At 38.1% G+C, this 288,358-nt stretch overlaps 9 protein-coding genes and 1 long non-coding RNA gene across 21 annotated transcripts in view; 4 read left to right on the top strand and 6 right to left on the bottom strand.

Annotated features, from left to right (window-relative positions):
- The window catches only part of stag2b (STAG2 cohesin complex component b), a 33,189-nt gene extending 29,068 nt beyond the window's left edge, over nt 1-4,121 (bottom strand). For 2 of the 4 annotated variants that reach the window (XM_057348865.1, XM_057348868.1), the window contains exon 1: nt 3,955-4,115. The gene's annotated coding sequence lies outside the window, so the exon portion shown is untranslated. Of the gene's footprint in view, nt 1-3,390; nt 3,689-3,954 lie in introns of those variants that run through there. The other 2 variants (XM_057348867.1, XM_057348866.1) reach the window with 2 other exon arrangements.
- A 132-nt stretch (nt 4,122-4,253) lies between these two features.
- Nucleotides 4,254-10,143, bottom strand: xiap (X-linked inhibitor of apoptosis). 2 transcript variants are annotated; one of them, XM_057348869.1, is made up of 7 exons: nt 9,994-10,143; nt 7,174-7,955; nt 6,891-6,990; nt 6,711-6,789; nt 5,725-5,761; nt 5,434-5,619; nt 4,254-5,151 (listed from the first exon to the last, which is right to left on the bottom strand). In XM_057348869.1, exons 2-7 carry the CDS (start codon nt 7,934-7,936, stop codon nt 4,958-4,960), a joined length of 1,359 nt encoding a protein of 452 aa, XP_057204852.1. In that variant the 5' UTR covers nt 7,937-7,955; nt 9,994-10,143; the 3' UTR covers nt 4,254-4,957. The 2 variants fall into 2 exon arrangements, with proteins under 2 accessions (XP_057204852.1, XP_057204853.1); XM_057348870.1 differs by having other exon boundaries at nt 4,254-5,148.
- Nucleotides 10,144-15,753: 5,610 nt separating this feature from the next.
- On the bottom strand, nt 15,754-18,095 carry psmd10 (proteasome 26S subunit, non-ATPase 10). Its single transcript, XM_057349584.1, has 5 exons — nt 17,966-18,095; nt 17,735-17,833; nt 17,370-17,516; nt 17,035-17,201; nt 15,754-16,922 (listed from the first exon to the last, which is right to left on the bottom strand). The coding sequence occupies exons 1-5, from the start codon at nt 18,077-18,079 to the stop codon at nt 16,769-16,771; spliced, it is 681 nt and encodes a 226-aa protein (XP_057205567.1). The 5' UTR covers nt 18,080-18,095; the 3' UTR covers nt 15,754-16,768.
- A 424-nt stretch (nt 18,096-18,519) lies between these two features.
- Nucleotides 18,520-19,695, top strand: nxt2 (nuclear transport factor 2-like export factor 2). Its single transcript, XM_057349583.1, has 4 exons — nt 18,520-18,801; nt 18,900-18,986; nt 19,062-19,206; nt 19,426-19,695. The coding sequence occupies exons 1-4, from the start codon at nt 18,787-18,789 to the stop codon at nt 19,608-19,610; spliced, it is 432 nt and encodes a 143-aa protein (XP_057205566.1). The 5' UTR covers nt 18,520-18,786; the 3' UTR covers nt 19,611-19,695.
- Nucleotides 19,696-19,697: 2 nt separating this feature from the next.
- Nucleotides 19,698-31,618, bottom strand: acsl4a (acyl-CoA synthetase long chain family member 4a). Of its 2 annotated transcripts, none has more exons than XM_057349582.1 (15): nt 31,538-31,618; nt 27,943-28,367; nt 26,988-27,165; nt 26,676-26,785; nt 26,069-26,207; nt 25,734-25,884; nt 25,298-25,421; nt 25,072-25,143; nt 24,848-24,987; nt 24,585-24,754; nt 22,773-22,847; nt 22,098-22,289; nt 21,894-22,008; nt 21,647-21,804; nt 19,698-21,293 (listed from the first exon to the last, which is right to left on the bottom strand). In XM_057349582.1, exons 2-15 carry the CDS (start codon nt 28,279-28,281, stop codon nt 21,136-21,138), a joined length of 2,121 nt encoding a protein of 706 aa, XP_057205565.1. In that variant the 5' UTR covers nt 28,282-28,367; nt 31,538-31,618; the 3' UTR covers nt 19,698-21,135. The 2 variants fall into 2 exon arrangements, with proteins under 2 accessions (XP_057205565.1, XP_057205564.1); XM_057349581.1 differs by having other exon boundaries at nt 27,943-28,412; nt 31,538-31,607.
- Nucleotides 31,619-31,779: 161 nt separating this feature from the next.
- On the bottom strand, nt 31,780-33,654 carry pin4 (protein (peptidylprolyl cis/trans isomerase) NIMA-interacting, 4 (parvulin)). 2 transcript variants are annotated; one of them, XM_057349776.1, is made up of 4 exons: nt 33,380-33,654; nt 32,892-32,965; nt 32,604-32,723; nt 31,780-32,411 (listed from the first exon to the last, which is right to left on the bottom strand). In XM_057349776.1, exons 1-4 carry the CDS (start codon nt 33,414-33,416, stop codon nt 32,253-32,255), a joined length of 390 nt encoding a protein of 129 aa, XP_057205759.1. In that variant the 5' UTR covers nt 33,417-33,654; the 3' UTR covers nt 31,780-32,252. The 2 variants fall into 2 exon arrangements, with proteins under 2 accessions (XP_057205759.1, XP_057205760.1); XM_057349777.1 differs by having other exon boundaries at nt 32,892-32,962; nt 33,380-33,652.
- A 731-nt stretch (nt 33,655-34,385) lies between these two features.
- On the top strand, nt 34,386-37,862 carry nek12 (NIMA-related kinase 12). The gene is made up of 3 exons (XM_057350067.1): nt 34,386-35,508; nt 36,293-36,496; nt 36,583-37,862. The coding sequence occupies exons 1-3, from the start codon at nt 34,386-34,388 to the stop codon at nt 36,738-36,740; spliced, it is 1,485 nt and encodes a 494-aa protein (XP_057206050.1). The 3' UTR covers nt 36,741-37,862.
- Nucleotides 37,863-56,768: 18,906 nt separating this feature from the next.
- Nucleotides 56,769-194,259, bottom strand: mid2 (midline 2). Of its 5 annotated transcripts, none has more exons than XM_057349532.1 (11): nt 193,951-194,259; nt 116,995-117,743; nt 100,221-100,286; nt 98,816-98,911; nt 90,008-90,115; nt 83,647-83,795; nt 83,021-83,148; nt 82,723-82,866; nt 70,888-71,049; nt 61,276-61,483; nt 56,769-60,146 (listed from the first exon to the last, which is right to left on the bottom strand). In XM_057349532.1, the coding sequence occupies exons 2-11, from the start codon at nt 117,685-117,687 to the stop codon at nt 59,744-59,746; spliced, it is 2,157 nt and encodes a 718-aa protein (XP_057205515.1). In that variant the 5' UTR covers nt 117,688-117,743; nt 193,951-194,259; the 3' UTR covers nt 56,769-59,743. The 5 variants fall into 5 exon arrangements, with proteins under 5 accessions (XP_057205515.1, XP_057205514.1, XP_057205516.1 ...); XM_057349531.1 differs by having other exon boundaries at nt 116,995-117,703; XM_057349533.1 differs by lacking the exon at nt 193,951-194,259 and adding an exon at nt 145,930-146,146.
- Nucleotides 194,260-221,579: 27,320 nt separating this feature from the next.
- On the top strand, nt 221,580-248,123 carry tsc22d3 (TSC22 domain family, member 3). 2 transcript variants are annotated; one of them, XM_057348974.1, is made up of 3 exons: nt 221,580-222,222; nt 246,358-246,409; nt 246,805-248,123. In XM_057348974.1, exons 1-3 carry the CDS (start codon nt 221,909-221,911, stop codon nt 247,060-247,062), a joined length of 624 nt encoding a protein of 207 aa, XP_057204957.1. In that variant the 5' UTR covers nt 221,580-221,908; the 3' UTR covers nt 247,063-248,123. The 2 variants fall into 2 exon arrangements, with proteins under 2 accessions (XP_057204957.1, XP_057204956.1); XM_057348973.1 differs by lacking the exon at nt 221,580-222,222 and adding an exon at nt 245,277-246,105.
- Nucleotides 248,124-272,214: 24,091 nt separating this feature from the next.
- Nucleotides 272,215-287,482, top strand: LOC130564157 (uncharacterized). The gene is made up of 3 exons (XR_008964207.1): nt 272,215-272,355; nt 275,566-275,761; nt 287,239-287,482. It is a non-coding gene; the product is annotated as an uncharacterized LOC130564157 (long non-coding RNA).
- The last annotated feature ends 876 nt before the right edge of the window (nt 287,483-288,358 follow it).

The following is a 288,358-nucleotide window of genomic DNA, read 5'->3' as shown; positions in this document are numbered from 1 at the left end:
TGGTCTTTGGTATCGGTGTCTCTTTATGAGTACGAGTACATGACCTTGGTATTGGCCCGATACTGGTCTCTAGAGATGTTCCGGTATCCTTTTTCCCTTTCCGATACCGAGGACTGATCCGATACCTGGGTGTGTATCTGTAAACAGCTTTATATACTACTATCCCTGTGTGAATTGATAGAATTATTTTATGGTGTGCTTAAGACTTAACCCTTAATAAAACATGAACAAATACATACAGTAAACTAGAGTATTTTTATTATCTGAAAGATATTTGACAGTAATTTTATTTTTCTTATGTCGCAGTTTTATTGGCTGGTTGTTCACTGAAATACTGCCCAACAGTGGACATACTGCCATCACGTTTTCATTCCTTCTTCGTTGCTCTAAACCAGTGGTCACCAACCCTGCTCCTGGAGATCGACCGTCCTGCAGACTGCAGCTCCAACCCTGCTTCAGCACACCTGTCTGTAATTATCAAGCAAACCTGAACACCTTGATTAGATAGTTCAGGTGTGTTTGATTGGGGTTGGAGCTGAAATCTTCAGGACGGTCGATCTCCAGGAGCAGGGTTGGTGACCACTGCTCTAAACAGTGGTTGCTTGTGATGACACAGCATAACTTCCTGTGTTTGCATTCTGAGCAGCGAAGAATAAGTGATTTCCCATTTGCAACGTTTAGCAAAGCTAGCGGGCATAACTTGGTCCTGTTTAAGAAAACGGTATAGGATGGTACATGGATTCAAGTACTCGCCGATACCGATACCAGAATTTTGTGTGGTATCGGTGGGATTTCCGATAGTAGTATTGATATCGGAACAACCCTACTGGTATCGGTGCATTCCTAACTGAGACAAAAATCTCCTAAAACAATGTTGTATAGTGCTACATATCTCTGAGACAGCTCAAAAACAATGCAGACAATGCCAACAGGGAAACGCTACTAAAATTAGCTTTCTCATATCTTATATATGTTTTGTAACCGTTTAAAACACTGTTTTGTAACAAGCATTCAACCAATCAACATGCTTGAATCTCTGATTTTTTTCTAGGTTAGACCCTGCTGCAAAGCTAAAATTCATTCCTCCAAAAGGAGTATCTAAACTAAAATTCTTCCTGGTTAATCTGGTAAATAGTTCCGGAACTACAAAATCGTTCATGAGGAGGAAAAAGACCCCATTAACCGTGTCTGTCCAATACTTATCACGTAGGGGGAGGGACATTCTCATTCAAAGAGTAATTTTGAAAGACATACATTTGGATACTATATTGCACAACAAGTTATACAAAATATTTTCTTTTGTGTTCGACAAGATAGATGTTTTGACTTCAAAACAGTCTAACACAGTCAGACGAATTTGTACAGTCTTACTGTAATACCACAATACGTACCAATCACTGTACACTACGCACATTGTGTACATTTGCAGCTGTGTAGTTATATGTAAATTACGTGTCAATCGTTATACTATGGTTAAACACTTCTACAGAAATGTTTACTGTGTAAATGTGTACAGGAAAATGTCTATTGTAAAGTATTGTAGTTCTTTGTTACTTGTAATCTGTCATACTGCCATGTTGGTTGGAACTGCACCCAAGTTTTTCACCTACTGTTGCACTTGTGTATATGGTTGAGTGACAATAAAGGGATTTGATTTGAAAATGGATCACTATGACCTATCGTGCCCTAATTTGGAAAAGTTACAACAAAAATGACCCACAAATGCATTTTCACTGCAAGTTTACATAAAATGTATGTAACGCGTATGACAAAGAAGGCTGGAAAACACTGCTAGACAGCATTCTGCTCACAAAGCCATCAACCTTTTTTCATAAAGTGGTAGGCAGCTGTAGTGTTTAGTACAGAGGCTGTTACTTTTTGGAAACATGCATAAGTAAAATCAGGAAAAAAAAACATAATATATGCAAAACGCCAGCACACAAACAAAACTGTAGGAGCACTAGGAACTAAAGTGCTAATGTAATGATAAAGACTGATCTGAAATGTTAAATGTGCCCGCTGTTCAGAATGAAAACAAGGGGGCGTGTCTCCCCGAGTCTGTCATATCCCGCTACATGCTGATTCGTTATCCAGACTTCACAGTTTCCAGGAAACGCCGGGGCTGCATGTCTTACTTCTCTGCCCATATAAGGATATAACACGTCCGCCCTCCATTTTACAGCATCCAATCAGAGGGCGCCAGTAACATTTGTGGACGTAAACATGAAGAGAACAGGGAGACGAAACCCAGCCACCACTGTAAAAATGACGCATTTATCCAATGCCTATTATTTCTATACATTTACGAACATTCTAATAATATCAAACACAAGATCTGCACCGAAACATTCACAAGTTAGCTACTCTTTAAGTTTATTAGATTAATATTATTAGCAACAACTTTGATTTCAGTGATACATAAAGAGGTGTGGTTTTACGTACTTCGATGTGTGCAAATGAAGAGACATAAATTACACTACATTTTTTAGACTTTGGCAAACTATAAATAACGGCATTTAGATATGATTATTGAGGACATACAATCGCTTGAGTAACAAAGCCCGAAAAACAGACCATGTATATACATAAAGGCGAGGATATTAACAGAAGAACAGGAAGAAAATGGCAGATGCTTAACGTTATCTCTGCACCAAATGCAGGGCAAAGCGTGTGCTGAAAACGTGGGAACAGTTATGTAATATCTACGAAGTAGCAATAATTAACATTTACAGTGCACGGGAGAGGTAACCTCATTATTTATTACAGAATAAAAAGAGATGCGGCGGGAATTCAAAAGCGACGGCATCATAATCGACAAGGCGTTTGAAGGAAAAGTGGCGCCAAACGACGCTTCCATCCACATCCATTGTGACAATAGCACCAAAAGCTAACGCGACGATGACAGTGACAGCCGAGCCCAAAATCCACCAATACAGCCCCATCATTTCATTCCGTGCTTTTACGTTACTTTATTCAATTAACGCTTGGACGCAATATCACGCGTCTGTCAAAATCATTAGCACACATGGCCTGGCCTCTCTCGAGAACAAATGTTTAGTTACTTTGTTGTTAAATAAAACGAGACTGGACTGAGTCTTGACATTATAACTGCAGCGGTTTCCCCCTCAATCCTAAAGGTACCGCATAGTAATATTATACGATCTGTTCGTGTATGGAGCTAATAGATGAAGTTGACTGCTGAGCTCAGGCGGACGCTCTCAAACTCCTCATCGGGCTAACGTTACTTGCCACTATTTTGCTCGATTACTACCAGTGTTTTAGGTAAAGCGCAAGATTATCGACAAGCCCTCAATGGCCCTGAACGACAAGCCCTCAATGGCAAATACAGAATATCACTGCGAAATCGCACACTATTTGAACGGAACGAACAATAAGGCGATCAGAAGGGGAGAAAATCTCCATCTTGAAGTCAATCCAGCACAGCTGTTTTCGGGATTCTCCATTTTGGCTCCTCTCGTTTCCACTCATCATGAACGCGAACCGCGCACCTACTGCATGTTTACATACAATGCGTAAAAACGGCCCGCTCGCGAGTTTGATACAGAAAATACGTAATGTTATTAGCATAATAGGTGCGACATCAGCTTCTCCATCTCGGAAAGGGGGGGGAAATACATCGCGTCCTCGTCCTCCATCTTGCCTCTCAATTTGTGTTCCTGACTGTGCTGGGTAAGGTTAGCACGCTAGCTAACGATTTACCTACGAAACGCCATATAAAACACGCACTACACTTAATCATAAATTACAATAAGACCATTTATATTCTAAAGAAAAATGACCAAGTGCTTTGTTGCACAAATGGAGCTACGGAAGCGCAGCGCTTCTTCTCTCAGATCCGGTCCCTCGCTTATCAGGCTAGCTCGGCTAACACATCATCCAAAAAACCCTAAAGCCACTAATTTCTATAAATCTCTCCGCCATTTTATCACTTACCCAGTTGTCAGGGCCGTCTCCGGATTGTTTATTAAGAGTTCTTGACGAGCTAGATGAACTCCGGTGGGTTAAAAGTGCGCGTTCGCGGCTATTTCATGGATGTAGTTTGAAAGTGGCGGTCAGAGGCGGTTTTGGACACACTCTTACCCCGCTTGCTCCGTTCGGTTTGTTGTTCCGATCACTCAGAGGGAAAGTGCTGGTGTGGAGCTGACACCTGCCGGTCAGTGGTGGAACTGCAGCGGCCTCTAGACATCTAGTGGTGGGAGCAGGGAGTGCAAGCGCTCAGTGACTGGTTTACAGTAGGCAAAGACTACTTTTAATGTGTTATCATCTCATATACATTTATCAACAATTGTATGTATAATGTAGTGATCAGGAAGTAGATTGCGAGTTACTTGAATGCTATGAGCCTATGTTAAAAATAATCAGAAACAATCTATATTAGGAATTACCATTTAATTGTCATAATTGCAATGTTTATACTTAAAATCAGGAGTTATGCTGCAGAAATGTGTAATTAAGAAAAAAAACTGTTAAATCGACATTAAACACATTATTCTCAATTGTGCTGTTGTGAATGAATTGTACATGATCATGTAAAATCATAAAGTACAATGAAAAGATTATTTAAAACTCTATAAAGGCACTATGGTAGTTTACATCAGAGTATTTCTTTGTACATAGGGAAATCAGCTATATACAACGTACGTGTCACAAAGTTGTTTTTGGAAGATGGACTATAAATAATTTACTTAAAATATATTAGAAATCAAATGATGTAGTGTGCTGCCCATCTATCAAAAACAAACCATTTTGTGACCTAACGAAAAAAATAAAACATTTTTACTGAACTTCTTGTATATCTCTGGATATACGCGTACATATTTACATATACACTCATCTACACAAAGCATATACACTTTAGATGCAATTACAAGGAATGTCTGGATTGTACAACATTCAGTGAACAGAGTTTAATTTTGAGTTGTGGTTTCTTGGATGTTCAAGCATTGTAGGTCTTTATCTTTTGCACAATAGTGACACAGCAGATGGGACACTTAGGCAAAGATTCTGAGCATTTTTGACAAGTGGCCAGGTGTGCACAGGGAATGAAGACGATGTTAATGTCATTGTCCATGCAGACCTTACAAAGCTTCTCTCTCTGGAGTTTCTCAAGTTTTGTCATGGGGTCATCTGCTGAAATAAATAAGAAATAAATGTTAAAACAACAAGCAACAGAACCGAGGAAATCACCCTAATACAGCAAAGGAAAACATAATGGTTAACAATATAGCCATTAAAATGTCTGTCTTCCTAAATACATTTTCTTAATACAAATGGAAATCTTAATATAAATGTATCGTACATACTGTTAAGTAAGAGTACGAGTTCCAAGTAGTATTGTACATATCTGATACGTGTCAGGTTTTAAGACCCCCATTCATACAAATAAGTGCAAAAAGAAAAACATGCACTTGCCAGGTTTTTCAGGAACATCTAAATCACTCTGTTGTTCAGCGATGTCTTGAATAAGGGCCTCCACTGAAGTATAACCCCTACTAACTTGACGTAACTTCTGCAGAAGGGTGCTCTCCACTTTGGTGGGGTCAAAACCCATTTCAACAGCCTTCTTTCCAATCTCTGACTGCATGACCTTTTGTGCAGCTAAAGAGTAAAAAGATATATAAAAAAATGTAGACATACAGTATATATAATGGATAACTATGGATGCACTGGATTTACAAGTACATTAAACTCAGAGGCCCTTACCTTCCTCATGACTTGAAAATCCATTCTGACTTGACCTCTGTAGGAAGACAATATTACAAATATTTAAGACTTTCATAAAATATAGTCTAGATATGAACTTGACACAATCACAAGTGGTGTAAGGGGTTTATCTCTGTGTCTGTCTGTCTGTCCGTCCGTCCGTCTGTCTATATCTATCTATCTGTCTATATATCTATCTGTCTGTCTGTCTGTCTGTCTGTCTGTCTATCTATCTATCTATCTATCTATCTATCTATCTGTCTGTCTGTCTGTCTGTCTGTCTGTCTGTCTGTCTGTCTGTCTGTCTGTCTGTCTGTCTGTCTGTCTGTCTGTCTGTCTACATCTATCTATCTGTCTATATGTCTATATATCTATCTGTCTATATATCTATCTATCTGTCTATCTATCTGTCTGTCTATCTATCTATCTATCTATCTATCTATCTATCTATCTATCTATCTATCTATCTATCTATCTATCTATCTATCTATCTATCTGTCTATATCTATCTGTCTATCTGTCTGTCTATATCTATCTATCTGTCTATATATCTGTCTGTCTGTCTGTCTGTCTGTCTGTCTGTCTGTCTGTCTGTCTGTCTGTCTGTCTGTCTGTCTGTCTGTCTGTCTGTCTGTCTGTCTGTCTCTCTCTCTCTCTCTCTCTCTCTCTCTCTGTCTCTCTCTCTCTCTCTCTCTCTCTCTCTCTCTCTCTCTCTCTCTCTCTCTCTCTCTCTCTCTATCTATCTATCTATCTATCTATGTCTACATCTATCTATCTGTCTACATCTATCTATCTGTCTATATATCTATCTGTCTATCTGTCTGTCTGTCTGTCTGTCTGTCTATATCTATCTATCAGTCTATATATCTGTCTATCTATCTATCTATATCTATCTATCTGTCTATATCTATCTATCTGTCTATATCTATCTGTCTGTCTGTCTGTCTGTCTGTTAGTGGTTATGTATATGATGGGTAATGACTCACTGAATGGTGTCCGTTAGGACGTCTCAGTTGCACTTGACTGACATATTCATTTCCTTTTTCTGCCAGAAGGAAACTGCAGCTGCGGGTCAATTATAATACTTAAATCTCAATGAATGGTCATACAGTGTAATATATATATATTATAACCCATATGTCTATGTAAAAAATAATAATAATTACCCTGGATAGTACTTGGCGTGTTCCTCCCATGGATCCTCATCAGGCAACCAGTCCTTCACTCCTCCTCCACATTTAAAACAAATCACTTTGTCTCGTTCCCCTGCACAACCAAAGCCAACAGTTTGTTCAATACACTCCAATTCTGTTGAATCAAAGCTATTTCTCAAAAGTTTTTACAAGTGTAGTACTTCATATGAGTAGCAAAATAAACTTACACGGAGAAACATTTTGGAAATTTACATACTAGCAAATTATATTATAGCTGTATAATAGCAGTTAATACCTGTACTGTAAAAGCCAGCTCTGGCCAGTCTCTCATGTTCTATAGGATGCTGTGTGCTTCTGAAGGTATCAAGTCGTCCTTCAAAAGTCTCCAGAGAGCCTTCCCGACCATTCACTCTGCGACTCTGTGTCGCCAGGGGCACATTGCCCACATCGTGGCCCAAGATGAAAAAGCAGTTTGGGGAGTATTTTTCATGTTCGCTCCAGGGATTATCGCCCTGCTGCCATTCAGCCAGCATCCCGCCACAACAGAAACACTGCACATGGTCTTCCCTCTCAAGATAATACATGCCCGCCTCCGCCAGGTCGCTGGGCTGTACTGGCGAATTCGCCGGCCAATTACTGAAAGTTCCCATTCGAGCTTCCTCACTCTTCATGTGTGGTACCTTGGGATATACGGACTCATCCATAACCTCTCCCGTGCGTAGCTGGAACGCCATGGCTTCGGCCTCTTCATCATAATCGGAGCCGTTGTGAAGAGCACTCAGGCCATGAGTACAGTTGAGAAACGTGCAGGCTGGAGATGCTTGCTGATGCCTTCTTAATGGGACATCCCCTTCGTTCCAATCCTCCACTGTTGCACGGCAACTAAAACAGCGCACCTTGTCTGCCTCTCCTGTGTAGTAAAACCCCGCCCGGGCCATCCGCTTCGCTGAAACTACTTGAGAACGAGGGAAGTGCTGGAAAGAATGAAGCCGAGCATCCATTACTGACAAGCCTGCATCATCGGTCTCAAGTCTGCCGTCATCACTAGACTGTGCCATAGTTGCTGAATAAAAATGTCTGTTCAAGAAAAAAACAATATTAATAATAATAATCAAGTATACAACTTTTTTCATATTTATAATACCAACAAGGTAAAACCGGATTTTTTCATTTTCCAAAGTATGTGTTGCTATGCAGTTGCAAAGGTGTTCTGGGTGGTTGAAAGTCCGCCCCTTAAAGAGATAGTTCACCCATTTAATTAATTTAATCACCCTCATGACTCAAGTCATTCAAACTTGCATTACTCTGCAAAACTCAAAGGATATTTTAAAGAACGTTGGTAACAAAACAACACTGACCCCCATCGACTTCCATTGTATGGACAAAAAAAAACACAGAGACATTTCTCAAAATGAAAAAAAAAACATCTTTCGTGTTCCACAGATGAAAGAGCCATGTACAGGTTTCAATGACATGAGGATGAATAAATGATAACTGAATTTTCATTGTTGGGTGAACTATCTGTGAAATGATCTTCTGGTTCACTCCCCTTCTATTGATAATGCCTCCTCTCTAGCTAAAGGTCATCTACTCCACTTTATGGAAGGAGGTACAGCGTCATTTCCATGACAACTACGCAATAGTTCAACTTGAGTCAACGATGTGAAAACGGTGGGCTGACCAGAACATTCCTTAGATAGGCTTTCCTGAAATGTGTTGCGTCTGCATTGTTTAGCCATGATTCATATCTATCATATTCATATCTAATAGTACATTTCCCCGACAGATATACACACACCAAAAAACACAGTTTGACCAATGAGATTTTTCCTTTAGGAATTTACTTGAACAATATAAGACTGAAAAGTAAGAAAAGTAAAATCATGCAATGTCTATCAAAGCTACACTAGTTTCTGTGCCGATAAAGGCACAATGTGTAATCTTTGCAGCTGGAGGTCGCAAAACGATAACAAACGCTGGGAGTTGTTGTCTTTAGCTCCACTGAGGACGGATATCAATCGCCGGGACTCACAAATCATTATCATTGATAACATAATGAAATGTGTTGTAACTGTTACAGATCTATCGGCATTACACATCAATGTATCACAAATGCAACTCGACAGTAACACTTTCAAAGTACTCTTGCGATACTTTATTGTCATCGGTCTGCGCACTGCCACATGAAGTTTCCACTTATCATTTCCACGGCAGTAAAACTCACGGAAAACGGACAAGACATCATAATGGGCGATGCATAAAGATTGGTTAAACACTGGTTAAAATTGTGCATTTCTCTGAATTCACAATTCGCTGGAAACATTTAAAATAATGCAAAACATTGAACACGACTTAAATACAGTACTATGCTGCTAACTAATGTTTTTGGATATTTAATACAAAAATTCACATATTGTGCCTTGAAGAGAGAGGGGTGTTGTGTCACATGTCTTCAGCATGTGCAGAGATTCAAACCATCATGGCATGCCAATAAAAACTGCATCTACACAATCACAGCACTGACATGCCCTCCATGACACACTACATTATACATTAATGTATAACAAGTTTTTACAATACATTGTACACTGTGAAATGATTTAAATGTCTTATGTAACTCCTAAACACAGTGGTGTGACTAAGCCTCATTTCAGCATGATATAACACGTGTTTGGCAAATATTAACAAACCACACCACTCCTAATCTTCCTCCTGCGCTCTGTTGCATGAAGCACGTAATGCACTGTATGCGATACATTACAATATAGTACAATCTTATAAAAGTTAATTGCTTCAGTATTGAGCTTTCACATTCAACTAAATTTGTCCAGCTGAAAAGAAAAAAAGGTTTCGTTTTTACATTTCATGCGAGCTCCAGATTGGAAACCGTTTGTCTTTCCTGCATTAGCGATCCAACACACCACCATATCAGCTGACGAGACAAACAATAGCCGACCAGATCTGACAGGATAGTCGGACTTTGACCTTTAACTGACAACCAAGCATTTAGTTAGCTGCGTCTAACGTGCTAGCGTTAGCATTAGCTTGCCCTCTGTGGGTTTTTTAAGATTCCTGTGGACGCGTATGGACGAAATACACGTCTAACTTACTTTACCTTTGATCAGGAAAAGCGTTCTTCAGTTGACAACAACTTCAGTTTTTCAGAGACTCCGAGCTGTACTCATGTCCTACTATGCTTAAAAGAAGAAGGCGGCAGCCATATATATGTGCCTCAACGCTTACTACGGTGAGTGTGCGTTGCTCATGAATATGGAATACGTCCGCCCAGAAAGCATACGCGGAAGCGAAAGCTTTCTTTTTAATATTAATTAGTGTACATGATTGTACCTCTGGATTGGACGTGGTATTAGTAAATCTTCAGAGCGTTAAATAACGTCACTTAAATATTTATAACAGAAGTGAAAGTTGTCAAGAAAGTGGTCACTGGTTTCCATCTGCATGTACTTTTAGGGAGTTCTGTATCATACCTCGTATTTTACGAGAAAAGCCACCACACATTTACCTTATTCCTATTAAGTAGGAAGAGTTTGGTTCCAAAATGAGATAATGAGATATTCTTCAAAAATCATGTTTTTTATTATGTTATTATTATTGTAATTATTGTGTTTGTTAGCTGTTTTTTTTAGTTATTATGGCTTAAACCAAAACAAACCAACTGTAGTTTGATTGATATTAATTTGAATCAGTGTTGGGTGTAACTAGTTACTAAGTAATTAGTCATTATAATCTAATTACTTCCCCTTAAAAAAGTAAAGTAAGGGATTACTCTTGTTTTTTCTGTAATTTAATTACAGTTACTTCAGATGTAATTGAACTAAATACTGTGATATGTATACAATAATGGAATTGACATTAAAATCCAGAGTCTAACTTTAAAATGCATGCATTAATATATCTATCATACTAATATATCTTTCTCACATTTGTAATACTTTAGTCAGTTAATAAGAGTACACAATGTATTTATTTGAATGAATTCGTGTAGTTTCGTGTCTATCCTTGAATCACTTAAGGTTGATATAGGATATAGAAAGTAATTAGTAATAAGTAATTAAATACTTTTTGGAGAGAGTAATTTGTACAGTAATCTAATTTTACTATTGAATATGTTATTAATAACTAGTAATTAATGACTTTTTCAGAGTAACTTACCCAACAATGATTGGAATGCACAATTAAAAAACATAATTTTTGAAAAACAAAATGTACGGAGTTATCGCTTTCAACCTCTTCATGTGTAACCATGTGCCAGATATGAGCTAAATGATCAAATATTCTCCCACCTTACGTGTTTTGCGCCAGTTTGACAAAAATAGAAAATTTAAGAGACAAGCACGATACACAGTCGCACACAGATCACAATGATCAGAAACCCTGTCTATTTTAATTCAATTAAAAACTTTAAAGACTCTAAAGAATCTAGGATAAAGGGAACCTTAAAATCTGTTTAAACTAGTTATTCAACTAATGCTAATAGTGTAATTGTGTAAATATATATAAATGTATTATACTATCATGTTATGGATGAGCATTAGATCCGTAACTAACATTTACACTCTCTATATTTATGTAACGTCACAACTGAGAATAATTCACAACAAGTGATAATCTATATGTATTATGCTTTCCCTACATGGCATTACATTCATTCAGATTCAGTATCGCAAGACCACAGTTACTACATGGCCATTCATTTTGCCTTTGTGGCAATTATAATGTTTCAATTGCGTAAGTGGGAATCTGTTCTCCAAAACCAGTATTTCTGCATTTTAAAAGCCTCAAAGTGATTCTTCATGATTTTAGTGAAAGTATAGCTAAAGCTTAAGTGTGACCTGAAAGAATGTGATGAAGAATCTGGTTTATGTGTAGGGTCCCTACAGCAGGGCACGGCTAAATGTCAAACCATTGGGAAATAGATAAATTCACACCAGACAGTCCCTATGTAGGGGCAATCACATGTGTGAAACTGGTATTTGTAGGTTTCTAACCAAAGGGAACATTACCACCTACAGATAAAGCTTGGGGACAGTCACATACAGGAAGGCCCATATGTAAATTTTTAACATTTTTTCAAACGGGCGTGTTAAAGGGAACCCAGTGTATAGAGAGATGTATGGCTTAATACGTTGAAATAGTCTTACACTACTAGCATTTGTCGTTAGAAACACATCAAATATTTTAAATTCTTTAAAAAAACTAAATGTAATACTCATTTTAACCTAAGGAGGCCGCCATGCTCGTTTTCGATGACGTAAAATATGTGCAGGCACAGCTAGGCAGCCAAACTAAACACAGACACACTAATCAGTTCTTCAGTAAATATAAGATGCTGTATGATAATATATATATATATATATAAATAATGCTAAAATAATAAAGAAAGAAAATTAAGACGCTTGGTGTATTTTATACATTTTAATATTGTTGGTCAGAAACAATACAGACATACATATTAATAACCAAAATCATTTAGAATTTATTATATACACAATGTTTTAGCCATTATAAAATGCATTTTATCCAGATTTTGACTTTTTGATGTTACATTTACATTTGGCATTTTATATTATTTACATAGGCTTTTATCCAAAGCGATTTATTGCATTATCCCATACATTTGTTTCTAAGTATGTGCAATCCCCTGGGATCGAACCCACGGCCTTGGAAGATGCTCTTACCACTGAGCTACAGGAAAGCTTGAAAATGTTGATTTATAAACATCAGTAGCCTAACGTTATTGTCTTCTCACTCTCTGTCATTAGCTGACGGGGGCTAATATTCACGTGTGCTCTAATACAGAATAAATAACCAAACCGCAAGCATCTTATTATTGTGTTTATCAGTATATTCTCAAGATGTATAAAGTATACGATTATGGTGGATGCTGATGTTTTAAATAGTCTTAAATGTCTTAAAGGCAGTAGTATGATTTAATAAACGTTTACCGAAGAGAGTGCACATCACCCCTCTCTTCATTACGTTACATTGGCTCCCTATAGTCACTCGAATCAAATTCAAGACTCTGCTTCTGGCCTACAAGACCACCACTGATTTGGCACCCCCTTATCTTCACTCGCTAATGCAGACTTATGTACCCGCCAGATCCCTACGCTCTGCAAATGAAGGACGTCTTGTGGTGCCATCCCAAAAGGTAAAAAATCTCTCTCACGAACCTTCTTGGGATCGGTTCCACATTTGTGAAATGATCTGTCCGCTGCTACAAGATCAGCAGATTCTGTGGCCGTCTTTAAGAACCGTCTGAAAACACATCTCTGCCAGATCAGTCGGCCAGTGTAGATGTCATGGATTATGGGCAGTGACATACCAGTCACATGCTCAGCTGCCCTCACTACCCTCCGCAGGTCCTTCCTGTTCTCTTCTGTACAGCTGGAGTACCATACCGTGCAGCAGTAAGTGGGCAGGCTCTCTATGGCGGAACGATAGAAGTTGGTCAGCAGGTTTTGAGGTAGGCGAGCGTGTTTCAACTTCCCGAAGAAGTAAAGTCTTTGTTGTGCTTTGCCCACCTGCTGGCACATGTGTGTGGACCAGGTGAGGGCGGCCGAGATGTGCAGGCCGAGGAATTTAAAGCTCTCTACCGAGAGTACTTAAAGCTCTCGGCCGAGAGTTAGAAAATATGACTAATATGTCCAGAAACCACTTCAAACAATATACAACAGAACAAAAAAGAACAGCAGCAACAATAATGCTTTGAGAATTGCCTTAACATCTGACAGAACTACAGTACGTCTTTCGTGAAGTATAGATATTGTGTTGAAGCGAATCGACCTTCCAAAGCAGAAAGAAATCTTGCATACCAAGAGTTTAATCTTTATAGTCTCGAGCCAACAAAGTGAGATATTCAGAGTTCATCTGAAGTGATCTAACCTCTGTAGATCTGACTCCACACTTTATACAGAAATCTCAAGTTGTTTTTCACATTGTTCACCAATCAGGTCTCACATGATATCATCTTTTTTGTTAGCCTGTCCCCTTTCTCAATCGCTACCATTATATTCCAATCAAGGTCCTGGACCGCCCCTCGGCCCACTCCTCTTGCCCCAGTTATATTTTAACCTTCCTTACTTGGAATATAATCGTAGCAAGTGTCTCTCAATTTTTTTAAATGAATAACATATGCACATGCATCTCATGCGCTTAAGAAAAACATATACGCCATTGTGTTTTTCCACCATGTGGATCTCACGCGCTTATCATGACTCCAATTTTGCTTCAGGCCCCTCATGTGATTCTGTGTAATAAAAACATGTTTAAACTCATACATATATTGTGTGCACTACTATAGTTTATATATTATGTGCATTTAGTTTTATGTGTTGTGCAGTGTTATATTAGAAAACACACCTATTAGATTAGGGATTCCACTATAATTGCGGAACATATAATGCAAATTTTAGCAAGTCTAGCAGCTGCCAAAAACGAGTATGCCAGAGTAAAGTCTGTACAGTTTAAAAGTGGGCTGATGAATGACAGAAGTATAATCCCATATTCAGTTTGATTTTTATTAAATCATTCAACTGTGCTCTGAATTCAGTTATATTTACAAAGTCTGCGAGTCGTCTGTCACCACGTAATCCACGTTGTGAGATTTGAGTTACTCTCCCATTACCGTGCAACATATATTTTTGGGACACTTTGGCATTGCGATCGCTTCAGTATACAAAATCTGGTCCTTATTCGCGCCAAAAACCTGTCATTCACAAGTCATTACATCTCAACGGTAGATTGATTGACAGGTCTCCCTATCTCAGACCTAGACCTGATTGGTTAACAGAACCAATAAGGGCTGTGTTAAGGAATAATGTGTTTATGACTGCACTACACATTATTTTTGAACGTTTTGAAATAACTTGACTAAATAAAAGCAAAGAAAAGGCCAGCTTCTTGGGCGGGTTTTTAATTTCATAAGCAGCCCAAATTTTGTCCACCCGCCCAATGCATTTTTCTCCGGTCTAACCCATTCAAAAGAAGCCCGATCGGGCAGGAACCCATTGCATAAGTATTCATACCCTTTTCTGGGACACTTGAAATTTAGCTCAGAAGCATTAGTTTTGCTTGTTGATGTTTATACACTTTGAGTGGAGTTAACCTGTGCCAAATTCAATTCAATAAGTATGATTTGGAGCGGCACATACCTCTCTATAAAGGGTGCAACAGCTGAAAATGCATATCAAAGTAAAAACCAAGACATGAGGTCAAAAGAACTGCCAGTAGAGCTCTGAGACAGGATTGTATCAAGGCACAGATCTGGGGAAGACTTCTGAAAAAAATCTGCTGTATTGAAGGTTCACAGAAGCATGTAGCCTCCATTTATCCTCAATGAAAGAGGTTTGGAACCACCAGATCTCTTACTTGAGCTGACCTCCTGTCCAAACTGAGCCATCGATGGAGAAGGGTCTTGGTTAGAGCGGTGACCAAGAAGCTGATGATTACTCTGGTTGAGCTCCATGATCATATATGGAGATGGGAGAAACTTACAGAAGGACAAACATCACTGCAACACTCCACCAATCTGGGCTTTATGGCTTAGTGGCCAGACTCAAGCCTTTGCTCAGTGAAGACACATGAAAACTTGAAATATGCAAAAACATACTTCAACGAATCTTTCAAACTGTCAGAAACAAGATGTGCTTCGCTGTAGCGAAAGAGAACTGGTTTAAGTTGCAACCATTTGACATCACGGACTTTGACGCAAAAAATAGCAGCCTCAGAGTAAAAATATTTTTTCAAAGTTTATGAATACTGTGACGACAGTTACACTTTTTTTTAAATATCACATTTATAAACTCAATGCCATTGTTAATATATTAAGCCATACATCTCTCTATACCCAAGGTTCCTTTTAAATAGTATGGAAATTGTATTCCTACAATTGTATGCTGTCAAAAGCATAATAAAATGTATAAAAATGGGACGGATTGTATGCAGATCTTTGTGAATGACAAAAGTTATTTTGTGGAAACATTACAGTCACACAAGTGGAATCCATGAGGGTGAAACTGATAGCTCCTTTGCATTTGTTCCTGATTTAATAACTACACCTTAGTTGTCACAAATAATATTCAGAATAGTGGTTGATCAGTATGGGTTTTTGAATCTCACATTTATAAACTTTTTAATATTTGGTCACACCACTTTCTAGAATAGCATGTTGTTAAAGCCATCTTTCAATGGGTTGTGACGTGCCATGTACATGGAAGTCTGTGGATGCTATCTTAACCACATCCCTATGCACCCAGTAGAGCATTTGCTGAGAAGCTGGAAAAAGAAACTGACCGAGTCATACACATACAGGCATCATATAAATGTGTGAAAGAGAAGTGACAATTGCTTCATGAATGAAAGGTATCCTACATTACTGCATAATAAATCTAAAAATATAGATCACACAACACTTCTCAGCATTCAACTATGACTGCAACACAATCAAGTGTATTCAAGAATAATTGATTTTCCTTGTTTAATAAAAAAAGAAAAACAGTTACCAGGACGAAAGATTTTACTACCTTGTTGTGACAGCGGAACACAACTACAAGTGACAAGACTGTGAGAAACCCAGTTTAGGTGTACCTGAAATAAAGCAATCGTGATTTGAACTAGACAATAACAACAAAGCATAATGAGAAAACAAGTACTCGAGTTAGTAAAAAACACTAGCCAAAGAAAAGAACACTGACTTAAGTATAATTTTTCTCTTGACCAAGCGTCTTAAATAATTTCCACCAAAAAGAAGATGCTTTGCTTCACTTTTTTTCTTTCCAAGTTTCTTTCTCAGCTGAGTATTCATCATACTTGAATAGCAGCTTATTTAAAAGCTGCAAGTGCATCGTTCCATCTCGGCCAAGGGTCCATCAGCCCTCTACAATTCGTTTCAACATATTTCCCAAGCCACCTTTAGCTACTTGGAGAGGTGTCATCTTTTCCTTGTTCTCAATATAGATACTGGCACCATGTTCAACAAGCAGTTTTGCCGCCTCTGTCCGTTCCTCGTCACATGCCAGGTGACTGTGAAAAATAAGGATTACATTTAAATGAAGAACAAGTCAGTCCGAGACGAGGTGGTGTTGCTTTAGGAAAACCGTACTAAAAATGTGCTGAATGCTGCAATGACACTTACAGTGGTGTATTTCCTTCCGAGTCTTGAATGTTGGTAGAAGCATTCTGTTTTAAAAGAAGCTGAATGAGCTGGTAGTTGCCCTTGGCGGATGCTCTGTGTAGTGGTGTGGATTGCAGCTTATCTGTTGCATTAGGATCTGCACCATTTTCCAGCAAAATCTGGGCTATCTGTTAATAAAGGATCATTCAATAGATCAATCATTTATAAATAAAACATTTTTAATCTAATAATGTATTTTTGATCAAATCGGAAGCTGTGAAAACAAACATAATAGTTTCTAATATAATGCTTTTAATATGATGACTCACTGAAGGAAAAGCGAAACTAAAATTTACCTCATAATGATTTTTCGATGCTGCATAGTGTAGCGGGGTACAACCATTTTGGTTCACAGAGTTCAGCTGTGCTCCTCTGGATATTAAGGATCTGACTATTTGTTCTCTTCCAGCAGATGATGCTATATGAAGAGGAGTCCAACATGTCTAAAATTGTATGTACCACATGGAAAGGGGTAAATAACTCCACCAAGAGGATACTCAGTGAATGGCATCCATAGTGCTAATATGAAACATTCAACCACATAAATATTGATAACTTTTATGAATTACATGATTTATAAATACATTAAAAAAGTGCAACAGCGTTCTTAAATGTAACAGCATCCTTATTTAGACCTAAATATTAAACAATGCTGACTCACATCATCTTTGGGGTCCACATCAACTCCAAGCTCCAACAAAAACTGCACAATTTCCACATGTCCCGCGGAACAGGCCCAATGAAGGGCAGTCCTGCAGTCCTATATGAAGCAGAAACATTTAGAGCACTTAAAACATGTGACAGATTTGTTTGAATCAATCAAAGGAGTTCAGGATGCTAGATGCACCACCACGCTAACCACAGTCCATGTGCAGCAACAGTTTCAACACACCTGGTCTGTTTTCGTAGCAAGCGAACTGTCAGACAAAATACATTTTCTAAGTTCTTCAAATTTTCCAGTGTAAGCTAAATTACAAATGTCTACATTTGATACTCTTCCCTCCATTTCAGTTTTTAGAGTGCGCTAGAATGACAAATCAACATAAATGACCCCGCCTCGAACAGGCAAACGACAAATTTCATTGGATACAGCAATTCTTATCTTAGGTGCCTTAGAATTTTGCCTGATAAAAAAGGGAAAATCTTTTTCATTTTTGCACTTAGATTGTTTAATGTGTTCGTTGTGTTATTTTATTATAGTTTACGATGTGTGTTTTTAAAAAATATTTTTATTCCGATTGTGCCCGTCAGTTATTTTGAAGATTATAAAATACTTACGTTTTTAAAACAGCCAGTATTAAACTCCGATTCTAACGAGTTTTATCTTACTTGACTAATTTATTGATTAATTATTGACTAAAATACTAAAAATCAACTTGACATAACGTCAAATTGAGTCTATAGATGTGTTATTAGAAACGATCATGGGAACTAACAATCAGGGCGCAGCTTTCCGGGGGGACAATTATTGTGAACACATACATCCGAGCGCATTTTCAGCGTTTGTTTTTAGAAGAAACTAAGAGCGTAATTCATCCTTTTTAGACGAAATGTCGTTCCTTTACAATTTGACTTAAACAATATTTAGATAGTATCGCGGTACAGGTTTGTTTCGACGGACTGGTTTAACGTCACATTTGCAATTGTATGTTTTATTAATACTTTTGGTATCATAGAGCGCAACGCACCAGAGACTTGTAACGTTACGGTGCCATGGCTTCAACCGTGGTAAGTGTATTTATTGCTGGCATCAATATTATTATTGTTTCTATGGAATATATGTAATAGAACTGTTCACGTGATTTCTTTTTTTGGATAATTATTAGGATTTCCGAAATCAAGTTGATCAGTCATGCAGATACTCAGAAGAATTCGTCAATATTTATTATGACTGTATGGATAAGAAAAGAAGGGTACGTCATATGTCACGTGTGAATGTGATTCATTTATTGACGCTCTATACTCATGATAAACTATTCTGCTTTTAGCATTTGACGAGGTTGTATCTGGACAAAGCAACACTGGTGTGGAATGGCAATGCTGTCACAGGACAAGATGCTCTCAGTGATTTCTTTGATTCCCTCCCCAGCAGTGAATTTCTGGTGCAAACTCTTGACTGCCAGCCTGTTCATGGTATGTAGGTCATGTGTAAACCTGTTACACTCTCGTCTTAAGTATTTTGTTCCCAATAGTTGATTAAGTATAAACATAAAATTGTCTGATAGTATTCCCTTTTGTTGACAGAACTTGCAACTCAAGGCGTAAAATTGTCTGATAGTATTTCACTTTTGTTGACAGAACTTGCAACTCAAGGCGTAAAATTGTCTGATAGTATTTCACTTTTGTTGACAGAACTTGCAACTCAAGGCCAAACCACATTGTTGGTGATTACAGCTGGCTCTGTGAAGTTTGATGGGAACAAACAGAGATACTTCAACCAAAATTTCTTATTGACTGCTCAAGCTTCCCCTAACAGTGACCAGCCAGTGTGGAAGATCGCAAGTGACTGTTTCCGTTTCCAAGACTGGGCAAACTGATTTCTAGTTTCAAATCTTTTGTATAGCTTTTTCTTTTGGAAACGTAGCAATTTGTGTATGTACAATGAATAAACAATGTTGACAATGAGTAGAAAACATCTTTATTTTGCAGCATTACATATGGTGACCTACAATGAAATGCAATTCAAATAAATATGCATCAGAACACACTACAGGCAAATTCACAATTTCTCAAATCCAAACATTTGTCCACTGTATAATCTTGCTTATGGAGATGGAACCCTGAAGAATGAACAAAAAAAAAACATTCCAAAGGGGATGAAGCGACGGCTGAATTTGTTGGCTTAATGGATAATAAATAAACAATGGCTAAATCCCTGAACAAAAAATAGTGCAAATGACAAAATACTAATAAATAAATTTTACACTACAAATAGCTGGAAATGAAACATTGGTAAACCAAAATAAAGCGGATTACAGTGTCTACACAATCACAACTGTTCAAAATAAATTAAACATGGGTTTAAATTAATGTATTTTAACCAAATAAATGACAATACTGAGTGCAATGTTATTTTTCAGGACTGGAGGACAAATTCATAAACTTGATTACAGATTTTAAACTTTTCATTTGTTGCTTCCTCATGAAGTATATAGAATTGAGGAGATTAAATGTTTCAAAAGCCAATTCGTAACAAACAAAGATTTTTTTCTAGATGTGGCCAAAACTAGAATGAAAAAAAAACCAATACAAGATGATATAGCTAGGATATAACAACCTTTACCTCTGGATTAACAGAAAATATTCATAAAAAGGTTCCCTTCATTTAAGATGTCAGTCTAACTTCTAACAACAAACCACGTTGTCCTGAGTCATTCCATGAACACATTTACTAAGAAAAGGTGTAGTTAGTATTACTGCTGAACTTTATACAGATCTATACATTTTCAGACAAAAATATTGTAACCATTATGAAACCACTAGCACTGGCATATTATGTGGATGAAGAGCACATATTTTCATGACTAATCAACATCAGAAGGCACAGAAACATGACTATATATATATATAAATTATTTGCCTCTCACAGGAGGCAAAATTCTGCAGTGTGATGACTTAACCTCAGTTAGCAATTTGTTTTAAATTACATCAAACTAAGTAAACAAATGTCTAAAGCAAAACAAAAGCTCAAGGTGAAGGCAGTATATCGCTGTTGTATGGTTGAAATCCTTTTTACAAACCATTCTTTTAGTATACAAAAAAAAGGAAAATTAGTGAATGTGTTAAGCTGGATAAGCTGAATATTGTCACTTACCCAAAAAGTCTCAAGCTACTCCGCTACAGCTCTATTGTAAATTATTTCACAGCAAAGAGACCACACAGCTCGACTTGTTATCAAGAATAAAAAACACAGACAGTTTCTCTTCGAAATTTTGTGCACATCACTAAGCTATGGGCAGTGGTGAAGTTGTGGCAAAATGTTTTTTAAACATTTATTGATCTACAGCACTTTTGCACGCCGAGGGTTTGATAAAGATGTCTTTGGCTTGGCTGTTAGAGATCCTACTTGTGGCCATACATTCTTTCAATGTCGTTGAGATAGTGGTTCTTCAGCTCCTTCCTCTTCAGTTTGAACGCATCGGTCACCAGACCTGTTTCAGGGGTCCACGGGTCCGGACTCAAATGGACCATGACTGGTATCTCAAAACGCTGCAGTTTAGCTGGAATTATAAAAAAATATCAAAACATATTCTGAGCATAAAATGTCTTGCTATTCCATTTCATATTAAATTCTGGCCTGTTTCCACCAAATCTGATAGAAGAAACAATATAAGAGCATAAAATTTCTGCGCCAAACTAAATCCAATGAAAATAATATACTGGAATTAACATAATTGAAATGAACAATATTGAATTAAGATTATTTTGGGGATTTTTAAAAACTTCATCTTAATTTTTGCCTGCCTCGTACTTGCTATAAGCAGGCCTTCGGTCATTTTTTTTACACAATTTCCATATTTTTAACTTTCACACCATTGCTAATTTGCTACTGTTAATATAGAGTTTAACTTACTTGAAGTTGCATTTTCTTTAATTGCCTTCAGAACCTCTCTCTCCATAACTGGATGGTTGCAGATCTGTTCCCATGTGCCCTCGATACCCTTCTGATGGGCAAGAGCTGTGAGCTGCTTCTGATTTGGAACAACAAAGCTGATAACGTAGTTCTGGTCACTGGTGGGCAGAGAGATAAACGACAGGTCAAAATACAGTACATCTGCCATTTCAAGAACACCAATTTTAGTTAGGCCAAGCGTACGAACCTGTTTGCATACGCACAGATGTTGTCAATGAGAGGGCAGTTCTTCAATGCTGACTCGACTTTGCCTAAGGAGACATAATCTCCAGCCTGAAGTTTCACGAGGTCTTTCTTGCGATCTAGGCATTTCAAAAACACATAAATAAACACCAGTACCAACAGATATTGTACATAACAATAAAAAAAGTGATGTTGAATCTAAGCATACCAACAATCTGAAGACATCCGTCAGGATGCATCTCTCCAATGTCACCAGTGCAGAACCATCGCTGCCTGTTCTGATCTATGTAAAAGTCCTCATTGTTGGAGCAATCATTCCTGTAGTAGCCCATGGTCACATTAGGACCACCGATGAGGATCTCACCACGGGGATGAGGCTTGTCATACTTCTTGTAGCCACCTGATGGAAAGCCGTGTAGTATAGACATTCTCAGCACCGGACTATAATAATCATATTATGATGCATTAAGTTTCCTTCTTATTTAAAGAACCTTTATTTGTTAAGATGATATTAATCAGAGAAACAACATCATTGGGGCTGCTGTTAGATACGCTGCACTGCCACGTCTGTATGAAGTCCTTGAGACGGGGACATGCTGTGATAAGTTTTATCTTGAGTATGTTCTCATTTGTTGTTGCTTTTCTACTTCTGCTTTATAATGCTGTCAGTTACATGTTTATGTTTTTTTTTTAATAATCTATGTTGAAGATACTGTTCTTGCTTATTGTTGACTAGTAAACGTCACAATCTAACAGGCATGATTTGTTTCTTAAGAATATTAGAACTGCTTTAGCAATGTGAGTGAGGATTTCAGGGATGTTGTGTGGTTTAAAATGCACCAGTAGTCATATAAATGAGCAGTAAATAATCATTTTCACCAACCTTCTACCCAGTCTTTAAGTTTGATCTCACAGCAGATCAGAGGAGCTCCAACTCGTCCAGTGCTATAATCTGCAACTGCACAACAAAGCAAAAGCTCTTATTTACTACCACAATTACTAGGGGTGTAACGATACACTCAGCTCACGATTCGGTACATATCTCGATGCTGGTTTCACGATACGATACACATCTCGATATTTTGAAAAAACTTGAAAATTCAAATAACATTTATTTTCAAAATATTAACAATTTCAGGAACTTATTTTGTTGCACATACAATTTAATAAAGAATTTTAACATTTTAAGGCTTAACTGAAATTAGAATTAAGATCAGTGTCAATTTTGACAGCAAATTTTGATTTAGTTTTAAATGCAATTTAGTTTTAATCATCCCAATTTATCATAGTTTTAGTCTATTTTTAGTCAACGAAATCTACATTATATTAGTCTACTAAAATCTATCTGGATGAACTCATTTACTTGGTGTAATTAAATGTTCCATACAGAGATTGAACTGTTTTGACAATTTTCTTTACCTTGGAATTAAATGAAACCAGGTCATTACCTTTACTTTTCAGAAAAGTTGAGTAACTACTGGATAAGCATTGTTGTAACAGAATATTAGACCATGAACGACATGTAGCAGTTCATTCAGTCTCATTTTGACTCGATTGACTCGTTCGTTCAGTGAAGGGCGTGTTCATTCAGTACATTCAACCAATGAAATGCTCTGACAGAGCTCAAGCTCAAGCGCTATTGGATTGTGTCTCTTTGAAGCTGCGCTGTCTTTGCTTGAGACAGTAATGAATGAGAAAAATCTTTCAAAAAGACATATTACATAAACTGTATTACATTTCTTCAATCATGCAGATCACATACTTGTTTTTTAGCATGTCATTCGATCTTTTAATATACAGTACGGCTCACTTCATCACTTCTCTGATCGGAACAGCGCTGGTTTCTTTTGGCTTACTTTGTTGCATATCACGTTATGTTAGCAGATAAATGAACATTTGCATTTAAAAACGTTTGTGCTGCCTTTGTAATGAGTTTCGGGGTGACTCGCCAGCAGTTACGCTTCAAGTTTGCTGTGTTTTAACGGCGATTGTGAAGGAAAATATGACGCTTTATAAACCACTTGGAGACACAGATTGTGTCTTGTGCTTCTCTCTCTACCGCATATGTGAGATAAGCACACGTGACGCGCTGGCGCAGAGTAGGTAGCGTCTTGACCGCTGAACGAATAGAATTAAACATATTGTAAAATATCCCCATCTCTCTACAGTGCGCATCGTAACATTTTTGCATCGCGAAATATCGTAATACGTTACACCCCTAACGATTACAGATAGTTTTCCTCAAAAAAATTAAAGAGACAGTTCATGCAAAAGTAACATTTTGTCTTTATTTCTTCACCCTCATGTCATTCAAAACCTGCATATGATTCTTCTGAGCAGCACAAAAAAAGATATTTTGAGAAATGTCTCAGTGGTTTTGTGTCCATACAATGGAAGCCAATGCGTGCTGCCAGTGTTCGGTTAACAACATTCTTTAAAATATCTTCTTTTGTGTTCTGAAGAAGAAAGAAAGCCATACAGGTTTGAAATGACAAGACGAGGTGAGTAAATGATGACAGAATTTTCCTTTTTGGGTGAAGTATCCCTCTAAGATAAAACAAACCAGAACTTTGACATCAGTTGTATCAATTCCTTTGTCCCTGCTGGTACTAAGATTTTGTCACTCTATATAATTTGAAAAAGAACAAAACATTCAACTGTACAAATCTTCTTGACATGTGCCAGGATTCCTCACCTTCAGTAATAGTTCCTGCACCGCAGGTCTCAGTAAGACCATATCCCTGACCAACAGGACAGCAGAAACAGATGTTCATAAAGCGCTGGGTGGCGGAAGACAGAGGAGCTCCTCCAGACAACATCATCCGCACATTTCCACCCAACAGAGCCCTCACTTTCTTAAATACCCTAAACATGTCAGAGAACACAGTCAATCAATACCTCGGTTCACATTTAAGGGCACACGTGATGACATAAAGTCCCATTTTAAGCTTCTCTTACAAATTGCAAAGGGGTGCATCATAACCCTTCTTGATTTGTTCGAGTTTGTAGTCGTAGGCCAGTTTAAACAGGGTTCTCTGCACGCAGTTCATCTCCTGCACTTTACTCATGACATTCTTATTGATTCGGTCCATTATTTCCTGATGAAAGAGAGAAAAAAATGAGATTTCTGGATGACAGAAAATGAAAACTCAAGGATGAGATGATTCTGGAGTCAAACTTACAGGGACGGCAGCCATTAAGGTAGGTCTCAGCATAGTGCAGTCACCTTTACTTCCCTTCTTAATCTTGGTTGACTACAAAGCAAAAACCAGAAAATCTATAAAGTGATTGAAAATTAACTATCATTTTATTATATATAACAAAATGTGGGTATGGGTGTAACTTGGGTATTTTAGGGTTCATTTGTCTGATAAGGAATGATATCCTGATAAGGAGCAAGTGTATTACCTGATCAGACAGTGTCTGTGGCGAAGAATAGCCGATCCTGCAGCCATAGGTCACACATGAGATCTCAGCCGTCATCTCCAACACGTGAGCCAGAGGAAGATAAGCAATATATGTATCCTTCGGGCTGTAGAAATACACAGGCACATAAAAAAATACCTAATGCATATCACGAAAATTTTAGGGAATAATATCTCCATTTATTTTGTCTAATCCATTAAAGGTGCTGTTGGTGTTTCAGCCCTTTTCCTTTAACACCCCACCCTACCGAGACATGTCAGCCAAGGCAACGTTAGCAATGATTTGCAAACTAGTTTTTTGTTTACAGCGCCTAGGGCTGTTATTGAGACTGCTGACGTATTCATTCCCCATTAACAGTTCGAAGGAACTGTTTGCATACTGTATTTAATATTTAAATATCATTAGGCACAATACACACCCCAAGCCAGGTATCCTTTCACACTGGCCCGCCATGCCTCCGATGAGGTTACTGTGAATGATCATCACCCCTTTGGGTCTGCCAGTGGAGCCGCTGGTGTACATAATAACGGCGAGGTCTGACGGAATGGGCTTCACTATTTCGCTTCTCACTGGAAGGCAAAAAACAAAGTATTTTATTCTCCGAGCATACATGTGTAGATCAATAGTGTGTGGGTGAACTGCCGGCATACTACAGGAAATAACAGGAAAGGTTAAGTAGTATATGAATAAAATGTCAACCATTAAGCTGATGCTCATTATAAAACGCAAAAATGAAAACAAAAGTGTGCTTACGGTTTTCTGGCTTAGCTCCCAGCTGCTGCACAGAGTGCATGCTGTGGATCTGCATGTTCTGTGGATATCCAGCGGTGCTGATAGTCTTCCTGTCCACATAGATGATGTGCCTCAGTTTGGGGATTTGAGGAAGAACACTCTGCGCAAAAACATGTTTAAAGTTAATATTATTCTGGTATGTAATAGAAGTATAATTCTGCTGGCCTCTTAAAAAACTCCATGAACGGGCATGACGTGCAGTTTCCCTGTCTGTGTTAACATTTCCCTTTAAAACAGGAAGTTGGGGGTGCGACTAGTCCTTTTTTAAGCAGGCAACAGCTTTATTTTACATCACAGCTGTGAACCATGGTATGCTATCTTTTGCTAGTGGGTAACAGGTGGTATCAGCAGGAGGGATATCCTCGGTCAAAAGACCGTCAATTTTACTAGAAGAAAAACACCACATTTTAAGCGTATTAAGCGCATTTTAAGCGCACATCTGCTAAAAGATGATTATAAAGGACCTCAAAGCCGACAGACATAAAATGATTCATTTTGAATTTAGTACTACCCATATTAATCCTTGCAACTACTGTCCATACACAACACTGCATCAGTCAGCGCTCACCTTCAGTTTGGTTTCTAGCAGGTCTGAACTGGTAACCAGGTGTGTAACTCCACATTCATTCAATCCGTAAACCACAGCCTCTTCTCCAAGAGTAGCATAAAAGGTGACCACTTTAAAAAAAAACACATCAGACACAGATTAACAAAAGAAACAAAACACTCATTCATTTGGAAAATCACAAAACACTTATGAGTCATCACACGACACGACAATAGCTGAAATGCTTAAAGCCTGAAAATATGACTCGCATAATTTCATTGAGGACCAAAAAAGAAAGTGTGGTAAGGGGGAGTAAAAAGAATGTGTCCTTACATGGGAAATTGCGTCTGAAGCAGGCCTGAGCCGTGATCATCCACTCCGCTCGGGTCTCACAGAAAAGGGCGATGGTGCTTTTGGGCTGCTGGCCGAGTGCTGCCAGTCCGCTCCCGAAACTACTGATCTCAACATCCAGCTCATCATACGACAACCACTTATATTCACCAAGAATTAACTGCCAACACAAAACATTTCCATCTAATTGTTGAACTGTGTTAATAAAAATTTCTTCTACGTTAAATGAACAGTTCCCTCAAAAATTCTGTCATCATTTACTCGCCCTCGAGTTGTTCCAAATCTGTATAAATGTCTTTGTTCTGATGAACACAGAGAAAGATATTTGGAAGAATGCTTGTAACCAAACAGTTCTTGACCACCATTGACTACCATAGTAGAAAATTACAAAGTTAAAAGCGCCCCAGAACTTTCATACATTCTCCAGAATATCTTCTTTTGTGTTCAAAGAAATGTATACAGTAATCTTTCCTACTATGGTAGTCAGTGGTGACCAAGAACTGTTACAAGCATGCATTTATACAGATTTGGAACAACTCGAGGGTGAGTAAATGATGACAGAATTTTCATTTTTGGGTGAACTGTTCCTTTAAGCTAGCATTTTCTTGTAACAATAGCCTATAACATGAGCATTTTTGCTACGTCCACACCACTAGCTAAATCTGACATTTTCAATTTGAAGTGGAACTAATTCGGGTGAATAAGATGTTTTGCAATGTGACTACAGTGTGAACAGTCAGGTGGGAGTTCATATGACTGTTGTCTGATTTGCACCAATGGCTCATATTCCATATGGGCCATATTTAAAAGATCACATGAACAACCTCACTAAACAAATTATATCCAAGCATAAAAAGTATGAAAGAAGCACTTTGTCCTACAGTGTGTACACAGGCTTTGAGATAACACGTTCATTTATAAATACTAGAGCGTGTACCTTTTTAAAGACTTTTCCACTTGGTTGGGTCTCATTTTCTTCACTCAGAACCTCTCTGGTTCCCAAGCAGTCTGCTTTACCGAAACGCTGCACCGCATGGTCGAACAGCTTATCCAGCGTATCTTTTCCTGGAAAATCCACCGTTACCAGAGAATCGAAGCGATCCACAGAACGATAAGGCCCATCCTCCTTGCCTGTGGTAGACTTGGATTTGAGCCTCTTTGCCTGGGCTTTCTTTTCCCGTGCCCCCGTTAGAAAATGCCATGGCAGAAAACTTATAAAGGAGTACAGCCACACTAGCGCATGTACCGGAAACAGTAGAACGGTGCTCAGGTCCATGTTCAGAATCAAGTCTGTTGAGAAGGGGGACTGGAAAATGAAGTGACCAGGCCAAGCCCCAGTTGATGTTTGTACAGATGAAGATCCTGGGGCCAAAGTTTAAAAAGATTGTCTTACTCCAAAATCACAATCTTGATGGGGGAAAAACACAAATAGGGAATTCCTTTATTAAAGTACAACACAGAGAATTGCAAAGTGCGGTATCCTAGATAAATGACATAAATGACAAGATATGAAAAAGCTGATGCAGGGCTATATGTGAATTTCTCCATTTTTGAAGAGTTTGTAATCATTTAGATGCATATATGAGACAATTAGTGGGCTGTCACGAGCTACATTCCAATGAATGTCTCTCTCTGGATCTCATTTATTAGCACAATGAAGTGGCAAACATCCTACAGGACTGCCCTATAGCCTCAGGACAGGGCGGACTGATAAGCCTAAACGAACAACGTAATAAAACTAAGATTATCGCACGCCTAGCTATCAGAGATTAGGTTTATAAAAATGAAAAAGTCCTTATATAAAAACTATTTACATTTACGCATTTGCGTGTTCCCTAGGGTTCAACCCATGACATTTGTATTGCTAACATATTGCTCTACCTACTGAGCTAAAGAAACCAAAAATGAACTTAATTATTTTGTATTTTTGCTGTCATTAAGTATGTGGGTGTACTTTTAATCTTCCTGAATCACATAAAATAGAGGAAGTAAAAATAAACGGCACACAACACAATGCTACTCAGCTTCAAGACTGTGGCTTAAACCATGACCGTCATAATTTACATAGTTTTGCATCTTACGGTCTGTGACCGTGTTTAAATCAGCTTTACATCAGCATTCCTGAAGCACAAGCCCTTACTGACAGTGAGGACAAGAATGAGCAACTGCAGCGCCTGATGCAAAAGCAGATCTAAAGAGCAAACAGCTCATGGCTAAAGGTTAAAGCAGGACACAGTGCCGTGGCTCAGACAGTCGCTGACTCAACAACAGCAGATAAGAAAACGCCTCTATCTACGGCAGTTAGCTCGCAGTATCTCTCTCTGATTGTGTAGGATGACAACATTTTGATGTTAGTCAAGTAGTGAAGTCAATACTGGTGAAACGGCATGTGATGTTGACACAACCCATTTGTTTACTATTCAGCAGAGCACTTTTCTGCGTTTCCAAAGATGAATGTCGGGGTCAGTAGGCTATAATACAGATGGTATGTGTGTGTTAATATATGAGAATATATTACAAACTGTGTTCGTCTTGAGCTAATAAAATACTTCAAATCAACATTTAGCATCCCGTAATTTACGCACAATTTATTCAAGTTGCAATAATACATATATACACACAGTGGTCAAAAAATGTAAAGCTGCCCTAAAAAGTATTGGTGATTATCAAAATGATTTTTATGTTTTGTTAATGATTAATTCACAAGTATGTGTAAGTTCTTTAGTCAAAGAAGTTTTTCAAAGGCTAAAATACCATTATTATTGTTACCAATGAATTTCTGAAATAAAAAAAGTTATTAATAAACTTCAATAAAGTTTAAGTAAATTATTTTAATAAATTAACAATGTTTAGTGAAAAAATATTTGTCTTTATGTTATATTTCTTTGTTATCACAAGTGGTATAATAAATTTGTTAAGCACTGTATATACTGAGATATATATATATATATATATAGTATATAATATACTATATATATATAATATATATATATGAAGAGTTTGGCTCCAAAATGAGATACATTTTTCAAAAATCATGTTTTTTATTGTGCATTCTAATTAATATCAATCAAACTGCAGTTGGTTTGTTTTGATTTATGCCATAATAACAAAAAAAATACAGCTAACTAACTGAAAGAAAAATGAAAAATGTTTAAAACGGCGTTCGTTCATTTTGGAACTCTTCATATATACACAATATATATCAAATTAGACTTCAAATAAATGTACATCATCTGTGCACATCACATTTGCCACAATTATATTCTATGTATATTGCAACATAAACGATTTTGATTTAAAGTGCTTTTTCTCAAGTTATCGACCGATGCCGTATAATATAATGTCTTTAGTATCAGCACAATATTAAAACAAGCATCCACATACCTTCATGAGTGGAACAACAAGCCTCAGATAACTCAAAACTGTATCTTGTTCGTCCACAGTTAATAACATTACATTTCAACAAATGATCAAATATAGAGACAAAGGTTGATGCTGACTTGTGCAACTGTCTTGTGCCCTGATGAATCCTGTACAAAGGTAATGGTCAGCCTGAACCCTTAAATCTCACTCAGAGTGGTCAGTGAGCAGAGACAGCCAATAAGAACAAACCTTCCAGCTCACCCCACTCACTGACCACATCTTCAACAGGTGACCACATTGCGGACTATGATTGATCGGATCGTGAAACCGATACCATTATATGCATAGCATTTGTTGTTACGTTTTTATTTGTCTGTATTTTATAGGGCACTTTGACCTCTGTTGACAAGCTGACCTAACATTAATGTCAAACAGTACTTCAAACGTTTTCTGTTTTTCCAATCAATAACAGTAGACCCACCTGCTGATGTGTGGCTATGATTGCATTGTAATGACTTTACAAATATTTGCATAAAACATCAATCAGTATGTTATGTAAACTAACGTTACTTTAAGAAAACACGTTGGTGAGTTTACATCACAAACTGTTCTAAAAGATCTAAACGGGGTATTTTTAGTGAGATCCTGAAACCAATAAAACACAAAACCCCGCATTTTGGGGGGATGGTTTTTATTAGGTGCGTACATGCGTATGAATGACCAAAATGAGGTTTCATTAATCAAACACGTTGAATGAATGTAACAAGTTTTACATTTTTAATAGTCCGATCATTTCAAAGCAGTTGTGGAAAATGATGTTGGTAACGTTCTATGTCGGATGATGCGAACGTCAGACGGAAGCATCATCGTCATCATCATGAGAGGGAGACACGACATGCTGCTCCCATCCCTAAATCCTCAAATCAATTCATTCTCTTAACTGACCCTAAATAATCCACTAAAATGTAATCAAAGCGAATAATTGTCTCGTGTTCTGAACTGATATAACGTGACGTTACAAAAGAGCCAAACGAATGCCAGTTAGCCCTCCCTCATTGAGCTATCTATCAAATGTACAAAACAACACCCAGATTAAACATCAGAAAGGCACTAAGATTATATTAAAGAAACAGTAGATGGTTTAATATGATGTTCGTTTAGTCTCTTACCTCAGGTTCGAGTTCACGACTCCCCTCCGTCAAACTGAAATGACCGACAGTTACCTCCACCGCGCGTGTTACACCCGGAAATATTGCGTCATCTGACTCCATGTTTTTTAGCCAATAGCCGTTCAGACAAAGAGAAGCGCATCACTAACTTCCTGCAGTTGGTGTTGCTGAGGACACCGCAGATGCGTTTGAAATAATAATAACAATATCTTGCCATGTAGTTATCGAAATAAACACTTTATTTGGTTTATTTACCCTTAGTTTATTTGTTTTCTTTTCTCAAAAGAAAGTGCGCTGTTACGAAATTCCAAATATTATTATTATTTAAAGCGACATTAGAACAGCATGAAAGTCACATGGTTCATTAAACTAATGTTACCCAGGTAGTACTGTTAACATACACTTCATTTAAAAAATACTATCATACTTTAGCTTTTCCTTGTGGAAAGAGTCAGTGTTTTACAAATACAATTATACAACGCAAAAGTTATGAAAGAACAACACCACCACAGAAAAAAATGTAATGAATGCAGTTGGCTTAATAAGATCGATTTTAATTGGCTGCTATTTACATGGTGATAAAAATGGTTTTGAGATCTTCAATGTCATCATGAGGCATTGGGAATGCATTTGACTGTGTACGTGTGGTGTGTTGGAGGCTAATTAAATGGCATCATTGCACAACTATCAAGCTGTTCAGTCCATTTATAATGGCTCATTTTTTGCCTTCAACCATGATGATATGGTAGCCAAACTTTGTTTTCACTGGAGGATCTGTGTATACAGGTTTATCCATAGTGCTGACAGGTAGTGCGAACGCTGCATCCTGAAATGGTCCTACCATTGATCCTCTTGTCATCCAACCAAGGTCACCCTGTCATAAGCAAAGCCAAACTTTAAGCTTTACAGGCCTACACACTTTTTAATAAATTGAAGCATTTAATGTCATTGATACACAGAAAAGGTACAAAGTGTACAAAGTATAATCATAGTGGTAGTGTTGCAAAACAAGTCCCTGTTGAAAAAAAAAAGAGACATTTATCATTAAAATAAAACAATGTCTTACTCCTTGTCTGGCTTTGTCCTCGCTGTATTGTGCTGCCACCTCACTGAAACGCATGCCAGACTTTATCTTTTCCATTGCTTCCATACACTTGCCATGCTTTTCACAGAGAATGTGCCGCACCTGACATGGGATTCAAAGACCCCAAAATGTAATGACATGAGACAATATTAATAAGATGATATTACAGTGTCAAATGATAATGCAGAAACATTTTCATTTGTATGTCACTTTACATTTCTTAAGAAAATTGTTTTAGGATAGACACTTAAAAGTATACAGTAATGTTACCTTTACTGCTGTTCCTCCCTTCTGAGCCTTTTCTTTTTTGTCACTGTCCCCACTGCCTGACGCAGCAGCCCCTGCTTAAATGTACATAGTTTAGCTTCTAAACGTACGTTACTGCGACTAAACAGTTAAAAACTTAGATTTAAAATCTAAATTATAAATTTAAAATAACCATATTAAATTGGGCGAATCGCACACACATTATTTACACATTTTACACTTAAACTCATTTAGAAAAAAACACAATGACTTGACTTAAAATTAACCAAAACGACCATTTATTTAGACTTAAGTATATTAAACCTTAAGTATATTAAACAAAACTAAACAGCTAAAAAAAGCAGAGTAACATGTTTACAATGGTACATGCTAACATGCTAACATTTATGCAAGCATTGACAAAATCTAACTTCACGCTGTGAAGTTGCATACGGCGTTAGACGCCCAAATTAGACGCAATATTTATTTATTATTATCCACTTGTGGTTTACCTTTAGCACCTTTGCCACCCTTTCCTTTTGGTGGCATTTTCAATCTCCTCGCGTTGATGTTTCCACAGGACTTTTAGCTAACATAGCACACAAGAGCTACAGTAGTAACGTTAACTCACTCAGATTCCCACGCGGTTACCCTGATTATTAAACTGAAACTGTTTATCTGTCTACAGTTTTTTTTAATACAAATGTTATTAGTTTCTGCTATGTACTAAAAACGAAAGCGTGTGTGTGGTCCTTAATCCACTAAAAATTAAATGATTGGTGTAAAATTTTAGCTCTGCGCAGATATGACTCGAAAGGATGCACTTGAATGCATTAAAGAGACATGAATTGTTTTGGGTTTTTACAATGGTTTTCGCTTCAGCGCTTATCGGTTTAAATTCATGATGATGAACAGAAAATATCATGATGTTTAATTAAAACTCAATTTCCCACTGTTTGTGCGTGCATGCGTGTTAAGCAATTATACAGGAAGATTGTCAGTTAAGGCATTTCTGCGTAATTACGGGCAATGAGGATGTTCGTGAACAGCGTAGTGCCGCAGACCCTCCGTCTGACCTGTCTTTTTAAATATAGTATAAAACCACTGAAACATTATTTGTCTATTTTAGATTTAACATTAATATACATTATTTTATCTGAAAAGTGATTTGATTTGAGGCAGCTAAATCAAAACGAACGGGATTCCCGTCTGTCGATGAAGCCGTTGCCATGGCAACACGACAACACAGCTGCTTTCTGTTGTCTGTTACTGACTTGACAGATATGTGGCGTGTTTTAATAACGCTTCATGACTCAACAGGTAAAAAAAAAAAGATATATATATGAAAGACGTTTGTTTTCGAAAACATGCTTATGTCTGTTTTTAGGCGGCTCATTTAGTGCAATGTCTAGTGTTTCATTTTCTGGTGTTTCAGGTGTCTCCTTATCTAGCAGACAGGTGGCCATGATCATAAAGTGGCAACAATGGAATAATAAAGAAGGTCTGTAAGTTTAAAACATGGAGAATTACGACAAAGTGCTCATTCTTGGCAGAGGAGGAGCAGGTGTTGTGTTGTTGATGAAACATGTGGATACAAATAAATTATATGCTGTCAAGAGAATACACGTGGATAGCTCTCGAAAAACAAAGAGCAAAGATGTCGTGCTGCAGGAGGCGGAAATTCTGAGGAGCTTGAAGCACCCTCATATTATATCATGGATTGACACTTTCTTTGACTCAACAAATGACCATATTTACATTGTCATGGATTACTGTGATGGAGGAACACTTGATGACCACATCAAAGAGCAAAAGAATGGGGGATACTTTGCAGAATGCAAGATCATGCGCTGGTTTGTGCAAGTCGTCATGGCTGTTAGTTACATGCACAATGCAAAAATCCTTCACAGAGATCTCAAGCCATCCAATGTGCTGTTGACCAAGAGAGGTGTGATTAAACTCGGAGATTTTGGAATATCAAAGATTATGAACCACACGCTTGACATGGCCTCTACCTGTGTGGGAACCCCCACTTATCTGAGTCCTGAACTCTGTCAAGATGTTCCATACAGCATCAAATCTGACATATGGGCGCTTGGCTGTCTGCTGTATGAACTCTGCGCCCTCAAACCCGCATTTGAAGCTAAAAATCTCCTCAGTCTGTTTTACAGGATCATAAAAGGGGAGTACACCAAGGTCCCAGAGAGGTATTCAGATGACATGCATGCGTTAATTGAAAAAATGCTGTCCTTGGTTCCAGAGAACAGACCAAGTGCAAGCAGCACTCTTAGCCTGGCTTATGTGCAAGAACATCTGGGAAACTTCATCGCGCATCAGAAGGAACTGACAAAGGTTAATGCTGAATCCAGACATCAAACAAAAGAAGGCTGTAACAATGAAATGTCATCCATGGAAAGCGGAACAGACGGTTTCTTTGCTGTCTCTGACATTACACAGGGAACAGAGACAGAAGATAAAGCATCACACAGTGCTGACGAGGAAGTGGTCCATGAAGAAACAGAGTCTGATTATTCAGAGGACTTTGATGAAGATGATAGCTTTTCATCCTCTGAGAGTGTTTCGAGGGATGGTGTGTCCAACCTAGCAAATGTAGTTGAAGAGGCGTTTGAGGTATCTAGTGGTAAGCATGTATGTAGTTAAATATATTCATATTAACAGCTTATAAATATATTAATAACAGCTTTATGGGTTATATTCAGTGATTATAAGGAATTGAAAAATTTTACTTAAATATCATTTTCAGAAGTTTATACTTAACTTATGTGTTACTGGCTGTATATCAAACCAAGAATCATATTTCAAAAAAATATTGACGACAAAATTTGACATCATTTTTACATTAAACAATTGAGCTGGTCATTCATCCTTGTGAAGAAAATTTTAATCAGTCATTCCAACAAAAAGCACAATATCTTAAACATCGTAACATTTTAACATATTAACATAATGTTCTTTAGTCCTAATCAGGATATTGGGAACACTGTGAAGTTAATAAGTGTAAATCTCTACTATTGATTTGATTCATTTCAGCACAATTAACATTATATTTTCGCTCAAATAAATATAATAAATAATATATAATAATTAGTTATTTATTATAATTAGTTATTTTTTCTGTAGCTCAGTGGTTAGAGCATGGTGCTAGCAACGCAAAGGTCATGGGTTCCATCCCAGGGATTGCACATACAGTACTTGGGAAAAAAGTATAGTAAAATGTAATGTAAGTCGCTTTGAATAAAAGCGTCTGTCAAATGCATAAATGTAAATGTAGTTAAGAATTTAATATAGTACAACTAGGTACTACTTTTTACATCTCTGAATATGTCTTCAAAGCAACATTGTTAGGTTGATAATGATGCGAGCATCTGGATGTTTCTGTACATTTTTTTTTCTTCTTTTGATAGTTGTGTCTCACGATGAGGACATCTCTGACTATCCGGATGACTTTGAAGAAGCTGAGGATGATGACGTGGCTGAAGTTGTCAGCTCTGCCATTGAAATCATGAATTATGTCTCAGAAAACGACTGTTTTGATGTGGAACTGCCGGAGCTCAAAGAGGCTGATGGCTTCTCAGTCACAATGAAAATGTTGAGAGAGAAATACATGGGTAAACACGCAGAAATATATTTTTTCATGTGTGTAATTTTTGTTTTTATACATATAAACAGCCTGTTCTCTTTTCTGGAATTACAGAAGACGTTGGAGTCTCAGTTTATGAGGAAATGAGTGAGCACTTTCTGAATGGCCTTACACCAGAGGATCTACAGCCACAGTTTCAGCACAGGATCGGGACAGACCATCTAGAGACCTGCTATCTTATATTCAATCTTGACCAGGAAACTACATGCTGAGTCACATCTCAGAAAATGCTGGAATTGTAATGTATTGATTATTTAAAAAAAGCTACAAATAGTAATATATTTAAACACACAGAACATACCTGGGATTATGAAACAATAAATTGCTGTTATAGATATATCCCATCACTATAAAAGAACTAAAGTAAGAATTTTAATGTATGCGTAAGGTGTTTATTTGGCACTTTGTCGAAATGTTTTTTTGTATTACCAGTAGGTGTCACTCTACAGTCAGAAAATGAGACTGTTCAGAAAATTACCCTATTCCAGTTTTCCATCAGCACCACATCATCATGAGGACTGATGTAAGAACTTCTGCTTCTTAAAATCACAAAATATTAAATACAGTTATTATATCAACTCTACCCATTCAGCTGCCTTTGAAAAGAAACTAACCCGGTCTGTTTCATTATTTTCCATTCATTCTCTCAACATATCCATTAACAATGCTTGTAAGTGTGGGAGCAGTTGAAAATATAATGTGAACATGCGGGCTGAATTTCCTGCTATGCTGTTAGTCTTGCATTCAAATGTAAAACAGAAACCTGAAGACATTTACTGAATTCGTAAGTGTATGGGACACAGCTGCAGTTCTATTCCACAGGTTTTGCCGCTGTCCAGATTATTCCAAAAGGAAATTGGTCATCTTGATAGAGAAACCGCCATGCATATCTGCAAACATGGTCCTTATTTTATATTTTATTTCCATTATGAATGTTCATAGTCTGCCACCAGACAAAAGTGTTTAGTATTCATCATGCATCATTTGTACTGAAGCATCACTTATCCAGTAAATTGTCAATGGAAACAAAGGAAACTGTAGCTAGTGGCAACAGCTCTGCCCCATTACAGACAATAGTTCTCACGACTCACGGGGCAGATCTTTCCACAGAAAACAGTTGGCTATAGATCAATCTGGTTATAGTATCCACGTTCTGTTGGATATCTCTGTAAACTTGAAAAGAAAGACTCACAGAAAATTGTGTCAGTCTTAAATGTGCAACATTTTGCATTTTTATCAAGCTTCTATAGTGTAATTATGGAAAATAAATAAATCCAACTCCAGAAACCCAACTGGCCTTGGGTATAAAATTTGATGTTTTTATACTGTAGATGGAGTGGAATAAACAGATGTATAATACCTAAAGCCACAAACCTAAAAATCTGTACTTCACTTGAACTCAAAACATAAAAGGTTGTCACTAAACATTATACATTTAAATTCAATCCCTCAAACCCTTCATCAAGGTAATGTTCTGGTAGAAGAGAGTAAAACCTTTTCTGAGGATTCATCATTCAGGATAGAGCTTTAAAAAATGTCCATAAGCCTGATGGATCGTCTCATGTGTTTCTTTATTTATCTGGCTCTGCATGTGGATGAATGTATGAGAGATCAGAATAGTCACAGGCAGGTCTGAGGCCTCTATAGCGTGTTCACTACAGCCTGTCAATCTTTCATCCATACAAAAGCTAGTGACTGGAAATACTTGTCGCTTGTTTGGGGCTTTGTGCTGAAGTTTGATGCATTATTGATCGATCTGTGCATGAGTGCACCACCCTTCAGCTCGTATGTGCCTTTCTTGTTACTTTTATTGTCTGTAAATCATTTTGAAATGAGGTTAGAATCCGATAAAGATTCTGTATGTTAGGATGAGTTTCCTTTATGCATTTACTTCTGAGAAAATAAATAAGAAATGTGACAAATGTTTTTTTTTACTTATTTCTTGTTGTATTTTTCATCAGTGCTTTAATCGCAATCTCAAAGTCGTGTTGACAAAAAAGACATATTTCTGACAAGTACTGATGTTGTCATTATTTTACATTATTTGGCATATTTATAGTGAATAGAAGTTTATTTAAAGGAACAGTTCACCAAAAAAGAAAGAAAATTCTGTCATCATTTAATCTGTATAATTTCTTTGTTCTGATGAACACAAAAGAAGATATTTTTGAAGAATGTAGGAAAGCAAACAGTTCTGGGGCACTTTTGACTACCATTGTAAATTTTCCTACTAAGTCAATGGTGGCCAAGAACTGTTTGGTTACAAGCATCCTTCCAAATATCTTTCTCTGTGCTCATCAGAACAAAGACATTTTTATACAGATTTGGAACAACTTGAGGGTGAGTAAATGAAGACAGAATTTTTATTTTTAACTGTCCCTTAAAGATCTTTTTAAACAGAATTAACATTTTTAAAAGCACAAACTGACTGAGCATTTAATTTTTTTGATGGTATATTAATGTGATTTATATTCTACAATAGTTACAAAAACCTTTGTTATTTTTGTGCAAGTCGTGTTATAATCTTTCTGGGAATTAGGTGGGCGAGAGAATGGACTGTATTAGCTGACTGACTCTTTCAATGCCAAAACCTTTTTTATCAAGCATGATATTCCAATGAGAATGGAAGTAGTACAAAGTAAATGAGAGGAAACTCAGGCTAACATGTTTCCCCTGACCTTTAATAGATAGCAGATGTCTGGCCAACATTGCTGTGAGATAACATACAGGTACATCACCATACAGCTCCCTCATGTGTGTTCTATTGAAAGCAGATTGTTTTCATTTTTAACAAATTCCTATTTTTTTCTGAAAATACAGTATATTAGTTCCAGCAATACTCTCTATACCTGAAGTAAAGCCATCAACCACCTAGATATATTTATTCCAGACCATAGGAAGGAAGTTACAAGAAAAACAAACATCAAAAACACTGCACAAAGGGTGAAGCTCACAGCATTAAGGTTCTGTCTTTCTTCTGAGCAAAGAACACTACAAACAATAAAAGCCTCCAGGTTGACTTTAATGTCTGTTTCATTCTTTATGTCTGGGTGTTAAATATTGATGCTCTGTATTGTTTTGTGTGAAACGGGCTGACTGGGGACTGGTAGGCATCAGAGGAGTAAAGTGGAAGATGGTGACAGTATCCTCCACTCTAACCCGTTCGGGCTACCTCTCCAGAGACAGCACAGATCACAAAACATCTCGCCGTGAAAAGCAGCCCTATTCTAACCCGGGACCAGAAGGACTAAAAACAGCACTGGAAATTACATCTAACTCATCAAGCACTTTGCATGAAAGAGAATTGCTTCATCCAGTGGAAGAGTAAAAGCCACATGTACAGAAAAGGTTGATGGCACTTTACCTGATCTCACAATCTTGAGCTGATGGGAGGATAAAAATATCTATGACAACAGCTGTCCAAATTGCTTAAGGCAGTTTGCACAGTACGCATCTGATGTACAGCACAGATTTACAAGAGTTCACATGTAACGTATAGGCAGGGTTGCCAGATCTGCATATCAAAATCATCCCAAAGAATAATGAAAACTATCCCAAATACCAAAACTCAAAATGTGTTATTCCCATATCTGAAATTCATGCTTATTTGAAATATTTTAATGTTTTAAGGTCACTGTTGTGCATTGCACACAATTTCTTCTTGAAAATCACTATATAGCAGTAATCATAAATACACACTGTTTTCATTTTGTTTTTAGCTGTTTTCAACTTCATCTTCCCCTTAAGAATGACAGATGATGTACAAAATATAAAAAATAACCCATGGCAACAAAAAAAGAAAAATCTAATTTTAGGAAGAGCATTACTTGAAACAGTGAATCTCTGGCCACTGTCTGAGTCACAAATCTCATTTATAAAAAACAGATTTCTGTTTATTTTTTCAGATCATGACATTTTGATTTGATGTTTAAAACCGTGGACCTGGCAACCCTGTCTATGTTTATTTGATACTTCTTTGAAACTTAATGATATGCATGAAACGCCTACAATATAACGGTATTGTGGCTTTTCTCTGTTTGTTAGCTTTGAGGTTATTTATAGCTAGTGTACACTGTAAAAAATACCGTAAAAAAAGAAATTTTTGCTAGGGCACCTAGCGAAAATACCACATTTTCTCCCATAAAATTAAGTTTTTAATGTATTCTTGTAAATTTGCAGTCTTTTCTGTAGTATGATTTTTTTTCTGTATTTCAAAAATACCAGAAAAAATGGTAAGAATCTGTAAAATTACAGGTTTTACAGTGTACTCTTATAAGTTGACAAAATAAGTTTTTAGCAGATATATACATTTAAAACGTAAAATTGTTATATAAATAAATACTGATGACTTTTGGGCATATATCAGGACATTTCTGGGACAAATTTCTGTCCAATAAAATGCTCTGCAGAATAAGAATCCCTCCCCCTTATACCATCTACACTCAATAAGCGAAAAGCAAATAGCATCATGCTTCATTGCGGTGACTAAACTGAAGCACATTGGCAATAACAAAAGACAACCGATATGTCCCACCTCACTCAAACCTCCTGTTTCAATATTCAAGAAAATACCAACACACAAAAGAAAACTGCTCTTATTAGGCAATGTCATGAGCTCTTTAACTAATCTGATCATCTGACACAACGAAAAAGTAAAGTGGGAAGTTTTTAAAGTACTGCACAAACTTTTAAGCTAATAGAGAAGAACGTTCACATTTCCCTTCGCCGCCTCACCCTGCATGACACGTTAATCACAAACGATGAGAGCAGGTCGAAAGCAATTACATGTTAGAAAGTGGTGTCATGGCACATAATTTCACTTTATTACCTGACATGAAGGAGACCTTGAGGTGTGAGTCCTGGTTCCATCTCCTTCAGTTGCAGTGGGGCGTTTAATAAGAGCTATTGTAGATGTCCTTGTAAATGATCAGTTTCAGTAGAGTGCACTTTGTGGAGTTTGTAGTGTGCTCCTTAGAGGATTATCCAACGACAAGTCAAGAGGTGAAAGGGGTCTGCTTTTCACATAGTAGATGAAACCGGCAGAAAGTCATTTTAAACTTTATGTAATTGATTTCAGAATGAACGTATCTCCCGATCTCGCCTATGATGTGATAAAACTCTACCACACGAGGGGGTTATGTGGATATTATCATTGAAATTGGTATATTAAGTCATTGTTTGAATGGGATGTTCCAGTAGATCTGGTTTCATTCAGTGATAGGATTTTGTCCTTGAATGACAGTTATCTTATAGACAAAGTGTTTAAAGGCTACCTGGGCTAGATTACTGGATGCAAGAGGGAGCAAGATCAATTTTACTTCCTCAGATCCTATAATCCAGTTTCTAGGGAGTCCAATACTATAGCACAATATCGTGGTATCAAAGGGTTTTGTTCTCATTCTGCTACTGTGGTTGCAAGGCCATAATCTTTTTTCGCAAAAGTACATCATTGGTCAAGTAGCAAAATGAACAAACAAACAAAAAATGAGAAGATGTCTCTACAATATAACTGTTTGGGGACATTTATAGTCTTTGTCATTTTATATTTTATAAACTTTTATTATAATTCCAGATACACACTTAAATCTATATTAAATCTATTTTAACATTATGTTTGCTTTTTTTGTTATTTGTTTTATTCCTTGTTTCAAAACCACTATGTTTTATTCGAAAAAGTTTATGAATTGAATTGTACACTAACTAAACATGTCAAAAAAATGTGAAGAAAGTGAAGTGATGATTTGGTCCACTCAAGTGTGCGATTTTGGGATCCGTCAGTTTTTAGTTCACTCATCTTACTAACATAAGCATCTTTGGAGTTTGTTAGTAACCTTTTCAGTTTTCTCATAATTCAGAGAAAAGCTCTCATTACAGTGGCCTGACATTTAGAGGTTTAGAAATGTGTGTTCATGGAGGAAAACAGCATCACATTCCTCAAGTGTATGTTATCATAGCGGCCCTTTACTACAGATGAATGCTCTAATCTCATTTGTGTGTGTGATTATACATAATCGTGTCTTGTGTTCAAAAAATGTCTTATCGGTGGATGTAAAATCTTGTTTTTTTTTCCACAGCTTATATTTAGTTTTAATAAGTGCATTTCTTGTTTGAGTATTGAATATTTTACCATTAGAATTGAACTATGTGTTACCAACGTGCTAAACTGAGTTCTACCCCTCAAACAGTCATTTCACAATTTCTAAAGCTTGTTTAATAAACTGTTTTATATCTTACATGATTTAATAGTAGTTTGGAGGAATAATGAAATATTCATTAATTCATCAATTCTTTTTCTCAGGTAGTTTTTAGAGGTAACAGTAGAGATGGAAAATAAGCAGTCATGTCTACATGGAAGATCTGGAAAGAAAGAAAGAAAGAAAGAAAGAAAGAAAGAAAGAAAGAAAGAAAGAAAGAAAGAAAGAAAGAAAGAAAGAAAGAAAGAAACACACCATTTATACATAAATTCAACCATGTTTCCTGTAGTCTTAAAAAATGTATATTCTACCCTTATTCGGGATTCAACTAGCCCCTTAAATAGATTAAAAACATTAACACTTTGTCCTTCAAGAGAAAGTCTACAAATTTTCCAAATAGCCATTTTTGCTTGCCCCACCAAAAAATTGGCAACAGTACAACGTTGTATATTTTCGCTAAGAAAGAAAGAAAGCAAGAATCTGAAAATATACTGTGCACTAACCTACCATAATAACCTGTGAATGGCAATAAATTCTCTCTTTTTCTATTAATGAAGTATGTGAAGACAATGGCAAAAGGAAATATCTAGAAGGCAACAGTTCATTCCTTCATGTTTAATTAGCCATTATCGAACAACTAAGGGTGATGATGGCAGGCGTCTTTAATCTGCCTGGGAATGAATGCTCATAACCTTTTCAGCCCAACCTCACAAATGGGTCCTCTCTTGCATAATCATGACTGGGAGGAAAGCAGACAGACACTTTTAACAAATAACCTTTCGCAACGTCATCCATGCGAGCACCCTTACACTTTTTTAATCTCCGCAAACTCAACCTTTAAAAGCCATTCCAATAGCCAATTACTGAACCAAATGTGAAGAGCTGAATTCAGATTCTCTGCTTTTGAGATCGAGCCCAACCTGCACTGCTGGATGCAGTCTGCGGTGCTAATGATCTATTTAGAGAAAATTCTTGAGGGTTTAAACCAGAGAAGTCTGCATTTCTTATAGTGGAGTTGTCAGCTTCAGCTAATTGTGAATGCTTGAAGGGTTCTTGTCCTTTTTGGGAGTGCACAGGCCAACAGCATAAGGCTGGGAAATAAGCTGCTCTCATTTGGTGAAAAGAACAAGTCATCTTCAGGGCATGAAGTCAGGTCAACCACTTTTTGCCACTCTTTCTCTGTCAAACACTGTTTTATTGTTTCATTGCCGGAAGACAGATATGAATCAAGATGAAGAAACTTCAAAATAGTGTTTGGGAAGAACCATGGGTTGGCGCTCGGAATGACAGTCACATCCTTAGAAGAGAGTAGGACAGCATTGGGACACATCCACCATTCATGCAACAAATACACTGATTTAAAGGTGCCGTGTGTAATTTTTTGGAGGATCTATTGACAGAAATGCAATATAATATAATATACACTGTGTCTTCAGAGGTGTATAAAGAGATTACATAATGAAGTGTTCTGTTTCATTACTTTAGATAATAAAGCTAGTTCTATCTACATACACTGCGGGTCTTCTTAAATGGAATTTGTAGGGCGCGTTTATACAGAGCGCGTTTCATAAATATTTGATCTCCTTCAGCAAATAAGCGAAAACGTGACGTCATTTTAGACCAATTCGCAACCTCACCACTAGATGACGCTTAATTTCATACACTGGACATTTAATATAATCCTATTGCTGTAAATCAATAGTCTTAAATCTCATAACATTGCTTTCAAACTACACATGCATGCATCGAACCTGCACTAAAAAATAAAAAAATAGGTTTAGACATAAAAATGAGGATTATCCTCAGGTCACTGGGCTTCTTTAATCTCAACACCATTTCTTTAGATTATCATATAGAGCAACATAACAGTACATTTCACTTGACACATTAACTCAGGAGAAGTTACAGGGAGCCAATAAAAAAACAACATGAGCTACTCGCCTTCAGGACAAATGTGATCACATCATGTTAACTACAAAGACCCGTTGTTTATGTTTACCATTAGGGTTAAGTTAAGATAAATAGGTTTTCATGTGCAATACAAAGTCCCGGGGCTTGTCTTCAGTCTGACCCTCATTCTGTTCTAAACGCATTTGACCTTCTTATGTGGAACACAATATGTAGAATTTTACAGACTCAGTCACCGTTCACTTTCATTGTATCTTCTGTACACACAGTGATAGTGAATGAGGCTGTCAGTTCTTTTGTGTTGTACAGATGAAATAAATTCTAATGTTTTTACAGGAACATGTAAAATAACCGATTTTTTTATTTTTGTGCGAACTATACCTTTAACATAATCAAAGGGCAAAATCATTCATATTTTATCATTAAGGATTAACAGATTCAACACTTAAACTTCACACTATGAAGTATACTGTATAATGGTATTATCATGTGTTTTGTTGGACAAGGTATCATGTTGGACATTTTACACCCTCACTCATGATACAATATTATTATCTGATACACTTCACTATTGTACGGACAAAGTACATGTTCTTGTCACGCAGGGCCACATACGCATCACAAATCACTCCTTGAGCAACTTGTTCCGGTCAACGTTTCAAAAATACTGGTGAAAGTGCAAAATATTTCTCAAGTAAAATCCCTCTGAGGTGTGCCATTTCATGCGCACCACTTGAGAAGAAATGGCAAGCTCACTGCAAGGGCATTAAATACCACAAGCTCCAAGCTCTTACCCACAATGCTCTAATACTCCTCCAAGACACCAGTCACAGACTGTTTTGCGGTTCACTCCAGAGAGAAATGTGGCACAGCACACCGACCCAACAGACTGGTGCAGAGCCAATGAAGCTTGAGGAAGACAACAGCATCCTGCAGCCGCCCCACTGCTTCTGCTGCCTTCTGTGAGGACAAGACACATGTGCTTCGGTCTCCAACTGTGTGCTGACATTAGCATCAACAAAACCAAGAGCTGGGAGATGTTTTATACAGCTCTTCTGTGGGATAATGTGGGCAGATATATGATTGACACAGAGGACAAACACATTTGCCCAGATGTTTGCAATTTTAAAGCAAAAGCAAACTGTATCTTTTCATGGGTTCACAATAAACAACAAATCAATTATTGAGCAAGGACATCAAAAGCAGTGTTCAAAACGGACTCCTTATCTTACCCAGATTCACAACTGTAGCGTTTATAATAATGATTTATAATTTGACTTGTCAGGTCAGATTTCGTGGGACATAGCCATTTGACCTAAATCTACGTTAAAGGGACAGTGCACCCAAAAATGAAGATTCTATCTACATTTATTCACGCTCATGTTGTTTCGAATGTGTATATATTTCTTTGTTCTGTTGAACACAAAAGAAGATAATTAGAATAATGGAGGAAACAAACCGTTTTGGGGCACTATTGACTATCATAGCAGTTTCGCTACTAAGGAAGTCAATGGTGCCCCAAAACTGTTTGGTTACAAATATTCTTGCAAATATCTTCTTTTATGTTCAATGGAACAATTAAATGTATACAGGTTTGAAAAACGATGACAGAATTTGCATTTTTGTCTCTTTAAGATGTCAAATAAACCTGCGTTTCAAACAGAGATGCAATAGAGAGACAGAAGTTCTTGCCGATCTTGCCACATTTTTTTTAATGTTATTTTCTCTTTATGTAACTCAAGACTAATTTGATGTTGGGGAAATCAGATCTGTCGGTGTTGACCATATTTTTCCTTGTTTACACAAAAATCTCACTCGATTATAACATTTAATAATAATAATAATAATAATATATTGATACAAGTATAGATACAAATATTAAAAACTGAATTGAATGTAGGGTTGCACGGTGTACCGGTGCTACGGTAGCATCGCGATGCTAAAGCTTCAAAATACCCGCGATGCCTCTCTATTTTTGAATAGAGTAGTACTTAGTACCGTCGGTAATGTTGCATATGCGCATTAATATTCAATTGAACACTTACATCTGGCTTTTTGCGGTGTTTATCTCCTAAATGAATGTGTGTTTTGAATGACTCGGACCAGATAATGATTCAAATTAGCGATTTGAACGAGTTGGTTAAATGATTCACTAACTCAGTGGAAAATTGACGCCACCTACTGGCCGTTTTAGTTCTGCATTTAAAGTAAGCCTAATATTTCCCTTTATAAAGACTGCTGTATCAATTAAATTTGTCCCACATTTGAATGAATTCCCACGTGAAAAATGATCTAGTGTACTTTATAGTATTTACTACAGTAAACTACTAAAACTCATAGACACTAGTGTTTTTGAGTCTTATCATAGTAAATATTTAAGTATACTACAGTATTTGATACAATTTAACCAATTAGTACAATTAATACAACAAAATATTATAGTGCAAAGTATAATACAGTTTACTATAGTAAATACAAAATGTTGAATCTAAATCTGTGTTTTTTGTATAGATTTGAATTATGAACATGGCACAGCATCGTGATACGACTTGGTATCGAGATACTTCAGCTGGTATAGTATCGTAAGACATGTTTATGGTACCGTGACAACCCTAGTTGAATGTGCCTTTGAAAGTATTTTGTTTGCTTTTCTTCACATCACGCATTGAAGCTTTCAGGATCATCTTACCCAAATGAAATAGCTGTAGACTCTGGTTTGTATTGGGCCTGTAACGTGGAACAGTAATACACTTCAAGCCACTCAAGATGATTTCTCCAGAAAAGCTTTCAATCCCATGGCAGGTTCAAAACAGAAATCTAGATAGTCAGGGTTGTTCATCCCGTTTATTATGAGCGCCTGAATTTATTAGGTAAACACTGCGCCCTGAATAAATCTGCAGTTAATCCACATGAAAGGCAGATTCGATTAAATATCAAAGGGTTAGACAGAAGCAGGCAGGACGCAGGAACATCAGGCCCGGGAGAATGACGAGGTATTTTTGGAAAGGTGTTTACACAGAACGTGCGCTTTCGGATCAAAGACCTCAGGTGCTCTTTTTCATTCATTAATCAGCTGACATTCAAATCAGCCAGTGCTTAGTCAAAGGATCATGTTTCAGAGGTTTCGGCTTTCTGAATGACCCTTGTTTTTTCTCCCGTCATTGAAAATTCGGTTAAATTGCTGTTGTCTTAGTGACCACAGTAATCATAATAATTCAAATCATTAGAGAATTGATATTATTATAATATCATTAGATGAGGATGGTGAGCTAAAACGGAGCGGACACCACCTCGTTCAGACGTAGAAGGGTTGCCAGGTCCCCCCTTTTCCCGCAGAATGGGGCTACTTTTAAAGTCCCTATGAAATTCATATTTAAGTTATATTTAGTTTGAATAAGTTAGCCTTAAGGATATCTATAAACTAGTGTGATCCAAAACATCGACAACATTTACATTGAGAAGATATCAGCATTTGAAACATACAGTCTCTCTCGCTTCCACCAAAATGGATCAACGATTTTTATGACATCACTCTGCACTTCAGCTTCTCATTAGTTTTTTTCTGACCAATCATAATCACTCTAGAACCTAGAGAATCTAGCGTCCACCCCAGCTATTGGCTAATTCAAAAATGCAGGAGCCACTCAGTGTCTCACCTTAATTCTCTATTTCAGAGGAAGTTAAAACAGTAAATCGAACAAGCTGTAGATAACAATTGTTGCTGTGAGTGAACGATGGATTCTTTAATCATCTGTCATTCTTAAGGTAAAAATAAGTCATTTATGAGTATGTATATAGTAATACAGTGACTTTCAAGAATAAATTGTTTGTTTGCATAATAGTGTCTAAAATAACAGTTTTAAGTTTGTGATTTAGGTTAGGTACATTGGGTTAGTTTTGGGCTAATTTTGACAGGCCATTGAGCCGGTTTTGTTATTAAGATCTGGCAACCCTGATTGGGGACATGCTAAGATATAAAATACTGTCGACCTTAGACCTAATATGTGACCCTGGACAACAAAACCAGTCTTAAGTAGCACGGGAACATTTTTAGTAATCGGCAAAAATACATGGTATGGGTAAAAATTAATGATTTTTCTTTTTGCCAAAAATCATTAGGATATTAAGTAAAGATCATGTTCCATGAAGATATTTTATAAATTTCCTACTGTATATGTATAAAAACTTTATTTTTGTGAGTGGATGGCCTGCTACAGTGCCTCAGATGAACAACTTCAAAGGCGATTTTCTCAATATTTAGATTTTTTTGCACCCTCAGATTCCAGCTTTGTAAATAGTTGTTGTTCCGCCAGATAGTGTCCTATCCTGACAAACCATATATCAATAGAAAGCTTATTTCTTCAGCTTTCACATGATGTAAAATCTCAATTTCGAAAAATTGACCCTTAAGACGTCCAGGGTCACATATGTTTCGATACACTAAGTGGGTTTTTCTGAGTTGACTTGATATCCCCCTGTAATAGTATCTATGCATAGGTGACAGGAGACCTCAGAATGACTCAGAGGAGTATTATAAAAAGTCACAGAACCCCTGAGTGAGATTCCCACAGGGAATCTCAGAATCTCTCTAAGTGAAAGTCAATGTTGTAGGGCTGAATAAATTCGCAAGATTTTCTTCTCACCTGGTACAAACTGGTCGATAGAAAGCAAAACATGCTGGCGGAAGAAAAGTCACATCATAGTAAAGACTGTGCGGTTGAGGTCACCCACATGCCCCTAGAGAAATGGTTAAAGCAATCAATCACCCTCAGCTGATATCAACTGTAATCCAATTCCGTCATCAACCAGATTGCGATCTACAACCACGCTCCAGCTCATGCCCAGCTTTTAGGGCGTTTTAGAGGTCCTGCACCTCCAGAGATATGTTCAGATCTTGAAGAAACTCAAGTCCATCATTCTCTGTCAGACAAGGTCATAAAGCCTTCAGGCTCAGGGTGGCTGCTGTGATTGATGGCTCCTTGTGAGATTAATCCCGATTGAGTCCAGGAAAGTAATGATCTACTGGCTGCTTAGATCCTCATTGCTCAGGACTTAAGGCTTTGCTTCATCACTCAGTTGGCTGGGAGCCACGCCTTCAGCCCTGTGTGTTATTACTAAAAGACAGGTGGTACTTCTCCACCGCTCGCCCTTAAAGTATGATACATTTCTTCTACGGACTGGATTGAAAAGAAATAGCGTTAATATATTGTGGAGAAGTGTAATCAATAATTCCTGAATTGAGAAAATAGGGCATCCGGCAACTGTATTAAATATGGTTGACACGTTTTTACTGCAGTGAAACTTGAACGTGCAGGCAAAAATGGTTTTGTCTTGACTTATGGTGTACAGGGATAACATACTTGACTATATAATGAAAGGCATAGCTCAATTCATGTTCAATTCAGATCTTTTAGCACTTTTTACAGTACTGCATTTTATCTAAGCTTTATAGTATACAGGGAGCGAAGTATAGGCAAAACAATTAAAATAACAAAAGAAGTGTGAAATATAAGGTATCTTAAAAAATCTACAATTTAATTGAATATAAGCTAATTGGGTCAACCATCGATAGCATCGCAATGCTAAAGCTTCACAGTATCATAGATGTTCATTTGAACGCTTATGTTTAAAAAGCCATTATGGGTGCTTTCGCATTTCTCTTGTGCCTTTAATGACACAAAATGCTGTTCAGTTTCTTAAACAAATCTGAGTCAATGTTTCAATGAGTCATTTACTGTACGTCTTGAATAATTAAGTCTTTTTGAACAAATCAGTTGAATGATTCACTGACTCAGTAAAAAAAGTATTGCAACCAACGGCTCACTCCACCCCTCCCATTCGAAACACTAAGGCAGCTCTCACAGGACAAAGATGTTGTGGCGTTTTCGCTTCTTTGCTGAAGGAGATAACGTATTTACGAAACACGCTCTGTAAAGCAGTTTAGGGCTACTGTAGAAACAACACGACGAATTCCATGCAAGAGGACCTGCGTTGTAGCCCATGTAGATAGAAACAACTCCTAAGGTGATAAAACATAACGCTTCATTATGTAAGGTCTTTATACACCTCTGAAGACACAGTTATGTACTAATATTACATTGCATTTCTGTCAGTAGATCCTCCAAAATATTACACACAGCACCTTAGTATACAGTATTTTTTTCATGTGGATTGTTTCATGCCATTTGTAGGATTGGTCTTCAGTTTTTCAACACTTCGGAAGATGTAAACACTTGTCTTTTGGTTTCATTTTTGTCACTTTATTTTTTAAATCTCACATATATGATAAAATTCTGTGCAAAAATGTCTGCAGTTAAAAACTGAAACGGGAAACAGCGTTTTTCGTTTTTCAGAGTGGTCTATAGCCAGCTCTTCTCATGAATAAAGTGTTCTAAATTGGGATTGTTTTCATCTATATTTGTTAATTTGGGAAATTTTGGTTCATTTTTTAGATCGGAATAATGAATAACCACCACACGGTGGTTGTGACAACCCTATAGGCTGTATTGTACTAAAAAAACCCAAAAAGATTTATAGGCTTGAGTATCAAATGACAGAATTTTGGTGTGTGATTCTTAAATGACTAAAGTATAATGATGTAAACATAGTTTAGAGGCATCGAGTCTTTCATATGTAAAAAGTAAAACTGCCTAACGAACAACTGTTCTCCAGAATTCACTGTTATAACCCGTTCTTCTATTTAAAAGCCAAGCAGTTGGTGCTCCGACATCACATCACAAAATCGGAAAGTACACATTTCATTAAGCACAGTTTTTGCACATCTATTCCAATAGTTTCCAGAAATCTGTCTCAAATTGGGCAGCAGCTGGTAATGTGGAGGGGGGTGTGAAGGTGGTACAGTTATCTGTGGAACAGATGGGACTAAAATGGGCTGTTTCAGAGATGTTCTAGGTGTCAGAGAGTCATCAGGTAGATGCAGCTGCCGCAGGTGTTTATGAGCCATCAGAGGCGGCCTGATGGATTTTACTGCTCATTACATCTAACCACGAGCAAACACAAAACATACACAGCAATAGTAGTGGAAACCCTTTACACAACGAGTAAATGCTGTCGGATTCCAGCAGAAGCGCAGGGTCAGGTGAAGGGCATTTCTGAGCTATTTTTGTGTCGTCCTGAGATGCTATTCAGACTTGTGTGGTTTATCTGTAGCATTTAAATGTCATCCCAAGGTCATCGAGGCATCTTTTCTCCCAAATCATATGATGACAATGATATTTATTTGCTCCGACAAAGTGACAGTGTGACATATAAGAGTGATTTGTACAAAGTGACAGCTCGAGCTCTGCTAAAACGCACTTTCAGGCAGATCTAATTAATTTGTTGTTTTACATCACATTACGGGATGAGGTGACAAATGATATAACAAGTTGTTCTAGATCTTCTCATTACTCGTGTAATTAAGATGGTAATTAGAGGGGGTTCCACTGCAGACTAGGTGATGAGGCTAAGTGGGAATTAACATTACATTCAGGCAATGAGTCGCATGTAAGACCGACTCATTATCACTGGCACAGAACACATCGATTGACAAGATTTACTGAGGCTTTGATTTAAGAGCAACTTTAATGTCACAGCTTTGATTAAAATTCCTATCCGGTTCAAAGTGCTCATTGAAGTTTCTATTAGATAATCTTTAAAGAACGGCACCACTGTAAAAATATATTATGAATGGCACCAAAGACTATAAAAACATTTTTACACGGGTCTTTGGAATACTTGATTCTGATTGGTCAGTCATGAAGTATGTAATTCCTGGATAACAATGACCAAAACTAACTTAAAGGGGTCATATGGCACGAATACGTGTTTTTCTGTGTCTTTGGTGTGTTATAAGTTGCTCATGCATGTATTAGACATGTATAATTGTAAAAATGAAAGTGTCGGAAACAAAAGATGCATTCTATCTAAAAGCGAATGCTCACCCAGACCTGCCTGAAACGCCTCGTGTAACCACACCCCCACAAATCTACGTCAGTTCGTGGTATGATTTGACTAAGACCGCACATCGCTTGTGTATACGCAAGTAAGGTGGTCGTACCTGTCAGTACAATTGCTTTGGAACCTGATGTTCCAAATATGGTAAGAGGCATTACATTTCTGTCACACGCTTGCAGTATTCCACCAATCACTACGCACTGGTTAACTGGCCAATCATAGCACACCTCGCTTTTCAGAGCGACGAGCTTTGTTAAAAATCTGCGCGTTTCAGAGAGGCGGAGCAAAGAGGAGATACAAACATGCACGGTATGTGGAAAATACAGCGTTTTTGAACCTTAAATCGTGTATACACATTACATTACATCTAAAACAAACCATAATATTTGTTTTAGCCGTGTCATATGACCCCTTTAAAACTAACACGGGCTCATCCGGGTCAGTCTTGTAAGTCATTTTGACGGTGCAGGTTAAATAATGTTTATTTCCATTTTATTATTTATTGTATTATTGACCATTTATATTTAAATAAATATAATTATGTTTAATTAATAACATATATTTGTATTTACAAATATTTAAACCAAATGTTCGTTTTGTTGGTTGTGTGTTGGCTTTAAACAGCTAAGAAATAGGTTTTCAGGTTTACATTTGTTACAAATGAGCTTATAAAATATTTCACATTAATATGTTATATCCAATAATTTCCTCATGTGGCAAGTAACCGTGTAATAAACTTTACTGTAAAAAAACATAAGAAAACTGTAACAGTCTGGCAGCTGGGGAATCAGAAAAAAACGTAAAATAACATTTTTGTAAAGTTAAATTTACACTTACTGACTTGTAAATTGGCAGTCTAGATTTCAGTAATTTGTCATTTCAAAAACGTGAAAATCCTGTTAAATAAAAGATATTAAAAAAGTTTTTATTAGGGCTGTCAATGTTAAGGCGTTAAAGCATGCAATTAATATTTTTCAGATTAACGCGTTAAAAATATTTAACACAATTAACGCAGAATCTGTTTGTTTTGTCATCCTTTGTCTAGCGTTACATTATATAATAACACTTATGTAAAGGCTTTTAAACCACTTTAGGGTTGTTTAAAAGGTTGTTTTGATGTGTTCAGTGTAGATAGACACCTTATGCCGCGGTCAGATTAGACTTCGAGTATGCAAAATTTGTTCAGACGGTGCTACGAAAATGGGCAGCAGCGATTCCTCCATCTTTGACATTTCCTGTACCGAGAGGACAAGCTGTGACGTTTTGATTTTTTATTGATCTCACGCACTCACGTGACGCAAATTGCAGGGCAGAGTTCACCAAACTTGAACTTTGCTATGCAGCAAAATGCTAAATATCTTCGGACTGGCTTCTGTTTCCGGTCTGTCGCATGCGTATGAATGGAAGTCAATGGAGGGAAAAGTCAAGTGTGACCGCGGATTTAGCTGTGGGAAGCGGCAAAACGCAACACGACAGCAGTCCAGTCTGGTGTATACAGTCACGGGCTAAAGGCTGCATCAGTGAATCTCTGTCAGACAGCGCACCAGTATTAAGTCTCTTTCGTGCTTGAATTAACAAAACCACAAAAAATTATGCCAGAAAGCCCATTTTGTCTAGCATTTAAATAAGCTTCAACATATTAAAGTGTTAAGTGTGAAGTGTTAAGACTTCAACTTGTTAAATAAAATCTTAAATAAATGCAAAGAGCTGTGAAAATGTGAGAGGCATCAGAGAGACGAGACGGCTATAATTAATGTAAAAATAAATAATCAATTTAATAGAGACATCAGTTGCAGTACTAATATCAGAATGTTGGCTTTCATTCATAAAATGATGATGTTAAAGAAATGTGTTGTTTCTACATTAATTAGGAGATTAAATGTGAAATTATTATAATGTAAAAGTATATTTAAAAACATGAATGTATGTGTGATTAATCGCGATTAATCAGAGAAAAAAAATGTGCGATTAATCAGATTAATTTTTTAATCGATTGACAGCACTAGTTTTTATAGTGTTTGCTTTGCAAAACAAAAACAACTACACTGAAAAAAAACAAATGATTTACTTTGATTAAAAAAAGATAATTAATAAAAAACCGTGTGCAAAAAATTGACACAAAATTAAGTATATTTACTTAAAAAAAACTTACTTTAAACAAGAGTATTGCATCTCTCAGGAAAATGTTACAAGATTACATAAAAACAATCTTGAATGCAGGGCAAAACAATACTGCGGCAAAGCAATACTGCTACTTCAGAACATAATGCCACAAGATTAACCTGCGATCTATTTCTCGATCAATGTGATGCTGCTCTCACTTGGGCTGTGAGTTTTGTTCAGCTAGCTTAAGAAATCACACGTTCATAACAACAATCAAGCATATTCCAGCTTTTACATTTCAGTCTTTCCTGCTGACATTTGACTTCATTCACTGTCACCAACGCTGCATATTTCAATCTGGAATCTTGCAGCCGCAGTAGTGAAGCGATTTAAGAGGAGAAACGCAGGGTGAACTCCTCCATCAGGCCTCATTTTCATTCTCACACATGATAAGAGTCATTACTGAAGAGAGCCGTAATGGCTGCTGCGGCTGTACGACTGTGAAAAGCTGTGATGACATACTGAAGAACTCTGTGTTCAATAAAACTGCAGGAATCAGACTGAAGCAGCTGGTTTAGTTAAATCAAAGGTAAATTTCACCTCTATTACATCTTAGGGGGAACATTCATCATAATCATAGTACTGTAAGAGACGATTCCGGAGCACACTGTTCTGAATATAAAACAGTACTTATACATGTTCATTTCACTTTGAGTATCTAATAGTGTTTTCCTTTGTTTGCCACCTTCTCTTGTAACATACAGTATAAGAACCAACAGCGTCCATATAGAAAGTATTTGAACACACTAAATACAGCCGCGGAAATAATTAAGAGACCATTTCAAAATCAGTTTTTCTGATTTTAAAATGTATAACATTTTTATTTATAGATGTCTGTTTATGTAAATTATCATTTTTGTTTCATTCTGTGAACTACTAATAATATTGTTCCCAAATCTCAAATAAAAATATTGTTTCTATTTGCATTTATTTGCAGAAAATGAAAACCGGAGAAACAGGTCAATATAACAGAAAGGATGCTCTTTCTGTTAAGAAAACAAGTTCATATTCACTTTTAAACAATACAACAGTAATATTTGTACATTTGGAAAAGTTCAAAAATATTTTTTATGTGATAATCTTGATTTTTATCAAAGTTTTCATGCGTCTTGTTATGCTGTCAGTTATTCACTTTGGATTGGATGACTTTATGTAAGGTCTTGAGGTTTGATTTTGTTGAAATTCAGACTGGAATGACCACAATACATCTAGAAATGCGGATTAAAGTGCATTTTATAACAGCTAAGGGGCGTTGTTAGGCACGACATGAACCGTTAGCTGTTATAAAATGCACTTGTAACCTACTGCTACGCAGGGGTTATTGCTTTTATAAAACGGTTATTCCATATGCTTAGAAAGGCCAAGCAACACAGACGCAACAATAGTGGCACAGTGATATTTAAGGCTGGAATACACTACAAGGCTTTTGCTCAGATTCTGCCTAGATTTTCAGTCTGGACTTGTTGCAGAAAGTCTGCGCTAGTCTGCAGATTTTATCGCGTAGTGTGATGGCCTGTTTTTCTTTGCAAACTTGCAAGTTTGCAAGTGTGGGATGTCAAGATTTTAAAAAATCTGTGCAGATTTTAATAGTCGTGTAGTGTATTCCAGCCTTTAGGCTATGTAATGCGGTCAGCAGTTACAAATCGGGTATTTTAGAACGCGGCTCAACCAATCAGAGTCAAGGACCAGAACTGACCGTTTTATAATATATTTTTTTCAATTTCCAAAGCGAAACAATAACTTGTGAATGAAAAAATATTTTGGTAATTCAACACTTTTTTATTGAGAATGGTTAAAGCAAGTTGTCAAGAGAATTTGTCGAACAAACAAATGTGATTTTCCCTACGACTGTATGGATGCAATACTGCAAAAGTTAGTGTGACCGACCTTTGTGCCATGTATAGTCAGTGTCAGTCCCTCTCTAGTGCAGATATAACAGCTGAGGAACACAAGTGATACCCAACAGCATGACTGTGAGCACTATAGGCAACATAATTTGACATTACTGACCTCTTCCTGCAAGAACACACAGAACAAAGACGCATATGGGATCAGACTTTTATTTGGACTCACATAAATAACAATAGTTCATATATATTTTTGCATATTATACAATTTTATATAATATATATTTCCTCCTATGATTTACATTCTTTTCTTGCTAGGTAATATATCTATTGAAACAGGAGAATTATGTTAAAAACAGCTGCTTGCCCACATAAAAGCCTGAAAGAGGAAAATTCACCATGATTTCACAACCCTCCCCCCCCTCGGAAATGTAAAAACAATTGGTTGAAAACATAATCGTAATTCATTAATCAGTCTAAAATGCAAAGAAAAGCACGGCTAAGTGGAGATCTGATATGACACGACAATGATATCTTTTCCCGGACATTTTCCATAAAATCAAGTCAAAATGTTTCTATAAAACAGCACAGGAAGAGCTTCGGCCACATCGTCATGCAGTGACCCAGTGAAGCGTACATGAACAGATGGATTGAGCATGTCGCTCTAGATCACAGATCAACAGTCCCTGCGAGAGATTCGCGAGCTCTGCTTTCCAGCTCCTCACCTTCACTAACATCTTAAAAGCCTGAAATTTAACTTTCACATGGTTGGTGACCTGAAATCAAGCATCTCAAACAGTTACTTAAGATTTGCCTGCAGATATCATCAATGATAAATGGCAGAGCTGAAGACTCATCGTGATACGTACATCTTGCTACGTTTCATGGAGGATTGAGAGCGGCGCCGTCACAAAATAAGACCGAGACCCATTCAGGCGGAAACACATGACTCTTGCTTCAGCCATCAGTTACAGCTCCGACAGCGGTGACAATACTGAGAACTGTCAACCGAAAGACTAAATGATCCAAAAGGGAGAGATAGAGCTGAAGAAGAGGGTGTGTTCACACAGAAATCAAAGTGAAAATGACGGTGGTACATGTCTCCCGTACTGACCGCTGTTTTAACTGCACAGAACTGAAAAATCAGTTTTTTGGAGCACTACTCGACATCGACGTCCATCTCAAGCAAGCACATCAAGTGTCATAGCACGTCATTGGTCAAACCACACTAGATATTTACCAGAAATCACTACAATGCTAATAAACGCAATGCAATGCCTGCCTTGTTAAAGCATCATTGCTAAAAAATGCTTTTGCAACTTAAAAAATGAATCTACTAAAAAATGAGATTATAGACTTAAAACTTCATAAGGGATGTGAAGAAAAGAGTACTCCGTCTCAGATGTGACTATCATCTCTCGTGCATCTTGAATCTATTTTAAAGCTTACAGAGTAATAATGACCATGAGATGGAGAAGTGAAACTGGACGAGCTGGAAGGAGTGATGTAAACGCCGTGATCTATAAAAACCTGCTGACCATCCAATCCTCATGCTTCAATAAACGTGCTCCTAAAACCTCATGAATATTTCATAATGGGTCTGTAGTTAAAATTGTAATAAAAATGCACTTTCAGCCAATTTGCTGTTGATGAATTGTGTTGATGCTCGCAGGAGCCGATTCAGGCGTCTGGCTGCGGAAGAGCAATGCTGTAAAGCAGAGCTATTGAATTGTACTCCAGCCGAGCTCGCATCCAACACTGATCAAAACCAATTGGCTGTAATTTTCAAGTAATCCTGAAGAATTTCATTAGCTTGTTCAGGTGTGCAGGACCTGAATGGTTCGCCTCATCACTCAAAACTGCGCTGCGCGAAGCGCTAAACTTCTGAGCATCATTTCCTAAACTGAAAAATTCCTTTAGTGAATCAGGCGTAAAAACAACAGACTTCGCATGAAAACAAACAACATAGCAAGAGTTCCCCCTTAATGTACCAGGAAACGTAATACGTTGCGAAATGGATCTGATGGTAAATTCTCTGTGCTTTCTATCAGATATAAAAAAAACATAAGATCATTTATGTACATTCAGATGATGAAAGAGGCAAATCCAACTGACGATAAGCGACTGCAGAGAGAAATAGAGCGCTGTCAGTAGTATCAATACTTCCTAATCTGCATATTTACAAAGAAACGCCTTTCAAAGGGATGCAAACCACTTTTTCAAGTTTAACATGCTATTGCAAAGATCTCCTGCTACACACTTGATTTTTTTTGCCTGCTCTAGCACAAGTGATTGTCTTTATGAACCCAGCTCTGGGTGTCCAGCCCTGAATATCACACTGAGGAAGATCATGTAAGATTACGAAAATAATATTACTGTAGTGTAGAGGATACAGTATGATGGCTGTCATGTTTTGCTTTGGATGCTCAATCGAAACAGCACGTTTTGAGTCACAGCGCGTGTAAAACGATCAACAAACTGATGCTTTTTCTTTGAGATCTTGTGAATGATCACTGTGGTTTCTAAATTCTCGATGGAAGAACACATCCACTGATGGGATTTTGTGGTACGTTAGGAATCATAGCAAATATTAAACATACATGTAAAAATAAACACCCGGGGAATTTGTGCCTCATGCTTTTCACAAAAAAACAAAACCAAAAAAGTGAGATCAAATCACAGAGGAAATACATATCATGCCATTATCTCCAGACGAATTGTAAAGTTGATCTTTCTCTCCCTGAATATCAAAAGTGTGTTATAGACCCATCAGATAATAAATCTAACCTGCACACCACAATAATTCGGTCCAAAAGCAAGTGCAACCCTGTTTCAAGTTAGCAAATCTTTTTACACTAAGGGGCGACAAATTTAACTCCAAAAAGTGCTTTTAGGGATACATTGAAACTGACAAAAAGCAAACCAACATGTTAGTCATAAATAATTTACAATTGTATTTCCCCCGTTCAGCTGTAATCGGGGAGCTCATAAGAAACGACTCAAAGTCCCGTAACACTTGTGTATGTGACCGCAAATATCAGAACATCCTCATACCAAACCGCACTTCAACTCAGTTTAAAAGAAAAAGGGAACACTGGGATAAAACGGAGGAAACCCATCGCTCTAGAAGCCCCCGGGCCCATCGGCTCAGTGGCAGCTCTTCATACCAGACACATACGGTGAATCCTGCTGGCGACAGATGCTCTCCTGCTGCTCCGAGCAGTCCACGAAATCCGGCACGGGCAGCCCTGACATGATCATCAAAGACTTATTCCAGATCATGAAGGTGGGAGCCACGGGAAGTAGGAAAGAAACGTCAAAAGTGTATATGTGCTGGGAGTTCATGGCGTCGTAGAAGGACAGGGCGTTGTTGTCGTAGTCCAGCAGCACGCCCACCCTGCGCAACTGCAGCGACGCTTCCACCAGAGACTCCTTGTTGTTGTGCCGCACCAGGAAGTTGTTGTTGCAGCGCGAGAAAACCCAGGAGGACGAGTTTTTACCGCTCCATTCGTTTTTGGGTGCTGATTTGTAGGCCACACCGAGAGCGTACCTAACAGAGAGAAGAGATTTGGAATACTGTCATTAGAAACAAAGGCATCGTGAATGTATTTTTTGTCTTGGCTCATTTGGATGAAATATGACCACAGGGGTAAAAACGATGATTTCAACCATTCAAAGTGTTTTACACAAAGATATTTTTATACTTTTGTTTTGTTGAAACTTCTTTCAAATTTATTTGGTTTCAAATTTCGGGTATCCAACAGGTGAATGAGTTGACGATTCTCCTCAATAAGCAACGGGGTCTCCTAAAACGTGTATATTTCAGTTCACTTCACTTCTGCTGAAATGAAGTTGACTTCATTTTGTGATTTTTCATATTTAATGATATTACAACAAAACGTATGAAAAGAATTCATGTCAACCAATGAATTAACTTGATTCTCCACAGAAATACTATACACACAAAAATGCATTTTGACACATATCTTCATTATTGTGGAATAAAATTGGATGTATTGATCAGGGTCCATGTTTACCGAAGCACAAAAATAGTGACTTTACAGAAAACGTTTTTTGAGTCAAATTACATCAATTATACTAAAATAAGGACAAAAACCTCGTGAGAACTACGTTTTTTTTTTTTAAACGATTTAAATGTACCTTATTCTTTGTCCAAATAGAAATAATCTAAACATTCAGACACAAGGATGTTATGTTATGGGTATTCCTCATTATATTTTGAACTGATAATTCTTAAAAGTTCATCACTGTAAAAAACAATTGTTGAAAAATATGTTACCTGGCTGAAGTTAATTCAACTTAAAAATGAAGTCAACATGAGTTTGCACCACATTCATTGAGTTAACTAATATATTTAAATTAAATTACCTCAAAATTTTAAGGCAATCAGGTGACTGAAAAACATTTTTTTTAAAGTGACTTGAACTTTGAAGTTTATGGATTTTCTAGGTAAAAAAGATTTTTAATTCATGGGTCCAACACCCAAAATTTGAATCATAAGTGAGTTTTACAAACAACATTAGTGCTTACGGTGTCTATAAGTTGTTTAACATTTTACTAGTCATTAAAAAGCGCCCATTTACAGAATCATATTCCATGTGTGCTACAAGCCTCTGGTGTTGTTATCATATCAAATCTTATGTAATATAGAAACTCACCACGTGGAGGCTCCCAGTAAAACCTCCCAATAATGGCAGCCGCTGTCGATGAAAACGTTGCCAGCAGCGCCGTATGATCCAGTTCCGCTGAAACGCTCCGGAGTGTGACTCTTCTTCAGAGAGCTTTCATCTTTATCCATGGTCAGGCAGTCATTAGACAGCCGCAGCTTCTTGTGTGCTGTTTTGGGGTCCAGTTTAAAAGGCTGGCCTGAGGGAACACAGAAAACACACCATGACTCCTTCTGGAATGAGTTTTGAGACCTGAGGAGGAACTCTGCACTGGTGTGTTAAAACTGTTCAGATAATCAGGAGAGAATGCGATAACATACGAATGAATGACAGAGATGTAAGTGATTCTTGAAAAGCGTAGGTGACCCCTGCAGAGCCGTCATTTAACTTCGGCACGTCTAAATCGTTTCCATCCCAGTGTAATAACTGACAAGACAGGAAAACAATCATCTCCTCTCTGTCCCCTAACACAAACCAATCACCTCAGCCCAGAATCCGCCTTACTGCACCCAGATACCAAAGGTTCTCACAATGCGCTGCTGGAAGCCAATTACATTAATACACTTTTGTCTTTGAACTGCTTATCGCCACGAGCGCAGCCATTCTCAACGCTCATGAGCAGTCATGCTATTTTACCACATGTCTTTGAGGACGCCGGGAACAAATGCAGACGCGCACACGCGTGACAGGCTGCAACAAGCAAGATGCTGGAGAAACCTTTATTGCCTGCCAGTATAAAACTGATGAACGGTGAAGACATAAAAGGTGTACAACAGGATAATTGTGTAGGGCAGGTGTCTGAGAGAAAACGGAGAAAAATTGATCGTCATACCTGTATTTCAAGTCAGTCAGAGAGAATTTGACTATCTATTGGAGAAATGACCCATGGTTTTATTATGGTGGAAGTGTAGTAACCATGTTTTTGGTGATTAAGTGATTAGTGACAAGTGATTTGTATTACAACAGTTTTTACCACAGTTTTACTGTTTATGTTACTATTATAGTGGTGAGAGCATAGTAAATCTACGGTTACTTTGGCTTTAAACTAGTATATATAAACCATGTTTACTTTTCGTAAGAGATGTGTAAATATGTAAACTACTGCAAGATACATTGTGACATGTGAATCTTTATTATGTCTTCTTACAAAAATAATAAAGACACATATCTGGTTAGACGGTTTCATCGGACGCACACGGTTTGTGTTTGGTTATCGTTCTGGCTAGTGGCTGACAATACAACTATTTATATTTTATTGAATTTATATTTATTTATATTAATATTTTGTTGTATAATAGTTGTATTAAACAAACTATTTTATTGTATATTCATTTTATTAAATAAACAATTTGTGGGGTTATTTAACTTTGTCGCAAGTAATGGTTCTTCTACTGGTAACACAAAACAATACTGGCTAGAGATACTTTTAACTTGCTAGCTAATGTAATTTATTTCGTTTTGATTTTTTGCTTGCTTTCAGAAGTAATCTGTTCTTTGCAGATGTGTACCGGAAGTCACATCTCGTTTGGGCCACAAAAGTGAACACGAACAGTAATGTTTGTTTATATTGTTGCTTTGAAACGGTCTCTTGACCGTTCCATCGGACGCGCGTGGTCTGTGTTTGTTTATCAGTCTGCCTGGTGTCTAATAATAATTGTTTACATTTTAATTAATTCAATATGAATAATTATATTAATTTATGCTAGTATAATAATTGTATGAAACCGTATGGTACATCGACATCTAGCGGTTGAGTTGGTATCAGAGTCTAAAGTAACGGTTCTTCTCGGTTTCTTTTGCATGTTTTCATAAATAATCTACAGGCACTCTACTGTTTGCGAATGGGTACCGGAAATTAAGCGCAGTAACGTTTGTTTATGTTGTTGCTTTGAAACGTCTATAGAGAAAAAAGGAGTCAAATAGCAACACGATTAAAGCTAAAACATCCAGAAATAGTCCATAAGATATAAAGAAACAAATATAAAATACAAGATAAATCTACAGAGTTCAAGCTTTCAAATGTGAAGCTGAGCTAGTAAAAGCACAAAAATGAGTAAGAACTTGTAGATTAATGGCAGGCGCTGACATCTGTGTCAGATATATACAGTACAGAGGTGTATTTACAGTGTACTTTCGTGAGGTTACACTCAGCCTGTGCTCTTGGGCCGCACCGCTGTGTTTTCTGCAGGGAAGGGTGACCGCTGACAGCTTGAGCGTTGTCTGCACCGTACAGGACGAGTAAATATTATTCCGAGATCTTAAACATATTTTCCCTAGAGGCGGCTTGTCATGTAATATTTCTCATATTAGCTTTATGTGCGGTCTCTGGCCACGGCGTTCCAGATCAAACAGGAAACACCTACTATGGGAACACATACCGTGTCTACACCGGACACGACTGGCGCTACAAAAGACATCAAAACACATTAGAACCCATTATAATTTTAAATTTGTGTAGACACGGTGACAGTGTGACCACACACAAACAAACAGACAAGCTGATTCTGTGCTGCTGTTATTCAAAGTCTGACATCACAGGCCAGTATCAGTGCACACTAGAACAACACACTTTTATTTTAAAAGTGAAATTTTTGCCTAAAATAACTTGCATTTCCACACATTAGAAGACTTTTCCAGAAGATTTTGGTTTTAATCGCAGTCTATAACACCTGACTTTAATGTGTAAAAGTAAACTTTAGATAACTTTAAAAAAGTGAACTAGTTGGTTATCTGACATCTCTACAATGGGGTACAATACATCTCTAAAATCAGAACTGAGCACCCCTGTACTAAAAAATAAAACAAAAAACTATTAAACTCAATAACACTACATAAAAAAATAGAAAACAGGATATCATAACAAAGGTAAACAAAGCAAAATACACAGAACAAAAGCAAAAAAGTCTCAAGTTGAGGAATAACAGATCCATGATTTGGTTTGATCTGTAGGATAGACTAGATTTGAGTCTGTGTTCAGACTCCTGCTGCTGTCTGTATTATGGATCACAGCGCCGGCTCTGAACATCCCGTCTCCTCCAAAGTTCAGCTGGAGAAACTCAGCTTTGATTTCAGCACAACCTGCAAAGAGCCATTTGATGTCTTCACATTCGTGCTCATCAAGCCTGGATGCTCTTAAAGCTCTCGCTCACGTACAGTGGATGCTGGTGATGGCTTGGGGGATGGGGGAACAGTAGCACGGATGGTAAATAAGGAGGAAGGGTGAAAGCACACACTCCCATCCTGATTAATTCATCCAGTTTTCCAGGGAAACCTACTTTCCTTCAGCATTCCCTCCAGCAACCTTTGGTACTTTCCATGAACGGTACAAAACAGAGCCTGTCATTTTTTCTCTATAAACTGGTCAGTGAAATAGGTGCATTACCTTTAGAATGTTGATCATCAACCTCAAGAGGCAATTGACAGGTTTGATTTTTCAAGATTTGCTCATTTATATTTTATAAATTAAGCGTGGGATCATGTACAGTCAGCACTGACAAGGTGATCATCAGGAGACTTGGGTTTACTGCGAAACTACTTACCAAATAAATAGATAACCTGGGATGAAATATTGATTCAAGTTTAAATTATTTTATAAGCTAGAGGCAAAACACAAACACAAGCACACATAGTATAGCCAGACGAACGTTGCTATAGACACTGGTTATTACTCAGAAATATTTTACTACTGAACGTCCCAAATGAAAAGTCAGAATTAAATATTTTAGAAAATAGTATAATAATACAAAATTATGCTTTTAGTGATAGTAAAGTATAGTTCCCTTTCTGTCGGTCTCTCAACGTTGTGTCGAACCGACAGATGGGGTTTGATCTTGCGAACTCTGATTGTACTTGCACATGTCGATCAGGGTGTTGCGGTCACGTGTGGCTGTGTTCTGCATGGATGCAGTCACAACACCGTCTGCTTCCTGCATCGCGGCGGCTTCCGAGCCTGCCGCAGCGGCGAGCGGCGGTGGTGATTCGGGGACTCCAATGGACATAAATCCGCCGCCAGCACCGCGGACCGTCCGTGCCCGGCACGCTCACCTGTCCCGACTCCGATGAGCGGCAGTGGACCGTCTCATAGCGGAGATGGTGACGAGGACGAAGTGTCCGTCGCAGCATCGGATGGCGACTTCCGGACATCTGATGCAGAGGAGCTCCTGGCTACTGCTGGTCGAGCCCAGGACGAGGCCGATGCGGAGATGTCAGCCATGCTTGCCCGGGCCACCGCCTTCCCCCCAACACTCGCGGCTGGACTCGTGGTATCTGGATTCGGGGCGGGTGTGAAACCTCTTCCCGGAGGTGCGTGAGGAGCTTACGAAGATGTGGCAGGACCCCTTTTCGGCGCGTGCACGTCAGATGAGCTCAGTCGCCCTGACTTCCCTCGACTTGGGAGCTGCTAAGGGATACGTCGATGTACCCCAGGCAGAGCATGCAGTCGCGGACCAAGGCTCCCTTCCAAGGCGTGTAAGTTTTCGTCCCAGCTGGTGTCGAATGCTTACACTGCCGTGGGTCAAGCAGCTTCCGCTCTTCATGCCATGGCCATCTTGCAGGTCCATCAGGCTAAGGCATTGAAGAAGATGGACAAGGGAAGTTGCGACCCAGCGGTTATGCAGGAACTCACCGCCACTGATGCGCACCGCCACTGATTTCGCTCTCCGGGTGACTAAGGTGACGGCGCGCGCACTCTGGGTCGGACGATGTCCACTCTGGTGGTCCAGGAAAGACACCTATGGCTGAACCTTGCACAGATGCGCAACGTCCAGAATGTTCACTTTCTTGACGCGCCCATCTCGCAAGGAGGGCTGTTTGGTGACACCGTCGAGGACTTTTCTCAACAGTTCTCGGCGGTGAAGAAGCAGACACAGGCGATTAAACACACCCTGCCCTGCCGCGACCAGGCCACCTCTAGGTTGTCTAGGTCCCAGTCTGCCCTCGGCGAGGCAGCCGTTCTGCCGGCCACAGAACCTCATCCTACGGGGACAATGTTGCAGATCACTCCCCTAGTTACTCTGTCACGCCTCCGTAGCGCATGCTCCTCTCTCAAGGTTCCTGCGCTCCCCAGTGTCCCTCACGGTGCCAGGCGGCCATCTCGTATCTAGAGTAGCAAGGCCTCCGCCTGTGACGCTGTTGGCAAGAGCCCTCGCCCTTATTCAAGTGCTGCCTTACTTTTTTCACTGGAAGATCATGATTTGCGGAGATGCACCCATGATTCGCCTAGGCCGGTCAGGGTCGCGCCGCTTGAGGTCGTGATACGGTGAAGCTCTGTCGGTTCGACACAACGTCGAGAGACCGACAGAAAGGGAACGTCTTGGTTACGGATGTAACCTCGGTTCCCTGATGGAGGGAACAAGACGTTGTGTCCTTTATGCCACAATGCTTCGCCCGCTGCAGCGACCCGGGTATCCTCCTAGGTTCCTCAGCCCAAAAGGTGAATGAATGGGTCATCTTCCTTTTATACCCGTATGTAAGGGGCGGAGACTGGCGCGTCATACCATTCGCCAATTTCATTGGCCTTTTAAAAAGTACAATCAGAGTTGATAGGTTCTCAAGATCAAACCCCATTTGTCGGTTCGACACAACGTCTCGTTCCCTTGATCAGGGAACTGAGGTTACATCCATAACCATAACCAAGACGATTTTACTGGGAAGTAAAGGGTGGAGAGAGAAGAATGGGATTGGTATAGGACCTCGAGCTGGGAATCAAACTTGGGTAGCCAGAGGCGCAGTTGTGCTATATGAGTGCTGCCCCATGAGGCCATCGTCTCTGACATAATAAAAAAACTGTTATAAATAGAGTAACAGGGTTGAAAAGTAGAGCTTGACAAACAGTCAACACAGCAATCTTTCAAAATTTCAACCATTATGATGACTATATAAATGTCACTATTTCAAGAAATGTTACATTTGGATTAAAGTGGAAAATCATGTACATTAAAAATTTTTTTTTTAAATAAATCGAAATGTTTCAATTGGCTGTGATAAAGTTTTGTTAATTTGAGGAGCAGTATGTTACCAAGTGATAACTTGCAATTAAGCCTTTTGAGTTTTGAGTTCCAAATCTATATAAATATCTTTGTTCTGATGAACACAGAAAAAGATATTTGGAAGAATACTTATAACCAAACAGATCTTGGCCGCCATTGACTACCATAGGAGAAAAAAGAGCCCCAGAACTGTTTGCTGTCCTACATTCTTCAAAATTCTTTTGTGTTTAACAGAACAAAGAAATTTACAAATATTTTTTTTCTACTATTGTAGTCAATGGTGGCCAAGAACTGTTTGGTTACCAACATTCTTCCAAATATCTTTCTCTGTGTTCATCAGAACAAAAAATGTATACAGATTTGGAACAACTCGAGGGTGAGAAAATGAAGACAGAATTTTATTTTTGGGTAAACTATTCCTTCAAACATTTTTTTACAGTGTAGTGTCAGGGTTGAACACAATGTGGGAGGCAAAATTTCATATTTCTGTCATTAAAATAAATCAATATCATGGGACAGAAAAAGTGGATTCCTCTCTACACCTCTGCTTTTGTGAATCATAGTCATTTGTCTAGGCTGCTGAGAGATGAGCTGTCAATGAGTGCGTTTACATGCACAGTCTTACTCCGGTTATGCTTAATAATCTGATAACAAGTAAGGTCATGTAAACGCGTAAAACGGTTTTCTTTAATCGGGGAAAGCTCATAAACGGTGTAAGCAAAACCCGCTCGGCAGAGATAGTTTATTGCCCATTACTCCAAGTCCGCAATGCATGTAAACGCCTTTACTGGTTTTCTCTCAGTTTTGTTTATGTGCGCATGACGGCGCAACAGTAAAAGTCCCAAACGGACGTAATAGTAAAATAACGCATAAAAGTCCGCTCTCGAATCGTGAAGTTGATTTAGAAACGTCAAAATGAAGAACTATTGTTGCATATGCAGGTAGAATAGGACAAGAGAATAGATATAAAAATACAGATTCTGACCGTTTTCCCGCTGCATTTTTAATTACTAAACAGACTATCGACGATGACTTCACTGCACATGAGAAACCCGGCAAGTCTCAAACTTCATTGTAAACGCGGTTTTCAGCGTAGACGGTTTATTACTTTGCATGTAAACACATGAGAACAGGTTTCTTTTTAAGATGGTTTTTGATAGATATCCGTTTATTTTGTGCATGTAAAAGCACTCACTGAGAAACTGTGAGCTGAGGGTTGGGTGGTCTTGTACGCTTCATTCTGCATTCCTGTATCCTGAACAGTTCGTTTGATTATGTAAATGTCTTTAAATAGACGCATTTCTCTAGAGATGGGGGAAGTGTCTGGACTTTTAGCGGTCGAGTTAGCACGCGTGCGCTGGAGAAAACGAGAAATAGGGAACTGGCCGAAAGTCAATAATGTGTTGAAAGGCGTCATATGGGCAGATGGCACAGCTGGGGTAAATCATGATGAGATGATTCGCTCGGTGTGTGTGGGGCAGGGTCTCGTGTTAAAAATTACATGAAATGGCTTGATCAGCATTGCTTTATTTTATCATTCGACTGGGTTTTCTAATTGCTAGTTGGCATTGTAGACTGTATTATAAGAAGGGATTGAATCTTTCTAGTAAGTGCCAGAGCTACAGGAACCTTATTTTGAGCACATTAAAACACAGACAGCCTCCAAGCCAACAGACATGGACAAAAGCCACAAAACATTTGATATTACACAGTGTAAAAAAACATCCTCATGGAACCACAATCATTTGTTTCTTAACTTTGCCAGCAACTATACAATTTATACTTTTTTGAAGGAAAAAAGAAAAGATATTAATATCCGTATACTTGCTTACCACGTAGGACACGTTTTCACCCCGAAATACAGCTGACACACAAGTTTTGTGTGTGTGCCGGAGTGAAAATGGCACATAATGGCATCACTGTCATTATTACTCTAGAACTCTCTGCCCCAGACAGCTCGGGGTGAGAGATGAAAAAAGCACAAAAAAACGGTGTGTGCTGCGATATTCTCGCAGAAGCTCGAGGAACCATGAAAAAGGGAATGACAAGAAACAGACTATGAAAGCAATAGACAGAAGAAAAATTTCAGTTTCCTCTTGCATTTTACTCTCAAACTCCTCCACAAGTGCGCGAGAGATGCTGATGCAATAACCTATTTGAATACTGTGAGCCCATGCAGTGGTTTCTGGTTGAGTTCTTGCATTGGGAAGGTGATGTGTGACAGCTGAGGTGAGGGACTCGGGCTTTTCCAGACCTCTCTCTTAACACACACAAAATGCCAGCAGCCTGACACCAAACCATCTGATGGATGCCATTATTAACATGCTGGACAGCTTTTTGCTGACAGTATGTCAATAAAGGCATCGAGCGGCAGAAGTATGACAGAGCCGCTGTGTTTATATTGATGTATGACCACTAGAATGCAGGATTTAAAGCACTTAGTCCCACTGTACTGTTTAACAGACCTGCTGGACGTTACTGTTTTTAAGAAACAACTAAAAAGTGTTTTTATGTAATGTGCTGTACCGAGAAGTTTAGAAACAACTGAAATGTTTTTTTATGATCTTAAAAATCTTTCAATCTGACAAAAATAATATGGCATATAATCAAATCATATACAGTATTGTATTATTATTAAAATTAACATTTTATTTAGAAAAGGATTTTTTTAAATAAATGACTTGGACCAGATGCATCCAATAAGAACATTTAATAGATGGAAATTTCTTGAATCCCATTTAAACAGCACCCGGTAATATTTAGTCAATTCTTTGGAAAGGGTGGTTACTTCGAAGATGCTAGAACATAACATAGTTTTGATTTATTTTGCTTTCACTAAACATAATTTCTATAGTTACAATTATGTTATTACATAGTTTTTGAATATTAATAAAAAAGATAATATTAATAATATTATTTTAAACATAAATATTAAATAAATATAAAATAGAAATATTACAAACAAAACTTTTGAATGGCAGTGCATTTTTATTTATTTATTATATATATTTTTTATTACAGTGTTAAAGGAGTCATCACAAAAAATCCACACATATTGTATAACTTATTTTGATGTGTTGAAGTGTTGAAATCTGAAAAGCTTAATTGACATTTTTAACTATTTAGGTTTGGCCAGTGGTTTAAGTTATATTAACTCACCATTGGCCAAAACTTAAAATAGTTAAAAAAATGGAAAAAGTTGAAATGAGTTTCACAACTAGACTATTTTTTTATGGTGGAAAACAATGTAGTAAGTAAAATCCTACATTCGGTAAATAAATTCAGTAAAAAGATATTTAAGATTTATACAAGATAAAACAAACACATTATGGGGAGATATTTAAACACATCTCTGAATAAATCCATGATAAAAGAAACTTTTATGTTAGAAAGAAACTATTCATAACAGGGCCATAGTTTGATGTAATTGCTTATAACTGCATCTGCTTGTACGATGTTTTAAGTCCTTCATCATACCCCTTTAAAATCTTCTAAAAGTCTGAGATTTTTTTTGGACTATATCTCTCTAGATATGGCATCAGCAAAAAAACAATGTGCATACCGATCGAGCGCTAGTTTACAGATCCCTGCACACACACAGAGGACTGGGACTTACTGTTGGTTTTCAGACGAGCAGGTTCACTGTTTCGGCTGCCTGCCTGGTTGATAGCCTTGACGAAAAAGATGTAACGGGTGCCGCTCTGAAGACCGTGGACTGTGTAGTGATTCTGCTTGATATTGGGCACGATCATCCAGCTATCTACTGAGTTATAAAGACCTGCCAGACAGAAGAGAAAGAGAGAGCGTAGTATTAATGATAGATTCAGTCTATTTCTTGCATCGCTGTTGTTCAAGGCTACGGCAGCACACATTAACCGAAGAGCGTGTAATAATCACCATGTCAGAGTAAATGTTTGAACAGATTCTCTCAAAGGCAACGGTACATGTGATGCTCATTATTCATGGCATGTCTATTTCTGTTTGATGTAAAAGCACATATAGCACACGTTCTGAGGGAGTTATCCTGAAAAGACTGAATGTTTGCCTCAGGCAATGACAGTTACCCTGAAGTTTCACAGCTCACAAGTTGTTATTTCATAGCTCGGGAGATCTCAGTTATTTCTAATTTAGGTGTCAAGTTTGTCTTAGGAGAAGAAATAATGGACACAAATGAGCCAACTGTTGAAATGAAGGTTGATAACATCAAATCATTTGGTCTCATAAGAATTCTGTAGGAAATTAGGAGGATATTTTAGCATGCTGGCAAGTCTGAGCACTGTCTGAGACATTGTTGAGATATCCTCAAACACTTCAGAGACATTGTGATTTTTGTTTGTAGAAGACTTATTATGCTATTCAACAATTTCTAATTAAACCATTTTATAAAAGATGTGATGTAACAAAAGAAAAGATAAAAAGGACTTCAATAGAGATTGAGTGAGTTTGAGACCAAAAGAATTCAAATGAATTGTCCAACTTCTTATAAAAGAGTATGAGAACAATGCCAACAATTTAGTACAGCTGTCCTCAGTAAAGCCAGAGCCATACATCAGCCAGGACGATAATTCAGAAGAGATCTGGCCGTCCTGAGCTAATCTCATTGGCAGATAACCATGTTAATTGTGCACCGGTGAAATAAACAAGTTTGAGCTCTTCCGCGTGTTACTTCCAACATATACTGACAGCTCTGCCAATGAAAAATGAAGAATACACAATAATATAGAGGAGAAAATCTGAAAAGCAGTCAAGCACACAGCTCTATTTGATCTCTACAATCTTATTATTTTAAAGAAAAAAGGGCATAACAGAAATGTTGCTGTCCTTTGGAATTTCTTATTATTTTAATAAGTAGTAAGAAATAATAAGTAAGGTTGGGCAGTATGACCAAAAACATGATTCAAAATATGAGTCATTTTATTTTACAATACCATTATAGTCATGTAATTCATGCAACGTCTTACTCGGTCCAACAGAAGCACATGACATAGCCACACCCACTTATTTACATACATTTACATTTATGCATTTGGCAGATGCTTTTATCAAAAGCGACTTACATTGCATTATATTATACATTTGTATCAGAGTATGTGCAATCCCCTGGGATCAAACCCATGACCTTGGCATTGCTAGCACTATGCTCTAACCACTGAGCTACAGTGGTTAAACAGTAGTATAGATGGTTTCAGCAGCAACAACATAAACTAGGGATGCATGATAAATTATCGGCCATATCGGTATCGGCCGATAAATGGTCATTTTTAGTGTTATCGGTCTCAGCCGATAATAAAATTTAGGCCGATATATTATAGCCGATAAATCATTTCCTNAACCCATGACCTTGGCATTGCTAGCACTATGCTCTAACCACTGAGCTACAGTGGTTAAACAGTAGTATAGATGGTTTCAGCAGCAACAACATAAACTAGGGATGCATGATAAATTATCAGCCATATCGGTATCGGCCGATAAATGGTCATTTTTAGTGTTATCGGTATCAGCCGATAATAAAATTTAGGCCGATATATTATAGCTGATAAATCATAAATCATTTCCTCTAGTTAAACTAGTTTGTACAGTACAGTACAGTATCTTTCTGTCATGATCATTCACTTACTGCTATTAGCAAAACATTGTTGATGTAGATACAGTATTTATGAATGTGTAAATTATAGGAACAAAAGCATATTGTTTGAATCAGACTGCTGTCTGAATGCTTTCTGTCTTGAGACCTGTTAGACATGTGGCTATAAAGAACATTTTTTGGGTTGCTCTGTAAGAACATCTATAATTTGTTAATTAAATAAAAAATATACCAGAAAAGCTTGAAGGTTAAAGAATCTTTAACTACTGTAAAGTAGGCTTGGTACATGGTTTTCAGGGGGGGAAAAAGAGAACTAATGGTTACCTTGTTTTCTGCAGTAAATGTTTTCAAATAAAAGCTGTTGTCCACTTTTTGCCTTTGGTTTCAGTCTTAGGGAATTATTAGTTTATATTAATATTTAGATACTTTATATCGGCCATTTATCGGTTACCGGCTTCTAAAGTTAAAGAATTATCGGTTATCGTTATCGGCCATAATTTACATATCGGTGCATCCCTAACATAAACCAATGTTTTGTGGCCCAAACTTAACTTCTGGTAGACCTCTGGTAAACTGTTATATACAATAAAATATGAATATAAAGTAAATATAAAAATGTATAACCTAACACAGACCGGAAGTTAACTTGGGGCCATGCGCGTGTGCGTCCGATGAAATATACAACAAAAGAAAAATCTGTTGTGATTTACATTTTACTGCAACCATATACACTCTGTAAGTGTATATGGACTAGTAAATCCAATCCCTAATAAGCACAACCTAATTAGTAATCAAAGCGTTTGTGTTGACAATCTTATAGAGACTGTGTCAGTTCCCCGAATAGTGAGGTCAACGAAAAGGTTAAAATTAGGACCTAGTAAATATCTGATCACGATCAAAACGCAAAACCTATTTTTTAAATTAGGGCTACTAAACATTAGACCGCTTACACCTAAGGCAGTCATCATAAATGAAATGATAACAGATAATAGGTTTGACATACTCTGCCTAACTGAAACGTGTCTTAAACATAATGATTACACTGGTCTAAACAAGTCTACCCCCTAGCTACTGTTATAAGCATGAACCACGTTTGGTTGGTTGTGGAGGCGGTGTTGCAACGATCTATAGAAATATTCTAAATGTTACTCAATCAACAGGATGCAGGTTTAAGTCATATTAAGCGCTTGTTCTTAAAGTCACTCTTCCAGATATAAGACAAAAACATGACTAACTCTCGTTTTGGCCACTGTGTATAGAACCCCAGACCCCTACGCTGATTTTCTAAAAGAGTTTGCAGACTTTATGTCAGACCTACTGTTTCATGCTGACAAAGCACTAATTGCTAGAGATTTCAACATTCAAGTAGATAACGCAGATGATGCTTTTGAAGTTGCATTCATAGATTTATTGAACTCATTGGGGGTCAAGCAAAACATTAACAAACCCACTCATCGCTTTAATCATACCCTAGACCTAGTTAGGCACTAAAATCGGCTAGGGCTGAGCACCTTTGGAACCTCATAGATACTAACAGACACAATCCAAGGTTTTTATTTAGAATGGTGGCTACCCCAACAAATAACCAGACACCACCTGATCAGAATATTCCAGCTCACATTAGAAGTAATGACTTCATGCTATTTTTCACAGAGAAAATTGAAAACATTAGAGAAAAATAACTAATGCTAAACCTTTAAATTTGTCCTATGAACTAACACCACTTACCCCTCCTCTAGATTAGCTGCCGTGTTTCTCACCCATACAATAGGCCAAGAAGAGTTAAACAAACTTATCACAGCATCTAAATCGACAACATGTTTATTAGACCCCATAATACCCACTAAACTATTAAAAGAGTTGCAGTACCGGTTGTAGAAGAGCCCATTCTTAATATTATCAACTCCCCTAGGTCATGTTCCAAAACCCTTTAAACTAGCCGTTATTAATCCTCTTATTAAGAAACCGCACTTAGACCCAATGAACTAGGAAACTATAGACCGATCTTCCATATCTGTCTAAAATAATGGAAAAAGTATCTGCACAATTGTGCTCTTTCCTTCGAAAAAATGACCTACAGGAAAAATTTCAGTCTGGCTTTAGGCCCCATCATAGCATGGAAGCCGCACTTGTAAAAATTACAAATGACCTACTCCTAGCGTCAAACCGAGGCTGTTTTTCACTACTAGTTTTACTTGACCTTAGTGCGGCATTCAATACCATAGATCATGCCATACTGCTAGACAGGGCCATACGCAGGATTTTGGAAATACCGAGGTCCAAAAACTAAATTTGTCCCAAACAAAAAAATTGACTTTCTTGATCTACACATGTGCATTTTAAAACGTTTGGAGTGCAAATTACATAACAATTGCTAAAACCATCTCTGTCTTCTCATGTTTATCAGTAATGAAAGTAAACACATGGTCAATTGATATTTTTATACAAATACTATCAGATTAAAATACAACCTGTGTTTCATAAAGGATCATCATGCATTTGGGTTTGAAATGACATAAAGGTTTCCATTTTTGAGTGAACTGTCCCTTTAACTTTTTTTGAGTAACTACAGAAGTTGCAGACACTTTTTTTTATCTTTATTAAAAATAGGTCAACTTAAAATAATATAGAAACAGAATTAAAGAATGAGAATTTGTTTAAAAGTGATGCATTTGAATTATTTGCAAATCATATAGTTGTTTTAATAGGCTAACCACAACCTATAAACACACCTGAGCATTTTTAGATGCGACATGTGAATGGCCGCTAACATTTCTATGATAAAACATTAAACAGTTAGCTACTTACCGCGCTCTTTCACAGTAGAAACTGAACTCGAGCTTGACTTATGTCAATAGCAACTCACGCCTTCTTTCATTTTATTGGACAGTAATCCTCGCCTTTCTTTATTTGATTGGCCAACTCAATCAGATTGACACTTTAGATCGCTGTTAAACAGCTGAGGTAAATCTAGATCTAGGCGTTTTCTACAAAATTGGCAGTACTACATAAAGTTTATCCTATTAGGCAATTTTTTTTTCACGACAAAACTATCGAGGTCTGGACATGCTGCTAGATCGCTTACAGAATTATATTGGTATTCAGGGACAAGCCTTACAATGGTTGAGATCATATTTATCCGACCGATATCAGTTTGTTAATTTAAATGGGGAATCATCAATTCAAATGCCAGTAAACTATGGATTGCCTCAGGGATCAGTTTTAGGACCCTTGCTGTTCTCTATATACATGCTGCCCCTAGATAACATTATTAGAAAACATGGAATTAGTTTTCATAGCTATGCAGATGATACTAAGTTATACATATCATCTAGACCAGACGAAACCTCAAAATTAACAAAACTGGAAGAGTGCGTTCAGGACATAAAACACTGGATGACTAGTAATTTTCTTCTGCTAAATTCAGATAAGACAGAGGTTTTACTTATAAAACCAAATACCTGTAAACAGAATATTACAGATTACAACTTGCAAATAGAAGGATGCACTGTTACCTCAGCAAATATAGTTAAAGACCTTGGCGTTACATTGGGCAGCAATCTGTCGTTTGAAAACCACATCTCAAACATCACAAAAACAGCCTTCTTCCATCTTAGAAACAATGCCAAACTGCAGAATATTCTGTGTATTTCTGATGCAGAAAAACTAGCTCATGCATTTACGACTTCAAGACTTGATTATTGTAATGCACTACTTAGTGGTTGTCCTGCATCATCATAAAAAAAAATACAATTAGTTCAAAATGCAGCTGCTAGAGTTCTTACAAGGTCTAGAAAATTGGACCACATACCACCAATTTTATCATCCCTACACTGGCTACTCATTAAGTACCGTATAGACTATAATGTACTTCTAATCACAATAATTATCTAACAGAGCATCTATCACGCTACAACCCATCACGCTCTCTACGATCACAAAACTCCAGACCTCTGATAGTACCTAGAATAACTAAATCCACCAAAGGGGGTAGAGCTTTCTCGTATGTAGCACCTAAACTCTGGAATAGCCTTCCTGATACTATTCGAGGGTCAGACACACTCTCCCAATTTAAATCTGGATTAAAAACACATCTTTTCAGCAAAGCATACATACATATGCATACCTTGTTTATAAGGTATATGATGCATATCTTGTTTATAAGTAAATAAACAGCAGCTACGCAATTTATTCTCTCTCTGCCCTCCTCCGAGGTAACCACAGATTATGCCGGCTCAAGTAGGGACCACCTGGTGTCATCCTCCTGTCAGAGCCTGCGGACTGACTGACCATCGGGATACCCATCCAGAAGAAACTACACATTACACCAGCACCTGCTGATCGTTACATGCCATCCTCCTGCGAGATCCTGTAAACTTAACTGATCATCCCAGCTACAGCCCAGGCAATCCCCGTCAACAATCAAGAGCAAAGAGGGACCATTGTTATTTTAATACGAATACTAACTTTTTTATTTTTGTCTTTCTTCCTGTAAAGCTGCTTTGCAAGAACCATTGTGAAAAGCGCTATATAAATAAAACTGAATTGAATATACACACAGTCCTATCTTTAAGCACTTAAGTAAATAAAACTTACAACATCTGAACACTAGATGAGAAAAAGCGAATAGCTTAAAGTATTAACCAGCTGCGTCCACACTTCTAAGTTCCACCATCTGTATGCGTTTTTAATATTTCCAAGCACAAAAAAACTCATTTGATCCAAAACGACATTTGATGTTGTTGTTTGATGAGCAGAATTAGAATAGCTGACTATAATATGCTGCTTATATTGTAAATTCTCTACTATTGTTTGACATACAGAGAAAGACTTCAAAGAGAGGCAGATGAAGGTATGTGTCACTGGGTAGAGAAAGCCAGTGTGAATAGGGATCCTACACTGTGTGTAAGTGAGTGTGTGTGTGTAGGCAGATGAAAGGGAGCCAAAAAACAGGAAAGGTGCTCCAAATACTGTCGGCAAATCCAAACCAGCCTTTGATGCAGCAGTTGGGCTGTTTTATTATATGCGTGTGTGTTTCCGTGACTGTGCATTTGCTCTTCTGTGTTTATTTGTTATCTATGACAATATAACATATAGTAAGAAATCAATCAAATCAGAATCGAGGATGGGAACTAACCGTTTAATAAAGTGATGTGTACACTCTTATAAATAAAGGCGCTTAAAAGGTTCTTCACAGTGATGCCATAGAAGAATTGTTAGTTCCACAAAGAATCATTCAGACAAAGAAAAATTATCTTTCTTACTTTTGTATAATCAGAAGAACCTTTTTCACCACAAAGAACCTTTTTTGAAACAGAAGGATCTTCAGATGTTAAAGGTTCTTTATGGAACCAAAAGGTTCTTCTATGTCATCGACGAACCTTTTGAAGCACCTTTTTTAAGAGTGTATATAGGCATTACTCCATGTGTGCTCTTCCCTCAAAAAAGCCCCAAATAATTTAATTCTGTTTGTACCTTCAATACTTGTACATATGAGTGTGTATTATAGTCTAATATCCTCAAGGCTGTCACTGATTATTTCCATTAGAAATAACCAAACAAAACATTGACTGGAGAGGGTTACATAACCGACTGCATAACTTTCTCACTGTTCTCTCTGTGCTGTTGTCTTTCCACGGGATTTGTGTGGTTTCTCAAGGTTGCGCGGCACGTTGCCCGAGCGAGTGTTTTGTGCGAACACATAATCACGTGAACAACCCAGTCAGATGACCACAACACAGCCACTTCTTAAACCGGTGCGAGCTCCTTCCTGTTTATAATAACTGTCAGCTTTGCCCACGTGTCCGCTGGCCCTCATGCCATCCACGTCTTTCCCGCGTTCCTTACATACCCGTGAGTCACAGCACAGGACGTCAGATGAGGTGATGCGGCCCGAGCTTCTCCTGCAAGGACAGTTGCATTTGCATACTGTTTGCTGCAGGTTAGCATGCCGGTCGAGCGTTTGGTATCACTATCAATCAATGTCACAATGTGAGCGGAGCAAAGAGCATTAACTTGTGTCAGATCTAATCATGGCTGATGCCAGGCCGCTGCCCTCGCATTCACAGGGCCGGTGATGAACAAGAGTCCGAACACAGACCTGAGCTCTTTTCTTTTAACAGAACCAACGATCCAGAGTAATCGACTACAAGCTTACAGAGAAGATGCTCCCGCTGTATTGTTTTTTACTTTTTTATATTAGTTTCAGATTTGATTCTGCTGAATTCTGGTCACGTTTTAATTGTTCACCAAAGGTCGGCTTTCCATTCACGGCGGTTGTGTAGTTTCACATATTGGACCTGAGTGCACTGCAGGGGAAATGTATAGATTTTTACATAGCACATGACTGTTATTGGCCAAGTCAAAGGCAGTGATGGCGAAATGTTATCGGCTCGACTCTGGACAAAAACAAATTGATATTTCACAATAAATTACTGTTATAAAAGATTCTTCAAGCTTTCCAGCGTGGATCGTGGTATGATTTTGCTCTGAAAATCTTTGCTAAATGTAATACATTTTAGCTGGAATAAAGCATAAAGATAGAACATAAAGCCAACAGTTTCACTAGCTTAAAAACAAACATGTACCTGTATATATAAAAATGATATACAAACACATACACTTGACTGAACTTTCAATAAATAAATACATAATAAATAAATGACTGCATAATGAATACAAATGTATATAAATTATAAACTATTAAAGAAGACAAATGAAAGTCCGTAAAAAGTCAATAAAAAAAAGATTTTGTTGAAGTTGAAATAGTGTGTGGGACTTCTCTTTTTCAATTGATTAATCCTTGAAAAAACATTTGATTAAAATTAGAGATACACCGATATATCGAAAAATAAACCGTTTCGGCCGATAAAAGCAATTTTCACCAGTGAGACAGTTAAAATCAGACAGTTAAAAAAAAACAGCCGATGATCAGGGCCGACATATCACCAGTTTTATGTTCAACATTAATAGTCATTATGTGAATTAATAACATTCATTAAGTTAGGAAATATTATTTTAATCTTCAGAATTTAGTTAATATGACCACCATACTATTGGCATCGGACAATGAACAATCGGCTATCGTATCTGTGAAGAAATTCGGTGAATCTCTAATTAAAATCCATCTACAATATACAGATCGTGATTGAAAGCCCAAGAGCATTTTCCTGCAGATACTATGACTTGTCCAATGCACAAGCAGAAGCTCACATTTCCCCTCATGGGAAAGAAACACACGCATCTAAGAGCTCTACTGTTTAAGCATTCAAAGAGCAATAGTGTAAAAAGGTCTGGGGCAAAGCATTCCTCTCCATTTCCGCGTCTGTTTGTTTGTATCCTCAGAGGAGTCTGTGGTTGCACTGTAGATGTTCCTGGGTCTCTGAACTATCAGTGCTTGAAATGAATACACTGTGTTACCGAAATGGCCTGAATATATACTGAGGAACAGGTCTGAGAGAGATAAATATTATGATGGCTGTCTCTTTACTTTCCAAATCCAAACATGTTATGCATGTCAGTTTTATTGGCCTTGAAACAATTAACAGCTTTTTCTAATTTCGCCCCAAGTCTGTAAAGCTCTTTCACATATCCTTAAAGATCCATTCGATGCTTTTATCTAAAGTGCACAACTTTACCTTTTCTTGTACTTTATAAAAGGTACGGGGGATGTTCAACTTGTAGGTGTTCAGATACACTAAATATATTTGCACTATGAATGTTGAGCACTGTACAAAGAGGGAATGTGAATGATATACCGAATATCTGCTCTCTAAAAGGTACCTGACAATAGACTCTGTTACATAAAAATGATGTCAGAGAGAGAGAGAGAGATATTAAACCCACACTTATGTAAAATGTGATCAGGAGATGCAAAGATGAATTCTTACCTATTGCAATTTTATCTTGAAATCCTTTATTCTTTCCAGCTATCATTTCATGGAAAGCCAATTGTTGCCGCTGCTGTCCTTCTGAAACATTCTTGGCTTCATATTTTGTGATTTTTATTTTTTGCCATAAATCATTATTATTAGTCACCCTTTATGTTTGTCACTGGGTTTTGCAAATATTTAACCAAAACATTTTGACAACACCGTATTTTAAAAAAATCATACAAATTTCCTAAAAAACATCGAATTTGGACATTCAAAGTTTCAGAAGGACAGCGACTATAAACAGTCGTATATAGTCTATATCTGTAGCGTAGCCACAAGGGGGCCTGAGGGGACCTAGGCCCCCTCATTTACACGGCCCCCTCAGATTTTTGATTGCTTAAATTGCTGATTTGTTACTCTGGTTAACCGACCAATCAGTGCTCCCCACTGTTTTCAAAGTTATTGATTTAATTATGTCACATGTTGTGCATAGCATCTTTTGAGCCCAGAGTTTAATTGTACCGTTTAATTGAACCTCGTTAAGTGTGGCTGGTGCACAATATTCCGTTTTTTTATAAATTACGAAAAGATGAGCAAGAAGAAAATGAGTAGACTGCTAAAGATAACGATTACACCGCATATGACTTCTTGTAGTATCGAAAGACTTTTCTTAACAGAAACTTTTCTCACCCTCGAACACTCCGCCCTGCCATAGTTTATTGTCTGTCACTGCGGTTCTATCCTGGTCCTCACGACCCCCTGCTCTGCATATTTTGTATGCTTTTCTTACCGCTTCAGAGGTTTGTTTCGCCCTTAAGAGCCCTGCGAAGTGGACATAAAGGGCATTGAAGTGCACAAAGTGTGACTACTACGCAAATCTCATGATTGCAGTTAAATAACCCTTCAAACTTCCGTAGTGAGTTCTGTCCGCTGCAGGCAGTCGTGTAGCGCAAAATCGTGTTCTGAAGTTAACCTCATAAGTAAACTTCAGCCGATTTCTTGTGTGCAGGGAGTAGAGAGCAGTGAACACTGTGTAGGGACCATGTCAATCAGGAACACAGTTAATTCATGGAGAGCTCTTCTAACTAGCTGGTGATTTATATCAGGTGTGTTAAACGAGAGAGACTCAAAATATGCAGAGCGGGGGGGTCGCGAGGACCAGGATTAAGAACCGCTAGGCTATGTGTATGTTTGCTAAAACGGTGAAATGTGCTGTGGTGTTTCAGTTTAGTAATAGATAGAAACCTAACGAAATGGATATATACATACATAATGGCCCCCTCATTTACAGACAGGCCCACTCAAAAATAAAATTCTGGCTACGCCACTGGTCTATATAGGCCTACTCATAAAAACATAAACTCTGAAATGCTTATTTGAGTATTCTAACAAGCACAACACAACATTTGCACAACCAAAGATGTGAGTATGGAATAACACTATACATTAGGCCAATGGTTCTCAAACTGGGGGATGGATCAAAGATGGATCCAGGGGGGGCACAGTTTTTGTGGCAATTTATGAAAAATAGAAATGTATCATTTTGTGCAATCAAACTTCAGAAAAATAAGACCACCAACCAAAATTATTGATGTTCCAGCATTGTATAGTTGTATGTTTTTGGTTAAATTAAAACGTGTCTTTATTTGGGGGGCCACAAAAATGATGCACCCTACCCAAAGGGGGCCTTACAACGAAAATGTTTGAGCATTAGGCAGATGGTGAGGAAATGTTTTGAAAACAGTCAATATTTTTATTGACTAATTTTATTCAGTGACAGAAATGACAAAATGTATATTTAATATCTCAGATGCTGAATAACCTTGTGAACAAAATATTTCACTGTATATGGTATTTGAGTTTTTGGATGTCATATGTTTTTCAGATCAGTGTGTTGGCATCTGAGCTTCCTAAAGAGTTCAACAAATAAAAAAGCTCTTTTGTATCTAGATAGCGGTGGATCTATATGATCAGCATGTGTATTTCGACTCACTGATGAAGTTGGTCTGGCCGGTGTAGATGGTGTACTGAAGCTCATACGATGTGACGCTGAACTCATCTTCAGACGTCCAGTGCACTGTAATGGTGTCATGAGAGGCCGTGCAGAGCTCTTCACGTATAGACGGAGGGTTGGGTGCTAGAAAACAATTTAGGTGTTAATACAGTATGTATTGATTTTTTTCGTTCCACAAAAAGAATATCTAGTTTTATCTTGGATACACCACGTTTTCATTAAATATGCACTACATACACAGAAACCGCTTGTGGAAGGAGGGTTTCAGTTTCCTTACCTGTCAAATAATCCAGTCCCTCCAGGATTTTCTTTTCTCTGGAGAAGTCGAGGGCAAAGTTGTCAAAAGCCTCGTTCAGATTGACATCTGGGATGAGGACCTGAGAGGAGGCCGTGGCCATGGCAACCCTGAGCACCAGCGGGAGGAAGGAGGCGGAAATGGAAACAATCATTTGGACGGTGACTAATGCACACATTTTAAACACTCAGATAAACACGTACGTGAAATAAAAGTAATACAGGTGATTAATAATAAAATACTCTCGAGAAGCCATTTTGTGAGGTGTTGATTTGGCTTATAATAGCCAAAGATTTGAAAGATAGCAGTCAGGCAGCGCTGGACATTTCACAGTTTGGTCATTCAGCCCAGCATCCGTAATGCACACAGAACCTATTTAGTAAAACCAAGGTGAACCCAACAGTCTTTTCTCCAGACCGACAGCCAAACTCAAACGCTGCCAGAACCCTAAAGGTATATTTTATCTTATTTTGAATACAAGCCATGATCAACAGAAGCGAACGGAGGGGGCGGCACCAGGAAATGTGCAGCGTAGCTAAAAGTTCATTTCACATTGGCAAATAATAAGAATTGTTGGCAGAGACAATGATGGTGTGTGTGTCTCTCACCTCTCAGCAACATTCCTGGCCGTCTGGAGGAAGCGGGCGTGGTCGTTCTCCTTCAGGCTGTGTTCAGCTTGGGTGATGAGGACGCTGGAACGCTCTAAACACTGTCTGCAGTTGGCAATCTGCTGGGCCAACTTTCTCAACTTCATTACCTAAAGAATCAAATATAAGCCTGTTTTCATTTTCACACAGGAGATAGATGTATGGAGCTGTTATCGCAACCGACTACGCTATTAATGTTACAAATGTTGACTTTCTTTACGACGTTATGGAAAAGGATGAATCCTGAGAGAGCGTTTGATCAAAAACTCATTACGGCCCCCGCTCTCATCATCACAGTTAAATGAGCCCGTCGCTTTGTTTGCACTTGTGTAATTAAAGCAGGGAAACAATGAGCTAACCGATCATGACTCTCATATAAGTTCACCACGGATAGATGAAATCACTAAAACTATATAACATCTCGTAAAAAATGCTGAATTAGAATATGCTGTTGATAATGAGGTTGTCCCAATGGTACATCCGCTGCGTATTTCATGCTCCACCGCACATCTGTGAAAAACATTGTGCCCCAAATTAGACTCTGAGATGTTAACAACAAACTGGCCATAATTCAGGCTGCTGAGCCAAGAATCTCATTTGCTTAACACTGGGATAGCTTTGAATGTTTAGGGAATCGCATTGTTCTCTTAAAATATGCGAGTCTGTGTCTTTGGATTTTTAAGGAACATTTTCCACCATTTTTACTCTCAAACCGTGTGAGGGCTAAGAAAATCTGGCCCAAAAAATAACAGGCATAACAATTAGAATTCAGAGTCAGAAATGTCCATTTAATAAGACCAGTTTTTTGTTTTCTTTAGTTTTTACCTCACATGTTATATAACATCAAGCTGTTTTGAAATGATGCCAAATGCATAAAAAATCTGTTGGATTAACATAAAGGAGAGGAGAGGTACTGCAATATGTCGCAATGCGCATGCGTCAATACCCGTACGAGTCAAAAGTAGTATACTTTGCAAGGCTAACGCTCACACACACGTAAAAAAAAAGAAGTATGCCACAGGCTTTAGCCTTTTAGCACTTCCGGTTCGGTAACCAGATTTTTGGTAAATTACCTGAAATAAGATATGTGGTTAACAAAACGTCTAAATATTTTCACATTTTAATCTACGACAAAACACACCAGCTATAACACGCTCATGATTTTTTTTATTAAAAAACGCGGTTGCTAACAAGTTGCTAAAAGCGACTACTTCCTTTGGCAGGACGTCCTCCCACATATAAATCTCACAAATAATGGGCACAAATCTCTACTTAATCTTTACACACGGAATAATTACTTACCAGGGAACACGTTTTTAATTAAGTTTGAAAACGTTTTTGAAGGCTTGGTGGTGGTGAAATTGATTTGGAACGACTGGTGTAATCTGTTTATAGCCTCATGTTAGCCATGTTTTAGTTCTAGTGATTGTATTTAAAGGGATAGTTCACCCAAAAATAAAAATTCTGTCTTCATTTACTCACCCTCAAGCTGTTCGAAACCTGCATAAATGTCTTTGTTCTTTTGAACAAAGAGAAAGATATTTGGAAGAATGCTTCTTAGTTTTGGGACATCATAAACTACCCCAGTAAAAAAAAAATATTTTTTGATCTGTTGAACACAAAATTAGATATTTTGAAGAATTTAGGAAATCAAACAGTTCTTGGACCCTTTTGACTTCCATTTAAATTTTTCCTACTATGGTAGTCAATGATGCTCCAGAACTGAAAATTGCTAACATTCTTCCAAATATCTTTCTCTGTGTTCATCAGAAAATAATTTATACAGGTTTGAAACAACCTGAGGGTGAGTAAATGATGATAGAAATTGATAGAACTGTCCCTTAAAGCTTCAAAATAATGAATAATGTGTTTGTAAAGATAATCATTACAAACAAAACGTGTAAATATCTTAAACCTTTGTTAATCACAGAGCTTATTTTTACGATCTTCCAAAAGTCTATAGGAATCTATAGGCTTTTGGTCAAGAGAACCAGTGCAGAACCAGAACCAGAACCAGTGATCAAATGTTCCGGGTTGGCCTACAAAAATATATCATCCCTGCCGCACTCTATTCAATAAAAAAAAATTACTTAAATGGATTAAATTAGATGACACAACATGAAAAAATCATGGTGCGACAATTAAAATAAAAAAAATCATAATGAATTTCATAGAAAAAGCACATGAAATATGATGTTCTTTCATTTGTAAAATATTTAATTTATGGAATTAAACCAAACTCGGCTTGACTACAGTACATGGTAGAGTAAAGCATTCAACATTTCTGGATTGAATTTCCATCAAAAATGATGATTTTAGTCATATTGCTCGCCTCCCCGACTACATATTCCCCATGAATTTGCTTGCCTTAATATAAGTCCATTATCCACGTGCATGATTTCAGTCTTTTGACAGGAAGTAACTGATGTTATACTTCATCATTAAATCTGTAAAGTCATTTAATCTGGATCTAAACTGTATCAAAATGTTATTCATCAGAATGACATGTCCGACAGGAATTAGTCATAAGACGCATTCGCAAATCTCAGAAAACACAAAGTTAAAGAAGTAGCTTGGTAACGGAGTAAACGGCATTAGATCAAATCCATTTCTGACCCCATTTCTTAAAGAAATCCTCAACGATTTAAACAAACCCCCACATGATGATTTTCTTTGATCAAATGTTTTTCTGCCAAACGTTTTGCAATTTCAGGGAGGCATTCAAAAACTGGGCCGCATGGGAAAACTAAACAGAACACAAATTCAAAACAACTAACAAACCATCCAAACATCCAAAGCCTCAGATCAAATCTTACATATATTTTGCATCTGGGTTTATGATCCCAAAAAGCCTCCTTAATGCTGGAGACTGAGGCAGCATTACTGATGTGTGCAAAAGGGCAGAAGACATGTCAACTCGCGCTGTTCGTGTGAGCTAGAACCAGTGAAGATCTCGAACAGACAGCTCTGATAGAGATTAGTGCATTTGTCTAGGCCTCTCACATCACATTACCCAAAAACAGCAGAACTATCCTGCAGCTTAGATCCACACTTGACAAGAGTGTGAGTTCAAGCTGTCGAGATAAAGTGCCTGCGTGCTGCCTGTTCTCTGTCAAACTTGCCGAAACTCGACATGTGCTCACTGCATAGAGATGAATTGGAGTATAAAATGTTAACTTTTAATTTTGTGATGATGTCATAATGCTTATAAAATGGACAGTTCTGATTGTACGGTCTGGTTGGATTTAAAAGCCATTGAAGAATGTTGGTAACCGAACAACGGCGGTACCCCATTGACTTGCAATGGTTTTGTGTCCATACAATAGAAGTGAATGGGTACCGCCGTTGTTTGGTTACCGACATTCTTCAAAATATCTTCTTTTGTGTTCTGCAGAACAAAGAAAGTCAAACAGGTTTGAAATGACAAGCGGGTGAGTAAATGAAGACAGAATTTTCTTCTTTGGGTGAACAATCACTTTTAGGGTTAAACACATTCTCTTGACATTTTGAGCTGTTACTTACACACTAGGAGCTTTGGCACACACTTTTACACATTTTAGCACAAAGCAAAACAAAAAATGTTGATTTTCTTTACAAATGAAAATTCTGTCATCATTTACTCACCTTCGAGTTGTTCCAAATGTGTATAAATTTATTTCTCATAGTAGGAAAAAAACAATGGTAGTCAAAAGTGCCCCAGAAAGGTTTGCTGTCCTACATTCTTCAAAATGTCGGCATTTGTGTTCAACAGAACAAAAAAAATGATCAAGTAATTTTTCCTACTATGGGAGTCAATGGGTGTTGAGATCTGTCTGGTTATAAGAATTCTTCCAAATATCTTTCTCTGTGTTCATCAGAACAAAGAAATGTATACAGATTTGGAACAACTCGAAGGTGAGTAAATGAAGACAGAATTTTCAGTTTTGGGTGAAGTATCCCTTTAACATTCTATAGTTGGTATGCGGACATTTATTGTTGGTTAGGTTCTGGTAATAGTAATCATAACATTTCCAAGCGGTTTTTAGCATGACTTATATAGTCGTCAGTGTAGCAGACACATCCTATCCCAGAGGGGGACAGTGTTATATAGAGAACCGCTGTGATGTTTATGTTTTTGCTGCTGAAGATTATCAAAGCCCTGCTCCTGTTACACAAGGGGAAGCTTGTTAAGTGAAGCCACATGGCCAGGACCCACTCCAGGCGGTCAAGCTGATCCTTCCTCCTGTGGTGATTTCAACATCCTAATTCAAGTGTTGTCTCTGCTCCTTACAATCTGCTCGATGGCTATCACAAAACAGACTCTCTAATAGGATCTCTAAAGTCTCATTTTATGTCTCACAGACACATTCTACCTGTATGAGATGTTTCCTTAAAAATGGCCCATACAACAGTTCACCCAAAAAAAAAATTCTGTCATCATTTACTCACCCTCGAGTTGTTCCAAATCTGTATAAATGTCTTTGTTCTGATAAACACAGAGCAAGATATTTGGAAGAATACTTGTAGCCAAACAGTTCTTGGCCACCACTGACTACCACGGTAGGAAAAAATACAATGCTAGTCAAAAGTGCCCCAGAACTGTTTCTCCAAAATTCTTCTTTTGTGTTCAACAACAAAGCAATTTTTCCCAATATGGTAGTCAGTGGTGACCAAGAACTGTTTGGTTACAACCATTCTTTCAAATATCTTTCTCTGTGTTCATCAACAACTCGATGGTGAGAAAATGAAGACAGAATTATTATTTTTGGGTGAACTGTTCCTTTAATCCATTATGGGCCATTTTTAAGGAAACATCTCATACAGGTAGAATGTGTCTGTGAGACATAAAATGAGACTTTAGAGATCCTATTAGAGAGTCTAGTATGTGATAGCCATTGAGCAGATTGAAAGGAGCAGAGACAACACTTGAATTAGGATGCTGAAATCACCACAGGAGGAAGGATCAGCTTGACTGCCTGGAGTGGGTCCTGCCCACGTGGCTTCTCTTAACAAGCTTTTAAAAAAGGAAAAAACACATTTTCATCGGTCCACACAAAGAGGGGTCTTACAGACCCTGGCATTCCCTGACAGTCCCTTTCCGGTTGTAACTGTGTGTTCCCACCAGATGCGAATGAAGCGTTAAGCGCGAGTGATTTACATGTTAAGTCAATGCAAAGACACGATAGGACATCCTGCGGCGCGATTCGCGTGAATGAGCCGTTTGACACGCGTAACACGTAATTCGCGTGAAACGCGCGAGTTGAAAAATCTGAACTTTGCTCCGCGTTAACCAATCAGGAGCTTGCTCTAGTAGTGACGTGCAGCATCTGTGCACGAAGGAAGCCCAGAGAAACAGATAAGCAGTACAACTGAAGTCTATTTGAATTATAAAAAGAGAGCGTCTTTGCAATAACTAACCACATATTTAAAAACTACAATACTAATTTCTCGCTAAAAATGCAATCAGAAGTTGTTGAAAGCGAAAATGAAACTTACATTTATACAAAACTATGCTCCAAAGGGTGTTTCGGCCGCCATTTTATTTTTTCGAGCTTGCGTCTGTTGTGAATTTCACACGCGAATGAAGCGAGTAAACTCAAAATGTTCAAGCGTCCAACTACGCGCGAATAGCGCGATTCATTCGCGCAAGTCGCGTTTGGTGGGAATGCTCAGTAACAGGGGTAGTGATAACTTCTGAAAGATGTGTTAGAAATGCCAGATCCATGTTTGTGCCCCGATGTGACAAGAATCGAATTCAAATAGGTTTCTGAAAGTTAACAAAAGTCTGAGCTCCTTTTAAAAGATCCAAGAACATCAAAAATCTCTTCCTGTGCTGTGTGTTCTGAAAGTGTAGGAAAGTTCACCCACAAAAAGGAATATTCTTTCATCATTTACACAGCCTTGTGTTGTTTCAAACTTATATGGTTTTATTTTCTCTATGGAACACAAAAGAATACAATTTGAGAAGCGCTCTTTTATATAGGCCTACTATGAAAGCAATGGAAACTTTATGGTTTTTTGATATGGTTTGTATTTACTTTACATTACAGTCCCAAGTTAATATATTCATTTGCTGTATAAAAAAAGAGAAGCATTTTTCACCATTTCTCTATTTATGTTCGAAAATGAAATAAAGTCAAGCACCTTTGAAATGAGAGTGAGTAGGCTACATCAAGACAGAATTTGTATTTTTGGGTGTAGTGTCCCTTTAAACATCTACTTTCAAACAAAATAAGCTGACAAGTTGAACTAAATATGACCCTAGTGTGTTTAAACATATAAGACGATATGAGTTCAGACCGTTTTAATCTGTCTAGCTGTTGCAAACGGATAGAAACTGTACCTTGGATTCTTTGATCTTGACAGCAATGACCTGTTTCCTCTGGCGAATTATCTCTACCAATTCATCACACTCCTCCACCAGCTTGGCTTCATGCATGGCTGTGTTCACCTGCAGATAAGAGCAGAGAGAAAGTTTCATAAAGACACACAATACTTCATCAGACAGCTGGACTAAGTTTCTCTGGTCTCTCTGCTTCAGGTCATGGGAATACAGTGAGAATGATGGTCATATTCTGACTGGAGCGAGGTGGACCATGTCATTACAGAGCGGGACCGCTGATGAAATTACAGACTGTTCTTCAACACTGTCTTCAATTCGATTCCCAGATCATCCCTGTAATTACACAAGGATGTGATATCCCATCAAAGGATTACATACTGCTTTATCACTGTACTGGCCAATCCCTGCACAAAGCTTATTATTCAAGTCAGATTCACTTAAGCTGTTAAAAACGCACGCACACACATACCAACAGAAGCCTGATTAGTAAGGACCTCTCAAAGACACAATGGTTTTCCTACTATAACTTAATGCTAACCTTGAACCTAACCTAAAATCTGTTGACATTATTTGATTCATAGCAAATCATGATTTAACTCATTTGCAAGTAGGTATTTTAAAGATATTAAAGGCATTTTTATGTTTAATATGAAATAAATTTGAAGACTTTCTCTAGCAGAACACAAAATATATTTTGAAGAACTTTGGTCACCAAAGAACATTGACCCCAGGGCTGGATTGGTAATCGGGCATACCGGGTATTTTCCCGGTGGGCCGATGTACTTTTTGGGCTGAAACGGACGCATGGGCGCTATGCACGGAACGCGAATGCAATTGCGAATCGGACATGTATGCAGGAAAGGCAATGACAGCAGCACAACCTACCACTCGCACCCCCAAGCCACACCCCCAACCCCCCCCCCCAGTCGACACAAATGGTGGAGGGCCGAAGCTGGTCAAAAATGCCAGGGCCGATTTAACGTCCCAGTCCAGCCCTGATTGACCTGAACTGACTTCCACTGTATGGACAAAAAAAAAACATTTCTCAAAATATCTTGTGTTTCACAGAAGAAAGAGTCATACACAGATTTTGAAAAACGTGAGTGTGAATAAATGATGGCACATGATGGCAACTTTGTCGGAGATCAATTGTTTGAACCAAGTTGGTTCAGCAATCTAGTTGATGACGCCACACAGGTGGTGGAGTAATGACGTCTACTAATAAATACGTTCAGATCAAAATAATGTCAAATTCTTGCTGTAAATAACATACATTGCATTTAAGGACAACTTTTGTTATCCTATTTTTGTTCTCTGTTGTTTTATTTCATGATATTTATAAGTGTCCTCCTATGTCATTCCGCCCAGGGATTCCCCAGGGTCCTAGAGCAAGCAGGTCATGCGCACTTTTCAAAAAACAGCGCTTCTATGTTCTTGACAAACTAAAAGAAGTAAAATTGAATTTGTATATATTTAGAATGATGGATATAGAATGCACTGCATGTTGCTTGCTTTGATCAAAAGCTTGATGCATGTAAGTCTACATGTCATAATAATAAGGAACTATGCTTCTAACCACAGCTCTAGACCTGTAGTTCCAACCACGCAACTTTGCGATGCAGCTTGAGATTGATCGCTGGAACGATGGTATTGGGAAACACTTAAAACGTTGAACTATACTGGAACGATGGAACTTGCGACCATAGTTGGCTGACGATGCTTTGGGAAACGCACCCCTGCATAGCATCATCTCAGAGAGCACTAGCTGAGTGCAGTGACAGACAGTCATGCTGGTGATGTGTGTGTTCCTTATCAGACCTCTTAACACAACATCTCTTCACCGGGAATCAAACACGTCTCAGTCGCTTCTCTTGAGACTCTCAAAGAACTTTTCTGTGAGGTACAATCGTTTTCTCTCTGCTGCATCTCCAGCACCTCACCTGCCTGATGTAAGTCAGCTGAGACCCTGAGGGCTGACTGCACTTTGGCAGATTCATGCTGACACATTTAACACGTGGCACTACGTCTTCATATATACATTCAGACTGCTGTGGACTGCACTAATGTTTATTGGACACTTCAGAAGAGCTTACTCACATCTGAGGGTCATTGGAGATTGGGGTCCTGCAGGGGTCCAAAATCATAATTTCTGCCTGTTATGTACCATATTAGGCACTGCCTTAGAAGTACTTATGCTGAGACTTTAAGGACGTTTTTGGGTTTAAAGGAATAGTTCACATTATTTCTGGGGCTATCACCATTTTACCCTTTAGCACAGAGCGCAGGTAACCTAGAATTAAAATGATACTAAAATTACATCATTACAGGACAAAAATGCATTAAAAATCCTATTTAAAAATTAGGGCTGTCAACGTTAACGCGTTAACGCATGTGATAAATTTAATTCAGATTAACGCGATAAAATATTTAATTTATTTTGTCATCCTTTGTCTAGCGTTACAATATACGTATAAGCATGCTCTTATTCGTGCTTGAATGAACAAAACCACACAAGATTATGTCAGAAAGCCCGTTTTGTCTAGTATTTTCGTAAGCACAGATTTCAATGTGTTAAATAAAATCCCAAATGAATGCAAAGAGTTGTGAAATTGGGAAAGGGCGTCAGATGTGCGTAGAGCGGCAGCTCTTAAAGGGGCCACATTCTTAAACCTGCTGCTGTGACTCCTGTCACTAATGTTAATCAAAGAACAAAAGAAAAGAGGTATTCAATGTGTTTTGTAGCTTTAATTGTGTATTTAATTTAGAATTTAGCATTAAAGACACCTGTTAGACATGATAGCTCCCAATTATACTGTACTTCAATGTCAAGTGGGTATAATTAATGTTAAAATAAAGAAAAATAATAAATTTAATGGAGACATCAGTTATAGTACTAATATCCGAATGTTGCCTTTCATTCATAAAATGATGTTCTAAAAAATCCCCCATGCACATGCATGTATTAGACACGTAAAATTGCAAGTGTCGGAACATAAGATGCATTCTATCTAAAAGCGAATGCTCACCCAGACCTGCCTGAAACGCCTCGTGTAACCACACCCCCACAAATAGGGGCAGTCGTGGCCTAATGGTTAGCGAGTCGGACTCGTGACCAGAAGGTTTCCGGTTCGATTCACGGGTAACAACTGAGGTGCCCTTGAGCAAGGCACCCTACTCCTACTTGCTCTCCGGGCTCTGCAGTGATAGCTGCCCACTGCTCCGGGTGTACTACTCACTGGATGGGTTAAATGCAGAGGTCACATTTCGGGTATGGGTTACCATACCTGACAAATAGGTCACTTTCACTTCACTTTCACAAATCTAAGTCAGTTCGTGGTATGATTTGACTAAGACCGCCCAAATGTATACGCAAATAAGGTGGGAGTACCTGTCAGTACAATTGAAAAGGAACCTGATGTTCCAAATATGGTAAGAGGCGTTACATTTCCATCACACGCTTGCAGTATTAGACCAATCACTACGCACTGGTTAACTGGCCAATCATAGCACACCTCGCTTTTCAGAGCAATGAGCTTTGTTAAAAATCTGAGAATTTCAGAGAGGCGGGACAAAGAGGAGATACAAACATGCACGGTATGTGGAAAATACAGCGTTTTTGAACCTTAAATCGTGTATACACATTACATTACATCTAAAACATACGGTAAAATTCATTTTAGCCCTGTCATATGACCCCTTTAAGTAAAAGGCCAAATATGCCCTAAATCGACAACATAATTTGTATATTTCATGTCATAGGTTTTGGAGGATGCTGCAGACAAAAATAATCTGCCATACAGTGCTGGGCCTGAGGAATAGCTGCACCAATTTTAACAAGTCATTAAGCCTATAAAAAGACTGCAGGCAACACAGCATTCCATTACCTCAATACGCCCTAGTTATTGACAAAACTAATCAATTCATGACCTTTATCCGTCCAAATCACCACATCTTAAATCTGCTAATCCACATACTGTCTGCTATAAACAGAGTTATTAATGAAGTCCCACGAACACTCTTAAGACGCCACAGACAGTAGTAGGTCTGTTTTGAGGTCTGTTTTTGCGGCAGCTCTGATTATTGTGTATCCTTCCCGTATGTTGACAGATGGGGTGGATCTAAGTGCTCTAAGTGCACGGCTGTTTGAGGGGCTCCTCTGGGGTCCGCCTCATCGGCACTGAGCCCGAGTGGCCCTGTTAAAAATGGATGAGAGAGAGGCATATGCATCACAGCGTGGCGACTCTCAACGCACTGACGCACACGTGTCCAATCGGTGGAACAGCAACAAACAAAGAGGCCCTTTGCACCGCGGGGCTAATAAAGCGCAGCGGTGCGAGCGAGGGAGAGGGGCTGCTCGGAATATGGAAGCAGATGAAAGGTAGGTCAATGTATATTCCCGTGTGTAGGAGCGGAAATGTTCTCCAGACACCTGCGCTCCCCCGACTGCAACACTCATGAGTCATTCATACACCGAACAGCACTCTCATAAAACATCCATCACTTTTCACTCTTGTTTAATGGAATCTAAAGAAACCGGTGCTAGACACTATATTTTGTATAACGCCCTTGTAATGTAAACATCACTGTTTTTACTGACACTACATGTATGTTTATTCGACGTCTGCGTTTTTATGTGCAATACAGTTTTAATAGTCTTTGCTCATCTGTAAGTCATCAGTAAAATTCTTTCTGTTGAAGCTTAGCAGATGTTGTGCAAGGACTATGATTTATTATGTGTATGAATGTGATGTCTATCAGATGTGTTCGCACAAATGTGATCTTTAAAACTAATGTAATTCTGTCAAGATGATGCATTCTTTCAATATGTTTGACATTGAAGGTTAATATCCATCTACAGTTTGGTACTATGGCGGAGAGAGAATAAGGTGGACAAATTTTGATTTGTCCCTCATTTTCTGGAGTCAAATTTTTTTTTTTGGTAATCAACCTTACGCCACATATTCATGTATACAAGAATGAAGAGCAAAGCTTGAGGCTAAAGCCCTACTTCATTGTGATTTGCTTTAATACAGTAGTAGAACGTGGAAATATCTTTTAGACCATCAGCTCTGAGGACTTCTGTGTCAAACACTAATTCATACTTCAAGATATTGTATATAGTATCCATGAAGTCTACATGACGTACCAGTACCGCGCCTAGTTTTACTCGCAATACTTTATAGCCCCTATTTAAATAAACATAAAAGACTTGATCTTTTTTCTGCTCATTAATATACTGTAAGTCATTCAACAAACATTTTCTGACAGCCGATTTTATTTAAAGTCCTGAATAACTTGCGCTCTTTGGATGAATATGTTTGCAAACCACAAGGGTACACAGTTCATATTTTATCTTTTGACTGATTCAACCATTTTCATCTCTTTGGCGATTTACACCTAAAAGGTGTTTTTAAAATGCCCACAGAATTCACAATATCTCACTCGGCTAGTTCTCAGCTTCATTCTCTGTGTGCTGAAAGCGGGTGGCAGGGATGCACAGATCTTTTAATGTGAGGTTCAGCTGAGGTTATTTACATACGTGTTCAGTCCCCCCGGGGTTGGATGAGACTGAATCAGCTAATGAAGTAACAATGCCCTGTAACCTGCTTTCTTTTCAGGAATATCAAGGGCAACCGTCCTGACAGAGTCATTAGAGAGAACGTTTGCATTTGGATTTCCCCTGTGTCTGATGTCTTACTGCTGATCTTGAGTCATTTTGGAGGATGGGCAACAAGCTTAGCTAATGCTTCAAGGTGACACCACATAAACGGCTAAATATATTCCTGCTGCTTTGTTTGTCTTGGGTTTAATCAGCTCTAGTTTAAAGACAAAGGGTGCTAATGAACTGTCAAAAGCACCGCCAAAGATGTGTGTGGTAATGTCTCCTGCACAAATATGACCCGCAGATAAGAAACACCTGTGCATTGCTGCAAATTTATGAACTAACTAACTAAATAATTACATAACCAACCAAACAAATACAAAACTGACTGACCATCCGACCAATCAACCAACCAAATAAATGAATAACTGACTGACCAACCAACCAACCAACCAACCAACCAACCAACCAACCAATCACTAATGTGAATGGCTGAAAATATATATGCATGCGTTATAAAGGGAGCCAGCTTAAAAAACTATTAAAGTAAGGAACCTATCATCTAACTAGAAAATCAATAAACATACAATTACATACAAAGAAATAAACATATACAACTGTGTCAGTCTGTGATGTTCTGTAAAAACAAATATTTTAATTATTTAACTTGTCGCCTTGGAATTATAAGGTTCTATCTGTAGGTTCTACAACTTATTTACATTAATAAGTTTAGTTCTTTAGATTGTGTACATTTTGGGACTTTTTTAGAAAACAAAAAGTTTTTTCTACAAAGTCAAATGGAATGCAAAAACTTTTAAATTAAAAATAGCAAAACTGCTCAGAAAGCAGATAGAGCCTTATAATGCCAAGGCGACAAACTAACTAAATAAATACATAACTAAATAACCAACCAACCAAATAAATAACTTACTGACTGACAAACCAACCAACCAACCACTAATGTAAATGGCTGCAATTATGAAAGCATGTCTTATAAAAGGAGCCAGGTTGAAAAACAAGCTAACTAACTAATGAACTAACTAAAATAACTGAATTACCAACCAACCAACTAAATAAGTGACTGACAAACTTGACCGACCAACCAACCAACCAAACGAACAAATGGTATTCAGCTAACCAACCAATCAGCTAACTAGCAAAACAATAAATGAAGGGTTTGGATCCAAAATGAGATAACTCTGTTTTTATTGTGTTTTATTGCGTTAGTTAGCTGTATTTATTTGGGCTCAAATCAAAACAAACCATTTGCAGTTTGATTGATATTAATTGGAATGCACAATAAAACTAACATGACTTAAAAAAAATTTTTAAACGGAGTTATCTCATTTGGGAACCAAACTCTTCAAATATACAGTGAAATACAGAAAAATAAACAAAAACAACTGTGTTAGTCTGTGATGTTATGAAAAACGTACATGTTTCAGAAAAGCTACAAATGGCTCACGCACAGTATAACTATTTCCACATATTAATAGGTAGAAAGCATTGTAAAAATGGCACCCTTCAGCTGTACAGCCTGTGTAAAGGATACTCTTATGCAGCCAAGTGCCCAGATCTCTATTAAACCAAACAGCAGGAACTCAAGAGTTTACAGTTACACTTCATGTCTCATATATGAAGCCCATTCAAGATTCACTCACCTACTGACCATGAGCAAAATGTATTTTACTCCAAAGAAAGACTTTAACCTGATATAAACACCCTTAAAGGCACTTTTAGTGCTTAGCATTAGCTAAGCAATGTTTTATACTATTGTCTGATGTCTACTTATGACGTTCGCGTGGTTTTTACATTCGAAAACATCAAAAGTAATAGGCTATTTTCTACCCTGGTTTTGAGGCCGGCTGGAGAAACGCTCGATTTTTAAGGGAGGGCTGCATAGAAAACTTGGAAGTAAACGCCCACTGCTATGATTGGATTGCAGCTTGCGTAGTTGACTTAGTTGGAGCCTTCTGTGAATTTGGTTAGACACGTAACGTTACTCAAATTTCTACTCAAATAAAACCTTGAAAAATGATATATGAGCCCGCCAAATCACAGAGATGCCGATTACAATAATTACAAATGACTAGGAGGTCCCCACGTAATACTATCAGGGCATATCAAGCGATCTCTAACAAAGCAATAGTGACGCATAGTACAAATATGTTTTACTCACATAAGCAGTATTGCTGCGCCATTCCTATCGGATCCAATATCGACGGCACAGCACTGCTTTTTAATTTTAGTCTCTCCGACTTGTTCAAGGAATCCGCGTTGAAATGAAGCGAACAAACGCTCAATGTTTTCCCCACGTGAGCTGGAACGTCTTTAAAAATGAACTTCAACCACGCATTCCTACTGTCGGAATCCGAAGGAAGGTTACGCAGAGACTGTGTTCTTCCACAACCAGGCACTGCACAATATTTTGCGATCTTTAACGGCATGATGCTTACACTCGCTCTATCCGGTTCCGTGCAGCTTGTGTTCAGAACTGTCATGCGTGAACCAGTGGGTGGGCCTCGAGAAGTAGTCGTTGATATTCTTTCTGTGGAGGCGGTGTTCAACCTATCTATGATAGGTGCATTCCAGGACCTGCCGTTCGCTGAGCCTGGTGTCAATAACAGTTGTAATCTCAGTAACAAGGGTGTTTTCAGGTTTGACACTTACAGGATGTTCGCTTGAATACGATTCCCTCTTATATAACAAAAGCTCGGTTTAAAATTGTGGTCCTAGTTCACTGCACCTTTAACAGCTGAATGGTAACAAAAATGTCAGTACAAATGCAAAACTGTAATCAAAAGCTGCTCATGTGATTTCAATAATGAAAAAAGGATTTTCAAAGTTGCATTCGTTTACACTTAACATGAGTGATACGCGCAATCACATTAAAACATACATTTGCAATCAAATCGCTGCACGGCATATCCAACATACATCCAACACATCAACACACAACATATGCTGAATATATAAGTATTTGTTGCTTATAGCCATTTAAAATCAAATCTCTAAAATAAATAAATTTGCATGTAAAATAATTTGTTTGCACAATAACCAAAAACACATCTGCAGGAAGTGGGACAGGAAGTATATTATTATAGCATTATTACAGGATCACAATGACTGATTTGATGTAGCGTGATGATAGGGGAAATGACAATAAAAATGATATATGAAGAAGTGAGGAATTTGGCTGGACTCACCTCCACCTGTTGGCAAATTTGGATGAGTTTGGCCATCTGGTTTTCCAGCTCACTGTTCCTCTTCACCAGATTGGTTAAGTTATTCTCCAGGGTTTGCTGTTGAAAAGAAGCATACAAGACATTTAGAGAGAATGAATCACTTGATCACGCTGACACACTCACAGACAATGTTTTTCTATTCATCTTGTCAAGATATGTCATAATTACACCATATGAATTGTAAACTTTAAGTTAATGGAATAGGTCACCCAAAAATGAAAAGTCTGTCATTTTTATTCACCCTTATGTTGGTCAAAACAACATACGATGTTATTTTTCTATGAAACTGAGTTTCAAATGTCATTAAAGTAATCAGACAAAAAGATGGTAACAAACCAACAAAATAACATTATGGTTTTGGAATAACAATGACAGAAATAATAATGACAGAATTTAATTTCCGAAGGACTGAAAATATCAACAAGTTCAGCAATGCAGTATTTGAAACAAAACTGGAATTTAAAGGGAAAACTCCATCACAAAATACACCCGCTTTGATGTATCTGTTCTTTTCGTGAGCAGCGGATTCTCTTTTGTCACCGCTCACGATTCCCTTACATGAATCAAGTAAAAACAGTGCGAATGGTAATGTGTATGTGTGCATGGATAAATGAGTCCACAGAGATCCCACAAAGACGGATTAGATACAAAACAAGCAACTAACAGCAAATTAGTTCCACATCACAACCACTAATCGTCACTAAAGAGAAAACTGCGCGCTGGGCCGAGACTTTCACGCTGGGGGGAAGGGTGTCCTACATCACGAGCTCTAGTGTCCACTGTGAAACAGGTTTACAGTAAATGCATTTTAATATGACGTTTGTGGACAGAACCTGCTAGTTGGCGCCATTCAAACACCCATTAATTAGCTCGGATTATAAAGGAAAACACGAAAAACTACGGAGTTGACCATCACTGGAGCTGTGACGTCACTGTGGTGAGTGGCGGACAACAGTATCATTAGATAAAAAGTTGCACATGCTTCACAACAAACACAAGATTGAAACATAAATTTCAGAAAGCGCTTGCCATGCTACACGGCCAGCTGCACGAAGCGACGACGCCAGAGCGGGGCGAAAGAAGAAAGAGATGGAAACGCGGTGTTGAGATGATATTAATGACATGAGCACAAACAAAAAGCAGCCCGGGCGGACTGAACAGCAGAAGCGATGGGAACGGCAACATGGCATACAAAAGTGACAACACAGCCTTTATGTACTCTTGTTTGGTGTTGTTTGGCTATTCATGCATGTGTGATGTAGCCTGACCCTGTCCACCTGCCTGTCCCGTACACCCCAAATGTGGCCTGAATCGCAGTCTTGCACACATCCAGTACAAAAATTGTAAAAGGCAGCCGGTGACTCACCGCGGCGCTCGTCTTTGATGCCTCCATAACCGCTTCAGAAACTCTGGCAGGACTCACTTGAAAAGCCTATGAACACACACACATACACACAGTGCCTTACTGGTCTTGGCCCACTTTGTGACGTCAGAGCTGTATGATCGCCCCTTGAATTCTTGAATTCAGCCCTTCTCTCTATATCTCTGTCTGCCAGTTCGAGCACCTCGGAGCAGGCGAGGGTGTCTATATCAGACTGCCTATTCTCGGCGTGGATGGCTCGCTATACTCGTGGGCTGGTTGCGTCAGGCAGTCGCTTGGTGTATCAGCGTTTTTAACATTCCAACTCACCCGGCAAGGACAGATGGGGGTCATTAATTAAAGACTGAACAGTCGAAGATGATTTATACATCAAAACCAAGCATCACCTCCCAGGGGACAGAAGACTGCCGGGGGAGTGCGAACTCGGGAGCCCGATTGGAGAGAGAGGGCGATAGAGCGAGAAAGTAAGGGAGAAAGAGAGGGAGTAAAGAAAGAAATGAGTGAGAGAAATGACGCTGTAATGGCCTCAGGACAGCAGGATTGTTGCGGTTCGGGCAGAAAGAGACTGAAGTTCACTCATTAAAGCAGACACTAGACTTCAAAGACAGACAGCCATGCAGGAGGAAGAGAGAGACGAGAGGGTACTACATAGAGCGTAGTTAAAAAAGATGATGAAGAGAAAGAAAGATGCATAAAACTCATATTTAGCAAGTGCAGTGCTGCAGTACACATTGACAAAGCACAGGCTTGATAAAAAAGATTGTGGAATGACCATGGGTATGGAGGACTAAACCTGCAAAAATAATAAATAAATAAATGTATAAATAAATAAATATATAAACGAATAAATGTAATAATATGAAAATAAATAAAGGAATGAATGGTTTGATAAAACAAAATAATTTGTTTTAGCTATTATTGATCTTAGCTTTAACTTTTTTTTTCATTTTTTAAATTGATTTATTATTTTCTGTGTCCATTTTTTATTATTTTTTTATTATTAGATTATTTTATTTATCATTTCCTTTTATTTTTACATTTATTTATTTATATGTTTATTTATTTTTATATTTATTTATTAACGCATGTATTGATTTTTCCACTTTTATTTATTTATTCTTGAATTTATTCTTACTTTTCTGTGTCTTGTATGATAATTAGATGGTTGGTCTTGCCTACTATTGGTTCAGCGTAGATTGAAGCATTTGATCGATTACTCTTGACTTGTTTTGGACTAACGTCACGTCACTCACTGATCTTTGCTTCGTGTATAACGTTAAGTAACTATGGCAGACGCACAATTAGCTAGAGAGTTACGGCATTTAGCCAATGAAGTCGATAACCATGCATCAAATGACTATGTGTTATTTAGATTAGATGCGCTTATTGATGTTTTATTACAGATTGATGGCGAGATAAATGACGAAGTTCTTTCTCAGTTGTTAGCCTCTTTGCAGCACATTCAACATCTGCACGAGTCAGAGTCCCTAATTTTACCTTCGTTAAAATTCTAGCAGTGTTGATGAGATGCAGTTCTTCAGCATGGATCATATGACAGTCTATGAGGTAAAGTTAACGTTAAAACTCCGGACAAGTTAATAAAAAAAAAGGGATAAAGTAAGGTCATCACATAAGGTAACGGCCCAGATACCAAGTAAAAAAATACAGAATATTATATATAAGTAGCAGTTTGATGCTCTAACAGCAGGCGCCGCATGCTTCAATAGCCACACTGTTTTGGGTCAGACCGACAACAAATCACCAAACAAGATTTAATCCTGAGGCGAGAAAACAGACTTCATAGTGGGTGTATTTAATTATTTCGAGATCTTCGCTCTAAATGTTTTGAAGCCTACACAATGAAGAAACACTGCAACGCTTCACTCGCGACGCTGACAACAGGCGGTTGAGTGGATGCGTGTCAGCAACCAAAAGCCTGCTGGGAAATGTCGCTCGCGCTGGATAATGCTCCACACCGGCGCTCTCTGGAGACTGGCAAACTCGGTCTAATGAGAAGCCACTGCTGTTTCTCACCAGCCTCCGCTCTGCTAATTAATTAGACAGAGTCGTTTAATTCAGTCTACACTAGCCGTGTTTCAAGCTTGTCTGGGGACTGCCATTAAGCTTTAACGGGGTCGACGATGCCCCCATCAAAAAAACAAGAATTCAGTCCTGTGATGGCATGTTTGGACCCTTCATCAAACAGTCTGGAGGGACTTTCTTTTCATTTAAATGACACGGTACAGCTGAGGTTGTAAAGCCCAGGTGGATTTTCATGGGAACATCCTTTTCCGGACTCCGCGGTCTCTAATAAGACAGTTGTAGAGAACATCTGCATAAGCCACTGGGAACGGATAGACCATTTCATAGCCTGGAGACCGAATGCAAGACGAGGTGTTCCTCTACAGACTAACCAGTTTGAAGGTTAAAGGGACATGAATGACTCGCTCTCATGAGGAATAATAATCCCTTTAAGGGAATGTGTTCAGGCAAAACAACTCAAGAAAAAATCTTGTTAATTATGCCCAGCAAGCACATTAAAGCAAAATGAATCACTTAATTATTCAATAAAAATATGAATTTACTGCTCAGTTAGATGAAAGTTAGTATTACCCAGAAATATGTCTCGCAGCATGTAACTCGGCACTGCCCAATGTGAAGCCTCAGCTTCACTACACTGCCACTGCAGACAAACGTTTCTCAAACAATAAAACACAGACACTCAGTTAGAGATGTTTTTGTCCTTGGTGAGGGAAGATTACGCACACGCACTGTACAACGTGGAGCATTCATTATTCTTAAAATGCATGTGAAAAAAGTCTGATAGCTGAGACTGGCAGACAAAGAGGCAAACAGCTTAGGACCATTATCTCCTCTTACTGTGTGCCTGGGAGGCGGATATTGGCATCTGTTTGAGAGAGGAACACCGAGGTCACAGCTAATGGCTGTTGTGGAGCAGGAGAGAGGGTCATTTAAGAGAGGGTCATAGCGTAAATCACGCAAAGCTGAAGAAACTGCATGAAAACAAACCACGGCAAAGGCTGAAACACAAAAAGGCAGGGGATTCGAGGGGCTCGGTTGCAAAAAAATGAGCATGCGGTTTATTTAAAACTGAGAAACTTCTTTCACACTTTTTGAAAGATCCGTCTTCTCCTTTTGACTTTGAACCGTGTCTGAACTCAACCCTGAACGCTGAAGACGAACTTTGAGCATGACGTCCTCGACAGACAGCGTAACAAATGTTTTCTACTGAAAATTCATTTGCAGAAACAAGGCTTGGCACATCTGCCATTGAGTTAAGTGGTATCAATTTAGACAAGCATGGGAAAGCTGAAAAGTGACTCACGTGACACGTCTGCTAAACGGCTTTACATTTCATTCGTGCAACACAATTAACTGCTGTACATTTCGTAGGGGATTCGAAGGACATCTTCTCTGGAGCTGTCCTTGCGGCTAATTTTATTCTTAGGAAAACGCTCTGAACGTTCACTCGGGCTTCAGCTTTGTAAAGTGTACACAAGCGTATACAGCTGCACAACTTAAATCATCACCATTAAACAAGCGGTGTTATGAATTCAAGGTGAGAGAGGGTGGAGACATGTAGCACGAGAGAACGACAGCCCTCGACATCATAAATTATTGCAGCTGTGCACAGACTTGAGTAACAACAACAAATCTACAGCTGATGGTTTTGTATGGTTTATTGTTTTCGCGGTCAGCTCACGCCCTGGAGATATTCAGGATGCAGTAAATCATTTCACTGTGCAAGCCTCAATCAAAATGAATAAACGAGACAACGTGTTTCGAAGTTGGAGTTATCCTGGAAGCTCACAGCAATGCTAGTCTGTTTTTTTTCTTTCTGCACAATAATAATTTACTCAATCTGTGGAAGAGGTTCAGACGTAGGCAAGTTTCCTTGCAAAGCATATGCATTTTGAGATCCTTTTCTATAGATTATAACCATTAATGTATTTATTTATTTGTATATATTATTAGATATTAGACACTTTACCCTTAACAGTGATTTTTATTAATCTAATGTTATAGACATTTTCTTCTAATTTTAGTAGATCCTAAAATATATTTAGGCGTATTTAGGACTGTCACGATTATGAAATTTGACTGACAATTAATTGTCTGTTTTAGAGCTTTGACTTTTAATTATCATACATTTTTATTCAGCTTTGAAACAACCATATTGTTCTGAATATAAGACTATGTTCTTTTTCTTGGAAATACATAGGAAAAGATTGGGTCATCATACTTAAGGTTTAGGCTTTTACCTGTCAATAATACAACCCCCAAATACTTGTAAATAAAGTAAATCGATCAGGTGTGAATTGAAGCCACCATTAAAATGCTATCAGTCATAGAAAAGCTTCTAGTTTGTTTTTTTCTCACTTGCAAGACTACAATAAAAGTTTACTTCTATGTTAATGAGATTTTGGTAGACTGGTTTTCACACTGAAATAATATTAAATTGTACTGCAGGTTATTTTTATGGTATATGCTTTAGTTTTTTTAAGTGATTGTGTTGTGGTGGTTCATTTTACAAGTATTACCATGCTTTAGTTACAATACATACAATAAAATATGCAATATGCAGATGCACTACAGCTCCCCCTAGTGTCTTCTATAGAGATGTGCAATAATTGCGATGATCTGAAACCATCGCGATGAGGTCCAACAATCGCGATGAGAAGATTATCGTGACAGCCCTGGGCATATTAGCTTTACCTCTATTTCTTCAATAAAGGACAACTTAAAGGGACAGTTCATCCAAAAATAAAAATTCTGTCATCATTTACTCAACCTCGAGTTGTTCCAAATCTGCATAAATGTCTTTGTTCTGATGAACACAGAGAAAGATATTTGGAAGAATGCTTATAACCAAACAGTCCTTGGCAACCACTGACTAGTAGGAAAAATTACAATGGTAGTCAAAAGTGCCACAGAACTGTTTGTTTCTCAACATTCTTCAAAATATCTTCTTTTGTGTTTAACAGAACACATTTTTCTTACTATGGTTGTCAGTGGTGGCCAAGAACTGATTGGTTCCAAGCATTCTTCCAAATATCTTTCTGTGTTCATCAGAACAAAGAAATGTATACAGGTTTGAAACAACTTGAGGGTAATTTTTGGGTGAACTGCCCCTTCAAGTATCACATTTTACCTCACTCTCACCAACCAGTCATACATATTCACACTTTGAACGAGATCTCACATCATCATTTGTAAGTGGGAAGCTTTGTCAGCCACAGCGGTACAATTGTCCTGTTCAGGCAAATTTGAGCTTCCTCTTTATATTTCCTCCTACAATTTTATCACTCCTTTGAACAACTAACACAACTAATTCAATCAACCTTTGCGGACACTTAGCCCAAATCCTTCAGAGTACGACCTGTCGAGGGAAAAGCCTAAAAACTAATGTGACCTCCTTATGTGGGTGAATCTCAAATCCATAAATCCATAGATTAGCAATATCCCGGCAAAAATGACTTAAATGAGATAATAAGAAGAATTCCCCTTCTTTAGACAGAGCATGTGGGCAGGCATGTGCAAGGACCTGCCATCTGAAACCTTCAATAGCGGATGAAGAGTGAGTCATGCTGTCGTCCTGCATCAGGAGGAGACCTTCTGTCCCCTCACTCGACACACACTGTCCATCTCACTGTCTCACTGTTCTACGACCGCTAAGAAAGAAAGGAGAAACATAGCCAGGAGCAGAACAGGGTTTGAAATCCTCTTTAATCTTCTCATACTGTACTTCACACATTCTGCAATATGTTTAATATTCAGACTACATTTGGAGGTAATAACAGCTGATTTCAGATTAAAGCGTCTGCTAATACATAAATGTGAATGTATCACTGTATATCACAATGTAAATCAGACTATGCACAAACATTCCTATTGATATATTTGGGGTTTGTAAGCATCACCACAAAGGATGCTGCTCTACTGTACCTCATGCAACCAAAAATGTGAACATTTCTGAAAAAAGACGAGAAACAACAAAAAAGAGATTTTAAAAGCAGCCACCTCTAACACTAAGGGCCCTATCGTACTCGGCGTACACTCGGCGTACACTCGGCGTACACTCGGCGTAATGCGGCGCAAGGCGCAAGTGTTTTTGCTAGTTTCAGCCCAACGCAGTTCTCATTTTCTCGTCCCGCGCCGTGTTGTTTAAATAGCAAATGCATTTGCGCTCATTTGTGCGTGCTGGTCTAAAAAAGAGGTGTTTTCAGGCGCATTGTTGGCGGGTTGCTATTTTGAGGAACTGAAAATAGACTGCTCCATAGACCAACTCAAACCTGGTCTAAAGTCAAAAGCGCAATTTTTTTTCAATGTAAAGAGCACTTTCACTTTACTTATTAGACAGAGGGAAGCGCAGCAGCACACAAACATGCCAAATATAAAAAAATAAATGAATTACAATGTAAAAGATTATTATTGTGTACATAGCCTAGAGATAAAAATACAAGTTGTCCTGTGGATGGTCTGCTCGTGCGTGAGGTGAAGCGCTTCCTCTCTGGAGAAGCGTCCAGTCTTTGCTCGTGCAAATTCCGCCGTGTAAATAGCGAATCCGCCATGGCGTGAGCGCAACTGGCTCTTAAAGGGAATGAGAGATGAGACTAAAGCGCCGTGCGCTTTAGACCATGCGCTTAGATAGTGAAAATAGGGCCCTAAATCTCCAACCTCGCTGTAAACCTGAGCTGTACGTGAAGGTGACATTGAATTCAGGCGGCCACTGCTCTTGTAGTCTTTCCTCGGGAGTCTGTGGAATACAGAATGACTGCACACAGTAAAAACTCCTCTGAAGTTTTCAAAGGCGGATAAAAAGGAACGCAGACGCCATGAGTGACAAGTGCGGCTTTCTTCAAGGGTTCACAGCAAAGCCACGGCCTAGTTTTCAAACCGCGGGAGATTTCGATGGCCATTTGAGATACACAAACAGGGCGGCTGTAGTCTTGTAGACAGTGAAACTACCGTAGCTCCGCTCGCAACTACCGTCTGCGGCGTCTAATTGGCTACATAAGACTGAAAAATGCCTCTGATGGGCTTTTGAATGCTCTGGATGATATTCTCCGAGCTGCGCGGCACTTTATGAGATATTCTGTCAGAACTGTGTGAAACGAGTTGTAAAACGCAAACGAAGAGAGGAGAGCTATAAAGTAGGACAGATGCCGTCTGCACAGTCGTCCTGATGTCAAAACAACTGCAGCGCAAAACAAATGAATACTACGTCTTAAATAAATAACAATACCAAGGAATGCTTACAAAAGATGATCTATTATAACACTTTAATAGATGTCAGGACTGAACTTCTGGAACTTCAATTTCTCAACTACAGTACCCCTTTTCTTAAATAATAGAAGATGGGAACGCTTCTATCAGTGCGTTTACATAAATATTCTTCCTCGACTGTTTAATAATCCAACAATGTGTAGGCCTTTTATAGAGAGGTGAGAATTAGTCTATTACTCCAAGTAAATGAAATCAGATCAATTCTTTTGTATGTTGACTAGACTGTAACTCCCATCAGTGTGTCTAAATGAGCGCTGCTTTATCATTCTCTCGGTGTATTCTGCAGCGCTGGCAGCTCATTGGAGTCCTAATGAGTTTAATGTGAAAGAGCAATGACCTGCGTCCCGCTAGTAAATGAAGCGTCTTCTGTAACATTTGCTGAACTTCTGTTAAAGATGAACTGCTAAAGTCCATAATACACTTACTGGCTAAAATATACCGATGGCAGTAAATAAGCTGTTCAGTTTGCAAAATGTACACCAGAGAACGTTTCACAATTAATGGTCTGATATGTAAATATTACTTTCTTACATTATATCTGCACAGCAAAGCAAGCGACACATCATCAGCAAAGTCTACGTGGCAAGAGTTGCTTGCTTGTAGGATGTATGGTGTTACACAGCATCCTTGACAACAAAGGTAGCAGAAACATCTAAAATATACGACCAGATTTTCAGAAATGAATTCCAGGCCCTGATCAATAGCTAGCCTAGGAATTTCATTAGCTGTATAGCTGCTTAGTCAGAATGTGGGAATGTGGGTACAAATGCATTTTATAGTGCATACTACCTGGGGACTGGTGCAGATGGTGGCTTCTCAAACAATGGAGTGACTGATGAGAGAGTGAAGAATCCATGCATGAAATCTTGGAATTACAATGAGCTGGATTCATTATCACACACTCCAAAGCTTTAATATGTATTGATGTCTTTTACTACGAGAGATTTCATGATTTCACAGCATACCAGAATTCATATAGTATAACATTTACTCAGAGATCAAGATTCTGTGAGTCGTTAGATTCGGCAAAATACCTTACATAAATATTTTTTCTGACATAAAAGCCCATTTTAGACAGTTAGTTTTAGATGGGAAGGTTGCGCAATCCAATATTTTAATTTGGAATATGATATCAGCATCTTTTCTAAAATCAGAATCAATGGCTCTTAAAGGTGCTGCGTGTAATTTCTGTGAGTAGTGCTACGATAGAGTGAGCCGTTGGTTGCAATTCACAACCTCACCACTAGATGCCGCTACCTTTCATACACCGGACCTTTAATACTGATTTATACTTGTTGATTACTATCAACAATGACAAAATTCATCAGTTCGAAGACCAAGCTATTTAATAAAGTAGCAAACGATACAAAAATATATATAGCCGCGGAAAACATTAACGGACGATTCCAAATTTTCATTTCAAAATAGCATTTCTAGATATATTGCGACCATTACAGCCCAGTGTCTGTTGTATTTTAACTAATCAAACCTCAGGAGAGACAAAGTCAAATTCAACAGCAAAGTGAAAGACTGACAAGACACATGAAAATTGTGATAATAGGTTATCACATAAAAAAATCATGTTTGAATGATATACAAATATTATTGCATTGGTTAAAAGTGATTATGAACTTGTTTTGAGTTCTGAAGAAATACAGAGCATTTGTTTTGTTATCTTGACTTGTTTCTCCAGTTTTTATTTTCTGCAAATAAATGCAAATAGAAACAATATTTTTATTTGAAATTTGGTAAAAAATATTGTTAGTAGTTCACAGAATGAATCAAAAACGACCATTTAACCTAAACATATACTTATAAAATAGTACATTTTAAAATCAGAAAAAAGTCTCTGAAATCTTAATTTTTTCCACGGCTGTATACAGAATATGAAGCACACCAAAGCTTCAAAAACATGAAATATTTAATAACGGACTCTAAAAAAAATATTTGAGAAACAAAAATATATGGTTACCAATTAAACACCTTGGATTATATAATGGCCTAATACTGAAACATCTAATATGATTTTCAATATGCAGTACTATAGAAATACAATTTTTTTTGCAAAAATTAGCCGCTTAAAAACATTTTATGACTAAATATAGACATGCTCAACTTAACCATTGCTACATACATTACAGGTACGTATCCAGTGCAAACTAATGATATGCATTACATATTTCCACTGTAACATTTACTGCACATATATACAGGGAATACAAACAAATCCTATTAAAATATGATTTAACAAGTCATTCTAGATCTACAAGTTATGACAAATTTTCATTTAATAATCGTCGTTAACTCTTCATTTAATAAACCCTGTTATATAATTTTAGAGGATTCCACAAACTCCATTATTTAAACAAAGAAATCCAGCAATTATCATCATAGTACAATAATGATCTACATACAACCCAGGATGCTGAAGGTCTAAATCAGCCGGCCTCCAATAATTTTACAAGCCGAGGTGGGAAGAAACACTACTTAACTTCACATTGCTTATTCAAACTGATATGGAAATGATTTTGCATTACAATGTGATTCAGAAAGTACAATTATGTAGACAGCGCAAACTATTTTTACCTCAGGTTCTTATCTTCTAGAATGATTAGCATGCGCTGCACAGGCTTAACGCTAGCGTGGAGATAAACAGAGTGTATAAACACTGTTGAGATTCTCGTGTGTGAGGCTGCATGGCAGATTTGTTGAACCCCAGGCTTTTTGGCTCTTGCACATTATGGACAGATGATAGGTGACACAACCATTCTTAACAGGTCATTAAAGGTGGCATACTAAATATGAAGTGGACATGGGCAGATTGGGCACAGAACAATGTAGCTTGGGACTTAGAGCCAAACTTGTTTTACGGACCTACCTTGCTAACTAAATATTATCACAATTCCTAAATTTCCCTTTTTGAGTGAACTACACCTTTGCATTTGTTCTTTATCTTGTCTACTATTTCCAGTGACCAGTGATAAGATCCCTGTGGTCCGTCCAGCTTCTCGGCTCATTGGCAGCATCAAAGATAAGCTTAAGGGGAAAAGTAGGGGAGGAGAATCTTGTCACGGTCGATGAGTGTCCCGGGCAGGAGAAAGAAGTTTGATATTCCTCAGGGGTCGAGAAACACGGTGAACGTGCTCGTGGTCTCACGCTCCCGGCTCTTGTTTTCTCCTAAGAGAGGCAACATTCTTGGCAGCTAAACAGCAAGCTTCAGTCATGCCGGACAAGCTGGAATGTCCACAGCGACCACTGCATGATGAAGAACCTCCACAGGAAATTCCTACCTTGGACTGTCTACTGACATTCCAGCTCTTGGCGGAAATGCTCCAAGCATCCCTAGTAGAGATAGCGGATGACCCATGTCCTCTAGGCCTTGAACGTTTGGGATCAGAATAGCTCGGAGCAGAACGGATGCTCAGCAATTTACAGATTTCTGAGGTTTGAAAGCATGAGCGGAAAAGATGGAACGGGAAGGCATTTTTATCCGTGTTTGACCGTACGGTGTAGCATATATGGAAAGTATTAGCAACTGCAACTTGATCCTGAAAACTACAGCTTGACTAAAATGGAGGAATGCAGATAAATGTCACATCAAAGTTTAAATAAAACCAACACAAAATGAATACCGCAGTGAGATTTTCGGCTGATCTCTGCTACAGAAAAAAAAACTAGGGTAATGCTAGTCCAGGGTTTTCTAATAAAGGGTTTTTTACAGTTGTCCACCTAATAATGATTTTAGGATGATTTACATTTTGCTGCTGTCTATCTGAAACCTCGAATCTTGTCATAAATCTTTATTATTAGTCACCCTTTATGTTTGTCACTCGGTTTTGCAAATATCTAACCAATAAAAAGTACTAAAAAGTGCTTGCCAACTTTGACAACACCGTATACAGTATAATCGTTCAAAAACTACAGTGTTTTTTCCATTTCCTGAAAAACACCAAATATGGACATTCGAGGGTTTGGAAGAACAGCGACGGGACCTCAAAAGCTGTTTGATATGCCAAGAATATATTTTTTTACAAATTCTAGGCAAAGGGTTAGTTTGGCTACTTTGAAGATGCTTAAAATATAATTATTTAGATTTTAGTCACAAAATAATTACCACAATTAGCCTACATTTCTGTGTTATTCCATAGTTTTAATGAGTTTACTATTATTCTAAAATGAAAAATAAAATAAATGAGTAACTGACCCTAAAGCTTTAAATGGTGGCATACATTTAATTGATCCAAGTGACGTTCAAATAAGGGAGTATTTAACTTTTTTTAAACATGGATCACATTTAAAAACATTAAGAACTATTCAACATGCCACATGTATGATTGTCATGGTAACAGCAGTGTCTCATCTGTGTGGAACTGTGTCCTATTCAGAGGGAAGTTTATGTCGGTCCTCCAAAAAAAATGTGGGTATGCATATTTTCTTAATAGCAACATTAATGCAACCTTCAAATTACTATGCTACATACAATTATTTTTTGCATTAAGCATCTTGATATTACACCTTTTTTAATATTTTGACATACTGATATTTTGACTTCATGGTTGGTACAGCACAGCCAATTTACTGTATTTTGTAACAATACCATATATCCTATATATTCTAAACAACATATTTATTTGTCACCTTTACTTTGCCTCCCTATATTTACTGTAAAGCTGCTTTGACACAACCCAATATTGCATTGCTGAAATAACTTTATTTCAAAACAAGACAGCTATAGCGCAAACGTCTGTGTCCGACACCACAACAGGTGAAATATAAAATAAAACTAGTACACAGGTGCAGAAGAGTCTCCATGAATAACTAATACAAAAATCCCATTTCAAAGAAGCTAAGAGTGAGTGGAATAATCACTACAACCAAAGCCACTACAGCTTTTAATCCCCTCTCAGAGCATTAGTGATTCATTCTATCATGTATGTGAGTGAAGATGATATGCGAGGTGCCGTGCACATCACAGCACAATGAAGAGAAACACCACATCCAGAAACCCCTAAACATGCAGACCAGAGTGAAGAGAGGAAGAGACGGTCATTCACATTTCTAAGGCTGATGACTCCACTTCACCGCTTTTAAAAGCTTTTGCCATTCATTGTGTATGGGGGCTGCAAGGTTCAAAGCAATTTAATAACAGGCCTCTATTCAAGATAACTTCTCACTAAATCTCTGTAGCATGCACCACACACAAATATGTCAGCACGCAATCGTGTGCCAGGTATCCAGGTGCACCTGCAGGAGATTTAAAAAAGGCCAAAAAGCTCCAGAACACCTCTGAACGCCTCCATATGGAAACAACTAGCACTTGTGATACACTCGCTCTCTCACACAGCTGCAAAGCACAGGCACATCTCCATACAGATGGAGGGGAAGAGAAAGGGGACATTTTATGTTCCAAAAGCAACAATAGCAACAAAAACCATCAAAACACCTGCTAGGTCATTTTGTAGTAATAGACAACAAGATTTTGGGAAGTAACTAAAGTAGCACAGCTACTACTTTTAAAATATTTCAGTGAAAGTAGCTTTTTCAAAAAAACTCTTCAAGACTGCTTTTTGTGTAAAATTGTATTGCAGGTTCGCAGCCAAGTGAATTTACGTATTAACCGAACCCATTTGTCTAAAATGTCAAGTCTCATCAAGCATTTGGGAAGTCTTGTTGAAACAATTCTTTTGGACAGTTCAATGAAGCGAAAAGAAAAAACGGTTCACTCTGTTCATCATACAGATGGTCCACCTGCATTTTATAAATTTCATAGTGTTACAGAATACAATTTTCATAAACTTGACAATGTTGATCAAATAAAATGAGGTAAAATGCCATAGTTCATCACATTATAAATATAAACATTTGATTTACTACTTTTATTAGTGTTATAGTGCAAAATAAGCTGTTTATACTATCAATAATTGTAATATTTTTGGTATAGACCACTATGCAAGATGTAAACACTGGTCAACCAGAACTTCCATTTTCATTTTATTTTTTAAAATATTACAAATGTTACGGTTATAAATGCTCTGTTGGTTTTTTTTTTGTGTAGTGTTACAAAACTGAAACAGTAAGTTCTTCTGGACTAGCGTCAGACCATAGTTGTTTGTCTTATGTATATATTTGTAAAAACATCCTTTTTATTTTGATCAAATTTTTAGAAAAGCAAGACTTAATTTCTTGGGACACTTTGCTTCTCAAGTGTATATGCTGATTTAAGATTTTTTTACATTTCTCACTGAAAACAAGACAAAAATTAAAAATCAACTTTTGCAAGTGTAAAAACGTGTCATCCCTAATAACTTCCATATTGCCGCCTGAGTAAATTACCCTTTTATTAAATGACAACTGGCTTGTACATGACAAGTTACAGTTTCAAATAACTTTCTTAACACTATTTGAATAAAAGCCAGTTTTGGGTCACAATCTGTCTCATGACAGGTTTAAGCAGCACCAGTATGTCCAATATGAGTGTATTTTTCATTACCCTCAATGAGACCTATCTTCCTAGCGCTTACATTTCTAATGGCATGGCACATTTCCTTCTGCATTATCTCCTCTGAACACCTGGAGCTAAAGGATGGCCAAAACCGGCCAGATATGGCTGCAGTAGCAAATCTGAGGTCCTGTGGAAGAAAAGCCCACTTGATATTAAACACCTTTTTTCAGCTGACTTGCTCCTCTGGCCTTTTAAAAAGCTCTTTTAGGAGCATATTGAAAGTGACCCCAGTGGCCCACTGATGCTCGCTGAATGCAGCCGAATTGGTGGAGTTGGTGTCTGTTGAGCCGGGCTCATATATCTGTAAGAAGATAGACAGCTTCCCTAAGGAGCTTAGAGTAAGAGGCCCAAGCGCCAAACGGGGTGGAACTTTAATCAAAGCTGACTGCTGCGACTTGCAACTTTTCCAAAATAGAAATTAAGCCTTTAATCACAGCGTTTTTCATATTTTGTGTGTTTGGCCCTGTGCGTTCGCTAGAGCGCTGTCATGCTTTCAAGGCCTCGCTCTCCGGCGTTCCACATGTGAGTCACGTTCAAACGCAGGAGACGGGTGTGTGATCAATAAGATGATGGAAAACGCTCGCTGAGCGGTGCGGAGAGCCCAAACATAATGTTTGTCTTGCATGCTTCGGAGTTGAAGAGTGTGTGGAGAGGCTATGATGAGTTTCTAAAAGAAGTACATCTGATTAGCTCATTGAAGTAAAGCACGCAATGACTCGAGTACCTGCTCAATCAATTAGCGGCCTGTAACAATGTTAGCGAGACAAATCACCCACAACGGACACAACAACCGCTTCCAAAGCCGCCCTTCAACTCCCAAGCAGCTTCCGCTCTGGATCTGCACTAAATGTGACTCGGAGGATGTTGACTTGAAAATGGCAGAGCTCATCTAAACGCACAGAATCATCATCCACCGTGAAGCTCACGCACAAACAGGGATTTCTCATTTTACTCGAGCCGCAAAAAGATTAAAAGTTTGAAGCCCTGAGCTCTGACAGCGCTTCTCTCTCTCTCAGGTTGTGGATTGGGAGTTCAAAGTTAGACAGGTTCAAAGCTCCAGCGGGGGAATATTCAAATAAGCTTCTGCAATGTAGACACAAGCCCCAATATGGATGTTAGTTCACAAAACTGCATTAAAGCACATTCTAAGCGTAGTTTCCTAAATGAAGGCTATTACAAGTAGCGTGCAGAATGTGTCCAAGCATTTTAGGCGTAAGATGTTATTATGGACCGAACATTCCAGCGAGTAATTTAAACTGGAGGTAATCCTCTCATTCCGCCGGGATTCAGAGAGGAAATTAAATGTCGATCTGGATGCTGTAACCTTTGTATAATGGCAGGTTCCCTGCGAGAGGACCTTTGGACAAAAGGAGAGCAACTTTCTCAGGTATCGACTTTCTGCGTGCCACAATGAACTTCATCTGGCACAATCGACGCAGCAAAGCTGCGTTCATTTTCACAAAACCATACGGGGCCAACGTCAATGATCGGAATTTCCTTTATGTGAGCTGGTGTGAACAAAGAGGTCAGCTGGGATAAAAGATCACAGGCAGATCGCATGTGCCCACTATACCTGACGCAGTCAATAGCTGTCTATTCATAACAGCGAGATTACGATGGTGTAAAGGCCTCTACGTGGGCTCATATGAACAAATCCACCCCAAGAGAACTCGACTAGCATGCACAGCCCCAACCTGTCCGTCTCCTGTAACTTGAATCTGCCGAGAACCACAAGACCTATAAAGATTTGTTATGATGCTATTAAAATAACAACCCAGATCGGATGTAATTCTGGCTGTTGTCGAGTATCCCGCAGCTGTGAATAATTATACTGTGTATGTGTACTGAAACAAAGAGCTTTGCTCGGGGTTGAGAGCTCGGTGACTCCAATGAGCTCATGCGAGCTTCTGTATTTTAGCCCTGATTCAGCAATCAAGTTCTTTGTAGCGGGTCAGCATTGTGTTTCAGCGTTAAACAGAGAACGGCTTTAGGGACTGCAGACTCATCTGATATGATAATGACTTGGGCTCAGTGGAACAGCTGGCCAGTCCTGGCTGCTGCTATGCAGGAAGCACCTCACCACGAGAGCGAACAAATATTGGGTAAAATGAGTGAGTTTGATGCTAATGAAATGAAATTAGTTTACTAAAAGAAAACTTTGTGTAAGTAATGGTTACGAAACATCATGTGGGACAGCAAAGCTTTTATGAAGGAGACTGAGGAATGTCGGTATGGCAAAGAGCCAAGCAAATATAAAAGGCATCTTGATTTGAATTGTAGGGAAATATATCACATATCGAGCAAGTCGCTGTTTCAATAACAAAAGCCTAACCGAATAATATCCAAGTAATACATTTTTAGTTATCAGAGGTAGTATAAAGGAATAGCTTACCCCAAAATGAGAATTTGTTGTTTTGTGAGACAAAAAATACTAGTTCATATTTTGCAAAAAAGTCAGAATCTTCCTAAGGTAAATAGCTAACTATAGAGGTAGATATGTGGAAATGATATAAAGGGACAGTTCACCCAAAAATGAAGATCATTTATTCACCCTCATGTCTTTTAAAACCTGTATATGATCCATGGAACACGAAATTAATTTTTTTGAGAAATGTTTTGTTTCCATACAATGGAAGTCAATGGGCTCCAAAGTTGTTTGGTTACCAACATTCTTCAAAATATCTTCTTTTGTGTTCTGCAGAAGAAAGAAAATCATGCAGGTTTGAAATGACATGAGAGTGAGTAAATGATGACAGAAGTTTCATTTTTGGGTGAACTATTCGTTCAGTCTTTACTGTACTTTACATTAAGCTATAATATGTTTTCAAAAACTAAAATTACTTGCACAGTGGCATTTTGAAAAACCTTCTAAAAAAAGAAAAAGTAACTTTTATATTTTAGGTAAACAATTCCTTTTAAAACAGCTGAATAAACATGTTGTGGGCTTACCTTAAGCTTGTCGAAGCGATCGCTTAGCGAGGTGACCTGGTGCTCGCGGTGTCGTCCCACCAGCTTGCAGAGAGCGCAAATCAGCTGGTCGTCCACCACACAGTACATGTTCACTTTCTCGTTCTCATGCTCCAGGCAGGCCAGTCCACGCAGCTGAGAGTCTGCCACCGGCTCCACCAGACGATGGCTGGTGAAGGGCTTCTTATTAGGGTGCGTGGCCCGCAGGCAACGGTCGCAGTACGAAACCTCGCATGTCACACACGTCTTCACCGCCTCACGTGGTGGCTCCTGATCGCAGAACTGGCAGCCGACGCGCTCTACGGACATGGCGCTACCGGCAGGGCTCCCCCGCGCGCTCCCACCGAGCGTGGCACTGTAGGGCCGCGGCCGGCGACTCTCGTTGGGGGAGTTGGGCCCGCTGACAGAAGCCTTCTGGAAGCGGTCGATGATGTTTTGCAGCGTCACATTGCGCTTTAAGCCCTCCAGGCCGCGATGATTGAGCGTGATGACGTAGCGGCAGGTGGGGCACTGGAAGGCGGAGATGGACTCGAGGGGCTTGGTGCCAGAGCAGTGCGAGACCAGGATGCGGTGGGCGCAGTTGAAGCACAGGCTGTGGGCGCAGGGCAGCAGGAGGGGGTCCTCAAACAATTCCAGGCAGATTGGACACGTCAGCTCCGACTCCAGTGTTTCCATCTTCAGTTGAACCGATCTAAAGGTGACATCAAATCCCACAGAAGCTGGTCAGTCACCTGTGCGGCGGATAGCTACGGGTTAGTGGCAAGCAAGTTAAGCACGGCAAAAGCAGCGTAAAGAGATTTTCACATTCAAAGCAAATAAATCGCATAACTTGCGATTTTAAACAATTATTTTAAAGGGGAAAATCTCTTTAACTTTAAGCAGTTTGGTTAATGATAGCAAGCACATATTTGTTTAACAACAAAGCACTGTTTTGGCACAACAGTGTTAGCAGGCTTAAAGGGACAGTGCACCACAAAATAAAAAATCCCTCATCATTTATTCACCCTTATGTTGTTCAAAACCAGTATATGAGTTTGTGGAACACAAAAGAAGATATTTTGAGAAATGTGTCAGTGGTTGTGTATTCATACAATGGAAGTCAATGGAGGCCAGTGTTGTTTGGTTACCAACAAACTTCAAAATACCTTCTTTTGTGTTCTGCAGAAGAAATAAAGTTTTGATTGACATAAGGCAAGTAAACGATGAAAGAATTTTTGGGTGAACGATCACCTTAATAATGGTTTTATATATACAGCCGCGGAAAAAATTAAGAGACCATTTCAGAGACCGTTCTTCTGATTTTAAAATGTACTTTTTATAGGTATGTGTTTTTTGTTTCCTTCTGTGAACTACTAACAATATTTCTCCCAAATTTCAAATAATAATCTTGTTTCTTCGAAATAGAAAATTGGAGAAACAGGTCAAAATAACAGAAAAGATGCTGTGTATTTTTTCAGACCTCAAATACTGCAAAGAAAACAAGTTCATATTCACTTTTAAGCAATGCAAAACTAATACTTCTATATGTATTTAAGAAAAGTTCAAAAAATATGTTTTATATGATAACCTTGATTGTATCACAGTTTTCATGTGTGTGTCATGCTGTCAGTCTTTCACATTGCTGTTGGATGACTTTGTCACTCTTGAGGTTTGATTTTGTTGAAATTCAACAGTCACTGGACTGGAATGGCCACAATACATCTAGAAATACTTGAAATTGAAATGAAAATTTGCAGTGGTCTCTCAATTTTTTCTGTGGGTGTAGATAACACTATAAAGATAGCATAAAATATGACCGGTTCAAAAAACAGTAAAAATGCAGCTTACAGTAAAGACGGCTGTGCTGAGATATTACTACAGGTTTTGGGCTTGAGAGTAAAGCAATTGTGAGTGAAGCGCACAGACAAACATGAGCACATACACACACACACAGGTTGCGCTTCAGCTAAGCAATCAATGTCATCAAGCAACATTTTCTCTCCCCATCAAGTCACAAGCAATATAATGCATCACTTCCTCTAAGACTGTTTAAAAGAAAGCAAAAACCCCTGAACGAAAACACTCGACAAGTATTTTCCTGCTCTGTAATTGTTAACCACACACGACTCCTGCCACATCTTTGTAGTTTAAATGAAGTGGGTTTAGCACATCAGTTTCTGCTTTGATGAATATGAATGGGAAGAAATCAGCACAGCCATCACAGAGCACAACACCTGTACATCCAGCCTTTATTTTGAATCGCTTTATCTTGGGTGTTTCTTGTCTAGAACTAGTAATGTCAGTGTTATGGGTTTGATTCCAGGGAATGCATGATTATCAAAATGTATACCTTAAAAAGGTATTAAATTTTCACCTAAAAATGTGAATTCTGTGATCATTTATTCACCTTCATGTTGTTCAAAATCTTTATATGACTCTTTCGTCTGTGGAACACAAAAGAAGATATTTTGAGTTCCATTGATTTTCACACAATGGAAGTCAATGGGGGCCAGTGTTGTTTGATTACCAAAATTCTTCAAAATATCTTCTTTTGTGTTCTGCATAAAAAAGAAAGCCATACAGGTTTGGAATGACATTAGGATTTTCATTTTTGGGTGAACTACCCTTTTAAGTCTCTTTGGATAAAAGATTTCTGCTAAATGCATGCATGTGAATGATATATCAGCTGTTATATGAAGGACTCAACAGTCATACACATAACAAACATTTGCAGCAAAACACAGATTACCAAAGCAACATGAAACTCAGAAGGGTTTCAAATACAGTATATAGACAATGTAAGACTAATTGTTTGCACTTTCTAACTTTTGCATATTTATCTCTCCTTCCCCTGGTCTGTGTTCAGCCCCGTGACTTCATATTGATATGGCCCGAACGCGCTGTGGCTTTAAATGATTTCCATCTCTGATGTTACATACAAATCAATGCAGGACTTTAAACTCAAATAAAAGCCTATGATCGCATTTCACAACACCGTCTGATCTATCAGTGACACCATCCGTCTCTATCCTATCATTCCCACATTACACTGTAGCTTCCATCCTCCTTAATGGCTATTGAGTGTGTCAAACCTTCCAGACAGGCTAGTCTACTGAAGCGGCAAGTTACTGCCATTTTGACAGGGAAGCCCTTAAGACTGCTGCTTAAAATATCTGACAGCTCCTATGAGAAGGCAAGAGCTCTTTAAGTCTGCAAACATCCTGAGATCTTTAACTCGACAGGCTCCTCCGACAGCCAGCTTGTGATTAAAACAGCACCGAGAAACAGCCATTACTGCAAAATAAACAACATGCAGATAAAAGTCTGTGCCCTTGTCTAACAGTCACCTTGCTGGTTATCAAGAGGCTTTTGAGATATCATTAAACTTTGTTATACAGCTTTGTTGTGAGCAGTTATTTGGCTAGTAAGAAACCTAAATATTGAGGATTAGGTTGATGGATAGACGGCCTCAGGTCAGACCACCATGTCTTTAGAAAAGAGGTATAGTTCAACCAAAAAGAAAAACAATTGTCATTATTCATCCTCATGTTGTTCAAAAGTGTATGTGACTCTTTATTATGTGAAACAAAAAAGAAGATTTCCGCGATGCGGGAAATGTGGACAGAATCATGAAATCCAGGCATAAAAACGGAATTTGATGTATAACATGGAACGGTACGGAATCTGGCAAATGTATTACTTCTTAACCAGAAAGTAGCGCTGAACAGCTAACAAAATGCAAATTGTGCTGTGAATAACGTTAGAATTATTCCGATGCGGTTTAAATAATCTGCTTGTTTTAAAAGTGGTTAGGTTGCGTGTAGAACCTAACCTAACCAGCGCAATGCTCGTGTGGGGCTTTCAACCAACTGCATTGAAGCTACTGTCAAACACCCTCTGCGACGACCCGTCAAAATAAAAGTCCGGGTTAACTTGAATAAGTTACAACACTCACATTTTACCACACCATCCCCCTTGAATTTTTTAATTTTCTTAAATTTAAGTAGACATGAAAACAAAAGTAAAAAGAAAATGTACTGGTAAGATGGTTTATTAACATAGTTAAGTACATTATACCCTATTTTTGTTTTCCCTGTATGGTAAAGTATCCACTGTGAGTTTTTAAATATAGTTTATATGTGAATACTATAGTTTACTGAAGTATTTATTTCATGTGGGGATATATATTAAAGGAACACACGGAATCCAGAAAACTCAAAACAGAAAAAACGGAATTTGGGAAAACATAAAACGGAATTTAGGAAAAAATAAAATGGATTGCATTGGGCCCTACATTGTATACATATAGAGTAAGAGCAACAAACCCAGGAAGGATGTGATGGATTAGAGAAGATTTTCGCAGATAAGTAAACATTTGACTACTTTCAAAGAAAGACCCCACATGTCATAATCTGATTATGATGAAGTGCTCCATATGGCAGCTGATCTGAGTCTGCTTTTGCTTATGCACACACTCTCAGAGCAGAGTCTGCTTTACGTGATCTGTTTTCAGGTTGATTAAGACATTATTTTCCCTTTGATGTCAACCTGGAATTGAAAAACAGCACTCTCGACTATAAAAGATGACTCATATGGTAATGATTTAACAAAGCCACTTACCGCTCAAGCGTATTTCCATCTGCTACCTAACGTACTGTGTTTACCTCAACTTAAGACGATGACTAGCTGCCTCGCATAAACCCTGCTGGTACAGTATATTTACTACTAAACAGACGCATTAGATTGTCAGTTTTCTCAAATACTCCTAAAACAACTCAGCCTACAATGCAAATACTAAGTAAAGCTTTGTTAAAAGAAAGCAGCTGCATTTGACTGCCTGTCTTTGTCTCCCGGGACGTTTTCTGCACTTCTTAAAACAGAGGGGAAAAAGAAAATCAACAGTCATGCGTCATGAGGAATATGACATTTCTGGAACAAAGAAAATTAGCCCTGTCTAAACAATAGGGACAAATCGCTTTTAATGTGTCTCAAAGGATTTTTCTTCCTTGAGTTATATGTATGCAATGATAATGAGACAATGATCATCTACAGCAGACTGAGGAAAACTGAAACTTTCTCTCTTCATTGTTTACTTTTGATTTACAAATCCATTGTATATGTTTATGTTTGTGTTTAGCATATGTATAGACAGCTGCAGAAAAAAATGATCATTTAAAAATTATTTTCAGTTTATTATATAACCATTTATAGGTATGTGTTTAGGTAAAATTATCATTTTTGTTTCATTCTGTGAATTACTAAAAATATTTGTCATACATTTCAAATACAAAAATATTGTTTCTATTTGCATTTATTTGCAGAAAACGAAAACTGGAGAAAGAGGGCAAAACAACAGAAAATATACTCTGTATTTTTGCAGACCTCAAATACTGCAATGAAAACAAGTTAATATATTCACTTTTAAGCAATACAACAGTAATATTTGTATTTAGGAAAAGTTCAAAATAATTTTTAGTGTAATAACCTGGATTTTTATCACAGTTTTCATGTGCCTTATAGGGGTGTGACGAGATCTAGGGGCACGAGAACACAATTTCCTTACGCAATTGGCATGATGGAGTGCTGGGCTCGAAAATTGTGACCATTTTAGTCGCATATGCTCCCTAAATTTAATCTGTGCGACCTCAAAATATATTTGGGAGCATTTATATGAGTGCACATTTTGTTGTGGTGCGACCTGTTTTCATTACTGTACAGAACACGCTAATAACTGCACAGTATGTGCATGCTGTGAGCTACAGTGACCGGCCCGGCCATTCATAGACGACGTGATTTTCCATCCCGCGTTGCTACTTTTTTTCCATGTAAACATGCGCAAGACGGACGAGTTTCAACGTTCAACGGGTTTCAACATCTCTCGCAGCGCCTCGCGCATAAGCACTAGTGTTTACGGCGGTTCGTAACAGGCGCAGTGCAGCACACAGCTGAACAGCAGCTGAGCTGGCTGTACCACAAGTACATTACATTATTTTAAATACATTCAAAGGCAAACCTCTTCTAAAAACAGACCATCTGTCTCTTACATATGTGCAATGTAAGCATAAAACATGATGTGTTTATGTAGTTTTAACTGTTTCTCTGAATGCTATGAGGGTTCAGTCAGTGGAGGAAGGAGGATTGACAGTGTGAAATGATCGCCACCTCTGCTAACACGAGCACTATGCAAAAGCATAATAGAAAAAACCCACAGCTTTACTAAAAGCTGTGCCTGTTAAGAAAACAAAGCATAAATTTTGTGCAATTACTGCCTGTCATTTAAGTTGTGACAAAACATTTTGCAGTGTTTACATTTTGTTTATTACTGCATAGTATAATTCATTAAAATAGAAGTTTAATGTGTTTCATAAAGTACAAGTTGATTTTATAATGCCTACATTTTTTGAACAAGCGAAAAAGGGAAGAAGTACACGCGAAGCTTCTCTACCCGTTAGTACAAATAAACAGGTAACTAGATGTTCTTTAACTTTGTTGCTTGCTGAAATTGTTTGCTGTGCCAGTGTGCCACAGCCCCACCTCAAAAAATGTTCACCAGCCGCCACTGCTTATCATGCTGTCAGTCTTTCACATTGCTGTTGGATGACTTTGTCACTACTGAGGTTTGATTTAGTTAAAATTTAACAGACACTGGATTGCAATGGCCACAACACATCTAGAAATGCTGATTAAATGAACATTTGAAATGGTATCTTTTTTACATATACATATATACAGCTCTAGTGCAGGGGTCTTCAACGTTTTTCGGGGCAAGGACCCCTTAGATGAGAGATGTATGGAGCAGGGACCCCCTTATACTAAAAGTGTAAACATTTTTACTATTTAAATAGAAACAACCCTTATTGTCACAGCAATATTATGTTAAGACATTACATTAGCACTATTATGCATGTTATTGTTGCACATACATACTTTTCTGTGTATTATTTTTATTATTAATATAGATTGTTTGATTATTTTAAGGGATTTGCAGCATGGACAATTTACTTATCCTGAACCTTAGTCTTTATTAAGGCTTCAATGAGATGACTGACCCTGGTTAATGGCACAAAGACTATTCTAGTGGAGGTTGTCTCTGGATGCGAAAGAAATCAGTGCAGATTTTATGCATTCTGTTGTAAAAGCAGGCCGTTTTATTAAGTGTAATTATTATTTTTTCCTTCCACTTCTCTGTGTGTTGCAAAACACACCGCTATTTTATAATTCTGAGCTCCGTTGTCTTTCTCGTGGCTCAGCATTGTCGCGGCTGTTAAACAGAAAAGTTTTTTCTGCAGAGCATCATATCAGACTAAGGAGAGCTACATGCAAAGAGTTATTTTTGGGGCAACTTGTTTGACGTGCACCATCAGTACACGGTGCGTGTTTCATTGATTTTAAACACGTACGATAGTCTTGTCAGTGTTTACAATATCAATGTCAAATTAGCGCTTTACAGCTTTAACCAATTTGAAGAGAAGTTCAGAAATATATGAGAATGCACTTTATTTGCACGCAAATCCTTTCATGCGTACTCTGAATTTATCAGAAGGGAGACGATGATGTCAATGTAAAGTTACTTCTATTGCTTCTGCTGTCTGAGTGGATTTTTTTGTCCGCACTCAGGTTAAAATGGCAATGCGCGGGAGATTCAATGAGTCCGCGCAGCGTAAAGAGAACATTGGTTGTAATATTTCTGTACCCGTGCTTTACTTTTTTTTTTCAAAAAGTTGCCTGTGAGTAAACAGTAATTAGCGGACCCCTTGCACTTCCACCGAGGACCCCCTAGGGGCCACGGGGCCACGGAGCCCTGGTTGAAGACCCATGCTCTAGATGACTAAAAAATTCTGGCTTTTTATATTGTACTCCATATTTTATATCGTACTCCATCTGTTGACATTCAAATAACAACATTATAGTGTTAAACCTGCAGGACATTTTAATCTATCATACATCCACCACAACACTGACCTGCTCTCCAAATGCTACAATATAGGCCAGTGCAGCTAGGACACATTGACTGATGATACCTTAGTGTGCTAGTGTTCCCTGGCTTGTCTCAGGAAGTATGCTGTCTAATGTTTGTAAGTCGCTTGCTGTGGTGCTGTGTGGGCCAGTGGGTCAGACTCCGCCCTGCGGCCCAGACACTATAATGGAGCCATTTATCTCCTGTCAACCTGCAGCTGCTTACTGGTTTCCCGCAGCTTCTCTACCGCTTGAGTGACCAGGCAGCTGGAGTCGCGAGTCTGAACCGGACACAGCGTCACTGGAGCCCTGCTGCAGGCTCACACCTCATGGGTGGCTGGAGAGACATCAATTAAGAATGAGTGACTGGACTTCAGGGATTCCCTGAGCGCTGCTGTTGGGACAGGTGCCAGGGAGGCCATTCGCAGCTTATCACCTCCAAATTTGTTACGAATGACCTAGCGACGACAGGCTCGGTGGAGGTTCATGTGAGCATGAATCCTCCAGTGTACACAAAGGTTCTTTGAGGGTTCAGCAAAGAACAACTTAAGACTTTAGCATTTGTGTTAATGCACACAATACATTGTGTACTGTACATTCATTTATAAAATTAAATTACAAGGACAACATTGTTTTTGACACAAATTCAAAGTCCCCCCTGTGGTGAAAATCTACTTTTTTCAAAAGTTTTTACATTTTATATCCTTAAAGTCCCCGTGAACCGGAAGTTGCGTTCCTTTTTACTTCTGTATTTTGACATATTTCCGAGTGAAATGGAATTTTGAATGAGAAAATAGTGGGCGTGGCTTTCATCTTTCTCTGCGATTTGATTGGATATATAAAAACAGCCGTTGCATTTTGAAATGTTGAAGGGAAGGAATTAACGGATGCTTGGCCCAAGCCATCTAACATACATCATCTAAGATGGATAGTCATTACAGGACGGAAGTGCATTTTCAGATTTCAACTAAAGATTATGAGGGCACACGATTTTTAAAAGAGAACGACCCACATTGATAAACTATTTACAATAAACACTGCAATATTTCATGAAAAAACAGGCATTGTAATTTTTAATTTCACTGGGACTTTACTACCACAAAGATGGTCACAAAAATGTAGCTTAAACCCACACATGATTCCTAAGTCACAAACATGTTGTAACCAATCACATCACAGCTGACCGAGTAGATCAGTGGAACTGAGTGGAGGCGGAGACTAATTTGCATATTAATGATCAACCTAGATCAACTAAACAGAGGGTCTATTTACATTCAAGCTATTTTAGAAAATTATTTTCTAAGGAAATGTCATTTTGATAATCAAAGATGCGTTTTAAGAGATAAAATTATTCACTACAGAAGGACTGTAATGTTTTTCTGAGTTGCCCATATGGTTTCTTTAGGGATTTGAAAAAAAATATACGGTTCTTTTAATCACTATTACATAGATGGCAATTACCTAGCAACCACCCAGGACTCCCTAGCAACAGCATCCATGTATCCTGCATCCATCCACAACACCCCAGCATCTTTTAAAGACCGTCCACACAGAGACGCGTATAGCTGTGTACGTAAAAACTTTGTTTCATCCAGACAGATCCGGCGTTTGGGAGCCTAAAAACGGGTCCCAGAGTAGATAAATCTGAAAACGACAGCCTTGCGTTTTCGTGTGTACAGCCAATCCGTATACTTTCTGAAACAATGATGTCATGACCCAGGTGAAAAAGGTTTATGTTTTCTATTCCGTTTTTAGTGTATCTCTGTGTCAGAATTATAGCGCCACATACTGATTTGGTATGTATACTCGTATCGAGTAGGTGTCAGTGGTTTCGTGTGTACGCAGATATTTCTTAGACGACACCATGTTTATGGAATTAAAAGGAAACAAAAGATTGAATAGGGAAAGCTATGGCTTTGTGTGGATGTGGCCTCCAAGGTACACAGTGAATTGTACTGTAACAAGACAAATATACCAATGCGATAACACAGAAATCTGTGATAAGCTTCATCATCTGTGATTTTAAACATTAAAATTCATCCTTAAATTTCACAGCATTACACAACTCCTTATGACGCATCAACGTAACACTTCAGCATCTGCTGTAACACTACTACAACATCAGCAGCATCAGTAGGCTGCTGGAGTGAATAAAAGCAAGCAGGTGTGTTTTAAGTGAAGTGTCTGGCACAGAATCCACAGCTCTTCACCGCTGCGAACATTCACGATTCCCTTCTATGCATTCCACTGCTAAATTGTGCCACCGTACAAATGCGACACGCGTCTCAGAGTGCCCACACCGAGCAATAATCTCTTCATCCACAGCTATCGCTCTCAGACGAACAGGTGAGCCATTGTGCAGTTGGAGGCTCCAAAACATGTGTCTCACTCGTCTCAATGTTCGACATGCTGATTTTCTAAGCCATCGGTCTTAACAATAGATGTGAGTGAGTCAGAACCGAGCTAAAGACAACGGTATGCAGAGAGAATTCCTTAAAATATGTGATGAGAACGAAAAGGTTATGGATGTTAATTACACATTACAGGATTATGACTTCATGTGGAACCGAGAAGGGTTGCTTATTAAATAAGCACACGCTAGCCCTAAAATTGGGGCAGGAGGTTGAAAATGTCTTTAGCAGGTTGAAGTATTTCTTAGGCAAGCGGTTTATTTCATCTCCCCTGGAGACTGTGTGAAAAGCGTATGTGTTAGGCCTGTTTTTAGGCACGGGGAGATTTCAGCGGCGAGTGGGCAGCTTGGCTTCGGCTCAACCAAACAATATAACCACACTGGGAGAGTCAACACAAAGCTGCCCGGCTCCCACCAGCTGGTCTTGAAAGTAAATGGTCAGTCTTTTAAACCATAAGTGCTACTTTATTTATTTTTAATGTCAAAGCTTTATATAGAGGCCAAACTCGGATAATTGCAGTGGATGTGCTTTTATAAGGATGCACAATGACTGTCGGGTGGACCGAAGTCATAGATGGTCATTTATGTGATGTTTTCCTCAGTACTTACATGGTTATATAGCTGTTTAGTTTGTAGTTCTAAAACCCACAAGAGAAAGAATTTTCAAGCAACGGGTTCCCTCGGGAACCTTCGGCTGGTTTTTAGAAAAGCGGTTTTGATTTATAAGTCAAATAAGGTCTGCAGTTAAAGTTACTTGAGGAAACTTTCGTGTCTTGTAGTACAAAATGCATTTTCAGAAATTAAATGTAATGTCTTAAGTGAAAATGTGTTTTATTAAAACAGTAAGATTTAAAAATGGATTTAAACATTGCTAAATAAACTACCACAAGGCTTTGAGTTTATTGGTCGATAAACCTGACTAACTTTGTAGCAACAATTCCATTAAATTATTAATTAGCTTTTATTTTTAGATTTTTATGTTGATTTTTGTTAAAGTTTTAGTAATTTTGGTATATGCTTTTGTCATTTTATAATTTATTTGTTTATTTTTAACGTTGCTACTGTATATAAGATTAATACATTTTTATTTTAGTTTTTGTTTATTATTTTAATTTTAGTGCTTTTTTATTTCAGTTTATTTGAGGCAACATTAAAATTTTTCATTTAGTTAATAATTTTAGGCCAATATTTGATTTGATTTTTATGAAAAGAAAAACGTTTAGTAAACTAAAATAACCTTGAAATATTTGTTTAAATACCTCGCAAGTTCTCTGTTTTTAAAGCATTTTTTTTCCAAAGACAGGTGAGTGATGCTTTCAGAATTGTCACATTCATAACATAGTGTCTTATTCAAAAATGTGCACACGAAAATTAAAATAAAAGAAGTATTTTTTGTTCTATAAACAACAAACTCTTCTCCATTTGTTGGTTATTATTGCTTTTGGTTTGTGCATTTTATTTCACAGAAATACTACAAAGTATATACAAGGATCTTTTTTTTGACATCCATAACGCATAGGTTTTTCCTAATGCATGTTTGACGTACGGCTGGATGTAGTTGTATATAGTGTATGTATGCTGTATGTAGTGAACACCACTTTAAGTCCTTGTTTCATGGCAAATTATTTTTTAAGCTGACCTACATATTGACTGAACAGCTCTATGCCTGAAACTAAGAGCCCTAACTAGTTGCGAAACTACTTCCATCATAATTATCACTGGTAACCATTCGTAACCATTTTTTCTTTTTCATCAGTTTCATTTTGCACATCAGCTAAGTTATTTAAAAACTAGCTTTGGTTTTCCACACCCATGGTCCAGCTTCCACTTCCACTGTGACCCATGTGGATGGTGTCCATTTGTGTTTTCCACATCCTCTCCTCAACACAGAGCTGGCTTAATCAAACATGTGATTCTATTCATAGAAAGCAAACAGCGATGCACTGGTTACGTTTCACAGGGGATCAGAGAAATGGGTGCTGACTAGAGGTCCAATACTCTGGCATCTGCGCAAACACAGATGGGTAACCTTCACGTCCGAAGATCACAGATCCAGGTCAGAGCCCATCTGCTGCCCTACCACATGAAAATAGCAGGGCTGTGAAATGATGGAAATGCCTCTTTTGTCCCAGATATGAAAATGACAGGCTTTGCAGATTGGCGAATGAAAAAAAGGTGGGATGTTCTGCTTATCTCCCTCAGAAAATAGAAATCTCAAATGGGATCCAATATGTTGTTTCCCCCATACAGCAATGTGATTACATAGAGAACGTTTCCTCAAAACTGGAGCTTCTCAGGTTTTTCTCCTGAGAACAAATCGTCCCACACGTCTCGGTTTCAGGGTTTCAGATATCAACAATGTCACGGATTGTACCCAGGACTTGCCAACATACTAAAATCTCATTACATCTCATAACAATTCAGTATTCAAAACTCAGACGTTTCTCATTACATAAAATTTACAGAGTTAAGACGACGCATGCTACACCACCAACGGCGAACAGACATCTCCAGATACTTGAGTTATCAAAATTTATTTACTAATATTATGGATTAATTACATCATGTATCAATGTGACATAAATAAAATGACTTGTTACAACTTATTTCCATTACAGTCCCTCAAACGTCAACACAGAATTGAGGTCAACACCTCAGTTTTACAACAAAAACAGCTTCCGCTTGTAAAATTAATTATCCACCGCTAGCAGATGGAACGGGCGCCATGCGGGCCAATCACAACAAAGTTAACACTCTAGAAGGACTTGTCATTTTGCGAACACCGGAGAGGCGTCTTACCTGGCTTGAGCACTACACAATACCTCCATGATCTCTTTCATTCTCCCCACCCAACGCATTTTCATTATTGACGCATTTCATCTGGTGAGAATAAAAATGGGCTGAAAATGCAGCAAATCTCATGAAATATTAAGACAAGATTATGGAGAAACAGGCTGAATAAAAGGAGCTGGTTCCATTGGCTTGCTGTTTCTGATGTGAACTGCTAACCCCGTGTCTTAACCTCCATGAACCTTTAGGGAAGAGACAGGGGTAGGAATTAGAAACAGGGATAATGCAGCTTTTCCTGTTACCACCGTGTACTCACGAACGCTCCCAATGGAGTTGACAGAGAAGTATTACATGCTGTGGTTTACCATCAGAGGCATCAGACATCAGAGTAAATAAACTCTTTGATTTACGCATTTTTCAAGTGAGAGAATCGATTCACAAACGCAGAAGATGATGGCGCATTTCTCTGATGTTCCCATCACCTTAATACTTCTTCTATTTCATGCATTTGGGAGAAGATGATGTACTGAATCTCCAAACATTACTGAGGTCTGGTTTAGCATCACTGTATTAAACCCTCATGACATGCATTAAGAGTTTGATCTATTGGAGATGAAATGTGCGAAAAGAGCTGCAAATCCTTCAGTTAAGCCACACTGTAAACAAACGTGCAGATGAAAAATTCACATTCAATCTTGTTTCATTTTTAGTTTGCTGACACGAACGGCAGAAAGTGTTAATAAGAAATGCAAGGAACTGACGGCCAAACTAAAGGCTCACCTTTACGCTAAATTTTTTTGAATATTATGCTAATTTTATGCAGACTGCATGAAACTAGTCTGCACATACGTAAATGGAGTTCTGCTGGGTCAGGAGGCAAAAATAGGTTGAAGGTCTGTTCTGATCGGTTCATGGATGGTAGTGCTGAATACAAACACTAACCGTAACAGCTGTGCATTCAGGATAGCAAAATAAATAAGCATGCTCAAAAATCAGGACTACTACTATTGACTCTTAAAACGCTCTTTATAAATGGCAAGACTGATGTATGGACAGCTGCAGCGGCAACAACATAAACAAAATTTGTGTGGCCCAAACTAAACTCCCGGTAGTTTTTGAGTAGTTTTAATTTAATACAGTTATTAAATATACAATAAAATAATAATTAAATATAAAATAAATTGTAATATTACAGCAAAAAACAGATCAGATGTTCACTTCGGGCCAGGTGTGTGCGTCCGATGAAACTGTCTATGTACATGTCTGGAACTGATGAATAACAGTTATGACCTTTCTGATTATTAATATTTTTATCCAGCCGTACAGATTTCGTCAGCAGTGTGAAATGTGGTATTAACTGTGTGAAAGTGCAGTTATTTGGCTCAGTACCGCATGACCAATCAAATGAACTGATTAGCTGGTGAGCAGGTTCTCGGTTCTCTAGGAACATGCTTGCCTGAATGCTGATGTAACCTTTCAAAAGTCCTCCACCGTTTCCACAAGGTTCAAGCTAAAATGATTTCTGAAACAGTCTGCTGGCATTTCTCATTCAGACGCTCACTTTTCAAAACTGCATCCATCAATGAACATCAGCTTGCAAAACCGTCAATAGAAACAATCGGGTTTTCAGGTTCTCATTATTAAGCAAAAAAGGTAAGCACTTAACATGAACCCTGTGCATTCAGATATTTCTGCTGGGTAATAATATCTGACTTCGCTGTTTACAAAAGGTATCTAGAGATTTTATTTTTGCACGTGCTGCAGTATGTGGGCACAGCCAAGGGGAACCCTTAATGTATCTGTGGTTGTTTTATGATCACGTCCAGGGATGCTCAGGTCAATGTCCCCACAGAAGCGCTCACACCAACACTCTCTGCACAAGTGCAGCTCCTTATTAATAAATGAGCAGATGTTTGCGAGGTGTTACAAGGTTGTTAAGCCATGCAGAAGTAGAGCAGACAAAGAGAAAGGAAAAGTCAAATGTGTGTGGAGGAAGTGCAGGACAGATGTGGTTGAGATCCTGGCGTGTTTCCAAAGACCCCTGAGATGCCGTGCCCCTGAAGAAAGTGAAGATATGCTATTTATAAGCAGCTGTAATGTTTGGTATTTCCTTTAGGGACGGGGGTAGGAAGAAGGCATTGTTTTCCTTGGCTGACTTTGATTGTTTTGCCGATTCCTTTTGTTGAAATGTCAAAGTCTTGCTGTTTCGTTTATGCATTTCCATTTGTGTTGAGTTAAGGCAGCCCCATTACATTGGCCGCCCCCCTCAGAAAGCCATGCAATTTGTTGTTTGCGTGCAAGCGGCTTCGACGGGACCTTTCAGCGTACAGTAGCGCGATACTCAGCTCCTCTCATTCAACACACTGCAGGGCACACATTTAAAACAGGATTCTGGAACACCAGAAAACAGACTGGAAAATATGGCTCTGGGGGAAATCAAATGCCAACATTAGATAACTTCAAGGAGTCTGTTCTGTGCAAAGCAAGAGGATCAGATTCCTGTGGATTTTATAAAGAGATGGTCATCACCATAAAGTCCAGTTTCAAGTTATTTAACCAACACTAGGGGTGCACAATATATTGAAATTATCATAATATTGCAATATCAGGGCTCTAGACTAAATTTTTGCACTGGTTGCACTGGTGCGCCTAACTTTTTTTCTTAGGTGCACCAGCACAAAAGTTAGGTGCACCCAAATTTTCGACCGCATCGCATTTAACACCGCAGTTTTACCAGTTCACTTTTTTTTTAAATCGCTGTCCATATAGACAAAATTGATTTGTAAATGATTAACTAACAATCTGGTCAACATAAAGTTCTTTATTTGAAGCACAATTCTACAAGAAAGGTAACTTACTGAAAAAGTGTTGGTGCTTAAAGTGCTTCACTGAACTGAAACTTAAAACATCTCAAGATAAATGGACCAGGGCTTGACATAACCTGGGAGGTTGATGGCTCCGTGTCAGAGCATTGCTTATGATTTTCGGACGGATCAGGCCTTAACTTAACATTATTCACGAAAAAGTTGTCGATCGTTCTTTACATCTTCTCTCATCATCCGCGCTACATCCACTCTGTTTAACTGACGGGCCTATAGGCTCCTCACCTCTCTCTGTCTGACTGCAGCACAGCATTTTCACACGAACACACCAGAGGTTGCGCTAGACTTTTTATTGTCCGTCATTTTGACTGACAGGCTTGTAAAAAATCTGTCATAATCTATTATTACCCGTCACTATGGTGTAAGGTGGCTTTACGTGGTAATTATGTTTGTGACATCATCACGCTGTACTTGCGTCTCGGAACTTGTTGTATTTTAATACAACTGAATGCCCAATAAAGCCGTTGTTGTTTATATTCATCTATATATTTAATGTTTTAATGTTTATGTTCATATGTGATTCGATCTGGGAAAACCCAACACATGGTGCAAATTTATATATTACAGTTTTTGATACCATATTCAAGCCCTTTCCAAATCAGTTTTACAGTGGTAAAAGACTTACTCTAATAACAATTTAATAAAAAAACCTTTCCCAGTGTTGAAGTCTATAAAAATACTGTACAAAACCGTTTGAATAAAACGAAAGTAAGGAAAATGGTGCAGGGCACACTTAAAGAACGAGCGCACTGCCATTATCACTACACAAGGAAACTAACAAACATTATGGATAACAACTAATAAGCAGTGAAGCAAGTTTTACCTTGTTTATCATGTGCATAGTGTCTGGACTTTTGATCATCCCTTGTATGTTTTGCGATCGCGGTCCGGCTCGCATGAGCAGCGGACCGGGGATAATTTCTGGTGCTGCAGACGGGGAGCTCTGTCATCTCACGAAAACATTGTATAAAAAACTTTGCATGCCGTAGTTTACACAGGACTGGTGGGAAATGTGCATTGCTACTCCTTCATTCTTCATGTTATGTGGTTTACTTTGATAGGTGAACTGTCTTTCCCGCGTCCCAGCGCCACATCCGACGGGCTTTCCCAGATCGCATCACATGTCTAGTCGGTAACAATGACAGGTGAAAACACACACGTCCTTTCGCGAGCATATCGCGCTCTAATGAAGGGAAACGGGGAGTTACAAATTGCCCTCATTGTAATACGTCAAAATGACGGACGGCCTTCAGATTTTTTGTCACTGGTAAAAAAAATCTGTCAATGACAGAGAATTTTCGTTTAACGCGACCTCTGGTACACACACGTACAGGAAAATCTGGACCACGGCCAATCAGAGGGGGTCCGCCCTTCACTATCTCTGATTGGTTTAGACCACGATATGGGCCTATTGTGTGTCTGTTGTTGAATCACAGGAAGACTTTCAGAGTCGCAGAGACTTTTTTTCTCCCTCGAACGGCTGGTCGCACCGGTGCGACCTCAGATTTTTCTTAGTCGCACCATTGAGAAATAAGGTCGCATGTGCGACCAAATTGGTCGCACTCTAGAGCCCTGAATATGCATATCTCAATAGTTTGTAATAACATTGTCAGGTATTTTGTGCTGTACTGCAACAGTAAAACATGGCTGATCACATTCAGAAGTCGTCACCTTGGAATTATAAGGTTCTATCTGACATTTCTGTCAAAACATACTTGTTACATATTCTTATTCACATTATGTGATGTTTTTTACTTACGTTGTGTACATTTTGGGAGTTTTTTTTAGAAAACAAAAAGGTTTAATCTACAAATGCAAAAACTTTAAAGCTCAATATCTTAAAACTGCTCAGAATGCAGATAGAACTTTATAAATCTAAGGCAATGAAGTTGCAAAGATGATTTTCCAAGAATGCGAAACATGTATGCTAGTTAGGGATGTAACGATTCACCGTGAGCCGGTTGAAAATCGGTTATAATGAGCGACGATTCAAATCGGTTGAGGCTTGAACTGAATCGCAATACATTCTTTGAACAGCAGGGGCCGCTATTTTCACTGCAAACCTAAACGTGGATGCTGATATTTCTTAAATGCAAAAAAATCCAAGAAAAGCACAGACAGTATTAGTTTGTTTATATTAAAGAGACTTTTTCTATTATTAATTTGTTATAAAATTGCAGTTTAGTTTTGTTATTTGAAATAAAACATTATTTTATCATACAAAGAAACGTGAAGCATTTAAGAAATAATGCAAGGGACGTTGTTCATTTCTAATTGGTTTCAACTCATTTTTTCAAAATAAATCGTGAGTAAATCGTGAATAAATCGCATCGTGAGATCAGAATCGTGAATCGCATCGCATCGTGAGCTGAGTGAATCGTTACATCCCTAATGCTAGTTATATAATTTAAATATTTTAACAATTTTAATTGATTTAAAAAAATCAGCAATTTATTGAATAACGCATTTTTCTTTAATACAGTGCAGCCCTAACCAACACTTACTGTAAAGGGGCAGTTCACCCAAAAATGAAAATTCTGTCATCATTTACTCACCCTCAGGCTGTTTCAAACCTGTATAAACGTCTTTGTTTCCGATGAACACAGAGGAAGATATTTGAAAGAATGTTAGCAATTTTCAGTTCTGGGACATCATACACTACCATAGTAGGAAAGAAAATCTTTATTTGTATTTTTGTACAACAAAAAAATGAGATATTTTGAAGAAATCAGGAAAACAAACAGTTCTGGGACACCTTTGACTACCATTTAATTTTTCCTACTATGGTAGTCAATGATGTCGCGGAACTGAAAATACTAACATTCTTCCAAATATCGTTCTCTGTGTTCATCGGAACAAAGTAATTTATACATGTATGAAGTTACATTAGGGTGAGTAGATGATGACAGAATTTTCATTTTTGGGTGAACTATCCCTTTTTAAAGGCACCATATAAAACACATGATTTTCTGTATAATTTAAGACTTTGCTGTATTACGTACATTCTCCTCAACACATTCTCTCACCGGTTTAGCACAAACAATTTATAGAAACAAACTAAGCTGCAAAAACAGGTCAATGAAAAACTGTCATGGCTATTATGTCACAACCATAAGCACATTAACATATGACCAATATAAAATACAAACTCAGCCTACACAATACACCACTATGCAGAGTCATTTAACTAGTAAAGCTTTTAAGGTACACTAGCACAAACAGCTCCATGTAACAATAGTATCCATACATCATTCACATTTTACCACATGAGCACATTTTATTGAACACACACTGTTCTTGGAAATCTTCAATTAATTCGTATTGGGGCTTATTTAAAGCAACAGCAACAGACTGAGCTGTGGGTCAACTCTCATTTTAACATGAATTATGGCTGTTTTTTGATCCAGAAAACCCTGACTAACCTTATCAAAACAGTCAAAGCTGTGTAGGGCTGTGACGGTGGCAGTTTTTTACCACCAATAGACAAATCGACCGCGGTGGTGTGGTGGTTGAGAAATATATATTATTTATATAAATAATATTTATATTATTATATTTGCATGTAGCAACCACATGACGAGTGGAAGAGAAATATAGACCTTATTTAAATACTTGAAATTGTTAAATAATTGAAATATGATATCTGAAATAAATGAGGATGAAACATCCGTCAATGTTTAACGCGCAAATCCATCAGTGGAACGGTACACTACAGCATATAAAACATTTAAATAAACATCAGTAAATAATGAAAACTTAAATGATATAAGAAAGCTAAATACTAAATAAAAAAGCTCTTGTTGCAGTAACTTCAGTCAGTGGCGTATTAACCCTTACAGTCCTTAACAATTCCATTTGAAACAAACTGTTTAAACCTACATTGGCTTTCCTATTCAGATTGCCATAAAAACTTTACTTTTTCCTGAAACTTACTTGTTGACATTGGTCCAGGTTAAATGTGTACAGCTGCACTAAATGCGCGTTCAGAAGATGTGCACAGGAGCGCAAATGAATAGATGTCTCTCCGCAACCGCGGCAAAACCTGCGCGCGCTCCGACACCAAGCAAACGGGTCACAGCCAGTTTTGATTTTACGTATCTGTTCATTTCACAACAAGATCCATTGCAGAACCCGCAGAATAACCTGGGTTTTGCCGTGCAGGCCTGCGCTCGAACGCACCAACATATGCCAATAATTTCTGTTAATGTAAAATCTTTTAAATAAAACCATCCACAACTGAAAGGCTACAACTAGCAATCGTTATCGCAACTCTCATATTTATTACACCTATATTTGTCAGAGTGACGTGGCAGTTCACCACCGTCATGGCACTTTACCACCGCGGTGGTGCGGTTGTCACAGCCACCGTCACAGCCCTAAAGCTGCGATTTTCCACCTAAAACACAGCATTACACACACATCATCTCAGTCTCCATGTATTTATTCTACTGTAGACTGAATGAGATAAACAGCCACTGAACATACAGCTTGGCAGAAATGTGCTTTAGCAAAATGAGCCGTAGATAGCATTCCACCACGAGCAGAAACACAAACATATGGCTCATTTGTATTCATAATTCATGGATTATGCACAGCATACATTCTCTGTAATCCTGCACTGCCTGAAGTTGGGCTGTTACTGAACCAATGGAGAGCGTAGGAGTCTCCACACACCTAAAGAATGAGCGCCTGCCCTGCGTCATGATCCCTTCTCTTCCTCCTACCTGTATTCCCTACAAAAGACCTCATATCCTCGGAGCTCAGCTGGGCAGAACTGGGATACAAGATCCATCTGCTGACAACTTTAAAGTAAACACACAAAATGTGAGGAAGGGTTATACATGTGAACTTATTCTGAGACGGCGTGCTGTTTGATTTGGTCATAAATGAGTCAGGAGCAGATGATGCGTGCAATGAAATATGGATTTTCGACACTAGTAAGGTCTCTGCAGTGCATGTCGCAGCCTGCAAAGTATTTCAGTATCATTACTAATTGAAAAACAACAACAAGAAATGATACATTTATCTCATTTGCTTTAATCATAAATGCCCCCGGGTTTGATGTGTATGGGGCATCTGTGCACAAGATTTTAAAGGGGTCATATGGCGCGAATAGGTGTTTTTACGTGTCTTTGGTGTGTAACAAGTTGCCCATGCATGTATTAGACACGCAAAATTGCAAAAATGAAAGTGTGAGAATGCTCACCCAGACCTGCCTGAAACGCCTCGTGTAACCACACCCCCACAAATCTACGTCAGTTCATGGTATGTTTTGACTAAGACCGCCCAAATGTATACGCATATAAGGTGGCCGTACCTGTCAGTACAATTGAAGAGGAACCTGATGTTCCAAATACGGTAAGAGGCGTTACATTTCCATCACACGCTTGCAGTATTCGACCAATCACTACGCACTGGTTAACTGGCCAATCATAGCACACCTCGCTTTTCAGAGCGATGAGCTTTGTTAAAAATCTGCGCGTTTCAGAGAGGCGGGGCAAAGAGGAGATACAAACATGCACGGTATGTGGAAAATACAGCGTTTTTGAACCTTAAATCGTGTATACACATTACATTACATCTAAAACAAACGATAATATTTGTTTCAGCCGTGTCATATGACCCCTTTAAAGAAAATGCTTTTTTTATAATCTTTTGTTAAACTGTTATAACTTTCTTGTTCTCTAAAATGACTTTTCTTTTCTGCTGATGTAACCTAGGCCACACAGTAGGGCTGTTCAAGGATTACGGTTGGGCGATGTCTATCTAATCGATGTCAACAGTGAAACATCGCCAGACAAGAGTCTTCTTTATACAACGTGGGATGCGCAGACACGAGTCAGACGCGAGTCTTCTTTATACTACACAGGCTGCACAATCACGCGTCTTCTTTATACAACGCGGGATGCACAATCACGCGTCTTCTTTATACAACGCGAGCTCCACAGTTATAAAGTTAGGCCAGTCTGTACAGCGCGAGCTTATATGCCCCTTAGCCTAGATCATATTTGTTCACAAAGGAATTTGCAGCACAGAGCAGCGAGAGTCACATGACGAAAGTGAAACATCTGTTGGAATCACGATGCTGGCTCACCGTCGTTATGTCTGTCAGCCATCAGCAATGGATGATGGCATTGTCTATTGGGCCAACCCTATCAAGAATTAATCTCGATTATTTGCATCTAGAATAAAAGTTAGTGTTTACATAATGTCTGTGCACTGTGCAAATTAATTTTGTATTTATAAACACATAAAAATAAATAAAAGTTTATATATAATTTAAGTTATACATAAATATTAATATATATACTGTATGCAAATATTTCCTAAATATATACATGTATGTAAAGTATATGTGTTTATAATGCACAGTGCACAGACATGTATTATGTAAACACAGACTTTTATTCTGGATGCAATAAATCGTGATTAATCCTTGAACAGCCCTACCACACAGTGGAGGAAGATATTTTGAATCAATAAATCACAATCTATTCACATCCCGATGGGAAAATCAAGTCCCGCCCTGCATTATTTTTCCATATCCTGTTTCAGTCAGAAATACACCACACTGAAGGAAAGTGCTTTGCGAACACTTATATTATTTCAGAAACATGTAAACTGTAAAACAAGTGTTTAAGTACAACGAAACTGACTTTACAAGTCATTGCAACTTACTATTTTATGTCTTCACATTACTTCACTCAAAACAAGTTAATTTATTTTCTAATTCATTTAATAAATTACATCAACACTTGCCAAAATGTAAAATAGTACGTTGAAATAACTTGTAAAGCTAATTTAATTGGACTTAAAAACTTAAGTCAGCAAAAATGTTTTATGGTGTAAGCACTTTGTGCTTTCATGTGTGTATATAATCATAGCGTTAAATCACACCCGCCCTGTGCTTTACCAGCCCCAGAGGATCAGGCTCTGAGATGAGGGCGGATGACATCACTGACAGCCCGTCGTGCCAGGTGAGGTCACAGAATGTGCGCAGACACATGTATGTGGACGCACACATCGACTGGCTCTTAACAACCACAGCGGGTGCCTCCCTCAGCTGCTGCAGGAAACTCCTGACCTCTCACCTGCCCCCACCTACACACCAGCGCAGAAAATTAATCCCATGTGCTCACCTCTGCCTCCACCAGCTCAGTTGCGGGCTTAAACGTGTCCTAAATATGATAGGCTGCCTTGATGCCTACATGGATAGCACTCTAAATGTTAACTTCTTAAGTGACCTGATCAGTGCACCACAGGAATACGATAAATAAGCATTTTATATTTAATAAGTGTACTGTAATTAAAATCAACATCTTGTCTTGTCCTCCATCTTGGATTGATTTATTTACCGAGTGCATACTTATATACTGGGACTGTGGTGTTTTCAGCATCCTGACAACATAAAAGTCCTGCTAACTTGAACAAATTGGCACACCCATACTATATACTGTATGTCACCTATACTGTATATATTCTGTAGCATACTGTAACATTTACTATAGTAAGGTTCACAAACACTATAATCTACAAGAATATTACAGTAGTTTACTATAGTAGTAAATACTCAAATTACAGTATCAAAAAAATTCATTAAAATAAAATAAAACAGATTACAAAAAGTAATAAAAGTACGGCCTCTAGAGGCAACGCAGTAGGTTTTGGAGTGGCAACATGGTGAATAAAAGCTGAAGCTTATGATGATATTACATGGAGTGCATCCATTGCAAGGTACTTGGTACCAGTCGCTTCGGGTAAAATAGTCTGCCCAATACAAAAATAAAAGTGTAATCCAATTACTTTTTTTGCATACCCTAAAAATAAGACGGCACAAATTGAAAAATAACCAGCCTCATATGGTATCAAGAAAGCTTTTCAGATCATCTAAACCTTCCCCAAACACGCACAATCCAATGATTAGTATTGAATGTGTTAGTGGTTTAGATCTCTATGGAGACCTCTTAGTCACCAAACAGACCAGAGCCTATTTCCTGCTCAGCTGCTGTTTGCTGGAGGAAGTCACAAGACTAAAATGGTCCAGCCTGACCATAGGCACCCACCCCAGAGGCAGGAGCACGCCAATCTCACATCCAGCGTCTCACAGCTCCTCTCTGGGAAAAGCAGGATGCAGATCAACATGGGCAGAAAATCCAATCAAACCTCGCTTTTTCATGACACACTCCGAAATGTGACATACGTAAACAGAAAAAGCCACTCGGTTACAGGCAGTAAATGAGTAGAATGAAGACCGGAGGCAGTGTGAAAGCTTCCCGGGGCATTTGTACGGCACTCGGCGTAATCCAAAACTGGAGTGCAGTGGTGAAAAAGTAAGAGGCCATTCACAGATGATGCACTTTTGCATTAAAACAGTTAGACGCAGTTCAACGGAAAGGAACACGAGGATCTTGAGACACGGCTTTTGGCAAGTTAAACTTTTTAACATGACACAACCTCTTAAAAATGTGTTGCTTATAGTGAGCTGCTGCAAAAACAGCAAAATGCTTTCATCTGAGGCATGTGTATGTAGACAGACGCTTAAAAAAGTGCAGATGGATCACAAGAATGCGCCTGATGTTTTGTTTACCTAAGACTTCTTGAACTGGGATGGTGGAGCAAGTTTACACCAAGATGAAGGTCTAACAAAAATATTGCTTTGTAATACTATTTGTTTAATACCGACTACCTCAACCCCGTGCTTTGGAATGAAAGGAATTACCATAGTAAATGTCTAAAACGACATGTTATGACTATGGCCTCAAATTAAAAAAACATTGCGTGTTTTGGTCATTTTTATTATTAACGGGAACAAGACTGGGCTGTTTTTGGTGCATTCTGCAGATCAATTTACTCAACAGCTTGTTGTATTAAAACTATGGTACTTTGTTATCATCGCGATGCTAAAGCTTTAAAACACTGGCGATGTCACTGTTTTTAAACAGTAGAGTCATAGTACCGTAAGTGATGGATGTTATACAGTTCAATAAACCAAAAGTTATTATTAAATAGCATCAAAGTCTGTTAAGGGAAGTTGTGCCACTCGGCGGCCATGTTTTCAACACACCTCCGGGCAGTTTTTATGTAATTCAAACAAGACGTGAATGGGGAATGCTGATATTTCTACAATCCCCGGCTAAAATACCAACTAAACGACATATTTAAAAACAACATTTAAAAATGATGTAAACTGTACCATAATGTTTGTTTCCTATGATCAAGTTGCCCTTAAAAACATACTGTTTCATGTTGATTTAGATACTACGCATGCACAAAGCTTTGCTAGGGCAGCCATATTGAGCGTTTCTCCCCATTTATTTCAATGGCAGTGACGCATCTTGTTAATATTAATATCTATCTTTGATAGCATATAGTCATATTGTCCTAAATGACTGCTTTTGCGGCATGTATTTTGCCAATTAAAATAAACAAAACAGAAAATGTTGCGTTTCTCTAAACAACACATAGGGATCTTCCGTGTTTCGACAAATCAATGATTCAGTGAGTCATTCATAAAACTCGTTCTTGCTTCGTTCTTAAATAAATCAGCTGTTTTGAACGAATCGGTTGAACGATTCACGGAGTCAGTAAAAATTGCTGCCACCTACTGCCCGTTTTAGTTTTACATTGAAAATTAAGCTACACATTTCTTTTTTTTTTAAACATTGCTGAGATGAAATGTTGAGTTAACACTAACACTGAGTTAGTTTCCATGTGAAAAATGTAGTAAACTTTAATATTCACTATAGTAAAATTCCTAGACATTATATTGTTTTTGAGTCTTACCATAGAAAATATTAAAGTAGACTAGAATATTTACTACAGTTTGTCAATTACTATAGTTAATACTACAAAGTAATGTAGTACACGTTAAATAAGTAATACATTTATTACAGTATAGTATACTACAGTTTACTAGAAAAGAAAACTGCAGTATTATTTCATGTGGAATGCTTTGTCATTTGTACGATTTGTCTTGAGTTTTTCATATAGCCAGTAATTCATTTAATAAAGTATTCAAAACTTTATGTGTTCAACTGTTTTTATCTAGATCTGTGTATTTAGGAAATTTTAGTTCGTTTTGTTGATTTAAATTATGAATCACCACAATATTGCACAGTATCATGATAGTTGGTACTGTGATGCCATCATTGCCATGTAATCAATATTCAGCATCTTTACTTCATACACTAGAAGCTTTATAATTCCAGTCCGTGAGCAGCACCATCTATAGCCAAGCAACCCAATCAGTGCGGCGTCTGCTAGGGACCGTGCCAAACGTACCCTTCACGGTTCTCTCAGAGCCAGTCTAATCAATCCACACACGTTTCCCCGCCGGACCTTCTCGAAACTCCCAAGAGCACTATGTGAGCATAATTTGAGAAATGTTCACCTTCACAGATAAACACGGGCATAATAAGAAAGTCTACACATCTGAAGTACCGCACAGAAAGTTTACATACAGTAGGCTAAAAATGTCACTGGAACGGTTACTACAGAAAGACTGTGAGCTTTTTTCTTTTCTTGTGGCTATATCAGTGTTCCTCGAGGAATGCTGACAACAATGCAGACTCGTAAATTAGAACAGCCGCACCTACCTGGATCCAATGAAGGGAGGTATACGGTTAAGCAGTTACATTCCTGATTTAGCAACGGTAATGCATTTTAAGTGTAATGACATGCACATGAGCAATGACATCCCATTTCTACATAATTTATCCTGATGATTGGTTCTGAGAACTGGTTGATTAATGTAAAATTGGCCACGTCAGACAAAAGTCGTGCACATCAGGTCAGATCATGTCCAATTCTGAATGTGATCTGTTCCACAATTTTCAAAACAAAGGAATCAAAACAAGTCTTTCTGAAATGACACTCGATTTACTGTTTGTTTTTCACAGCAGTACAAAAAATACAATTACTGAATAAAATGATACGTATGACAATTTGTGGGTGTCAAACATTAGTCACTATTGTTATTTTTCAACAATAGTGTTCAAAAAACAATTGATCTGATCCAGAATCATAGTACCTAGTTCAACCCCGTTGTAGCCATGTGTCTATATCTCATTACACTCTTGCTTATTTGTAATTCTGCGTGTGGACACATTGGTGTAAAAATGAGGTGCCCGCTCAACTCTCACAGTTTGTTTTGCTCTGAGAGTCTCATAAGTCTCATGTTTTTTTTACGGCTAATCTTCTGTGTTTTAGTTGGCAGCCATCTAAGTCTGTCCTGAATGGAAAACAAATATGCAGGAACATGAAGGGTGTGACGGTTATTGTGCGCTTGCCATTAAAGATACCTTTTAAGTATTCTGGTCATAAATGTTAAATGGTTTAGTATTGTAAGTAATGTTAGCCAACACTTATGCGTTCAACAGAGGCACAGATCAGGTCAATCTGGCAGATAGTCTTTTCAAAATGACAGCTGTTAAATGACATTTTAATGACCTTCAACTCAGGGTCTGCCTACAAGGTGTTCTGCATGCCAGTGAAACAAATCGCCTGTGTACCTGCTTACTGTTAAAAGCTTCTGACAGGCTTCGATGAAAGCTTAGACAAAAGATCTATGCTTGTTATGGGATTTCTATTGTAAAGAATAGTGTAAGAAATCACTTAGCAATCAAAAACAGCTGAGGCATGAAAATAATTAAGCTGTGGTCATGTGATCGAAACAGATCCAAACTGCGGTGGCTGGATTTCAACGTTCTTGAGTTTAAAATGATCAAAAGCATTAGACAGCAATGTACTACAAACAGATATTTCATCAATTTTAGCACAGTCCTGTACTAAGCTTGCCAATGAACTTCATACTGTATTTCACAAACACTTACATGTAAAAGGTCCAAACCCACAACCATTAACAGACAAAACTGTATAGTCTGTCTCTTTTTGCATTTTTGCAAGGTTAAAATTTACTGTGTGGACATGTTTTTATATCCCGGTGGGGACCTAAACCTGAATGCACGCCAACACATGGGGACTTGTGTCACCGAGGGGACCAAAATTGAGGTCCCCATGGGCAAAAAAGCTTATAAATTGTACAGAACAATATTGTTTTTAAATCTAAAAATGCAAAAAGTTTTTTCAAAAAACATTTCGCCTATGGACTGTCCCCACAGAGATAGTAAACCAGACGTGTGTGTGTGTGTGTGTATGTGTGTGTGCGTGACAAATTACCTGTAAATGCACCCTATGGTCTGTTAACAATATATGACTTTATATTTTCAATAGAGAGATAGCGATAAAAAAACGGATTTTTTTTCTAAATATTTTCTGGTACACCGTAGGACACGTGTATATATTTTCTTTCACAATATAAATGCAATACTGAACAAAAAAAGTTGACTGTTTTACTCATTCACAACATTTACACAAGACATCGTTAATATATGAATACAGGTATTGCAGACAGCACCGCGGTATGCGCATTTCCAGCAGATGTTTAAGTTGTGAGTGTGCATATAAACCCAGTCGTCTCTGTTTCCACTGTACAGCATCACTGTTCATCGCCGAAAATATCAAACACTAACATGTTAGTCTGTATCAAAAACAGAACATCTATGACTGCGTCGAAATTCGGCAGAGAGCAGGTAGGTTGAGCACAAAACACACCGAGACCGACTGTTTTAAAACAGAGAACTGACTACAAAGGCAGCGTTTGACGGAATGATGTGCGCGCGCAGCATTTTGAGGTGTCCAGAAACACTGTCTAGTAAGCACACTCACTAGGGTTCGAAACTTCTATTTCACTTCAGGATACATTTAAGCTTTCTTTAATCTGACAACTGAACTGCTAATCAAAAACCAGTTTAAAAGCCTACCCAAAGATGTTTGCGTCCTCGCGTCTTTTATCCAAACCAACTACAGTAACTGAAGCCGACCCGAGCAGTACTCACATACCAGCTTAAAATGTCGAGCACTCCTCTCTTCTGTCATCTTGAAAGAAACCAGAGAATAGGAAACAAAAGAAATCTTGATGTCAGGAGCAAGTATGAATCGTTGTCTGGAGCTGTGTCGACTCGACGCGGTGTGTCTCCAAATGCAACTTTAGAGAAATGAAGCCAAGCCAGTGGCAGACAATCGCAGGAAAGCGGCTCCTCCCACCCGTACAATGTGAAGCCTACGCACAGTCTCTTCCAAATGAGACTGCGATGCCTATGAGCGGCTATACCGCTTAACGTCACTTAAAATGTCAGGTTCCGTTACTGACAGCCATTCATCACTTATCGACATACTATGACATCACAGCTTTACACGATATATTCGCGATATGAACCATCATAGTAATTCTGGATCTTTTATGGTCGGCTCTTGAATAAGGAGCCGCCATGACCTATATTTTATCTATCTATCTATCTATCTATCTATCTATCTATCTATCTATCTATCTATCTATCTATCTATCTATCTATCTATCTATCTATCTATCTATCTATCTGAACACATATGCTAAACACACCTTTTGTACAGTGAGAGGATGGCTTTCCAATTTAATGAATCCTGAACAAATGACTCCAATGCATCACAAGAATTTACTAAATACACAGTCTAACAGTTGGACTTTATTTGCAACATCCTGATATTCAACTAAGCAACGTGAACACAATTTAGCAGCTTTGCTTTCTACAATTTATTTGCTGTTTATCTTACTGTAAAAAAGAAATTTTTTTTTGTGGTAACACAAATGTGCACGCAGTATAAAGATGTTAAAGAGCGGCTTTCCTTTGGATTGCAGTAAGATAAGGCCAATCTGTCCTACCACCACGATCTTAACGCATTACTGGAGAGTGAGATGCACCCTTTACGTAAACAACCAAAATCATCAAGTTACTGCATACCCAGGTAACAATTTATGGTTCCCAGAACCTTCCCGGAATTTGATAAGGTTTGTTTTTTGGTCATACAGGAACGTTTTCTTCACAAAAATAGAACGTTAGTTTCTGGTTCCTAGAACATTCTCGGAACCAGAAACTAAGGTTCCCCCTTATGTTCCCCAAACGTTATTAAGCTAAAGTTCCCCTAGCGTTTAATTTCCATAAAAATAACCAAAAACAAATCTTAAACAAACTTCTGGGAACCAAAAACTAACATCAGGGAAATGTTTTGGGTGTACTGGGTAGACCCTTAGTCCAGATTCAGAGTTCAGAAATCAAGATCAGAGTTCTTGCTTCAGACTTTGCCACACTTTTAAAATAGTAAGCGATATCTGAATATGCCACCCACAATCTTAAACCATTTTCGCTTTAGTTGTTGACAGTCTATAGAGATTAGAAATAAATACATTTTTTAAATCAACAAATGTGTACCTGCATACATACATATCTGACATAAAGTATAGATAACACATCACACAGTCAGGTGTTATACTTTGGTTTTGCCAACTAAGATGACAGTTTTCCAAAACAGACCCAGCCAGCACTATAGACTCTTTGTGGCTTTGTCAACTGAGAATCCCAGATATTAAATGCTTGTGGTCATGTAGTTGTAGATAATACTGTTTTCTGAACGCCTGCTGCCACTTGACACACCCATCATATGAGGAAAACCTGTCAGACTCGTAAAGCTTATCCCTTTCGGAGGGGAGATGGTATGTCCAAAGACATTACAACGATGTGGAGTGATGTCTACAGCCAACTGACGAAATACAAAAAATATTGTTTTGTAAGAGCTGCCCTGAGAGGCTTTCAAGTCAAAACCCTTAGCGCTCTGGATGAAGGAAAAACGATTATAAGAGTAAATCAATTTGTGTTTTGTTGGAGTGCAATATATATATATATTATTTTTTTGCCATTTTGGCTTTAATTGTACAGCTTTTAGTGGTAGAGAGGACAGGAAGCAAAGTGAGAGAGAGAAGGGGGTGGGTTCGGGGAAGGACCACGAGACAGGAATTGAACCCGGGTCGCGCGCCACATGTCGGAGCACTGCTATCGACTCTGACGCAATATATTTTTGAGGGGCTCTAACAAAATTGCGTCTTTCTCATTTCATGATGAAGCCTCCGCCCTTGAGCTGCCTGAATGCCCCGAATGCTTTTGAGACATTCCTTTTCTTTCTTAAAAAAATGTTCAAAGAGTGAAATATTAGAAGCCATTGATCAACAGTTTGAGGGCCCCGGTTGAAGGAATGAGGGTAAAACTTTAAGCTGACAGGAAGCACAATGACACGAAGGCTGCTTACATAACAAATAATCATCAGCACATCAGCGTGAAGATCCAGGGGGGAACGCATCGCAGCCCATCTTTAACTCAGTCTGTGGTGGGCGACACGCTGCATGACAAGCTGCCTCCACACGCCCTCGTATCAGAAGCATGGGGAGACGGATCAGCTTTCAAGTTAGAGATGTTAATGGGACTTTCAAACAGACTTGACGGATGAATGCTCCGAAACGTTTTAACTGGGAGGTGGGATTCAATGATCCAGTTAAAAACAAGTCTCCTAGGAGAGAAAAAAACATATAAGAAGAAAGGAAAAGAAGAACATTTCATTGCATCTTATTCTTGAAGAAGCTAAAATCCACATGAAGCTGTGGAGCCAAAGACAGATGAGCGGTGAAAGTAAACCTCCACCTGCTTTCATCTGAAGTTAAAGCTGAACCACAACATGTGCACAAAACCACTGATAGACTTTCCCGCTTTTCACAAAGAGCATCTGTTCCTATTTTAGAAAGCTTCATCATGTCTCTGATTAGAGCTGTGTAGCTACCCACCAGTTTCTTGAACAATCAACATGAAGCCGCCATGACAGTCTCTAATTTTTATTTCACTCCTTTCTGCTCTCACTAAAGATCATTGCAGAAGCTATTCACACACCACTTACCAGACCTATTTCTATGATACAGATAAATACATGCTTAGGTTCAATGTATGCTGTTGTAGGGTTAGCTCGATACCAAAATTTTGGCTTCAATACAGTAACAGAATCGAATCGGTACCACATCGGTACCATAGGTGATCAATAACCAGCCCCAAAATAAATTATTTGAGAAGGAAGGAAGAAGACTGCATGAAACTGCTGTAACTGCTTTAATGCATATTTTATATATTATTTTTATATTTTATATAGCACAATTTTATTTTTACACTTTTACACTGTATTATTAAAAAACGTTTTGGTTATATAGACTTATCATCATAATCCCACAAATACGAACAATACAATTTTCAACAACAATTAAATGTTTCAAGTAGGTCTATTTAACAGTAGCATTCAAGATGAAAACTGAAAGATCAATAAAAATAAAACACTGCACTGTCTTCACCGTAAAAAATAAATATGCAATGACTCTAAATAAACTACAAAAGTTTAATTTTCTCTTTAATATGTGACACAGATGTATTAGCTTACTGTCACTTTAAGGCAAATTCTTTTTTGATGCGGACATACATTTAAAAAACAACAAACTGTGTTTATGTGAACCTTTTGTGTTTTTGACATAACAGCGTGTGTATTTGACAGTATAAGAACATATACAAGACGCGAAAGAGAACTTCATGATGATTAGTAGAATAACGGAGATGTCTGGAACAGAGATAACGTTATATATGCGATGTATGCCGTTGAATGGGGATGTACAGACGCATCGCAGCATGTAGAATATACGTTACACTGTAAAACAATCTAAACATCTCTCAGCAAAAGTAGAAAGAGCCGAATTTGTAATAAATCACTCAGTGTCTCAGTTTAAATGGACGCGAAAGTGCTTGTAGAGCGATTCATCTTGTTCTTCTATGTTGCCGGTTCTGCGTCAGTTCTGTGCCATACTGCCGCATAGCGGTGAACTTTGAAACAGCAGCCTTTCCAGTACCGAAACGAGCAAAATTCTGGTATTGAACTGTTTGAAATCTAACATGTACCGGTAAATTTCCAGAACCAGTTTACCGCGCAACCCTATGCTGTTGGCTTCCACAAAATCACTGGTAAAAAAGGGTAAAGTCTACATTTCAAAGCATTGAAGGGTAAAAATCATTCTTGGATAGATAAAACTAACTGTTGGATTATAAATTAACATTTTCAGGAAATGGAAAACATGTCTCATTGACACAAAACAATACATTTGTGAGCAAAAACGATTACTATTTTAAATTAATTTAGTCACGTTTGGATGTAAACAAGATTATCAATGTTCTCACTCGAAATGGCCACACGCTGGCTCAACGAAACTTATCTTTTGAATCTTAATGATTGTCGCGTGTCTTCTGACCACAAGAACCGATGACATTCAAAAGGTAAGAACATCGCTCCTTCACAGCGCTAAAAATCTCAAGTTTTGAATCTCACTGGTTGTCGCGTGTAACCACTAGAATCAATGATATTCAAAAGATGAGACCAAATACTGTGTTGTCAAAGTTGACCAACAATTTAAACATTTTTTTTTGGTTAGATAAAGTATATTTGTACTGTATACCACCTGTGTCTCTCGACAAGGTTATGTGTTTATTATGAAAACACATGCTCTTTTTTCTGCTCTGTAGCTCCTGCAGACAGTGAAACTACTCTTTTAATGCAGAAGAGAGCGATAACAATAAACTGCTTCCAATTGTTTTCTAGTTTAATTAAGCTCTCGCTGCATAGGCATTTATGCAGATTTCTACATAAACATCAAACTTTAACTACTGTGAGCTAATGGATTGTGAAGAAGTGCAAATGTAAAACACCAGAACTCTACACCTGGCTTCCAATATGAATCATGGGAAAATTCCTGTCCAGGAAAAGGCTGTTCTGCTGTTGAGCATAAAAATGGAAACATTGTGAAAAAGCCAAAAACAGATGCCGAGTAGTGTTGGTATGTATTTTCGATATATGCAGAATGTTTTGTTGTGTATCTTGGTTATCAAACACCGGCCAAGCTGAATTCTTGAAAGGACTGTGAAACCAGAGGAGACAGACTATATTGTTTCTGCTGTTTATGTTGTTATTTTCAGACGAACAAAGACATATTGTTCTGACACAGATGTGCAGCTCTAATACACAGACTCCATTACAATCATACATAGATGCTTCCACGCTGACTAACCAAATTAAACTGCCAGAAATGTCAGTACTACCCCCACACCCCCTTCTCTAGAGACATTCTTCTGTCTGCATTACATTCTCATTCGCATAACTCAGACACAAACATCTGTTTTGTCCTTATTTATGGAATATATACAAAACAATGTATCAATTCTTCTTCACGCTGAGATGCCTAAAGGGGTCATGCAATAAAAATATTCTTTTTAAAAAACACTTCTGTTACCAAAGTTGGTGACCCAACGTTCTTTAAAATATGTTATTTTGTGTTCTGCAGAATAAAGTCATACAGGTTTGAAAAGACATGAGGGTTAGTAAATGATGAACGAATTGTCATTTTTGGAGGAACTGTCCCTTGAAAGTGATAGTTCACCAAAAAACGAAATTCTGTCATTTTTTACTCCTCTTCATGTAATTTCAAACCTGTGTGACTTTCTTTCTTCTGCAGAACACAAAAGAAGATATTTTGAAGAATGTTGTTAACCGGCACCCATTCACTTTTTGCATTGGTTTGATTACCAACTTTTCTGTTCTGCGGAAGAAAAAAACTCCTACACGTTTGAAATGACAAGAGGATGAGTAAATAATGAACAAAGTCATTTTTGCGTGTACTGTCCCTTTAATGTCAACACACTTCAGAGTATGATTTATGATCGGCTTACACTTTTGCATTGGAAATAAGTATCAGACCACAAGTCCAATACAGCCATCTATTTAATACAAAAACGGATCCTGAATCGACTATACAACGTAAGCTGCGCTTTATGCATTATACAGATCAAGGAAAATTGTATTCCTCATGTCCCGACCCCTATAAATTCCCCTATAGAGTCCTTTTCAGGCAAATTGTTGTTATGTACGCTGCTGACCTGCAATTTTTAGAGACAGGAAATGCAAAAATAAAGAAAATCTGCATTTGTTGCCCTCACAATGAAAAGAGTGGAAAATGACTACAATGCATCACAAGAATTCACTAAATACACAACCAAACAGTTGGAGTTTATTAGCAACATCCTGATATTCAGCGAAGCAATGTGAACCTAATTTTACCGAGCGACCAAATGCAATGTATTTCCTGCTTGTCTCAAAAAAAGCAAAATGATCAAACTTCAGGAGAAACACAAACACCACACAGTATAAGTACGAGAGGACACCTGTGGAGTGGATCACGCTGGGATAAGGCCAGTCTGTCCTACACTCTCAGCTAGGCTGGGGTGTGATGCGCAAACACTCGAAACATAAGACCAAAACAAACAAACGCTAATTGATTTCCAGTCCAGAAATACAGATCTCATGTGGCTCTAGTCCAAAAACAATGTATTTCACATTTACAACAGAGTTAAATCGAGGGCACTTGCTTAGAGATGTGGGTTTAAGATTAGGTGTGGGTGCATGTGAATATGTATTAATAAAAATGTAATAGTCCAAGAAGTCAAGTTGACGGTGTAAATCAAATCATATCTCTTTAAATTCTCTAAGCGCAAAACCACCGGAGGCATGAAATTACTTTAGTCCGACATAAGAACGAGAGACAGACTGTGATTAAAGTAGGTAACAGCATTATTGCTTTTGCTTTAAACGTTATTTACAGAACGGCAGTAAAACAAATAATCCAGCCAATAACACACAAGTAAAACATCAGCACAATAATGATTAACAAATGAATTAATTAGGGATATGTGGTTTGTGCCTATCAAAGAGCCAAAAGTCATTAGTAATAGCTAGGGATGTAACGATTCACCGTGAGCCGGTTGAAAATCGGTTATAATGAGCGACGATTCAAATCGGTTGAGGCTTGAACTGAATCGCAATACATTTTTTGAACAGCAGGGGCCGCTATTTTCACTGCAAATCTAAACGTGGATGCTGATATTTCTTAAATGCAAAAAAATCCAAGAAAAGCACAGACAGTATTAGTTTGTTTATATTAAAGAGACTTTTTCTATTATTAATTTGTTATAAAATTGCAGTTTAGTTTTGTTATTTGAAATAAAACATTATTTTATCATACAAAGAAACGTGAAGCATTTAAGAAATAATGCAAGGGACGTTGTTCATTTCTAATTTGTTTCAACTCATTTTTTCAAAATAAATCGTGAGTAAATCGTGAATAAATCGCATCGTGAGATCAGAATCGTGAACCGCATCGCATCGTGAGCTAAGTGAATCGTTACATCCCTAGTAATAGCTGACGGGATGAATTGATCTCAAGCTGGTCTTTCATTTAATTCAGACGTACACCCCTTAATAGATTTATAATGCCCGAAATAAAGTATTTTTCCTTTAAGCCCAGCATACAGCTCTGCATGAGTGGTTATCTCCACATGTTGTCTTGGACGATCCTAAGTTTCTGTCGTTGGCTGTCAGAAGGGATAAGATCACTGGTGGCTTTAAATGCCGTGCTAAGGGCTATCTCATCGCCCGCTCCTCGAGAGCAGATGATTGCAGAAGGCAGTGATTTCGTTTATGGGGATGGAAAGGCTTGCTTGTCTTATTACATGGGTCTGTACAGCCCTGTGAAATCCAACAGGAATTAAAGTGTAATACAAGTTGTAAAATAAATGACTATGGGCTATATAATGACTGTTATATTCTCCCCAACACATCTGGATGAGCTCAGAGACTGTAAAAACTAAAATCACACCATGTTAGCTTAAGGAACCGGCGTGTCATTACAAAATGTTGACTAACCACGAACCAATCGGATGTGAGCTTGAGGCTAGATTTTGGCAATGATAAAATGGGTGAATAACTTTAAATCAATTGGTATTAAAAGTTGGATTTGAATGGGTGATTTGGAACAGTGTAACTAGTTCACCCCACCCAAAAAAATTCTGTCATCATTTACTCACCCTCCAGTTGTTACAAACCTGCATCAATTTCTTTGTTGTGTATAACACAAAAGAAGATATTTTAAAGAATGTGGGAAACTAAACAGTTCTGGGGCACCATTGACTACCATAGTATTTTTCCCTACTCTAGTAAGCAATAGTGCCCCAAAACTGTTTGGTTAAAACATTCTTCAAAATATCTTTAATTGTGTTAAGCAAAAAAGCAAAATATAAACAGGCTTGTAACAACTTGAGGGTGAGTAAACGATGACATAATTTTCATTTTTGGGCGAACTATCCCTTTACTAAAGGCAATAAGCCTTGCTGTGATATACTGTACAGAGATGTTACTAGAAACGTTTACGGAAAAAAAAATATTGTGGAAATTCATCATGGCAATTATTTTGTGTCTATTGACCAAATTGTTATACCAGTAGGTGCAACTCAGCAATTTGGCACATAAGTACTAGATACATGTAGTGGAGATACTTCATTGATTACAATGGATGTGACCTAATTTTATCACATGGGAATGTGCCTTCCAGTGCAGACGCGATGATAAAACACGACTTCCCTCAACAATACAGAATGCTCTGTACAATTGTGGGATTGCATAAACAGCATTCCCATCAAACATGACGGTCGGTCTGACTGTCTAAATCAGTTTATATTAACCATTCAATTATAAACAATTCAAGGCACCCCTTTCAATTTTTAAAACACTCCAGTTTGTCTAGACTGGGTTTATTGGTAATGAATGATTATAGAGTATTTACTGCATTAAAAATGCATTGTGATGATAAATAGCAGACCCTTTGGTCATTTCAGATTAAGCCTTCTTTAAACAGGTTTGTGCATTTTATCTTCTTAAGGCCAAATCAATAAAGAACTAATCTCAAGCACCTTTGCTCTCATACTCAACCGGCAGGCCTCACGCCGGTCATTAGGAGGCGTAATGCAATCTCATCATGCTGTGAATGGAAATGACCACTAAAGATTCAGTGGGAATCGCTGCTGGTGAGGCACGCGAGATGAATTCTCACGCGTGCACCATTTAAAATGACAGATCATTAACAGAGAAAACTCCAGCGGCTTCAAAGTAATTCTGCGGGCGAACCCTTTGGCTCACTGATGACCTCGACACATAAATCAAATCAGTATCTCTTTGAGACAAAAAAAGTCATTTTGGATTTATTGGTTAATGGTAAGTGGGGCGTTTGAGCCTGTGCTTGTTTTGGGTATGGGGGTTGGTGCTCAAGAAAACCAAGCCTGATATGAATCAGAACCGGTGAACACGTTTCAGACTAATCTCATTACGTTCCCTCCTCCCACATTTCAATGCAGATCAGAGATAAACACAAGGATGAGGTTTAAAATACATTTTGCAAGGCAGACTGTACAGTGCAGTTCAAGTGAGCATTTTAGGATTTAAAATACACAAAGGAAAGAAAAAAGGGAGGATGTTTTCTTGTTTTTAAAGCAATGCGGTTTATGCCACAGGGAAACTAAACTGCATTTATGCATCTCAAGGTATAAAATGTTTCAGCAGGAGGAATAATGGAATAATATGTTTTCCCTGAGCTCCAAGCAAACAGGCAGGGGTCATTTTTTTCTAGGTTTGTAAATATAAAACTTGTTTATCCACTTAAAGAAATAGTCCACCCCCAAAAATTTAATAATTTACTGATTCTCATGTCATTCCAAATCTGTATGCTGTTATTTTTTCGGTGGAACTGAAAATGAGACTATAGCTTTGTGATGAACAACCCCCTCACACTGTACAACTTTGCTGTAGTTTTGCAGCAGGTTTGCCAGTAACTTACTTTAGATTTAATTACTTTCCCATTAGCACAGCAACACTGCAGAATCTTTTTTTAGGAAAATTTTTGTTGCATGAAAGAAAATATAAGAAATAGGTAAGGTTATGTTTAAAACTAAATTGTAAATTAAATCTACAGTAAGTTACTGGCAAACCTGCTGCAAAACTACAGCAAAGTTTTACAGTGCAGATTTACAAAAGCATTATGCACATAAGACATTTTTTTTATAAGACATGCAAGAACCAATGACGTTTTGATAGTAATGATGCCCAACCTACGCGATAGACATAATTTTTCTCATACTGAAATAATCTCAGTGTTATAGTACACAGTAATATTTGACCTAATGCTGCTTTCTCAATACTGAGCTTTAGAGACCCATTACTTCAGTGTACTGGAAAGGCAAACAGATATGTGCAGATCCAAATCCAGTCATTTGATATAAATATGCCGGCCCGAGGCGAACAACTGGGTCATGCCCAGGATGCACGCTCCTAAAATGATAGGACTGGAGATTGCATTGATGTTGTTTATCAATTCCAAAATTGCAACTAAGGGCATTTGTTTCTCCAGAGAAGCATGAGCAACTGAAATGAGGTGAGTGAAGCATGAAAGCAGCACATACTTGGAATAAAAATAGCAAGAGTAAACGCACAGAAAGTATGCATGCTAAGATGGCACACATGGAACCAAATGCAACAGAAATTTCACCATTCCTCCAAACACTGACTCAATACTAAAATCTAGTCCTGGTGATGCCATCATTAGCCTACTCATGGGACTGCATTTTAAGGCAAATGGCATTAACACACACACATTTAATTGTAGCATTTAGCCTTTGCGTCATCCTCTTCTTACATTCATAAGGGTGCATTGTGAATCAAGCTCTTCTGGATGACTGGTGTTTGGGTCTGATAACTCACTTATGTGAAATACAAGTGCCTCAGAGTGAGCTACAAATCACTTTTACATCTGCTGGATTGAGTTTTGGATGTACAACCCAATCTGGTGCTTCCTCTTGGATAAATGCCAGGCATAGTTTGGCTCAGCCTCATTTAAGACATCATTTCACTGCTGAGTTGATGGAATACGTCTCCTAAAAATGAAAATTCTGTCATTATCTTCTCCCCATTATTTCGAATTTAACCCATTTGCTTTTTTGTCATTTCTGGGAAACACAAAAGGAGCATTGTGAAAATAAATAAATCACAGCTATTTTACAACAGCAGTTCATAGTGGCCAAAATAGCCCCAAATAAGACACATACTGTATATAAATAATCCTGGGTTTATAAGTGTTGACCTGACCAAAATAATTCACATTAAAAAAGTTTTAATACTGGAATTGAACGAAAAGATCAGACCGAAACATGAAATTGTACAATCAAATACTGTTACAAACAATCACAAACCTCCAAACAAGCACTGCTATTGACAGATCAATATCCACCAGTTTCACTGTCTGAACAGAGCTCTTATAAACTAAACTCTTGACCAACAATGGGAACAATTCTTTAAATCAATGGGCCTTTTTCACAAGCCTGTGATGACGTGTTCAACGGTCATCAGCATCGTAAATCCTCCAAAGTTTTTTATATTTTCATTTTTAAAAATTGTATGTTTATAACACTATACTTTGTATTATATTACCTTTGCATCAAATGACAAAAAAATAGATAACGCTAATGCAAGGGTGTATCTTATACAGCGTCTGTTGTAGTCACAGCAATTTTGACATCATTCTCTCTTTTGACTTTTAGTCAAAACACTATCGTTGAGTTTTTCTTTTGTTATTTGAACAAATGAGAATGCAAAAAATATATTTATGGTAGTCTCCCATTCACCGCTATAGAAGTTTACCCAAATATGACGACTTCCGCTGCTGAGAAACCCGGAAAAGTGAAAAAAGTCCTTTACGGCACATCAGATTGTTTCAATGACATTATCAAACATTACCTCACACCTTTTCTTACAAAACAAAAATGTACTTGTACTTTACTGGAAATATAATACAAAATATTAAATAATTTACATATTTTTCAATATATGAAAAGCGCCAGTTCATTATGTATTACTCAATATATTGTAATATTATAATAATTAACAATTTATTATTCCATATATTTTCAAATGTATATTAAATGATTTAATATATCGACAATTATTATAGGAAAATATTTCTTTGCGTAAGGGTTGTGTCACTACTAGATGGGAAGTTCCACTGTCCATCCATTCATTTATCACCCAGTCCTGATCTCCTCTCACGAGGCGACTGATATGAAGTTTATTTAATGATCAGTGCAATGATGTAACAGCACAGCGAGGAGGAATGAGCATTGTACTGGGGCTAAATTTAATTACAGGCGGCGGTGATCAGGTTAATGAGCAATGCCCCCCTTTAACTCTTCTGTAACTGGGAAAGCAATGGTGGCCAGTGGGCATGTTCTCTGGAGATGAGTCAAGAGATGATTAAGTAAAAATCCCAGTATACAAAGACAATCGTCTCTCTTTAGCACCAGAGAATCAAGACTCATTTAATTCGCCTGATTCCAGAATTGCGCACAAACTTGTTAAATCATTCTGTTAGAGCATAAGTAACTAATGGGGTTTTGTATGTATTGCATGCTTTGCATTCTTAAAAGGGTATTACTTACTCAAGCTATTAAAATTCAGCAACCTACATTAAATTCTGATACAACGCCAGACTAAACCCTTCTATTAAAGAAACGGCACATCTAAAAACCGACAATTCTCTCAATATTTACTTAACCTTGTGGTTGCTGGTCATCCCAGTCAAAGATGTCATGCAAAGCAATTGTATGACTTTAAAACACATGAAATACATTGCACGAATTGTGACGACTGCTTTCATGTGTATACGGCCACGCAGTGTTCGAATTGTGTCAAAGCTCTTGGGGGTCCCCTAACCAGCCCTAAAAAAAAAATGAGTAGGAGCTGCCAATACAAGCATCAATCACAGGATAGTTTGGATCACAGTAATTTGACCACATACATGCATAAATATCCGTAAAATGTTGATAATCCATTAAAAGAGATCCACATGAGGGAGAGATTGAGAGATGTATTTCTTTATTTTTGCAATGACCATGCTATAAAATCTTGCTGTTACTTTTTTATTTTGCATAGTAACATTTTTTTATTCACAAAAACAAATTTCTTAAGATTTTGCCTAGGTTTGATGTCTTTCTTGCTGAGATTTCGCTTATTGTAAAATCTCTTAAACTTATTTATAACAAGAATAACAAGTTTTTCTAAATGTATGATAACATTTTTCTTACTAATGGAGATTTTCTTTTCCTTTCCTTTTCTTTTCCTTTTTTATTTAATTATTTTCTTGTCCTTTGATTCTCGTTCTTTATATCATTGTAATGCAGTGCTGTTCCCCTTTTTTTGGAATTTTTAAAAATTCCTTGGGGAGAGGACCAAATATATAGTCAATAGTGACATCTGTACACCCAACACCGTATGCAAAAGCGTATGAGTGTTTTAAACTTGATTCATCGCCTGATAATAGCGCTTTTCACACAGCAATGCTGATAAATTACTGGTAAAGTCATTCTGGTAAATTTATAGTAAATACCCAAATTTGCTGTTCACAAAAGCAATGGCATTCTGTTAATTTACCGGTAAGACAGCGTTCACACAGCTGTCTCAAAATACCAGTAATATGATGTCATCAAGCGGACGTTTCCTTATAGCTGCAATACAACCGGAGTTATGTTTGAAAAAATGGTGGGGGTGTGATTTTATATCAGAACACAACAAAATCTTATATATACACTGTGAGAGTTAATTTGACCAATTTTAACACTGGCGATTTTGCTGTGAACGAACGTGTTGTTGATGTTTGGGTCATACACTTGCTCTTAACCCAACACTGCGCCGTGCTGCTCGCATGGGGTAGACAGACAGGCTTTTGCTTCGTGTCAGTCCTTTTCTCTGGTAATTTTACTTCTTTCTCTACACATCCCAACTTCGCGTTACAACATGGAGATAGAAAACTTTAAAACTGACCTGAACTATATGAGGACAAATGCAGAGACGCAAGAAAAAAAACTGCAAGCAGAAACAGTAATGTTCATACATACAGATACACAGAACGTGCACAAGGGACGTGAGCAGTTTGGCGAATACATGAGAAAGTGTTTGGCGCTGTTTTGAACAACTTCAGTGCAGAAATGTTTGAGTGTTATGATTGGGCCAAAGCTATGGAGAGATTTTAGTCTCATTAACTATTCACGCATAAAACACGATGTACACTTGCGTAAACAGTTTTACGTGAAAAAAAAACGAATTTACGCGCACAAAGTATAAATATACGTTACATTTAAAAAAAGCTATTCACATTTCACTATTCACTATTTTCTCATAAAGTACGTTTCGCAAACATACGACTATGACAAAATGTGCACGTTTATCCTGTTATGTGAATGTGCAAATCGTCACTCACGTGAAAATCGCACATTCAAATTCAATGATAAACGTGTATATTTTAAACTTTCGAAATATTTGTGCACAGTTGTACGTCTGTGAATTGTATTAAGCGTTTGTGAAACATATTTTATGAGGATATAATTTTATTTTACGCAAGTGAATTGTTTTTTGTGAATGTATATAATTTGTGCACGTGAATTAGGTTTTATGCACGTGAAACTGGCTCCGCAAGTGTACATCGTGCTTTATGAGTGAATAATTAATGAGACTAAAATCGCTCCATACTACAAAGCAGTCAGCGCGTCATGCATTGTACGTTGTACGTGCTCTTAATGGTAATCTTCATTCTTCGTTCACACATCGCCACTTACTGGAATTTGCCGGTAATGTTACTACTTCTATTACTGGATAATTGGAAGTACCGATTTACTGTAAAGGTCCTGTTCACACATGATCTGTTAACTGCAATTTTCTTGCAATTTACCAGTAAAGACTGCATGTGTGAAAAGGACTACTGTAGATCAAGTATATGAAAATAATCCATTTGAACCAATGCAGAATAAAAAAAAACTAATGTCATTCCTTTGGGTACCCTTCTCGTCAAAGTCGGAGCTCATGTTTGCAGAAGGGAGCGCAAAATAATCTCTGTTGAATGTGAACGTTTTCTGAGGGAAAGAAAATATTCTTGGGGAAACCCAAAAGTTTTGAAAAGCAACGCAATGTTCTTGGGGAGAGCAAAAGATTTAAAATATTTTCGCTCCCCTAGCCTAGCTATTTTTTCCACCATCTGTATGTCCCTTTCAATATGAGCGGATCCGCAAGCTGCAAGTGTCACTCAGCGCGACATCTCTGTCTGTACATGTCTTCATTAAACACTGTGTGGCAAGCTTGAGCCTGAATGGATAGGCTATTTTCAGATAAAAATGTCATTTTAATTTGCGTTTAATGAAATTTGAACAAATAATGGTCAATACAGTTTTGTTTTAGCGTGATAATTTGACAAAAAAACTATTTGGGGTTTTTAGTAGTCTAGTTTTCATGAAAAACATTGCTGTTTGATGACTTTATGTCACTCCTGAGGTTTGATTTTGTTGAAGTTCAACAGACACTGGACTTGAATGACCACAATACATCTAGAAATGCTGATTAAATGAAAATTTGGAATGGTGCCTTCTTTTTTAATTAAGTGTGTTGTTTTTGTCCTAAAATGAGCATATATGGTGCAGCTCTTTCTAAAATGAAATTCCTAATTTTGTTTTCCACAGAAAAATAACAGCATATGAGTTGGAATGACATGAGGGTGAGTAAACAATGACAGAATTTTCATATTTTGGTGATTTATCCCTTCACGGAAATGCTCAGGAAGCCAGTTGTTGTGTTGTGTCTCTCATCTAGGTCTTAAAGATTCAGACAGATAAACATTAGTCACTGTATACATTCATGTTACATCATGTTAGAGATATCCTGGCTCTGTGCTTTGGAACAGAGATGAGATTGATAGTTTGGAGGGGTGCCATTAGACTCTGAAAGCCTATTTCTAATGTAAAAACCCATTTAAACTCATTTAAGCAATGCTCTTCTACTGTGTCTAGGAAAACAGCCTCAGAGCCTCATCAAATAAAAACAAAGCAGTTATATTGAGACATGTTATTAGTTTTTCGATCATTAAAAAAAAGAGAAATGCAGGCATGTTTAGAAATAGAAAAAGTTTTAATGTTAGAGGAGATTGAAGAAAACAGACTGAGCAACAATTAAATACCACAAAACGACACCCCCCCAAAGCAACCGCTGATGTTGACACATCAATATCCACAGGTTTTACTGTCTGAATAGAGCTCAAATCACAAATTTTGATCAACAATTGGGTCAATTTCTGTGCAGTCTTATTTAGCAAAATAGCCTAAATAACTTTTCTCAAAATTCACATTCTTGCGATCACTGTTATAAATATGAAGTCTATTGATGGATGTGTTCTGTATGCCTCAATGTGTCAGAGATTATAATATATAATATAGTGAGATTATAATTCCTTTCTGCTGATCCAAAATAAAACGGCATTACTATAAGCATGATTGAACCCTAAGGATAGTCTGTAACAATCTATCACTTTGACATTTTGGGAGCAAACGTATAAAAGTTTAATGATGGCTGGAGTCACTCCTTTGACATGTTGCGTTGGTACCAATGTGAATTTATCGCATCCGAAACTCCAAACTCAGCACTAAGGCTGTGAAGCTGACAAGGCTTGACAAATAGACACTTTAGCTCAACGTCCAATAGGTCAGATAGTCATCAAAATCGATTTTGGTAGGTTTATTTACTCCTCCCTTCAAATATGTCTAGTCGCACTGGTGACAAAACCATCAAAAGGCCCAGGAAAAAACACACCGCGGGCCGTACAAGTTTTTCAGCCCATGTGCTTTGATGAGATTTAACATAGCCTACTGTTGCACTGCCACAAACTTGCTTTGGAGAAGATGGGACTTCTCTCACCCAGTTAGGGACAGCTGTTCAAAGAGCACTGAGAGTTTCACATCGAGCTCTTTGAAAGTTCGCACACCGACGCCCGCTTTTGTCCGTCTCAACCTCGGCAAGCATCAGAAACACATCATAGGTTGTTCCTACCTGCAGCCTCTTACACAAGCTGTTGTTTGCATGTCTGTGGTTGGCGGCAAACCAGAGTAATTTTTGTAAGCTTACAGGTTTAACAAATTTTCATTGTTATTCCTCAGGAAGTCATGACTGGAGTCACTGTTTTTGCTGCAAAAGAAGATATTTTGAAGAATGTTGGTAACCAAAGAACATTGGCCCCCATTGAAATCCATTACAGGGACATAATATCCCTGTGACATTTCTCAAAATATCTTATTTTGTGATACACAGAAAAAGGAGTCACATACAGGTTTTGCATGACATGAGGGTGAAACAAAATGGACTGATTTTTTATTTTGGGTGAACTATCAAAGGCATTTAAGTGTTGCTTCAACATATTCTCAATAGAAAAACCTGAATGAGTATCGCTCTCTCTGATGTGCCCAGATAAAAAAAAAATCTACAAATGATCAGCAGAATGTGAGGACGAGACGTACGGTTGTCTCTCAACACCTACGCACAAGCACCCGTATTTGGCTCACATTCACACACTACATAACAGACCGTAAGACAGCAGCCCCATTACTCATGTTTGTGTTGTACAAAAACGTATCAGCTGGTGCTTTTGGTTATTCAACATAATCTGCAGAACATTGGACAGGTAGATGCGACTTACTCTGAATCCCTCATAACTATAAGAGCACCGGGGGAAAACGCTCTAACAAAAGCACCGTTTAAGGAGGAATGTACCTGCACAGTGGGGATGACAAATATCTGTTGGGGCAGAGCAGGAGGAGCGCCTGAGACAGCGTTTATCAGCCGAGTGAGCCGGAGAATCCTTAATGTACGTTTAAATCATTGGTGCTTAACTTCAATTTGCTTGGAAGTGGGCATCATTACTTTCCAATATAATGAAAAGTTTATCTACAGGGCTGGAATACAGAGTAGGGTTTGTGAAAAGAGGCTATTGTGGCATCATCTTTGCTATTGTAAGGATTGAAATCAATGCTGTGATATAATGCAGTGAAGATGACGTGCGCGTTTAAAGGGATAGTTCACTCAAAAATAATTTGATTTAATAAAAATAATTTATTTACCTTCATGTCATTTAAAATCTGTATATGACTCTTCTGTCAAACACAAAAGAAGATATTTTGAGAATGTTGTGTCCATACAATAGAAGTCAATAAGGTTCAATGTTGTTTGGTTACCGATGTTCTTCAAAATATCTTCTTTTGTGTGCGGCAGAAGAAAAAAAGTCATAGAGGTTTGGACTGAACATTTTTTGGGCGCATTATCCCTTTAAGCCTTGTTTTCTCACAAGCAGAGGTGTAAGTACTTCACTATATTATAAAGCATATTTTACTCCACTACATTTCATGAAATATTTTGGTAACACTTTAGTATAGGGACCAATTCTCAGTATTAACTAGTTGCTTATTAGATGCCTATTTTTAGCATATTGGCTGTTTATTAGTACTTATAAAGCACATATTCAACATGACCATATTCTACTGTACGTCCCTATACCTAAACCTACCAACTACCTTACTAACTACTAATAAGCAAAAAATTTGTAGTTTACTGTGGCAAAAGTCATAGTTAATGGTTTATTTATACCGAGAATTGGACCTTAAAATAAAGTGTGACCAAAAAAAAGTGTTTACCTTTAATACTTAAGTGCATTAAAAATCTACAATCTTACTTTTACTTAAGTAAAAGTAAAACAATTTTTGAGTAAAATTACTAAAGTAAAAGTAAAAAAGTACTAGGCTATGCTTTATTATGTAGGGAAGTAAAGTTTTTCCAAAGTAAAAACACTGATAAAGTAGCTACAGAGTAAAAATACAAGTAACATCTGTCCATTTTATACCAATGATTTTAAATAAATTGAAAGCAAGAATTGATAGACCTACAGTAGAGAATATATCAAATATTAAACATTGGCAATAAAAAATACTACATTTTAACCACGTGGGCCATTTTTGTCACTTTCAATGACACTTCTTGCCCCGAGTCCAACGTAATTTCTTGTGTTACTAATGAATCACACTAAACATTTAATACTGCTATAAGCAAGATGAATCAGAGCTGTATGAATCGATAAAATGAAACGTAGCTGACAATTCATCATGGCTCCATGGTAAAGTCAGAGTGAGATAAGACTATTGATCCCTGGAGGGAAATTCAGGTAAACCAGTTTATAGCTTTGCAACCAACATAAGGCAGCTTTCTTTTGCTAGATCAAACCCCTCTTAAAGACATCATGACTTTGCAGTTTACCCTGCTAGAGAATAGTGTGTTTTGTCTTTGGATCTGAGGCCTAATAGCTAAAGAGCCAACTGCAATTTAAAATGTTGTTTTATGCAGCGTGTAAAACATGGAAGCCAAACAGATGTTATATTAGCCTAGTAGTTCATGGGACTCCCTGCATAATAGAACTATCTAATACAGAGTTCATGCAGCATCTTGTAAACACAAAAATGCATATGCTTACACATACAGCAGAGCACGACTCGCTGTGGGATCCACAGGAAGGGAGATCAGCTGTCAGGATCCAGAGGGGAGGCCCTGCATCGTGTCTCATGCTCTCCGGGAGGTCTGACTTCCTGCCAGGGTACAGTCAGGAGTAATCTCAGCCGAGACCCGAGACCAAACCCGTGTGGTGAAAACGCACTATATCAAATTCTCATAGAGACGAGGGCCTTGTTTGTGTCTGTGTCTGGATGCATGGTAAACATTAAGCGGTCTCTTTTCGATATCCCCACAGTGGATGAGAGGGAAGGTAAAAATACTGCAAAAAGCGAGCGTGCACCTGTGGGCCCCAGCCTACTTAGAGCAGATCAGCAGAGCCAGGGGTGCGAGACTCTGGGCAGGAGCTGTAGCGTGTGGTAAGGACAGAATGAAAGACGGAGAGAGCGAAAGAGAGAGCGAGAGAGAGAGAGAGAGAGTGAAAAGCATAATTAGAGCGAAGGGTCATGCTGAGCCGCAGAGAGCGAATCAGACCTCAGACGCTGAGTGCTCAGTCGAGTCTCACACCTGCGACTGAGGGCTTTCCAGCCCGGCTGCTGCCGGAGCACTCCGAGGACATAATGAACAGCTAATGTAATACCTCATCAGCCCCGTCAGGTCCAGCCCACAATCCTGACCAATGAGATGGGACTGACTACAGGAAGCAAATACTGATCCCTGTCTCATGGTACAGGGTTTTAAAATGTGCCATTATAAAAAAAGACTGAAGAACAAAATTACTATACATTTAAATATGATTGAATATATTAATAATAACTTTAACAATTATTCCAGATTCTGAATCTACATTCTCAAAAAGGATGTTAATTATAAACACATTTTTGTGTTATGGAATTTTAACACATCGTGTCATTTTGTGTAGATTATGGGTTAAATAAATAAAATGGACAACACAAGGTTGAGTTGAAAGTAACAAAATGTGTTGTCCTTCACTAGACCCAGAAATGTGTTGAATGCTCTATTTGGTTAAAGTGTCTATACAAAATGCATGCATGTGAACTTGTCCTCTAGGATGGTTTAATGTGGTTTGAACTGGTCCAGGAGGTCTCTCAGCCTGACCATCTAAAACGTGTCTTAAAACTAGCGGTCGACCAATTTGGGTTGTCAGTGGCCGACGTCAATTCCATACCTGTCAACATACGGGAGACTCACATTTGCGTTCTGGGGGGGCATCAGGGGGTTCCTGGGGCTGTTCGTGAACCGTAGTCGGTCCGTTCACAACTGCGTTCATGGGAGAAATAACGGAAATATGGGAGTTTCGCAGGGGAAAAACAAAAAGGGAGGGTGGCGGAAGATCATGGGAGTAAATAACGGGAGTGGTGACAGGCATGGTCAATACCGATATTGAGAAAGTAATGTGGCCGACTGGCTGATATGAGGCTGATACGAATTAAAGTAAATAAGAGACAGAAAACGAGTGAAACTGTAAGTTATAAATAAATAAATACATTTGAATGGTTATCATGCATTATTACACGGCTCATTTGAATGCTTGATTCTGATTGGCCAGTCGAGACATTCCAAGGGTTGTTATTTTCAAATAACTAATAACACCATGTAACCCGGATGCTGCAAATCATTTTGAGAGGGGCAGTTTAATATTACACAAAAATGAATTATAAATATGTCTTTTAATAACATATATGACATTATATTTACAAAAATTAAACCAATTTGCCTGTTCGTGACGCTTGAATGTCGTTTCTTACTTAAAAACTAAACGGCTTTTCCTCGCGGATTCGGTAAAAATGAGCTAATAAAATATTTCAATTTCACATTTAATGTCCAGTTTTTTTCTCATGTGGCAAGCAGCCGTGTAATAAGCGGGTTAATGTACAAGCAGCCGGCTGTTATCGCAAAATAAGCCCCTTCAGTGTGATACAAGACCCTCCGCTTCGTGTCGGGTCCTGATCACAATGTCGTGCCTTATTTCTGTGATAACAACCGGCTGCCTGTACATTATCCCTTACATATCATGCAAAACAGGTACACTCTACACATTAGATTACACTAATCATGAATACAATACTGAATAAAAAATATACAGCAATTTAGACGTAATGTTACTTACCACGCAATTTTCATATTTCAGAACAAAGCCCTAATGCTCTAGATCTATCGGCCAATGCCAATAATTAATAATGTCAAATGTTACCAGATTAAATCAGCTACGGCTATATATCATTCTATAACTACCTAAAACTCTCAAAAGCTTTGGCTTAGGCCATTATTATCACTCTATTTGCTTTTTGCTAAGCGCTAAAGTGCACAAAGTCTGAAACACAGCTACCGGAAGATTGTCACATGATAAGAAATCATTCTGGATAACACTGGGCCTGGCTACCTGATCAAGCACCTGCTATCTGTAAAGTGAAAACCACATCATTATACTAAGGTGTTTTACTAAAATCAACATATAAAGCATCCGCTCACTAAATCTTTAGGTACACTGACGAAGCACAAAACTATTTACATTGGTCGACTGCCTAGTTTCTGTATAACACATTACAGTTAATTCTTTTGAGGAGGCTTATCAAAAACTGTCCGGCTCAGTCTTAACTAACCACAATGAAGTCAGCACTTTGCATAATATACATCTGCATACACAGTAGCTGACTACAAATAAGTACGCTGACAAATTAAGCCTTTATCAGAGGAAAAAGATGAGGGCCGGGGAGAAAAGAGTCAGGGCACATTGACATATTTTCCGTCCACAAGGTGTTTCCATCTTTCTGATGTGTAATGAGAAACGCATCTAAAGTTAGCTGACTATTAGAGTAAACTGCAAGCGGACATCGTCCGTAGGGAGGAATTTAGATGCTTAAAATAATCTGCGCTGCGGCTGACGATGATTCATCATAAAAAAGACGATCATGCAGAAAATGAGTACACCGAGGGCTTCTTCGGAGAGACTGCAATATTCAATCGAAGTATCATTAACTTGAATGCGTTTTTTTGTTTTGACGCATTTGAATACAGCCATAAATCACAGAGAATGCCAAGCATTAAACGAGTGAAGGAATATTATTTCCGGCCACGACAAGGGAACATTTTCATCGCTACGCGAGTAATGAATAGGACACATTCGCCTTTTGTTTATTCACCGAGTCTGGACTATTAAAGGACATGTAATAATGAATCTAGCCTTTACAGAGTAAAGACCGTAATGCTTCCTCGTGATTAATAAAGTTCATGTCCTAAACCGTTTACTGATGCAAAGCAGAGCCCAGGATGCGGAGCTTATGTAATAGAGAACAACAGGAGCGGAGATGGCCCCGTCAGAGTCTGTTTGGGCACGGTTCGTCCACCCGGCACGCTGAGTGCTCCAGGCCTCATTTATCACTTCGGGTGAGAGGTCAGCCTCGCTCTGGTCTCACGACGTTTCAATAGGACTTTCATTACCACGGACTCCTCTGCAAGCGTGGCACGAATAACCAACAGCACATCACCAAACAATCTGCAGATGGGAATCTCTTGCATTCAGTGAGCACGGAGGTTTTCTTCAGCTTGTGAGCACCGGCAGAGAAACATTCTTAGGGGGGATGAACGCCTGAGGAAAACAACAGGCGCATTTGGGCATTCAGATGTGCGCCTGCTGTTACAGATTACAGAAGGAATCTAGTTATCCCTGTTTGTATCTGCTCAATCTCTCCCTGCATCTGAGATCACACGAAAGACGGAGCGGGTATTCAGCCTGAGCACCCTAATGACTTTATACAGACAGAAAGAGCTGTTCCCTGATGCTTTCCATCCGTTTCCCTGAGAGGAATTAATGATTTCACTGCTCTCTACAGCACATACTCTAAATCTGCTTAAATAATGGCCGGGTATTGTGGGAGTAAACATGTTCATTATTCCCAACTAAACAAATTAAAGACTGAAATGAGCATGCTCAATTAGAGGAAGGTGATTTAGCTCAAACTTTGTGGGCAATGAGTATGCTCAGATATAATATTTTAAACACCAACAAGGTACAGTATATAATACCTGGAAAAGGTTTTGAGAATAATATTTTTCTTATATTTTCTATTAAAAACAATTTCAGAATAAGTTTTGTTTTAAGATTTTTGGTTCCGCAAAAAAAAACATCAGGTGGGGACCCCCATAAGACATGAATGAATGAGGCATTTATATAGCGCTTTATTGTGTATTGCTGTACACCCAAAGCACTTCACAATCATATGAGGGGGTTCTCTCCTCAACCACCACCAGTGTGCAGCATCCACTTGGATGATGCGACGGCAGCCACAGTACAATGGCGACAGTGCGCTCACCACAGAGAGAGATTTAGAGGATGGGGATTATTAGGAGGCCATGATTGACAAGGGCCAGTGGAGGGAATCTTTTTACGAGAAGTGCCATGGAATCTTTTAATGACCAGAGGGAGTCACGACCTCGGTTTAACATCTCATCCGAAGGATGGTGCTTTTTACAGTATAGTGTCACCATCACTATACTGGGGCATTAGGACCCATACAGACCGAGCACCCCCTGCTGGTCTCACTCTTTCTGCAGCAACCTAGTTTTCCCAAGAGGTCTCCCATCCAGGTACTGACCAGGCTCAGCCCTGCTTAGCTTCAGTGGGTCCAGTCTTGGGCTACAGGGTAATATGGCTGCTTGGCTACATGATTTAATTTGCGACTGGTTTATATATTTATAATTTATGTTTCTCTCTACTTGATTCTTATTATTTTAACAGCATGTATGGTGGGAAGCAAAGTAATAATTTAATTGTAAAGGGAACTGTGCATATGACAATAAAGACTTTGAACCCTTGACATCTAAACCCTTACAATGCAGTAAAGACAATGACTCAACCCAAATGTTTCTTGACCAAAAGTAGAACAGAATGCATTAGGTATTGGGTGGACAAATCCAACAGGTTTGAATTATGCTGTGTTGTTTCAACCCATGGTTGGATCTAATCTAGACATTTACAGTAAATTAAAATGTATTAGGTTATGTACATTGACCAAGATTAATAAACATGATAAAAGTATTGTCATGCATCCTATAAGTGTGTGCTGCCCATAAGTATATACAAAACACTGGTGTAATCAATTACATCCAAGCGGCAACCTTCCGTTCTCTCTCGTGAAGCCTACACGGAAGTGACTTAAATTGCAATTCATAGACTGGCCGCTAGAGGCTGGCTCCAAAACAGAGCAGAATCTCATTGAGCCCCATGTTAAAATGCCCAACTTTACAGCAGTATAAAACATGTTTGCAGCCAGGTACAAAACATTTTTTGGTCTATATAGCTAATTTTTCCCTTCATGACAACTGTGAGGGGGTGAATTTTTTTATAACTCATTCGTTTAACTTATATTAAGCTTTAAAAATCTGCATAACTAAGGGCATGGCCACTTTAGTGACAAGTGGTTTCAGCCACCTGGCGCCTCAGCTCCAACCACGTCCCGCCTCTTTGCCCATTTTCGATTATCCAGGAATGACACGCTGCTAAAATGGCGACGGCAGGCTTCTCCCACTTTAAGCTTCAAAAAAGCTCCTCAGAAACCTACGGGTGAAGTCACCGACGCTACGTCCAGTTTTTATACAGTCTATGATTACATCACACATTTTACAAGCAAACTCTGTCAATGATGCTAAGCATTTGTAGCACTTATTTTGATCTTTAACATTAGAAATTAACATTGCACCTTTTTTTTAAATGTTTTTTTAAATAAAATGTTCTTATTATTGTTCTTACTGAAAAACACAACATCGATAAACTAGTACAATGACAAATTTGCTTATATTAAACATTTGACTTTTATTAACAAAACAAGTATAACGTATGACGTGTGTCAAATAACACAAATACAGTCTATGGTTTGTTATTATTAAAGAAAACCACAACAACAAAGCTAACTTAAATTAAACAAAGAAATGAAACGTATTAAACGTTTTCTTCATTCTGTCAATTATCACCCATCATTCTTGTCACATGACTCCTGCTGCTCGATGATGCAACTGGTTCAGACTCGCCTCACTTTATAACATTATCCAACTGAACAAAATAGATTTTATTTCTATAAAAATGTAAACGACAGTGGGTCGGTGGGTAAGTAATATAATCAGTAAATGCCTAACAGCGTCAACGCTGACTACCGGATCTGTTAACACACAGAATATTATTGAAAAGTGTTAGAAAACCTTATCGCCACTTCAAACATGAATAGTTCATCCCGACAGTAAGCTCTCAATGACACATTCACCCAACACATCAAAGGCTGTTGGATAATCCAGGTACTGAACGACTGGTGAAAAAAATCTTCCCTATTGTCAGACAAAAACATCAAAAAATGTGTTGCCTGTTTGATGATGAAATCACAGGAAATACCAACAAAATATAATCTGTCTATAAACAGCTAAAGGAAAGCTAAAGCCGTGTGACAAGAGGTTAGTTTAAATAAAACAATGAAAGGGTTCTTCTGCTTAATCACATTAAACTTCTTTCACGCTTTGACAAACATCTTCAGTAGCATTTACGTTTTATGTGATTATACGTATAAAAATAATTCCAGAGTCAAATATGGTGCAGTGAACTGTAAATCTCCCAGTCATCCAAACTCAGATGTCAGTACATTTTAATGGAAACAGGAGGCTATAAATACAGACAGGTGTGGTGAAGTGAAGGGTCAGCACTTTAGGGAACCTGTGACGCAAGGGCTTTCTCTTGACTAGGAACTGAAGCGTGGCGGCGAGAGTGAATCTGTCAGCAGCTTGAGGTTATAGATTCCTCACAGTTTAACCACACGCTTTATGTGAAACCGACCACAAAGCTCTCCAACTGCTTCCTGATAATACCGCAAGGTATGAGAGTCATTTCCTGTGATGCTGGAGTTATTTTAAATGGGAACAATCTACACCTATAAATACTCATTTCAGCACACATTTATGCGTTTTTTCAAGTTCAACTTCAAGCTTGTGAGTGTTTGAGAAAATAGTTGCTGACGTATCTGTTCCGGGCTGAAGCCAGTTTTTAAGGCACTGTAGATTGTTGCGATAAGCATCTTAACTTTTTTGCTTCCAAACTTATGTTTTAATCTAATTCATAAAGTTTATTAACACAGATAAGTCAACACAGAATCACAGCAAAATTGTAGCTAAACAAGCCTCAAATGTAGCACACGGCTCAGCAAGTTGCTCCGAGATAAACAGCAGTTGTACAGCAATGAATTTTGAATGTTGCTGACACAGGTTTGCGTAAAGGGGATGTGAAGGCACACGATAGATAATACCGCCTGTTTACGATTAAACTGCCCACTTTGATTTTACTGGTAACGCTTTCTGTCTCTCGTCAAACTTCCTGCAGGCCAACTTGTATTTCTCAGACACGGAGGAAAGAAATTATGTGTCACGATATACCTGTGGCGAATAAATGAAACGCTGCCTTCGATATTACTCAAAGCTCAGTATGGGCAGCAAGCTCATTTTAATGTTTATGAGCTCCATTTCAAATACAAATGCCATTTTACTACAAAATGACTCGCGTTATATATCCTTCTAAAAATGACAATGGGTTCCAAAAGTTTGGAACTATCAGTGAAAATGTTAAGTTTCTAATGTAAACTGCAAGACACACGATAAATAAAGATTTATGTTTTGGTCTGTCAGGTTGAATTTGGCTCAGGTTTACCTCATTTGCCTTTGGAAATGGGCAAGTAAATTGAACAAGAATAAATCACAATATTGAGATGCCACTGGATTCTTCCGTAAAAAAAAGCAACTACTAATAATATTCTATTCTAATGAATAGTTTATACTATATTTTGCTACGGCACGATTTTGAAAAAAAAAAAAAACACGGGAAAAAATGTGAGGTGGAATAGTCAACCCAGTCTTATAGCAATTCATGGCATAGACACGAAAATTTGGAATGTATTATTAATGCGTGTTCATGGAGATTTTTTTAATGTCACTCAGCACGACTTTCTTTTCGTGTCACTCAGCAGGACCTTCAATACACAGACTGCGTGTGTATTTACATTTATATATTTATAACCTGATATCAAAACAACTCGTAAATATGTCAGGATGTGGCTGACTAACACCTTACTTCACCCCAAACCCTAAAATCACAGCCGCAAAGGCTAATTTTGCTAAAAACGCGAGGTGGCAAAACAACAATAAATGGCTCCCCTAACCCCGCCCCTAAACCTGACGTCACAGGGGAAAAGTCAAAACATACCAATGAGATCGTAGGAAATAGGAATTCACACGAATGAACCACCTGTCAGGATTTGACAAGGGAGAGAACCCAAATGCAGGCAGGCAGAGGTGAAGGGGTTAACAGAGAATTTATTTAAACAATAACACAAAACAAGAACCCATGAGGGGGTAAAGCAAAAACACAGGTAAACAAAAACGAAGACTGACTAAACACTAGACTAACCAAACACTAGACAAAAACTAAACTGAACACTTACTAGACAGAACAGAGGAATACACAAAGGACACTGGCATGGGAAGCAGGAAGGCACAGAACATGGAACGCAGCAAGACACCATATACAATACACGAGCACAGGACAAAGAAACATGAGGGCATTAAATAGGGCAAGACAAACGAGGGATAATGACACAGGGCAGGTGGGAAACATCAGACACGGCAGGGAAGCAATACATGAAACGAGAGGGGCATGGCCAATGACAAGACACGAGAAAGCACATGAGATGTCAAAACATAAACAACTCATGGCTTTCTCACATAAAACCTAAGGGCTCCGTCCCGATCCTGCCACACGACTAGAAATACAGAACCAAGAAGGCAGGACCGTGACACCACCTTGTAAAATAAGTATGAATTCCCATCAGATTGCGTTGATATATATTTATACATATGAAAGATACCGCGTTTTATAATACATTAGATAGAAAGTTGTGATGGGTGACACGAAAAGAGTTGTGCTGACTGACACGAAAAAAGGGGGAAATTCGTGTCAGTAAACATGAATAAATAGATAACAGTTTGTGACAATGTCACAAATTCCTGTGAGACTGTGTTGGAATAGTAGTAAAACAATCAAAACACAGGAATGAGCACACCGTTATGCAACATTGTGGAAATAAAGATTGATGTGACTTCAATAATCAATGCAACATTGTGGAAATAAAGATTGATGTGACTTCAATAATCAATGCAACACTGTGGAAATAAAGATTGATGTGACTTCAATAATCACTACAAGCATGATTCCTGATAGTCCTGCATGCTCATGTACCCCATGAAGGAGCTTTTCAGTAAAATTAGAAAAATTTAAGACCTAAAGACACATGAACAACTTTCAAAACAAACTTGAAGACCAGAAGAACAAAGACAGGTCATTGAAAGCTGATTACATTTTAGACACGCTTGTTAAAGGTTTAAGGCATCTATCTTTATATTAGAGTTGACGTGTCCTGTCAAGGTGGTCACTGGATTCAGGTAATTGTGTGTGAAGTGCTGGCTAATTGTATTGTGTGATGCCGGGCTATGACAGCAATAAAACCTTAGAGCATTACCTTAATAAGGTTCAGAGATCTGTGAGGCTGGTCTGGTGCACTTTTAATTGCATACTGTACGCTTCGACCTGTGCTGCAACACTCAGGAGACAACACTTTCCTTTCTGAAAACCTCAGGCCACTTTGGCCAGAAACTTTAAAATTTAACTATTAATAAATATTGCATTACAAGCAAAGTTCCCTCAAAAAAAATAAAAAAACGTAACAAACCGCTTTTAACCAAGTTTTTGTTTCTAATGTGTAGTATGATAAAACATATTCTGCATACTTATTTATGAATTGGGACAAAAAAGATTTCTAGAAAAGAAATCACTTGCAATTTTCATCACAGAGACTCTGGAATGTTATATACAAATATTACTTTCAAATAAGTTTTAAAGGGATCACACAAAAAATTGAAATTCTGTCATCATTTCACAACACGTGGAACACAAAAGAAGATATTTCGAGAAATGTCTCAGTGGTTTGTGTCCTTACAAAGTCAATGGGGTCCAATGATGTTTGGATACTAAAGTTCTTCTTTTGTGTTCTGCAGAAGATATAAGGTCATACAGGTTTGTAATGACAAGAGGGTGATTAAATGATGACAGAATTTTCATTTTTGGGTGAACTATCCCTTTAAAAGCAGGTCACCTTTGCATTAATTTCTGAGTGGTTTATTTCTAGAATCACTACGACATTTACGTTTAGTAAGTCTGTAATCAACCAGAAAAAAAGCAAGGCTTGCGTACATACTTGATATTAAATGCAAAGCAGTTTTAATATTAATTTGTGTATTAATAGCTGTAGCCTGTGCAGATAAAAGCAACGCAACTCAACACCAATGTGCTAATGAACAGTTGTGCATTAATGTGTTTATTATTTGTTGAGAAGATTGAGAACGCAAAATCGGCTCTGCTCTTTTTGATATGTTAAAAAGATGTCCCCATAAACAGATCCCATCAAGTAAAAAAAACAACATGTAACCATTCCAAAAAGTCTGAACAGGGAGCAGAAATTGTATTCGAGTGTTGTGTTCCACTGCACAGCACAGGAAGTGCTTGAACAGCGTGCTGTGCCAGTTATGCTATGTCTCTTCGTAACACTGACATCAAGAGCTAAATTATTCATCGGGTGCACACAGGGGGTCACCGATGCCTTTGATATGTCTAACTGATTCATCAATACAAAGAAACTATAGAGTAGAGCTGAAGATATTTGCCCGAACCCGACGGACCCGACGTGACCCGACGGTTTCGGTCGGGTTCGGGCTTAATTTCTATCATTTTACACGGGCTTGGGCTTGCGCGGTAAATGAGCGGTCATGTGATGCGTTCCGATTAGCGCGAGAAAGATGCGAAAATGGATGCTGAGGTGAAAAGGAGGCTTGCCTCTGGCGATTACGTTTTGGTTGCACCAGCAACTAAAGCAAAGTCTGAGGTGAGGAAAAGTTTTGACCATGTGCATAATGAGAATAATGAGCCAGTGGGATATGTGAGATGTTACGATGTTACAGAGGACTTATTTTACTTCTTTGTTCCAACTTCCAAGTGGCCTATAGCTGTGGTGTCGTACACCAAAGTAAAATAATATTGTAACCAAGTAATGATATGTCAGTTATCAGACTTAAACATGTTATTGGTTCACGGTTATGTTAAGGTGTCTGATTGGAGCAACTAGGGGATGTTCCGCCTCTGTCAACCGGATGTAAAAAAGGAAGTCTAGAATAGCACGAGGTGTGTGTTCCGGTGGTTAGAGAATGGCCACACGTGTTTTGAACTGCTATGTACAATAAAATAGTTTTGTGCTGCCGATATTGTTTCTCGCCGTGTTTTATCCGGTAACATCTTAAGAGAGGGACTGTTCTCTCAGACACAACAATAGCCTTACGTTAGTCATTAATAAATTATGTTAAAACATATGTAAATGATGCATTCTTGACAAAAGCTGTGTGCGTGCGTACATTTGAATAGACTAATGTCGGGCTGTAAACGGGTTCGGGCTTTTAAAAAGCTGTCAATCAAAATGTACCTGTCGGGCTCGGGCCGAATTCTGTCGGGCTCGGACCCTGTCGGGCCTAACTTTTAACGCCCGATTACAGCTCTACATAGTGCTCTTCATTACGGCCACTCACTGGCAATGTTTACATGCACGCTTATAATGCGATTAGGGCAATGCTGTGATTAAACTTTATCTTGTGTAATTAGAATATTCTGATTATGTTTACTCCAATTATGAGCATTAAAATATGCGCAGTACTACAATAACAATTTTATTATACAGGCACGTATTGTATACACTATAATCACATTTACACTGCTTCTCATGGCATGCTTGTGCAACGTACAGTTTTGAAAACATAGTGTTCGACTTCTGAATTCTATTAGCATAATGATGACATCATTCGTGTAGATGTAAACACAGTCATGGACCCCAGGTAAAGACACAGCTGTTATTTACCTCCAGGTTGGGCCAAAACATTCAAGAACAGAAGCCACTTCACAAGCCTTTTTTTCAATTTTGATTACATTCTTGCGCTCCCTGAATAGGTTACATAAGGACCAGATGCTATAAGAGCCTCAGCCTTAATCGACTTAAAGGGGTCATATGACACGGCTGAAACAAATATTATCGTTTGTTTAAGATGTAATGCAATGTGTATACACGACTTAAGGTTAAAAAAATACCAAGCATGTTTGTATCTCCTCTTTGCCCCGCCTCTCTGAAATGCTCAGATTTTTAACAAAGCTCATGGCTCTGAAAAGCGAGGTGTGCTATGATTGGCCAGTTAACCAGTGCGTAGTGATTGGTCGAATACTGCAAGCGTGTGACAGAAATGTAACGCCTCTTACCATATTTGGAACATCAGGTTCCAAAGCAATTGTACTGACAGGTACGGCCACCTTACTTGAGTATACATTTGGGCGGTCTTAGTCAAATCATACCACGAACTGACGTAGATTTGTGGGGGTGTGGTTACACGAGGCGTTTCAGGCAGGTCTGGGTGAGCATTTGCTTTTAGATAGCATGCATCTTTTGTTCCGACACTTTCATTTTTATGTGTCTAATACATTCATGAGCAACTTATAACACACCAAAGACACGTATTCACGCCATATGACCCCTTTAAGTTTAAGGGTTGCTTTTTATTAAAAACACCTCTAAAGCCAACCTGAACTTGGCTTCTTTGTGTTCAGAAAACCAGCACTTCTGATGGGTAATATAATTGCAGTCGTTCTTTTTCATTGATGGTTTATGTCTCTTCTCTTGATATCATCTGTACACACTCCTGAGAAGGACATAACGCACTGAAAAACTGCAGAACTTGCAAATTCACAAGAGCGAAAGCAGATCAAAAAGAGTTGCAATGTTATTTCCTCTTATAAATAGGCAGGAATTGAGGAGCACCTATTTTTAAACGCTGTCCTATTTCTTTAAATGTGCTAACACCGGTGAGTTACAGTAAGTCTTGCAACTGCCAAGGGCATATTTAATAACCATCATGAGACTTTTACCTAAGTAATTCCTGATATTCAGCTTTAAAGATGGAAATCATTTGTTTCATTTAAGTCATATTTTAAGAGAAGATAAAGGAGAAAATACCGCAATTTTCCATATCTCTTAAAAAATAGCAATATTCTAAAATGAAAACAAAGAATAAAAATAAAAGCAAGTAAAGACATTTCATCTTAACAAGATAAACAAACTTTTGTAACCTCAACTTAACTTCCGGTACACATTCACAAACAATAGAGTGCCTGTAGATTATTTCTGATAACAATCAAAAGAAATCGAGAAGAACCGTTACTTGCCTAAACTTGTCTCTACAGTATTCTGAATTTAGACTCCAATACCATGCTCAACCGCTAGTTGTCAATGTACCATACGGTTTCTTAAAATGCGACCAAACTGCAGAACCCATTAAACAAATTGTTTATTTAATACAATTAATATACAGTAAAATAATAATACTAATTAATACTAACATAAATTAAATTAAATATAAATAGTTATATCATAAGACACTAGCCAAACACAAACAGGAAGTTAACTGCGGGTAAGGCGCGCGCGCGTCCCATGAAACGGTGTATAAAAATATAAAAAAGTTTAAACAAATTATTTACTTAATGATAGACATCTGTTGTGTATGAAGGTCTAATATGATTATGTGACCACAGCTTCAACTGTTTTGCATATTTTAACAACTTACAATTACCATTTAGAGAGCCTAAAACTATCTACTGGATTTATGACAACAGCACTGACGCAGACTAAACCTGCTCAACAGCAGACACCAAAAAATTGTGACACTATCAGGAATTCTCAGCTTCAGAAGCCACGCTTCTGTTCATAGTAGATGTTCACCACATGACAACAATCCCACAGATACCCCTTGAAAAGTGCTTGTTGTGGTCTCAGGTCTCTTCCCTACACTACAAAACACATACGCTACAGTTTTGGGAAACATACATTACGACGCCTGTCAAAGCAGTATATCAGTACTCCCTGTACACAAACCACATAAATAGATTTGCATGACGTAGCTCTTTGAAAGCCGTGGCACTGTGGCTGTTGTGTGTTTTGTGGTTCTCTCGATGATCAAACACAGATCACCTGCTCAAATATCCACCTTCTGACAGCTTCCCATCAGCTGTGGTCTGTCTCGCAGGTGAAACGCACAATGAGGTCGAAAGTGGAGATGTGAGGTTCCCGACGGCACATGGCTCATGTTCTGTCATCACACACGAGACAAAAGCCCATGGTGAACATCTATCAGTCAGCTCCACTCCATTTTTGGTGCACCAAATAATATCCTCTTTGTGCCATATGAAGTCAGTGCATGCTCCAAGAAAACAGGGTGTTTTCCCACCCGGCTAAATGTTTTTGAGTCACAGAGAACATCTTTGTTGGTGCTTGTGAACCAGTCTGAACAGAATGAAAGGGTCTCAGTGTAAGATTGTAGCCATCGAAACCCCCATTTTCTCAGTCCTACCATCAGCCACAGTCGATAAAATGAAAACACCTCTTTTTCCTTATATACTGGCCTTATTGCTTCATGAGGAGAGAAAGGTCAGGGAAAATGGAGAGCAGTAAATCCAATTGCTTTTATAAAATGCAATGCTGTCTAAATCTCACCAGTTGCAAAGAACCACAATATAATACAATAAAATGCTCTGTGCTATTTGCTCATGACGTCCCATTAGTGGTAAAGAAGAGTCTAACAAATATAGTCTCACTCTAATGTCTAACCTTTTCATTCCCAGAATGAGTATTTATTGGTCCAGTTTATGAAATTTACCGACATCTAGTGGTGAGGTTGCAAATTGCAACCAACGGCTCACTCCACCGCTCCCCCTCCCTTTCGAAGCACTACCGTGGCGGACACAGCACTATGTCATCGCGTTTTCGCATCTCTGCCGAAGGTGATAACGTATTCACGAAACGCGCTCTGTTGAGCAGTTTGTCCGTTTAGGGCTACTGTAGAAACAACATGGTGAATTCCATGCAAGGGGACCCGCGGTGTATGAAGATAGAAATAACTCATTCTAAGGTAATAAAAACATTACGCTTCATTATGTAAGATCTTTATACACCTCTGTAGACATAGTTATGTATGTTATATTGGATTTCTGTCAAAAGATCTTCCAAAAAATTACACACTGGACCTTTAAACACTGGACTCCATTACTCATATATTCTAAAAACATTTTAACTTCACCACCTGATGTAATGTTTTAAACAGGATCCTTTTAACCACAGCATAATATTAGACTTTCATCCAATATCATCCATAATTAAATGTCGGCACTATCAAAGAAAAGAACAAAGCAAAGCACAGTTAAAAATTCTAACTGTGTAATGCTAACAACACTTTATTGAAGGGATAGCCGAGGAGACATTGGTCACATGCTAATTTCACATCTAGCTTTTTGAAAATAACTTTATTTGCCATTAAGACGGCCTGCTATTGGAATTAAAAATGGCAACAAGTCAGAGCCGCACGACTGCGACATGCTAAAACATAAAAACCTGACTGTTTCAAAAACAAATGACACCAAAAACACTAAAGCCTCTTGAAAATCAGCATGCACAGCTGGCCATATATATCTGACCACCGAGACACAAACGGGTCAGACAGAATCAAATACACCAGTGAGAGCAATTCCTCTCGGTCTTGTTAACTGGATCACTAAGAGAAGAGGCCATACGTGCATCTTTCATGTGTACAGTAATCCCTTCAATAAAGATTATCTGTAACGTGTAGAAAGCCTGTTTCAGGTGAAATCTTCTTAAAAGGGATTAAAAACATCTCACAGAATTTCTATGTTGAAGTTGGGAAGAGCTGTCAGAACAACACGAAGATGCATCATGTTTTCACTATGGATTTTTCCTAAAAATCAATGCACACTTCAAATAACCACTAATGAAAACCTGTAATAAACCTACAGAATGATGTTGTGAGGCATAAAACATGTCCGTCAGGTGTCTTTCCTTCCATGGTTTCAATTACAAGGGAATGATAATAGACATCAATACATATTGAGCATCATCAGTGAGTTATTCCCATGGGTAAAATGAAATATGATAAATTATACTGATAATATAACACAACACAACACGGCATCACAATAGAAATACTATTAAGTACAAAATAGTGCAGTGCTCTGCTGCATTTCAGTGGAATAGCGATTTTGTGACATTTATTTTAGCTTCTGTTTTATTATCTCATACTTATTGATTATGTTCAGCAAATGATGCGGACACATACACATGCTTTGATCTTTGCAGTATATCAGACTGTAGCTAAAAATTATATAAAAATCTCTGTTTGCATGCCTATAATGTCGTCTACATTCAGGGAACATATTTCAAAATATAATAAAACACGACATACAGCTAATTTATGCAATTTTCTTCTTAGTCAGAACACTTTTCAGTAGGATGTGTATGTGTGGAGTGTGCATACACACTGCCATCTAGTGCCCTTGAGTAGCTTCAAAAATGCATGTCCACTTTCTCACTCTAGAGCAGTTATTTGTCATTTAACAGACAGTTTCTTATTCACACGTGTCTTAGAGGAGATTTACTAAACTGACAGTCGATGTAGAGCAAAAGAGCAACTGTGCATACTCAATGCTTGTATTACTGTTGTTTGCTATGGGCTAAATAATGTATACATGGTTGGACTAACAGGTTGGTGCAGTTATTGGTCAGTTTTCATGTAGATGTTGTATATTAGCGTACATTATAAGTCATATCCAGACAGTGTAAAACAACCTTTTTTTGTTTTGTGTCCTATCTGCAGTTAATAACTGCAGTTAATGTTATTTTGGTGAAAAAAGTGACTAATATCAATAACAGCACACTCCTTAAAGCGACAGTTCACCCAAAAATGAAAATTCTTTGTTTACTCACTCTCTGGTTGTTCCAAACCTGTAAAAAATTCTTTGTTTGGTTCAACACAAAGAAAGATATTTAGAAGAATGTAAGCAACTGACATTTCTGGGGCATCATTGACTACCAAAGTAGGAAAAATTACAATAGTAGTCATAAGCCGGCTTTCCATCCAAAGTTGCGAATTTAGCTTATGCGCAAAATTGCAATATTGCATAAAACATTTTCGAATAAGCACCGTTTCCATCCAAATAGTCAACCGTCACTTCCTAATAAACTGCCACTAAATATCAGTAAGAAAAGTAAGAGAAGCCACTGAATATAATGATTTTCATATAGAATAATACTTGCGCAAGCAGACGATTACAAAACACAATAAATGCAGTGCTTTTGTGGATGTCTGCTGTTTGGGAAACGACAGTTCTAAGAGGCGATTACAGAAGTACTTGACGACTTTTCTCAGGCGTTTAAGAATGACCATCACAACATTTCTGATGCTGTGTAACAAGATCAGTTCTCTGGTTAGTCAGGTTACACCGGCCGTCTCATAGTGCAGTTATGTGACTTTTTGGAGGAATTTATTCGGCAAATGCGTTTCCATCTCCCATTATTGGTATTAACCCTTTTTCGCAAAAATGAAAAACCACCTCAAGCGAGCGTAAAAACCTTTTGTGAATTAAGGGTTTTTAATTCGAAATTTGGCGTTTCCATCACTCGTTTCTGATGCGAAACTTCAAAATGCGAATAAAACCAGAGTGATGGAAACCCGCTTATAGGTGCCCCAGAACCTTTTGCTTTCCTAAATTCCTCAAAATATCTTATTTTGTGTTAAACAGAACAAAGAAATATACATTTATTTTTCCTACTATGGTAGTCAATGATGCCCTAGAAATGTCAGTTGCTAACATTTTTCCAAATATCTTTCTTTGCGTTCAATGGAACAAAGAGTGAGTAAATCATGACAGAATTTTTTTTAATGAACTATCCCTTTAAAGATGAATATTATTCTTGTTGTTTGAATACTATCTACAGTATATTAAATACTAACAACAACTAACCAATCAAGTATATTTCCATGAAAATATTGAGACTTTGTGCTCTGTTTGTATGAGAGGCCTGACCAACCTGACACAGCAACTTTAACTGAACCAATACTAAACCAATGGCAGACGGGGAACTCATGCAGAAATACAGTTTGATATTAGTTTTGCAATTCTGTTTGGTGACACTAGTGGCTTTAAAACGACACAGCGACTCCAGCTTTAATACCATGAAAGAACTGTCCTCATGAGACATCTCATAAAGGGGAAGCTGATACATTTCTTCATTATAAATTATTACTTGCGCTCTCTTTCAATTGAAGGACATTTGTTTTATGAGGTTCATCTGTAACATATTCTGACAAAATGTGCCTTGTCAAGGTGAATTGACGCAAAGTAGCGATGCTAAGCTAAATTAAATGGATAGTTCAACCAAAAATGAAAATTCTGTCATCATTTACTCACCCTCAAATTGTTCCAAATCGGCATACATTTCTTTGTTCTGCTGAACACAAAGGAAGATATTTGTAAAAATCATCACCCATTTACTGCCGTAGGGAAAAAAAAGGGGGATGTATGGTTACTGACATTCTTCCAAATATCTTCCTTTGTGTTTAGCAGAACAAAGAAATTTATACAGGTTTGGAACAAGACAGAATTTTTTTATTCATCCCTTTAAATAATGAACAAATTATATAGCAGTAATATCTGCAAATTTGCATCCATACGAAAATAAAACTGAAACACCATTCAGTCCCTCATAAAGACTCCGGCTCTGGTTCTCATCGCTCCTATTTCCAGGCACTGGTGCGCTCACAGTAAGTGCCTCAGGTGCTATTCCATATCGTAGAAATTCGATAGCCACGGTGTCGGGGGTCCCGTGAGATTGACTCTGGCGCAGGTACAGGCTTGGCCAGCGGGTTGGAAGTGGAAATTGAGCTTTGATGGTTGTGGGGGGTGGTGAGGTTACTCCACTGAACTGTGCGGTTCAACCGAGGGGCAACCACCTGTCACTGGGCTATCTCTTTACCTCAAAAAGTCATACAGAGCCCGGTCTCCCCGCCGGCCTTCTGGCAAACGCTCTGTGGATTCTTCAGGCCTCCCATGTGTTATTCCACATGTCTGGCACCTATTCCTAAACAACTAAAAGGTGATGCTGGCATACAGTACAGTATGTGCATACAGTCTTCTATACAGTACATAAAGGATCAAAATGAACCTCCAATATTGTGATTTATATAAATTAACTATTTTCAACAAAATGTTTCTTTTTGACATAAACTATGCACAAAATGCCTGTCCATGAAAAGGAACAAAGAACAACCCAATTTAGCAACAGAGACCAGATAAAAGAATACAGAAAATGTTCAGTTCATGCCAAAAAGCAATGAAAAAGCAGATGAGGCTCGCCATTGAAAACACAAGGTTATAATAGATGAAAAACTAAAGCAATGTCGTCTGTCAGATGGCACAGGCTGTGCCCACCAGCTGTGGCTGATGACCCGGAGAGAGAAACCAAAGCTGTCATTATTGCCTGCTGAATACATAATAGCATGAGGAAGTGACAAATTGTCGTCTTTGATGCTCTTTTTTTTACCTACACAAAGTCTTACTGATGGAGAGCAAATCCCGGGGTGCTCATTTAAGAACAATATGCCTACGAATTGGAAGAGAGAGTTTCTGTGTCCAAGTCCTTTCCTTGTTAATTGTAGGTTGTGGGCTTTTCAAAGATGCTCTGCTAGTGAATATGTGGGAAGACTGAACAGAGATGACTAGAGGCTTCAAACAAGCCACTGTTTTCTGTTAGCAAAGTCTGTTATTTGAAGAACTGTGACCCAGTCTGCTTTTTGTGATTTACTTTCTACATTAAATTATCCTACATAATGTAAAGAACATTCGGTGTAAATATGAAAACTTGGATATCTTTCAAATTGACTAAAGATCGAAATCAATGTTTTGTGCATAATAATAAAACGTCAATGAAATCATTAATTTCAGAATATCATCATAATATAAATGAAAAATGTAGTACTGTAACCACAAAAGGATGATTTACAGCAATACAGTATTTCATCATTTTTAAATTTGCATGTACGCATTTGCCAGACGCTTTTATCCAAAGCGACTTACATTGCATTGTAATATATATTTGTTTCTGACTATGTGCAATCCCCTGGGATCGAAACCATGACCTTGGCACAGCTTGCATTCGCATCAGTGGCGTTAGTTTTAGGGGCAGGGTTAGGGGAGGGGCTTCAGTAGCGCTTTTTTTCTAATAGTCATACGTTTTTGTACGATTCACATTGTGCATAGTTATGAATTCCCGTAAAAATCGTGCTGGAATTTCACAGACAGGGGTCATCATTTTTTCACATTTTAGCATAACGAACATGCTAAACTCCATCTCCTAATATTCCAAATATTAACTTAGGAAACATTTGTTTACAAATTTACCATCTGTAAACTAGCAGTTTACCAGATGATGGAAATGAATCTGAATGCAATAGTTAATGTAAACATGCTTCTCTTTTTACATTAGTGGAAGAAAAATCTTCTTATCGTCTCTTAAAGTCTCATTGAGAATAGAAATCCCTTGACACCCATGATGACATTTGGAAATGTTTCCATGTACAAGAATGGAATGTTGTGGATGAACGCAAGGCTACCCAGCATCAAATTTCATTTATAAATGATAAGATGGGAACAAATTTTCCCAGGATGCCTGGCTGATTTCTTCAGAGGTATGCCACTATTCTTTTGTTACTGCTGTGGATAGATTTCCTCTCCCGAGCTCTGGAATCCAGCAGCCTGACTGGGTGGCAACAATGTGACTCTTTATTCGCTCCTTAGGGCACAGCGAGGCCCGCCTACACAGGGAGCATAACAGCACAATGATCCACACGCTGTGCCCTACAGCCCAACCAGAACGAGAATGAAAACAGACATGAAAAAACTGCGAGGCTAAAGCACAGACACTCCAGAAGCTTTGACACTTGATGAGTCACAAATAACAATGACTTTCACTGTCACTAGTTCATGTTGCTGTGTGACTTCAAGCAAATCACTTAATGAGATCTTTAAAACAAACCAGTGAGAATACCAGTGAATTAGGCGAAAGTTAGCGAATTAATGACTTCACTTCACGGGAATTAAACGCTGCGTTGCCGTTGGCTAATGATCTACATTCGCATGCTCTTCAACCTTTCCAAGTTCATAAACACAAGCGGACACATAGTTCACTTCCTGTTCATGTTAGAGACAGGGAGGGATAGAGAAAGAGGGTCACAAATTGCCAGCAGAGGATTTTGTGGTGATGCATCAAAGCAATTACCTTTTTTTTCTGAATAAGCACTTTTCAACGATCTGAGTTTGTGGCACAGTTCAGAACGGAGTGCAGCAATTAGCTTATGGATGAATACAAATAAGCAAAATGAAAATGGTGACCTGATGTATCAAGACATACATTTATGACAAAGTGCTCTGCCCTCCATCTATGTCAACATTTGGACAAACAACAGTCAACAGCAGTTTTGCAACAGCACTTAGCAGAATGGAATGCAAAAATATGTTAAAATATGCATGATCAGAAAGAGCCAAATGACCTGTGCTTGTTAGATCTATAACATTCATTAGCAAGATTTAACCATATCAATCTACTAATACTTTTAGTGGGGAAAATAACTAAAATATGACAGAGGATGAAGCAACTGACAAGCTTTAAAGAGACAGTTCTCCCAAAAATGAAAATTCTGTCTTCATTTACTCACTCTCGAGTTGTTCCAAATCTGTATACATTTCTTTGTTCTGATGAACACAGAGAAAGATATTTGGAATAATGCTTGGCCATTATTGACATAGTAGGATTTTTTAAAATAAATTTCTTTGTTCTCATTTTGTAACAAGCCATTGTATTGTAAAATATACTGTATGCAAAGGCACTGGGCCTCATTCATGAAACAGGAGCAGAACGATTTTTTGTGTACATCGTTCGTAAAGTCGTTTTGACGTAAATTTTCGTATTCATGAAAATGTTCGTATTTTCAAAATGTTAGTTGGTACGAAAGAAATGTACACCTGCTCCATACCACGTGTACATAGTGCGTAAAACCGCACGCAACGTTCTGTATTCTTTTAGACAAATTGATGACACTGCATTTTGATGCACTCTGTATCATAATAATATTTCTTTTGCCCTGTCTTCAATCATTTTTTACATTTTAACTTTGGGTAAAATGCAGAGCGCTCGTCACTGTCCTTTTTTACACAGCCATCCAATCACAGTGGAGAAGAGGCGGGACAAACACTACTTTGACCAACCATCATACACAACAGTCGAGAAGTTAATATGAATGGTCCAGCAGTTTCATATTAAGCAATATTCTTCGAAATAAAATACTAGTAACAAGTAGGCTAACTGTTGCGGATATTCTAAATCACAGCAACCACATCTCCGGAATAACGCGCAGTGCCTCCAAGTGTTCTCAGGCGCCACCAGCTGGTCGTTTTCAGAAGAGCACCAGGTATTATTATTTTAGCGGGCTAAAAACGCTTTGGTGGACAGTTTAATTGATTTTTTTGGTAAGCATATAGCCTATTAGTATCTTATGCATTTATGCAATGTAATGTAGCCAAACCAGAGAATGAAGTCCAGAGGATTCCGGCATTCCTATATACGTATTTTGCGTAGCTGTAATTCATAGGCGGGATTATGCTAATTGTGAATGAGCGTGCATGCCGCCCTGTTCACGAATGATTGGAATTTATTAACATACACACATTTTACCACAAAATCTGACGTTTACGAAGTATTTGTGAATCCGGAGGAAAGTTTTCGGGAAGGTCTGTTTTACGCGCAAATTACTTGGAATTTACTCATATATTTACGAATGTTTCATGAATGAGGCCCAATGTGTGTAAAAAATGCGATGAAAGCATATAAAGAAGAAATCTTGACTGATGTTAATTTATGCATGAAGGAGTTACGATTCTATTTTTTATGTTTACATAAAGAATGTACAATTAAGCATTGAATGTTGTCAATTTTAATAAAAAAAATATTATTGAAAAATGTTAATGTTTTGAAAAATCTGTCAATATGGTATTGTATTGAATTGTGGGCTCAGTTTATACTAAATTCACTGTGTTGTCAGAACACTGATAGAAGCAAATGCAGATAAATGCAAGAAACAAGGTGAACTGAGCTCACTTCACATTTTTTTCCACATTCATTTTAATGTTAAAACAACTCTGAGACAGGTGTAACACGATGTGTAACACGATACGTAACGTAAATAAGTGTCTTTAAAAACAGACCAGTCACAATATCATCTGCTCCAGAATCTGAATCTGTCCTGAGCTCTCTAGAGCACTGACTAGTCAAGGACTACTTAGGGGTCGTCTGCTGTCACAGACCCACTTTTTTACAAATGTTTGGTCATGACACAAACACATGTTGCCCCCTGGAGTCCAGACAGCCCCATCCTCCTGACTGTCATAACAACAAGAACAATATCATAATGCATTGTTTAAGTCTCCCATTCAGAAGATTACAAGTTTAAACGTCTGAGCTGAGAGCGATCTCATTGAAAGTGATGCCAGACTTATCCTGAATGTCTCATACATTCAGTTTTGTTCTAATGTAATCATTGTATATCCAAGAAAGAAGCAAGGACAAACACTGTCTGTTTGTTTAATGTGGGGGATGGATGTATTTATCATGGACTGAATGACAGGCGCTATAAAGAGATTGTTTAACTCGCAAACAAACGAAAACCTTTTGAAAGCAGACATGGAGGTTGTGTGGATGAACAAGAAACCATGGGATAGCTATAGATGCAACAATGAACTAGGAGTTAAAGATGGATTAAAGGGTCGACGGGTCCTTGAAGGAATTCGTTGAGGTCGTCTCATAACCCGTCTTAACCTGCTCCTGTAAACTCTTTCCCACAGAAGTCCCACAGGGATTCATACTGATGCTTGTAATGAGGGGTGAGGCAGACTGACATTATATGGTGATGCTGATCGACATCTTTTTGGCTCGGAGAACGGCCGAACATTCATCTCAGTGACACTAATGTGCATTCTAGCTAATGAGCTTGGAGCTATGTTAATTATTTCAGTAGAAGAAAAAAATGACAAGATGCACTTTAAGTGTGTCGAATAGCAGCTTACAATGCATCACATATCATTTAAATCGAGTAAACTGCCATCATACTGAAAACGCAACAATTTATGCTTTCAATTTATGGTGATGTTCTTCGTTTTGGAAAGAAAAGGAAAGTTATTCAAAATGACACTTTTATGAGGTACTAGAACAAACATGTGGCAAAAATGTCACGTTTTAGTGTAGACAAATTTTAGGAGGCAGATTAAAGTATCCAAGCAGTCCTTAAAGGGATAGCTCACCCAAAAATTAAGAATTTAGTCATAATTTACTCACCTTCTTTGCAGAACACAAACGAAGATATTTTGAAAAATGTTGTTTACTGAACAATGGCGGTACGCCGGTACCCATTGACTTGCATTGGTTTTGTGTCTATACAATAGAAGTAAATGGGTACCGCCATTGTTCGGTTACCAATATTCTTTAAAATAAAAAGAAAGTCGTACAGGCTTGAAATAGGGGTTGAACGACCTCAGATTTTTTGAAGTCGACTACCATGTGATAAAAGTTGCGTCGACTAGTCGATGACGTCATTAATTAATCAAATAAGAGCTAGGGAATGTTTTGCAACAAGATTTGATGAGTGTGGGCAGTGAGTGCGTGTGTGCACAGTGTATGCGTGCGGGCTGTGCAAGAATGCCCTAAATAGCCTCTAACTAAATACAAATAGACAACAACAACTAAACTAAAATAAAACTATTTTACAGCGTGAGGTTGGTGGTAGCGGGGCTATGCAGTAAAAGAGCTGCAGGTGGATCTCTAACATTACTTCAGATCTGAAGCGTGTGTACAGACCAAACTTCCCTGACATTTACAACAAGTCAACTGAAAGTGTCATGTGCACTATTAGATGAAACAACAGAAAAATGTGTCGAGTTTGTTTGTGACGGCCTATGACTTTAGAACAAGAACAACGACAATTTATTTATTAGCCTAATGCAGCAGACGCTTTAGCGGACTTACAAACGCAGCACCTCAGTGACACAACAGCCAATACGAGAAACATCTTTATTTATTCTGTTTCTTTCATGTTTTATCAAATGGGGAACAAGTACAAAAATAGCCTATAATAGTAAAAGATCTGCGTGTAGAAGCCAGCGCACTAAAACTGTTTGGTTTACCTGCGAGCTTTTGCGGCGTCAGAACAAATCGTGATTGTTACGGACGAAAACAAGACACATTGTTAATGATGCGTGCGGAAGCAGGACAAGATAACATATTAATGCTGGGAGTGTGACAGAATCGTGTGGGAATGACATCCGTCCTGGGCGCAGGTGTCTTGGAACAATCAGCGGTCTTCTTAAAGGTACAGTGTCAAAAAATCACATGTCAACTAATTCGTGCAACCCCTAGTTTGAAATTATAAGAGGATGAGTACATGATGACAAAATTATCATTTTTGGCTGAAATGTCCCTTTAAATCTAAAATTCTACCACCAGTTCCCCTTTTAGTTCATGACAAATGTTTATTAAAAGTCACTTTATAAAAGGTACAGATATAAGCATGACAGGCACTAACAACTAAAAAGATCAACAAATTGAAGTCAAAGTGAACTCAACAATGAGTTTTTTTTTCATTCCCACAACTTTTATGGAGTGTGTCCAGAACCACTCTTAAACTTCACCCTCTTGACTCGGGCTTACAACAAAATAAGTCACCGCATAAGCCATTTCAACAACATTTGAAGGCTCTCCTACAAAAAGCAACGTTGCATTATGAGATGGCCTGCCACACAGGCAGCTCTATTGAGTCATCATTCAATGAGAGCTGAATATACAGGGTGAAAACAAAAGAGTTTAACTCAGCATGCTTAGTTTAACCAAAACTCACAATATAAGCATTAATCATGAAGTCGCATGCCGTAATCTCACACACTCAGTTATTTATATTCAACCAAAATCTAAATTCAGACCAAGCTAAGAATATTATACCAAATTCCAATGCAGATAAAAATTAGTTATAACTAAATAAAACTAATTAGAATTAGTTTTGAATAGCAATACATTGACCACAATGAAGCGTAATATTATAATATTGTGACCCAGATATTGGTCAAAGAAACTAAATCGCCAGATCTCGGTTCCCACCCCTAATGTTACATCATCACAGCAGGGCTGGACTGGGAAGAAAAATCGGCCCTGGCATTTTTGCCCCACATCGGCCCTCCACCATTATTGTCGACGGGGGGGCCTTACTTTCAAATCTTATCTCACACTAGACACAGCAAATAGAAAATTATATTAAAATACATTTTTAATAACCTAGAGGGAATTTACTTAACTGGCATGAACACAGGACCTTATAATTGAACATTAGACCCCTGATGAGTCGCTAACAGCATTAATGGACCTCCCTCCAAACCTCCATCAGGATTCCCGGTATAATATCTAAGACAAATCTCAATGTTCTCACTAGATACACCCTCCAGCTCTTCTTCAACCTTTCTCATTCTGCCTTGCCTGAGATAAGAATAGCACATAGCCTGAAGAAATACATTTGGCACAGCAGGTCAGCCATGGAAAATCACAGTCTGTGCTTCTTAATATCGAAGAACTTTTCTTCCCCTTGGTGTAGTAAGAACACCAGAGGTGGAAAATTACAACTTCAGACTTGATTTTTCCATAATACAGTTCAATTTCATCCAAATATAAGCCAATAAAAACAACATAACATAACAAGCAAGCAAGGGCTGCATATGGCAACACACGGATAAAGTGTTTTTGCATGTCTCAGATTACACGTAAAAAGTCTAAATTGTATATTTGTTGGTCGTTTAGGAATGCCCAACAATACTGGCAGGAAGTTGGGACTAATCAGCAAAAACAGAAGCGAGGCTGAAACAACACTGAACCATTTTCAGCTGGAGTTCTGGGCATCCTTAAACCACATCTGCTAAACCGAGCTGCTGAAAGATACCTGCTTTTCAAAAACAATTCAGCTTCTCAAAAATAAACACATCACATGCGACGGTCTTACAAAAAAAACACAAAGAAAAGAGCTTCATACTTCACTAAAAATACTTGAAGACTAAAGGCAATTGAAAAGCTGAACTGTAACCATGAAAAGCACCCAACCGCATGAATGTCATATCAGAGCTGACAGCACAGCTGGTGATACAGGTGTTGGTCCCCTGTTGATATATACAATAAGCTCAGTGTTACTACAGGCATGACTGCTCTGCTATGAAAAAAATAGCATTAAAATAATACTGCAGTGCAGAACAATGCTACTTATATTCAATATCCAGATGCAATGTTAAAAACCAACAGGCTGCAAATACCTCATGACTTGCATTGAATGAAAGAGAGACATTTTTTAACATGGAGGAGTGCAATACGATTTCTCTTTACGGAGGGCAAACACACCTCCACACTGTTGTGATATTTCTGTCATGAAGACATAGATGTCAGTTTATGATACTAACAAACACAAAGAGTTTGCATTGTGATTTTTTTATAACGGCTAGGGCTTTCACAATTATTAAATAATCGTCTCATCACAATTATTTGACGTCATCGCAATTATTTCATATAACCGCAATTAGTGTGAATCCTTAGAAAACAAGGGTGATCTGCAGTATCTGTTGCATTTTACATCCACTGTCCTTGATCTGCACTCACTCAAATGATATTTCTCCATCAATTGAGTTGTATTAGCTTCATATTTTTTGTGGATTTTGTTTCCAGAGTCAAGACTTGCTGCATCTGCACAGCAAGACCCTCATATTTCAGCGCTCAACACTCAAGTCTTCTCTGTTAAGGTCACTGTACAGTAAATAATATGAGTTATTTACAAAATTTTCAGATTTCTAAAGTATATATTTTCTTCATTTTCAAAGCCTTAAAACTTATCGCCATAATACCAAATTATTTAATAGACAATTAACCGTCAGTCAAATTTGAGAAAGCCCTAATAATGGCATTAATTACCGATGCATTAAAATGCATGTACTAATACATCAGGGTTTTAATTATAAATACAATTCTGAACCATCAGCTGTTTACCTTTAAAATCATTTAAAAAGTAGTAGTTTCTGGGCCTTTTTCCAGTAGGATTTAATGGTGTTCTATTTTATACCAGGTAACATCCCACTTACAGAATCCAACACATTGCCAATACAGAGACCATTTCACGGTACCTTTCATGAAAACCACCACAATTCCCAGTTAAATCCATTAGAATTTCTGTATTTTTTTAGCTGGAAAACATCTGCTGTGTTTTAATATCATTACTCAAAGACAAATAAAACGTAAGAAAAAAAACTGGAGTAAATAAAAGGTGAGCAAACCAAACACAAACTCTGAAAAGAAAGGAAAAGACACGGAAGAATCTGTTTCATATTGTTCTTGCATTTGATTCACACCCTTTTATTGTCACAGAAGTCACATGTAGCCTACCTGCAATTCTTTCATTCTGCACATTACAGCTATAGAAGGCTAAAACACGCGACAGGTACGCGAGTGATGCGCAACAACGCAATCGAAACGCAACTTTATATCAATACGAAACGTTTGATTGTTTCTTTCCGACTTAGACAATAACAACAAAACAGCCGGCTTCTAAGTCAAATACTCTTACAACTTATAAAATTGAACCTACCTTGGTTTGCAGTGACAGCCTTTTGTATGTCGCGTATGTTGAAGCGATAATAAACAGCAGTCGGAGTGTTATTGTTGCGATCGCGGCGCGCGCAGAAGTTTACGTGATTCGGAGGAGCTGCGCGGGCATTACACATTCGCTTTCACACAGTGACAAACACACGCAGATACCGTCAGCTCTGTGTTGACAGCTCCCATGCTGTAACAATCACATCTACCCCTCCTATTCCACACAACTACTCCCCGCGGACACGTGATTATCCCACGGGAACGGCGCTCATCCCTCCTTCCCCAGCAGCTGGGATCGGTGCGCGTCCTTGTGTTTGCCTCTGTCTATGCAGTTCCTTTCTTCTTAACGACATAAGCACTAAACGTATTGCGTAATAGAAACGATTTAATAAAGCCTGACATTTATCTGACTATGGATATCGACTTTATTATAGACATAACATGAATAATCCTGATATACATACTGATCAGTGTGCATGGATACGTTTATGTATACGTACAATACATACACTTAGGAAACTTAGCAATGGTTTTATTAGTTTGCTTGGCAAATTGATTATTATTTCTATTACCATAGTTAAAGACCGTAGTAAATATGTGGTTAAAATATGGTTACTATAGTTAAACCATGGTTAATTTGTTTTAAGGGAACTGATTAAATGTATACTTTGAATCACTTTGGATAAAAGTGTCTGACAAATGTAAATAATGCACACTTTATTTTACATAAACTTTGCAGGCACTGCCCCAATAACAAGCAGGAACAATGTTTGTCCACAGTAAAGATTTAATTGATGTTTGCATAATTTGGGATTAAGTGGATAAAAACCTTCAAGAATCTGGTCAAGTATGCAATAGTTCATGTAATTTTATAATGCAGTTTTATAATTTGATAAAAATGAAAGCTTTACTTCTTATTAGATGTTATGTAAGACTGGGAAAACCATCAATTCTGTAAAAAACTGCTTTGTTACTGACCTCAAGAAGCTGTATGAAATGGGATATATAATGGTATAGATTACAATTAGATTAGTTATGAAACAAACTTCAATCTGTTTATTTTTTGTTGAAGACTCTGAGATTTGTCAAAGAGACCTCAAGTCATATTCTGGCACTTGACCATACTGGGCCTCCTCCACACGTGGATTTCCAAGCGGAAAATCTTTCCTTGGAACATATGTTTCTGCCAGAGTTCAGTAAGTTTCACCATTACATAACAAACCAGAGAAGAGAAATGTTGCACATGTTTGTTGCTAAAATAAATGAAGAGAGCGCAATAACCAACTACACAGCATTGTCAACCCTCTGCAATATAATTAGATGCAAACTTACTTATTTTAAGTACTGCGCTTTGCTTAGATAAGTTTGAAAGATGAAAGTGCGAGAGCAAAACTGGATCTATTTTCCCGACAAACAGAAGTTCACTTAATGCCCTTATTTATCTCAGCACATTAGTGATGAACCCCTCCACGAGAGATGCGATGAAGTTTCACAATCGGTGCCAAACATCATTTCTTTTCACATCTCGGAACATTCATTCACATTTACTGCGTCTTGCGCTCACATTAGCATTTATATCTAATGGTTCTTACAATTTCCCCAGCACATGATTAATGGACACATTTTAAGTGCAGTAAATAGCTGACGTGCGAAAAACAAAAATGACATTGTAAGTCTAATTTGGAGGCTTTGAAGCATTTGGTTAACAAACAAAATGAAAGGCCTAAAAGGGAGCTTTTCTGGAGCAGAAATCTCAATTCATTCAGCTGTTGGGATCCTTCACGGAGAGAAGCAGTGGGGAGCGGACGGATCTTTGTTAGGCTGTCATGACTCGCCTCTAAGTTCTCATGGTTTTCTAGTAATAAATTCTTCAACATCCATTTTCACTCTTAGCTTGAGGACACATTTAAGCATTATATGATTCGATGGTTCTCTGATCAATTTTTGATATGCAATTTAAATTTCATTTCACATATACTGTAGGCTGCAAAACCAGCTGCTTTAAAATACATAATTAAACATAATATCTTTGTTTTCTTATTATGGGATTTAGCCTTTTCTACAATGAGTGTCAGGAGTGCAGTTCTATGCATTAGTGTTGGAGGACAGAGACGGCCTTTTGCAGCAATGATCCGAAACACAAGAATATAGTTTTCTTTTCTGATAGCTGCCATAAACGCTGAATAGTTCACAAAAGCCCATAAAATACAGACCCCTAAAACACTAGAAATTGACTCTTGTTTCATGGCATCTGGATCTGCGAATGACTTTGTGGGTAGATACCCACCGGCGTAGCACCTACTAGGCAGCACTACAGTGTAATAAGTCCTATTCTAAATAGACTGGGTTGCTATATAATTGGCAGTTGGACTCTTATGATAAAATCATTTATTCCAGCTGAGCTGATAGTGTCGTCTTTCCAGGACGCTCAATATCATTGAGCTGTTACAAGGGAAGTTTGACAAATAACATGTTTCACAGCCACTTCCCTTTGGATTTCACACAAGGACAAAACCAGATTTAGGAGACTCTTGTTTTGCACCTGAGGGACCCACAGTGGTGGTGTGATGATCCAGTTATACAGGATTGTAGTCTAAAAGTCACTTAGGGTGAACACCTAAGTGTCACGAAACTGTTCTTAAGACAAAATATAAGATTGTTCTTGAAAGGAAGTTCATAAGAATGTTTCTAAGAGGTAATTATATATTCATTTACAACAAACTTTATTTGTGTAAAAAGCGCTTTGCATTTTCATGTAGCCTACATATATTAGCATGTCAACTGTTAAATGACATTAACGATCACATGTTGACTAAAATGTTAGCAAGGGTTATAATATTATATTTATTATAATACTTTTTTGATGGCATAATATTTGTGACCCTCTCCATTTCGACTCGATTAATGTAAAAAGCACTCTTTATTTATTAATGATGAAAGCTAAAGTAGGGCAGTTAGGTCTTATTATTATATCAATATAAAAATTCCTCAATGGCAAGTAAATGTCAAAATTATGATTCTGGATCAATACAATGCACATAACATGTGAAACAACCAAATACATGTTTTAAACATCCTTTTAAGATTTGAGACGACTGTACATCGTTTTTTGAGTGTCCCTCATCATCTTGAATAGGCCAGACGAGGTCAATTTAGGACACATCAGTTGTTTTATTATCAGAAATATCTCTTAAAAGAGGATTGTGTTGATGAGCTGGCACTCGTGGCAGTGGCACCCAAGTAATCTTACAAAGCCTGAGCAAAAATCCAGCAAGTTGATCCGAGCTGAACAAAGATCAATTTTCATCCCACAAAACTCAGTCAGGGCTTCTATTCAGGGATTGTCAACCAAATCACAATCCTAGTTTGTAATTTGAACAAGCCCTTTAAGAGCCTCTTAAATCACTCAAAATATCTTCTTTTGTGTTCAACAGAACAAAAAATGTATAAGTAATTTTTCCTACTATGGGAGTCAATAGGGTCCAATAGCTTTTTGGTTACAAGCATTCTTCCAAATATATTTCCCTGTGTTCATCAGAACAAAGAAATTTATACACATTTGGAACAACTCAAAGGTGAGTAAATGATGACAGAATTTTTATTTTGGGGTGAACTGTCCCTTTAACCATAGGGCTACCCAACAGGTTATTTCAGCAAATCGACTGAATTGAATTTGTAAAAATGCACGTTTTTATTTTGTCTCTCTCTAATTTCCTTCTGTTCGGAATGGGAAATTAGCGATTAGAGCTTCAAAAGTGAAAAGGAAATGACCTCAAACTTTCACCGACAGTATACGTATCTTCAAAAGGGTGGAATAAGATCAGATAATATCTGATGAATCACACTTTTTATTGTGTGAATCATTGAAGCTTTATAAATAGTTGATTATATAATGAGGGAGTCAGGCAGGTTGAGAGCAATAATTGATGAGGCAGAGTACAGATGGACCACACTGTCTAATTAACTTCTGTAACTGATAACCCTCTTCTTTATTAATGGCCCAAAAAACTTTTTTACTATCACCAGGCAAACTTAAGACCACTTAAACAATTAAAAACTGTGGTCACATTGGGTGAAATTATACATCTCATAAACGTTACTTCTGGCAAAGAGTATTTTAATTGTCTCACAATTTACAATTCACACTTGTCAGTCAAACTTTCAGTTTTTAATTCGTATTTAAGCGTGGTTGGCCCCCTGGAAAATGTGTGAGAAACGGTTTCCACCTGGGCTTTGGTTTTTGATCATAAAGTAATGAAAAATGTTGAAGCTCTATCTGTCATGCTCCTCTCATCTCATCATCAAAAGAGCCCACAGCTCAGTTTCAATAGAACCTCTAGAGAGCAAGAGATCTTTATTGCTTTTTGAATTTTACTGATTAAAAAAAGTCAAAACAGCATATTGTGCACTGCTAAAATGAGTGATCACTAGATGGGAGCATCATTTACAAAAATGTTTAGTAAGAGCACAACAGACTTCAAGAAATATTGTTAACACTTTACAGTAAGGTTGTATTTGTAAAAAATGAGTCATTAGCTAACAGGAACTAACAACAAGCAATACATCTACAGTTCAAGTTAATTTCAGCATTTACTAATACATTTTTAAAATCAGAAATTGTAACTGTTAACATTAGTTAATGCACCATAAACTAACATGAATAAATGTATTGAAATCAACAAAGATTAATACATGCCCAAATACTAAATTGCTCAATGTTAGTTTATGTTAGTCATGCATTTATAAAGCAATAAGCCCCGCGAAGCAGTGGGTTACAGTGCATTTTATAACAGCTAAGGGGGTTGTGGCACGACGCGAAGCGGAGTTATTGCTTTTATAAAACAGTTATTCCATATGCTTAGCAAGGTTTCATAAAATAAAGTAAATAAAATGATATTTAGGCTATGTGGCGCGGTCAGCCGTTATATATTGGGGTATTTTATAACGGCTTAGAACTCCGCTCAGCCAATCAGAATCAAGGACCAGAACTGATCGGTTTATAACTTATTTTAACATATCGTCGCTGTACCTCTAAAACGTTGTATGTCCGAATTCGCTGTTTTTCAGGAAATAGAAAAACACTGTACTTTTTAAATGATTAAATACTGTGTTGTTAAAGTTGACAAGCACTTTTAATGCTGTTTATTGGTTAGATATTTGCAAAACCCAGTAACAAACATAAAGGGTGACTAAAAATAATGATTTATGGCAAAAAATAAAGCATTATCATTCAAAAAAACTGAACTTTATGTCGTCTACTTACATGTACAGTACATTGTTAAAAAACTTGTCAAATCCTTGTAGTATCTGCTGGCTGGATGTTGGCAGTTTCACTCAGTTTATGAGGCACCACAGTTGAAGCAGCTGGTAAGAACATAAGGTCAAGAGCTTCTGGCTTTATTAAGGATATGCATCCTTCTCAGCTTGACCCTCAGACAAGCTCAAGGTCCAAACTGAAGTTGGCCATCCTAACCCTTCTCACATGCATCTGTAAAAACGAGTTATTTTGTGCCACAGCGGTCTGTTGTCAGCCGTGTACCTGCCTGCATTGAAAACCGTACCCTGCAGCTATCATTAGCTATATCCATGCACAGCACATGGCACTGACAGCCTCTAGGATTCAGATCGGTGCATTTATTGGATGCCAAGTCAGTGAGATTCATGCGGTTATGAGTCCGTGTCCCAGAGCCTGCTGCTGAATTGCTTAGCACACTGGGAAATCTGTTTTTGGACATATGCAGCTTGGGATCGTAATTTTATGAGAGCAAATTTTGAAATGTATGAAGTGAACTTGTATTTTATACGTCTGAGAACCTGTCTTTTATGCATCCATTTCGATAAAACAACTCCTCAAAGCTGCTTGAGAACACAGAACACAAGTGACTGTAAAAAAAAGTCTTGACAGAATATCAACACAGCTGCTGTCTGCTTTGGCCAGGAGGCAGAATAGAGATCATTGTAAAGGTCACCGATTATATCTGGCCAGGTCTAGTGTCACATTTAAGAAATCCAACTGTGGGCTGTGTTGTAACACCATGTAACCTTGCAACGCAGCGTTAGTATCAGAAAAGGCTAGTCTTGTGAGAAAGGCGACAGGTTTGGGCACAGTTAAAGCAGACAGATGGTGATGGTGACAGTGGTCATTTCACTTATTGGCTGCTGAGTTTCAAGGTCACTGTTTAATGGCTGGAAACCACATCTGACCCAACAGGAAAATGGGTGTGGAGGTGAAGAGAGCGTCAATGTCAGTCAGAAACATTATTAGCACTTCAGTCATTAGCAGGGTTATGGAGAACGCAACACTGAAGTGGATATATGTGAAGTGGTTATTTAAATGTCACTGTATGTGAAGACTTGGAGAAGGGCTTATATTTATTTGCTTGCTTGTTTAATAGAAATTAGAAACTTGCCTTCAGAAACAGAACTGTTGCTTTTGATGATCAACACTGTCAGTCATGTTAGCTCTGGTGAAATACTTTAGTGCCTCATCATTTCCCAGCACCATATGTTCTGGATATGAAGGCCCACATGTCCAACAGCGACCTGTGGAGAGCTTCTACAAAACAGCTATTACATCCAACATGCTTTACAGACATCATGTTTGAAAACATTCCATACATTTTGACCTTTGAATAAATAAAATGTTGAATCAAATTGTGGACTTTGGATAAAATTAGCTATGAATGAATTGCACCTGGCGAAAATGTAATTTAAGTACATGTTAGGTAAATTCAGGTTGTTGTTACACTCTAAAAACATTCGTGTTAAAAACAACACATCTCTGGGTTATTGTGTTAAAATAACACATAATGTGTTAAAGAGCATTACACAAACAATGTGTTAATATTAACACATTGGAATACTTCACACAACTTGAACATTCTTGCATAATTTACTCAACCTCATACCATATCAGATGTATAATTTATGCATTCCTTTCTGCAGATGAACACAAACCAATCATTTTGCATTAAAATGTCATTTGTTATCGTTTCATATGGTTATCAAAATGGTGAAGCTCCAAAAAGCACATACAGATCAGAGTGCAGGCTATAGATTCACAAATGGTGGTATTTTTGGTACAGTAACTTAGTGGTTTTCACATCTCATGACCCATATGCGTTGCATATAATACTCTTGTTCTCATATAATTTCCCCTCCTTATATAACTTCTCTTTGATTTTAAACACCAGCCATGTATCATTATTTCCTGACTGCATGTGCTGTAGTCTCAGGAAAAGTTTCCAATTTTTACAATAATACCATGTACTGTATTGCACTCTGTATTGTACGGTGGCCGGGAAGTGCAAAACAAAACAACAAATCACAAAACTAAAAACAAATCTAAAAGCAAAAAAAAAATCAACCCAAAATCAAAATGACAAATCTGAAAACAGAATAGTATGGGATAACTTTCGTGTCAATAAAAATGAATGCAAACTTTAAAAAAACGAACAAAAATATACAACGAGAAAGAAAAAAAACACTTTGATAATGAAAACAATTAACTCAATTGCAAAAATGTGACATGATTTTCAAATAAACTGCGTATATATTCAAATAAAAGTACGTTTTATAAAGTATGAGTGGGAGTAGTATGAATATATTTCGGACATACTGCGTCCGCCATGTTTTATGGTCATGTGACCCGTATTCTCTTTGACCTATGACGTATTAACAACAACCTACACGTGAGAGTTGATAAAAACATAATTTGGTCACTAGAAATTAATTTATTGGCACTTACATTAAAAACGGACGTCCGCTTTAAAGTTTTCTGCTGTATTTATTTGATTTACTTTTGAAATGTGACCGTTTCTCAGCTCCCGTGGCATCATGGGATAGAGAAGTGTCCATCCGATCCACACTTACGAATCTCAGCGGAAGTAGTAGACCATCCGGATATTTCTCGCCTACTGATTTTTGCATACTGAGGTTTCGGACATACTATTCATGACTCATACTCATTTTCGCCTACTATATAGTATGGAAGTAGGCGATTTCGGACACAGCCTATATGTACTCTCATTTGCCCATTGTGTGTTGTCTGGTATTGAAGTAACTGTGTTGGATTTTTGCCTGTTCCGTGGATGTTATTTGCCTGTTGGATTATTCTGTTTTCGTTTACGTGGATGTTGCCCTGTTTTTGGATTTACCTTTTTTTTTGTGGAGTTTGACCCTTGTTTGTTGCACCGTTTTATATTAAATCTCCACTTTACACCCGAGTTCCCTCATGACATTGTCTTTCGTCTTCACGACTGTTACACGTACAACATATTGTTTACTAAATAAGTTCAACATATGAATCATTTTCTGTATAAAAAAAAAACGTTGTAGAAGTCATTTAAAAAGCCACTGAAGTCATTTGGATTATTTTAATGATGTACAGTATGTGCTTTTTAGAGCTTCACCATTTTGAGCACTGTACAAGGTAACATGACCGCATTTAAATACAAAATGATTTGTTGTGTTCAGCTAAGGAAAGGAAATATACAGTAGTGGCTGCTGTATTTCTATACAGTATTTGCTTTTGAGGCCCCTCAGGTTCAATCTAACCATCTGCTACAAAACTAGAACGAAAGTATTTTTTGAAAAGCATATTTAGGAAATAATCCTTTAAGTAGCTGTTTCACCAAAGGAGGAATGAAAATCTGGTAAAAATCTGTGCTAAACACAGCTGTCATGCAATTTCTCATTTTGCAGACCAGTTCTGAGTGCAAGGCTGTGGAGAATTAGGCAGTCTATTATGTTTACAATGCAGAGCATGCGCTCGACTCCACACATCTGATATACGCCTGCTTTCGTGACATTGTCATGAACTGTAATCTATTACTTAGTGTCAAGGACACGAATTTCCCCTTTTTTTCTCGTGTCAGTCTGCACGACATTTTTTCATGTCACCCAGCATGACTTTCAATCTAAAGTATTTTAATACGCGGTATCTTTCATATGTATAAATATATATCAACGCAATCTGATGGTAATTCATACCTATTTTACAAGGTGGTTCATTCGTGTGAATTCCTATTTCTGTGCTGAGATCTTTGCTGCCGGCGGTTGGTTTTTAATGAATGCTACAGAAGCAATGGAAGCCATACTTCATTGCTTTATGAATAATTATTGTCAGGGACTGCATTGTTTGCCGTTTTGACAAACTGTTGCTGTATAATCCATTGAGAGTATAAAGGCCAGCACTGGTTTAGAGCTCTGGCAGTTGATGGCAGAGATGGACGAATAATGTGGTGCTCAGTGAATGATGATAGAGCAATAAATGTATTTCTCATAGATTTATGACACAGCCTTGAATAGAAAGAACTGGGAAGTCGAACGACTTCAATGGGGATTAAAATATGGAGCAATTATATGATGCTTTCCTTCTGATGTGTGAAATTGACGTTCTCTTTGTAGGAGAATCTTAAAGCACAGTAGAACTGTTTGAGGCCTTTTAATAGTTTTTATGGGCCAAACTTTTTGTGAATTTGAGATCATAGTCTCTAATCTTTTGTAATCTAGAGATGAAAAGAAAGCCTGAAGTTACTCTGAAAATCAGTTGTGTTGTATAATCATTACAGTGTATGTGTGTATTAGCATTAGCACTATGTATTAGCATTTTTGTCTTTTTGTCAGACATTGTACGTAAAGCATTTATTTATTACATTGAAAGAATACATTTTCATACATCACGTTAAAAAGAAAATTGTTGATTTGTATGCGCAGCCAAAAATATAATGTCATGAAAATGGCAAGTTTTAGACGCAGCATGTGAAAGGTTTACAGAAACGTGCAATTAAGAACAAAAATTACCGGGTATTTGTTACACTTCACAATAAGGCTGTATTTGTTAAAATTAGTAAACGCATAAGCTAATGTAGCAGAGTGGATCACGTGTGCCTGGGTGGCCATGTGATTCCACTCATTTTAATTGGATGTTTTCAACTTGCGGGTATATAAGGGGGAGACTTGTCCACCTGGATGCGTGTCATTGTTGGTACCGCCCCTTAGTGATGTCATCTGTTGTCGCCGAAGGTTGGATACTGTTGTTTTTAGCTTTTGGTTTTGTGCTTTGTGCGTGAGCGGTAATTATTATATCTGTTATTAGGAAGCGCAATATGTTTGCCACTGTCGGCCTTATTTCTCCTGTTAGTCTCAGGTGTTATGCTGCTGATTAAGTGACTGCCATGAATGGCATGGGCTATAGCATCCACTTCGGTATGTATTAATGGGTTTTGTGTAACTTTTATGGGCGTTTAATAACTAATCATCTTTGCTTCGTGTCCAGCAGGTTCATAGAAGTGCAAAAGAGGTTTGATGACCTTTCGTAGCTAAACATTGTCTGACGCGACTACGTTGCTGTTTTGCCCTGAGCTTTGCGTCGCTTGGCAGTCCGTGTCGGCGCTTTTAATAAACTGCTTTTATTGTGCCATTTTTAATATAAACTTTCTGTGCGGTTGCTGTTTGGCTACTTTGTATTTTATTTTTTATTTTTTCTTGCCTCACGTTGCTTGGTGTTATTTTCCTGCCCCAGTTGGGTTGAGGTGAAGCTGTGCATTTTTTGTTTTGTCCCGTAGCTGCAGGGATAACCAAATGTTATCATGAGGTAAGATTTGTGTTTTTTGCTTGTTTGATTTTCCTGGAATTTTTGTGCCTGTGTTTAATGTTTTGTTTCTTTGTTTTATTTCTATTTATTGGGGTGTCTGGAGGGGGGAGCTGCATGTTGTGTGTTAGCCTATTATGTGGTGTTTACACTGAGTGCTGTGCAATTATGACTTGTACTTGATTTTGTGTGCCTGTGTGAAGGGTGTGGTTTGCAACTTTATTGTAAGTCTGCAACTAACTAGTCACTCCATTACTCTGGTTGTTAGAATATAATTTTTTGTGTGTCTGGGTTAGTCAATTTGGCAACTAAGCAGCGGATTTTAAAAAATTAAGAATTTTTTGTACATTTATACCCACATCTCTTGCCTGAAATCATTTGGTAATGAACCTGTGTGTCCTTATTTGTACTTCTATTGTTATATTGTCACATGTTTGTGAGGTGGTGTAGTCGACTATATCTGGTTAAATTCTTTAATTGGGCCCTTTAGGCCTTAAAACCTGAAGGCTACTGCCTGTCGTCGTCGTACAACTCCGCTACACTAACATGAACTATCAGCAAGCAATATAGTTTTTCAGCATTTCGTAATCCTTGCTAATGTTAGTTAATGTCAGTGCTATTATTCGTGTTAGTTCATGGTGCATTAACTAATGTTAACATTAGATTTTAATAATGTATAAGTATGCTCATATTAACATGAACTAAGATGAATAAATGCTGTAGAAGTATTGCTCATTGTAAGTTCATATTAACTAATGTTAACAAATGCAACCTTATTGCAAAGTGTTACCAAAAATATTAGCAACTTAAAACAAAAATAGTAATACAATACATAAATTTGATCTGTTTTATCACATTTTCAAATAATGATATGATCATTTCAGCTCTGCTCCGACACCCTCCGTCCTCACTGTTATTCTTCTCAGGAGACTAAAAACCTAAACCCTATAAATAGACAGGAAGCGGGGGGCCAAATATACCCAATTGTTTAGTGCTGTCACTTCTCTCAACACACTAAAAGAGGGGAAATGCATTTAGACTAGTCTGCCAGGGAGATGCAGGGAAAGCCCGATATCGACCAGAAAGACTTCACGGCATGATATTTTAAAAGTCATCTGAGTGCTCTCAGAGGCAGGTACAAACATGGTGCCATGACCCTTTGTTCTAGCATGCTCTTATCACCCCGCTCTGATGTTCCCGGGCTGGCCCATGGGCATGACACCAGACGAAATAAAACTCTGTCACCTCCTGCACTTCAGGGCCAGACTATATACAGAGCGTGCATGTAAACAAGAGTCTGCAGGCAAACCTCTACTGATTCAAGAATACAAATGAACTTTGTGTGCACGACATATTGGGTCAAAATGTAAACGCTACCCATGGGAAACAAGACAACATGGAGACATTCTATATACGTGTGTCTGATAGTACAAGAAATAACTCCCCAACAGGGGGACAGAATAAAAGATGGAAATTTGTTGGAGCGTGATGTGACCCTCAGTCTATATAAAGCGAGTTTTTTAGAGACCTGATTCTGAAAACCCTGTGAGAATCACTTCAAAGAGCGCATGAGTCAGAGGAACGCTGTGTCTCGTTCCCAATACTGTTAGAAACCAAGCAAGAGAAGATATTCTCCTCAGACAAGCAGGGCCCGTATTCACAAAACATCTTAAGGCTAAAAGTCGCTCCTAACTTGTTGATTTAGGAGAAACTCTTAAAAATAATGGGCGTTTCTGTCCTAATTTTAGGACTCCTATTTTTTGTGCTAAGAGTATTTCACAAAGTGTTTTAGCGCTAAAACTAGCACCTAAAACTGTGAGACGTTAGGAGTAGTGAAGAGGACTCCCAAGTCACTAAGACCCACTCACAACAATCCTAAAATGGCTGTAACACCAGCAGTCTACCTTGAAACTTAAACATTTTAGAAAGATTTCATGACAATGAGCTCAACCATAAAGACTACTAATATCTGCTAACTGTTAATGAGAGACAGGCAAAATGCTTACAATTAGCTGAACATTTACTTTATATGAACATATAGTTTATTTGCACAAGATAACTTCTTTTTTTAAATAATTCAAAAATCATGTTGTCTATTGTGTTTTGTTGTATTTGTTAGCTGTATTTTTTAAAGTTATTGTTACTTAATAAAAAGCAATAAAAAACAAACAATTTGATTCATATTAATTGGAATGCACAATACAAACTTGAATTTTGAAAAAAAAGTTATTAGTTCTTGTAAATGAACTCTTCACTTGTTGAATTAGTAATTTAGTATATAATTTATCATCTTAATTTGAATACGGCAATAAATATTAAAACATTTTATTTGAATATGACTACATTTTTGTTTTAAGATCTTAATTTAAATATGTCAACATGAGACCCCTATACTATAATATTTATATGATTAAATGACTGACAGAGACCCATCCTCTATCAGCCAATCACTGTGGTCATAGTCAGTAAATTTGCTGACATCATCCATAGCAACGAGGTCAACCCCGCCCTTTTTCTTAGCTTAACATTTATTTCTGTTCCTTAGTAAAAGTTGCTCTCAGCAGCGTTGTGAATAGCTTTTAAGTGGAAACTCTTATCTAAAAACTTTTACTGCTGTTTTGGAGAGCTCTTAGTGTTAAGATAAACTGTTTTGTGAATACGGGCCCAGATGTTCAGGGCCTCACTGCTACAGTCTGAACAGTCTCTCCTCAGTGATTTTCCACAGAAAAAATGATTCACGATCAAAATACAGATGGAGAAAATGTTGATTACATGTGTAAAGGAAGGTACAAGTCAGATCTTGGAGACCTGTTTGATTCAATAATGCAAAAATAGTCTCAAATCGACTGTCCACCTCTCAACATGAGAGTGATATCGATTCTGAAGATAAAATTATTTCCTAACTTTCTGAATGTTATTAATTCATATAATAAATACTAATATTGAACATCAAAGTGGTGATGTTTCTTCAAATTTACAATATACAGAGCACAAATTTATTGCATTTTCCCGTCCTCAATTGACAGGATATAACGACACTGATCATCGGCTGTTTTTAAACTATCAGCTGATAGCCAATAAGGTGAAAATTTGCTTTTATTGACCTATACCCATTACTGGCCGATATTTCGATACATCTCTACTAAAATGCAATGTTGTCACTCTTCCGAAACACAACAAGATAGTGAAAGCTTTCCCATTTTATCAGAAATTGCTTCCAGTTTCATTTTTATTTACTCTACTATTTATGGATTCATAAAGACAGATCTCCGTACACTGCAAAAAATGACTTTCTTACTTAGTGTTTTTGTCTTGTTTTCCAGTACAAACGTAAAGAAAATCTTGAATCAAGTTGCATTTTCTTGATGAGCAAAATTACCTAAGAAAATAAGTCTTGTTTTTAGACAAAAATTATGACATTTCAGTGAATTTTTGCATAAAACAAGCAAAGAAAATCTGCCAACGGGGTAAGAAAAAGAATCTTGAATTAAGGTTTACATTTTTCTTAGTCACTAAATTCAAGATTATTTTTCTTACCCCATTGTCAGATTATTTGCTTGTTTTAAGGACAAATTCACTGAAATTTCATATTCGTCATCCAAAAACAAGACTTATTTTCTTAGGTCATTCTTGACTCAAGTATTTTTTGACATTTGTATTGGAAAACAAGACAAAAATACTAAGTAAGAAAGTCATTTTTTGCAGTGTATTGTTTGCTTTTTGTTTTTTTATATCACAGTTGACACTCACACATTATGAGTAGTACACATGCCATTTTTTAAAAAGCAATAAAAGCAAGAAAAAACCTCACAAAAGCCATCATACCTGCCATGCTTTAGATAATCACTGAATATCAGCTGCCGTGTAATTTTTTTTATTTATATGCTCATAGCTCTCCTCTATATGACAAGCGTTCTTTCCAACAGACCCTGCTATATGTAATGAGCACTAAAAGACACACCATGAAAAGCAAACACATCTTAGAATCAAATGACAGGACAGCGGTTCTTACCAAATAAACCACAATCCTGTAAATCAAGACCATTTTTGCCTTGAAACACAAACAGTTGCTACAGTACAGCATGTGCCATCCAGCCACATACAGTATGTAAACTGGCGTCAGTTCAGTAGGCAAAGGATGCCACTCACACATACCACAGGACTGTAGTCATAACTAATTCTGTCCCGAGTTAGCAGCACCATTAACAGTCTCAACATTGACCTGCTTAGAGCGCCGTCTCATAATGTGACAGCCGAGCACATGCGGCGGCCGCTCTGACCCTCCAAGCGTCTGTCCACCTACCAAACGCTCGTCTACCGTCTAGAATGTCACTAATGCTAATAAAGGAGAAGACCCTCAGCAGGGAGCGAGGATTGTCTTGAACTGACCTCAGGTCAGATTCATGGCAGCTATGAACACACCGCACAGACTCCAAGCTAAAGTTAGCTCTCAGAGGGGACACACATTACTGTGGTCTCTCCTCTTCTCTGGCTGCCTTTTTTTTGCATAATCTTTGCATGTATATATATATTTTTGTGTGTGTGTGTGTGTATTCTGTTACTATTCATTTTGTTTCTGTTAGTGTGGGCTTTGAGTTTCAGATGAATGTGTAACCAATGCTATGCTGTTCAGTGGAACCAATTGCAGTAAAGCCTTTAGACATCAAAGCAAATGGTTATTTACTCATGGCAAATAAAACATTACCGTGTGCAGTACAAAGAAAACAACTTTTCCATTATGCTAGGAAGGACAAATTGAGCATGAGAAAGGTGGATTGCTATCTATGAATGTTGAGATAATGACAGAACTACATACAGTATCATTGCCATGTAGAGTATTGGTGCAAAAAGTTCCCATACTGTATATTGCGTGCTGGGATCTTTATATTACAGTTTCACATTGTTCACATTGCGATGACTACAGCAGTCTATGTTAGCTACTGTCGATCAGTTTTCATTGCTTTAGCACAAAAAGTATTCAATCATCTTTTAATTTACATGATTTTTTCCCTCACCTTTACTCATTCGGTTCCCCTGTGGTGGAATGAACTACCAGCCTCCATCCGAACTTCAGCATCCTTCACAACTTTCAAAAAACAGCTCAAAACATACCTGTTCTGCATTTATTTGACTAACCAATAACTGTCTGTCTGTCTGAAAATAAAAAAATCTTGTTGTTCATTCTCTCCTTTGCTTACTCCAGCTTTAATCCTCCTAGTGGCATGACCTTGTAAACTAACTGTACTGTTTAGCGTGTTGACAAAATGTGTATATGCTCTCCTACTTGTAAGTCGCTTTGGATAAAAGCTTCTGCCAAATAAATAAATGTACTGTATGTATAAATGTAATGTCTACACAAACACAACCAAAATTTTATGTACTATACATGCCAATATGCAAATACTTACATGCTTTTTTCAAAACTATTAAATGTAAGTTAAAAACCTACCACAATACAAAAATAAATAAGACAGAAATTTGCAACATTTTTACTGTAATACCAATGTAATATTGAAATATATCGCTGCTGTCCTTCTAAGATGTTCAAATTCGCTGTTTTTCAGAAAACTGGAAAAACATTGTACTTTTAAAATGATTCAACACTGTGTTGTCAAAGTTGACAAGCACTTTTTAATACTTTTTATTGGTTAGACATTTGCAAAACCCATTGGCAAACATTGAGGGTGACTGATAACATCGATTTATAGCAAAAAAAAGGAGTTTCAGAAGAACAGCAGTGATATCCGGATTCTAAAAACAATCAAATTGGTTAAATCTTCATTATCATCTATACAAAAGGTGAAAGTGTAGGATGAATTCTGTATTAAAATGTAAACATGGACAATGTAACATACTGCAGTCAATGAAAAACAGCAGAGAGTGTCATTCCTGAAATTTTACAAAAGAAAACCACGTGTAATGATACCTGTAGTGTTTTTAGGTCATTGTTTTCATTGCTAGTGCTGAGCTGATTTGAGACATGAATGAAGTGTTTTGATGGTTTTAGTGCATTTTGAATGTGAAATGAACTGCTGTGCCAAGCTGGAGATAGGCTAGGGTAGGGCTGCATAACGATTAATCGCGACTAATCGTTTGCAGAATAAAAGCTTTTGTTTACATAATATATGTTGGTGTACTGTGTGTGATAATTATGTATTTATAAATACACACACATGGATGCAATGCATGAAATATATTTAATATTTATATATAATATAAATTATATATATAAATATAAAACATATCAAAAGTTACATATTTCTTAATTATATACAGTACATGCATGTACGTGTATGTATATATACATAATTATCATACGCAGTACACCAACATATATTATGTAAACAAAAACGTTTATTCTGCAAACGATTAGTCGCGATTAATCGTTATGCAGCCCTGGAGAACTGTGTAAAGAGTTTTGCAAAAGTCATCAAAGTATTAAGAAATGTGTCCTAGCGATTGTAAAAATCTGTAAAGGTGTATCACATCTACAGAGACTATGAACAGCTCCTATTTCCCTTTTCCCAGTTAGTCAGCAGTCACCCGAGTGCTGCAAATAATGTAAACTCATTTGCAACACACATCTAAACAAACTTCCACATATAGTACACCACACACAAAAAAGAAGTAAACAAGGTATTCTGCAGTTGTAGAGTTGCTCTAAAAAGCAAAATGGAGAATCAATGGCTAAGGTCAGGATGAATAACAGCTTAGACAGCCTTTTATATGAGACAAGAGCTCTGCAGGATACTCCCAATCAGCTAGAATCCCCTGATACTCGACAAGAAACCAAAACAAACGCAAGGTGATTTACTGTGGTGTGCGTGCAAATTTGCCTTTGTGAATTAAATGCGTAAAATAAAAATCTTATCATATGAAATTGTATATTAAATGTCTATAAAGCTTAAATGTCTATAAACCCTGAAAACAACCTCAAGCTAAACTTGGAATGTGCCACATGCTAAATAAACATTATTACATAAAATGTGAGGGATAATAATATTTCTCTTGTCAAGACAGGTTTATATTTCAAAATTGTTTTTTGGTTATATGTTTCTTAGTGAGGTAAAAATAGAAGCAGTTATTGCTGTGGAAATGAAAACCTGCAATTTAGAAAGTAAACATATAGTGCTCTCGGCTGGGGAAGATGGTCTGTAACAAAATTAAGTAAAAATGTGGTAACAAAAACCGCGCCGTCAGCAGTAACAATTTTACCCCAAAATGAAAATTCTTTCATCATTTACTCGCCCCCATGTCATTCCAAACCTGTATGACTTCCTTTCTTCCACAGAAGACAAAAGAAGATATTTTGAAGAACGCTGGTAACCGAACAACACTGCAGCCCATTGACTTCCACTGTATGGACACAAAACCACTGACACATTTCTCAAAATATCTTCTTTTATGTTCCACAATAGGAAAAGACACATACAGGTTTTGAATGACATGAGGTTGATTAAAAGATGACAGAATATTATTTTTTTGTGAACAATCCCTTTAGGAGCCTCAAAGAAACAATAGCATGGAAGTTCATATTCAAATGAACGAAGCATCTGTGCAATATTCAATAATAAGCCGATTCAATTTAAAGTCCCGCCAGTAATCTTACCCTAGTAGTACATGTGGGCAAAGATCATCAAACATTTCTCATCAAATTTATTCAAAACCAAATTATCTGAGCTATTATCTTATACTCTTACGATGACAACAACTGCCAATGTGAACGTTATGACATTAACGAAAAGCCCATTTAAGCAACATCTCAACAAATAAGATTGTCAAGTCATAAAATAACATTTAGGTTTGCACGTTTAAGTAATTTTCTCCAAAACTCAGTCTGTGAAAACAAGGCTAAAGTCCCAAAATCTAATTCTGAGATTATGAGCATCAAAGTATGATTTCAACTATTGATTTCACTGTACTTTCAATCTTTGACACAGCCTTAAGGTCTTTGCACATACAGTCCGAAATTTTCGTATGCGTTTTTTCGTATTTGGCTCTCGTTTGTACGGTGTCTCTGAATTGTTATAAAAGGCCAATCAAAATGCTTGATGGATGCAAAAAACGCAGAAAATCGAACCCGGTCCGAATTTTTTTATGACGGATGAAAATATCAGAGGCAGTGTGTAAATGTGATTGACACAACGTGAGGTCGTATTTATTTTTTAACGTACGGAAATTTCGGACGCAAATTTCGGACTCAATGTGCAATGGGCTTTACTCAGTCAATATTAAAGATATCAAGATTATATTTTCACATAATTCGCTTTACATTTTGTAGGATGATTTTATGTAGAAAACAGAAAAGCCCACAAACACAATTTCAGCTGTGTTTTCACAGGTATAGTCATTCGTTATATCATACCTGCAAACTGGTCGCTTTTTGGCGAAATTTGCCGTTTTGAATAAAAAATAGGTCATTTATGTGCATCGTGTAATCCAAAGTTTTTTCTGGGGGGGTGGGTTGCGTCTACTCTCGAGCATCTGAAACGTCTTTGGTCGAGCACCTGGATTAGTTTGGCCAACCAGAATCAAGATAACAGCTAACAGCGTCGTCTTTTTTTGGTTCTTGGGCCATCCAGACTCAGCATCGTCGTTTTTTGGTCCTTGGGCCAACCAGAATCACGCGTTCTAAACGTCATGTTTGCGCCCGTGACAAGCATTGCTGAAAGGGACGAATGCAAATGCTGCGTCCGAAATCGCCTACTTCCATACTTATAGTAGGCGAAAATGAGTAAGAGTCATGAATAGTATGTCCGAAACCTCAGTATGCAAAAATCAGTAGGCGAGAAATACCCGGATGGTCTACTACTTCCGCCGAGATTCGTGAGTGTGGATCAGCTGGACACTTTTCTATCCCATGATGCCACGGGAGCTTTTAAAAAGTAAATCAAATAAATATAGCGGAAAACTTTAAGGCGGACGTCTGTTTTTAATGTAAGTGCCAATAAATGAATTTCTCGCGACTAAATTATGTTTTTATAAACGCTCAGGTATAGCTCACTTTTACGCTCACTTTTTCCTGCAGCTCAAAATTATTGTCATGTGATTAGCTGCCTCCATAGGTGTCATGTGGCGCACTTAAAAAACTTGTGCAGGCCAAAAGCCTGAAGAAAATGACAATACATTTGTCATCTTAAATACCGCATTAAACATCGTACCGTGGACGTAATACCGAGGTATTATTGTACAGTGAGATTTTGATATTGTTACATCCCTATAGACCAGTGGTTTTTATTTTAGGAAATGTAAATAAGATGAACTGACAAGTTTTCAAGATGTGTTACAATGTACATTTTTCAACCCGTATACAAGAGAACGTGCCTTTAGAAACAGCAGTCAGCTTTTCCACAACAAAAGAGCACTGTCAGAGTAAAGAGGATGAAAGCTAAGCTTCTCACAGATTTTTTATCCGCCCACCATATTTGTTTTAATTCTCAAACAATAGACACAAGATGCAGAAACTCTCTGAATGTCATAACAAGGCACTTCACTATAAAAAATGACATTTCTGATTTAAATTCTTCCGTGCATAACAAATTTCCGTCACATACGTCGATGAATCACAATTAACACCAACACCTTCTGCACAAAATACATCTGTCATTAAAAGATCATAATTAATCAAAGTTATTTGTTTGGTTCTTTAAACCAGTAAATAGTCATTCTCTTCAAACATCATGCGTTTTGGTATGAGAAACATTCGAAAAACTGGACTTATAGTTCTTTCATACAGAGGAATGCTAAGCCCATTTCATTCAATGGGAAAGAAAGTACAAAAGACGTTCTGTGATGCAGGGGAGCAGATGGAGATGTAGAGAATTAGACAAATCAAACAGCAGCTCTGGTGTGACCGTGTGTGCCGTACAGTAACAAAAGCAGCGTGTTGCTTAGTCTCCTACGATCACGGTAATGATAGATGGATTTATAATGAGGCCCACAGGGAAATGATTGAAGATTTCTATTCTGAGCGAGACAAAAACGGAACACTTCAAAGTATGCTGGTTTGAGAGGCAAATCAAACTGTATGGAAAGGAGGGACCCAAACACTCCTTGATGAGCCATGCTAACAAAAATCGATAATTGATTCAAATGTCTATTTATTTAAGTATAAAGTCAAAATAAAATCACAGGTGAAGAGCATTGGTAGGCATGAAAATTAAGTTAGCCTAAATCGTAAAGAATGTAGGCGTGAATTTCGGGGAAAATACACCCAAAATTGAAAATCATGTACTCACCCTCCAGTTGTTCCAAATTTGTATAAATGTCTTTGTTCTGATGAACACAGAGAAAGATATTTGGAAGAATGTTTGTAACCAAACAGTTCTTGGCCACCATTGACTACCATAGGCAAACTTGCTTTATACATTTCTTTGTTCTGTAGAAGAAGATATTTTGAAGAATGTACGACAGTAAGCAGTTCTAGGGCATTTTTGACTACCATTGTCATTAATGTCTCTGACAGGATCTTTGACCGTAGTCAAAAGCTCAAAAGCAACGTGACTTTAAGAAGCTATGGCAGGTTTCCTTCGGAGCTCAAATCAGACCTCTGCCTGACTGTTCAATGTCCCACTCAAACTCTGTGCTTCACGTCTGAACAGTCATCACGCTGTGCTCTCAGATCCTGAAAAAAACAAGCAGCAGGCAGGAGTGAAGTCCTGTAGCTTGCTATAAGCCTAACATGTGGTTGTCTAAGTATGCCATTAGATAAGCTTGACGATAGGATCGGATGGGGGCTTTTGTTTAGCTGTGATGAATTAGCATGAATGCCAATGCTAGAAGCCTTAGCAAACACATTGATTTACTGTCAAGAATTTAGCATAATCTGCTTTACCAAGAGCACTCGGTTTAAATAATAATCATTTTTACAGCATATAGGTTGATTTTTTTGTTCGATTTTTGTGCGATCATTTCGTATACATCTCTCTGAAAATGATGCAAAGCTAGGCCCACACCTGTGTGATGTTGTGTTTTGGTGGTCTATGTCAGTTTGTGAATTGCACATATGCTGTATGTCTCTGAAGACTCAGTTTACATTTGTTTCTGTACTGGAAATGGCCTTCAACGTGTGGAGAATGAATAACTTGCTTTGGGCCTGAAGCAAACACATGACTGCATGGGAATAATGTTCTTCTGTTGGACGGTATTTTAGATTTCCCCTGGCCTCTGTGTAGTCTATCTATGAAGTCTTTAAAAATTAGCCACTGAAATATAGGACACACAAAAGCTAGCCTTGAGTCACAGCGCTTCTGTCAGCTGAGAAATATTCGGAAGTGACAGAGCTCATGTTTGTGTTTCTCTTTCAGGGGATAGAGCGACATCTAGTGTTTGATTTGATCAGTGCAGGCCAAGCAGGAGTTACTCATTTCTCATTTAGATTTTCCATTACTCAAAATGACCACGATTGATTGGGAATAAGAATGAGAATTCATTTGAAATGTTTTTTCTTTTCCTTTATTATGTTTACACGTGCTTTGAACACAAATTGAGACCTTGACTTTATCAGTGAGACAAATCTATTTTTTTCACACGGTCAACCCCGAAGCCTTTGCAGGTAACGTTAACGTTAAATTGGATGGTCGCACTCCGGGTTGTGGAGGCAAGAAAACCGCTAAAATGCCAGAAATGAGGTGGTTTTATTTACAAGTGCCTATAGAATCCCAATGCGCAGCAGGTGTATTTACAAGTCCATATATAAAGTGCAAAATAACTATAAAAACAAAATGGAAAAAATATATATATATATTTATAAGTTGGCTAAACCATCAAATTGGCCCCACCTATACAGCAGTGTCTGCTCTGTTTCACTATTGGAGAGTGACTCACTCAACGAGTTCTGACTCTTTCCTGCAGCAGCAAACTTCCCCTTCTTTTCCTTTTCGAACAACTGTACTAGGAACCGTTTAAATAGCTCTAGCCCCTCCCATGAGCTAAACCATCGTGTCAGGTAAACGAGTTAGCAAAATAAGCGTAAAATACTTCAAATTGCCATACATACAAATGAAACATAAAATGATCTCAATATATTTGTATATTACGATAAGTCAACCACAATAATCCACATGAAAATAATATTTACTAACATCCCATGTAAAAACGGTTCGTTACACTCCCCTCCACAACTATACAGTTGGGTAGCGCCTTCTAATGGCGGGACGGGACAAAGAAAAATGGCGTCTGCCCATGGATCGGTTTACATGGTTTGGAACGGAGTGATGACTCATTACGTAAGTATATCTGTTTGAATATGTAAATGGGTGAAATATGAAACCAGAGAAATAAGCCTTAACATGCAAACATTTCTGCGTTAACTGATGTCATTTATGCGCATATCAGAGATGTATGTAATGTGTGTATGTTGTAGCGTGTGTAAATCCAGCTTAAGACAGAGTCTATATCAAAATAAGAGTCTCTCGTCACAGGATCTCTGTGACTCACACTAACCTTTGACATGGCTTTAGAATGGTTACAGTTTGTAGTGCATGATACGTTAACAGTGATTTTTTTTGTCTGTTTGGGATATCGACAGTCTAGTTTTATCCAGTCAATAAAAGATAGAAAAACGATGGCATAATCAAGCCCTGAAGTAGAATCAAGAAACTGAAGCTGATCTGTTACGTAATTCTATTGTTGCCCCTATTAGTGTAGACCAACAACAAATTATTTGTCGTAATATGATATTTGTTGGTAATATTATTAAAGACAAATGCAGTAATAGATATATTAGAAAAGTCTTAAAGCAAAATGTTATTCCATATTCAACAGTATATTGGTCTTCTGATCTGGAGAATTCTTGCGACTTTTGTGGTGTAACAATCTGTGAGACATCTTTTCTTTGATTGTATATATTCAAAAATGTTTTGGTTTGACGTCTCTAATTTTTGTTCAAGATTATTTACAACTTTAGTTAAAATTGAACTTTATGATGTCATCTTTATTTTTGTACAAGATACCATTGATTCTACAATATCTTTTCTGGTACAACTTTTTATTTTACTTGGTAAATATCACATTCATGTGGAAAAATGGGCTAAAGCTAAGCCAAATTTTGAACATTTTGTAAGAGAAATTAAACAATATGGACAAACTTTAAGCGATATAAAAATCAAAAAAGACTTACGAAGCACTATGTAATTTTATTTTATGTATTTAATTTTTGTTTTATAAACAACAAAATGTTTTTTTTTTGTGGCATAAATTGTACTTTTTCTTTCAAATTATACCCCAAGTTATATTTTATGTAATTGTTATTTTATTAGATTTTTGTTGTTATGAGTTATGTATGTTTGTACTCTTTTGTACTATAATAAAAAATAAAGCTGATCTATCCATCATTCACAAGCCTACCAGCAGGGGCTCATTTAACTCCTTGTTATGCTTAAGAACTTAGAAGCACAGCCACAAGCAGCAACACTGATTTGAGTTAAATTACTGTTGTGCTACAGTATAAAGCAGATCTGTCATAATAAAATGATACAAGTTCAGTGTGTTGTATACTTTTTATTCACAGAAATCAAGATTTAGACATGCTAATATTTATTACACTGCAAAGAATTTTTGTCTTGTTCACAAATATTACATTTACTTGACAAGGAAGATGACCCAAGATATTAGGTCTTGTTTTATGAAAAAAAGAATATAAAATAATGAATATAATATAATATGAAAGTTTATGTTAAAAAATATCTGCCAATAGGTAAGAAAACCAAATTATTTTTCTCAAGTTAATTTTTTTGCTTGTTTTAAACATAAACTTAATTTTTTTCATATAAAAGACAAATGATCAGGTCAATTTCCTTGTCAAGTAAATGTATCTTGATTTAAGAATTGTTAGTTATTTGTACTAGAAAACAAGACAAAATGCTTGGTAAGAATTTCATTTTTTTGCAGTGTAATATTTAAGATAATTATTTTATTAAGATTTATTAATATTTTCATTTCAATGAGATTTAGTCATATTAATATTTATTAATATTTAAGATGAGTGAAGCTATTATGTTAGTTATTAGGCTAGGAGGTTTTATTCATAGAATTTTTTTATGTTCCATATCTACACTATGCTTTACACTTTTACTTCATATATCACCATTCATTATTTAGCTTGTAATATTCTAGTAGTCATTTACTTCTCTTTATACCCACTTTGACCTATGAAACTATTAATGAGGTTAATGCTCTTTTTGGCTTTGACTTCTTGTGATGAAAAATTGTGCCATAAAGCTCTGCTACATCAGTGCTGATTCCAAAATTAAACAAAAATAACAAATAAACAAAGGGTTAATTATCCTTTAAATGTAACCCAACATTTAGCCCAGTAGGTGGCACAAAAACCTCAGTTTTCAATGTAATCTTTCAGCAAGCAGAAAATGATGAGCTACAAGAGTTACGCTCATTTATAAACAAGGCTGTCATGTGCTATCTCAAAAATATTATTTAAAGACATTAAAGCAATACAGAATGAGAGGTTGTGCGATGTTAATAATAGTCATTACTTCAAAATAACTTATTAGTATTTTTTTTGTCTTGTTTTCAAGTAAAAATATCTAAACAAGATGAGTGTAGGCCTACTTCAGGAGCACAATTGCATAAGATACTAGTTCTAAGATACTTTCGCAAAATGTTTTGTATTGATCGCAGAGACACATAGTCCAGATACTGGAGTGACAAATGCTCTTTATAACCTAATGACCTATCATGTGGCATCCATCAATTGAAACACGTGTAGATGAGTTTGGTTATTTTAGTTTGTTAACAACGGTTCTAACTTTAGATAAGGAGGTGATAATGAGCAGTTTTACACATTTACAAAGAGAAGTTAAATACACAAGATGAATAACTGCATTGCTGACCTTTAATGTGTCTGCTTTGGTTCCAAAGAATTTGAATTGATCACTGCAAGACTGAAGCAACATTAAAACTATTTACATCTGCTCTCGTGACGGTTGCTTGACTGTGCAGAGACCTTTGAAATCAGCATTGGTCCCCCACAGTTTTGAATGAGTTCCTATCTAAACTGTGATATGGATATGCATAAGCACAAGCAAAAATCCAGTTTTCCAGGAACAGCCCTGCATGTAAACCCCTGATAACAGTATGCATGCTATCTTGAGAGTCGGCATGAACTGGATCAAACACAAGAATATTTGATCAATTTGACTTTTGCCAAAGCATGCATTTCTAAATGCACTGCTGAAACACTCTGTACCAAACGAGAAGCCAAAGCTGAATTACAAACTGTATTCAAACCGTTTGACATAGACCTATATAGACCTTTTCATCGGACGCGCGTGCGCCTGACCCCCAGATAACTTCCGCTTTGTGTTTGGCCAGTGTCTAATAATATAACTATTTATATTTTATTCACTTGTAATAATTGTATTAAATAAACGATTTGTTGAATTTTGTTGTATGTTCATTTTGTTAGATAAACAACTTGTTGAATGGGTCCTTTAGTTCGGTCGCATTTAAACAAACTGTATGGTACATTGACATCTAGCGGTTGAGCTTGGTATCGCAGTCTAAATTCAAAATATTGGAGAGACAAGTTTAGCCAAGTAATGGTTCTTCTTTGATTGTTATCAAAATTGGCTGTTATATTTAATTACTTTATATACTGTAATAAGTCTTTATATAAAGGGACTTTTCAGTAAAGCATGATTACATTACACTGATGAAATATGGAGTACATACAGAGGTTGGAAAATAATAAGAACAGCGGGCAAATAGGTAATATCATTTTGAATGAACATTTGTCTTTAATACAGCTTCAAACCAATCGATGTATACAACTTTTAAACAGTCTCTAAAGTGGACTGATGTACAATTCATCAGTTTGCTTTAGAGAGGTTGGAGCCGGGAATCTGATTCTCACTCTTCTCATAATCGTGAAGATTGTTGATCGTGAAACACCAAACAGTTGGGTTGTTAAGGTTACAGATGCTGCTGGTAAATAAGCTCAAACAATCGGTCCCTTCTGGACATCTGACAAGTCATTCATTTCACAGATTTCTTGTTCTAACCACGACTAAATACAGCTTGTTCTAGCACAGTTTGTTCAAAACATTGTTTTTCATTGTTTTACAATATTTAGTAACCTCAACCATTTTTATAGTAGCCCACACATTTAATATTAACCCCTGTAGAAATGGGTGTTCATATTTTTGTCCATTCCTTATGATACATGATAGAACTATATAAAATATTATGGACCACAATAACCAGCCAGTTATCAGATTTATGGCTAACAGTTTAGCTAATGGTTCATACGATGTGATGAAACAACATTTAACGCTTGTTTTCAGAGATGCGGATATCATCATTGGAAGCTATCTGTGGTTTCTGAGAATTTATTGACTACTGAATGATTTTTCGAGTGCGTTGTCTACGTTAATGTTGTGTCAGCGTTTTTCCTTCAGCATAGTAAACATTACAAGTTTCAGTTTGCCAAAACAGTCAAACCTCAAGAATAATTTTTTTATTTAATATAAATTTAGATTATTGACCATTTTCTTCCATTATTAATATAAGAACATGTGTTTACTATGGACTGAAATTATTCAAACACACTTTAGGTTTACTTGGTGATATTGGTTAAAAAAAGACAACAACCGCTGAGCAAGACCAACGAGATTTATGCATACATATTCGAAATGAATCACTGGACACGGAACACTGCACACACAAGAAGTATTTGTACCAGCAGCACGCAGAGAGTACAAAACACGTCAAAATATAACAGCCGTTGGAAACAGTGGAAGTATTATGGTTTGCTGTCGCTCTGAGTCCGCCCCTGGCAGCACCGAAGTGCACATGTTAAAAAGCATGCTTTTAGACTTCTTTCCTCATTCTAACTTTGCTCCACCCCTAACTGTGATGTCAAGTTAAAGAGTGGTAGTGCAAAAGAAACATAGGAGGGGCCTGTTTGCAACCAATCACAGAATTTCTCCTCTTTCCTGTCCAACCCTCTCCTTTCCCCTCCCTCCGTCCCTCCGCCTCCTTTCTCCGTTCTGCACTGTATGCACACACAGGGGCAGGAAAAAGTGCAGTGGACAGCGAGAAGAAAAAAACAGAAGCAGCTTCTGGTTTTTCTTTCAAACACATTCCCGCTGCATCATTACGAGAGAACAGGCAACCCAGCTCATAAAAGCCGAGGTTGCATGTGCACACGCTCACACGCGCAGTCGAGGAGAATCAACTCATGCAGTCTCTTCTGTGGCACCTGGGACTTCTCAGAAGTTTACTCTTAAAATCAACTCACAAACTCACACACAGGTTCTGGTCTGGTGTGTGCTGAGAGCAGGTGGAGAAGAACCTGCCTGCACTTTATCCCGGAGTTTCACCTGTCAGCCTCGCAGTGATGTCAAACGAGGAGTGCCGCTCGCCCATCGGCCTGGACTGCTGCAGCTGTTGTCTGGATCTGGCCAATGGCTGCGAGCCCGAGCCGGGCCGACCCGGCCACACGAGCCTGGGCAGCCCCACTTCAATCAACCACTTCAGACAGCTGCGAGACCAGCTTCACTTTCAGAACCTAAACACAGATAAGCTGAACAACATCATGAGACAGGACTCGCTGGAGTCGGTGGTCCGGGACCCCTGCTTTCTGCTCAATGAAGGCATCTGCAACAGCAACATTGACCAAACCATGCTGTCCATTCTGCTGTTCTTTCACAGGTATGTGAACAAACACACCTGCCCCGGCAAACACACTCACACCTTGCTGGGGCCATAAAATGGTCAAAGTCTCAGAGCTAGAGCCGTGTTTGCCAGTTAGTGACTTAAGTTAAAAATGTTAGTTTGATGACAGGAACATTCTGTGTTTTTTTTACTTCTGTAATACTGAAATATTTTTACAAAAACCTTCTCTCCAACAAATGTGTACTGTCACCATGCAAATGAAAGTGAATTTCATATTCATTTCTTTAGTAACGCCACCGTTTTCTTCTAACCAGACTAGTTATCTTATATCATTTGCTTTTAATGGGATTAATTTCACATGTATTCATTCATTACTCATTGGCTTGCATATCGTAATCCAACACCAAGAAATGTTACACAACCACTCAAAACTACCAGTTATTTTATTTCTTGCCACATGGCGATATAAGAACATACGGCAATTAAAGACAATACAAGGGCTTTAAACGCAGCCCTTGCTTTGTTATTTAAGTCTAAGGTGGCTCTCGGTCTCAGTATGGTTCCAGGAATGTGCCGATTGGTATGAAGAACATGCCTTTGCGCAAACTTGCGAGGATCTTGTGTCATTCCACCTTAAAACAGTTCTTCCTCCTTAAATACTCCCTTTTCAATGCGACTCATCTGATACATTTAAAGATTTGATTCCTGTAGCTTTAGGGCGGAAAGTACACATGCATTTAATTTACAACCAATTCATTCTAATTTGCCTCCGTACTACCGTCAGCTGAAGCGAAACACATTTTGACGTATAAACTATGGGCAATTTAAATGCCATGCCGGCATATCTCAAACCATAGCTAAACTATGCAGCAAACAAATTCCAGGTAACCAGGTAATGTGTGTGTTTATAAAATGGAACAATCCCTGCCGTTTCCAAAACAACATTCAATGAGAAATCTCGTGAACCTATAACATTTCCCTCAATTTAATGTTTGACTGAATGTATACATTGTGTTTTGGAACAAAGCTGATGTGGTGCAAAACAGTATGTAAACATGTCAAAAATGAATGGAGATATTTGGCATTATTTGACATTAGACGTGTCTAATTAGGATCACAGTGTATTTTCTACGAGAGCACGCTAGCCAACCACAATGTAAACATGTACTGTATAGACACCGGGACAGTCGGATAAATCAGATAGCATTTGAAATGTTTAGTCTGCAAGAGAATTACAGTTGAGGCCCTTTGGGAAATACAGTCGGCTCAAGTCAGCTAAAGGGTGATTCCAAAAAGAACTGAACTGTAACTAATTGACGCATGTGGCTAAATGATAAGAATGTATTCCATATGTTGTTATCATAACACGCCACCGTACGGATTTCACTAACTTGGAAATCTTTGATTTTATGTCAATCTATCAGAGATAAGTTGAAAGTGAAACTGGCTGATAACCTCACAGACGTGCCAGCTCAACATGTTAAGTCAGCAAAAAATGTTTGCTTGGATGTTAAATTCATAGTGACGTCTATTGAAAATGAAAAGAATGATAATGACTAAAGAAAGCTTGATGGTGTAACAGCAATGAGATTGTGACGAGGGAGGCGGGACGAGAGCCGTGAGGGAACGACGCGAGGCCGGTGGCGCGAGTCAGTGATAATGAGTGTCAGCTGTGCGTTACACCGGTCTCGCATCTCTCACGGAGGAGCTCCGGAAGCATAAGAGAAGGAGCGACAGGAAGGTACGACGAGAGAGGACCAGGCCTGGACATTGTATGTGTTTTAGTTATGTTTGTGTAGCCGGCAGTCGACCGTGAGGTGGCTCCCGGCCCTTTAATTTGGTTTATGCTTTGTTTATGTTATTAAAGTTTTGGTTATCGTTCGCCAGTTCCCGCCTCCTTCCTTCCTTACTTTGAACAGTGTTACAGCGATATAATGAGAAAAGTCGGAATAATTGCCTTAGTGAATATTCACATTATTTAAATAAAGGTTCTACAACATGCTTTTCACAACAGTGCCATAGAAGAACCATTTTTGGTTCCCAAATAAACAATTCAATTTTTACATTTTTAAAGACTGTTTCAAATCAACAACATAAACAAGCGTTACTGCCCATGCACGCTTTTGTGGCCCAAACTTAACTTCCGGGACACATCCGCTAAGAATAGAGTCCTTGCAGATTATTTCTGAAAACAAGCAAAAAAAATAACAAGTAAAATTCATTAGCTAGCACGTTCAAAGTACTGTATGTCTAGCCAGCATTATTTTTGATCTTTGTGAATGTGTACTGGAAGTTAAAGGGGTCATATGGCGTGAATACTTGTTTTTCTGAGTCATTGGTGTTGTTATAAGTTGCTCATGCATGTATTAGACACATAAAATTAAAGTGTCGTAACAAAGGTGCACTCTATCTAAATGCGAATGCTCACCCAGACCTGCCTGAAACGCCTCGTGTAACCACACCCCCACAAATCTACGTCAGTTCGTGGAATGATTTGACTAAGACCGCCCAAATATATACACAAGTAAGGTGGGCGTACCTGTCAGTACAATTGCTTTGGAACCTGATGTTCCAAATATGGTAAGAGGCGTTACATTTCCGTCACACGCTTGCAGTATTCGACCAATCACTACGCACTGGTTAACTGGCCAATCATAGCACACCTCGCTTTTCAGAGCGATGAGCTTTGTTAAAAATCTGCACGTTTCAGAGAGGCGGGACAAAGAGGAGATACAAACATGCACGGTATGTGGAAAATACAGCGTTTTTAAACCTTAAATCGTGTATACACATTGCATTACATCTAAGACAAACGATAATATTCATTTTAGCTGTGTCATATGACCCCTTTCATACAATTATTATACAATAAAATATTAATATTAATTAATATTAATATAAATTAAATGAAATGTAGAAACTTATTAGTCACTAGCCAGACCAATCAACAAACACAGACCATAAGTTAACTTTGGGCCGATGAAACCATCTATAGTCTAAAGAACTTTTTTCCACCACCTTTATACTTCTGTTTTGTGAAATAGAATTTCTTTATGGAACCACACCAAAAATGGTTCTTCCATGGCATTGTGCAGCACTTTTAGTTTCAAGAGTGCAAAAAACAAAACACAAATAAGTAGGTATCCGCTGAATTGTTTAATGATCTATATATGGTGGAATAGTTCTCAATAATGGCGCAAATATATCAAATGACTCAGAAATACAGATGTCACTTCTCTTGAGTTCTCAGTCTGGTTCTCTTAATGATTTGGTTATTTAAGACAGCATATTAATGCCGTGAGACTGGACAAAGAGAACATTACACAAACGATTAGGTCTTTTAGAAAAGACATCCGTTACAGTCGAGAGAGACCACGATGCTTTGTAAGCAACATCCTTGCTTTCTGTAATAGTTTACTAATGATACGCTAAACTGTTAAGATCCATGTTTCCTGTTTACAGCTGCAGAACTCCCAGCTGTTGCTATGGTTACCACCATGACACGTCACAATTTTGGGTGTGACTTCTGTATTCTGCACATATGTTGAATAACACAATAACAACTTTCGATTCTCAAAACTTTAGCAGTTCATTCGGTTTTATGTAAAGACAATATAGCTCCTTCCCATACTGACACACCTCTGAATTAAATCTCCTCTAGTGTGCAAGTTAATATCTAATCTACTTTATCAGGGTGTTCTCAATTTTACACGTAGCACTGAAAGGTTATAGTTAACTGTGATTACTTTTATTATGAGCAAAGTGGTGGGATGTAAACAAGAGATGTTTTTGACCTATGTCCCAAGAGTCTTCATAGTCTCAGCTACTAAATACACCGTGTTCAATAGTCCTCTGTATTAATACCATCAAATAGCCATTGTTTGATCATACACTGGCCACTTCTTGCAGGAAAAGGAATTCAGTTTTGTGTTGGACCGCTCTTTGTTTACGCTATCATGGTTTCCCTATGATCCCGGCATGTTCTCCATATTGACATTTAGGTGGCCTAAGGATGTTTTCTTTTTGTATTCCTTATATTTCATATTTCACACTTCTGCATTCCTTACAGACAGAAGGGAACATAGTGTTATTGATAGAACAATGATAAGGAAGGTGTGACTAGGATAGAATTTAAGACAGAGTAACAGAGGTCTTGCCAACATAAACTCCACCAAACTCGCTGACATACTGCTAAAATGTTTGCTTACTTAATATGCAAATAATCATGCACTTCACTCCCAGGCATGCTGAGGCATAGATTCAGACATTTTGAGCTTAACAGCTAATACATATTTTGCACGGCAATATTTAAAGGGACAGTTCACACAAAATGAAAAATTCTGTCATCATTTACTCACCCTCAGGTTGTTCCAAACCTGTATAAATGTATTTGTTCTGTCTTCTGGTGCTTGTGATTGATTGCTCAACATACCTGTGCAAAAGTAAATCTATGACTCAAACACCCAGGACTCTTGCGAGCCTTCAAAATTCATATACAAATGTAGGCTATGGAACATATGCTAAAGTCTACCTACTCCTCCCAAAGACAACAGACAAAACTCTACTACCCTTCTAGAAAAAAGCCTATTGGACTTAACTTGTGTGAACAGGCACTAAACCAACGTAATAGGAGCCTGAACCCTACTTCTCTCCTCACTGACCGTCCAGTGGGACTAACAAACTAAGCCCAAAATCTGAACTGTTCGTTCTCAAACGTCCGTCCCAAGTGGCATTTTCTGGCTGCTAACTGAAAACTCCTTCCGCAGCAAAATTGAATCCCTTACAGCTATTGAGTCATGCATGCTTAAACTCAAGCATGCATGACTCAATCAGATCTAAATGTGCAGACTCACAAGTTCAAAACAACACCAAGCATATGGTCACTAGCGTCTCCAGCCCGCCTGGAGGACAGAGTCACTGTTGCTAATAAAAGGCATCCAGCACATCACATGTGAAAATAAGGCCATAATAAGCTAATGCTCGCCACATGAGAGCTGGAGAGCTCTTTGTGTGTGTGTGTGTGTGTGTGTGCATGCTCTTTCCCAAGAACTTCAAGACTTGTTGGAGCAGAGACCTAAGCCATGCAGATCAATACATATTTTGTACAAAAATACGCCCCAAAATACTCCTCGCTAACAATTAACCTCTGTACGCAGCCAAGTTCTACACTACCTCACGTAGAGGACAAAACATCCTTCGGGGAAACGATATCTTGATAGATTGTCCTAAAGGCTCCTGGATATTTTCCGGAAGGCAGCATGCTGCAGACTGTTACATAAAAGTCTTGGGGTCATGAGGGTTCCTGTGGTTTTGGCTGAGTGGTCTTGCTTTTAAAGTTGTTTTGAGACAGTCACGCTGATTCTAGTGAAGAAATCAAGGCTTTGGAAGACCTCAGGCTAGGATCTCCCAGCATTATTCCCAATATTCGGCTACATACATTACACCACAATCTGAAGACATGCTCGCCGATCCCAGCTGTGTCAACACCAATAGGAAAGGCTTCTGTCAGAGAGCTGTTTCAAAAGAACAGCATGGATTTTAATACTGATTTGATCTCATTTCCATGCGGACGTGCGTAGATAATGTGGAAAATGCCTTGCAGACATTTGATCGCTATATAATTATGATTTTGTATTGTTCGCCTTTCGATCGAAAGTGGCTGTTTTTAATTAGGGAGGCATACTAAGCGTGCTGAATTGCAAACAGAACCAAACGCGTGCCACCCAGAGGCATACATCATGTTCCATCAATTTTCCCTGTCGTACATATAAAACCTAATAACGTGATAATGTCTCGGCTAATTATTCGAATGAGATACAGTCCTTTGATGTAGCACATGCTGCGTGCTACGAGAACATTTGCATTGACGATTGAACCAAGTGCCGCCGTTAAGACGAGCCTACGGCCGATAGATGGGACGCTGTTATAAAACGCAACAGGTGGATCCACTTTCATAATGGCTTAACAGGTCAATTGTCTTTGTGGTGAAGGTTTGTTGAGTAATTTACTTGTCATAGTTCGACAAACACCCACAGAGGTGTATGATATCCGTTTAATTGACTGGCTCAATTGCAGCATTGTTGTGTGCGGGACGGTGGACAGTTGGCGACGGGCCATAGGCAGGGGGCCAGCCCCGGCTTTGTTGTCTGGTATAAGGTGCTCCTGTTCCCAGAGGCAGGGTTCAGGGTACTGACAGGCACTGTCTACAAACCCACCCAACATTGGCATTCACTGAGCCACAGCAGTCATGCTATAGCCAAAACACAAACATGGTTATTGAGGCCACTGGCAGGCCTCAATAGAGTCCATGACCTCGGAGTGAATGTTGAAATAAGTTAAGAAAGAAATACATTATAGGCTACAATCCAAATCATTACTTTAAGAATCACATGATCAAAATGAGGGTCAACATTGGCAATTGGCACGCTTGGTACCCTAGGTGGCGCATGACATGACCAAATGAAAGAAAAACAGTTCTTAGTATGTGTTTCCACCAAAATGCCAAGAAAGCAGTGCACATGAAGGTCCAGTGTATGGAATTACACTGACATCTAGTGGTGAGGTTGTGAATTGCAACCAATGGCTACTCCACTCTTCCCTTTTGTAAAGTAAGTAAAGTATTAATATTTTAAGATAGAAATAGCTCATTCTAATGTAATAAAAACATAACGCTTCATTATGTAAGGTCTTTATACACCTCTGAAGACATAGTTATGTATGTTATATTGCATTTCTGTTGATAGATCCTCCAAAAAAGTACACATTGGACCTTTAAAAACATCAGCAACTAACGCTCAGAGAGTAAAAATGTGCAATTTTGAGAATAACACTGCTTATCGATATCACTTTTTACTCAGCTGACCAGTCACAGTGCAGGAGCAGTGACACAAATACCAACCAGAACATCATACTTGAGAAACAATGTATAAGTTATATAAATATTTCGGTCTCCGAGTATACATTTTTGCACTAGATGATATCCCTAGGCTACCACAATATGAACATTTGTAGATTAAACAAGCTAGCAAAATCAGATACTAATAACACATCATTTTGGAGGGATAGGCCTATTCCATTTTCATATTTTTCAGCTAATAAAAACCACACTCAGCATTTTTAGAAGAGTTAAAATGCTTTGATGGATACACAGCCTTATATTTACACAAGTATACATGCTGATCTAGCACGACATTATGAAAGAACACCAGAAACGTCAGATGACAGACAATGAGAAAATGATAACGAGATTGCAGTCCAAAATATTTGTGTAGAGGTCGGCTCAGTAACTTGTGAAATAGATTTGCCCTGATAGCTTACGAAATAGCCTCATGGGGTCATGGTTTGTTGACTTAATAAAATACACTCTCGTTGGCTTCAGTTATGTTTACCTCAGGCTAAAGGGAAAGTCTGATCATGTTGAAGTGACTGCCAAGACAGACATAATAGCATTCGATTGCAGACATGCAGGAGTGCATCTGTAGCCTTAATTTCCCCCAAGGCCAGTGGAATTGAATCTACCGCAGACAGCACATTCATTGTGAAACGTGAAGCGCTTTTAATTCATGTGATCTTATTCTATTATGCCAAATTCAGTGTTTGTGAAAATCATGAAGAACGGACAATCGTTGGATAACAAATGTAGAAAATCAATAACCCCACAGTTTGCGAAATGATCTGTGGCTACAGTTCGATCTCATCCAAGGTATTCATTTTCGTAATATCAAAAGGCATTGTTGGTACCTGTCTTGGAGTGAAATAACATAACAATGATTTCAAACCTTGCACAATGTCTTGCAAAGAACCTCAGGCCACCTGCTTTTAAATGAAATAAAGTTCGTCCAAAAACATCTGTGATTGGTAACTGAACCTCTCAGCTCATGACTTTCTTTCTTCTGTGGAAAACAAAACTTGACTATAATCCTGGCCACTGTTCTTAAATGAAAATGTATTATGGACTGTCTTATGAACGCTTGAAATTAAGGCACAAGCTGTACAGATGAGTGGTTCTTGTCGCCGGTGTTGGGAACCCACAGTATTGCACATTTACCATTTAACACCCGATTCAAATCATCTTAACAAAGAGACAGATAGATGGACGTACCCAGGACCTGTCAGATCCCTTACAGAAAAGACACATGAATTTCACACGTTTTTCGCATGTGATCACATGTGAAATGTGTGTTTTTGGAACATTTTGGTGTGAATTCCATGTGAATTCCCATGTGAAACACATAGGATAACGTGTAAAAACCCATGGGATAACATGTGGTGACGTGAAGAACATGTGATCGCATGTGGAGACATGTCACACATGTTATCCCATGGGTTTTTACATGTTATCCTATGTGTTTCACATGGGAATTCACATGGAATTCACACCAAAATGTTCCAAAAACACACATTTCACATGTGATCACATGTGTTTTTTGCACATGTGAATTTCGTGTGTCTTTTCTGTAAGGAATACGGTAGACACACAAAATGTGCACTGTTATGATGTCCCATGACTAGAGTTGACACTGTGGACCACCGCTACAGAGTATATGTCAAACGTCACATGACTAATCCAGAAAAATGACAGATTTTGATGTGATCAGCTAACCTAGTTTTTTTATATTTGCCGTTTTATTCTATATTAGTATTCAAAAGTCAATAAAAAGAAGAAAAATAAAGAACTTTCAATATCAATCTGTATATGTGATAGACATTGATTATTTTTGGTAGGTCCTTGGGCATTTTGAATAAAACGGTCTCAGCGGTGAGACCTGTTTCTGCATGTGACATTCAGCATAAACCCTACTGCCGCTTTTTGTGGCCCCGTGTAGCTTGGCAGTGAGGAAAAAGTCAAAATGTCAATTTTTGGATGAGTAATTTCTTTAGGGCTACATTACATGGATCACATCAGACTGAATAGATGAATACCATAGGAAACTATACATTCATATATTTACATCTAAATCAAAATGAACACTAATGTTCGTCTTTTTTGTTGACGAGGAGCTTCATTTGGAATGATATGGCTGGCATACTGCAAGTTGTTTACAGAAAAGAGAGGTTAGCACTGTAATGAGGTGTTTGCCCTTATTGTCTTATACGTTCACACCCTGGCAATGACGTCCATTGAGATAATGAGAGAACCTGTCCACAGCCGTCTACCCTCTTCAGGATTTGCCCTTGTTATATCAGCAGCTAAGAGCCCGCTGACTCACCCATTAGAATCTGTGCATCATACCTAAGCCACTGGCATTATACCAGACACGATGCGGCAGACGGGTACAGGACATTTTGACGGTTAGCCACACCCATGGTGGAATCTCATTGGTCCAAAATGCTGCTCTACACAGCTGTGCATTAAATTCAGAAAAGATGTTATGACTGCCGTTTTTATTTCTGCGTGCGCAGACAAATGACCAGTGCTGGAAACATACTGGGGTGAACCTAGTGGGAACATACCGTGACTCAAACCCAAACAATCCAATAATGTGTCTTAATGAGATTAAATATAGCCTACTGTATATAAAATACTGGAAAAAAGTAATAACTGATGAAATTACGTAGATTTAGTGGAGCCTGAAAAACAAATGTATATACACACTCAGGACAGGTGCATCAGATACTGTACGCAATGGACACATTTGGGGTAATTCTACAGTAAAAGACACATAAATAGTAATACTTTTGAAAAACTATACAAAAGTGAGTCATTTTTACCTAGATATTAAACCTCCCTTTACACATCTTACAATTATGTACAGCACAGTTAATTCCAATGGATCCCAGTATGGTTACAGTTACTGTACTGTCCTGCTCTTGACAAATCAGACTGGTGTTTTTCCATGAAGCAAACCCATTAACCCCAACAAGCCATGGCTCATTGTGGGTTTGGCCGGTCTGGAAAATAGTGTCCTCCTAAATAACTATAAGATGAATCAGCCTGCTGTTAGAGCTCATCCTCATTGATCTCCACATGGTTGTTGCACACCACCCAAACACAATCTCATTGGTGCACTCATGGAGATAGGAAACTCCTCCACTAACGTTGTCAGGCATGTGCATGTGTAAAAATAATGAGCGGCGTGCAGCTACGTAATGAACAATTTTCTTCCCAAACAACCTTTCTACAGTAAACAACTCTTCGGTTTGGTTTGTTGGCCTTGCAAGGTTAATTATAGGAACTTGGTTCTTTAAAACACCAGTCTCATGCAACAGAACAAAGACCAAATGTTAAGATTTTAAAGGTTTGTGATGCACAAAGTTGGCACATTTGACCACTTTGGTTGAGAATAATATTTTGCAGTTCAATGTTATGAACTTTTTATAACAGAGAGATGCATATTATAGAGTTCATGCTGAATATAAATATACATTTTTTGGAATTGTAGATGCCACCCGCATTCATTTTAATTATATTGATAACACACATGGAGCGGTTTTGTTGTAACAACACAACAGCGTTTCTTTCCAGTGAAAATTTTAGCCCAAGCCCAAAAATGCACGTAACTTATTAAGAAGGTCAGGTTTTAACATGGCATTTATGGGAAGAGATGATGACTCAATAAACAATTCTAAAGCTAAACAATTATTACTTAAAAGCTGTTTTGAGAGGTTTGCGGTACAATGTCGTCAATTCTACGAGAGGAGGAGAAACGGTGCTCAAAACACAACTCAAAACTCCTCATATTCCTTCTTCTGTGAAATTGACTGAGACCATTTTTGCATGAATAACTGAAGGTGGTTCTTAGGTAAACTTCCTCTGTTTTATTGGAACCATTCGGGGCGTTCTGGAAACACTTTGTGAAGCACCTTTGCCAAAATCCTTGTGCAACATGTCTGTGCCAGTAGCTTTGCTCTGTCTTTTAATGCATATTGGCTCTAACACTCGCTTTGAAATGACGACCGAGTTTAATCTTGGGTTGGTAAATCAGATGAGTTTGCGCAAGTCTGTAAACGAGAAAAAGTGATATTAATCATTCTTATTGTAATTGTTTATTGGAAGGGGGGTCAGACGATCACCATTGGACAGGCTAGTAATGATAAAACATTGCCAAAGGGTTCACGGGAGATGTTCACAGCATCCACCGCCAGGTTAAACAAGCATGAGATGTATCGAGTTTGACTTACACTCATTTTTAGTATTAGGTAGCATTCTTTCTGCTGCGATGTCATGGAGCGACTCACGGTTCTGCTGTTAGCATGCAAGCAAATGCAAACACAAAAATAAGTAAACACAAGAATGAACTTTGGGACAGGCTCATGTAACTTCCCAATCCCAGCCAAAAAATCAAAGACACAGGGGACTGGAATGTGAAACACGCTGCTCTGAGCTCTGAGCTCTGTCCAAAAGGCCAATTCGGTTCTTCCTGGCCTTCATCTACAGAGCTGTGGCCCGAATTCACAATCTCCCAGGGTCAACAATTCATTATTTGTCACTCGCCAGAGATCTTGGCAGCTTGCATGTCAAATAACAGTGAAGAATGTTCTAGACTCTCACACAACCCACCACGCCTCTGGTTTTCGACGGGTTATAAAAATGACAGTAAGAACGTGTCAAAATAAGTTCAGGTTTCTCACTGAGGAAATAGTCGTTTCTCCATAAAGCATATTGCTGGATCTTAGCACACAGTTTGAGAGGATCCTGCTGTGGTTTTAAGTTCCTGTAGATCAGATAGTAAAGTATGGCATGGACAGTACCAAGATCATGTGTTTGAATCCCAGCAATCATGTATGCCGATTATGTGTATAACCTATAATAATAACCTATAATATAAGTACCAATGCAAGTTACTTAAAAAAATTTAAGTTGCCACATCGTTACAATATAAAAGACACCATTGTACTAACCAACACAGACACATGGCATTAACACTCATGGAAAATAAATGAGTGATTGTTGTTCCGAGACACTCATGGCTGTTCATCTTTTGCTGCATGAAATGCATTATTATGTATTATTTTTAAGTAAGTCTGCATGCACTTCTTCGGAAAATCTGCATTATATAAATATCTTTTTCCAGCTAACTCACCAGACCACACCTAAGACTTAAAGAATAGATTTGTATGAGAAAAATGTTTTGGCATGCTACTGGATTATTACTGCTTTGTATGTTTTTTGAAGCCGATTGATAGAGCTACAATAGGGCAATAAGCAATGTTGTTTTAAATACATTTGATCAAAAATAAAAATGTTGGCATTCATTAACATAACAAATAGTTTCAATAATAATACCAATATTTGAAATATTCATAATGGTTTTAATAAATAAAATTATAAAGATTTGACAAAAATTAAACAAAACATTAAAAATACAACAATAAATTAATCAAGCAATCTATTTTTTAGGAAATGTGGAAAAAAGCTAAATGGGTTGAGCATGACTCGCTCTTATGCTCAACCGTTAGATGTCAATGTATACCAAATACAGGACCCATTAAAAAAATTGTTTATTAAATAAAATGAACATACAACAAAATTCAACAAACCGTTTATTTAATACAAGTATTATACAGTCAAATAATAATACTAATTAATATTAACATAAAAAATATAAATAGTTATATTCTTAGACACTAGCCAAACACAAACTGGAAGTTAACTGGGGGTCAGGCGCGTGTCCGGTGAAACGGTCTATATTACAGAAACATACTAACTCTGAATCCTCTATTATCTGTTTAGAAAGCACTGAACTTCCGGTGTATGAAATTTAGCGGCATCTAGTGGTGAGGTAGACCCCTCCGTTTCGAAGCATGGCTGACACAGGGCTGAGATGTTGTCATGTTTTTTTAATGTTATTATCAGTCAAACTGCATAACGTCTAATGGTTTATTTATTATTTCTATTATATGCACAATGTTTGCTTCTTCCAATTAAGCAAATATCTATTACTGACATTCAAAACACACTGAAATTCAAGAAGACGTTATCTTTCAGGTTTTTAAGTGTTGCCATGGTCACCTGGAGAAGCACGGGTGAAAGCCTATCGGGTGCTTTTGTTCCCCTCAATTTGTATTCACGAATAAGTTCCTTCCCTTCCATGTCCTGGCCAAGTGCAGCTAGCAAAGGGTCAGTGTGTAGAACAGATTAAAGAATTAAAGTGTTCGCCATAAGCTGATCTTGATATAAGAGGCTAATGATTTTCCACATGTCAGCATTTACACTCGTGCAATGACAGACAGCTTTATAAGAGGATAAAGGTGGAATTAATTCCCACATATTTACAAAATAACAGCTCTTTTAATTATGCACATTAATTTGGGGAAATAAAGAGTTGTTTTGCATATTGCCACCATGTTTGTTCACCAAAAGGCTTTGAAGGTAATCATGTTTGGAGTCGTTTACCTAAAGAACTGGGAGTACAGCCAAGTCCACTATCAGAGGAAACATTGCAGAACAACAGCTGTGAAAGCCCTCCCACCCCACCTCTTTCTCTTCCTCATTTTTATTTTCCAGTTTCAGCGCGCGCTCTCACAGTCACTTACATTTGAGACACAGGACATCCCCCGGATAAACTTTACTTGCGGTTTCATCATGCGTCTGTTGAAATCTTGACAAATTATCTAATGGCACGATTCGGAACAAAAATATTTTTGGGCTGCCCACTTCAAAACGTCCAGGATTTATTGTAGACACTGGTATAAGTATCGCCCTCATGTAGTTTTAATGCTATGTGATTTGCTTTCTTTCATAAAACACGAGAGGTTCTTTTTTCTTTTCTCCATACAATAACAGTGAAGAGTGAATGGTGAGGCTGTGAGTCACAAACTGATGTCCTTCTGAAACCTCGTATCTCCATATTTCGTGATTCTTGTATTTTGCCATAAATCATTATTATTAGTCACCCTTTATGTTTGTCACTGGTTTTTGCAAACATATAACCAATAAAAAGAATTAAAAAGTGCTTGTCAACTTTGACAATACGGTATTTAATCAATCAAAAAATACACTTTTTTTCAATTTCCTGAAAAACAGTGAATTTGGACATTCGAGGTTTCAGAAGGACAATGACAAAATATGAAACACGCAGAACCAAATTTAGGTGCTCATTTTAATTGCACTGAAAATTCGTATCCTTTTTTATAAGATAATTTCGGCTCATCTCAGAGGAACTAAAAAGTGCCCTGGTTTTTGTCTTGGAAATGCACAGCCTTAACCGCAACTTCCATGCGTGTGTCTATATCACAGCGTCTAATAATAGGTCCGGTCTTAAGCAGCTTCCTTATTGTCCTCATGTGAGGGTCATGTAGAGGTTCATCCTGTGGTCTGTTTATTTAGGCAGGATTTCTGAGAGCCTCCTGGTTACCATGTTTATGTCACAGGGTCGTTTGAAGTGGACCGCAGTCCTCCCCCACGTCTAAAAAAAAGAGTCGTGTTTACTAAAGTGACTTAGGACAGTGAAGAGAGCTCAATGAAACGTGCAATGCCGTGACGGTCAAATCAACTCGAGTGATAGGTAAACAAAATCTATCAAGGTAAATGTAGCTCGCCATGTTACAACATGACAGGTTTTGTCAAAGTCACACCTAACATTACACCTTTGCACATGCCAGAAATAGCGTGGAGCCAGACAATAGGCAAAGACTTGCAGACATGCAAAGCATGGAGCAGGGAGGGGCGCGGGCAAAACAGAGCATGCAGACGGTATAAGTATGTAGACAATTTCTGGAGAGAGCCTGACCTTCAATTTAGCCTAGGTTGTGCAACAGAGTACAAAAGAAACGTTTTTCAGGGCAGGTAAAGGTGTAAGAGCACATTGTGTCACTTTATAGTTTTAATTCTAGTCCTCCAGGACTCATGCTGTGTTTGTATTACATGCTGGAGCTCCCATGCGTGCATGGCAAAATAACTGCCAAGTCACAGCACGCTATGAGAAAATCTTGTTATGCTGACAGTTGTGTTAGTAGTAAGAGATGGTATTTGGTAATGCCTTAAACAAACTGAAACAGAACATGTTAAGGTTTCTTTAGCTGATGTTTTGAAACATGAACTTCTGCATTATCCAGGGTGTGGCTTTATGCTTGCGCTGCTCGCTGTTATGTAAAACCTCTGTGTTCCTCTGAAAATGAAGGACAAATGGTATCAAACAGAAATATCAATAAGGGTTATACAGAGAAATGTGCATCTGCAAACATGGCAAGCTTTGATATTATACTGACATCTGATGGAATTCGTTGACAACAGGACTTTTACTGCATTTGAACTGTTAGATCTTAAAACTGTTTTGCCATATATTGGAAATGCATTTTGATTCACAAACTAGAAAAATAAGCTTATTCAATTATTTTTTATTGTGTTTAACAATACAGTCTAAAATAAACACTCACTTGTGTTTATTTTATATTTGCGTTAGACAGAGAGACTCTTCACTACATAAAGGGATAGGTAACCCAAAAAAACTCACCCTCATGTCTTTTAAAACCAGTATATGACTCTTTCATCTGTGGTACACAAAAGAAGATATTTTAAGAAATGTCGCAGTGGTTAAGTGGCCATAAAATTGGAAGTCAATGGGAGCCAATGTTGCTCGGTTACCAACATTCTTCAAAATATCTTTGTTTGTGTTCTGCAGAAGAAAGTCATACAGGTTTGGAATAACATGAGGGTGAATTAATGACAGAATCGGTTATTTGCTTCAGTCGGTCATAGTTCGAGTCCTGTATGCAGAGTAAAGCACAAATGTGCTCTTTAAACACACACACACACTTTTCCCACTGTTCCTTTCGTAATTTACGTTAGATTATCTGGGATCATCTCAGGCCGACAGCCTCATGCAAGTTCAGAAAATCTGTAAATCGCAGAGTAACGTACATTCACCTCCCCTGACTTCTCAGGGCATAGCGTGTTTCTGCAGCCAGCATTTCGGCTGCACGCCAGCATTTCACCATATTTTGGACAACTTTCTCAAGTCTGACTGGGCTTCTTAGATTGTTTTGGAGATACGATGACAGTTAGTTGGCTCAAATGCTGCATACGTGTGAAAATCCTGAACATCAGACACCGACATCTCTGCTGTGTTTAGTTGACCTGCGCATTTTTCTCCGGCTGGCTGATTCTGATCAGAGATTTGACGTCACCGCTTTAGCTATTTGCAAGCGTATCACCTTTCAGTTAAAAACGATTAAATCACTTAAAACGATTTAATCCTTTTGTGTCGAGGAGATTAAGAGTGTTTACAAACCCGGAGATAACACGTTTTCAATTGGCAGGTGTAATTGCTTGAATTCACGGATGTTAGCGCAAACAAGCACGGTTATGTTTCACTCATGTTAAGGGGTGAACGGGGTCGCCATATTTCTAGGAAATGCCTTTCCGAGCTAGATTCCAATCATGACAAGATGGAAGAACGAGTTTTGGGGAGCACGTTTAGAAAAATAACCAGAGAATGGAAGCCAGGGTGGCCCAGGTGCTGTTAATCTTCTCTGTCTGGCCGACAGATCTATTCAGCCTTCAGACAGTACATCACTGCAGTGCATATACTGTACACAAGCTGTGCAGCTCATTTAATATTCATTGTTTGTGTATCTTCAAATGCGTGCGTGTTCGCTGTAATGTCAACATGCACAGAGATAACAGTGTACTTTCTGAACTTTGCCTCTGTTCCATGGAGATATTTAGACATTGTTTGCTTTGAGGCTTGTGGTTCAATTGTGTCAAAGGTAGCGTGTCTGTGTTGTCTTTGGAAAGCGTCCGATGACAATGGCATACAGTATAATTAAAGAATCAAAATCAGAAGCGCTTTATTGCCAAGTGTGCTTGCACACACAAGGAATTTTCTTTGGTGTTGGAAGCTTCTAGTACAGACATTCAACACAATGACAATACAATATAATACGATTTACAGTCTAAAAGATTCTAAATATGCATATATAAAATAAAAGACTATTGTATATAGTAGAATATACATATTAACAGATTGTATGTACACTTGTTCAAATGGATAATGTTGTAAAAAGGGACAAATGCTTTCAGTGCACAGTGCAAGAAACCAAACAATGTCCTTCTCTATGTAAATACATAAATGACAATTTGTTCATAATAAAGAAGCAATACAGATTTTGTGAACATAACACAATTCATGCATTGACTTGCAGGTGGAAAGATGATTTAATCTTTTATCACCACGATTACACTGACCACAAAGCATAGATGAATCATAAAAAGGTGACTAATAAACACCGCAGATATGCATTACTGTAAATAGATTTGCTCCCACTTTCAAGGCTCATTGGTCCCAAACAGGCACTTCTCCAAGCAGCAGACACTGAGCCGTACCTGATCAAATAAATTAGCCCCGCTCCTCTCGCTCATATTTTCCTTTCAATTAAAATGAGACGCACTAATAAACGGGTTTAACAAGAGGCAAACTGCCAAGCTCATCGTGGTGATGCCAGCTGATCTGCATGGATGCACCGAACGAGCTCTGACATCACAGCCCGATGCTCCGCCCTTCTCCAGCATGTCCACTTATCTACTGAAGCCAGAACACTGGGGTTATGCGCATACTGTTGCCACTTTGAAGCCAGGAAATGCACATGCTGCCCAAAGAGCATCTCACGTCAGACCCCCTAGAACCCAACAGTGCCAAAAAGAGACAGTTTCCACTGCTATGATGGGCATTATTGCAAAATAAACCTCGACAGGTGATCATGAGCCACAAGCGAACCCCTTCTTAAATCATCCTTAAGGGGTTAACTATGCTGTAAAGATTGACTGTTTATTATACTACACAACCTTTTACTAAACAAAGAAATGCATAGAAATAAACAAATAGACAGAGATATGCTTTGAGAAACGGATCATGGAAGAAATCACTTTAGCAGCCATTACACAATTATATTTTAGTGCAGAATGTCCTGATCGACCAATCAGGATAGAGTATTCCAGAAAGCCTTAGAATACATTTTTGACATGATCACATTGTATTAGAGGACATACTTCATTGCCAATGACCGAATGTGTTGCCAACATGATAACGCAGACCTGCTGTGACACGCAAGGTCCACTTTACAAGGGAAACAGCTCTTCCTTTTTGTGAAGCCCATGGGAGGTCACAGCCAAACCAGAGACATTGATTATGACTTGTGTGAAGCCCCCCGACACTTCTCAGCAATAAACAATGCATTATTAATTGCGATTGTGTGCCACATCTGGTATGAACTTGTCTGCTTTGCCACAGGGATTAAGGGTACATACTGTACAGAGTTCCTCAGTACATGGAATCTGGACCACATACAGGTCTATTTTTAACCTTCTTGCAGAGTTAATTTAAAAGAACCCACAGACTGAGAAGTTAAAATGATCAGATTTATAGTTGGAGACACAGCCCAATGGGGACCGATGCCTAGAAATGGAGGTTTTATATGACATAATTTGAGACTAATGTTCTTCAGTTATGATGATTATATTAATTATGGTAGTGATGATAAAGAGTCAAATTTATGTTATCAGCAGGGTTTTTGTTACTTAAAATACTATGACAGACTAATAAGAGCAATTTGATATACTGTAACTGTACAGACTGTGCTGAACACAGACAGTTTTGTTTGAAAGTTATCCTTCTCTGCTTCAGGTGACTTAGATTTGAGTTTAATTCCCGGCACACCAAGAACAGAATTTCTGTGAACATCATTGGGGGGAGTTTTCCTATGAATGATATGCTGGTTGTACTGTTTATTTGCATGCGCTGTCTGTGCTGGTTTATCCCTGATTCACTTAGGCAATTATTCAAATGAGGTAACATGGCCAACACACCCACAAAATTACTACTGAATGCATTTGCACAGCACACTTACCCACGATGCACGTTGGGAATGCTAGGCTGCAAAGAATGCGTGCAACTATATGAAACCTACAACACAGATGAGTCACTCACTTTACTTCTAATTATAATGTTACTATTTACACTTCAGTTTTGACGCGTAAATACAGATCTGGTCTTTGGATCAATACATCACATAGACTATTTCCATCTGAGCATCGCAACATAAACGATATTAGTCGATTTGTGCTACCATCTCCCATTACTCAGGCTGACACTACCCAACTCACGCCATTGTCAATGTTACCATGTCAGGCTGTAACAGACGAATCATTTTCACAAAATTGCATAAGTAGTATTAAATTGAATTCAAAGCTAATAAAATTCTAATTCTAATTTAGTAACTGAATGATAAGATGATAAGAGTTACTTTTCAGTCTGTAAATTCTGGTATGAGATTACACAACCTATATCTCCACCACCAATATTTCACTGATCTGCGATGGGCTCGGTTGTTAATATGACAAATCTTAATGTCTAGCATCAATGTGGCATTAAATGTCCAAGACGGCCTCAAGTGGCAAACTCACTGTATTACAGTGCCATCATCAAACTCATTCATCCTGTACAGAATTTCCACGTGCACGCACAGAGGCAGCCCACTGGAAACTGGGCATCCACAAATATGTTTATATAACCCACAAGTACTCCGGTTACAGTGGCCTAAAATTGGGTAGTGTCTGGACAGATGTCAAAGCAACAGAACTGCGACACACCTGGGCTGTAAAGGTACCAACACCTGATAAAACATACTGTATGATTAGAAGTGGTTTTATAACTGTTTAAACAGAGACTTACATAAGCGGCTCCAACATGTACTGTGATAATAGTGCCATTGATAAGCTGACCAATCGTAATTGCTCAGCAACTGCACGAAACCGCAGACTCTGTGAAATTACTCAAGTGGGCGCACAGGTAATACTTTTTTGTGCCTCATTTATCTCGTTTTACTGCGTGTTAATGGGAACAAGCAAACATAAGCATTGCATATGAACACACAGGAGCAAGGCTAGCTCAGGCTGGTTTCCAAACAATGCGCATTTACTATATGCATTGTTTTTTAAAGTACAAGTGTCCTGTTTTGTATTTCTCTAACCTAAATTCCTGTCTTGTTGGCAGTTCAGGGCAGGACGGGCCATTCAACCTAATGATTCCTTAGTAGGTCAAGCACTTCTGCATGATGCATCAAAAGCCATCCGGATACAACATAGTTGTGCCAAAACATAAGAAAAAGTAAAAATACATAAAATCAACGCAAGGAAACATGGAAATGAGGAAAGTTTTACTTTTAAAAAGATAAACTAAAATGTAAGTAAAATATATCCTAGACTACAGATCCAGACAGACGAACAAAAGCCTTTGCATGTTGTTTGTCTCTTGGCAACCGAAACATAAGCATTTTCCTATACACTGACATGAATACTTCTGTAAGAATGATCCAACTTAAACCACGCTTTTCGACACGGCCTAACAAGACAATCACATTTTTTTACTGGATTAAAGTAATGGTTTTCTAATCTCTTGTTTTACATAACATACAGCATGGACATCTCCTGTACCAACATGTTTTCACTCCGTGTCTCCAGACAGACAATGCACACAAAACAAGGCTGTCTGTCTATCATGTAACAGGCATGAAGCTTAAACCACATTTTTTCCTCTTTACACTGAATATAATTATACTGTAAACAATATTTTCCATAAAGGGGCTATGGAAAACTAGACGTGTATGTTGCCTTTATCTAACATATGGCGTGCTTGAAAATTCAAGATTGCAACACTCTTAAAAATAAAGGTGCTTAAAAGGTTCTTCTGTGATGCTATTGAAGAACCATTATTGGTTGCACCATTCAGTCAAAGGCTCTTTATAGAACCATCTCTTTCTTACTTTTTTATCATCTGAAGAACCTTTTTTCGCCACAAAGAACCTTTTGTGAAACAGAAACGCTCAGACGTTAAAGGTTCTTTATGTAACCAAAAGGTTCTTCTATGGCATCGAAGAACCCTTTGAAGCTCCTTTTTTTCTTCTTCCGTATACCAGCACTATCATTTTGTTGATCATTTAAAATCTGTCCTATTATATCCTTTATTAATGCTGAAATACTAAGAGTAACCAAAGCTAAAGTTTCTGATAAGTATATGGTGATGCACAATGCAATTAGTCTACAAGAGAATTCTGGGTAAGAAAAATTCAGAAACCACCCCGATTGTTCATCTCCCTCCCATCCAGCTGAGAAAATGTGCCACTTCTACATGAACGTGGGGTCATCCACACTACTGGAACTGTAAAGCCGCACAATCTTTGGGTGCGTCCGCAATTAAGTGATTGTCTCGTAGATTCCATCTGCACAGAGCAACGGCCATGAGCTTATCACCTCTCTACTCACCTAATCTATTTAAGAGGACGGACAGGCGGTAAGTGTAAGAATGACCGAGTCGTGCGAGTGTATCATCACTATTAGACAGCTGATGGATTAATCTTGCAGGTGTGTAGTGAGAGTGAGGAAAGTCAGTAGTCTCATCTAACCACTCGAGCAGACGGGCGAATACCGCAGGTCTTATTGTACAAGGTGTAAAAATCGTTACACTAGGTTCAGTGTAGCGCGTGACCTTTGTGGATCACTAAGGTCTATGAGAGTTTCAGATGTTTCATTTCTATGATAAAAACTAACAACACAGTTTACAGTACAGATGAGGTTATTTACATGTTCTGAACAGTATTGTCTCTTTCCTGTTTAAAATCTCTAGTCGCCCTCAATTTTTGACCTAATAAGTAACAGCTATTCAAAGAATGCAAACATGACTGGGTGAATTCTGGACATTCTTTTAAAGTAATTATCGGGGTGCGTTGCATATGCAATTTATGAAGAAGAGTTTGGTTCAGGTGTTCAGGTTTCATTACTCATGAGAAAATCAGTAACTTTTGTTTGTTTGTCTTTAGTAAATGAGCTCTTGTTGCATACTGTGAGGGGCTTACGTGTAAATAATAGGTGTTGCTCAGAGCTGAGTGTTTCTGTATTAAACATAATGTATACATTGAGACCAGTCTTAAAAACTGTCAACTGTACAGTAACAGTTTTAAGCAGTTTTTTTTTCGGAGCGAGGCTGGGACATCTCCACCCTTGCTATGGTGACAGAAGGAGACATACTGTACCATGGCACATCTGTGTTTACTGTGATGTGCAGGCCTTTGTTAGGAGTGGCAACTGAATGAAGCACTTGTTTGCACTGCATCTCACTGCATCACGACAACGTAGATGATTTTTAATGACTATCTATCCAATAGCAAACAAATAGTTTCTAATATGCAAATGTTTTAGTCATTCCTAATTTCCCTAGAGTGTAAGGTATGCAGCTCTCTGTGATAAAAGCTGATTGTCCTGTTTGGCTTGACGTTTTGTCACATTGCACGTTTATCATTTATCAAGGTCAACGTGTAGACACATAAATAAAAAATATTACTTTACACGACGTCTAGAGGACAGGAAGATTGACACAAACAGGTTCTGTTGACACTTTATCACCTGTAGATGCATAACTCATTAAATAAAGAAGGCACTAAGATGTCTTTTCCTCTTATCTCTAAACTATAATTATCGCTTCATACAGTACAGACTGTCCAAGCCTTTGCCAATAAACCTGACTACAGCGCTCACCAGAGCCCAAAATCTGGCGAACTGGAGAGCTCCTATGAAATCTAATCGAGCAGCATTACAAACTATGTGTGAAATTTAAGGTGACAGCACTGCAGTCATAAATTTATGTTAAGTGAAACCTCATTAGAGGGATCGGCTTCGAGTCGTCACCTTTCAAAGTGTGCCAGTGGGATTAGGTTAATGTCCTGCTCCACTTAGAAAATTGCAAAACTAAAGCAAACAGCCATGTGTAGGTAGTGTAAAAACATATTTTTATAATCAGAATTTTGTACTATAAGGCAGTAAATATATATTTATATTGGTTTTAAAGGTATAAACAAAACATATATATATATATATATATACATATATATATGTATGTATATATGAAATAAACCATATTAAAATTTTTACATCATACAATGCATTTTGTTATTATAGTTTGTTGTAATTGATGTTAAAAAGTAAGATGAGAGTGAAAAACAACATATCGTGATTATATCCTGTTCTAAGTCAGCAAAACTTGCAAGCACCAGCTTATTGACTCCTATACAGATTTTTAAGTGACTTTGACCTTTGAACTTTTAGACTGCTTGACCTAATGTTTGTGTTGTGTCTGCAACTCACAGTTTGGCCACTAGAGGCTCTAAAGCCTGATATTACACTGTGGCAAAAGCCCTGTGTGAAAATCTGACATGCTGTATTTCTAAACAAACCAACAAACTCCGGTTATCCAAAAAAATACTGTTTCTAAGAAGCTAACTGCAAAACTATTACCTTATGAACACCTAAGGGCATAGACTGAAAACAAATTCTGTCATTTTCCTCGAAAAAAAAGTAATTTGCAATGTAAAACACAACTTTACCTGAACCGAACGTATTTAACAGTTAGTTGGCCAAACAATATCAAACGTATAAATTATCAAACGTAGCCTAATATATCAAGTACAATATATATCGCATGTTCGCCTTACGTCTTGTTTGTATAGTTGGTGTGTTTTTGAGGTTTGTTGCTGCATGCTGTGTGTTCCTTCAGCGAGTTCAGCGTGAGGGCAGAACGAGAATCTATGCCACACGCCTACTTTGCATAATTCATTCATGCGTCATATGACGCCAGCACGCACGTATATAAAGCCCTCTGCGGCAGAAATAGCATCACTAGCCGACAGTGTTTCTCCTGAAGCCGCTCTTAGTTCACTCATAGCGCCCGGTTTCTCTGTACAGTGCGCTACAGAGCAACGCAACGCAACGCAACGAAACGAAACGAAACGAAACCAGGATTTTAAAATCGTGTTAAAACAAGTCGCAACCGTGGCGAGAAGTATTATTCAGACGGGTCTCGTCCTTAATATGAGCACGGATATGTTCAAAACGCCAATGGAGCTCGCTGTGTATCAACTGCACAATTTTTCCATCTCCTTCTTCTCGTCGTTTTTAGGAGGGGATGTAGTATCGGTCAAACTAGACAACAGGTAAGCGACGAGCACCGTGGATTTTACGGGGTTATGGGATGGTTTTGAGAATTGATCGCTGATTTTAAAAACGGGCATATTTATCACGCTAAAATCATTGCATCGTACATAAGCACGCTCATTTGCACAGATACTTTCATCTTCAATACACTTATTTACTTGAATCATTCTACTCAAGTGTCACACAATGAGACATCGTTGTTGTTTACTACTGAGGTGTTTTCTAATAGGCGTTTTCTTTGTCTGTTGCAGTGCCTCTGGCGCAAGCGTTGTGGCCATTGACAACAAGATCGAGCAAGCAATGGTAAGATACATAAAAATGCATTTTTTTTGCAATTAAAGCATTATCTAAACTCTATATTTAAGAAGCTCACATTTATAGAAGTGCATAGAAGTATCTAGTTTCTGTGTAGGTTGTATGTAACCAGAGCTCGTGCACGCTATAAAGCTGCTGCACCTACTTTCATGCATATGCTTTGCATTGCCCACCTGCAGTATAACGTCAAAGGTCAACACGCAAAGGCCATTTATATTTCATAAACTGACAGTTTTGCTTTTATATTCTAAACAAGATTGTACATCCTAACAATTGCATTGTGTAAACCATTCGGTTGATTCAGATTAGTAGGTTGTGTAATAGTCATACTGAATATAGTTTGGTATGAGCTCCGAAACTCAATTCCCTCTTTTTTTTTACAGGATCTTGTAAAGAATCACTTAATGTACGCAGTCAGGGAGGAAGTGGAGATCTTAAAAGAGCAGATCAAGGAGCTGGCAGAGAAAAACAACCAGCTGGAGCGTGAGAACAGCCTGCTAAAGAACCTGGCCAGCCCCGAGCAGCTGCAGAAGTTTCAGTCGCGGTTGCCGTCAGACTCCAGCCTCCCTCTGGATCCTCAGGAGCCCGGGTCCCCCGACGATGTGGGCCACCAGTACAACAGCACGGGCTCTGCTGTATAAGTGGCTCTGCCATGGGGCGGGCAGAGCCACAGCTCTCACCTGAAATGGACCTCCAGATATGCGACTTCCAGAAGAAGCTGTCTGTACAGATGAACCCTGATAAACGAAAGCGTTACGATGTACCAGTGGCCTAGTCTGTTCTGTAATATCCGACAATCTCTTCGGACTTGCGGACGAGAGAGAGTGATTTAGCCGTCCGAGGTTACTGTACGACAGGACTGACATGCCCTTGCTTGGGGCTGCAGCCTTGCTTTCCCTTGGTCTATCTCGTGAAGAGAAGGAGAGGAGTTTGCCTGATGGAGCTGGCCCAGAGATCTAAGCTGTGGTACCTCCATAGAAATGCATCCGCGGCCTATTCAGGTCAAGCCAAGGAAATGTACGTCTCCAAGAGATGCCCCCACAGTCTCGAGAGCCCTGCCAGGTGTTCTTGATGAAGCTACATGGGATGAGATCCCGGAGTGTGCTCTATTAATTCCCTCCATGTCAATGATCCCTAGCTGTGGACATTCTTAGCTATTGTAGTTGAGGAGTTTTGAGATGGACTTTGGTCTGGTCTTCTCTACCACAGTGGTGACTCCTGCCATATGATTTATAAAGCAACGCTTGTATCTCTGCAGTTGGGGCCTGCTGCTTACGGGAATTGTTTGTGTTTTGAAACTGAACAAATCAACTTGTTTATAGGCTGTGTGTAAAATGATGATTTTTTGGGGGAATGAATCTGTATACATTTGCATAGTTCTGTAAATTTGTGACTGATGTAAACTAAAATGTTCTGCAATGGAGGCAAGGAGTGGATAATGTTGCTGTGTTTTATTGACCTCTATGCCAACCATGAAATAAGACGGCCACATGTTTCTGAATGAACTCTGTGTTTTCTAACTACCAAAGACTTGCCTAATACTCACAAGCCAACAGGACCATGTGTAACTTCACAGGGAGAAGTTTTTTGACTGCAGTCTTTTTGAAACATGGGAGTTGTTGCTTGATTGTGTCCATGGTATTTTTAAACGATGTATGGATGCAAAATGCACATTGCAATAAACCTTATGTTTACACTTAAACAGCCCTCATATTTCTTTCTTTCTGCATACGGAAGATGATTTTCTGTAGAGTGGAATTTTTGCTTTGCAGAAAAATATTATTCCTACTGTTTGGAGAATTTCCACCATAACTTTCAACATTTTACATTAACAGTTTTGTACAGCTTTTAAGGAGGTTTTCATTGATTTTTTTTTAAAATGGTAGTCAGAACAGATCTTTGTTTTTATAAGACTGTAAGCATTTAGGACTATAAGGTATTTAAAGCCAAGAGTAAGCTTATTATTGCCATATGAGCACCTAGTTCTGACTTTCATGTTTACTATTCAGGTCTGAGAAAGCATAGAGCGTACTACATGCAATTCAACAAAATATCCTTTTATTACAAAGTAATCCCATTCATTCACAAAGATGAATGAATCATGATTATAAATTATACACCGCTTAAATGACCACAAAGTCTACTACACATTTGCAAACAGGCGTTAACAGTATGGGTTTATGTAGATAAGGAAATCTACTGCTAAGTTCATAATGACTGCTTTACTGTACTAATACAGAAGGCTTTGGGGCCAAGCATATTAAGAAAACAAAGCTGATGTGTGAAATCCTCATCTTTCTCCGCCTAGAAAAGTAAATCTAGAAACACTGGCACGCTCAGTGTAACTCAAGACTCTGAGAGATCCCTAGCGTAAGACCCGGATCTCACTGATCTTAGCGGTTCATATAAAGGTAGTCGGTGAAATAAAAACTAGTTTCAAAAAGTTTTAGGTTATGTCTACTGGGTCCTGTTGCAGATGGGTAGAGGTTTTTGAAGGAAATGACTTCTGGAAATATCAGAATCCAAATGCACCGAAATGAGGTTTCCTAAGAAATATGAAGCTTCTCATAGTGTTGTATGAATTCTTTTTTTGGGTAAAGCATTAAGAACAGATTTACTGCTGGATCATCAAGACAACTGCATCCTAAATAAATAATACTACACTTTTTTTTGCTATCTGGTGTAAAAAACTGGATTGGCTGTACTTGTTCTGCTGTCTTAAACAGCTGCTGGATCTCTGCTATTATGCAACTCTCAAACATCTGTTTCAGTTTGTGTGGTGGGCGGCTTTCTATGTCAAGGCCTGGTGGTGAAGCTGGGGTTTGCATGCAAGCTCATAGTTACAGTTCCCTGAGAACTGTACTTACACTAGACGTTTGTCCTCTCATATAAGTATAGGCTGACGGTAGACTGTTTGTGCCATTTTTCAATGAAGTGTCATTATTTCCTAAAGCTCAGATCTAATGCCCTGTTGTGGAAAATTATGGAGCCCCATTCGCCGTGTAGACGTTTTACCTCATTCGCACTTTATACAAACAGCCGGCACTTTTTCTTCCAGGTGCTTCCTGTAGCGACAGAATCAAATGAGAAATATGTTTACTGCTCGCTTCGGGAAGGATTTTTTTCTTGGATTCTTTAGAAGAAAGTTAACGGTATAAATAGACCCAAGGCTTCTGGCCTAAGTCATAATGAATCCAGTGTTTTCCACTTTTATGGAATGTAGTGACGGTCTGGTGTTTAGCTCAATGCAATTCGCCTTTGAACATAAAAAGTAAATTTTAACCACACCATAAAGTACAAGACACCAACAGCCTGCAAAGAACAAGAAAAATGACACTGAATCCCCAGTTCAACAAGTCATAACCGCAGACGTAAGATATTCCAATGTACAGACCATAATTTCAGTTCCTTTCTAAAGATGTGATTGTTTGTATGTTGTGTAATCACTGACACATTCCTTTTCTGATACATTTGAAAGTCCGTACATGTTTTCATCTGTTTCTCTGTATCCATCTTAGTCCGTCAAGACATTATTAAAAACTTCATTCCTTTTGATCACAGGTATGAATGTCAAGAAAATAGAACACAAAATCAAGTGGCTTCTGCAGTCGACATATGCAACTCGTTCTCACTCCCAACTCGTCACTTGATGTTCGGTCAGCGACCCTCTGCGTCGCCTTTTAATGGACATGGTACCCCTTTGGCGTCATTTTTCGACGAGTAGGGATTTCCTCTGCTGTAGGTTGTTCGCTAAAGCATTTAATTAATTGCATTTGTAAAAATATAATTGGTTTTATAAATATTTTTGATTTTTACCTCACCTGAGATGTACGGCGGATGGTGATCGCTTTCGCATCTGTTCCTCATACTAATCGATTGTTTGGCTTTGGTACACTTATTTGTATTTTTTAAATGACACTGTGACTGCTTGTGTCTTGTTTTATATTATATAATAAATCAACTTTTTACGTTACGTTACTTGCTCAAACTGCCTGAATAGCGTCAGGTAAACACAATTATCCTGGCTGTTAAACTGAAAATCAAACCCCAACACATTTCATCATTGCAAAGCTACACCCCAATATATAATTTCATAATGACAGTAAAATTTGCGTGCCCATTGCGTATGCGTGGTTGACGCCAATGGTTTCTCATGGAAAGCAACGGATTACCCCACACGTCGAAAAACAACACCAAAGGGGTACCCCGCGTGTTAATAAGCGACGGCGTGGGGCGCTGCCCAAACGTCAATATGTGACGACTTGGGAGTGAACATGTGTTGACATATGCTATAGCTTTTCTTAGAACTATTGTCACCTTCCTGATCTGTTTCTGTGGTTACTGACTACCTATCTGGTCAATATGCGATGACATTTGAATGAGTTTACACAGTTTATGAAGTCACACAGGTGTCCTAGCACAGTAACCACATGTGTAGTTTATCGCATTCATGTTTTAACATTTGACAACAGCAGGTGTCTGACATTTGACGTTTTGTCATTTTGACAGTATACTGTTTTATGAACTAAACACAAATTTAGTTATTTTGCTTAAAAAGTGTTTTTTTGGTGCCATCTTTCTTAAAATGAATATCATTTGGTTGGATAATGTTTTAGGTATAATTTGGTATGCACCGATATGTAAATTTTGGCCGATTATGATAACTGATATTTATTTAACGGTGGAAGCTGATAACCGATAAAATGGCCGATATGCAATACCCGTCTAAATAATAATCTAAATATGAATCTAAATTTGCCTAAAACAAAAGGAAAAAAGTGGACAACTGCTTTTATTTCAAAACACTGAAAATACAATTTGCACTAGTTAAATATTTTTTACTTTTCTGGTATAATGTTTATATAATATACAAAATATTGATGTTCCTCCAAAGCATTCAAACAGCAATCTGATTCAAACATTATGCTTTTGTTCAGATAATTTACACATTCATAAATATCTACATCCTTTACCTACATCAACGATGTTTTGCTAGTAAGTGAATAATCATGACAGAAAGACAGTACTGTCCTAGATTTTAACTGTAAGCAGAGTGCACCTCAAGTGGTTCAACCAGAGGAAATGATTCAGAATTTATTGGCCTGTTTTTATTAATCGACCCGATTTTATTAATGACCATTTATTGGCAATACCCATGGCAGGTAATATATTATGCATCCCATAATGACAAAACGTGGATACACTGCACAGCTCAAGTGTCCAAAAGTTTTGGGAGCCCCTGTATTACGAAAGTATTTCTATTCCTAAAACCAAATGCTCTAGTGCTTCTTTGTTCTTATTTTACACAAGACTTCTAGGGGTGTGGGAATCGGAATCCTTTACCACACTCCACCTATAGAAAGAGGATTTGGAAAGTAACATAACTTTCACACCACCATAAAAGGATGTTGCCTCACAAACACATCTGGGTGCAACCTCCAGCCTTAACACAGGGCTGGTGCAACAGGTCAAATATGGCACAAAACGTGAGGCAATTCCCCTTACATGGGTGAGTTGCAAAAACATACAAAGCTTATGTTTATTAGTCTCGCAGCTTGCTCGAGTTGTAAATAAAGGGGTATAAAAACGGCAATAAAGATCCTGCAACTTTATCTGAGTGCTTTTATTAAGCTCTTTTCAAAGTCTTCCAAGAGAGTCTTTGTGGGAGTCAGAGGGAAGGTGCTCTTATTTAAAGGTACTGGAATTCCTCCTAGCCACATGAGATGAAAGAGGAACTCTAGCCATCATTCCACATGAGTCTGGAAGAAAGCGTGAACTGGGGTGTGTGTGAGAGGTGTACGGCTAGTCCAGAACTTATTATTCTTATCAAGCGGGGCAGAGCAAACGCTGCCAGCATGAGGTTGAGGATTTAAGTGGAAAGCCTCATGTTCACAGCCTTTTGAACAAGCGTGGTTTGTTTTCTGAGACTGACGTGTGTCCACGGTGGAAGTGTGGTGCCTGAATTACACAAGTTAGATCATTTACTCCAAAATTGTGAAACAAGTGAGAATCTGCTTGGTTTATAGAAGTAGCATGATCTATTTGTAAGGTCAGTTATTTATGTACCACACAAACACGTAAACATCTTGGTTTCCTGCATATAATGACCTTTCCTACGATGATAAAGTATCAGGATTCTGGGAAACACAGATATCTATCCCTCTGTAGTGCACGCTGTTGTCGTCTACAACTCTATGCTATACAGTTGCGTGCAAGTGCGTAGGTCAAATGCGGGTCGAATGTCTAACCCGGGGTGCTGTTACAAAACCAGTTGAATTCATTGACCTCTTTGGCTCCCTCGAAAGACTACGGCAAGATAAATTCAAACTAATTTAATTTCACATGGGTGGAACGGTTCAAGCAGACACGCAAAAGGCACATGCTATGCCAGAAGCCACAAAGTTATTGCGCGGTTGTGTAATGTATGCAATTATTGTTATGTATGAAAAGAGTGACACAAGGTGAGACACAAGACGTAGCACTAAAGCGGCAGCTTAATAAAAACAGTTTTTCATTGAAATGGGGTGCAAAATTAGTCGTTTCATAACTATTACTCAATGACTACCGAAACATTACAAACGCCCTGTTTTTTTAGCGATCACAAGCAAATGACATCATGTCAGTTTTTGGAACCGAACAAGTTGTCAAAACTGGTGTGAACTAGTGTAAACCAGGTAAATCAGTAGTAAAATAGAGTTAAGCAATCATGTACATGATTAAAAGGTTTCTGAAGGGGTTGGAATGTTTGTTTTGGGAGCTTTTATAAGAAATGTTTGTGCACGTTGTGCTTGATATGCATGCAGAATACTCGGAGGTGTCTCGCTCACACTCGCATGCAGCAGCATGAGTGAATACCAGAGTGTCTGTCTGAGCCGAGTGTGACTTTCAGCCAATCACACGTTGATCCCCAGGGAGTGATCCCAGCACGTCTCCGGCTATAAATATGCCCTCCACTCCCACACACAACGCACTAGCCATCTACTGCAGAAGCGTTAGGTGTGAAAACTAAATCTGTCTACTGTAGATGTTCAACAACGATAATTTGATTATTTCATGATGACAACAGTTTGACATTTTAGTGCTTAAACGCTATTATCCATTGTTTAATAATTGCTAAGGCCTAAGATCTCTGAGATTCTACAGGAGGACATGTTCTTGTGCGTTTGCCTTCCCCACACGACACCTTGTGATTCAATATTTCATAATGTTGCGTGTTATGCAGCCTTGTGCTCTCTTTTGCATGAATCATCTGAAATCTATTTTCAGAGAATTCTGATGCCCGAAGAAAAAGATTTGAGGAACAAATGAATCTTGGAATGCATAACGGCACAGAAGATTTCTGGAAGGTTCGTGCATATTCATGCACTAAAACGATAAAATGGTGGCCTAGCCTAGAAGATTCCACAGACATGTAACAACTGTGCTTAGCTCAGTTATTACAATGTCTTAATGTTGCATAATTCGCAAATATGTGGCTTTGACTATTTTTGTCGGGCGTCGTAACATGTGTCTTAGTTAGATCACAATGAGCTCTTTATAGATACTAAATCATTTATATTGTACGGTGGGTGTCAAATGTAAACTTAATGTAGTTCTGTGCTATATGTTATCCTATCAAACAAATGACCTTAGCACATTAACGTGCCAACAAATGAAGCTGTATAGACAGAGAACAACCGGTTAAGGCTGGTTTCGCATGTTTTTTTGCTAACACGTTTATTCTTTGCCACAGTTGTTTTTAGTTGGCTTACTGGGAGTTGTAGATAAATACTGAACATTAAGACGTTGTTCAATCTGAACCGATCAATGAAGACCAATGGAAGTCTTCGTTACACAAAATGTTTTTTTTTCTTTGGGAAAATATCTATAAATAAAACTAAAATTTAATTTGATTAAAATGATGTTTATTGCATATAAGACATAATGGAGACTGATCATCATTGTGTACCCATCATCCTTGGGTAGTTCTTGCCTTGTCTATGTTAACAGTACAGTCTGAAGCGACACAATGCAGTAAACAGCAGTGCACATTACCTCAAGGGTGGGCATTGTTAAAAGTGAGTGTTTCCAAAACACAACCCAGATGTTTTCTCACTTCATGACGTTGGTTTTACACAACAAAAGCCACCTTAGCGTGCAGCTAGCAGTCTGCGCAGGTGAACCGTGCTTTTTCTGTTTAAATGCTCCCAAAATACGAAAGTGGGACGACTGGGCCAGTTGTTCTCATAATCAGGTCATGTCATAACTTCACTTTGTTAATGCTTGTATGATTTATCCATCTTGAAGAGAATTATGTTCAATATTTTCATCTGGTTGTTAACCATCATTTTTCCATTACTGAGTGAGTGTAGTTTGACATCTCTGAGAAAGTCCGGACTATTTTTGGCCACGCAGATCAGTCAGTTCCTCTTCCTGCATCAGGAACCTCAGGAATCGTGGGCTTCCAGACTTGATACTATTTAAGGCAATCGTGGCTCTGCTTGGGGGTAAAACTGATGAAAATTGCTTTTAAAACAATGCAACCAAAGGTTCATTTTTGGTCTATGCCACTGACGCAATAACAAGGTCATTGTGTTACATCTCACCCTTACCTGAAGACAATCTACCCCATTTATAACTAAACGTTGAAATTAACTGTCAAGAATTGACAAATCAGTCAAAATAAATATACGGGTGCAGAAACAAAATGAAGAGACCATTTCAAATTTTCATTTAATCTGCATTTTAGGTGTATTGTGGCCATTCCAGTGCACTGTCGGTTGAAAATCAAACCTCAGGAGTGACACAAAGTCATCCAACAGCAATGTGAAAGAAGATCTGTTTCTCAGTGGGTATACTGGATAAACTATTCACACTTAAAAAGGGAGGATTATGAACTAGTTAGATCCCTTTCGCTACAAAAAAAGCGTTACGTTGGCTACATGTCGCAGACATTTGGAGCAGTCACTGGAGCAGGAGAGAACATGTCAATCAGACAGTTATTTTTCAGACAGTTATGTAACCAAAAGGCTTTGGCTCTTGTCTGCAGCAATAAAGAAGGCATTAGTGTAATGGACACAATTAAGCTTCTCTTGGACTGCCACCCAAAGCTACATGTATCACCCTGAGCTTAAAAGGGTACATGTTAGAATGTGCTTTTCGTTTTGAGAAAGCTCACATAATGTATGCTCACACAAGTACCTGAAAAGGTGTGTTGGTAACGCATTATGAATAAAAAGTCAGACATGAAAAATGCCATGATATTTAAAACTATCTTTTTATTTAAAAAACTAAATATACACAACGAATGATCTGCCGTAGGATGTAACAATTTTTGTTAATGTTATAATGAATGTTTAGCTGAGATTGTTTTCCGGTCAAATACTTCTCTCTGGACTCTACCAAACACAAGCCCGTCAGTTTGTCTTCCTGTTTACCCCTTTAAGGAAAGAAATACCTCTCACAGACCCACGGTGGGAATTTTACAGCGTTCCCTTGGTCAAGTGCAGGGCCAAGACTTCTGCAATACTAATCATTTAGGTCTCTATTGTGAAACGGGGCATGAACTTATGACACAATAACTTAACCCTATATGAATAAACAAGAAAACGTTAATGAGTCTTGAAGAAAGTTGAAATTTAAAGGGACAGTCCACCTCTTTTCCTCCACCTTGTCATATCATGATTTCATGTCATATTTAAAATCCTGTGGAAAATAAAAGAACATTTTTCCATTCGATCAAAGTGAATGGAACTAAACATGTCCGTTACATTCTAACATCTTATGAAATAAAAATCTTGGGACAAACATCCTTTGAAGTTTTACTGTTTTAGTTGTGTCTTGCCTTTTAAGATGATTTATGGGAAGGTATAAAAATAATATCATGGTGCAACAATAAGTGTAAAGAGTTTAATTGCATGGTGCTAAAGAATCAATGCAAGATGAACCAGTATGTTTTTTGTCTGTGTAGCATCATGCAATTTTAAACAATTATTTGACACCTGTCCCTGTTATCACCGGTTGAACGTGCAGCATTTTTGAACAGGTTGTGTGAGGAAGAACATAGTGTTCTCTGGGGAGTTTTATGACTTTCCTCAGGGTTTGGGAAAGGCAGCAACTCACACGAGTATACTATATCATGAAGTGTGCCGTCACCCTCAGCCAAACGTACACAACTACCCTGCACACACAGACACGCACATTTGTTTTTCCATCAGGGGGAGAACTTCTATTATTATTATACTGATATAATGACATATTATACAGCCTAACCATAAAGCAAACCCTCACCAATGCAAAACATTTTTGCATTTTTAGATGTTCATTACAACTTTTCAGTCGCAGCGCGGACATTCCCACAACATATCCTGACCCACACACACAGCTAAGCTAAAGTAGGATGTAAGACTGCAAGTCTTTTCCAGGCCTTTGCACAGAAAATGTCATCCATACTGGTTATTTACTTTTTATGTAACACATTCATTCTCTTCTTTATTGCATACAGATGGCGAGTTGTTCTGGTTGACTAACACCTCAACACGCCTTTTCCTGTATGCACGATAAATGTATTCATATCTCATCAACACAGAAGATGCAAACAGTTGAACGGCTGAAACCGTACACAACTCAGAAACATGAAGTAAGGTAATAAACAAACCCAAACATAACAGACAAGTGAAACAGGAGTCCAAAGACAGGCATCCATCTTTATATATTCCAGGAAAGCACTGCCTGAGATTCTAGGAAACACAATGTCAAAGATGTGCTTATGTTTTATGACAGCTATTGATGTCAATGTAGGTACATTTCTACATTTTAGGAGAGAAAATGAAATGCTGTGACTCCTTCAGCCACAATGTGCAACATGTAACTGTAATAAAAAATGCAAATACAAAAGACAACCACTGATAAGCACCCATCGCTGTGTTTGGTAGACATTGCAAAACATTTAAACTGTTCAATAGCTATGAAGGCTGCTTGAAGTTTCACAAAATGTAGAAGAAGCCGGTGTCTAAAGGTTAAAACTGTCACGCTTGCACACAGACATGCAAAATTAGATTACAAAACGAATGGCAAATAAGTGCTGCATATTTGACAAGGAGAAATGCTGAAACATTCTGGTCACTCTTTGACTCAACTGGACATCACAAATTCGAGCCTTATCCGTTCCCAGAGCTTCTGCACTTGAGCAAAAACATGAGCAATGACATGCAAGAAAAACAAACAACCAAATTAACCTGATGTCATAAGCTAAACTTAGCACGGGGATTCTGGTCTTTATTTAGTTTACAATTTCGCAAAATTATTTTCGTAAATCCTGTGGCGAGGGTACAGATCCAGGATCAGCGTCGCCATGGAAACAAGCCGGCACGCACGAGCACAACAGTCGGGGAGCAAAGACTCACAGAACTAACTCTCTGTTTTCTTCCATCCTCACTAGACTCAAGCGGCTGAAGTACAACACGGGACGATCTACACCAACACGGACAAAGACCGCAATGCACCAGAGCACCCTGGGATCACCACTTATCACATTCAGCACGTTTGTAAATAAAAATCTCCCTCCGGCGTTGCTTAAATCTGCTGTCTTGTGTCAGTGCAATCTCTTACTGTGCCACAATCCAAACAAACAGATCTGATGCAATGTGACGAGTATTTAAATTAAATTAACTGAATCTCCAGAGAGCTGCTGTTAATGTTGTCATTTAGCCACGAAAAACATTACGGCCTTGTATAACTTTAAACGTGCTATTTAAATGTTTCATTAAGAGTAAAAATACACATACTGGCACCTAGCACAGCTTGGAAAAGATGTTTAAATAAAAAAGATTTTAATATTTACCTAATGGTAGGGGATAACGTTTACTACGAAGTTACAAGCAGTGATTTTGCAGCTCAGTACCGCATGTATTTGAGCGTTTAATGTGGTTTTTAAGAGTTCTCAATTTATTTGATTTCAGCATGTGCGCTGTATGAAACATGACTCTCTGCAGTTCCTTGAGCATGATAAAGTTTATAGCTAAAACGTTTAAAGACTGTGAGCATTTTTTTGTGGGTAAAATAACATTTTCAGCTGTCGCATTCAACTAGAATGAGTTCTTAAGGGACGTTACCTTACATTAGAAACCAACAGAAACACATGCACAAACACGGCATTCTTCCATGCCATCCACAGCCTTCACCATTAAAATGAAACGTCTGACCTTACCAACTCTAATGTGTTTCCAAGCTGTCTAAACTCTTGCCAATAAGACATTCTGACCCAGCTTCTTGGATTTAATGAGCAAGTTTTATATGATCAAAGATTTATCTCTCTGTCCTCAAATAACAAATGTCCTGATGCAGCAGTAATTCCTAATCATTAACCTAGTTTGTTTTTGCCACTCGTCGTTTAGTTTTACACTGTCGGGTGAAGATCCAGTGCTGGCGCATTGAAGATGCTAAATACACCAGCATTCTGGCAGCCAGTGGTGAAGTACCGTACATAACAAGCTGACTTAGGAGTACTTTCTTAAAGTGACAGGACTAATCTGTGGTCCATATAGGCGCCTAACCAATCTGTGGAGCCAGAATTCTTGCTAGTTGGTAGGGGATCAAATACTTATTTCACTGACTGAAATGCAAATCAATTTATAACCTTTATATAACATTTATTCCACTGATTTTTAAAAAATATTCCGTCTCTATCAGTTAAATTAAACCCACCATAAAAATTATAGACCCTTCATTTCTTTGTAAGCAGGCAAACTTACAAAATCAGCAGGGGATCATATAATTATTTCCCTCACTTTATGTGTTTTTCTTCCGCAGTCACATTCGTTTTGTGAGATCTTGTGTCACTGTGATCTTGCAGTCTGTGCGTACATAATGTTAAAAATCAATTGAACGGGTCTTTATGTCTGTGGTTTTCCATGGCTTAAAAGTTGAACTTAGGCCAACGCAGCAGCCATTTGCAGGTTCAGATATTATGCCTCTAACATTATATTATCTTATTACAGTTGTTGGAACAATTCGGTGTTGATGATCAATGGCCTCAAGTTGCTTTGGATAAAAATGTCACCCAAATTTATAGATGTGAACTGTACAAACCTTAAAATAAGCTAATTCTTTCCCCCTTAATAAATTCCAGCTCAGTTGGGGTTTTCAATGCACATGAAGCACATGACACTAGGGAGAGGGTGTAAACATACACACGCAGCACAGGATTAGAGTTGTAGCCCTTCATCCCCTCAAAATGACAGCTGCATGCACATTTATTCATGTTATTCAGCTTGTACATTCTGTCCTAGTTGGACAACGGCCAGTGCTCACTCTCTCTAGATTTGATTTGTCTCCAAAGAACTCTATCACATGCCCTTTGTTCACGGTTTTAAAGGACCAATGAGCCTTTTCTAAACCGAGCGGATGAAATGAGGTTGAAATCAGTCCCCAGAAACTCATGGCCAGAAGTCCATTTTAATCACTCTTCAAACACTGTCCCAAAGACTGTTTCCATTGGCAACTGATAGGTATTTGTGGAGAGGTGTATTGTCAGTTTGTACGTCCCTTTGCTCTTTAAGAGAGAACAAGTGTATTTGGCAGATTATAAACAGATTATAAGTACATTCTTAAAAATAAATGTGCTTTAAAGGTTCCTCACAGCAATGCCATAGATTAACCATTTTTGGTTCCACAAAGAACCATTCAGTCAAAGGTTCTTTAAAGAACCAGCTGTCATGGCTCTGCTTCCTTAGTCATGTTTTTCTTGGTCCTGTAGCAGAGCCATGACAAAGTCTTTGGTTATGTGTGGAGAGAAACATATTATTGTCCATTTGACAGTAATATACGTTCTCTCCAGTGTCTTGTCATTGGCCCCATTCCTCTTGTTTCCTCGTTATCTTTCCCTAAGTGTTTGATTACCCACACCTGCCCCGTGTCGTTATCCCTCGTTTGTCTTCCCTTTAAATACCCTCTTGTTTCTTTGTCTTGTGCTCGTGGATTGTACTGTGTGGATTATGTTTGTGCTCTCACCCATGTTCCTGGTCCTTGCCCTGTTCGTGTTTCGTGAGTTTTGTATTTTATGATTTAAGACGTTTGGTCGTGTCCTTTAGTTTGGTTTGTGTCTTGTTTTCATTTTGCCCCCTCGTGGGAAGTCTCTTGTTTTAGTTATTATTCTTAGTTTCGTTTTCCCCCATTGTGGGTGTTTTTTGTTCTGTTTTGTTAAAATAAATATTTTCTGTTAACCCCTTCACTGCCTGCCTGCGCTTGGGTTCTTCTCTGCACCACAACCCTGACAACCAGCTATTTCTTACCTTTTTTATTATCTGAAGAACATTTTTCACCACAAAGAACTGATGTTAAAGGTTCTTTATGGACAAAAAAGTTCTTTTACACTATACTCTTCAAAAGGTTGTTCGATGCAATAGATTATAAAAAAGATGGTTCTTTAAAGAACCTTTGACTGAATGGTTCTTTTTGGAACCAAAAATGGTTCTTCTATGGCATCGCAGCTTTTAAGCACCTGTATTTTCAAGAGTGTATAAACTGCAGTTGTTTTATTGTATTGTAGTGTGTCACTGGAGTGTGTATAGTGCATAAGACATCAAAAAGAATAAGTGTATAAAACATAAAACTTATATAACCTCTGGGTCTCGGAAATAAGGCAGAAAGGAAGAGCCAACATTCGACTCAGACGAAGGGCAAAGAGCCCACAAAGAACACAGGCCAGACAAAACATCTCTGTAAAAAACAACATTTGTTACACTGGAGCTATTGGTTGGTCTGAAGTTCTCAGTCATGTTCCTGTCATAAGCAGCATTATAAAGCTTTCATGTCTCTTCCAAGAAACACCAGAGGCTTGTTTCCATGGATTTGAGCCATTGTGAAAACAACTTATTTTCAAGTTAATTCATAGTTTGAAAAATGACTAGGATCAAATTGCTAAAAAAGGTCAAGGGGATATAATCTGACTTTCAATCTAAAGTGGACTACATTAAAAACACACATTAAAGCCTCTCATTTCGTTGGCACTCGTCGAAACCAAATGGCAAATGCTGAATGGAATTCTGTACCGGTCACGCACAAATATACCCATATAAAGCCAACACTGAATGGCAGCGGCTGTGTTTTCTTTGTATTATAAATGTATCATGCAATTAACTCGATCGTCTTTATGATTCATCAGAACTCTGTTGTAAAATACTGACCTAATTCCCTCAGCTCCGAGGCTAGTCATATTACCTGTGAAATTATCTTCATTCTTGTCAAATTACAGTAATTGTGCTTCATCTGGTTAGCTATTTTCACCTTAAATTACTGTAATGAAGGTATCTCAGAATGTAAAAAGTGTCATGACTTCTCTCATTACGCGACAAATAAGACAAAGCAGATACAAAATACGGGCAGCAACTCGAAAGCATCCTGAAGTGCAGAGTTGGCAGGGCGGCCCTTGAAGTGTGATGTTTACGGAGTTATTTAGTGTTTGATTTTACAACTACAAACTTATAATGTGGTCGTGCAGAAGGGCATCTATATGTTTCTAATTTGACTTTAAAGCTCATTATCCGCACGTGATTAAACAACGAATATTTCCCAGGCGTCTTTGGTGGTCCACGGATTTATTGAAACCAAGTGCATTTGCAATCAAGCGCCTGCGATTTTAACCCACCCCACTTTTGGGCTTAACTCGGTTTATATATGAAACTTATGAAGAAGAGTCAAATAACCATCCAGAAAAAATACAAAAATCCACAGCACCATAGCTTACGTAACAGAACGATTTTGTGTTGTTGAAACCCCGATGCGGAAGCCAGCATGAATACATAATATGATCTGTGCCGTGTACACAGAAACCCGAGCGGTCTTACTTTAATTGACTTAAGCTTCTTCTCACAACACCACTGTATTCTGTGTTTGCCAAAAAAAACTTCTTTCGGTTCAGCGGGTCGACCCCAGCATAATGCAACCAAGCAGCTTGTAATGATGTGGTCAGACTTTCTAAATCTTAATGTAAACACGAAAAAAGAACACAGAGGGAAGCCGGCGATACCGTCAGGGCTTGCTCAGTCACCCAAGATATGCAAATGTGAGGTTTCTCCTGGCCAGTCAAAAACAGGAAGAGGGCACAGGGTTGGGTGGCAGGTTATGTAACAGCAGACATGAGAAAAGGGTGCTGTCTGGGGCTATAGACAATCTAAATGCACACGGTTCAGAACAGTGCCGTTGAAGCCACCTGTTCTTCTGCATACTCATTATTCACATAGTAAATAAAAAGACAGTGATAGCAGATAAAAAAGATCTTGTACCAAACAGTTTCTGTTTTGAAAGGGTATAACCGACTGCTATTTCATACATGAACTCTTATTAACCTGCCAACATGTTATTTGTGGGTAAAACATTTTTTTTAGATTGTTTAGATTGCATAACTCATGAAACTGATTTAAGCATTTTTATTCTTTTTGGTGTGGTTATTCAATAGCAGGGTATGGCTACTAACAAAAAACGATCTGATCCTGTTATTTACATTTTGTATTGTGAAGTTCAAACAATTCCCATCATTTGCATCAGAACTAGACACATTAACATAACGGGAGATAAACAGAAACGGTCTCGAAACGAATCGAATGCGGTCCTGAATGTTTCCGTTCGGTTAAAAGGGTCAGCACACATAACACCAACAGTGATGTGAATGAATAGAAAAGAAGGGAATAGAATGTACTATCATACTGTTCATCAACATCTCAGACTGGAGGAGTCAGTCCTGCGAGTAGGAGGTAAACACAATAGTTGGCACGCAAGGATTGTCTGTGTGGTCTATCGTTCAACAAGGTCAAGCATTGTGCGTGACTTTTCCAATGGCTGCAAATGTTTGGAGCCATTCTCTTGCGAATGAAACCTCATACGGACGTCTTCCATGCGTAACGGCAGGACAATAACAGCATTTTCCCACTGGAAAATGCCAAGAGAATGATATCACATGCTTTTCGTAAACACGAGCAGTATTGCACTGTTCAACCCAAATAGTAATCCATCAGTTTGGCAATTATGCGTTTTAGGAAATGCTAAAAACTTTTTTCCAAGAATGGATATGATGTTTTAACATTTTGCTTAAAGGTGTCGCATAACGTTTCTATATATTTCAGTATGATTCACAGCGTTGGGTCAGAAAGGGAATAACCCAGTTGTAGGGTTAAATCAACCTACAAAATGTTTAAATTTGACCCGACAATGGATTAAAACAACCCAGCATTTTGGATTGAAACCCCGAATAGGTTAATTTTGCCCCTTTCGACCAAATGATGGATGGAAAATAGACCAGCATTTTTTGTGTGTATTTTAAACGAATGCTTACAAGTAATGTGTCACTTCATTTAGTTTGAAGTGTGTTTATTTATTCAGGCTCCCATTAGATATTTTCGTGGGTTGAATATATTTTTAATTGTAGTTTTCTTAAAAGCCATGTGAAATAACAAACAATGCACAATGCAACACTACGTAACTACAACTCCCAGCACTCCCTGCACCCAGTGTTTGGTCAACGGAATGGGCATTATCGACAGACAATTCCACACAAAATGAAACAATTCATAAAATCTAGACCATGACTATTTATTTTAGGTCTCAATCTGCATGTTCGACTATAAACTGAATAGTGGCCATCAGTTCACCAGTTCTTCAAACAAAAGTCAGAAAACACCCGACAGACGTTTTCCTTTCAACTCTTACTGGTCATCTGTGGGGCGGCATGTCGACCTTACCGAAAAAGCCGTAATGAAAAGGGTGTCACCTTGAATGGCCCTGCCAGGATTTCCTCTGCAAGCATGTTTATGTGGAAACAGGCATGTTTATATACCCGGTGCCCAGACGAAACGACCCAGTAAAGTCCAGACATCTCTAGGCATTTGCTGCAGGCATCTGAAGAAAAACTGTGATGGCTTTGATCACTGCGCCATGACACAATCGTGTACAATGACATTTTCCTACAGACTTTCTTTCATGTGTGTATGCCCAGTGTTGTAATATAGGTCAGGCTTTCATAAATCTTTCTCCGCTGGATTACAGCTTTACTATGCAGAGATGTAGCATCGCAAATAAAAAGCTGGTGTATCAGAGCTTACTGCCAACTAGCACAGTAAAAAAACGTTTAAATAAACTGTTGGACCAAACAGTTCCCACATACTTCGAAAAATAGCCTTCAGCACTGTACATCCTTTAAAAGCCAATAATTCTTCAATTCTTCAGTAGTAATACATAGATTACATGAATTGCCTGCATGAATTATGAAAGAACTTAAATGACACAACATGCTGGGTTTATAAGGGCCCTGCCTGTGTGTCACATAACAAAGAATTGTTTTTTATACAAGTGAACTTATATAGCACAGTAATGTCTGTGAGACACAAAAGGGCAACAGCTATTTGATTGAACTATGTCCTTTGAGTCTATTGCCAATGTCTTGTCCTTCATATTTGTGTTGACAGTCACAGCCTTGCAGACACACTCAATGTTCAGCAACACATGTTGACCTCTTATTGCATGAGCGCTGCCTATGTATATGGAGTTTATCAAAAGACCATGAGACTTTCATTATTTATCAACAATGACCCAGCTCTGCGTCAACCATCAACACCCTGAAGCATGGAAACACCACCACCAAAATGGGCCGTTGCACCTGGGTTATGAAAAGGGGAACACAAAGTCACGCAAACCCAGATCTAATGGCTTTGTTGTAGTTTCAGGATTATGCGGTTGAAGCTTTATTAAGCTGGATAAACAGATTTGAAGTTTGCAGTTGAGCTTTGCAGTGACTGGTGGAGTGAGGTGGACCTAGGAGGACTATTTTTAAACATTGGCGGATTAAGTTTTGAAGTAAATTGAATTGAATTGATGAAACCTTTTAAGCCATCTCATGTGATGCTGGGCTCATGGGGTAGTTTTGTGTAAAACATTTTTTTTTCAAAATTTCTAAATAAACACTGATGTGATTTTGGTCAAAACAGACATAACAAATAATCTTTCTCACACCACTGGAAGGCAACAGATGTGTACCTGACAGCGGGGGATGCTTTCATTTGTTTTTGCTATCAGTTTGATCGGGCAGTGGGAACCTACGAGCCATCAGATTTCTCTCTAAAGGTTCATGGGAGAGGTGACTCGACCAGGAATTTTTTCTACATCTGGAAAAGACTTTCAGTGTCACCTCGAGCTGTGCACAGAAGGAAGCAATCGTCCCCTACGTCTTGTTGTCCTCTGTGTATTATTTCACCTGCTCCAGCCTAAAGCCTAAACGCAGGTCCCAATCAGATTATAGAAATTAACTTTCCAAAGTCATTATAACAAAACCCACATCTGTGCGAACGCTGCGGATTTAAAGCGTAATCTCCACCTTACAGAGTTATACTCAAAGTTTACACACGATTTCTCACTATTTTCCCAAGGTTTGCTGAGGCAACCAACAGTTTGGTGTTAAACCTCAGGGGCCTGGTACCACCTGTGACGCACACATCTGTGCTTAGCGGGACTGCCCTATGAGGCCAGGACCTGACCCACTTCGCTCCGGGTGCGAGGCTGGGAAAAGCTCACTCAGCCCGGCTCGACTCAGGCAGCTTCATCTAGCTGTGTGGTGTCATCAGCAATGTTCTTCAGTCGGGCCAGGCCTGATGAAATCTATTTTCATCAGCCTTCTGGTCCAACAGATCTTCAGTCTGTTTATTTGGTTGTAGCCAGCGTCACCATGGCAACAGTGGTGTGAGAACTCTATAACGGAGAGTGAGACAGCAAAAGGGAAAAATAAGTTATCCGTGAGTCATATTGGCCGCCCTAGAGATTACTTCACTATAAACGGTTGTATGGGTGTTTGGGGCATTTGCATTAGAATAATGTGATAATTAACCACATCCACATTTTTGTAACCCACTGACACAAAACCCACTGATTAATTGAAAAAGAAAACATTAACTACTACAATTGGTTTTGTTTGTTTTTCCATATATTAAAAGAAACATTTTCGTAAGATTCCATCTCATTCTCATCTCATCTTAACCTAGAGTATTACATCTTCTGCTACAGCCCCCCATGTACGTTTATCCACCCACTGCATTGAGATCTTCCCTTTTTGTTTTTTTTACAGGATGATTCAGGACCTAAACTAAGACGTTTCAAGCCTCATATGGCCACACCATAACTTGGCACGCCTGCTTCACAGAGTAGTCAACAGTAGGGAACGCCCAGCGACAGATGATATGAACTCCTGTTGGGAAGCAAAGTCCCACAGCTCCTTAGCATGGGCATAAACAGACGCTCCCGCTGGAGTCTGGAGAACTGAAAGTACTTTAACACCACCAGTGCTAACAGAGCGATTCAGGGTCATGAGGACAGAAATACTTGTGAAGTTAGAAGTTCGCCACATTTGTTATTTTTATACACCCCCTGCCTGCTTACCTACTATTGTGGCAGACAATGTCGGTGCATTTTTGCTGAAAGATAACAGAAGAATACACAATGGAAAAATGCTGTGTTTTTAGTCTTGCGCACCTGTGTTCAACAATAAGTGACACCTACATTTAACCACTACTCATTTGAAAGCAAAGGCATAAAAAATTAAAAAGAACAATTACACGTGACCTGACATTTACTCCAAAGACTTGTTCTAGAGATTTAGACTTTTAACTTTTCTCTGCATACACGCAGGGTCATCATGAGTTTATGAATTTTGTCAATAGACTCTGTGCAAACATTTCAGGTTTCTTGTTTCAGATGCACCGTGGGTCTAGTGTCAGGTTGCTGCCTCAGTCTGACAGGTAATGAAAACAAGTCAAGGGTTATGACATGAAAGAATTGCAGTTTTGCAGACAATACGACAAAGCACCAGGCGAGACAGGAGTTGCGTCAGTGGTCTGGGATCGAGTGCAATATAAACACAAGAATGCAGATTAACACGACACGGAACACTTGGTATGTAAACTCACGATCAGATATAATATGGATGTCATGTGCAGCTGCAGGCTAGATGTCAGGTTTACAATAGTCACTTATGAACCTCATATGGCTTGATATCTTTGATGGTGTCTCTCCGTTTAAAGGGTGGAGTAGGAGTGTGAGAAAATTCACATGATGTCCCACTGAAATGATTAATAATTCCTGAAACAGCAAATGAAGAGGGATTTCATGACATTTGGAAGTCCAGATATCACAGTCTGCCTGCTTTGTCATAACTACACGATGTAATGTGCGAGGAGTAAGCATATGTGGTTTTTAAAGGAGGCAGGAGAGACTCAACAATCAGGAATGTTCGCCTCTCCCTCTCAAAATTGTCCTACATGTCTACACTCACAAACTTTGACCTCTTGACTAAGTTGATAAGAAGCATGGTCAGCATAGGCTTACGATTGGGAGGTTGGGCATTAAAAAGCTGGTACACTGTCAGAAAAAAGGCATAAAAGCTGTCACTGGTACGGGTCCTTTTAAAAAAGATCCTAATATGCACCCTTTAGGTACAAATACTGTATATACCTTTAAGGTACTTTAATGCACATGTTTGTGATTCTTTTCTTCCGCAGAAGCAAATGAAACATATTTTGAAGAAAGCTGCAAACAACATTGTCCTTCAATGACTTCCATTGCATGGACACAAAACCACAGAGACATTCCTCAAAACATCTTCCTTCGTTTTCCACAGAAGAAAGAGACATATACCGGTTTTGAACAATACAAGGGTGAATAAAATATAGCAGAATTAAAAAAAATTTTTTGGGGGGGTGTTCAATTCTGGTCATGCATGGCATTCAGATATCATGCAAATGTTTTACTTTTATTCATAAAAACAGAATCTCTAAAGACAATTTTCAGGAAAAAATCAAATAAAGCTTAGTCTTTATTAAAAATGTTTTAGCTAGAATGATGTTGACTGCCCTTAATATGAACTAATTCCTGAGCAGTGCGTGTGTACTACTCAACCACAGAGCACACTAAAACACACTTAACCACTAAAAACCCACAAATACATCTTTCCCGATACTACCACACCCGATAAGACAAAACGACTGGCAGACAGGGTGCCTCAATGTCATCCAAATGCAACAACAAACTCCCAAGGTCAGTTTATTTAACAGGTGAGTTTTCTCAGGACACCTATTTTAGTGATATTAGTATGGACACTGCATGCTATAAACTGCCGCCAACCTTAACTAAACAAAAACTACACAAGTCAGGGGATATGTGATTAAACAGCGCCTAAGAAAAGCTCCAGACAGTCCTTAACATATGGACTTGTGCTCCAAGCCGGAAGTCTTATTTAACGCTAATAGACATCTGTGTCAGAGCCTTGTTTTCCCTGCACACAGATAGCAATTTGAGTTTGACATGTTCAACCACCTGTGTTAAAGCTCTTGCTATAGTCTATTACATCCATTCACAGCCATGTCTGGAGACTGCCATGTTTACCCACAGTGCTCTCAAACTATAGGCGTAAACCAGCTGTGTCCACCCACAACACAATGACTATACACATTGCTAATAATTAATAAAATATGAGAAAGTCCGGAAACGTGTTTGTACATGAAAACGTTTACTGTAGACTGAATGCAGGTCTTCCCCAGGCTTAAGATGAACCTGAGAAAATGTATTTTGAGTCACTACGCTTGCAGAACGAGATGCAAATGTGTTGCCAGGCGACCGATGACAACAGTGACCGATGCTGTAAGACACACCCAGGCAACCAGTTGTGTGGCAAACCAATTTTGTTTCTTGGCACAGAATCTCCTTGTGTAAAGCACATCCTGTTTTGAAGCAGGCAGGCTGGCTTTGGAAGAATTAAGCACTTCATCATATCATGTACTAACAACACTGTGGAGTAAACCAAATGCGTGTTCAGAGGTTTCGAAACTCTCCTACAACGTGGGGAAAACAAGATCAGACAAAGACCAAACACACGCTTTCAGTTCTTTAACACGGTGGTATAAGACAGATTCTACAACACAATTTTTATTTTTACATTTAATCATTTTAGATGATACAACTTATTTTTCTTAGAAGCATAATCGTATCGGAAAGTCCTTTGAACTTACTACACAAAAAGGAAAATCTTTCGTCATTTACTCGAATGACATGATCATTCCAAACCTGTATGATGTTTTGAAGAACGTTGGTAACCAAACAACATTGGCCCCCATTGACTTCCATTGTATGAACACAAAACCACTGTGACATTTCTGAAAATATCTTCTTTTGTGTACCACAGAAGAAAGAAAATGTATAGTTATTTAACAACATGAGGATGAATAAATGATGACCATTTTTATTTTTGGGTGAACTATTCCTTTAAATATTGACTACTGATATAAAAGGTTTCTTAAAATAATATTTCTTGAATTATTTTGATGAAAAAAAACCATGATTTAAAAACATTAGCATGTAAAAAATGTTTGATCACATTTTTATACAGTGTTTGCAGAGCCATTGAGAGATAGTCGCGAGTCGCGACAACGGAAGTTCACATTTTTCGAGCGACACATGATTCATGGAGCCTTCAGATAGTTCCAGGAAGTTATATTTTTACTTTTAATTCTTTATTTCTGTAAAAAAAATCATTAAACAACTTACGTCTTTAAATGTGTTAAAAGTTTACCTCAGTTGGTCTGTTTAGCCGCAGCTCCATGCGTTTCTAGTAACTTCCGGGAACTATTGAGAAGCTCCATGAACCGCTATTGCAATGAAAAAACTGTTCCATTGGAGTCAACGGAGTTGACGCGACTCTCTCTCTCTCAACGGCTCTGACACCGTTTCTACACCGGACTCATGACAACCTGCTTGTTCTCAATAAGTTTGTCGCATCGCGCCGCACCCAGTGTCGACAAAATTTAAAATTATAATGTGTTCGAATGCGTTTCTAATGACTTTTGTCGTGTCGCGTCGCGCCGGTCGCGTCCGGTGTAGACACAGTGTGAGTGTATGTAAAATGCATATTTTCATTGGCATTGGTTCATATTGTGTACTATAGAACAAAAATGACAGGATCAGAAGAAAAGTTTAAAAAATATCTTTGTGTTAAAGATATCTGGCATGTTTTATTGCATTATGTTGTAAAGCGGAAGCGAACGCTGTTACACATTGTCCCAGGCTATGTAACATTAACAGAGCTGTAAGCGAGCATACATGATCGTGTCCTTGTAAGGGCAAAGTCATCCATTCGTCAAGAGAGACACGACTACAAGAGTAAACACGCCAACTTTGATTTGTGGACTTCATGTGTGAGCTCAAATTAACCATTAATCAAAAAATCTCTACAAGGGTGTTGTACCTGTCTACTAAACTAAGAGCGTGCAGATACACCTCAAGTAAAAAGGACAGGCTTTTTTAATCGATAACATGTGCTTTAACATGATGCCATGTGCGGCGATGCGCTAACGTCCTCTGGCACAATTCCTGGAGCAGAGATCAAGATTAAACACTTCCCGTGTAAACAACAATGTAACACACATGGGTTATACCTCAAACAGTTCTGCACAGCAACACGACAAGAATGTTTTTATGGATCCATAATTGTGCAAACCTGTTCACATGATCCTGGGGAAACATGACCCGTTTACGGGAAAACAGGGTACTTTCCTTAAAGGGAAAGTGATAGTTGACACGAAGTTCCTTTCAGTTTTGAATGCAGCTTAAGCCATTGTAACATTCGCCCACGTATCCTGACGTTGCGTTTTGCTTTTCACTGGGAAACAAATTTGGATCGTGTCATTTCTTGTAAAAGGGCTTGATTTAACCAAACAAATGCTTTCCAACGTCACTATAACAAAGTCTAGAGGAAGCACTGTCTATAATGTATAATGTGGGTGGACAACATTGGCTATAAACAACCTAACTAATGTGGACATGTGGCGTCACCGTTACGTAGCTCACAACAGACTGCTAGGGATAAATCGCTGTCCACAATTAGTTTGTCACAAGCTGAAACCTCTCACCCACCCACCAACGTCTCAACCCCCGGATGAGATGTTAAACATTTATAGACGTCCAATGATCTGAGATCTAAGCGCATTTCCGACCACAGGCAGAAACACCTCACTTAGTCCAGGAAAAGCATGAGACATCATTACATTTCATCATTTACCTAACGCGGACACCAGAACGCTGTCAATTAAAACAAGTGTGAACAACACGTCACAGAAACATTTCAAGGTCTGTTTTTTTTCTGGAAGTAATTCAGGTCACCGTTCCGTGCAGCTCGAGAGGGCAGAATAACAAGAGTTTCCTAAATGGTGTGGTCAAATCAAGATTAGATTTTACATTTTTTTTGTTTAATCTCTGTAGTCTAGGGGACTGTTTCTATGGTAACGCACACAGTGAGTGTAAACACAGACGGGGGAAGTGACGGCAGGAAGTGGCTGACCCTGATGACGCAGTCAGCGCTGTTTCGAGGGGAAGGGCATGTAAATGCAACACGTTTTTGCCATGTGCTTTCTACTGTCACATAAGATTTCTGCACCGTGCAACACAAACCATTAGCCGCGGCACAATTCATAAACAATGCATTGCATTGCTTTGCAGTTTGCACAAAATCTGTTTTGCTTTTTTGATTGTGCTAATCATTTATTTATGACATTTCAACCTGTGGGTGCCAAGCAGGGCGCTGAAAAAGGGCATTTCCCCTCGTACCAATGTTTTCTAAAAGTCCCTCCACCTTTCTGTCGAAACGCTTCATACGTCTTGCATCAGTCTTTACTACAACAGTCACTGGGTTCTACAAAATGACTGGCTGCTTAAGATGTCATACCACCGCTCCCCACGCCCACATTACCACCGAAGAGCAAAAGAAACGCATTATGTCATGCTTCTGAATGAGATATTTTCGAGATCACGGCCTAATGTGTTTGCAGTGGGATGCTGGTGCAGCAAATTCATTCATTTCTCCTCTCTCACAATGGCCCATTTGATGGTCTTCATGGGCAGGGCTCCCAACCGCCTGGCTAAATAAACAGGTGAGGCATATGAATTCTAAATTTGGTCAAACATTAAACCTAGTTTGCACTTTTACCCGTGAGACACTTTCCTGTATTTCCTTATTTGGCCGTCCACGTTAATGGGCCTTAAAGGGTTGGGAAAACAAAGTTGTTTGTCCACAATGAAGGCGGCTTTGGTTTACAAAATCATTCACTGTAAATGATCCTCAAACTTATCTTTTACAATGTATATTTTGATAATAAAACTACTACTGTACAATATACACATGGTTTAAAGAGCATGTATTATTCTTCTGCTGGTATAGTTAATATAGCGTACCCCCTCCGCTATACTCCCCATTCACTTCCAGCAGTTGCAAACCAGCTGGATCTGGTTCTTCCCTGTTCCCTCTAGTACTCTCAGGGGAAACTGAAAATCAGTCAACCAACTTGAGATGACTCACAGCTCGGTTACCAAGGTCTTTGTTTCCCAATGAGAAAAACACACTTGTCCAAGCATTCGACGCTGCCTGTTTTTGTACCCAGACAGGGAACCCCTCATTATATATGGAAAGGGCCACGTCATGTCTTTTGCGTTTTGCTGAACTTGGCTCTCATTCTCCTAATTTAGGTTGTTCAAGGATCTGCACACAAAGAAACCACACACAGCATTTGAAAACATTTTCCATATGATTCCACATAATGAAAAAAAAAGCTGTGATTAAAGCAAATATATTTTAACACTTCCCAGAACTCATCTATTTGTCTAAAGATGAAACAATCCACAAAAGTTGGGTTTGAGACTACAAACAAATATGAATGTTTTTTATTCTGGAACAATGACCATTACAGTCATTGAAGGCTCATAACTCTATGGAATACCAAACAAAAATTTAAAGGATAGATTGTCAGGCACACAGACAAACAATTGTTGACGTCACACTAGAAACCTGAATGTGCACTTTACATATTTCATTAGGTGAGGTGTCAGCAAAATACAGCTGTTAGTCAAACTATGTTTCTGTCAAAGTTTACTCCGACTCAATGTCTGTAGATAAATGTGAAATTACATTACAAAACATTGTTGAAACATGCAATGTTTATGTCAGACTGCTTTGTGTTCAGAAACTGGTGACCCCTATGCGTGACCTATGGTTTGACACCAAGAGAACACGTCCACTAGACACTCCTACAAAGGATCACAGAAGATTATTGTTACATAGTAAACCAATTAAAGGCCTCAATGAAGACCATCCGCTCCAAAGTGGCTTAGGCTCAGTATGGTTTTATTTAGACGCTCAGTAGCCAGGGGTCAGACGACTAACATCTTGCAGACATATTAGCCTTTCAGAAGCGATTAGGTCCTGACGCATTACGCTAGCCTATTTTCAGACGCCTTGTTTGCCGGGACTTTTCCAGTGTAAACACGCTGGTACTCTTATGGCGCTCAATGACCTACATCTCCCGTTGAGCTGCCATCCATTTGGACGCGCCCGTTCCATGATGAATGAAGACTTTTACCTCCTTCAAATTAGGGCCTCCAAAATCTGAATACAGCTTTAGCTAAAATTAGAGCGTTAAACCAAAACACACAGCCGGCGTGCATACTCCTGAGGGAGTATTTCCATCCTGTGCTCGGTTCACATGTGTTTTTTATTATTATGGTGAAGACTAAGTAAATGGATCAGTAACAGCGCAAACAACAACAACAACAACACGAAAAAGAAGATTTAAGGGTTTACAGGCACACAGATTTACTTGGAAATGATGAGTCAAAATTTGGGTCACACAAGAGGGAGTTAGAACATTAACCCGATGGCATCCTGAAGTCTGGTTCTCCAGACGCATGTTAACTAATGAAAACCCCCTCTAAGTTTGCAGACTGATAAAATTTAACCAAAATGGATTTCAGGCTGTTTAATAAAAGCCCATTAGCATTAAGATGAACTTTGTTCTAGTAAAACTTTTGCTGAAAGATAATGTGTCAGTGTTTCTCTCAGTCCTTATTATGATACTTGGTGTTTAAGTTGTGTCCCATTTACTGCTTATGTAACAGAATTTGATATTTACTTCAATAAGACAAACTAATACTACACTCTAAAACATGCTGGGTTCTTTTTAGAGATGCACTGATACAAAACGTATCCACTGATACCGATTATTCAGAGCGTTACCTGCCGATACCGATGCTGAAGATTAAATTAATATTTCTTAACTTTCTGAATGTTATTAATTCATATAATATAATTCATATAAATTAATCCGGACACCAAACTTGGATTCGTCCCTTTTGACCCAATGCTGCGTTAAAAATAAGCATTTTTTAGAGTGCAGGGAATGAAATGTGTGTATAGCTGGAAAGTTATTAGTATGTTCTTTCTAGATTGAGCTGCCAGGCATTTTGAGTTTTTCGAAGATTAGACAAGCCTAAAGTGTAGCTTCTCTTTTGGACTATCTACAGAAGCCGGGATCACTTGTGATTGATATTAGGAAATTGTGCTTGCGCAGAGCGCGATTAGAACTCCTAAAGTCACTATATTAGTTATTTGGGATATAAATGGAATGGCAGGGAAGAGTTGCTTGGCAATAACTAAAGCACAGATATTGCATTTTGGCTCCAAGAAGACCAAGTCTTGGCAATCGCCTAGGACTTTCTTCGGATCGCCTTCACGCCAGATGCAAGTTCGGAGTACGGTCATTGGCAGGACTGTTGTGTGAATGCCAATGTTATTACGTAATCTGAACTGAATATGTATTTTATGTCACATTTTAATATTAATGAAAGAAAATACTTTAAACTTGAACATAAAATCGAGCATTTCCCGCTGATTAATGATGTTTTATTAACAAGGTTCAGGAGGAGTACGTGCAGATAACTAACTCGGCTGGCTATCGATTAGCAATCACAGCAATCATCCTATCAGCCATATAAATAGTCAAGCCGTCTTGCCTCCATTCTCCAGAATGTCTCGCAACATCCCTCCTCCACACCACTATCCCGTGTCACCTCAGCACCGGGGGTGACCGAGACACACCGGGCCCGGTGCCCTCTCCCAGGTCAAGGGCAGGTGCTCCGAGTTCGGGTTGAATCACCGAGCTCGGAGCCCTCGCCCCGGGACAGCATGCCACATACGCATACTATCTGTCCCACCTTATTATCTGCGAGGTGAACTCGTGAATGTCTCTTCTCTAACCTACACTTCTTTACTCCCTCAACCAGATTTTCATTTTCCTTCCTCGTGTCTCCAGACGCTGTATATCACTTGCAATGCCGAAGAAGCCATTCCGCTTTATCTCCTGGTCTGTTTCCTGCGTGCTGATCGGTGCATCCTGAAAATCTGCTGAACCCCACCCTCTCCATCCGGTCTGCTGCTCCCGCACCTTTCAGCACTGCACACCGCATACAAAACACAGTGAGCTCCCCGTGCAGGGAGTAGTCGGCAAGGTAGGTCACTAGGTTTGTAGAACACAACTAATCTGAATGGCTCTGGGTTTGCCTTAATAGATACTTATCAGTTATGAACCATCCCAAAGAGAGTACTATGAGTCAAAGTGGTGGCACCTACAATGAGTCATAATGTCATTTTAGATCAATTAAAATTGAGTGCAGGAATGCTTTTTAAGGGGCTTACTATCTATTCCTTGATATCCTGACATGGCCACGGAGTCTGAAAATATAGAACTCAAGACAGCCGTTGGATGGTATTGCATCGTTGTTATTTGGATCCATCAATATTCGCGGCACTAAAATGCATCATAAAACTGGGTTACAGCAGACTCTCTTTTGAAATTTGTTCCTTGGCATTTTGCCTGGTTCTCTAATCAGATCGCAGGGTCGGGGTGTCTATCAATGTGCCAACACTTTTTACTTGCTCTTGGTGCTTTAAAAACAAGTTGAGTTGCTCCACTCATGTTACGCCATTGCAGGTGAGGCTGCATTCAGACAAGAAGCATCAAGGTACATCAACAAGATCGCTAGCCAAAACTACTCGTTCAGACAGAGAAAAGCAGCAGATAAGCTTCGGTGTCCATTTATGGATCTCCTGAAGCGATAGCACAGCAAACACAATACAAACAGTGTTATACCAGTGTGCGCTGACCAAGTCACATCTTGTGTGGTGAGTCATAATGAAACTGCACGATTTTTGCTTGATCTGAGAGGTAGTGCTCCCACTCTTTATCTGTTGTCTGAATTAACAGTGTACTGTATGTAGTTGCTATGCAACACTTGTTGGTAAATAAAAACGACATACAGGTATGTGTATATATTTAGATATGCAGCATTGCAGATTGAGTACACAGCACTTTCTAACTACACATACAGTAGTAGGTCTGGTCCTGAATGAACCAGGAGTTGTTAATGGCCTATGATGCATTCTACAACAAACAGAGCCATAATCGGTTGAAATTGTGCCTTATCAGAACAAAATCATCATTTCATTGTTCTCTGAATCTCACCATCCCTATTTCTACAAAATATGCATGAAATATGCAGAAAGCATGGTTCACACAAGAATGAAATTAGTCACAATATTCAATATACTTCCCTGCCATCTGTGTATCACCAAAGAATGCAGAATGTTTGGGTTCGGCTTGTTTTACAATGAAAGTGGATGGTGACCAGCGTCCACCAACAGAACACCATAAAAGCATGCATACTTTAAAAGGATAGTTCACTCAAAAAATAACCTCTCTGGTTCAAAACCTGCATATGACTCTTTCTTCGGAGGAACACAGTATAAGATATTTTGAGAGATGTCTCCGGGGTTTCGTTTCTATACAATGAAGTCAATGGGGGCCAATACATGTTCTTAAAAATATCTTATTTTGTTAAAGTCATAAAGGTTTGGAATGACCTGAGGGTGAGTACATGATAAAATTATTTTCAAAGTGAAATATCCCTTAATTTACATTTTTACTATAAACAAACACTATATTTCAAGTGTTCTGAAGCCACACTGTCACCATCCACTTTTACTGTGTGGAAAAGAAAAGCCTGTGGAAAAACCTGTGTAGCATTAAAGAATGTAATTCACACAGGTCTCACAAAGGTGAGTAAATAGGAAAAGAATGAACATTTTTCAACTGACTGACTTTATGGTTAAAATGGAAGAATAAAATGCATGTAAATACAGACGACTGCTTACTTCTACTGAATCCACGTTCTCAGCCTCAATGACATCTGACAAAAGAATCCCTATACTGTGCAACACAAATATAAAAAATGCTTAGAAGTCATAAAGCACAAGTGATGACTGACAGGTTGATGTCTGTGCATATATCACACGTTTCTCTGAATTCCTCTGTTTGGCAGCATGATTCAATATTTTCCACGAAAAGACTCAGGTAGTACAAAAACTCGCCTCGAGCAGCGACACAGCCTGCAAATCACCAATTAACCAATGAAGGTACAATAATGTGCGAGAGAACCTGACAGGCTGCTTCAAATGTCACAGTTTTCATCCTAAACTGACAAGCGTTCAATGGCTCGTGTTATATAAGCAGCCTCTCCATTCCAGCGGTAACTGCAGACTGACACCGTATGAAGAAGTGCCTTGTCAGGCTGAAGATTGCACATCTTGACTGCATGTGAACTTCTGAAATCTCTGAATTTTATTTCACTAAAGCCATTTTTCACATTTGTGAGATATTTAGCAAGATGATGGATGATCGATGCCAAATGCCTCAAACCACACATCCACCTACATGCAACACGAGACGACTGTGGTCTAAAGTTACATAACAGACAAGGGCTCCCCTGCTGGTGATATGTGATATTACAAGTCTACTGATAAGGCAGAGAACTGGCATACTGTACATCCTTTCTGTCAAAGTGGTTTTATTTGGTATTTGTTTTTAGAATCTAAATATTTTATTACCTTATTAGAGAAGTATTGTTGTTAAGTTTTGATTAGGTTTCCTTTTCTGATAAGGCATGTGACCGTATCAATTTTTTACTATAATTGAAAAAAGCTAAATGCTAGGATATTTTGTTATGTTGAATTGAATAGTCATATATTCACAGTAATCAATTGGCGCCATGCAACTTTTTAGTTAACGATTGCATTAAAAAGATATCAGCATGCCTAAAAATATATACAGTTATGTACGTTCTTCACATTATAGGTTTTATTTACACCAGCTCTTCATAAGTATTGCTTTAGAGCAGAGATGCATAACATTTTTCTATGAAGGGCCAGAAGTGAAACTTGATTGAGGACCATGGGCTGAAAGTGAATGTTGCATTATTCCAAATGGCATTATATTGCCAACTGTGAATCTCTCCAATATCGCCTGTTCACTGAGTGTTGAACCTGCACTTTAAAATATCAAAAAAATCTATATTAAATAAATGTCAAATTATCTTTTATTTTCTATATTCAATTAACATTTTAGTAACCCCCCACATTTTTTTCCCCACATTCCATCAATGGCAAGGCGGCCCATGGGACCTAGTTTGGGCATCTCTGCATTAGAGCATTCTGAATCTTGACTTATTGATAGAATGTAAGTTACTGTAATTTCAGATAAACGTAAACAATCATTCTTATATGCAATCTAGAATTATTCACCGGATTTTAAATAGCCCACATCAACAAATATTGTGTAATAATCTGGAATAGTCGTCAATAATACAATTTATGATATTATATTTGCTGTGTAATATCTATTGCAAACACTTCTGATATGCATTTTAGGTATAATGGTATAAAAAAACAAATACTGTACATAAAAGTAAAAACCCACTTTTAGTTTTGATGTAACAAGTCTGGACTGAACTCCTTAGAGAACTCTTCTCGTTTACTTCAAACAAAAGTAAGTAAACGTTCCCCGTGAAGGAAACACAGTGTGACACCCATCCCTTCCACTTCCTGAAACAGGGTACAACCCTCACAAATGGAGTGTGTTGGCCTAGTAACTGAGAACTTACATAACTATTAAACATTTAACAATGCATCTTGGTTAAAAAAGGCCATAACAGACTTTAAAGGGGTAGTTCATCCAAAAATGAAAATTCTGCCATCATTTAGTCACCCTCAGGTTGTTACAAACCTGTATAGATTTCTTTGTTCTGCTGAACTCAAATGAAGATATTTGGAAGAATGTCAGTAACAAAACAGATCTCATCCTCCATTGACTCCCATTGTATTTATTTTCCCTACTGTGGCAGTAAATGGGGGATGAGATCTTTTTGGTTATAACCATTCTTCCAAATATCTTCCTTTCTGTTCAGCAGAACAAAGACATTTATACAGGTTTAGAACATCCCGAGGGTGAGTAAATGATCACAGAATTTTCATTTTTGGGTGAACTATCCCTTTAACAATCTAGCGTACTATTAATGATCCGAAAAAAAACACTGCCATGATCACTAGAATCCTCAAGCACAACCCAATTGAACTGGACTGCACATGCTCAGTGAATAAAAAAATAACACTTGCTCTAGAGGCTAACTGTGTCGTGAGTTCTCCCTAAAGTACAGAAAAGTCCTGCAAAAGAACTCGGTTTGGGCTGTACCTGGGCAGGTTTCCATGCATGTGTGTGAATTTAGCCTGCCAGGGGTACATTCGTCCCAGTGCTGGGAATACCGCTGACAAGATTAGAGGCATCACGCTGGCACGGCAATAAGGGGAGAGAGGGACAGGAAGGAGTTTTTCCAGACTGCTGACCAGACCTTATCCGCTGACGGCAGGCATTTGGTGGGGACAGTGCGACCTTTCCTTCCCCCTTTAATGGGAAAAACGGAGCGCTTGACAGGAAACACCCACGGTGGTAACAGGTGCACTTGAAAGGGTACACTAGCGTTTCTGCATCACGCACGCACAGAGATGAGCAGTGTGGTTTATAATGGCACAGCATGCGTCACATGAACACTGCTGAGTTACTGAACCCCTTCCTCTTTGAAGAAGCTGGGCCTTCATCTTAATTGACTCTTACACTGGGATTAAGACCCCAGGCCAGACGACGGGACCAGAGCGTCTGGAACAAACTGTTCATCCATTCACAATGCCTCTTGACAGCATCCCACTCCGATCTTTGCTTCTCTGAAGGGAACATTTACAAAACAAGTGCTCTCAGGCCCGGATTAAGAATTCAGGGGCCCCTGGGCACAAGTGTCTTGTAGACCCCCCGCCCCACATACATAAACATATTCATTTTTCTAAGAATAAAAGGGCAGACTTTGTCAATGATTATACTATAAGAGTAATTTGTCCATTTGTTCAACTTTATTTGTGTAACAAGCACTTCGCGACTCACGTTCTTATGTAAGCGTGTAATGGTAAACGGCATTAACGAATATTAGTTATACTGTTACGAGTCTGTGTAAGTAAACATTTTGCAATGTATGTAAAAGCACTCTGGATTTTCTAATAACTTAGGCTAAAAGTCGGTAAATTAAGGCAGATAGACCTGATCAACATCAATATAAAATTAATTATTGGCGAAGACACACCAAATACATGTAAAAAAACTCTTACCTTTTTAAGATTTTAAAGACAACCGTGAGGGTATTCTAACTGAACCTATATCTTATATTCACAACAAAGCCGTTCTCATTTACATCTTTTCAGTTTCTATAAAAAGCGGCGATTTTGGCTATATTCTTTCACACAACCTCTGTCATGGTAACCATGTACATATTTACAGACGAAATGGGTTCATGTTTACACATTCAAACAGTCGATAACAGTGACAGGTTGTTGGAAATGCTGTTTTGTACTCATTTCATTCAGGAGTCACCTGTGGAATGTGCTGCTTCTTCCTGCCGCTCAATGAGACGATCCCTGCGCGAGGAAAGAGAGACCTAGCACTCGCGGGGGACATTTTCCCACTGAAAGCTAAAGTTTATCGGAAAGTCGCTTGATTTATCGCATTGTGCTTCTGAACAAAAGCTGCTAAAGGGCTTGTAAAAGTTACTAAATCAAGAGACAGACTTGCGTACGTTAGAAACACGGTTATGTGTGCGCACTAGCGTGTGTGCGGCCAGAGAGGCACACGGCAGAATGAATATAGCGAAAACATTTTCTCCCCCTTTCTTGGGCCCCAAGCACGCATGGGCCCCTGGGCCTGTGCCCATAATGCCCATTGGATAATCCGGCCCTGAGTGCTCTGCTTAGAAAACAGCAGGGAATGAGACACGATGTACCAGCTCTCACGTGTGTAGAGGTGTGGACCCGCACACGAGCGATGCGTGCAGAACATTTACATTAGCTTTTCATGAAGAAACATACAATGAAAGCTTAGTTTGAAAGTATTGCTGCAGAGTTTCCTGAAAGTAATACCCTTTTGTACTGTAGTCCACATTTAACACAATGATACTGTATGTCTTTATAATGCACGTGACTAATACACAAAATATACAGTATACAAAAAACCAGCTTGAAATAAACTAAAATTTCAAATAACTTCTAGCCCTGGGAAACCAAAATTTGATTTGCTTTTCATCAGAGTTCAATAGCTTCAAAGCTATATAGATATTAGTGTACTCTTAAAAGTTGTTAAAATAGGGTGACCATACGCGTCCTGGCCATGTCATTGAGGTTCAGGTTTTATTTCAGAAAAGCAACTGTTATGAATGAAACAACAATGATAATACGTCTTAAGAGAAATTAAAATCTTTTTTTAACCGAAATGTGAGAACCTCGATGCTGCATGCGGTGGACAGATGAGACCTCCGGAGAAATCCTGGCCAGATCGTGTCCGGGACAAATGCCATGTACGGTCACATCAGTTAAAATGAACTGAGAGCTTTCTAGAATCTTTCAACGCTTTCACTTGTTTTGTTTCAATATAAAGATTTCAAAGAAAAGGAAAAAAACTGATCAGCTTCATGGGCTCTTTAAGATACTGTGAATTCCAATACATAATATTTATACAACCATATATACTGCTTATCAGGAAAACACACAAAAAATAACATTCAAGTCCCCAGATAATCATTACTGATTACTTAAAAAGTAATCAATCCTGTTTCTGAAAAACTGTTACATTTAACACATTGCTTTCGTCTGCCTCTCTCTTTCTCTAGTGCTCAGGTGTGGTAGTAAAACCACAGCGATGACATTTTATGTTTCAACAAGTCTTCTGAGCTGCATTCCTGCTGCCAACGGGTGTTTGTGAAGCATTTAACAGTCAATTAAGCAGTCACTTGTATTATTTGCGGTCTGACTTTGCTCTGGGCATTTTTAAACAAACTTCTGCATGAGCACAATTGTTGAGGTGTGACATGTACAAAGTGGCTTTCTTATTGGCTTAAAGATTGATATGTGATTGATGAAGAGCTACAGGTGAAGACACATTAAGAGTGAAGGCATTGCTGTAGATATCATCATATTGAAATTAATAAATAAGAAAGCATGCTTATAAATCTTAAAGGAATACTCCACACAAAAATGAAAATTCTGTCTTCATTTATTCACCCTCAAGTGACCACAAAATGTATTTGTTCTGCTAAACACAAAGGAAGATATTTGAAAATGTCAGTAACCAAACAGATCTCATTAAATGGGGATGAGATCTATAAAATCATCAAATTTGTTTCCATTTCCAAATGCCTTATTTATCGGGTGTCTTTTGAGCTGTGCAAATTGGTTAAGGTTATGTTTATGGTGGTAGAAAGGTAGAAACAGATTTGCAGAAAACAAACCATTTAAACAGATCAAAATAGCAGTGTTTTTGTCAATCAATCTGTTTTTTCTGTTCTGGGAATTATTGCCACTTGGTCGACTCAAGTCCGCTGTCCTAAATGTTGGACGTCTTCAGAAACATTCCAGACAAGCCTTAAAGTTCGTGGCTCTACGATTTCTGTCTGTGGTTTGGTTAGGCATAGTTGTTATAAATTACTATCGGAAGTCTATATTTGTTTTGGTTTGAGAGCTCAGGAACATTCTGTACCCAATTAAAATGTAAATACGAAAAGATGTAAGACACTAATTTGTACTGTTTTGGGTTAGGTTGGACTAGTGGGTGATCTTGTATTGCTTTGACGTTACAAAAGCCTCTTATTTGACCAAACAGTGTCAAAGAAACACTAAATTTAATTTTAAATTTTAGCTTAATAATATCTAATATATAATATAATATAATATAATATAATATAATATAATATAATATAATAATTTCTTAAAGGTAGCAGTGACTTTCTAAAAAAAGTCTATGAAGTTATATACTAAAATCTTTTATTTCCGATCTAAAATAATGTAAAAAATAAGTACCATAAAGCAAATACGTGGAGAAAGATGCAGTGGATAACGTTTTCAACATTACTTAGAACAGTTTCACGGTTGGCACATAACGCAAACATCACTATAGCGACTGCTGCCTCAGTCCGTACTGTCGGTTTTTATTTTGATCTCACTTGCTCTTATACCTCTGCAGAATGCAGAAGTACATCACATGACCACTGTAAGATTTTCCCATCCGCCTAAAGACAGAACATTGAAAAACCCTGAGGTTTTCGCAAACGCAACTTCCCCATATCTGATGGCAAATATTACATGAACAACGCCCCTAACACAACCGAGTGACAACATTTCCTGTCAAACGTATATTTGTGATAAAGCTGGTTCTTTTGAGATGGTTTGGTCCGTCCAGACTCTTTGACAAAATTGACAAAAAAATCACTGTCACCCACTGCATGTTCAGTGTGTATGGATGATTTAAGTTTAGTATTATAATAAAGGCTTTTGTTTCTATTATTGGAAAAGTGCATGCACCATTAGTCTGCAAAATTCACATGGACAGATGGGACAACCCTTTAGAAAATGTCACGTATTACAGAAAGTAATAAGAATGACTGCTTTTGGTTCTTAAGAGATCTTTGTCTATTATTTGAGTACTGGATTATAAAACATGCCTGTGGGTGCTGTTTGTGACAGGCCCAAGTTTACTGGCCCCACTTAAACTTCTGCTTTCCCGTGAAGTGCCAGTGAAGTGTGGGAGACTTCCTAGACAAAGACCATTTAGTACAGTTGGGGAACATGTACACAAGTGGGCCCCCTATGGCTCACTCATGGTACTGCAGTCTTAAACTCACATGACCCTTGTATTTGGAGCTTGTCTACATAGAAAGTACTGTATCACAGCACACAAACAGATTTATTCATCCTTTTTTAATGCAAAGCCGGACTTTTTCCATCAAAAAAAAACTTTCCCTGTGGCTTTAAAAGTCTAATGTCTAGTAAACAAAAGATTAGCACACAGTTTACAACTCTAATGATATTAAGCACTTAACGTTTACACCAACAAAGCTTTTGCCCAAATATTAAGAAAGTTGTAATATAATAAACTATTTGCTTTGGAATTAAAAGGACAGTTCACCCAAAAATAAAAATTCTGTCATCATTTACTCACCCTCGAGTTGTTCCAAATCTGTATACTGTAAATTTCTTTGTCCTGATTGTGGCCAAGGACTGTTTAGTTACAAGCGTTCTTCCAAATATCTTTGTGTTCATCACAACAAAGAAATTTATACAGATTTGGAACAACTTGAGGGTGAGTAAATGAAGACAGAATTTTCATTTTTGGGTGAACTGTTCCTTTAAGTGTTGTTGTTCATGATTCATTAGTATGAAGGGATGTTTTTCAAATGAAATGTGCTGACAATGTATTTGTGTTTATGGAGGGCACAGTGCCAGGTCGAGTTGCGTGCTGCTTCTGTTATAGAGATTCGTATCTGTTTTGATAGTAAAATAAAGATATTAGTCCTACTGTTCCATGTACGTGCTATGCGTGTGCAACGATGCGAAAGCAAAAACCTTTCTGGTTTTCACACTGTACAACCGATACTAACAAACATACACAAAAACACACAACGCATAAAACATCACATCATCACCAAGAGATCACAAGAAAGGTTGAGAAGCACAGAAAACACAAGGAATGGTTGGAGTTCACCCAAAAATGACCCATATTCACCCATTACTTTTTTTGTGGAAAAATAAAAGCTTCATTCACTTTCAACGTGTCACAATACAGCAGGGTCAACATTCTTCAACATTTATTTATTTAGGTCAGGAAAAAGGTTGCACAGGTTTGAAATGACATGGGGGTAGTTTGATCATGCGTTCTGTTTCCATGCTAAATTATATATTTTTAGGGAATCAATGGAATAAGCTCTAATGTAGCATTTTCCTTTTATTGTTCCTTAAGTGGAAATTTGATGTAATCCAGTCAAATGAAAGGATATTAGTACTCAAAACTCAGGAAATGTTGCACTCAAAAAAGAAAATACTCATCAAACTTTATGTAATGCTGAATTAGTTTATTTCCATGGAAAAGCGACTTACGGTTTTGATGGGAATGATTTAAGAATCATGGAATAACTCACAGAAAAAGGAGTGTACTAGGCGGCAACTTGGAAAGTAGCAGAGGAAGCTTTTTAGCCCTGTAAACTTGCTCCAAAAATGATGATGTTCTCTTTATTATTATATTTACAATATAACACAACACTGTACATTGAAAAGGTTTTTTTCTGAACAAAGCATGCATCGTTTTGCAAAACAAATGTGTTCTTATGCAACAGTCCATGGTAAATAAAGACTGATGTAAAATTTGATCAATTTAAAAGCGTCATAATAAATGTACCATACACTTTTGGCAAGATAATAAGGTTAGATTACGTAAAACGTCAAAACGTTTTTTTTCTCACATTCAATCCAATGGCAGAGGTCAACAATAGGTTTGACATTACACAACTTGTTCATACCATGCGGATCACATGACCTTCGGTTTAAAGATCTCTGTGTACTTTGAAATGGCACAAGCCAATGCCAATCAAAATCACACTGCAAGACTACACCCGTCTGCACAAACGGCTAATTTCTGTCTGCGTATTTGGTTCACCGGGAGACATGTGAGCGTGTCCTAAAAACAAATCAGGAGTCCTCTTCTGAGCTATGACACACTATGAAGTACTCCTCCAAAGCATACAGTGTTTCTGGGGTTTAATCATAGGTCATGAAAACATATCTCTTCTTGCATTGCAAAGTGTTTACCTCTCATATATCTTCATTATGACCTTAACCGTACACATTGCTCTTTGTGATCTAGCTTTACGGTAACGTAGTTTATTTGTACACAATCATAATGACTGCATTCAGATTTAGACAAGCAACATTAACAAAGCAAATCTATTCTGGACTCGTGATGCGCAAATGTTTCATAATGGTTTTCTAAACAACGGCTAAGAGATTAGTCAAAGGGAACTTTTAAAACAAATGCGTAAATGTAAATGTATGGTTGGGGACACAAAAATCGTGCCTAACTGCCTACAGGATAATTGCGACAGGGCATATTGAGTTCGTCATAAATAACCCTCTCTGATCATTACACTATTTTAGAGACTACCTACAATCGATACATGCAGAAGGGATGAAAGTTTTCAATAAATCAAGCTCGGGTCATTTAAAAGGTCTAATGCTGTGAAAAATATCTTCAAGTTGTGCTCTCCGATAAGTACAACCTTGAAGCAGAAACATGGGTCACGTAGACAGTTTGTGTTGTCTGTAGCAAAACACATGGTGGGTTGTTTGGGCACAAAAAGAATAATAATGTGCAGAATTTGTGTGCAGACAACCTTTGATCAGATGATAAGAAAAACATCTAACAGGTGATTGTGATGACAAAAGCAATATCAGTGTCTCTTGAGTAATTTCCCCTCTGGAACTAGTAGCAATAGAAACATGACTATAGACGTCTAATCTACACAAATGTAACTATTGGTCTTATACTTTTACGTTGAGTATGAGACTGTACAAGTTTGCATTTGCGTTTATACTGCACTTTATGTGTGCACTTTTTATACAAGTACTCATGGATGTGCATGTAAATATGTATGCATAATTCAAAAAGCGTATAATTCACATATGTATATGTATAATTTGCATGTGCTCTTTTCTTTCTTTTTTCCCTATAATGAAGGTAAGTGGTCGCTGGAGGATTTGCAAAGGAAGAAGTTTCACTGAAAACATTCAACGTGAACTCTTAAAAATAAAGGTGCTTTATGATGCCGTAAGAACCTTTTTTTGTCTAAATGGTTCCATAAAGAACATTTAAAATCCTAAAACCTTTCTGTTTCATAAAAGGTTATTTATGGCGAAAAAAGGTTCTTCAGATGATAAAAAGGTAAGAAAGAGCTGGTTCTTTAAAGAACCTTTGATTGAATGGTTCTTTGTGGAACCAAAAAGGGTTCTTCTATGGCATTGCTGTGAAGAACCTTTTAAGCATCTTTATTTTGAAGAGTGTATGACAATAAACTCTTTCATCTTGAATGACATAGAACAGTCAGAATAGATCAGTATTGTTGCCTGTAACAGTTAAGTGTATGTGTATGTCTGTGTACAAGTTTGGCCCATACTTAAACTTTCTGACAATGTCATCAAAATATAATGACAACTAAATTAAATTTAAATGAAATTGAATTCAGATTTTTGAGAACATCTGAACTAGAACATAATTTGGAAACATCAAATCAGTCAAATACTGTTATGCTATAAATCTAATAATGCCAACTGGTTTGTGTCTGGGTTAAGTTTAGGGGTAGGTAGAAAAAATTATCTTTGTATAAAATTATTGCATTTACATAGAGTCATTATTAATACACTGTAGCTTTAAAACTGTGTGTGCACGCATGAATATTGTTTTGATTCTGTGTTTACTAGTTAATGTGACGTCGTACTATAGTTGAACATGAATTCTCAAATCTCCGGCTTGCGACAGCAATTATATTAATTTGTTTGTGGAACTTGATGTGCAGACTGACAGACTGTTGTACTGCGTTACATGAGTCAAAACACACCTCACAAACTACCAGTGTCCAAATACTTCAGTCTGACTTTACTACTCAATTGGACAATGAATTTATGACTGTATTTTGCACCCAACCTGTAAACACCTGTGAACAACATTATGTTAAAGTCAATAGCCGTAAGAATGATGTGCACATGGGAACAAACATCGTTTCTACACTGTTTCCACAAAACAAACTAAAAATGTTAAATTTTTTACCTCAGATTCACAAATGCACACTGTATGTTTTATG

The sequence above is a fragment of the Triplophysa rosa genome, linkage group LG13 (genome assembly GCF_024868665.1).
Source record: "Triplophysa rosa linkage group LG13, Trosa_1v2, whole genome shotgun sequence".
In the NCBI taxonomy this organism is placed as follows: Eukaryota; Metazoa; Chordata; class Actinopteri; order Cypriniformes; family Nemacheilidae; genus Triplophysa; species Triplophysa rosa.
The sequence above is the reverse complement of the archived record's forward strand: the minus strand, read 5'-3'. Positions and strand labels throughout refer to the sequence as shown.

Excerpts from the sequence above, each read along its gene's own strand:
- nek12 (XM_057350067.1), top strand. The coding sequence starts at position 34,386 with ATGGAGAATTACGACAAAGTGCTCATTCTTGGCAGAGGAGGAGCAGGT. Across the intron at positions 35,509-36,292 it reads GGCGTTTGAGGTATCTAGTG|TTGTGTCTCACGATGAGGAC; the intron begins GTAAGCATGTAT and ends TTCTTTTGATAG. Across the intron at positions 36,497-36,582 it reads GTTGAGAGAGAAATACATGG|AAGACGTTGGAGTCTCAGTT; the intron begins GTAAACACGCAG and ends CTGGAATTACAG.
- mid2 (XM_057349532.1), bottom strand. The coding sequence starts at position 117,687 with ATGGAAACACTGGAGTCGGAGCTGACGTGTCCAATCTGCCTGGAATTG. Across the intron at positions 83,149-83,646 it reads GCCAGGAATGTTGCTGAGAG|GGTTGCCATGGCCACGGCCT; the intron begins GTGAGAGACACA and ends GCTGGTGCTCAG. Across the intron at positions 60,147-61,275 it reads TTACTGGGAGCCTCCACGTG|GTACGCTCTCGGTGTGGCCT; the intron begins GTGAGTTTCTAT and ends TCTCTCTGTTAG.
- xiap (XM_057348869.1), bottom strand. The coding sequence starts at position 7,936 with ATGGCACAGTCTAGTGATGACGGCAGACTTGAGACCGATGATGCAGGC. Across the intron at positions 6,991-7,173 it reads AGCTGGCTTTTACAGTACAG|GGGAACGAGACAAAGTGATT; the intron begins GTATTAACTGCT and ends TTGGTTGTGCAG. Across the intron at positions 6,790-6,890 it reads CACGCCAAGTACTATCCAGG|CTGCAGTTTCCTTCTGGCAG; the intron begins GTAATTATTATT and ends ATTGACCCGCAG.
- pin4 (XM_057349776.1), bottom strand. The coding sequence starts at position 33,416 with ATGCCACCAAAAGGAAAGGGTGGCAAAGGTGCTAAAG. Across the intron at positions 32,966-33,379 it reads GGGTGGCAAAGGTGCTAAAG|CAGGGGCTGCTGCGTCAGGC; the intron begins GTAAACCACAAG and ends TGTACATTTAAG. Across the intron at positions 32,724-32,891 it reads AGGGAGGAACAGCAGTAAAG|GTGCGGCACATTCTCTGTGA; the intron begins GTAACATTACTG and ends ATCCCATGTCAG.
- psmd10 (XM_057349584.1), bottom strand. The coding sequence starts at position 18,079 with ATGGAGGGAAGAGTATCAAATGTAGACATTTGTAATTTAGCTTACACT. Across the intron at positions 17,517-17,734 it reads ATGTGGACCCCAAAGATGAT|ACATGTTGGACTCCTCTTCA; the intron begins GTGAGTCAGCAT and ends ATACAATTTTAG. Across the intron at positions 16,923-17,034 it reads TCGGAAGGAAATACACCACT|TCACCTGGCATGTGACGAGG; the intron begins GTAAGTGTCATT and ends TATTTTTCACAG.
- acsl4a (XM_057349582.1), bottom strand. The coding sequence starts at position 28,281 with ATGGACCTGAGCACCGTTCTACTGTTTCCGGTACATGCGCTAGTGTGG. Across the intron at positions 24,755-24,847 it reads GATGCACCCCTTTGCAATTT|GGTATTTAAGAAAGTGAGGG; the intron begins GTAAGAGAAGCT and ends TGACATGTTTAG. Across the intron at positions 21,805-21,893 it reads ATCTGTGCGTATGCAAACAG|TGACCAGAACTACGTTATCA; the intron begins GTTCGTACGCTT and ends TCTGCCCACCAG.
- tsc22d3 (XM_057348973.1), top strand. The coding sequence starts at position 245,732 with ATGCGTCATATGACGCCAGCACGCACGTATATAAAGCCCTCTGCGGCA. Across the intron at positions 246,106-246,357 it reads TCGGTCAAACTAGACAACAG|TGCCTCTGGCGCAAGCGTTG; the intron begins GTAAGCGACGAG and ends TGTCTGTTGCAG. Across the intron at positions 246,410-246,804 it reads ACAAGATCGAGCAAGCAATG|GATCTTGTAAAGAATCACTT; the intron begins GTAAGATACATA and ends TTTTTTTTACAG.
- nxt2 (XM_057349583.1), top strand. Across the intron at positions 18,987-19,061 it reads GTATGGATAAGAAAAGAAGG|CATTTGACGAGGTTGTATCT; the intron begins GTACGTCATATG and ends TTCTGCTTTTAG. Across the intron at positions 19,207-19,425 it reads TGACTGCCAGCCTGTTCATG|AACTTGCAACTCAAGGCCAA; the intron begins GTATGTAGGTCA and ends TTTTGTTGACAG.